The sequence below is a fragment of the Somniosus microcephalus genome, chromosome 15, assembly GCF_052327205.1.
Source record: "Somniosus microcephalus isolate GS21.2 chromosome 15, FLI_Smic_1.0, whole genome shotgun sequence".
Lineage (NCBI taxonomy): Eukaryota > Metazoa > Chordata > Chondrichthyes > Squaliformes > Somniosidae > Somniosus > Somniosus microcephalus.
In genome coordinates, this window is record NC_141001.1 from 71,298,366 (window position 1) to 71,586,723 (window position 288,358).

At 47.3% G+C, this 288,358-nt stretch overlaps 1 protein-coding gene across 3 annotated transcripts; it reads right to left on the reverse strand.

Annotated features, from left to right (window-relative positions):
- Positions 1-9,086: 9,086 nt before the first annotated feature.
- Positions 9,087-137,022, reverse strand: c15h11orf24 (chromosome 15 C11orf24 homolog). 3 transcript variants are annotated; one of them, XM_086007995.1, is made up of 8 exons: positions 136,556-137,022; positions 85,348-85,396; positions 78,193-78,332; positions 45,261-45,518; positions 42,030-42,152; positions 35,439-37,959; positions 32,690-32,828; positions 9,087-9,350 (listed from the first exon to the last, which is right to left on the reverse strand). In XM_086007995.1, exons 4-6 carry the CDS (start codon positions 45,478-45,480, stop codon positions 36,764-36,766), a joined length of 1,539 nt encoding a protein of 512 aa, XP_085864121.1. In that variant the 5' UTR covers positions 45,481-45,518; positions 78,193-78,332; positions 85,348-85,396; positions 136,556-137,022; the 3' UTR covers positions 9,087-9,350; positions 32,690-32,828; positions 35,439-36,763. The 3 variants fall into 3 exon arrangements, with proteins under 3 accessions (XP_085864121.1, XP_085864122.1, XP_085864123.1); XM_086007996.1 differs by lacking the exon at positions 78,193-78,332; XM_086007997.1 differs by lacking the exons at positions 78,193-78,332; positions 85,348-85,396; positions 136,556-137,022 and adding an exon at positions 76,467-76,558.
- Positions 137,023-288,358: the final 151,336 nt, after the last annotated feature.

Genomic DNA, 288,358 nt, shown 5'->3' on the forward strand with positions numbered 1-288,358 from the left:
TTGGGGCCCCGCCAGTCAGCTGGCTGGGTTCTGGGACCTGATAGGTTGGCTGGCGATTGGGGTGCGGGGCTTGGCCTGCTGGCTGGTGGTGGGAAGGACCCGGGTGACTGACTGATGGTCAGGGCCTGGGTGACTAGTTTGTGTTGAGCATTGGACCTTAATCCGTCTATGGCCAGCTCTCAAAAGGGAGCTGCAGATGCAGTTTGTAGAGTTTGCAGCATGGGGTTGCCCATCACCACTGTTGCTGGGGTCTGTAGTTAAGTCAGTGTGGGGATCTGCCATTGTATGTTTGCACCAAGGAAGTTCTAAAATTTAAAGTTATTCCTGGAGACTGGCTTCCTGAGAGGGCAGTTGTTTCTTTTCATTTTTTGCCTTTGGAATCTCGTTTTGCCGATGAAGGAACCTTCAATCGCGGTTTGGATTTCTAGACCACAGATGGAGTACCAAGAGCGGTATTTAGGGAGATTGAAAACAATTCACTGAAAACTGTTGGTGTGAAAGATTAGGAGCTTGGATTGAAAGGCAGTTAGGCAGAGGAACAAGTGAAATGTTACCTGTGACGTGGGATGGCAGTGGATTTTATAGCGCCTTACAGAATAGCATGCTGTGCGGCTGCTGTTTTTAATTTTCCATGATAGCACACATCTACTTTATGGAGGTAGGAATTTTTAATATAATTTATTACAATGGCCCAGAATCTCCTGGAAACCTGCACCATAGTAATGGCGCATCTATGGTGTGCACTATTCATCTAGAGTCGAAGTTCCAGGAAATTGTGGCATACGAGATATGCCACTGTTCGCGCACTGCCATAATTTCCTGGGATTTCGGTGCCGCTCCGCCAACACCTCTCGTCGAAACATCAAACAGTTGATGATCATAACTCCGCCCCCTCCCCCCCAATCAAGTTAATGTCAATTGTGAATTTCCTCGATTTACGCCAGTTTTCTCACCGCAGCCACTTAGGCTTTTGAATAATGGAGCAGGTTATTTCCAGCTCCGTTTCTCAGATGAAAAATACTGTGTCGACACTGTGGTTATCATAGATTATCTGCAATTATTAATAAGCCCATGGCTGGGACTTCCAAATCAATTTAATTGCAAAGGTGGGTGTTGCAGTACTTTACATTCTAATCCTTAAATAGACACGCAGAGACTAGGGAAAAGACTGGAGCATTTAAGATTACTGAAATCCAATATTTATTTTCCTCAGTATACTTTCTCAACCCTCCCTCATTCCATTCACTATAAAAAGAATCAGTCATTTCAATCACCTGTTAATCGTAAACTACATTTTTAAAGAGTAGATGATCAGATTTCTAATGTATAATTAAGTTCTAGTTGTCTCAAAAAAGATTAATTTTTACCTGTAATATGTTGAAAGCCTGTATATTTTAACTAAATTCCTTATTTGTATACCTGTACCAATTTTGGACAAAACACTACATAAATGACGTATTATAATTATTTAGTTAACATTACTTAAAAAATACTATATGCTTCTCATAATTGATGTCACTTAAAAAATAACGTTAGGTGGAAAAATGAATGCAGTCCCCTTCACAGTCTAAGGATAAGGGGTAAGCCATTTAGGACAGCGATGAGGAGGAATTTCTTCACCCAGTGAGTGGTGAACCTGTGGAATTCTCTACCACAGAAGGCAGTAGAGGCCAATTCATTAAATATATTCAAGAAGGAGTTGGATATATTTCTTAAGGCTAAAGGGATCAAGGGATATGGAGAGAAGGCAGGGACAGGGTACTGAATTTGGATGATCAGCCATGATCTTATTGAATGGCGGAGCAGGCTCGAGGGGCCGAATGGCCTACTCCTGCTCCTATCTTCTGTTTCTATGTTTTATGAGGGTTCAAAGAGACTCTGGGTCCCAACAGCTTCAGTTCCGACACTGTGGGCTGAATTTGGGCCTCATGGTGGGGGGGATCGGAGGCCTGGGGGGGTTGAGGCCTCATGGGGTGGGGGGTCTCCGATCACGGGTGGTGGGTTAGGCAGGGACGCTGGATCCGAGGCCCGAGTTGATGTGCTATTTTTATATATTTAAATAGAAGCCAGAAGCTTGCCCACAGGAAGGTTGACATTTTTTTTCATTGGAAGTCTTCCCAGGTGATTGTAAAATACTGTGTGATTGGTTTCAGAAAGGTGTTAGAAGAGGCCTGGTTACTTGCTTGCACCCTTAGTGCCAAACAGTCCCTGGTGGAGAAAGACCAAGAAAGATAAGCGGGGCAAAAATACCGTAACAACAGAGTCTCACCTTCAGAAGTGAGACGAAAGAAAGAAAAATGTTCCACTATATTAAGAGGACTGTTTTATCCACGGGACAATCTTTGAATGCTCAGAACCAGATTCTGATGTAGTTTTGATAATACACATCATCTACACAAATGATGACCTTGACCTTCGAATTAACAACATTGACAATGCACTATTCAAAAAATGTTTTAAAAAACACAACTTTAAACAGCAGAAGGATGGAGAGTGGAAACTGCTATCATACCACTTCCTTCAGGTAAAATACACACAGGTGCATCTTATACCCTTTTCTACTTTTAATGAAAAAGGAAGACAAGAGTATAAAGTAGATTTACCCACATCTACTTTTGCACTAACATTAGTCAATCCATAAATTCAATATTTGAGTTAATTTTTATTTCTTAAGCCAAAGTGCAGGATATCTATTAGCAGAACTAGTAGAAATATTTTAAAAGGGCCAATTTTCACGGCCTTTGTCCCCCAGAGAATGCCAATTTCCTGGATGGAAAGGTCAGAGAAAGGGGGCAGAGACCCATTTTGGCAGGTTCTGCAAGTAGTAACTTGTCCTTGGCATCCCTTGGCGTGGGGTTGCAGCTGGCACAGGAGAACCTGATATTCCTGGCCCTGGGCAAGCACAGTGCACTTTGTGTGGACTGCTCTTGTCCAGCATCAGAGCTAACATCGCAGTCTTAAAATGTGCTACCTGGCCTTCATGCTTCTGAGCTATGGAGCTAGGCACTAGGAGCGAGGCAGGGGGAATCAGTTAGGGTTGCTGCTCCTCATCCAGTAAACCCTGCGGATCAGGCTCAGCTTTAAGCCCCTCGCCCCCACATTTAGGGTTGCCAACCCTTCACGATTGGCCAGGAGTCTCCAGGAATTGAAAAATAATCTCCAAGACACTACTGCGAGCAAATCTCCTTGTCCGTCTCTTTGTTGTCCCTGTCTCACTGTGGATTCCTTGTTCTACTTGCTGTAATTTGTTCCGCAGATCAATCCTCAAGTTGAGTGTGCAGCAATAAAACAATTGAACCAAAATGGAAAAACTTTAGTTTGCAGTGTGTTTTCTGGTGAAAAACCCTGCTATATGTTCGATATAATCTGTACAATTGTATGTCATAAATGTACAGTCGTGTACTGCATGATCAATCAAACAATTATGGCCTGGCTTAGAATTTTCAAGATGTTCAGAATAAAACATACATCATATATTGAATCAGTTTAATTTGAACTTTTATTGATATTGTTTTAAAAGGATTTTGAATGAGCTGTTTCACTGGAACAAACCAGGATTTAGGTTTGGACAAGATTGACCCTGCCTGCTTGCAATTATTTGCACTGTTCCTATTTTTTTTTTTTTAAAGTCAATACAGTATTTCACACAAAAGTTCTGTGATGCAGTTAGATGTGAAAATGTAACATTCTGTTTAATAAAGTAATATTCAAGTGCATGTTTCAAAGCCAAACATATATGCCTTAATGGGAACTTTTGCACAATGCTATAATGCTACTGAAAAGGTTAAATTACAGTTTTGTGAAGACATTTTTTTGTCACATTTGAAGTGTTTTGCTAACTATTAAAATACACACATGTTGATACTTTTGTTGAACTTTGATTGTATTCAACTAATTAATTGCAAAAGTAACTCTTGTTTTTCCCCTATCCCCCCACAGAATTAGGGAGAAATCTTTCTGTCAGTCAGTCACGCAAGCAGTATTTTTTGATGTCATGTTTTTCATGTGGGTACTTGACCTACTAATAATTACTTTTCACAATTTGTGAAACTGAGTAAGATGTGGAAACTGTTTCCATTTGTGTTTGCCCCGAGATCTCAGTAAAGCAATTGCTTAAAGCAACTTGACAATGTCATTTTCTCCTGCCCAAAGGGCACTGTATTAAAAATGATTAAATAGAAAAGTCATATTGTACAAGGTTTAACTGAAAGAAGCCATAAGAAGTTATGAAAACTAAATATCGCTAACACAAAGAGTAGTTAAGGCAAATAAGGGGAAGCTAGGTAAACACGAGGGAGAAAAGAATAGGTTATGCTGATTGAGCTAGGTGAAGAGGGGCGGGAGGAAGCTCGTGTGGTGCACAAATACTGGTATAGGCCTGTTGGGTCAAATGGCCTGGTTCTGTGCTGTACATTCTATGGAATTCCATGTAAACCCAGGTGAAAAATCATCACGGCCTAAAAAATTTTGTTCTTTTCCCCCATTTTCTTTGAACATGTTCACTTACTAGTTCAAAAAATATTGGAGACAGGGGGGAAAAGACTGTTTGACTGAGAGTTAAGAATCATCCACTTGGGTAAGGAAGAGTCTGTTCGTTTCTCATTCGGCATGGGAAGGTAGTGCACCGTGAGGATGGACATGTTGGGCCACCAATGGCGGGCGGCTGGAGGATGGACATGTTGGGCCACCAATGGCGGGAGCATGAGGGAGCGGGGCGGCTGGAGGACGGACATGTTGGGCCACCAATGGCGGGCGGCTGGAGGATGGACATGTTGGGCCACCAATGGCGGGAACGTGAGGGGCGGGGTGGCTGGAGGACGGACATGTTGGGCCACCAATGTCGGGCGGCTGGAGGACGGACATGTTGGGCCACCAATGGCGGGCGGCTGGAGGACGGACATGTTGGGCCACCAATGGCGGGAACGTGAGGGGGCGGGGTGGCTGGAGGACGGACATGTTGGGCCACCAATGGCGGGAGCGTGAGGGGGCGAGGCGGCTGGAGGATGGACATGTTGGGCCACCAATGGCGGGAATGTGAGGGGGCGAGGCGGCTGGAGGACGGACATGTTGGGCCACCAATGGCGGGAGCATGAGGGGCGGGGTGGCTGGAGGACGGACATGTTGGGCCACCAATGGCGGGAACGTGAGGGGCGGGGTGGCTGGAGGACGGACATGTTGGGCCACCAATGGCGGGCGGCTGGAGGACGGACATGTTGGGCCACCAATGGCGGGCGGCTGGAGGATGGACATGTTGGGCCACCAATGGCGGGAACGTGAGGGGGCGGGGCGGCTGGAGGACGGACATGTTGGGCCACCAATGGCAGGAACGTGAGGGGGCGGGGCGGCTGGAGGACGGACATGTTGGGCCACCAATGGCGGGAGCGTGAGGGGGCGGGGCGGCTGGAGGACGGACATGTTGGGTCACCAATGGCGGGAGCATGAGGGGCGGGGTGGCTGGAGGACGGACATGTTGGGCCACCAATGGCGGGAGCATGAGGGGCGGGGTGGCTGGAGGACGGACATGTTGGGCCACCAATGGCGGGAACGTGAGGGGGCGGGGCGGCTGGAGGACGGACATGTTGGGTCACCAATGGCGGGAGCATGAGGGGCGGGGTGGCTGGAGGACGGACATGTTGGGCCACCAATGGCGGGCAGCTGGAGGACGGATATGTTGGGCCACCAATGGCGGGAACGTGAGGGGGCGGGGCGGCTGGAGGACGGACATGTTGGGCCACCAATGGAGGGAGCATGAGGGGGCGGGGCGGCTGGAGGACGGACATGTTGGGCCACCAATGGAGGGAGCATGAGGGGGCGGGGCGGCTGGAGGATGGACATGTTGGGCCACCAATGGAGGGAGCATGAGGGGGCGGGGCGGCTGGAGGACGGACATGTTGGGCCACCAATGGCGGGAATGTAAGGGGGCGGGGCGGCTGGGGGACGGACATGTTGGGCCACCAATGGCAGGCGACTGGAAGACGGACATGTTGGGCCACCAATGGCGGGAGCATGAGGGGGCGAGGCGGCTGGAGGACGGACATGTTGGGCCACCAATGGCGGGAATGTAAGGGGGCGGGGCGGCTGGGGGACGGACATGTTGGGCCACCAATGGCAGGCGACTGGAAGACAGACATGTTGGGCCACCAATGGCGGGAGCATGAGGGGGTAGGGCGGCTGGAGGACGGACATGTTGGGCCACCAATGGCGGGAGCTTGAGGGGTGGGGTGGCTGGTGGACGGACATATTGGGCCACCAATGGCGGGCCGCTGGAGGACGGACATGTTGGGCCACCAATGGCGGGAACGTGAGGGGGCGGGGCGGCTGGAGGACGGACATGTTGGGCCACCAATGACGGGAGCGTGAGGGGGCGAAGCGGCTGGAGGACGGACATGTTGGGCCACCAATGGCGGGAACATGAGGGGCGGGGTGGCTGGAGGACGGACATGTTGGGCCACCAATGGCGGGCCGCTGGAGGACGGACATGTTGGGCCACCAATGGCGGGAACGTGAGGGGGCGGGGCGGCTGGAGGACGGACATGTTGGGCCACCAATGGCGGGAGCGTGAGGGGGCGGGGCGGCTGGAGGACGGACTTGTTGGGCCACCAATGGCGGGAACGTGAGGGGCGGGGTGGCTGGAGGACGGATATGTTGGGCCACAAATGGCGGGAGCATGAGGGGGAGGGGCGGCTGGAGGACGGACATGTTGGGCCACCAATGGCGGGAACGTGAGGGGCGGGGTGGCTGGAGGACGGACATGTTGGGCCACCAATGATGGGCGGCTGGAGGACGGACATGTTGGGCCACCAATGGCGGGAGCATGAGGGGGCGGGGCAGCTGGAGGACAGCCATGTTGGGCCACCAATGGCGGGAACGTGAGGGGGCGGGGTGGCTGGAGGACGGACATGTTGGGCCACCAATGGTGGGTGGCTGGAGGATGGACATGTTGGGCCACCAATGGCGGGAGCGTGAGGGGGCGGGGCAGCTGGAGGACGGACATGTTGGGCCACCAATGGCGGGAGCGTGAGGGGGCGAGCAGCTGGAGGACGGACTTGTCAAGCCACCAATGGCGGGCGGCTGGAGGACGGACATGTTGGGCCACCAATGGCAGGAGCGTGAGGGGGTGGGGCGGCTGGAGGACGGACATGTTGGGCCACCAATGGCGGGAACGTGAGGGGGCGGGGCGGCTGGGGGACGGACATGTTGGGCCACCAATGGCGGGCGGCTGGAGGACGGATATGTTGGGCCACCAATGGCGGGAGCGTGAGGGGGTAGGGCGGCTGGATGCCGGACATGTTGGGCCACCAATGGCGGGAGTGTGAGGGGGCGGGGCGGCTGGGGGACAGACATGTTGGGCCACCAATGGGGGGAGCGTGTAGCGGCGGGCGGCTGGAGGACGCACATGTTTGGCCACCAATGGCGGGAGCGTGAGGGGGCGGGGCGGCTGGAGGACTGACATGTTGGGCCACCAATGGCGGGAGTGTGTGGGGGTGGGGCGGCTGGAGGACTGACATGTTGGGCCACCAATGGCGGGAGCGTGAGGGGGCGGGCGGCTGGAGGATGGACATTTTGGGCCACCAATGGCGGGAGCGTGTGGGGGCGGGCGGCTGGAGGCCGGACATGTTGGGCCACCAATGGCGGGAGCGTGAGGGGGCGGGCGGCTGGAGGATGGAGGCTGAGGTCATGTGTTGAATCCTCCAGGAATTCGTCCAACCAGAGATGGCTTCTTGGAACCTAGGTGAGGTAGAAGAGCAAAGGGATCGCGGAGTACAAATACACAAATCACTGAAAGTAGTGACACAGGTTAACAAGGCCATAAAAAAGCAAACCAAGCACTAGGGTTTATGTCTAGAGAGATTGAATTGAAAAGTAGAGAAGTTATGCTAAACTTGTATCGAAGCTTGCTTAGACCGCATTTAGAGTACCGTATGCAATTCTGGTCGCTGTATTATAAAAATAGAGAGACACTGGAGAGTGTGCAGAAAAGATTTACAAGGATGATACAAGAAATGGGAGGTTTACCCATCAGGAAATGAAGAACAGGCTGGGTGTCTTTTCTCTTGAAAAGAGAAGGCCGAGTGGTGATCTAATAGAAGTCTTGAAATTATGAAAGGTTTTGATAGAGTAGAGAGAGAATATGTTCCCACTTGTGGGGAAGAGCAAAGCTAGAGGCCTCAATATAAGATAGTCACCAAGAAATCAAATAGGGAATTCAGAAGAAACTTCTTTACCCAGAGAGTGGCGAGAGTGTGGCTCTCACTACGCCAAGTGAATAGTATAGATACATTTAAGGGGAGGTTAGACAAGCATATTAGGGAAAAGGGAATAGAAGGTTATGCTGATAAATGAGGAAAGACGAGAGGAGGCTCAAGTGGAGCATAAAGCCGACATGGGCTGGTTGGGGCGAATGGCCTGTTTCTGTGCTGTATATCCTATGTAAAACCTTACCTACATCCCAAAGTTGAATAACCTGCTGAAGCTCACTGTCCAGGCTCATACTTAAAGAATGATTACTTGGGTGAAGTACCGTACCCGAGTACCTGTAGAATTGTACCACAGCATGAAGCAATTATGTGCGTGTGTGGGGGTGGGTGGTTGGGGGCGTCTTCTTGTGTTGATATCAATTCATGTTTCCCCATGCAATTTAGCAGCAGTTTGACATCATGATGTGGTAACAAAAAGCTCTGAACAAGTCTTTTCCTGTTACTTTGTTTGTTTTTGTTACATAGAAAAGATCTGTACTTGTGCTACTGCACTACAAAGCTAAAATGTTTCTGATCAGGAGAATATTTTTGACCACTATGTGGTGCTGTAGATGTACAGAAGGGGGCACTTCTTGGATACATAGGCGAGAACAAAAAGGACATTAGGAAAACAATGAGGTGCCCAAAAAAATGTTTTAGGTCATGATTTTAATGAAGTAACTTTAATTTCTTAATAAGTAGTTATATTTGGCGAATATTGGAAATTTTTCAACTAAACATGCTATGGCTTTCACAGAAAGCTTTTGGCCAGACCAAGCCAGACAAAATTTAAACAATACACTAGTAAAAGTGTGCCTGGACAATGTAACAATCAAACTAGTCAGAAAATTGAGGCGAAAACATATTTATTTTGTTGCATGTTTACATTTTTGTTCCGCTTAACTGTTAAAAATCAAGGCCTCAAATTTGCAACTAGGCTTACAGCCTCCCACCCAAAGTGACCTATGACTGTTCAAAATCAGCCTGCAGGAGATCTTCCAGTACACAATTGTCAAGCTTGGTCCAGTGATCCTTCACATCCATGTGCATGGCTGATTTTCCTACTCCAGGAGCAGACCCAACAGCACTTTCTTTGACCTGCTCACCCTCGCGCTGGGTGACAAAAAAAAAAAAATATTGTTAGCAAAAAGTGCAACCAGAAATTAAGCAGCAGCGCTTTAAATAATCTGGCTCTGGGTACATTTGGAAAGTTGTGTCTCAGCTTGACTGCAGAAAGGACACACGGTGGTGAAATTAGTAATGTGGCATAAATAGTACATGTTGGAGGGGATGCACAAGAGTTGGCAGCTTGTCCCATGTTTTCTGGGTCTGTCCACAAAAAGAAAGAGCTTGCATTGATACAGTGGGTTAGATTTTCATCTTCACTGCCCGAGTGGTAATCTAACAGAGCGGAAAAGAATGGAATGAAAATCAGGTGGGCTGTACAAAGGGCAGGTGATTCTCACTGCCAGATTACTGCCCAAGCGGCCTTAGAATATTTTAAAGTGCTTCACAACAAATTAATTACTTTTGAAGTGCAGTCACCGTAGTTATATAGCTAACACAAAAAGGTCCCACAAATAGCAAATTAAATGAATGACTAAATATCCTCTTTTTTTGATGGAGACAGAAATGCTTGCGAGGAAACCAGGAGAACTGGCTGCTCTTTTTTGAAAAATGCCATAGGATCTTGTCCGTCCACCTGAGCAAGCAGAAAGGGATCTCAGTTTAACATCTCATCTGAATGACAGCATCCCACATTGCAGCACTCCATCTGTACATTTCCACTTGTTGCATTCAGGATTAGATGCAACACAATAAGTTGAATAAAGCTTCTTGTACTCTGTCTTAACCATGTACTTCGACCTTATCTCCAGAATAGCATCTCCTATTTCATCAGTGTGAATTTGTTCATTTCCCACAGAGGGACTCTTTCCATTGCTAAGGGGAAGAGTACCTATTTTGCAGAGCTGTAACGAATCACTATCTCACTTCATGTCCTCTCCGAGCTCACCTTGTCCATGAGACCCACCTCCAGTTCCCTTGTCCTATTCCCACCAAACTGCTGACGACCCAACTTCCCTTCCTGGCCCCCATGTTAGCTGATATTGTTAACAGTTCCCTCTCATCCGGTACTGTCCCCCTCCTCTTCAAATCTACTATCATCCCTTCCTCAAAAAACTCACCCTTGACCCCTCAGTCCTTGCAAACTACCGCCCCATCTCTAACCTCCCTTTCCTCTCCAAAGTCTTTGAATGTGTTGTCGCCTTCCAAATCTATGCCCACTTTTCCTGCAACTCCATGTTTGAACCCCTCCAAACAGGTTTCCGGCCCTGACACAGCACTGAAACGGCCCTTATCAAAGTCAAAAGTGACTGTGACTGTGGTAAACTATCCCTCCTCATCCTTCTCGACGTGTCTGCAGCCTTTGACATGGTTGACCACACCATCCTCCTCCAACGCCTCTCCTCCGTCATCCAGCTGGGTGAGACTGCCTGGTTCCATTCTTATCTATCCAGTATTAGTCAGAGAATCGCCTGCAATGATTTATTTTCTCGCTCCTGCACCGTTACCTCTTGAGTCCCCCAAGGATCTATCCTTGGCCTCTTCCTATTTCCCATCTACATGCTGCCCCTCGCCGACACCATCAAAAACATGTCAGGTTCCACATGTACGCTGACGACACTCAGCTCAGACTCACCACTACCTCTCTCGACCCCTTCACGGTCTCTGATTTGTCACGCTGCTTGTCTGACATACAGTCCTAGATGGGCAGAAATTTCCTCCACATATTGGGAAGACCAAAGCCACTGTTTTCAGTCACAAACTCCGTTCCCTAGCCACTGGTGTTGAATCCGTGAATCTTTAGGTAGTGTGTCCTTCAAATAATCGACAGAGACTGCAGAGAACAATCAACAGGTGTTTACTGGATGAGGGTTGCTCTAAAACTAACCAGTACAGATCCCTACTCAGGGTTATATTCAGGTGTGGTCACTGCTGGTAATACAGTATACAGGAGCTGTAAAAAGTAGTTTTCCCCTTAAAAGGTACATACACTACAATTCCTACCCTTTTAGATTAACAGTACCATAACATTCATTTAACAATTAACACTTTTAACATGCAACATTAAGTGAAAATAGTCCATTTATAAATTCAGTCTTTGGGGCGGCTTCCTGATCCTTTCTGGATAGCGCCTTTCCTGAGTGTCTTGCTCTTGGTGCGGAGGCGATTCTGGCCCCCTGTCGTCGGTTGGTTCATCAGCTTCCGATACTACTGTTTCTGGGGTAGATGCTACCTGTATGTTGGGTTCATTACCAGGTACGCGAGACATGGGGTTGACTCGTTCCTGTGACGCTAGGATCTGGTCAACATGGCGTCTCACAATGTTCTCCCCAACATTCACTGTGTACATTAGTGGCCCCTGCCGTGTGCATATCGTTCCTGGTTGCCATTTCTCTGTTCGGTAGTCGCGGGCCAAGACTGGTTGCCCTACATTGAAGCTCCTTGTCGGCTTCTCATTGATGTGCTGGAATTGCTTATTCTCAACATCTCTTCGTACATTTGGTCTGAGCAAATCCAGACAAGATCTTAACCTTCGGTTAAAGAACATCATGGCCGGGGTCTGGTTGGTAACTGCATGTGTCGCATTTCTGTAGGCTAACAGGAAATTGTCCACCTTATGCTGCAGTGGAATGTCGTCATCGCACATGGCCCTTACTGCCTTTTTAAAGGTTTGTACGAACCTCTCAGCCAATCCATTTGTGGCTGGATGATACGGGGCAGATGTGTAATGCCTTACCCCATTCCTTTTCATAAATTTCCGAAACTCTTCAGACACAAACTGTGGTCCGTTATCAGAGCAAATCTGCTCTGGCAAGCCGTTCCGGGCAAATATGGTCCGTAGGACTGCAATCGTTTTCTCCGTGGTGGTGGAGGACATTTTGATCACCCCAGGCCATTTCGAGTGCGCATCCACGGCTATTAAAAACATTGAGTCCATGAATGGACCAGCAAAATCAATATGCACCCGTTGCCATGGAGAGGAGGGCCACTCCCATAGGTGTAGAGGGGCATGTGGTGGTGCATTTTGGACCTTCTGGCATCCTGAGCAGCTCTTGGTCAGGTCCTCGATTTGCTGATCGATCCACACATAAACCCTAGCAAAGCTTTTCATTTTCACTCCTCCCAGATGGCCTTCATGAAGCTCATCGAGCACTCTCTCCCTTAACTTGGGTGGAATTACCACTCGGGATCCACACATCAAGGTCCCCTGGCATACTGACAGCTGTTCTCTTCTGGATGAGAATGCTGGCAACAGTGAGTCGCCATGTGTTGGCCATCCCTTCAACGTCAAGTCATATACCCGAGACAGTGTCGGGTCATTTCGGGTCTCCTCTATATCCGCGTTAGTTACTGGCAAGCGCTAAATTATAGTCGAATAAAATATTTCAACAGGGTCCACTGCTGGTGCTTCCTCCGTAGTAGGCAGTGGCAGGCGTGATAGCCCATCAGCGTTTCCATGCTGTTTCGTGCCCTTGTACTCGATTTCATAATGGTTCGCCCCTAGAAAAAGGGACCATCTTTGTAGCCGTTGCGCAGTCATCACCGGAACGCCCTTCTTTGGATTAAAGATGGAGACAAGTGGTTGGTGGTCAGTCAGCAAGGTGAACTTCTGCCCATGCAGATAGTGGTTGAACTTTTTCACTCCCCACACTAGGCTGAGGGCCTACCCGTCAATCTGGGCGTAGTTACGCTCGGCTGAGGTTAGTGACCGAGACGCAAAGGCTATTGGCCTCTCTGAGCTGTCCAGGAATTTGTGCGACAGCACCGCTCCAATACCATAGGGTGATGCATCACACGCCAACCGAATTGGTAGTGCTGGGTTGAAATGAGCCAACACCTCTTTCGATGTGATCAATTCTTTGCACTTCTGGAAAGCTCGTTTACATTAGTCATTCCACTTCCATGGTACCCCCGTTTGCAGTAGGGTGTTCAGAGGGTGTAGTACTGTAGACAAATTCGGCAAGAACTTATGGTAGTAGTTCACCAGCCCGAGGAACGACCTCAGTTGTGACACATTTTCCGGTGCTGGAGCCTTGACTACTGCCTCAATCTTTTCAGGGGACTTATGTAACCCCTCTTCATCAATAACGTGGCCACAATACGAGATCTGCTTCTGGAAAAACTCGCATTTGTGGCGATTAGCTCGGAGCCCATATTCCTTCAATCTAGTGAGCACCTGCTCCAGGTTGGCGAGGTGATCACTGTCATTTTCGCCCGTGACCAGGATGTCGTCCAAATAACACTGGGTCCCTGGAATCCCTTGCAGGACTTGATCCATTGCCCTTTGCCAAATAGCCGGAGCTGATGCTACCCCGAACACCAGCCGGTTGTATTGGTAGAGATCTTTATGAGTGTTGATCATGAGGTACTGTTTCGAGGCTTCTTCTACCTCCATTTACAGGTACGCCTGGGCCAGATCAATCTTAGTGAAGCGTTTTCCTCCAGATAGCGAGGATATTGTACCGTGTGAAGGACTGGGTTCACTGTCACCTTAAAGTCCCCAGAGATGCGAATCTTCTTTGGTTCCCCAGGCGTATTACTCAACGACCTCTTCATTACAGGGATGATGGGTGTAGCCCACTCGCTCCAGTCCACTTTGGACAGTACTCCAGAACGTTCCAAACCTTCCAGCTCTGCTTCGACGGCTGGGCGGATCACATAAGGCACCGGTCTGGCCTTAAAAAACTTTGGGCTTGCATTTTCCTCTATTTTGATCATCGCTGTTATGCCTTTTAGTGTTCCGAGGCCCTCCTGGAACATTTCTTGTGCGTCAGTTAGCATTTTTGACAGTCGTCCAGGTGTGACGTCGTCATCCTTTTTGGCATCTACCATCAGTGCTTGTATGGCATGCCAATCTATCTTCCGGATCCATTCACTTCCTAGTAGTGGTGGTCCTCCATCTGGCAATACATATAGGTCCATTTTTGGTGTTTCCTTGCCGTTGTATATAACGTTCACCCTTATTTTTCCTTTGGGGTAGACTTTTTGCCCCGTGTACGTCTTCAAGACAATCTCTACCTCTCAAGGGTATATGTGAGAATAGCTGCTTGTAGTCCCTTCGGTTTATGATTGTTAGGGCTGATCCTGTGTCCAATTCCATTTTCACTTGGACTCCGTCTATCTTGAACGTGACCCAGATAGTTTGGTGATCCTCCATTTTGATTACATTATGTAGTTTCAGACAACCCAGCTCCTTGCTTCCGGAGTCTGTATCACTTTTCTGTTCGTCTGAACTACTCTCCGTCACCTTATGTACCTTTTTGTACTTCTCCTGTGGAGATTTCTTGCTGCTGGTTTTCTTTCCCGACCTGCAGACTCTTGCTATGTGTCCTACTTCTCCACACTGTCTGCACACTTGGTCCTTGAACCAACAATCCTTATGGTCGTGTGTTGTTCTGCCGCAGCGATACCACTTCCCTGCTCCATATGAATTTCATTTGTGCCATATTCTTGCGGTCCCCGTTGTATCTCTGCAGAGCCCCGTGCGGCTGCTTCGTGTGATACTGCCATGCTGAAAGCCTTGTCCAGCGTAAGATCCTTTTCTGATAGAAACCGTTTCTGGGTTCCTTCACTTTGAAGCCCACACACAAACTTGTCCCTTAAAGTATCTGCTAGTCCCACTCCAAACTGGCAGTGTTTCGATAGCTTGCGCAGTTCCGTTAAATACTCAGCATTACTTTTGTCTTTATGCTGGTTCCTTTTGTGGAACTTAAATCTTTCTGTTATCAGCAGCGGTGTGGGGTTTAAGTGGTCCTGTAGGATTGCCACTATGCTTTCAAAATCCTTTTCCACTGGCTTCTCTGGGGTTACTAGGTTTCGCAGTAAGCTGTACGCTTTTGCACCCATGGAATTCAACAGTACTAGTGCTTTCCTGGCATCTGGCACTTCATTTGCCTTGCAGTACACTTCTATGCATTCTATATATGTCGCCCAATCTTCGACTTCATTGTCGAACGTTGTGACACTGCCACTCTTCGGCATCCCTGGGTGTGGTTAGACTGGCTAAAAATGGCGTCTCCCGCGCTCTCCCTTCTTCTCCGCTGGCTCAAAATGGCGTCTCCTGCGCTCTCCCTTCTTCTCCGCTGGCTCAAAATGGCATCTCCCGCGCTTCCCTTTCTACTCCGCTGCGGCCCAAATGGCGTCTCCCGCGCTCTCTTTTCTTCCCCCGCGGACGCTGCTCAGCCCTTGAAACCGGCCACACTGCGCGTTTTCCTGCGCGCTTCTCTCGTTGACGCCGCTCGGTCTTCAACCCCGGCTGCGCCCTGCGCGCTTCACCCTCTCTCGTTGACGCCGCTCGGTCTTCAACACCGGCTGCACCCTGTGCGCTTTACCCTCTCTCTTACCCGTCGACGCTGTTCGGCCTTTTTCTGTGCCATCGGTCGGCTCCCGCCAGCACTGTCCAGGAAGGGTCTGCGCCATACCTGCTGCCAGCCCGCTGCGCTGGATCGTCGCGGCTGGAGAACCAAGCCCAGCCCTCCACAGCCTCCTCTGCCTGCTCAAGCCCTCTCAGGATGGTCGACGCCCGCACTGATGGAATCGGCCTTCTTCTGCAGAGTTGCAGGTAGGTTCGAATCACCTCGTCGCCAATGTTGAATCCGTGAATCTTTAGGTAGTGTGTCCTTCAAATAATCGACAGAGACTGCAGAGAACAATCAACAGGTGTTTACTGGATGAGGGTTGCTCTAAAACTAACCGGTACAGATCCCTACTCAGGGTTATAGACAGGTGTGGTCACTGCTGGTACTACAGTATACAGGAGCTGTAAAAAGTAGTTCTCCCCTTAAAAGGTACATACTCTACAACTGGCTCCTTGGTGACTGTCTGAGGCTGAACTAGAATGTTCGCAACCTATTTGACTCAGAGATGTGCTTCCAATAACATATCTAATCCATCACCAAGACCGCCTACTTCCACCTCCGTAATACTGCCCGGCTCTGCCCCTGCCTCAGCCCATCTGCAGCTGAAACCCTCGTCCATGCCTTTGTTATCTCTAGACATGACTATTCCAATGCTCTCCTGGCCGGCCTCCCATCCTCCATCCTCCATAAACATGAACTCATCTAGAACTGTGCTGCCTGTATCCTAACTCCCACCAAGTGCTGTTCACCCATTCCCTGTGCTCGCCATATAAGACAGTGACCTACATTGGCTTCGGGTCTGTCAACGCCTCGATTTTATAATTCGCATCCTTGTTTTCAAATCCCTCAATGGCCTTGCCACTCCCTATCTCTGTAAGCTTCTTCAGCCCTACAACTCTCGGAGATCTCTGCGGTCCTCCAATTCTGGCCTCTTGTGCATCCCCGATTTTAATCACTACCATTTGCGGCAGTGCCTTCAGATGCCTGGGCTCTAAGCTTTGGAATTCCCTCCCTTAGCATCTCCACATCTCTCTCTCCTCCTTTAAGACACTCCTTAAAACCTACCTCTTTCACCAAGTTTTTGGTCATCGGTCCTAATAACTTCTTATGTGGCTCGGTGTCAAATTTTGTTTGATAACGCTCCAATGAAGCGCCTTGGGACATTTTAACATTAAAGGCGCTATATAAATGCAAATTGTTGTTATCGTAATACAATTTGGAAACCAACAGTCTGTGGCAATTATGACAGCTAGATAAATATCCTACAAACTGTTCCAACTCTGAGCAAGGGTATTACTGGCCTGTGCTCTCAATTCACTGGGGAATGAATTCCCCACATACAAGTTAGTATCAGGACTGAAATATTTCCATTTGTCATTTTCAGTCAGCTTCTATGTACTTTCTCGAAACAGACATTTTTCTGTCTTAATCTTGCTTTAATTTTCAATTTTATCTGATTTTCACTGAATATGAACAGTAAGCTAAAAAACTTATTCCAAGTGACAGGAAACATAAGAACATAAGAAATAGGAGCAGGAGTTGGCCATTCAGCCCCTCAAGCCTGCTCCGCCAATCAATAAGATCATGGCTGATCTTCTACCTCAACTCCACTTTCCTGCACTATCCCCATATCCCTTGATTCCCTAAATATCTAAAAATCTATCGAATTCTGTCTTGAATATACTCAATGACTGAGCCTCCACAGCCCGTTGGGGTAGAGAATTTCAAAGATTCACCACCCTCTGAGTGAAGAAATTTCTTTCTCCTCATCTCAGTCCTAAATGGCTGACCCCTTATTCTGAGACTGTGACCCCTGGTCCTAGACACCCAAACCAAGGGAAACATTCCCCCCTGCATCTAAATAAAGGCAATGCTTGGAAGGAGCAAAAATAAAGTTCAGTGCAACGACAGAAGCAAAATGCTAAGCCTCGGGTGAACTCGGAGAATGTTGCAACCTCAGTCCCAAAAACTGTACACAGACCAATCACAGCAAAGAGCCAGGAGTGAGGACTTGTCTATCATAAACAGCCTTCAATCAGCAATTTGGTTGGAACACACCTTAATTTTGAGTTGCCTCTGGCTCCCATTGTCGTGGAACTTTGCGAATGTTTACATTTAGCTAGGTAATAATATATATTTTTTGAACTTTGATCTTTTGCTGCTTTTTTTTGCTCCAGTGTAAAATTATAATGCAGTCAGCAGCACAATTTGGTCTCACTTTATCTAAGTATATCAACAACCTCTCAGGTAGAACTTTCTTATTGAAAAACAACTACCTCAGAGAAAATAGCTCCAAGAGCCTGGAATTAGGCAAAATGTGAAAAAGGGAATGGAATTATAGAGATGGAAAAATATTTTATAAAAAAAACAAGTTTTGGCAAAAACATTACCAATAAGATTAGCAATTTTGAATAAAATGGTTTCCATTCATCTATTTAATTTCTTAGATGAGTGTTCTTAATTGGGGAAAAAAATTAGTGACGTGGTACACAGCAAAATTACAGACTGAATAGTCACTATTACCCAAAATGTAATACACACTTGAGCAGCAATAATAACAACAACTTGTATTTATATAATGCCTTTAACGTAGTAAAACGTCCTAAGGTGCTGCACAGGAGTATTTTAAGACAAAAAATTTGACACCGATCCACATAAGGATAAATTAGGGCAGGTGACCAAAAGCTTGGTCAAAGAGGTAGGTTTTAAGGTGCGTCTTAAAGGAGGAAAGAGAGGTAGTGAGGCAGACAGGTTTAGGCAGGGAATTCCAGAGCTTAGGGCCTAGGCAACAGAAGGTTGAGCGATTATAATCAGGGATGCACAAGAGGGTAGAATTAGAGGAGCGCAGGTATCTTGGGGGGGTTGTGGGGCTGAAAGAAATTACAGAGATAGTTCAAATCCCACCACAGCAGCTGCAGAATTTAAATTCAGTTAATTAAATAAATCTGGAATAAAAAGCTAGTATCTGTAATGGTAACCATGAAACTATCGGATTGTCGTAAAAACCCATCTGGTTCACTGATGTCCTTTGGGAAAGGAAATCTGCTGTCCTTACCTAGTCTGGCCTATATGTGACTCCAGACCCACAGCAATGTGGTTGACCCTTAACTGCCCTCTGAAATGGCCTAGCAAGCCACTCAGTTGTAACAAACCGCTACGAAATACAATAATAATAATAAAAAAACAGGACGGACCACCCACTATCAACCTCGGCACCGGCTACGGACATAACAATGGCACACCCAGCCCAGTCGACCCTACAAAATCCTCCTCACCAACATCTGGGGACTTGTGCCAAAATTGTGAGGTTTGTCAAGCAACATCTTGACACAGTCATACTCACAGAATCATACCTTTCAGCCAATGTCCCAAACTCCTCCATCACCATCCCTGGGTATGTCCCGTCCCACCAGCAGGATAGACCCACCGGGGGTGGCGGCAGAGTGGTATACAGTCAGGAAGGAGTGGCCCTGGGAGTCCTCAACTTTGACTCCGGACCCCACGTCAAGACATCAGGTCAAGCATGACCAAGGAAACCACCTACCACCCTCCCTCAGCTGATGAATCAGTGCTTCTCCATGTTGAACACCACTTGGAAGAAGTACAGAGTAGCAAGGGCACAGAATGTACTCTGGGTGGGGACTTCAATGTCCATCACCAAGAGTGGCTCGGTAGCACCACTACTGACTGAGCTGGCCAAGTCCTGAAGGATATAGCTGCCAGTCTGGGCCTGCGACAGGTGGTGAGAGAACCAACGCGAGAGGAAAAACCTACTTGGCCTCGTCCTCATCAATCTACCTGTCGCAGATGCATCTGTCCATGACAGCATTGGTGACCACCGCACAGTCATTGTGGAGACAAAGTCCCATCTTCACACTGAGGACACCCTCCATCGTGTTGTGTGGCACTACCACCGTGCTAAATGGGATAGATTGATAACAGATCTAGCAGCTCAAAACTGGGCATCCATGAGGCGCTGTGGGCCATCAGCAGCAGCAGAATTATATTCCACTACAATCTGTAACCTCATGGACCGGCATATCCCTCACTCTACCATTATCATCAAGCCAGGGGATCAACCCTGGTTCAATGAGTGTAGAAGAGCATGCCAGGAGCAGCACCAGGCGTACCTAAAAATGAGGTGTCAACCTGGGGAAGCTGCAACACTGGACTACATGCATGCTAAAAAGCAGAAGCAGCATGCTATAGACAGGGCTAAGAGGTCCCACAATCAACGGATCAAAGCTCTACAGTCCTGCCAAATCCATGAATGGTGGTGGACCATTAAAAAAACTAATGGGAGGAGGCGGCTCCATGAATATCCCCATCCTCAATGATGGTGGAGCCCAGCATGTGAGTGCAAAAGGCAAGGCTGAAGCATTTGCAACCATCTTCAGCCAGAAGTGCTGAGTGGATGATCCATATCGGCCTCCTCCCGAGGTCCCCACCATCACAGAAGCCAGTCTTCAGCCTATTCAATTCACTCCACGTGATATCAAGAAATGGCTGGGCGTACTGGATACAGCAAAGGTTATGTGCCCCGACAACATCCCGGCTGTCGTGCTGAAGACTTGTGCTCCAGAACTAGCCGCTCCTCTATCCAAGCTGTTCCAGTACAGCTACAACACTGGCATCTATCTGACAATGTGGAAAACTGCCCAAGTACGTCCTGTCCACAAAAAGCAGGACAAATCCAATCTGGCCAATTACCGCCCCATCAGAATGTAGGGGTTCGCAAAAATCCCCTTAACCCCAAAGCTACTGGAGATATTAATCTACATTGTGGATGGAGACTGTGCATGACTTTAAATTGCCTCTGGGTTGGACAATGTTTTAAAACGTGCCCAGAACTGCAAAAGGCTGCGTTGCAGCACATGGACAACACCGGAATCGAGGAACTTTGTGGAAAAATTTGCACACTTTAAGTGCATTTTATTAATAAAATTGTTCCCTGGAGTTTGGTAAATTACAAAGGGGTTTAAAAATGGCCATCAGAAAAGCATGGCCGAGACAATGGGGCTTGGGAAAGCAGCCAGCAGCTCGTAGATGTCTGTGAAAGTGGGAGGATCAAGCAGTGGCAGTCAGATTCTGTCAATCAAAACGGGAGTTTCCCTTCCCTGCCGACAATCGATGTTTATTTACACGAAACTGCAGGATGTTGACATAAGGGATTAAACCACTTGAGACTGACTGCAGGACAAAGGGCTTCTGTTTACCTAGTAATCCAACCCATTCAAAAACCCTTACACACAATGAGACACATCGAAACTCCGGAAAAGGACTTTTGAAAGAGAAAAGTTTGGAATGAATGGGTTTTGAATCACCCATTATTCAGGTGTGTCCCCTTTGGTTAGCCCAGAAACTCCGGATGTAGGCGGGAACACTTCGGCCCCAGAATGTAGACACTTTCAAACCACTCCAAGCTTTATTTGAATCAGCCAATCACAGCCTTTCTCTTGTGTATTCGAACTTTTCAGTGCGAATTTTGCACACAGACCCTTTCAGCGTCAAACAGCAGTAGCTGGCAGGATATAAAGATAGCTCCTGAGAAGCTATCTCTCTCTCTTATTTCCTTGGACCACAGGTGAGCAGGTTTCTGACTCCTCAGCAAGGCAATCTAGTAAGGAGTTAAAGGGGGGGTGGTAATTTGAGGGAAATTGCTAAGATTGTTTAATTAACATTGTAGCCATTTATCCCTCATTTTGCCATCTGTCTTCCCCCCATTTAAGCAATTGTACAGTGATTACTAAAATCGTGGGGTGTAGTTTTCTTTAGTTTAACTTTCTCACATCCAGACCAGTTGTCCGTTTTAATATATATCATTAATTATAAGTCCTCCAGTCAGAACTGGAAGGGTGGGTTTAGCAATTTGAAACCGCTGTTTGGGATTGGTCAGAGTGTAGTAGCAAAAGGCTGCCTGACCAGGTGAATTACCGTAAACCAGGTAAAGGAAGGTAAATTACCGTAAACCACGGAAAAGATGCCCTCTACAAATCCACTCTCAATCATCAGCAAAGTGATGGAAAGTGTCGTCGGCAGTGCTATCAAGCGGCACTTACTCACTAATAACCTGCTCACTGATGCCCAGTTTGGGTTCCGCCAGGACCACTCGGCTCCCAACCTCATGGTCCAAACATGGACAAAGGAGCTGAATTCCAGAGGTGAGGCGAGAGTGACTGCCCTTGACATCAAGGCAGCATTTGACCGAGTGTAGCATCAAGGAGCCCTAGTAAAACTGAAGTCAATGGGAATCGGGGGGGAAAACTCTCCACTGGCTGGAGTCATACCTTGCACAAAGGAAAATGGTTGTGGTGGTTGGAGCTCAATCATCACAGCCCCTGAACATCGCTGCAGGAGTTCCACAGGGCAGTGTCCTAGGCCCAACCATCTTCAGCTGCTTCATCAATGACCTTCCCTCCAACATAAGTTCAGAAATGGGGATGTTCGCTAATGACTGCACAGTGTTCAGTGCCATTCACAACTCCCCAGATACTGAAACAGACCATGCCCGCATGCAACAAGACCTGGATGATGTTCAGGCTTGGGCTGATAAGTGGCAGGTAACATTCGCGCCACACAAGTGCTAGGCAATGACTATTTCCAACAAGTCGTCTTCTTCTTAGGCAGTCCCTCGGAACCGAGAATGACTTTCTTCCACATTAAATATGAGTTCGCAGGTGACTGATGAGTCCAATGCGGGTCACAGGTGGGGCAGACACCAACAAGTGAGAGTCTAAACACTGCCCCATGGCATTACCATCGCCGAGTCCCCCATCAACAACATCCTGGGGTCACCAGTGACCAGAAACTTAACTGGACCAGCCACATAAATACTGTGGCAACAAGAGCAGGTCAGAGGCTAGGTATTCTGTGGCGAATGTCTCACCTCCTGACTCCCCAAAGCCTTTCCACCATCTACAAGGCATAAGTAAGGCGTGTGATGGAATACTTTCCACTTGCCTGGATGAGTGCAGCTCCAACAGCACTCAAGAAGCTCGACACCATCCAGGACAAAGCAGCCCGCTTGATTGGCACCCCATCCACCACCTTAAACATTCACTCCCTCCACCAGCGGCACACCGTGGCTGCAGTGTGTACCATCTACAAGATGCACTGCAGCAACTCGCCAAGGCTTCGTCAGCAGCACCTCGCAAACCTAGAAGGACAAGTGCAGCAGGCGCATGGGAACACCACCACCTCCACGTTCCCCTCCAAGTCACACACCATCCTGACTTGGAAGTATATCACTGTTCCTTCTTCGGCGCTGGGTCAAAATCCTGGAACTCCTTACCGACTAGCACTGTGGGTGTACCTTCACCACACGGACTGCAGCGGTTCAAGAAGGCAGCTCACCACCACCTTCTCAAGGGCAATTAGAGATGGACAATAAATGCTGACCTTGCCAGCGACGCCCACATCCCATAAACGAATATTTAAAAAAAAAATTGAGTTCAACAATTTCAGATCATTATCATTGCTAGCAATTTTTCCAGACAACAGGTGCTGGTAATGATTCTGTTCATTTATTCACTCCTGCCTTCCATCCTACCATGCCCTTCCTTTTTGTTCTTTCCTCTCCTCCCCTCCCCTCGCCACTCCCTTCCCTGCCTCTGCGCTTGCTTAAAACCTACTACATCTGTAACATTTTTCAGTTTGGACGAAAGGTCACCAGGCTGAAACGTGAACTCTGCTCCTCTCTCCACAGCTGCTGTCTGGCCTGCTGAGTGTTTCCAGCATTTTAGGTTTATAATTTCAGATTTCCAGCTTCTGCAGCTTTTTGCCTTTTTATCAAGATGGGTGCTGCATAGAAAGTAAATGATGGGCGCAAGATTGTTGTTACTACTACAACAACGTGCATTTATATAGCACCTTTCAACATATTAAGGAAAACATCCCAAGGTACTTACAGATAGTCATACAAAATGGATGCTGATCCAGGAGGAAAGAGATTAAGGTTCTGAAGGCTTTGAAGGCTAGATCAAAGAGATGGGTTGTGTGTAAGTTTTTAAAGTGGTGGGGAGAGAAGTGGAGAGGTTTAGGTAAGGGATTTCGAAAAGTAGGATCGCTAAAGTATTGGAGAGGGGAATGTACAAAAGACCTGAGGAAAAAGATGAAGCGGAGGAGATTGTAGAAATAAGGTTGGGCCAGGCTTTGGAGGGTGGTTTAGACAGACAAGGGGGATGAATTTTCTGGGGTGGTAGTGGGCGTGATCGGTGGCAGGTCGGGTGGGAGTTTTTTTTTGTTTTTTTTTTTGACAGCGGGTCCCACAGGTGCATCCATCAGTGTGGAGCTGACCCGACCTGCAGCGGCTGGGACCCAATTGAAATCATTAGGAGGTACTTTACAGGCACTTAAGAGCCTTTTTCCCCCTACTTTTTAAATTTCCCTGCATGGCCACGGGATTCACACAGCTTGGGAACCATGTCTGTCAACCTGAGGCGTGAGTTCTGTGGCCATTGCTCCAGCTAATTAAAATAACCTCCCAGAGGTGTCGGGGAATATAGGGTCTAATGAGAGGAAGGAGCTGAATGAAATCAGTATTTGTAGGGAAATGGCGTTAGGGAAATTGATGGGATTTAAGGCCGATAAATGCCCAGGGCCTGATAATCTACACCCTAGGGTACGTAAGGAAGCGGCCCTAGAAATAGTAGAGGCATTGCTGGTCATCTTCCAAAATTCTATAGACTCTGGCACAGTTCCCATGGATTGGAGGGTAGCTAATGTAACCCCACTATTTAAAAAAGGTGGTAGAGAGAAAACAGGGAATTATAGACCAGTAAGCTTGACATCGGTAGTGGGGAAAATGCTAGAGTCCATTATAAAAGATGTAATAGCAGAGCACTTGGAAAGCAGTGACAGGATCGGACAAAGTCAACATGGATTTACAAAAGGTAAATCATGCTTGACTAATCTACTGGAATTTTTTGAGGATGTAACTGGTAGAATAGATAAGGGAGAGCCAGTGGATGTGGTGTATTTGGACTTTCAGAAGGCTTTCGATAAGGTCCCACATAAGAGATTAGCGTGCAAAGTTAAAGCACATGGGATTGGGGGTAAGGTACTGACTTGGATAGAGAACTGCTTGGCAGACAGGAAGCAAAGAGTTGGAATAAACTGGTCTTTTTCCGGGTGGCAGGCAGTGACTAGTGGGGTACCGCAGGGATCGGTGCTAGGACCCGAGTTATTCACAATATATATTAATGATCTAGACGAGGGAACTAGATGTAATATCTCCAAGTTTGCAGACGAGACAAAGCTGGGTGGGCTTGTGTGCTGTGAGGAGGATGCCGAGAAGCTCCAGTATGATTTGAACAGGTTGGGTGATTGGGCAGAGGCATGGCAGATGCAGTATAATGTGGATAAATGCGAGGTTATCCACATTGGTGGCAAAAACAGGAAGGCAGGTTATCTGCACGGCAATAGATTGGGAAAAGGGGAAGTGCAACGAGACCTGGGTGTCCTTGTGCACCAGTCGCTGAAGGTAAGCATGCAGGTGCAGCAGGCGGTTAAGAAGGCAAATGGTATGTTGGCCTTCATAGCAAGAGGATTCAAGTACAGGAACAAGGATGTCTTGCTGCAGTTGTACAGGGCCTTGGTGAGACCACATCGAGTATTGTGTGCAGTTTTGGTCGCCTTATCTGAGGAAGGATGTTCTTCTCATGGAGGGAGTGCAGAGAAGATTCACCAGACTAATACCTGGGATGGCAGGAATGACGTATGGAGAGAGATTGGGTCGATTGGGCTTGTATTCGCTAGAATTTAGAAGAGAGGGGATCTCATTGAAACTTATAAAATTCTAACAGGACTGGACGCAGGATGTTCCCGATGGTGGGGGAGTCCAGAACCAGGGGTCACAGTCTAAGGATAAGGGGTAAGTCATTTAGGACAGAGATGAGGAGGAATTTCTTCACCCAGAGTGGTGTGAACCTGTGGAATTCTCTACCACAGAAGACAGTTGAGGCCAATTCATTAAATATATTCAAGAAGGAGTTGGATATATTTCTTAAGGCTAAAGGGATCAAGGGATATGGGGAGAAAGCAGGGACAGGGTACTGAGTTTGGCTGATCAGCCATGATCTCATTAAATGGCAGAACAGGCTCGAGGGACCGAAAGTCCTACTCCTGCTCCTATCTTCTATGTTTCTAATTAATTGACAGCATGGGAAACAAACCAAAATAAAAACATGTTGATTACTTCAGGTAACAGATTGATGGAGATTCTGTTCTACTTGAAAAGCTACTGATAAATGTTAATTTTTCACTGGCCATTCTCGGCTGTTGCCTTCCAACTGAACAGTAATTGCAGTGAATTGATCTGCACTATAAAAAATGACATACCATTTAAATACATTTTTGTTGTTGTTTCTGGTCAGGTTTTTCCTCACAGTATACTGGTGATTGTCCAGTTACACATTAAATCAAGTCATCAACCGTAACAATATCATTCTCATTACTCATTCCACTGGTTCAATTTGCTTTCAGTCCCTGAATATGACTAATTTAATTTTTCAGTTTGAGACTTTGGGGGTGAATTTCTGCAGAGGTTCTCACTTGTCCAGTGTTAACTTCAATGGAAGAGCTGCAGAAATCCCCAAAACACACTAAGCACCACTTACACTGTTTGTCAGGGATTCCACAGCTCTTCTGCTGAACTTGCATAAGATTGTAAATCCACCCCTTTACAATTACATTTAAAATTTGCTTAATTTATCTTACCTATACACACACATCTTTTATTTGTACCAGTTATTGATACAAAAGTCTATAGATTTGTGACTAAAGCAGCAATAACTTCACAATTAATGTACTTTAATTTAATGTTCTTGATTGTATTTGTAGATGGTGTCATATTACTTAATAACTTTATTTAAATATTTGTCACTTATATATAACTTTTATTATATGATTGTACAGTAAAGATTCAACACCCACTATGATAAAGTAAACTTAAAATCTAATGTGGTCAGGGTCCCTTTAAGGATCCCAGTTTAAAATGTGTCATGAACTACGTCACCAGACCCACTCCATCTAATTGGGCTGGGTAATGCGCTGGGCGGGCTTTATAGGTCAGTTCATTTTGTACAGCAGGATGGAGCCAGCAGCGAGGTCGGGCCCCACCAAGGTAAGGAAAATTCCAGCCATGGATTTTGATTTGACTGGGTTGGAGGATGTGGAGCGAATGTAGACGAGGATGAGGTGATGGGCAAGTGGGAACTAGTGCAGGACGGGATACATGTGGCAGAGTTTTGGTCCAGATGGAATTTCCAGTAGATCAGCAAGGGCAGTGTTTGAGTAGTCAGATCTGGAGGTGAGGAAGGCATGTATAAGGGTTTTTACTAGCAGATGGGCTGAGGTAGGGTCAAAAGCAAGCAATATTGTGTGGTAGATGTAAGCAGTTGCAGTGATGGATATGGTTGGGGTTTAAAGATCAGTTCAGGATCGACAAGGGTACCAAGATTGCAAATTGTCTGGTTCAGCCTGAAAGAGTAGCCAGGAAGAGGGATAGAGACAATGGCAAGGGAGCAGAATACGTGGTGGGATCAGAAGACAATGGCCACAGTTTTCCCAATGTTGAGCTGTAGGACGTTTTGACTTATCCAAGACTTGATGTCAGACAAGCAGTCTGATAGCATTCAGGCAGTCAAGAGAAGTGGTGGAGGACGGTAAGTGGGTGTCATCAGTGTGCATATAAAAGCTGACCCAGTGCCTGCAGATGATACCATTGGGGGGCAGCAAGCATGTACATAAGAGATGAGGGCTGACGATAGATGATTGGGGGACCTCTGAGGGAGGGAAAGTCATTGTTGGAGATATACCAGTAAACGCAAGGGATACCAACACCACCAAAACAGGATTATCTGGTCAATTATCCAATGCCCATTTGTGGAACCTTGCTGTATGCAAATTGGATGCTGCATTTGCCTACATTACGATGACTACACTTCAAAAAGTACTTAATTGGCTGTGAAGTGCTTTGGAATGTCCCGAGGCTGTGAAAGGCACTTTATAAAATCAAGTTTTTCTTTCTTTCGTTCCCATGGAGCTGGATGACAGAAGAGTGGCATTGGAGAAGGGCGGTGCTCAACCAGATTAATTGCTTTAGAAAGGGTGAACAGGATGAGTAACCCATTGGCTGTAAAGTGCTTTGGGACATCCTGAAAACAAAAAAGGTATTATATAAATTGTGGCGGAACCACCAGGGGATTCAGGACAAGTGTTTATAATTCCTTTAACAGCAATGTAGTGCAACCGGGGGCTGCACCTTTAATGTATCTGTTAACTGTACTATGGCTTCTTTCCTTTACTCCGCGTGATGACGTCATGCCGCCCGTCACGTGATCCCCCAACGGCGGGAAGAACGTGATGACGTCATGACGTCAGTGCTCGGAACCTTCTAGCAGTTCTAGAGAGGCTTTCAACCAGACCAGACCTATTTGCATTGTATCCAGCAGTTTACTGTTTAACTTCGTTTGTTCATTAAATTTTATTGTTTTTGATTCTCTGCGTCGATCTCAATTCTTCAGCTAGAAACCTCCGTTCCTATATTGGTGACCCGGATTTCTTCGAACAATTTTCGTTGAAGTTACATCATGGACACGAACGCCGTCACCCTCAAACTGCCGCAATTTTGGGAGCAACAACCAGCCGCGTGGTTTTTCCAGGCAGAAGCCCAATTTGCAATCCGGGGAGTAGTAGCAGATTCGACCCGTTATTATTATGTGGCCTCCGCCCTCGACAGCACCACGGCCTCACGGGTCGTCAGCCTCCTCGGGAGTTCTCCGGACGATGGCAAGTACGAAGCTTTAAAAACACAGTTACTGCAGGTTTTCGGTCTGTCCAAGTCGGAGCGCGCTCACAGACTTATCTCCATGCCCGGCCTCAGGGACTCAAAGCCATCAGAGCTCATGAACCAGATGCTCACGCTCTTGGGCTCGGAATTGGAATGTTTTCTGTTCCGGGAGTTGTTTCTCTGCCAGTTGCCAGAGCCAGTACAGGCGGCCTTGGCCAATTCCACGATCACGGACTGTGCTGAACTCGCTGTAAAAGCGGACAAAATTTTCACCGTCACACAACAATGCTGTGCGGTCACGAGGCGCCCATCCCCCACAAGAGCGAAGCCGACTCCTCCGCCAGCAGGCTGGTGTGCATACCACGCTCGTTTTGGCGCGAAAGCCCGATGCTGCCGTCCTCCCTGCAGCTTTTCCCCCCCCAAAAAAATCCTACCTCAAACCAGCGGTTTCTAAGAAGGGTGACAGGGCCTGAGGGACACGCCAGAGTTGCGATGGCCATGGGTTCCGCAGGGAAGCTCCTTTATATCACAGACTCCCTGTCAGGTCGATGTTTTCTCTGCGATACTGGCTCCCAGTGCAGTATCGTACCAGCGTCGAAGCTCGATCTTCAATCCGGCGGTCACGGTCCCTCCCTCGAGGCAGCCAATGGTGCGGCCATCCGCACGTTCGGAAAGCGTAGGGTCCAGTTGCGCTTTGGCGGCCAGCATTTCGTTTGGGAGTTCATCACGGCGAAAGTGTCACAGGCCATCCTGGGGGCAGATTTTTTTTGCGCCAATGGTTTTCTCGTCGACGTCCGGCACTGCCGGTTAATCAACGCGGCCACCTTTCATTCGGTCTCCTGCCACCGCAGCACCGCTGTGTCTTGGTCAGTTGCCTGTGCAGTCCCATCCCCAGATGAGTTCTCTCGTCTTCTCGGTGAGTTTCCGGAGCTCACCAGGCCCACTTTTTCTTCTTCAGTCACGAGGCACGGTGTGACGCACCACATTACCACGACAGGATCCCCAGTTTATGCACGGGCTCGAACCCGGTAAACTCGCAGCCGCAAAGGCGGAGTTCCATACCATGGAGCGCCTGGGAATTATTCGACGATCGAATAGTCCTTGGTCTTCACCATTACACATTGTTCCTAAACCAGGCGGCGGATGGCGACCATGCGGCGACTACAGACGCCTGAATGAAGCTACAACTCCAAATCGGTACCCGATTCCTCACATACAGGATTTTTCGGCCCACCTGGCAGGGAATTCCATCTTTTCCAAAGTAGACCTTGTCCGGGGGTATCATCAAGTGCCCGTTCATCCTCAGGACGTCCCCAAAACCGCTGTCATCACACCTTTCAGGCTCTTCAAGTTCCTTCGTATGCCGTTTGGGTTGAAAAACACAGCGCAAGCCTTCCAGCGTCTCATGGATTCTGTGTTGCGCAATCTGCCGTTCATCTTCGTCTACCTCGATGACATCCTCATCGCCAGTACCAGCAAGTAAGAGCACATTACGCACTTGCGTACCCTTTTTTCTTGTCTCAGCCAGCATGGCCTTATTATCAACCCGGCCAAGTGCCAGTTTGGCTTACAAAGCATTGATTTTCTGGGACACAGAATCACCTCAGAAGACGCCGTTCCGCTGGCTATGAAGGTGGAGGCAGTTACCTCATTCCCACATCCTCAGACCGTCAGGGCTCTCCAGGAATTCCTGGGGATGGTCAATTTTTATCATCGTTTTGTCCCCAAGGCGGCCCTGTTAATGCAACTGTTGTACGAGGCTCTAAAAGGTAAATCGGGTAAAGACCCCATCGGCTGGACACCCCAGATGGACCAGACGTTCCTCAACACTTAAGGACGCTTTGGCTGATGCGACCATGTTAGCACAGCCTCTTCCAGGTGCAACCATCGCCCTTACCATAGATGCATCTGACTATGCCATCGGGGCAGGGCAGGAGCAATTGGTCAATGGCACGGGGCAACCACTAGCTTTCTTCAGCCGCCAATTGCAAAAAAATGAACGCAAATACAGTACCTTTGATAGGGAGTTGTTAGCACTTTTCCTGGCCACCCGCCATTTTCGCTTCTTACTGGAAGGACGCCCATTCACGGCTTTCGTAGACCACAAGCCACTTACGTTTGCCATGGCCAAGACAGCGGCACCATGGTCGGCTCGGCAACAACGTCATCTTACGTTCATATCAGAATTTACAACAGACATACATGTGTCTGGCAAGGACAACCTGGTGACGGATTGTCTGTCCCGCGCCCCGGTCCACACAGTCCACCTGGGAATCGACTATATTGGTTTGGCAGAAGAACAGATGGCAGACCCTGAAGTGCAGGCATACCGGACCACACCTTCCAGCTTACAAGTGGCTGATGTCAGTTTTCAGGCTGCAGGGACCACACTCCTTTGCGACATCTCGATGGGAGTCCCCTGACCAATTGTACCAGTCGAATGGCGCAGGAGAGTTTTCAACACAATCCACGGTTTGTCACACCCTGGTATGAGGGCTTCACAACGACTCATGGCAAAGAAGTTCGTCTGGAAAGGCATGCATCTCGACGTCCGTGACTGGACCAATACCTGCGTGAGTTGCCAGAAGTCCAAAATCCAACGCCATGTTAAGGCTCCAGTGGCCACTTTTCCAGTTCCAGAGCGTCGCTTCGACCATGTTCACGTGGACCTGGTTGGCCCTCTCCCTTCTTCTCATGGTTTCACGCATCTCCTCACCGTGGTAGACCGCACCACCCCGTGGCCAGAGGCAATTCCTTTGGTTGCCACCACAGCGGCGGACATTTCCAGAGCCTTCCATCTCATCATGGGTGGCTCAGTTCGGTGTACCGGCCGACATCTCCTCCGACCGAGGACCTCAATTTACCTCGGAACTTTGTCATGCCGTGGCTCAGGGTTTGGGTACCAAGCTTCATCGCACCACCGCCTATCATCCACAGGCAAACGGTCTGTGCGAGAGATTTCACAGGTCCCTTAAAGCTGCACTGCGTGCTAGTCTTCGTGGGACTGGTTGGGTGGACAGGCTCCCTTGGGTGCTGCTGGGTCTTCGCACGGCTCCCAAGGACGACCTTCAATCTTCTTCTGCAGAACTGGTTTACGGCCAACCACTCAAGAGTTCCTGGCGATTTTCTTCCTCCTCAGACGGAACCCTGGTCTGCAGCTCATCAGCCACCAAGAGGCGGCTAAGAATTTCATCCCAGTGCCTATGTCTCATCACGACCTGCAGCGCTCCCATGTCCCGGTGGAGCTTAAGAGCGCCAAATAAGTTTTCATTCGTCAAGATGCTCAGAGACCCGCTCAAACCGTCTTACACAGGTCCGTTCCGCGTCATCTCGTCAGGTGACAAGTCTTTCACAGTCAACGTCGGCGGTAAGCCTGACCACATCTCCATCGACCGGTTAAAACCGGCTCGTCTGGATCTGAGCAAGCCAGTCGTCACCGCCTCATCGTGGGCGTCAACCATCGATCCAGTACAGCCACAGCCAGCCACCACTTCTCCTACGCCTGCGGCACCGTCCCAACCACGGCCAACTGCCAGTTTGTCTTCTAGCGCTCCATTCCAGTTGCCAGAGTATCGCAGTCGGTCGGACAGACTCGTCAGAACCCCTTCTCGTCTTACCTTTTCTGTTAAAGACAATTCTGGGGGGGCGTATGTGGCAGAGCCACCAGGGGATTCAGGACAATTGTTTATAATTCCTTTAACAGCAATGTAGTGCAACTGGAGGCTGCACTTTTAATGTATCTGTTAACTGTACTATGGCTTCTTTCCTTTACTCCGCGTGATGACGTCATGCCGCCCGTCACGTGATCCCCAACGGCGGGAAGAACGTGATGACATCATGACGTCAGTGCTCGGAACCTTCTAGCAGTTCTAGAGAGGCTTTCAACCAGACCAGACCTATTTGCATTGTATCCAGCAGTTTACTGTTTAACTTCGTTTGTTCATTAAATTTTATTGTTTTTGATTCTCTGCGTCGATCTCAATTCTTCAGCTAGGAACCTCCGTTCCTACAAATACAAGTTTTTTTCTTTACATCATGTCTCCGTGGTTGGAGGGAGCGCATGAAAAAAACTTTCAGTTAAGTATCCACAGAAATCTCCTCCCCCAAGGATTACTTATTCCTACCTCCATCCCTCAATTGTACATTTAGGTCTCACAAAATATCAATCACAAAGAAACTGCAGAACTTCCACTGACTGCTGAGTTCCGAGGTAATTCCCAATACCTTTCTTCACTTACAATGTCTTTTTCTGGCTCCAGTATTTGGATTTATAACTTTGTGAATTTATCTGAATCTTCAACTCTTCCTCTTAAGGATCTTGATTTCTTGCTCTCCATATTGCTTGCTCTTTCTCTATGTATCAGCTTATGACAAGGTCTACATGGTAAAAATTCCAATTGACAAAGTTAATGTAAAATAAATACAGTTAATACTTATGGAAAAGTAATGCATACATGAATGCAGTGTAAGTTGCTAAGCATTTGTGTGTGAACCTTTTCAAATCGATATGTCTATCCTCCCAACGGTTCTCAAAAAGTTACTGCTTTAGCCTTCAACTGTAGATGGGAAAAAAACAAACTTCCTCAACACTGGATACCATTTGTATAATTTAAGTGGCTGAGAGGGGGGGAGCCTAATCTGTTCTCACTCAAATCCATAACTATGCATTTTCCAAAGGAGTGACTGGGCAGTGGTCAGGAGCAGAAAGTCTGGTTAATATTTCCCTTCTCTAGTCCAGGGGTACTCGTACCTTTTGAAACAGTCCTACTGCTATTACACTGAGAGCAGCTAACAAAACAGTCTGCTGATTGCAGCAAAGCCAATTGTCAATTTACTCTGATCCAATTTCTGGCAGTCACCTTTGATGTTAGAGAGATAATGGGCTATTAATTGGTTAACCCCCTGAAAACGGGTGTGGGGATCGAAGTGCGCGATTAACCTGCACCTGTTGAATGGAATGTAGGCAGCATGCCAACTTTGTGTTGCCTGCTAATTACAATGATTTCTGTGTGCAGCCAGTGCTTCCCGCACTATTGATTGGTTGCATTCATCAGCAGGGGTCCCAATATCGTTAGTAACTTGCACTTTTTAAAGCTAGTCTGCACTACTTAAAGCAAGCCTGCACCTTTTAAAGGGGAGGTGCATTGTGGATGCAGCAGGTGCTGGGAGTCGTTCTGCAACTGAATCTGACCTGGAAAAAGAGAGATCAATGACTGACCATGTGAGAGAGCAGGCCCCCAGGTTTTCGGATGCTACACTGGATGTCTTGCTGGAGAGGGTGAAAAGGAGGAGAGATGTCCTGTATCCTCATGGGGGGGGAAGGAGGCCCTCCAGACACATGATGAGAAGGCACTGGGAACAGATAGCCACAGAGGTCAATGCCAGGGGTTTAGTCCAAAGGACCTGGATGCAGTGCTGGAACAAGTTTAACGATCTCACACGAGTGGTAACGGTCCATGAATGCATCTTCAAAAGCCCTATCCTACCAACTAGCCTCAGACACTGCTCAATTCACCACACCCACATCATTCACCTACCAACAATCTCTACAATTAGGACTCATACCTAACATTCATATGCTTCACTTCACCTCACACACGTAGCACTTCTGCAAGCCTCAAACCCACATTTTGCACACACTGGCAGCTATTCAATCAAGACAGCCACATCACCCAACAAATTGCACAACACTCGATGACACTCTTCCCCCCTCTCTTGCAGGAGAAGGTGGCGCACAACAGGAGGCAGCAGGAACTAACCGGAGTGGGAGAGGCATGCCAGCATATTCCAACACCCATGGAAGAGACGGTGCTGGCCATTATTGGAACAGCCACTACTGAGGCCGTGGCCACCGGTGGGTCTGAAGCCATTGAAGAGGAGGGAATCCGCATAACTAATCCCTCTTCTCCTCCCACTCTCTTCTGACTGAGAAGCTGCTGATTGTGTAAACATCCACTTCTTAATTTCTCTCCCCTCACCTCAGCCTTACCCTTGTCCCATTTTCCTTTCAGCTACCAAGAACTACAACCTGCCCAACAAGTTGAGGAAACCAAGAACACAGTGAAGATGAAAACACACCATCACTTGATTTCAGTCACAGCCACCAGCTCAGATATTGACATTGCACGTAATTTAGAGGATAGGATAGAGGCAGGATCTACACATGGAGACACCAGGCACAAATGCATTGCAGCCAGGGATGGGAGGGGGGCGGGGGGTGAGAAAGGATAGCGCAGGTGTCAGGTCGCCAGAGGGCGAGGTCACACACGAATTCTGCTGCAGAGGACTCAGATGATGACTTCAATGGGCCAGGCTACAGAAGGCGGCTGATGGATGTACACACTCAAATGCTTGGTGCACTGGACAGCCTGCCAGAAAGCCTGTGTTCAATGTAAAGGAGCATGGAGGAGTCTAGCACCAACTTGGCACAGGGCTTTGCGCAGAGCTTGGAACCCATCCTTTGCAACATGGAACGGGTGGCCACCTTCGTCAACGCACCTGTGGAGCCAACCATGATGCAGTGTCTGATGGCCAATGTCTCAGCTTCCATTGCAACACAAGCAGCATCCACCCAATGTCTGAGTGCTGCAATGGAAGCTCAGTGCTGTCATGCAATCTCCATTTGCTGCCATGAAAGCTCAGACTGCTGCCATCATGGCTCTGGATACCAGTGTGCAAAGCGGCGTCACAGCACTCCTGCAATCTGTTCGCCAACAGATCTGCTCCCTAAAGACCCTCTGCGGATATGACCTCTTGCTGAGAGTCCTTCTCCCCATCTGCCCTCTTCTAGCAGCTTGTCCTGCTCTGCACGGCCTCTGCTCATTCTCCCAGTCATGTCAATGCCAAGAGGAAGCAACTGGATTGTGCACAAGTCTTTAAGTCATCAATGAAATACTTCAGTATATTGAAACGTTTAACAAGTATGGAAAAGCACCCAAAATGCATAGAATTGCATCAACAACCAGGAGATATAATCAAGCAACTAACCTGTAAGTAGTTGATGATCCCTTTAAATAGCGCTGGTCAGGAGTTCTTCATGCCACTGAATGCGTGTTCAGCTGTGGGAGGTTAAGAGAGGGTGTAGGCTGGAGCATGGAGCTCCAAAATGGCAGCACTGGCATCAAATCAGCATGCACATCATGATCTGCCTGCTCTGCATAATTCCGGCAGAGGTTAGTTGCGCTCACGCTAACCCCTTTACCAATATAGCGTCTGGCGTACTTTGCATCAGAAGTGTGTGCGCGTGCCACGGACGCCATTTTGGAACCTTATGAGGCCTTATCGTGCCCAAAAAACAGGAGTTACCGAGCCCATTTTTGCCCCCATTTAGTCTTGGTTTCAGAATGCATCTATTTTTCCTGAAGGTCACCGTAACACAGTCTCCTTCTTCATACGCTACATATATTCTATATCTTGAGTTAGTGCGAGTGAGGGGAGGAGGAAGAGACATCCATCATGTGACAATTTTGACCTGCTAACTGATGGGCTTTGCTGTGTTGTAACGAAGTTGCTGTTAAGACTGCCACACACTGTGTGAAAGACACACGCTAAAGTAGTACAAGTGAAACTGAGAGCTTTGTACTTTTATGTGCATCACATTCTGTCTTCCATTAAGGTAGTTTAGAAAAGCAGAGCATTCGCAGCAGGATACAATAGTATTTCTGTAATTATTATACAGAAGCCATTTTAATAGTTATATGATGAAGTAATGCACAGGAATCTCACGAAATTATACACAAGCACCTCCCAAAAATAGTTTCAAATTTTAGGAATCTAGGATAAAAAAATTACATTTTAAGGCAAGAAAACTGCATAGTGGTACATTACAATTGTATTTTATGGCTTTGTGTTCATTAGCACAGTTTTTTCAACTGTACTGCTGGGAAGGTTATTTTAGGTTACTGCATTATTCTCATTCAAAACTTTTTTATTGCAAAATTCCCTTTTAATCAAAAATACACCAAGGATATTTTTTAAACAAGACAGTGACTTAAGCAGCAGCTTTTTTGTTGCAATCTAGCCAGAACCAAGGAGGACAGTCCCCAAAAATATTTAATCGAGGTTAACAAAGAGGGGTACAGTCAATCTCAGGACAACCCCAATTGTAATATTCAGAAATTCAGAATACGCAGGCAACTGATCCTCTGAAAGCCCCTCAGAAGTTCCAGAATGAGAGAGTACTGTTTGACTTACGGCATAAGTTGCTGCTGATCCACACCATTCTTTCTACAAATGTGCTTAGTTTGATGAAACACTCCCATTACTATAATGGAGAAGTGTTATGTTTCCTATATTTTTCACTTTCCTTTTTCTTACATATCCGAGTCTGCATACATTCCATTTATTAGATAGTCCACTTGAACATAGTCTCTTCTTTTATAGCTTTCAAATGCTTTTTGGGCAAACACTACAATACTTACCAAGAAAAACAACAGCCCAAATATTAGTACGGCTATTAATGAACTGGTGTCAGCTAAATATTTGATTAGAGCTCCAGCAGGCACCGAAGGAAAGACATAATTCTTCCCATCACTAAAAACAACTGTAGCTCTGGGGTTTATTTCTGGTGGCTTTGATACTCCTCCAGCCATTGTGGATGTGGGCACAGCTCCAGGAGTTGAACTGCTCACATTGGTTCCATCTCCTTGCTTGTGCAGCATTGTTGCTGCCTGGATATTTGTTGGGGTCACAGTCAACTTAGGGGTTTTGCTGATCAATTTTGGGGTCGGAGATGCGGTTGCTGTTTGCACTTGCTTTGTAGTGCTTGGGATAGCTTGAGGGAAAGTTGTAGATTCAGTTGAATTACTATTGGGTTTTGTAGATAATTCATTTGTTATTGTGGCTGGTTGACCAGTTGTTGGAGCTGGCCTGGCTGGTTGACCAGTTGTCATTGTTACATTGATTTCATGGATGGTGGTAATTTCTGCTAAACTAATATTGGGGAGTTGTGTGGTATATTCAGTTGATGATGTAAGTATCATTGAAGTTGGTTCAGTAGCAGTTATTGTTGAATTATTTGTAGTGGGGGCTGTTGTCGTCGCTATGGTAGTAGCTGATTTGGCACCAGAAGTACTGGAAGCTGCTAGTGTGATGTTAACAGTTGTGATTGTAGTGGTGACTGCTGGTGCTACTGTAGGTTTGGTCATGGTTGTGCTCGTGACTGCCTGTGTCACTGTAGTTGAGGCTGTGGTTGTGGCTGTGGTTGTAATGGTGACAGCTGGTGATACTGTAGTCACAGTCAGGGTTAGATAATCAGCTGCTGTTGACACTTTGGTCGTGGCCGTACTGCCAATTTCTGGTGAATTACTATTGGGTTTTGTAGATGATTCATTTGTCACTGTGGTTTGTTGACCAGTTCTTGGAGCTGATATGGTTTGTTGACCAGTTGCAGGACTGATTGGTGGTGATGCTGAAGTTGCAGTTGGATGAGGATTTGATGAATTATCTCCTGAAGTTCTTTTATTCCTTCGTAAATGACGTAACAAAATCTTGATTGGTGAACTTTGTCCTAGAAAACAAAAACAAATAGCTTGATGAAAAAAATTAGTGATGCTATTCATCTTCCAAGTGGGCATATGTTAAGGCATTTCCAAATGGTTACTCAGGATGTTCACAATAAGACACACAATGGCCAGAGTTTTCCCATTGCAGAGTGTGCAAGTTTGGGGGCGGGTCGGCAGTTAAAAGCACGGAAATTGACAGTACAGCCATGACCAACGTGTCACCAGCAGTTGGAAACCCACCTTCATCCAGTCAACTTCAGCATTTAACTCCGATGTGTTTCAAGGTGCTCCACGGACCCGCTCGGGAGAGGAGTGCAACCTCATTGAGGTACTTAACTGCTCGTTTACAGACACTCAACTACCTTTTTAACCTCAGGTTTTGGCTTTAACTTGTTGCGCACGGGATTCATGCACCTCGGGAACCTCGCCTGTGAAGGGGAGGCAGAAGCTCAGTGGCCATTGTATGAGTCCATTAAGTGACAGCTGGAAAAAACACAAATACTCCCATATTACACCTGCTTCCTTGGCTAAGGGAAAGGCTCTTGCTGACACCACTGTGTGCAGAGATTTTGCTTTCAGGAGTTTGCAGGTCATTTCTGCAACCTCGGAAGACACTCTCACCACATTGCTCGTCACTATCACTACATTGAAGGATTGTGCCTCTGATCTCCACTTTATCTGCCATCTATTAGATCAACATAGGTGCCACTTATGCTCTCTCACCTTGAACCTCAGAATCAGACCAAGCTGAGCCCCAGCACCAACAACACCAGCAGCAGCAACACAACAGCAGCCTTCTCCTTCACAGGAGGGGTGGGGTCAACACAGGGTTGCTCTGTGCTGGAGGCGATACCCCCAACACAGGGTATACAGGCAGAGGATGAGCTTCCTGGACATGACTGAACAGCAGTGCTTCAGGAGGCTCAGGTTATCGCTCCAGGTCGTTGCAGACATTTGTAGCTTGCTGCAACAAGACCTGCTGCCCAGAGGACCAGGTGAACACGCCTTAGCAGCGGTTGTCAATGTCACCTCCGCCCTCAACTTCTTCACCTCAGGCTCCTACCAGGGATCTGCAGCAGACATTTGCAGGATCTCGCAGTCGGCCGCCCACAGATGCATCACCCGTGTGACTGATGCTATGTTTCACAAGTCAGCCAATTATGTCAACTTTGCCACTGATGAAGCCAGTGTTACGGAGCAGGCACTCAGCTTTGTGGCTCTGTCTGGCTTCCCACAGGAGCAGGGAGTCATCGGCTGCACACGTGGCCATCAAGGCACCCCCATTCAGGGGTGTTTGTGATCTACAAGGGCTTCCACTCCTTCAATGTGCAGCTTGTCTGCAACCATAAAAAGATCATCATGCATGTGTGCGCCAGATTCCCTGGCAGCTGTCATGACTCTTTGGTGCTGTGCCAGTCCGTCCTCCCTCAGCTCTTCGCACCACCAAATAGACATAATGGCTGGCTACTTGGAGATGTGACTGATGACACCCTTGAGGAGGCCAAGCAATGAGGCCGAGGAGCATTATAATGACAGCCACATGTCCACCAGGTGTGTCACAGAGCAAGCAATCGGCATGATGAAGATGCGCTTCAGATGCCTTGACAGAGCTGGAGGAGCCCTTCAGTATGCACCAGCCAGGATCTCCAGAATCATCGTCGTATGCTGTGCACTGCACAACACAGTGCAGCAGCGAGGATTGAAGCTGCAGGAGGAGCAAGGTGCAGCGCGCACAACCTCTTCAGGAGTGAAACACGAAGAGGAGGAACCCGAGGTGGAGATGGCACCAGCAGCGGCACACATTGCTGCCAGGGAGGGCCTCATACGGGCCAGCTTTACTTAACTTGCACCAGTGCACCCATATGGCTTCCAGAAGCTCTTAACTTGCCCCCACCCACCACACCACCACCACAAAGCAGTCCAACAATGACCAAGCCCCCATTGCTTGAGGTTAAGTATTGCCTCACCATTTACTCCAAGTGACAAAGCCACTTCCCAGGTAGTAGGCAAAAAATGGACAAGACGGTAAAGTTGTGCAAAGAAATAAATTTATGCGCGTCATAAATATAACTGAAACTTAACATTCACATTTTTATACGATTGTGTCTTTTTTTGTTTACATGTGCTTTTGAGGTGCAACCCCTGTGGCTTCAGCAGAGGAGAGGCAGGCTGCTCACTTCCCTGCTGTGACTGTGTAGACACTTTTGGCAGACATCCTCAGGGTTTTGGAGCCTGTGAGGGTCCGGCAAAGACTGCTCCTCCTGCAACTGTGCAGGAGCAGACGCGGCCATTGGGATCCGAGGCAGCATGTGGGGCTCTGACTAAGGGGGAGGCAACGAGGATGAAGTGGGAGTGCTTTGAGCAGAGCCCCCACTTACATGTCCCCTTTCACCATAATCCCTCTCAAGGGCCACCTGCACTTCCCTGCTAGCAAGGAGTTGGAGAGCACCTTGCTGCACATCAGTGGGGCGATGAAGGCCCAAGTCTACATTAGTATTCCTCCTCGAGAGGAGGTCAATGAGTGTCTGCAATCTGTTGTTCACAGCAAGCATGTTCTCGTGGGTCTGGTGCATTTGCTTTTCCCTGGAACAGCACATTGTCACCATCGCCTGCGAGATGGTGGTGCTCATGTTGGAAATGGACTTCTCCATTCTCTGTACAGTCGCACACAACACGGCTGCAATAGCTGTCAGAGCCTCGCGCAATTGTTGCTGCTCCTTCAAGATCACCCTCTTTCTCGATGGCTCCCGAGGTTCAGCATCTGCATGCAGCTCAGCAGAGCTTGGAGCATCTTCCGTCGAGAACTCTACACTGCTGCCCCTGTCTCCATCATCTGCTCTTGCACACTTGTGCTGTGAGACACACCAGGTGACAACACTACTCTAGCCCTCAGAGGACCCACTGAGGTGTGCATATCTGCGCTGGTGCTGGGTGCGCTTGGGTCTACTGGTGGTGCACCCTCAGAGACTGGAGCTTCCTCTGAGGAGTCGTCTTCCTCCTCCAGCTGGACAGTGTGGGGGGGGGGGGGGTCACTTGCTGAACCTGTGGGATAGTAAAGAAATGAGAAATGAATTAAGCCTTGTGAGATCATTAAATCTTTTGTGGCACTGGGTCCACGTCCGCCTCACCACATCCCTGCTGCCGACCTCCTCCACAATATCTAGCCATGCTCTCTTAGTGTCTTTAGCTGGTCTTTTGCAGCCATCTGCAGGGAAGAGGACCTCCCTGCATGCTCTGACTCCCTAGACCAGCACTTCCAGGGAGGCATCAGGGAATCATGGTGCAGTCTTCTGTCTGTGTGTCTCCATGACCCACAGAAATCTCAGTATTGTACAGCAATTTGTAGCTCTTCCAAACACCTTGGTCTCTCCTACAGCAACCTTCAAATGAGATGTGTGCAAGGCTGCTTTAAATATCCACGCTGAAAATGAGTCATCGGTGACATCATCAGACCCCCTCCATTTAATTGGGCTGGGAAACCCGCAGGACTTATTCAATTGATGCAACTGGGTTAAACGTGCAGTGCGGAACGCGCTGTTGAAAAGCTCAGGATGGCGACCCGCACGCACCTGTCCCGACACTCAGGTAAAGATTCCAGCCAATGTATCTGCTTGGATGTTCAAGATCCTTCTACCCAACCTACATAAATAGGAAGTCAAAGCAGCATAATTCTGAATACTGTGCACCATTGAAAAGATCAAGTGGAGGCTATCCCATTTCCACACAGGGGTGAGCTACTCGGATTGTCTTCTGTTGACTGGCATTGGCAGAGGCTGACTTTTCCCCTCAGTCAGGGAATTATATCATGCCCACAAAGGCCAGAACAGAAAAGCATAAATATATTAATTTTTAGAAAAGGAACCAAAAAAATGCAAAGTACTCTGGAGGCCTCATCTTCCATGTGACCTGTAGACAGTTTTTCAGTACCTTCTTTTGACTAATAAACTCGTCAAAAGACTTTCTGGACTCAACATCAAAAACATCTTGCACAGTTATTGAGGAATAGTCAATAGTTATTAACAAGTGGCAATTTTATGCAGTGAGCCCTTAAAAAGTAAATAGATTCTGCTCATACCTATTTGCAAAGCTTTAACATCTTCCACAGTTGCTCCTTTACAGATAGGGATATCAGGACAGTGTAAATAAAAACAGAGATTTTGTTTTTCTTCAATCACCACCCAGTTACACTCCAAGCCATCTGCAACAAAATTTAAAAGAAAAATCTATGCATCATCTGCATTGCTTTAAACCTATTAACACAATCACACACAGATATCTATAATATATTAAAAGTTGTGCACATACAAATACTTATTTTAGGTGGCACACTTACTTCTTGTAACACCTATGTTACAGTTTTCTGTCAGGATTAAAACTTAACGCATTAATTTTACTTAACCCGAGTCCTCCAAGCTTGATCTTTAAGGGAGGTGGCACTATTCTTTACTTACCGCCCAGCTACAGCTCCAAGATTTAGGGTTGCTGTGGTCCACAGGGGGACCTGTATCGGAGCAGCTAAAATCAAGCCTGTGGCCTAATGCTTGCAACCTTATCCCTGCAGCCCCTCCCACGACCAGAACGCCTACCTGGTAACCCTCCCTTGCCGCTACCACCCTCCTGCTGCAATCAGGCTCTCTACCATGACAAGATCTGAGCCCCAACCTTTAATCTAGCTTGGGCTCTGGTTGTGATGCGGAGATGATGTCCAATTGTGGTGGTGGGGGTGAAGCAGCAGCAGCAGTGGTAGCGAACAGGTGAGATGGATTACTTAAAAAAACACTCAGCAGCATCAATTTAAAATAAGAGAGGTTTCTCCAAGTCAGTGCTGCAGAAATGCTGTTAGATAATACCATCTCCCCATCTTGACTAAATCCATCCCTGCCACTCGTTTCCTCCCCATGGTGACCAAACCCTGTCCTGAGCACCTTTACCTTGCCCAGTTCCCATTCATCAAGTTGCTGCTTGTTGCTTCCACCTCCTCTGCCTCAACCCCTCTCCAAATGTCAACCTGTTCCGGAGAAAACCCCTTCATCAGTGGCTCTCTCTCAACATCCCCACACCCAGAAACACTGCGACCATCCTTCCCAGTGCTCCCTCATCCCATGATTCCCACTCCCAAACCCCAGGACAGCCTCTCAACATACTAATACACTGGGCCCACAAAAACTGTTACACAGAATTCCTACCACATACCTCCTACCTCCCTCCTGCAACATCTTCCTTTGTATTCTGGGCTTGAACATAAAGTTAACTGCATAGTTAAGCTTACATTCAATAATAATCACAGCTGTTGGTTTACAGTTTCCACGTGAATATGCACATAATCAGAATGAGAGTCTAAAAATATCACTATCACTCCTATTATACTCTGTAATAAACCACAATTTCACTTATTCAAGCACCATAAATCAGTGACACTGATAACATATTGCACCAGATATAACATAAAACAGGATATATTGCACTATATAATGGCCCCGATTTTGTGGTCGGAGGCTTTCCGATCCGCAAATAAAATCCATGCCTACCTGGGGGTCCGGGAGATACGGAGACTCACGGTCCTGGGCCTTCCCGGGTACCCGCGGGAAGAGGTCCACATATCTTGGGGTGCAGGCGAATCACAAACACCCCATGGATCACGTAGGCCGGTCCAAAGAATGACAGAAGGGAATCCCCATTCATGCTTATGGGAATTCTGTATATATGGAAACCCCATAAGTATGAATGGGGAAAAACCCAGAAAATACCTCTATACTTCAAATAAAAATCATCACATCTTTAAAATTAATTGAAATGGCATTTAATTAAATATTTAAAACAAAAATTTTATTTTTTGAAAAATAAATGTACATGTTTTAAAGGGGCTAAAAATAAACTTACCTTATTTCACAAGTTTTTAAATGTATAAATTATAGATTACATTTTATTTTTCTGTTTTTTAAAACTCTTACGCTGGTAAAAGCAGGCCTTATGCTTTTACCAGGTGCAAGAATTTCATTGGCATTCGTTGGGCAGAATTCTTGTCAGATGGCAAGTTCCGGGTTTTAGCGCGTGCGCTTCACATTCCTAAACCTGGAACTTGCACGGCCCTTACGCATCTCATACGCACCCGTAGGGGCCGCAAATTACGGCCCAATATAACACAGCATATACTGTCCCTTATAGAACATAAAACAACATATCCTCCAACACACTGTGAGCAATGCTGCAGAGGATCTGCTGGTAAACATGTTATTTATCAATCAATTGGAAAAAAATAAAAATAATACATTTGTGCCATTTGGGAGGGAAATTGTGCTCTTGCGACTGATGAGCATTGGGAAATGTATTGAGACTGCCTAAATTAATTTCTCTCTGCATGCTAGAGAATCTGATGGAGGGCAGTCATTTTGTTACTTATTTCATGTCCTTGGGCTGAACTAAAATAATTGTTTTAATTTCCAATTACTTAAATTATTACAGATTGCAATTTATTAATATTTACTTCTGTTCAAACAATATATGCTGATACTTAGTTAAGTGTAATTTAGGAAAGGAAATTAAAATTTAAAGGGAGATGAATGTAAAATGTCTATGGTGAAAATTACACTAAAAATTGGATTAAAATAAAGTTGCATTTTCTGAGAATTCTACACAGGTACATCTTTGGGATTATAAACAAATAAAGCAGCTCTGGTGATTATTTTAATATGATGTGGTATATATGTATTTTCAGAAGGTGTTCAATTAGGTACCTCACAGGAGCCTTGTTACAAAAAATTAGGCATACGGTACAAGAGACAAAATGTAGCAGCACAAGTAGTTGGTTAATGGACAGGAAAGAAAGAGTTATGGTTAATGCATGTTCCTCAGATTGGTGGTGTACTCTAGACTTGAACTATCAATATCAAAATTTGTTGATGACACAAATGTACAGGGCTTGCCAAATGGCGAGCGGGACTGCAAAAGACTTCAGGAAGTCATACACGGGTTAGCAGAATGCGACACTGGGTGGAACATTCTCTGACACCAGTCTCTTGCTCTCGGACTTCTGGTAATACCACTCTTGGCTAGTTGCTCCGAGAATGTTTTTCCTCTTCATAACTGGTCATATGCTAAAGCACAGCTGGTTAGAAACTCACGTGGTAGGTGCAGGAGGGACAAGACGACAATATACCCTGTCATTACACAGCACCAGTACCACAACATGATGCTCACGTTCAGCATATTCCCACCCTGTGATAGACTCCTGCTGAAGTGGACCTCTCAGACATTTATTATATTTGTTTGATAAACATCAGTATATGTGCACACTGACATACTTTACCTTGGTCTGATACATCGTCACAAGTTAGGTTACATTCTTCTGCACCACTGACATGAAGGGACTTCAGCACTTTGATTCCATTATTTTGTAAGTTATACATTGAGCTCTCAGTCAAAGAAGAAATTGATATGTAAAGAAACAGACCAAGAGAAGTCCACATTTTTGAGGAAAATACGAACAAAATCCCTTTTTGGCCAGAACTGCTGCATAAAGGAGTCATAGGTAGACTGAGCCAATTCGGTTTGCACTTTGCGGAATCTGAAAGAGAAATAAAAAAATGTAATTGAAATCTTGTTACAGAATTTTTTTTGAAGTAAATGGTCATCAGGAGGCCTGACAATTCATATCTGTGAATCTCTGGCTGTGGACCCAAGTTCGAATCTCAGGATTGATGAATATTTGATTGCAGCTATTCCCAATGGGGAATATTTTCTAGATCTCAGCTGGACTGCTTCCAAACGAAGTGCCTCACAGCAGCAACTTACCTCAGTCTCCGATGGGAAGACAAAGAACCAATTTTACCCAGAAAAATCACACCCGTTATCAAATGATAAGGAATGACATTGACAACTACCAAGGGAAGACCTGTGCCCCTCATCACGTGGCTCTGTACCCTGGGATTCCAGTGTGCCATGCCACTGCAGTTGCTTTAAAACTGCTTTCCTCAAAGTATGCCGCCTTCTTTTGCTGTTAAAAGCATAACATGCGGATAGATGCTGCATTTGTACTGCAGCTACTGAGACGGCAGTTAAAATTTTAGGGGTTGAATTTTAGGGAGAGGTGTAAAAAGTAATCCAAGTGTGACGTCACCAGAAAGCGGGTAAGTGATTGGTTGGTGAGTATTTCTCCCTTTTTAAGCTTAAATCTCTTTGGTTTATAGTTTCTAAGGTGCGATATTCACCATCTAGAATCGGGGCAGAGGGTATTTAAGAATAATATTAATAAATTTAATTAATTACATAGAATGGGAGATCAGGTGATGTGCTGCTGCTGCAATATGTGGGAGCTGGTGGACACCATTGATGCTCACGGTGATCACATTTGCAGTAAGTGTTGGCTGCTCGAGGAATTCCGGCTCCGTGTTGAAGAGCTGGAGTCCGAGCTTCAAACACTGAGACACATCAAGAAGGGGGAGAGTTACCTGGACTCTGTGTATCAGGAGGTAGTCACACCAATTAGATTAATTAATTCAGATGTAGTCCGTGGCCAGGGTCAGGGTGGTGTGACTAGAAGTGAGGCAGGTACGGGGATCCAGGAGGTAGTGTTGGAGGAGCCGCAGCCCTTGCACTTGTCCAACAGGTTCGAGGCTCTTACTCCCTGTGAGGATGGGAACAGGGACTGCGGGGAGGATGAGCAACCTAGCCACAGCACCGTGGAGCAGGGGGCCATTCAAGTGGGGGGTGGGGGGGGGGGGGGGGGAGTTAAAAGAAATGTTGTAGTAGTAGGGGATAGTATCGTGAGGGGGATAGATAGAGTTCTTTGCAGCCGAGAGCGAGAGTCCCGAAGGCTGTGTTGCCTGCCCCGTGCCATGGTTAAGGACATCTCCTCTGGACTGGAGAGAAACTTGGAGTGGGAGGGGGAGGTTCCAGTTGTCGTGGTCCATGTTGGTACCAACGACATAGATAGGACAAGGAAGGAGGTTCTGCTGAGGGAGTTTGAGCAGCGAGGGGCCAAATTGAAAAGCAGAACCACAAGGGTAATAATCTCTGGATTATTACCTGAGCCACGAGTGAATTTGGCTAGGACAAATAAAATTAGAGAGTTAAATGCGTGGCTCAAAGACTGGTGTGGGAGAAATGGGTTTTGTTTCCTGGGACACTGGCACCAGTACTGGGGCAGGAGGGAACTGTTCCGTTGGGACGGGCTTCACTTGGCCAGTGCTGGGACTAGAGTCCTGGCGGATCATATAACTAGGGCTGTAGAGAGGGCTTTAAACTAACTAGTAGCGGGGAGGTTCCTAGAGAGCAAATAATAAAAATGACAACAGAGAAGGTCATAGACTTGGGTAGCAGTGGTGAAATTAAAAACCAGAGCGTGTCAGGAAGGGGCAGAAGGAATGGAGTAAAAGGTAAAGTAATAAAAAGGGCAAAAGCAGGAACTAAGTGTCACAAAACATCTTTGAAAGTTCTCTATCTGAATGCACGTAGCATTCGTAACAAAATAGACGAGTTAATGGCACAAATAACTACATATGGGTATGATCTTGTGGCCATTACAGAAACATGGCTGCAGGGTGACAATGCCTGGAAATTAAACATACCAGGTTATTTAACGATCAGGAAGGACAGGCAGGAAGGAAGGGGAGGTGGGGTGGCTATGTTAATAAAGGAAGGAATCACTGTAATACAGAGAAATGATATTGGGTCAAAAGATCAGGATAATGAAACAGTTTGGGTGGAGGTAAGGAATAATAAGGGGAAAAAAACACTAGTGGGCGTAGTCTATAGGCCTCCGAACAGTGGCAACTCTGTTGGACGGAGTATCAATCAGGAAATAGTTGAGGCTTGTAATAAGGGAACATCTATAATTATGGGGGATTTTAACTATCATATTAATTGGACAAATCAAATTGGGCAGGGCTGCCTTGAGGATGAGTTCATTGAGTGTATTAGGGATGGGTTTCTTGAGCAGTATGTAACTGAACCGACCAGGGGGCAAGCAACCTTAGATCAGGTCCTGTGTAACGAGACAGGATTAATTAAAAATGTCCTAGTAAAGGATCCCCTTGGAATGAGTGACCATAACATGGTTGAATTCCATATTCAATTAGAGGGTGTGAAGGTTGGATCTCAAACAAGCGTGCTAAGCTTGAATAAAGGAGACTATGAGGGTATGAGAGTGGAATTGAGTAGAGTGGATTGGGAAAATAGATTAAAGGGTAAGACGATACATGATCAGTGGTGTACATTTAAGGAGTTATTTTACCACTTCCAAAAAATATATATTCCACTGAGGAAAAAAGGGTGTAAAAGAAAAGACAGCCATCCGTGGCTAAGTAAAGTAATTAAGGATAGTATCCGACTAAAAACAAGGGCATATAAGGTAGCCAAATCTAGTGGGAGGATGGAAGATTGGGAAGTCTTTAAAAGACAGCAAAAAATAACTAAAAGATTGATTAAGAAAGGGAAGATAGATTATGAAAGTAAATTAGCAAAAAATATAAAAACAGACAGTAAAAGTTTCTATAGTTATATAAAAAGAAAAAGGGTGGCTAAAGTAAATGTTGGTCCCTTAGAGGATGAGACCGGGAAATTAATGGTGGGAAATATGGAGATGGCAAAAACACTGAATGAATATTTTGTATCAGTCTTTACAGTAGAGGACACTAAGAATATCCCAACACTGGACAAACAGGGGGCTATAGCAGGGGAGGAGCTAAACACGATCAAAATCACTAAGGAAGTGGTACTCGGTAAAATAATGGGACTCAAGGCGGATAAATCACCTGGACCTGATGGCTTACATACTAGGGTCTTGAGGGAAGTGGCGGTAGGGATTGTGGATGCATTGGTAATAATTTTCCAAAACTCCCTGGACTCAGCAAAGGTCCCGGCAGACTGGAAAACTGCTAATGTAACACCCTTATTTAAAAAGGGCAGTAGACAGAAGGCTGGAAACTATAGACCGGTTAGCCTAACATCTGTGGTAGGTAAAATTTTGGAGTCCATTATTAAGGAGACAGTAACAGGACATTTGGATAATCATAATTTAATAGGACAAAGTCAGCATGGTTTTATGAAGGGGCTTTGTGCATTGAGTGCTGCTGGAGTTTTGCTAAGTGGGAGAAAAATCATTTAAGTGTATTTTGTGAATTTTAGTGTGTTAAGAAGTCAATTATTTGAAGTAAGTTTAATTTTTTAAGGGTTTTTTAAACTCTTGGGCAGTTTAAACCGGAAGTAGAATCCGGGTATAAAAGGGGAGGGGCTAGTGCAGTGCACGGAGTGCTTTGTGCATTGAGTGCTGCTGGAGTTTTGCTAAGTGGGAGAGTTCGGGCACGTGGGAGGTGAGGGTGTGTTTTTTGCTCTGTTTTGTTCCCCACTCCCAGGCTTAGACAGCACTGCGGAGGCGGAGCAGCGAGACGAGTCAACCAAACAGGCCCCACAGACAGTATTCAAGGAGGAGGTTGGTGATCAGCTGGTTGGTTGGTTTTCTTCCTTCTCTTCTCTTTTATACCTTTAAGTTGGTAAGTCCTATTGAATAGTGGTGTGACATTATCATCTATATCCGGGCAGGGTCTTCATAACTAATAATAAGAAATTTAATTAATTATATAGAATGGAGCAGGTGATGTGTTACTGTTGCGAGATGTGGGAGCCGGTGGTCCCCATTGAGGCTCACGGTGGTTACATCTGCGACAAGTGTTTGCTGCTAGAGGAACTCAAGTTCCATGTTATGGAGCTTGAGACCGAGCTTCAGACACTGCGACACGTCAGGGAGGGGGAGAAGTTCCTGGACTCTATGTTTCAGGAGATGGTCACACCTATGAAGTTAATTACTGTAGATGTAGTCCGTGGTCAGGGACAGGATGGTGTGACTACGAGCGAGGAAGGTACAGGGATCCAGGATGTAGTGTTGAAGGAGACGCAGCCCTTGTTCTTGTCCAGCAGGATCGAGGTTCTTACTCCCTGTGAGGGTGGGAGCGGGGACTGCAGGGAGGATGAGCAACCTGGCCACAGCACCGTGGTACAGGGGGCCATTCAAGTGGAGGGAGTAAAAAGAAATGTTGTAGTGGTAGGGGATAGTATCATTAGGGGGATAGATAGGGTTCTCTGCAGTCATGAGCGGGAGTCCCGAAGGCTGTGTTGCCTGCCCGGTGCCAGGGTTAAGGACATCTCTTCTGGGCTGGAAAGAAACTTGGAGTGGGAGGGGGAGGATCCAGTTGTCGTGGTCCATGTTGGTACAAACGACGTAGATAGGACAAGGAAGACGGTTCTGTTAAAGGAGTATGAGCAGCTAGGGGTCAAATTAAAAAACAGAACCTCAAGGGTAATAATCTCTGGGTTATTACCTGAGCCACGAGCGAATTTGGCTAGGATAAATAAAATTAAAGAGTTAAATGCGTGGCTCAAAGACTGGTGTGGGAGAAATGGGTTTTGCTTCTTGGGACACTGGCACCAGTACGGGGACAGGAGGGAGCTGTTCTGTTGGGACGGACTCCACTTGGCCAGTGCTGGGACTAGAGTCCTGGCGAATCATATAACTAGGGCTGTAGAGAGGGCTTTAAACTAATTAGTGGGAGGGGGAGGTTTCTAGAGAGCAAATAATAGAAATGACAACAGAGAAGGTCATAGACTTAGGTAGCAGTGGGGGAATTAAAAAACAATGTGTCAGGAAGGGACAGAAGGTATGGAGTAAAAAGTAAAGTACTAAAAAGGGAAAAAACAGGAACTAAGTGTTACAAAACATATTTGAAAGTTCTTTATCTGAATGCACGTAGCATTTGTAACAAAATGATTGAGTTAACGGCACAAATAATGACATATGGGTATGATCTTGTGGCCATTACAGAAACATGGCTGCAGGGTGACCATGACTGGGAATTAAACCTACCAGGTTATTTAACAATCAGGAAGGACAGGCAGGAAGGGAGAGGAGGTGGGGTGGCTATGTTAATAAAGGAAGGAATCACTATAATACAAAGAAATGATATTGGGTCAAAGGAGCAGGATAGTGAAACAGTTTGGGTGGAGATAAGGAATAATAAGGGGAAAAAAACACTAGTGGGTGTAGTCTCTAGGCCTCCGAACAGTTGCAACTCTGTTGGACGGAGTATTAATCAGGAAATAGTTGAGGCTTGTAATAAGGGAACAGCTATAATTATGGGGGATTTTAATTATCATATTAACTGGACAAATCAAATTGGGCAGAGCAGCCTTGAGGATGAGTTCATTGAGTGTATTAGGGATGGGTTTCTTGAGCAGTATGTAACTGAACCGACCAGGGGGCAAGCAACCTTAGATTTGGTCCTGTGTAATGAGACAGGATTAATTAAAAATGTCCTAGTAAAGGATCCCCTTGGAATGAGTGACCATAACATGGTTGAGTTCCATATTCAATTAGAGGGCGAGAAGGTTGGATCTCAAACAAGCGTGCTGAGCTTGAATAAAGGAGACTATGAAGGTATGAGAGCGGAATTAATTAGAGTGGACTGGAAAAATAGATTAAAGGGTAAGACGGTACATGATCAGTGGTGTACATTTAAGGAGTTATTTTACCACTTCCAAAAAATATATATTCCACTGAGGAAAAAAGGGTGTAAAAGAAAAGACAGCCATCCGTGGCTAAGTAAAGTAATTAAGGATAGTATCCGACTAAAAACAAGGGCATATAAGGTAGCCAAATCTAGTGGGAGGATGGAAGATTGGGAAGTCTTTAAAAGACAGCAAAAAATAACTAAAAGATTGATTAAGAAAGGGAAGATAGATTATGAAAGTAAATTAGCAAAAAATATAAAAACAGACAGTAAAAGTTTCTATAGTTATATAAAAAGAAAAAGGGTGGCTAAAGTAAATGTTGGTCCCTTAGAGGATGAGACCGGGAAATTAATGGTGGGAAATATGGAGATGGCAAAAACACTGAATGAATATTTTGTATCAGTCTTTACAGTAGAGGACACTAAGAATATCCCAACACTGGACAAATAGGGGGCTCTAGGGGGGGAGGAACTAAATACGATTAAAATCACTAAGGAAGTGGTACTTGGTAAAATAATGGGACTCAAGGCGGATAAATCCCCTGGACCTGATGGCTTGCATCCTCGGGTCTTGAGGGAAGTAGCGGTAGGGATTGTGGATGCATTGGTAATAATTTTCCAAAACTCACTGGACTCAGCAAAGGTCCCGGCAGATTGGAAAACTGCTAATGTAACACCCTTATTTAAAAAGGGTAGTAGGCAGAAGGCTGGAAACTATAGACCTGTTAGCCTAACATCTGTGGTTGGTAAAATGTTAGAGTCCATTATTAAGGAGACAGTAACGGGACATTTGGATAAACATAATTTAATAGGACAAACTCAGCATGGTTTCATGAAGGGGAAGTCATGTTTGACAAATTTGCTTGAGTTCTTTGAGGAAGTAACATACAGGGTGGATAAAGGGGAACCAGTGGACGTAGTGTATTTAGACTTCCAAAAGGCATTTGACAAGGTGCCACACAAAAGATTATTGCTTAAGATAAAAAAATCACAGGATTGGGGGTAATATTCTGGCGTGGGTGGAGGATTGTCTCTCTAACAGAAAGCAGAGAGTTGGGATAAATGGTTCGTTCTCAGATTGGCAACCAGTAACTAGTGTTGTTCCGCAGGGGTCAGTGCTGGGTCCCCAACTCTTTACAATCTATATTAACGATTTGGAGGAGGGGACCGAGTGTAACATATCAAAGTTTGCAGATGATACAAAGATGGGACGGAAAGTAGTGAGTGAGGAGGATATAAAAACCTGCAAAGGGACATAGACAGGCTAAGTAAGTGGGCAGAGATTTGGCAGATGGAATACAATACTGGAAAGTGTGAGGTTATGCACTTTGGCAGGAAAAAATCATAGAGCAAGTTATTATCTTAATGGCAAGAAACTGGAAAGTACTGAAGTACAAAGGGATCTGGGGGTCCTGGTGCACGAAACTCAAAAGGTTAGTATGCAGGTGCAGCAAGTGATTAAGAAGGCCAATGGAATGTTGGCTTTCATTGCTAGGGGGATAGAATATAAAAATAGGGAGGTATTGCTTCAGTTGTACAAGGTATTGGTGAGACCGCACCTGGAATACTGCGTACAGTTTTGGTGTCCATACTTAAGAAAAGACATACTTGCTCTCGAGTCAGTACAAAGAAGGTTCACTCGGTTAATCCCGGGGATGAGGGGATGGACATATGAGGAGAGGTTGAGTAGATTGGGACTCTACTCATTGGAGTTCAGAAGAATGAGAGGCGATCTTATTGAAACATATAAGATTGTGAAGGGGTTGGATCGGGTGGATGCGGGGAGGATGTTCCCGATGATGGGTGAAACTAGAACTAGGGGGCATAGTCTTAGAATAAGGGGCTGCTCTTTCAAAACTGAGATGAGGAGGAACTACTTCACTCAGAGGGTGGTAGGTCCATGGAATATGCTGCCCCAAAAAGCTGTAGAAGCTACATCATTACATAAATTTAAAACAGAAATAGAGTTTCCTAGAAGTAAAGGGAATTAAGGGTTATGGGGAGCGGGCAGGAATTTGGACATGAGTCTAGGTTCGGATCGGTCATGGCCCTGTGGGTAGCGGAGCGGGCCCAGGGGCCGTGTAGCCTGATCCTGCTCCTATTTCGTGTGTCTAATTCTGTTAGATTCAGGAGATGGTTCTGTGATAGTGGATTGGCGGTTAGGATCAGATCAGCCATGATCTTATTGAATGGCGGAGCAGGCTCGAGGGGCCGATTGGCCTACTCCTGCTCCTATTTCTTATGTTCTTATATCCGCAGGGGTTCTCCCAATCGCCCACCGTAATTCCAGCAGATCATCTGCGGAAACCCTTTAATCTTCAGTCAGCATGGGCAGCAGTGTTTCTTTCCACTGCAAACTTTTACATTAATTTCAGGCAAGTTTAAAAAGTGCCCAGTAGGTCCGCTGAATCCTCTTGAGCACATCTTAAACCCAGTTTGATACCCCAGACAGTCTCAGAAGCTTCTCTCCACTTGGGTCTTGATTCTGGATTCATAATAGAACTTTAGTGTTGCTACTGTGCAGAGGAAATTGGCAGTAATGCTCAAGTTGTAGTGTTAATGCCCTCTGAGCGTAATTAGATCTGAAAAATGGAAGTGAATTTATTTAATACATATAAAACTTCCTATGAAGTGGGTGGCCTCTTAGTTGAATCCACCATTTTCAGAATATTTAAACAAGCTAAATAAAAAGCATACAACTGCAACCACGGGAAAACCTGAAAAACACAAAGTTGGTGGAAATACACAGCAGGTCAGTCAGTATTTGTGGAGCGAAAGGCAGCTGGGCAGCCGAATATCTGGGCCACGGGGTCTAATGGGGACTACCATGGCGCCATTAACAAATAGGGCCTCTGTCCAAAAATGTTCCAGGTAGTAATATGGCCAGAACATTCTGTTATAAATTCTTGTACATTAAAAGCAACCTTAACTGCATTAGCTGTGGCTGCATAAGATGTTTCAACCGAGACAATAATAAACAAGTTCAGCTAGGGTATAAATGATACTGGAAAGAACTGGAAATAGCTGCAATTCAAAATAAGAGAATAACATGAAATACTGATAGTCAGAAGATTTCACAGGAGATACATCAGGAGCAGACTTATTTAAAACAGGGCCGCTGGGGATATGGGGATAGGGCGGGAGAGCGGAGTTGAGGTAGAAGATCAGCCATGATCTTATTGAATGGTGGAGCAGGCTATATGGCCTACCCCTGCTCCTATTTCTTATGTTTTTATGTTCTTTATATTTGTAAAGGCACTCAGCTATATTCGCACCAAGCTAGATTTCCATTGCTGCTGTACCCTTACTAGTAGCTAGAAATTTTGACTGAATTTTTAATGTTCTTGTCCCAAAATGCTGAGGATGAGGAGCTTTAGCTACACTAACCCAATTCACCCAGTATCTAGAACTTTTCTGGAAGTTAAAAGGATCTTGCGATTGAGCTCTCTATGGACCATGCTGGTCTATTTGGCTGCTTTATACAATAACTAGCTGGGGGGAGCCCGGCTTTGCCAGGGCTGTTTTGGGCCGGGCGGTTTAAATCGAGTGCCAGGCTTTGGGGCCCTGTCTGTGTCCCTTTGTGAATCTGGTGCCGGGCAATTTTAAATCGAGTCCCAGGCTTTCGGGCCCTGTCTGTGTCCCTTTGTGAATCTGCTGCCGGGCAACATTTCTACCTTTTAATACCTTGAAAGATGAAAGTGAAAGTACTTATAGGTTTTTGGTAAATCTTATGTTATTATTTAAAAGAAATACTAACTTTTTCAAAGCTGGATGATCAAAGTAGTTTGAGCTGGAAGCTGAAGTAATGGCAGTGAAACAATGGCTGCCAGATCCCCGAGATGAAAACGATTAGTCCCGCCCACACACACACACACCGATTGGCCAACCATCAGGGGACCGTACTGTAGGATTGGTCAATCGTGACGGCACAGGATTGCTCGAACCTTGACGTCAGTCAATCAATGCTGGCAGATAATAAGTTTAATTTTGAAGGTTTTTTGCATAAGGCGCGAACAATTTTCGTCCGACCGAAAAGTAAATACGCTTACCAGCGTCCCGGAAGCGTAACCTTTCTTCGGAGGTAATGCGCGCATAGGTACGCTGTATAACTTTCGAGCGCATAGCCGGACAGACGCACACCCGAGGACACACAGAAGGACAGACAGAGGGACAGACAGACAGACAGAAGTATCCGTTTATATATATAATAAAGATATACTAGCTGAAGTGCCCGGCGGTGCCGAGGCTTTTTCGAGGGCATGCTGTTGTTGGAAGAGAGAGCGCGTGACTGGGGGGGGGGGGGGGAAGAGAGAGCGCGCGACTGGGGGGGGAAGAGAGAGCGAGCGAGCGACTGGGGGGAAAAGAGAGCGAGCGAGCGACTGGGGGGAAAAGAGAGCGAGCGAGCGACTGGGGGGAAAAGAGAGCGAGCGAGCGACTGGGGGGAAAAGAGAGCGAGCGAGCGACTGGGGGGGAAAAGAGAGCGAGCGAGCGACTGGGGGGAAAAGAGAGCGAGCGAGCGACTGGGGGGGAAAAGAGAGCGAGCGAGCGACTGGGGGGAAAAGAGAGCGAGCGAGCGGCTGGGGGGAAAAGAGAGCGAGCGAGCGGCTGGGGGGAAAAGAGAGCGAGCGAGCGGCTGGGGGGAAAAGAGAGCGAGCGAGCGGCTGGGGGGAAAAGAGAGCGAGCGAGCGGCTGGGGGGAAAAGAGAGCGAGCGAGCGGCTGGGGGGAAAAGAGAGCGAGCGAGCGGCTGGGGGGAAAAGAGAGCGAGCGAGCGGCTGGGGGGAAAAGAGAGCGAGCGAGCGGCTGGGGGGAAAAGAGAGCGAGCGAGCGGCTGGGGGGAAAAGAGAGCGAGCGAGCGGCTGGGGGGAAAAGAGAGCGAGCGAGCGGCTGGGGGGAAAAGAGAGCGAGCGAGCGGCTGGGGGGAAAAGAGAGCGAGCGAGCGGCTGGGGGGAAAAGAGAGCGAACGAGCGGCTGGGGGGAAAAGAGAGCGAGCGAGCGGCTGGGGGGAAAAGAGAGCGAGCGAGCGACTGGGGGGAAAAGAGAGCGAGCGAGCGACTGGGGGGAAAAGAGAGCGAGCGAGCGACTGGGGGGAAAAGAGAGCGAGCGAGCGACTGGGGGGAAAAGAGAGCGAGCGAGCGACTGGGGGGAAAAAAGAGCGAGCGAGCGACTGGGGGGAAAAGAGAGCGAGCGAGCGACTGGGGGGAAAAGAGAGCGAGCGAGCGACTGGGGGGAAAAGAGAGCGAGCGAGCGACTGGGGGGAAAAGAGAGCGAGCGAGCGACTGGGGGGAAAAGAGAGCGAGCGAGCGGCTGGGGGGAAAAGTAAGCGAGCGAGCGGCTGGGGGGAAAAGAGAGCGAGCGAGCGGCTGGGGGGAAAAGAGAGCGAGCGAGCGGCTGGGGGGAAAAGAGAGCGAGCGAGCGGCTGGGGGGAAAAGAGAGCGAGCGAGCGGCTGGGGGGAAAAGAGAGCGAGCGAGCGGCTGGGGGGAAAAGAGAGCGATGCGAGCGGCTGGGGGGAAAAGAGAGCGAGCGAGCGGCTGGGGGGAAAAGAGAGCGAAGCGAGCGGCTGGGGGGAAAAGAGAGCGAGCGAGCGGCTGGGGGGAAAAGAGAGCGAGCGAGCGGCTGGGGGGAAAAGAGAGCGAGCGAGCGGCTGGGGGGAAAAGAGAGCGAGCGAGCGGCTGGGGGGAAAAGAGAGCGAGCGAGCGGCTGGGGGGAAAAGAGAGCGAGCGAGCGACTGGGGGGAAAAGAGAGCGAGCGAGCGACTGGGGGGAAAAGAGAGCGAGCGAGCGACTGGGGGGAAAAGAGAGCGAGCGACTGGGGGGAAAAGAGAGCGAGCGAGCGACTGGGGGGAAAAGAGAGCGAGCGAGCGACTGGGGGGAAAAGAGAGCGAGCGAGCGACTGGGGGGAAAAGAGAGCGAGCGACCGGGGGGAAAAGAGAGCGAGCGACCGGGGGGAAAAGAGAGCGAGCGACCGGGGGGAAAAGAGAGCGAGCGACCGGGGGGAAAAGAGAGCGAGCGACCGGGGGGAAAAGAGAGCGAGCGACCGGGGGGAAAAGAGAGCGAGCGACCGGGGGGAAAAGAGAGCGAGCGACCGGGGGGAAAAGAGAGCGAGCGACCGGGGGGAAAAGAGAGCGAGCGACCGGGGGGAAAAGAGAGCGAGCGACCGGGGGGAAAAGAGAGCGAGCGACCGGGGGGAAAAGAGAGCGAGCGACCGGGGGGAAGAGAGAGAGCGACCGGGGGGAAGAGAGAGAGCGACCGGGGGGAAGAGAGAGCGCGACCGGGGGGAAGAGAGAGAGCGACCGGGGGGAAGAGAGAGAGCGACCGGGGGGGAAGAGAGAGAGCGACCGGGGGGAAGAGAGAGAGCGACTGGGGGGGGAGGGGGGAAGGGGAGGGGGGGAAGGGGAGGGGGGAAAGGGGAGGGGGGGAAGGGGAGGGGGGGAAAGAGAGGAGAGGGCAAGAGGGGGGGAAGGGGGAGAGTCCCTGAGCCCCCTGATCCCCCCCCCCCCCCCCCGGCCGATCTCTCTCTCCGCCCCCCCCCCCCCCAACCAAGCACCGAACTCCGGAGGCCCGATCTCCCGAGGCACCAGCCCACCGCCCTCCCGAGCTGGCTTCAAGTCTGCCGATTGCGGCTGTGAGAGACGGCCGGCGGGCCCGGTTGCTGGGGTAACCCTTCCCGCTCTCCACGCCCCGCCCGAGATCCGCACTCCCGAGAGCCCCGCCCCCCCCGCGCCGAGCGGGGAACAGAGACGCCGCGTCTCAGCTGCTCGCGCACCCTGACCCTCGTGGCTGACGCCGTTGCCCCGGGTAACGTGACACCAGGGGGGGGTGGGGGGGGGGCCGCCCAAGCCGAGCGGGGAACAGAGAGAGACGCCGCGTCTCAGCTGCTCCTGCTGCGTGCGCACCCTGACACTCGTGACCCTCGAGGCTGACGCCGTTGCCCCGGGTAACGTGACACCGGGGGGGAGTGGGGGGGGGGGGGGGTGAGGAGCTTTGCAGAAGCCGTGAGACAATTACCTAGCTCGGGCCTGGCTGGGCAAGAAAGGCCCAGGCTTTGAGGCCTAACAAAAACGGGGAAAGGTAGGAAAAAGAATCTTCAGGTTAGAGAAAATATTTACAAATGAATGAAGTTTTTTTTAAAACAATTTAATAAAAGCAATTTTATTTTGCTGGAAATGTATATTTGAAAAGACGCAGAAAGCAGGAGAAATGGAAGCAAGATGGCGGCTACTCACCTCAGTTCAGAACGATAAGGCCCGCCCACACACGCACCGATTGGTCGACCGTCAGGTCACCAAAGCGTAGGTTTGGTCAATCGTCCCGTCACTCGACCGTAGGAGGGCCCGGCCGCACGCGCCAACAACCCGGCGTACGATTGGTCGACCGAGGTCACTCTGTCGCTAATGAGCGGATAATGAGATGCTAATGAGCGGAATGTTGAAGGTTTTTCGGATACCGTGGGCGCAATTTTTGTCCGGCCGAAACGTAAATACGCTTACCATTGTTTTGGAACGGTGAGCTTTCTTTCGACGTAACGCACGCGTAGGTACGCTCTGTAACTTTCGAGCGCATAGCCGGACAGATGCACACCCGAGGACAGACAGAGGGACAGACAGAGGGACAGACAGATCGATTCCTTTATTTATATATATAGATAGATTGGGCTGTGTTTTTCTAAGACACATACTTGGCCAAAGATGACTCAAAAGTTCTAAGATCTAAATGAAACTCGCCTGAATTTGGGTTCTCTGGAATACATTTGCACAAATTTCAATTCAATTTCTTTGCACATTAAATAAATGTTATGAACATATGTAGCAGAGCAAAACCACTTTGTGCAATGGAATGTGCCACAGTGTTAACCAATATTCTCACACCAGTTTCCAATCTTGGCAATGTTGTTGAACAGGGACATGGAGTGAAGGTTTAATGCTTCCTTATAAAGAATGAAGTAAACAAAATTAAGTCAACAGGTGAGTCACCCCAAGCCTTTTGGCACATCTTCTAGCAGCTGGTTAAAGGACAGAATATGCAGGAACCTGCCTATTCTAGCAGGGAAATAGTATGTAGTATAGGGAAAGGCGGGTGTGCCGGGTGAGGAAACAAGAACAATGTTCAACGCTGTAATAGAGTTTATGATCACATTTGTCTGGAGTTTGACACTGTTTTGAGCACAAAGTAATAGCTTTGACATTGCTTGTTTTAAGAGAAGAAAAACAGCGCGACTGCATGAGTACAATCAATATACTTTAATTCAGTGTTGCAGGGTTCATTTTCAACACTCCAACTGTGTATGACTCAAGAGTGCCCCCAGCAGGAAAGCACCAGTTCCCATCACAATCTTCACTAAAGTCAGCTTCCTGTTTCTGTGCCGTATCAAATGATCTCAACATTTCTCTCCTTTAAAAGGAAAATAATTCTCACCAATACTTGTTCCCCGCGTTTTCTCCCTCTTCTAGCTGGAGAATATTCTTCCAAAGCTAGATGATGCAAAAATCTGGGTAGGGAATGAGTGATTTAACACGCTGCTCGTCTGACATCCAGTATTGGATGACCAGACATCTCCTCTAATTAAGTATCGGGAAGAGCGAAGCCATTGTCTTCAGTCCCCTCCATAAACTTTGTTCCCTAAACACCGACTCCATCCCTCTCCCTGACCGGTGTCCGAGGCTGACCCAGACTGTTCGCAACCTTGGCGTCCTATTTGACCCCCGAGCTCAGTTTCTGACCAGTTATCCTCCCTAGCACCAAGATTCCCGACTTCCACCTTGGTAACAACAGCCGTCTCCGCCTATGCCTCAGCTCCTCTGCTGCTGAAATGTTCATCCATGCCGTTGCTGCTTCTAGATGCGACTATTCCAATGCTCTTCTGTCCGGCTTCCCATCTTCCAACCTTCATAAACCTGAGCTCATCCAAAACACTGCTTCCCATATCCTAACTCGCACCAAATCCCATTCATCCATCACCTCTGTGTTCGTTGACCTAAGCTCTAGAATTCCCTCCTTACACCTCTCCACCCTCTCTCCTCCTTTAAGACGCTCCTTAAAACCTACCTCTTTGACCAAACTTTTGTTTACCTGTCCTAATATCTCCTTTTGTGGCTCAGTCTTTAATAATGCTCCTGTGAAGTGCCTTGGGACATTTTACTATGTTAAAGGTGCTATATAAATGCAAGTTGTTATTGATGAAAGGAAAATACTGAACAAACTTCTTCTTCTTGGGCAGTCCCTTGGAACCGAGGATGACTTGCTTCCACACTAAAAATGGAGTTCTCAAGTGACTGATGAGTCCAATGCGGGACCTACAGTCTCTGTCACAGGTGGGGCAGACGGTGGTTGAAGGGGCGGGGTGGTTGAAGGGGCGGGCGGGGTGCTTTGGTTGACGTGCACTCCTTCCGCTTGGCTTCTGCTTGCTCCCAGCGAAGAGACTCGAGGTGTTCGGCGCCTTCTCGGATGCTTAATCTCCACTTTGTGTGGTCTTGGGCCAGGGATTCCCAGGTGTCGGTGGGGATATTGTACTTTTTCCAAGGAGGCTTTGAAGCATTTCCTCTGCCCACCTGGGGCTGTCTTGCCGTGTCAGAGCTCCGAGTAGAGCACTTGTTTTGGAAGTCTTGTATCGGGCATGCGGATGATGTGGCCCGTCCATCGGAGCTGATCGAGCGTGGTCAAAGTTTCGATGCTGGGGATGTTGGCCTGAGCGAGAACACTGACGTTGGTGCGCCTATCCTGCCAATGGATTTGCAGGATCTTGCGGAGGCAGCATTGGTGGTACCTCCCCAGTGCTTTGAGGTGCCTGCTGTACATGGTGCTTTGAGGTGCTTGCTGTACATGGTCCATGTCTCTGAAGCATACAGGAGGATGGGTATCACTACTGCTCTGTAGACCATGAGCTTGATGCTGGGTTTGAGGTCCTGGTCTTCACTCTCTTCCTCAGGTGACCGAAGGCTGCACTGGCACACTGAAGGCGGTGTTGGACTTAGTCATCGACGTCTGCCCTTGTTGACAGTAGGCTCCTGAGGCATGGAAAGTGGTCCACGTTGTCAAAGGCCTCATCATGCATTTTGATAAGTGGGGAGCAGTACTGTGTGGCGGGGGCAGGTTGGTAGAGGACCTTTGTCTTATGGATGTTTAGTGTAAGGTCCATGCTCTCGTACGCTTTGGTGAAGGTGTTGATGTTGGTTTGGAGTTCGGCCTCCGAGTGAGCACAGACACAAGTGCTGTCTGCATACTGTAATTCGATGACAGAGGATGGGACGACCTTGGATCTGGACTGGAGGCGACGGAGATTGAACAGTTTCCCGTTTGTTCTGTAAATCAGCTCCACTCCAGTGGGGAGCTTACTGAGGGTGAGATGGAGCATTACAGCCAGGAAGATCGAGAAGAGCGTTGGTGCGATGACACAGCCTTGATTGACCCCGGTCTGTACGTGAATTGGGTCTGTGGTGGAACCACTGATCAGGATCACGGCTTGCATGTCGTCGTGAAGCAGGCGGAGGATGGTGACAAACCTTTGAGGGCAGCCGAATTTGAGGACAAACTGAACAAACCAATGTGATAAAAGCTGTTAGAACAGGTTTCACCATACTGTTATGATAACCTGTCATCAGCATTGTCTATCACTGCTATTAAACTGGAAAGCAGCTCACCAGCAGCTGCTAGAGATGGCACAGAACATGTCAGGGGAGTCTGGTGTCGTCAACATATCATTAGCAGCTTAACATAGGTAAGATGCTGCTGTCAATTCAAGCCATAGTTACGTGAGGTGATTAACAATTATTAGATTCCAGTTGTAATATCAGAAAAAAAATTCTTCATCACTTCCCCTCCCCCATATCCTCATCGTGGCTGCTGGCTCCATATGCACAGCTTCAGCTGGTAAACTGCAAGTCCAGGATATGATCTTCACCAGAACGGTCACCATGCCATGAAATAAGAGCCAATGACAACCAAATTAGTGCTGCATCCCTGCAAGGGAAAAACAGCCGTTTCTTTAAAGCAGGCAAGCTGGTTGAGGGCTGGCACAACCAGTTAAGAGATGCAGTACACAGGGTTTGAGTTTGAAGTATCCTCAAAACTCAAGATCACTAATTTATAGATCAAGCATTGTAAAATGTATGTTTCCAATTTATTGAGACTTCCGGGCTCATAGACAGTACTTCAAACTGGAAATGTTAATCTGCAGACATTATCTAATTGCTCTGGATGCAATGGAGGCAATTTTGCCAGCCTGAAGAGGCGGGTTTGGAGGAGGGACTGCCGGGAAAATGGCAGAATCAGGGGGCGGGTACCCATCCCACCCCCAACCTGCCTCCGTGCCATCTTCCTAGGAGGCGGGTACCTGACCAGTGCCGGGTCCCGTCTCCTGGAGGCGGGAAGGGGATTACAGCCACTTAACTGCCTGTTAACAGGTAGTTAACAGGCAGTTAAGAGAACTATCCCCATTTTTCCAGCAGAGGTGCGGGCTTCCCGATGTCAGGAAACCCCGCCAGGGTCACCGAGGCGAGCAGTGGGTCTGCGGGGGGTCGGAGGGGTCCAAAAGTCCGCTCTGGAGGTGAGTGATGGGCGCAAGTGTGGAGAGGTGAGTATGTGAGCTAAGGGAAAAGTGATAGACAAAGTTTCCTTCCCTTTGTTTCTTCCTGCAGGCTTCAATCGTTGGGGATCCGGAGGCTCCGGCATCTCCACGGCAGAGATGACAGAATGACTGCTACATTCTCCGATGCAACAGCCATCTGCTTTCTGCTCACGAGAGGTTTGGCGAGTCTTGAGTACAAGAACTCATCAAACTACAGAGAATGTCAGTGTTCGACAGCTTCACAGAGCTGTTATACGATGACAATTCATCTGTCAAAAATTTCTGACAGATGAAACGTCATACGCTGACGTTCTCTGTAACTGGCTTCCCCTTAATTGGCCTGCAAAGCCCACTGGGCGAGTTTAACAAGGTCAATCAAGGGAAAATAGCGTGGGGTGACCACAAGTCAATGGAGGCAGGACCAAAACCCGACAAGCAGCAGTCCCGCCTCCAACATGCCCCCAATGGCAAAATCACCCCCAATATATTTGGCCTGGATACAGTATTGTAGTAGTTATGTTACTGAACTAGTAATCCAGAGTGCGTGAATTCAAATCCCATCATGGTAGTTTCAGAACTTGAATTCAGTTTTAAAAATCTGGAAATAAAATAGTTGGTTTCAGTAAGTGACCATGAAGCTGTCAGATTGTTGTTCACTAACTTTCTTCAGGGAACGAAACCTACCTGGTCTGGCCCATATGTGACTCTAGTCCCACTCGTAACATAGAAACATAGAAGATAGGAGCAGGAGTAGGCCATTCGGCCCCTTGAGCCTACTCCACCATTCAATGTGATCATGGCTGATCATCCAAATTCAGTACCCTGTCCCTGCTTTCTCCCCATATCCCTTGATCCCTTTAGCCTTAAGAAATATATCCAACTCCTTCTTGAATATATTTAATGAATTGGCCTCAACTGTCTTCTGTGGTAGAGAATTCCACAGGTTCACCACTCTCTGGGTGAAGAAATTCCTCCTCATCTCTGTCCTAAATGGCTTACCCCTTATCCTTAGACTGTGACCCCTGGTTCTGGACTCCCCCGCCATCGGGAACAGCGTTCCTGCATCTAGTCTGTCTAGTCCTGTTAGAATTTTATAAGTTTCAATGAGATCCCCTCTCATTCTTCTAAACTCTAGCAAATATAAGCCTAATCGACCCAATCTCTCTTCATATGTCATTCCTGCCATCCCAGATATCAGTCTGGTGAATCTTCGCTGCACTCCCTCCATGGCAAGAACATCCTTCCTCAGATAAGGTGACCAAAACTGCACACAATACTCAAGGTGTGGTCTCACCAAGGCCCTGTACAACTGCAGCAAGACACCCTTGCTCCTGTACTCGAATCCTCTCGCTATGAAGGCCAGCATGCCATGTGCCTTCTTAACCGTCTGCTGCACCTGCATGCTTACCTTCAGCGACTGGTGCACAAGGACACCCAGGTCTCGTTGCACTTCCCCTTCTCCCAATCTATTGCCGTTCATATAATAATCTGCCTTCCCGTTTTTGACACCAAAGTGGATAACCTTGCATTTATCCACATTATACTGCATCTGCCCAATCGCCCAACCTGTCCAAATCATACTGGAGTTTCTCTGCATCACAGCACACACGCCCACCCAGCTTTGTGTCTTCTGCAAACTTGGAGATATTACATCTAGTTCCCTCGTCTAGATCATTAATATACATTGTGAATAACTGGGGTCCTAGCACCGATCCCTGCGGTACCCCACTAGTCACTGCCTTCCACTCGGAAAAAGACCCGTTTATTCCAACTCTTTGCTTCCTGTCTGCCAACCAGTTCCCTATCCAAGTCAGTACCTTACCCCCAATCCCATGTGCTTTAACTTTGCACGCTAGTCTCTTATGCGGGACCTTATTGAAAGCCTTCTGAAAGTCCAAATATACCACATCCACTGGTTCTCCCTTATCTATTCTACCAGTTACATCCTCAAAAAATTCCAGTAAATTAGTCAAGCATGATTTACCTTTTGTAAATCCATGTTGACTTTGTCCGATCCTGTCACTGTTTTCCAAGTGCTCTGCTATTACATCTTTTATAATGGACTCTTGCATTTTCCCCACTACCGATGTCAGGCTTACCAGTCTATAATTCCCTGTTTTTTCTCTACCACCTTTTCTAAATAACTGCCCTGTAAACTGGCCTTGCAAGCCTCTCAGCCATATCAAACTGCTACTCAGTGGTTCGAGAAAGTAGCCCTCGGGCAAATAGGGATGGGCAATATATGCCAGCATTGTCAGTGATACCCACATCCAAATAAGAATTTTTTTTAAATGATAGATAGGTAGCCAAGCAGCAACTATTTCTTGGTTAGTTAAACTCCAATATTTTTTGGATACCTAAGTGTGTACAACAGGCCTGTGTACAAGAACGAACATAATCAATGTGACAGAAAGAGAGAGAACAAAAGAACGAACGCATGAAAGGAAAGATAGAGAAAAATAGGCAATTGGTACAGAACCAAAATTCCCTAGATTCTGGAAAGGTCCCAGCAGATTGGAAAACTGCAAATGTAAGAAAGGAGGGAGACAGAAAGCAGGAAACTATAGGCCAGTTAGCCTAACATCTGTCATTGGGAAAATGCTGGAATCCATTATTAAGGAAGTAGTAGCTGGACATTTAGAAAATCATAATAAAACCATGTTGATTCTGCTTGATTGTATGAAAGGGAAATCATGTTTGACAAATTTATTAAAGAGTTCTTTGAGGATGTAACGAGCAGGGTGGATAAAGGGGAACCACTAGATGTTGTGTATTTGGATTTCCAAAAGGCATTCGATAAGGTGCCACATAAAAGGTTACTGCCAAGAGCTCACGGGGTTGGGGGTAATATATTAGCATGGATAGAGGATTGGCTAACTAACAGAAAACAGAGTCGGGATAAATGGGTAATTTTCAGAATGGCAAACTTTAACTAGTGGGGTGCCACAGGGATCAGTGCTGGGGCCTCAACTATTTACAATCTACATTAATGACTTGGATGAAGGGACCGTGTGCACTGTAGCCAAATTTGCTGACGATACAAAGAGGTGGGAAAGTAAGTTGTGAGGAGGACACAGAGTCTGCAAAGGGATATGGATGAGTGGGCAAAAAATTTGGCAGATGGCGTATAATGTGGGAAAATGTGATGTTATCCACTTTGGTAGGAAGAATAGAAAAGCAAAATATTATTTAAATGGAGAAAGACTACAGAATGCTGCGGTACAGAGGGATCTGGGGGTCCTCGTACATGAAACACAAAAAGTTACCATGCAGGTACAGCAAGTAATTAGGAAGGCAAATGGAATGTTGGCCTTTATTGCAAAGGGAACGTACAACTGTACAGGGCGTTGGTGAGGCCACACCTGTACTGCATACAGTTTTGGTCTCTTTATTAAAGGAGGGATATACGTGCATTGGAGACAGTTCAGAGAAGGTTCACTAGGTTGATTCCGGAAATGAAAGGGTTATCTTATGAGGAAAGGTTGAACAGGTTGGGCCTATACTCATTGGTGTTTAGAAGAATGAGAGGTGATCTTATTGAAACATACAAGATTCTGAGGGGGCTTGACAGGGTAGATGCCGAGAAGATGTTTCCCCTCGTGGGGGAATCTAGAACTAGGGGGCATAGTTTCAGAATAAGGGGGCACCCATTTAAGATGGAGATGAGGAGGAATTTCTTCTCTGAGGGTCATAAATCTGTGGAATTCTTTACCCCAGAGAGCTGTGGAGGCTGAGTCATTGAATATATTCAAGGCTGAGATAGACAGATATTTGAGCTACAGGGGAGTCGAGGGTTATGGGGAACAGGCAGGGAAGTGGAGTTGAGGCCAAGATCAGATCAGCCATGATCTTATTGAATGGCGGGGCAGGCTCGAAGGGCCGAATGGCCTACTCCCTCTCCTATTTCTTACGTTCTTATGTTCTATGTACTTAACCAAAAGGAAATCAAAACCCAAAGCAGGCCGCAGCCAACTGTTTAGATTTTATCGGCCCATATCTAATCCTGGCATCAAATTTATTTACATGATAAATTGACAGCTCAGTTTTTTTCGCCTATATTGATTTAGTGACAAGTCTATGCTGCATATTTGCACACATGTAACAAACATCCTCGTACTCATGAAAATAAGTGCAGAAGAGTGTAAAAAATAACTAGCACACCTTTTGTGATGTGAATATAGTCCCCACAATCTATATCCTGGGGAACAAGAGCATCAGCACTGTAACTCGACTCTAAATCATGGGATCCAGAAAACTATAATGTAAAGAGGATCAGTGAGAATAAATTGCATTTGTATTGTTATTAAAAGACCCAGTTCATCCTGCACATTGATTTTAGTATAAAAATTCAATCACCACATTAAAACAGGACCTATTGATAGTATTTGGATTTAAACAATTCTGTGGGCTGGCTGAACTGCACAATGAATCAGAGAGGATCTGTTAATTACTTTTAAAACATTTTTTGTTTTCTGTACTGTATAAAGGTTTTAACAGACTGACAAAGAAAAAAAAATAAGAAACTTCAAACTATCCCCTTTTTCTGGCCTGGATTGCAACACCTAAACACATCATTGTCTGATGCACCTCAGCTCGCGTCTCTATTGAAAAATACACACACAGCCGGTCTCTGGAGTGGAGAAAGGGTTAAGGTACTTTGTGTGGTCATTACATCGCCAAGGAAATGAAAGCTACACTGTAGGAAACAGCTCAAGTTCAAAAAATGAATTAAAAAATTACATGGACACCAAACAAAGCAGACCCTTCCATTGAAAGTTTTGGTAATCTATTAATACAATTCCTTTGTTACAAAAAGGCTTTGTGGTTTGCACAGTAACAGGGTGTTTTGGAGCAACAACCTCGGCGTCACGAAGTGGGAGGATACATATTCATTCTCAGAATCTTGCTTGGTGTCTGACCTGAGGTAGGCCGCATGGCCACTACAGCATTTTCCTTCAGTGTGTGATGAAATAACTCTGATCTGGCATTTGTATTGTTGTTGTTGTACTTGTTAATGTCTGGAATGTTCCACCGGTGTAACCACTAATGCTCCTCCCTAGCCCCGCCCCGCCCCTCTTCTGGAATGTTCTACCAAGGGCTGGGTCGGTGATGACTGTGTTAACTTGATGCCATGTTCTTACTTAATAAAAGCCTTTAGTCTTAAGCTTTAACCTCATGGATTCAGGCAGTTATTTGGCACATCAATGTGGATGAGAGAAAAACACGAGTTCAGCTTGGGGAGTACCTAATGTCCCCCAGCTGCCACCTAGATCAGGATGTAGGTGTAGGAATGGAGCAAACTACCCACTTATTCTTTTCACAGCAAAATTCCAGGTGAATTAAAAAAAACTAAGCAGTTTACTGTGAAAATTTGTTTTTTAATGTTGCTAATTTAAGCTATGGCAGGGGTAAGGAGGAGGTGTTAAAACTAGCCTCAGTGCCACCCTGGTTTGGGAGCGGGATGGGGGAGGGAGAAGAGAAAGAAGAAAAAATATCAGTCACATACCTGCTGCAAGCGTGCTTGGGTGGACATCAGCTGAGGCAGGATTAGGCTCAGTTGTATTGCCTGGCCCAGGTGATCAGCCTGCTAACACTCGCCAGCAAGACTCACACATGGAAAATGGCCACTTGGCAGAGGTATCAAAGGGCACTCGGCACCTGGTGATCTATACCCCAGCAAGGAGTGGAAGGAAGAAAACCAGCAGATAAAATTGGTGAGTGGGGGGGTTTAGCCATTTTTTAAACTAAATTAATGAGTACTTCTTCATCAAGAAACGTATTAGTTGTTTCTCAGAATATACGAGTAAATCAGTGTTTTGTAAGGATAAGAGCATGATATCATGTAAAGCACATTGTATCAGTCTAGTGTTAAGGGGAGTTGTGCGCATCTGGCTTAACTTTTAAGGCCACATGCTCACAACATAAGAACATAAAAAATAGGAGCAGGAGTAGGCCATTCGGCCCCTCAAGCCTGCTCTGCCATTCAATAAGATCATGGCTGATCTTCTACCTTAATACCACTTTCCTGCACTATCCTCATATCCCTCGATTCCCTTAATATCCAAAAATCTATCGATCTCTGTCTTGTATATACTCAACGACTGAGCCTCCACAGCCCTCTGGGGTAGAGAATTCCAAAGATTCACCGCCCTCTGAGTGAAGAACTGTCTCCTCATCTCAGTCCTAAATGGCCAACTCCATATTCTGGGACTGTGACCCCTGGTTCTAGACTCCCCAGCCAGGGGAAACATACTCCCTGCATCGATCCTGTCAAGCCCTGTAAGAATGTTGTATGTTTCAATGAGATCACCTCTCATTTTTCTAAACTCTAGAGAATATGTCCACGCAATCTCTCCTCATAGGACAATCCCCCCATCCCAGAAATCAGTCTGGTGAACCTTGGTTGCACTCCCGCTGTCGATGGTATATCCTTCCTTGGGTAAGGAGACCAAAACTGTACACAATACTCCAGGTGTGGTCTCACCAGGGCCCTATATAATTGCAGTAAGATGTCTTTACTCTTATACTCAAATCCTCTTGTAATAAAGGCCAACATACCATTTGCTTTCCTAATTACTTGCTGTACCTGCAGGTTAACTTTCAGTGACTCGCAGATTGCAAGGTCAATTAAAGGATATTTTTTGTTGCACAAGAAATTTCTCTTTTAGGATGGAAATTATTAGCTGTTTTTTAAAATATACTTGGAAAAAACCTTCCGTTTACACACACACACACACACTAAATCAGAGAATATGGTCACTGATGACTTATCTCTCCACCTCCTCTTCAGCTTCAGACACTCTCAATCACCTTAACTCTTTTTGCTCCTTTCTCTGTCCTCTTCTGCTTCTCTATCTTTCAGGTGGGAGGGGTGGGTAGTACAATATGGTGCGGTGGATAAAGGAACCACCTATGGCTACAAGCTGTAGTTGAGATGGGAGTGCAGGAGTTTGCAGGGGAAATGTGGACTTCAAAAGCCTCCTTCTCACCTTTCTCCAATCTCTCACGCTTCAGCAACAACTTTATATAGCGCCTTCAACGTAGTAAAACATCCCAAGGCGCTTCACAGGAGTGTTATCAAACAAAATGTGACACCAAGCCACATAAGGGGATATTAGGGCAGATGAGGTAGGTTTTAAGGAGCATCTTAAAAGGAGGAAAGAGAGGTAGAGAAGCTGAGAAGTTTAGGGAGGGAGTTCCAGAACTTAGGGCCTCGGCAGCTGAAGGCACGGCCACCAATGGTGGAGCGATTAAAATCGGGGATGTGCAAGAAGCCAGAATTGGAGGAGCGCAAATATCTTGGCAGGTTGTAGGGCTAGGAGGTTAGAGACAGGGAGAGGCAAGGTCATGGAGGGACTTGAAACAAGGATGAGAATTTTAAAATCAAAAAAGGGGGAAAAATTGAATATCCCCCATTTTGGGGCGCCAATATCGTCCGGGCGCAAATTTTAGCGCCCGACGTTAATTATCGCTGCTGACCGCGAAATTCATCTACAGCGCCCTTGGAGGTGATTGGAGCGGTAAATCATGTGCTACACACCTCTCTTAAGGCGCTAACGTCGGGGAATGAGGCACTACCTCAGAACGCTACTCAAGCTACAATTACCTTGTACTCAGACAGGCTGACGCCGTCCAGTTCTTAAAGGGAAGGGGCCATCTTGCTGCACGGGCACACCCTGCTCATTGCAGCGATTGTCATCGGCCTGTAAGCAGTTAAAAATCTTCATCAAAGATTTATGATGGATACTCAGAGGCCCAGGGAGAGAGCTCGCCGGTTTAGCGACCAGGCATTGGTGGCTCTAGTTGGCGCTGTGGAACTGCGAAGGGCAGTGCTGTTTCCAGAGACTGGCAGAAGGCCATTGCCCCAGGAGTTTACAAGGGTCTGGAGGGAGGTTGCCCAGCACATTTCATCAAGGTGCCTGGTCCAAAGGACACATACGCAGTTCCGTAAAAAGTTCAACGACCTCACTCGGGTGGTCAGGGCGAGTACCCACTTGAAATCCCTCTACATCCCACCATCTCAACCTCACTCTGTGCAGGCGGTGTAAATACCCAAATGTCCAACACTCACCCAACAACTATATCCATCTCATGAAAGTCACATGCACATCCCACACATTAACGGCTATTCAACGATGGTAAGCACATGGCTGCACACACACTCACTCACACGCTGTCCTTTTTCTTGCAGGCCAAGATTTCACATAATCGGAAGGAGCAACAACAGACGGGAGGAGGACAGGCACAGCTGCACCCCCTCACACAATTGGAGGAGAGAGTCCACAGACACATTGGCAGTCATGCCGTCGGCGCTGTAGCCTGGAGGTGTCGAACCCCTTGGGGACAGCAACAGAATGTTCATCAGCTTTCTCTCCTCTCTCATACCACTTCCCCCCCCCCCCCACCGGCCTCCCGAGGCCTCTGACCTCCCCCACGAGGCCTCTGTACCTCCCCCTCCCCAGCACGAGGCCTCCCGACCCATGGCCCCCGGCCCTGCTGAACTTCAGTCCCCAACACCCTGTCCAGCCTCCGATCATTGGCCCCCAACACCCTGTCTGGTCCCCAATCCGCTGTCCGATCCTCGGCCTCTGTTAATCCCCCTCCCCAATCCTCGGCCTCCGACCCCCTGTCCGGCCTTCCGGTCCTCGGCCCCTAGCCGCCGACCCCGCCCTTCCTACCCCACCCTCCCCCGATCTCCGGCCCCCTCCAATCCCCGGACTTCCTACCCCCAATCTCCGTCCCCCTCTGATCCCTGGCCTTCCTACCACCTCCACTCCCTCATCTCTGATCCCTTCTCTCTGCCCGACCGACAGCCAGCCAGCCTCTCAATTCGGCAGGGCCGGAGAGAATTCCAGCCTCCCGCTTCCAAGTTAAAATTCCGGCCTATGTCAAGACCTGGACGACGTTCAGGCTTGGGCTGATAAGTGGCAGGTAACATTCGCGCCATAGAAGTGCCAGGCAATGACCTTCTCCAACAAGCAAGAGTCTAACCACCTCCTCATGACATTCAATGGTATTACCATCGCCGAATCCCCCACGATCAACATCCTGGGGGGTCACCATTAACCAAAAACTTAACTGGACCAGCCACAAATACTGTGGCAACAAGAGGTCAGAGGCTAGGTATTCTGCGGCGAGTGTCTCACCTCCTGACTCCCCAAAGCCTTTCCACCATCTACAAGGCACAAGTAAGGAGTGTGATGGAATACTCTCCACTTGCCTGGATGAGTGCAGCTCCAAGAACACAAGAAGCTCGACACCACCCAGGACAAAGCAACCCACTTGATTGGCACCCCATCCACCACCTTAAACATTCACTCCCTCCACCACCAGCGTTCCGTGGCTGCAGTGTGTACCATCTACAAGATGCACTGCAGCAACTCGCCAAGGCTTCTTCGGCAGCACCTCCCAAACCTGCGACCTCTTCCACCTAGAAGGACAAGGGTCGCAGGCGCATGGGAACACCACCACTTCCAAGTTCCCTTCCAAGTCACACACCATCCTGACTTAGAAGTATATTGCCGATCCTTCATCGTCACTGGGTCAAGATCCTGGAACTCCCTACCTAACAACACTGTGGGAGTACCATCACCACACTGACTGCAGCAGTTCAAAAAGGTGGCTCACCACCACCTTCTCAAAGGCAACTAGGGATGGGCAATAAATGCTGGCATTACCAGCGACACCCTGATCCCATAAACGAATTAAAAAATTGAAAATGCCTAATTGAAGGACCCAGAATGTCTGCAACCTTTGACTGACCTCATCAATCATACTTTTAAAAAGGGGAAAAAAACAATGGATCTGAACTGCAGCTGAAGATCATTAAAATCTGACATTACCCAATTTTTACTGAACAGCAATTACACTTTGTGCCCTTAAAGTGATACAGCTTCTCCTTAGCAGCAGAGTAATACCTTTTGTATTATATAGTTTATAATGCTTTTGTGTATATAAAATTGTACATCATACAACTTACCATAGGCAATGCCACAGTAGATTGTATAGATGGCAAGATCTGCAGAAATAAGCATTGATGTATGGCAACAATCTCCACTGCTTTAAAAGAGTCAATGGGGGAGAAATTCGGTTGGTAGCGCCAGCGATTAGCGCCGAAAGAGGCCGAGAAGTGGGGCGCTAACCCACTAGCGCCCGGGCGCAGTGAACCCTGCGCCTCTTGCCATATTGAGTGGGCTTTCAGCGCCGGCACTAAATCTTAGCGCCCGCTTGCGGGCGCAGGCAGATCATGGCATCATTTCAGTGTGCAACGCCTTTTTGGCGCCCCAGACCGGAAATTCAGTAGCGCCCCCCTCCATTCCGCCTGGCGCTAATAAGGACTGCTTACCTGGAACATTCCCCAGTCGCTCTCGGGCTAGGGGGGCCGCTCTTTAAAGGGGACTGCACTGGTATAAAAGCGGCAGCCACTTTGGGAGCACAACTTCCTCGAGACTTTCACAGAGTTGCTGAGCTGCACTCAGAGCCATTGCACCAGTGAGCCAGCGCTGGCCAGAGGAACTTCAGCCTTCTGACCATCACCTTGCTGCTGGTGAGCATTTACAACGTTAACAATTTCTTGTGCGCTATTATTATGGGGGCTGCTTTGGAGGGGAACGTCCTACTGCTGAACCATCTGGAAAGGGCACAGAGACGCAGGGAGAGAGGGGCAGGAATGGCCAGACGGAGGAGGGCCAACAGACGTCGCCACACCAGACCTTACGCTGCCAGGGTTTTCCGACAGCAGTTCTGTTACTTGAACATGTCAGAGGAGCAGTGTCTTAGAAGGCTGCGCTTCAGAAAGGAGGTGGTGACTGAGCTGTGCCATCTGCTTCAGCCAGATCGGCAGCCTCAGATAAGGTGCAGGACCTCTCTGTCGGTGGCTGTCAAGATGACTGTTGCCCTGAATTTCCATGCGAGCGGCTCCTTTCAGGCCGCAACTGGGGACATCGCCAACATATCGCAGTTTGCGGTGCATTGCTGCATCCGTCAAGTAACAGATGCCCTATTTAAAAAGGAGGCGGCAGTACATCTCCTTCCCTATGACACTGGAGAAGCAGCGGGAGTGCGCAGGGGGCTTTGCAGCAATAGCGGACTTCCCCATGGTGCAGGGCGCCATTGACTGCACGCACGTGGCTTTGAGGGCGCCCATTTTGAATCCGGAGGAGTTCCGCAACCGCAAGGGGTTCCATTCCTTGAATGTTCAGCTGGTCTGTGACCACCGATATCTGATCCTCGCAGTCAATGCGCAGTTCCCTGGCAGCAGCCACGACGCCTTCATCCTGCGCCAGACTTCAGTTGCAGACCTATTCGAGGCCCCGGCTCACCCAGGAGGCTGGCTTCTCGGTGACAAGGGCTATCCTCTGTGCCCATGGCTGATGACCCCGCTCCGTTCGCCCAGCACTCCTGCTGAAGAGCGCTACAATGCGAGCCATCAGGCGACGAGGAACATTGTGGAGCACACAAATCGGTGTGCTGAAGCAGCTGTTCCGCTGTCTGGACCATTCCGGAGGCGCCTTGCAGTACTCACCAGAGCGAATCTCCCACTTCGTGGTTGTCTGTTGCATGCTGCATAACCTCGCCATCCTACGCACCCAGCCAATGCCACCAGACATTGAAGCACCAGCGGAGGAGGAGGAGGAGGAGGACCAAGACGGGAGGGAGGTACAAACTGGAAGGGCTGTCCGTCAGAGGCTGATAACAAGCCGCTTCTTAGCCCCTCCGACGGAATGCTTGGTGCCATTCGAAGAGCAGGAATGGAACCATTCGGATAACCCAAAGCCTATGAAGGGCAGTATGAATGTAAATAGCAGATATGGCCAATGTAAATTTAAAAAGTTGTTTATTTTGCAAAATGTGCTTCCTTCCAACATGACAAAGCAATGGCTACAGAAAGCAAAAGTAACACACTAACACATAAGTGACTCGCACACCCGGGAGACTATCCAAAACATTACTAACATTCAGACCAGCATCCACGGCCTTGATTTCTACAAATAAGACGTCTCAGCAGCACCTTCTACTCTTTTCCCCTTTGATGGTGATCTACTTCTCTTGCGAGATCGGCCCCTTCCCTCCCTGCAGCTCCTCCGTAATGGGACCCCAGTGGCTGCATCAAGGCTGGGGGAGGCCTGCTGGCTGTCCGAAAGCGCAGATGCCCGAGGGACGTCCTGGACGACCTCTGGCCTTGGAGGGCCCGGATGCTGACTGCTCCAACTGTGCATGGGTGGAAGCAGTCTGTCCTGCAGGTGGTGGCAGCTGCAGTGGAGACGTGCCAGCGGTGGCATCAGGAATGCTGACATCCTGAGAGCGGACAGCAGCTCCCTGGTCGACCGACACACTGGCACTCTGACGGGGCAGCACCGCAGCATGCGCACCAATCGGCTGGTCCACAGATTGATGCCCTGCTGTGGTGCTGCAAGGGCCCCGGGTAATCCCGCCTGATCCAGTGAGGGTGGCAGCAGTCATTGGTCGCGTGGCCTCAATATGCGTCTGCATGAGACCAGCGAGTGACTGCGTGGCAGCACTCAGCACTTGCGTGGCAGGTGCCAGTGCTTCGGTGAAGCCCTGGACAGTCCTTTCCAGCGATGACCCGATGCCCTGGACAGTCTTTTTCAGTGCTGCCCCGAAGCCGTGGACAGTCCTTTCCAGTAATGTCCCGATGCCCTGGACAGTCCTTTCCAGCGATGACCCGATGCCCTGGACAGTCCTTTCCAGTGCTGCCCCGAAGTCCTGGACAGTCCTTTCCAGTGCTGCCCCAAAGTCCTGCGCACTCCTTGCCTGTGCTGCCCCGAAGTCCTGCGCACTCCTTGCCTGTGCTGCCCCGAAGTCCTGCGCACTCCTTGCCTGTGCTGCCCCGAAGTCCTGCGCACTCCTTGCCTGTGCTGCCCCGAAGTCTTGGACACTCCTTGCCAGTGTCTCAATGGATTCAGGCATCCTTGCCACTGCAGCCATGAGCTCAGTGTGCCTGAGCCGAGCCTGGGCGCTCATTTCTGCGAGGGAACGCACTTCTTCTGTGCTCTGTGCAGCAGTACTCACGGTCTGACTCGCCCTCCGGGGAGACGGCCCCCGAGCTTCCCTACCCACCTTGCGTTGCTGCAGCCCGCTGGTTCCTGGAACTGGTTCCTCCTCAGAGCATTCCCCCCCGCTCCCCTCCAGGGAAGTAGTCTCCCCAGTCTGCAGAGGGGCTGGCTCGCCTGAGGGTGGCAGGGATGGTCCGGCTTCCTTCTGCTCGTCGCCTCCGGAGTCAGTGGCAGTGGCAGCTTGAGGGCCCGGCTCCCAAGCTGGTGATGCAGCATCTGAAAGCAGGGAGGTTGAAGAGTGGCTTTAGCGAAAGGACAGGGTGGCAGCGAGGGATGCACGAGTGCTGCAATGCTCTGACATGGGTCCAGACTGAAAAAGCATGCTGGTGGGGGGAAACAAGTGGAAGGAGAGAGTTCAAAAAGTTGATGACCTTACCATCGCTGTGCACAATGGGGTCGGCAGCTCCAGTGGTGACAGGACCAATTATCCAGCCTCCAACAATCTGGTGGACTCATTCCTCCAGGTCCATCAGTGTCTGCAGCTGAGGAGGGCCTCCTCTGGTACGAAGCTGCTCCCTCCGGTTCCTGGCCAGCTTGGCCTGCAGGAGAAAGGACGGGAAGTGATGAAACATGTTGGCCTGAGCTGACATCACATGCCCCCCATGGTAGAATAGCCCTTACATTATGCATTGAGCTGACATCACATGCCCCCCATGGTAGAATAGCCCTTACATTATGCATTGAGCTGACATCATATGCCCCCCATGGTAGAATAGCCCTTACATTATGCATTGAGCTGAATGTGCGTGTGTGTTTCCAGAAAGGGCCATGGGTGCTGGCTGACAGATGGCCATTGGGGCTTTGTGCACCCTCTGGCCATAATGTCAGGTGCAGATGGAGGGATGAAGAAGATTGCGAAAAAGGCACTCACCCTAACGACCCGAGTGAGGTCGTTGAACTTCTTCCTGCATTGCACAGGAATCCTGGGCACCACACTGCTTGAGGTGACTCTGACAAACTTCCCTCCAAGCCCTGCGGTATTCGCTCTGATGAGGCCTCCTGCCATTGTCGGGGTACAGCACAGCTCGCCGGCGCTCCACTTCGCCAACCAAAGCATCCAATGCCCCATCGGTAAAGCGCTCCGCTCTCTGCCTCACCCTCTCCATATGTTCAAAGTTTGGAACGCCACAGAAAGCACAGCACCGATTTTGAGGCCTACGAGGCGCAGAGTGTGGCTGCTGATCCTAATTGACCCACCCCTTTAAGAGCTGGCCGGTGCCAGCATGTTTCGGGGTAATCGATTATTGACAGCACCTGCGCTGCGCCCGGCCGCCGACATATTGAGTAGCGCCGCCGGGTTAGCGCCTTAAGACTCCCATGCAGTGCCTGAATCAACGCCGCAATCACCTTTTGGGGTGCAGCAACCCAATATCGCTCGAGGTGGCGATAAGTTGCGCCTGGCGATAAAATTTGCGCAGCGCCAATTCTAGTGCCCCAAACGGGGCTATACCCAATTTCTCCCCCAATATGTTTTACTGAATCTTAGCAATATTAGTTGACTGTGCTTTAGTGCATATGGCCTAGCAAGGCATGGTCATAGTGGAATTGCTATAGGAGTCATATCGATCTTGCAACTATTTTCCACAAACTTGTAACAGTTATCTCACCAGCATAAATTTTTGGGTCTTTTCTGTCCTCCTTAATATTCTACTTCTGTATTTTTGGCTATTCTCAGACGTGGGTCTTAACTCCCTGCAGCCTCAAGAGTATCTTCACTGGGTCGGATATCTAACTAGTTTCAATAGCAAGTTCAGGATAACGAACAGAAAATCTTTCTTCAGATTCCATTCCTTTCTTCAGATTCCATTCCTTTCTTCAGATTTCATTAACTACTGGATTTATCCCGTGTCTACAGGAAATTCGTGTCTTCTGAGAAGCAGCAGAGTATCACACCACCAGAACTAATTTTATGCTTTAACAGCCAAATTATTAATCGATAAGCAAGTGAATATACACAACAGTAATATGTATCTATTTACATCACACTATGCTAACTCCATGAAATAAAGCAAATAGTAAATGGACTATGCTTTATACAAAACTAATCATTTTATAATGAACTTTTATACATATACAAAGTTGTTGCTTTCTTATATTCTTACCAACTACAGGAGCAAGCTGGGCTGACTGTTCTTGTAAAGTCCAGATGGACTCTGTGCTGAAGCTAATTAAATTCCCCAAAGCAGTTGCCAGTCTTTGTGGATTTCATCAACAGTCAAGGAGCTTCCAATCGTTCACGTATCTGAACAAATCACACAATATATTTTTGTTTTAATTGTGTCGCTTGTATTACTCGTATTGCTCATGTGCAACGTGATAGATTCCAATGTCATTTAAAATGCAATAGCGTACATGTCTGTGCATACAGCATCATGATACAGCTCATTAGGCAGTAATCATTTAAGCAGCTGAGAACACCTGGGGTGACAATTTGCCTCGCCATCCAACACTACCGCAGCAATGGTCCAGAGGAATTGTCAATAGGAAGTCCATCTTCCAGAAAGATTTAAATGATTTTGTTTGCTTGGCCCTGACTGAAAGCAGATTTATTATCCTGCTGATAAAGTCAGAACTATACAAAATGGTTGCTATCTTTACTAAGAGACAAAAAGCATATTTACTTTAAGATAGTTTCTGAGATGCTAAATAATTAGCCATCATACTTCAGTAAGCATAATATTTATGTCAATGATTGAAAGAATACTATTTGTGTTACAACTACAAATTTGCTTTCAAGTGTTACTATAATAGAATAAAGTGCCAATTTTACTTTAGTTGTTACAGTAAATAACCAGTTGGTTGTGGCTCAACAAAAACCCTCAGGAAGTAGTCTTGACCTAGGCCACATTTGAAGAATGTAGATTCTATTAAATTATGATATTCTCGTTGTGGTAAACCACTGTTATAGTTATCACTGTATATTGTTCTCACTGTTCTCACTGTCACATCACTACACGAGGTCGCCTCTTGTCGCACTGTTATACCTGGGCTGACCACCTCCGACTCCGCCCATTACCTGCCCAGGTATAAAGGTAGCTGACTGGCTAGTATTCCTCCCTGTTGGATCGGATCACCCACGAGGGTGGGCTCTGTTATTTAGCCAATAAAAACCTTCAGTTACGTTCTTAACTCGTCGCCTTTTATTGGACTAATTGATAGGCATATCAATTTTATTGGCTAAATTTTAAAGATGTCTGATAATGAACAGCAACAGCAAGGAGCTCACCCAGCAGCACAGCAACAGCAGCCTCCAGACAACGGGCCACACCAGCCGGCTTGGCTGCAAGCCTTGAAACCACCATACCTGGATCTAAACCCACAGGCACCAAACTCAGCCAACGACTTCAAACACTGGCTGGACTGCTTCGAATCGTACCTGGAGGAAGCCGTCGTCCCTCAGAGATCCAAACTAAGAGTCCTGAAAGCCCAAGCGAGCCCGAGAGTATATACACTCATCCAGGACATGACTACGTACGACGACGCCATCAACCTACTGAAACAGCAGTACCGGAGCCCGGTAAACTACATGTACACTAGGCATCTCTTAAGATCTCGCCAGCAACAGCCAGGAGAATCGATAGCTGAATTTTCACGAGCGCTGAGACAACTCGGCAGGAACTGTGACTTTAAAGCGGTGACGGCTACTGCGAACATGGAAGACAATGTCCGCGACGCCTTGGTGAGAGGCCTACGTTCCGACTACACACGGCAAAGACTGCTTGAAGCTAAGGACATAGACCTGGACAAGGCCGAAGCCCTCGCCCTCACCCTAGAGGCCACCCAGCAAGACCAGGAAGCGTTTGCCAGGTACTATTCGCGACCCTGGGACTCGGGCCCGACCCCCACCCCACCACCCTTCACAGCGCTGCCCCCGGGACCTACCTCAGCGTCTGCATCACGGATCCGACCGGGCCCGCTAGCCCCGGTACCGGCCCCGACATCAGGCAACCCCGATCGGGCCGCTGGCTGCTTCTTTTGCGGCCAGGAGAAGCATCCGAGGTCGCGCTGCCCAGCCAAAAACTCGACCTGCAAAACCTGCCTCAAGAAAGGCCACTTCTCCAAGGCCTGCAGAAGCAAATCCTCAGAAGCCAGCAGTGCCTCATGCGAACCCTGGGGGCGGCCATCTTTGTGCGGGGCAGCCGAAGCCTGCAGAGCCTCATGGGAAAACCAGGGGCGGCCATCTTTGTGCGGGGCAGCCGAAGCCTGCAGAGCCTCATGGGAAAACCAGGGGCGGCCATCTTTGTGCGGGGCAGCCGAAGCCTGCAGAGCCTCATGGGAACAGCAGGGGCGGCCATCTTTGTGCGGGGCAAACGATTTAAACAGAGCCTCATGTGAACTACGGGGGCCGCCATCTTCGCCGCCATCTTGTCATGACAACGACGCGCTCATCTACACCCTAGCTTCCGTGACCCTGGATCAAGCCCGCCCGCACCACCTGGCCAGCTCAATGATGGACATCAAAGTCAACGGCCACGCCACGACCTGCCTGTTCGACAGCGGAAGCACGGAGAGCTTCATCCACCCAGACACGGTGAGCCACTACTCCCTCCCCGTCCTGCCAACGCGCAGCCGCATCTCGATGGCATCGAGGTCGCACGCCACAGACATCAGCGGCTACTGTGTCGTGACATTGTCGGTTAAAGGGACAGAGTATAAAAATTTTAAACTCCTCGTACTCCCCCAGCTGTGCGCTGCCGTCATACTAGGGCTGGACTTCCAATCCCACCTCCAAAGTGTAACCCTAGCATACGGTGGACCCCTCCCCCCACTCACAGTCGACAACCAGCGAAAGTTAAACCGCCCACCGCGTAACACCTGCAGCCTATCCACCCTCAAGGTACCGCCACCTTCCCTGTTCGCTAACCTCACCCCCGACTGCAAACCTGTCGCTACTAAGAGCAGGCGGTACAGCGCTGGGGACAGAGCCTTCATTAGCTCTGAGGTGCAGCGACTCCTGAAAGAGGGCATTATTGAGGGGAGCAGCAGCCCCTGGCGTGCCCAGGTGGTGGTAGTCAAGACCGGCGACAAAAATCGCCTGGTTATCGACTACAGCCAGACCATAAACAGATACACCCAGCTGGACGCATACCCCCTCCCCCGCATATCGGACATGGTCAATGAGATTGCACAATACCGCGTATTCTCGACCATCGACCTCAAGTCGGCCTACCACCAACTCCCCATCAGCCCGGAGGACAGCCAGTACACCGCCTTCGAGGCGAATGGCCGCCTCTACCAATTCCTTAGGGTCCCCTTTGGTGTCACCAACGGGGTCTCGGTTTTCCAACGGGAGATGGACCGGATGGTTGACCAGAACGGACTACAGGCCACTTTCCCCTATCTCGATAACGTCACCATCTGCGGCCGCAACCGGCAGGACCATGACGTGAATCTGGAGAAATTCCTCCGTACGGCCCAACGGCTGAACCTCACCTACAATAAGGAGAAATGCGTGTTTAACACAGCGCGCCTTGCCATCCTTGGCTGTGTAGTAGAGAACGGAGTCATCGGCCCCGACCCCGAAAGAATGCGCCCCCTCATGGAGCTACCCCTCCCCCACTGTCCAAAAGCACTTAGGAGAACCCTGGGGCTTTTCGCCTACTATGCCCAATGGGTACCCAATTATGCGGACAAAGCCAGACCCCTCCTGAAAACCACATCCTTCCCCCTCACGGAAGAGGCGTGCGCGGCCTTCTCCCTCATTAAGGGAGACATAGCCAAGGCCACAATGCACGCAGTGGATGAGTCAATCCCCTTCCAAGTGGAGAGCGATGCATCCGACTTCGCCCTAGCCGCTACCCTTAACCAGGAGGGTAGGCCGGTAGCCTTCTTCTCAAGGACCCTACAGGGCCCCGAGACCCGACACTCGTCGGTCGAGAAGGAAGCCCAGGCAATTGTGGAGGCAGTACGGCGCTGGAGGCACTACTTGGCAGGCAAACGATTTACCCTCCTCACCGACCAACGCTCGGTTGCCTTCATGTTTAATAACAAGCTGAGGGGCAAGATCAAGAACGACAAAATCTTGAGGTGGAGAATCGAGCTTTCCACCTATGATTATGAGATCTTGTACCGGCCCGGTAAACTGAACGACCCCCCTGATGCTCTTTCACGCATTACATGCGCCAGCGCGCAAAGTGATAGACTTCAGACCCTCCACAATGACCTCTGCCACCCCGGAGTCACCAGACTCTACCATTTCATTAAGGCCCGCAACCTGCCATACTCCATCGAGGAGGTCAGGACCATGACCAGGAACTGCCAGATCTGTGCTGAGTGCAAACCGCACTTCTATAAGCCGGACAGAGCAAGCCTGATCAAGGCCACCCGCCCCTTCGAGCGTCTGAGCATCGACTTCAAGGGGCCCCTACCGTCATCCGACCGTAATGTGTACTTCCTCAACATCGTTGATGAGTACTCCCGTTTCCCCTCTGCCTTCCCCTGCCCAGACATGACCAGTAACACGGTCATTAAATGCCTGAACAAACTCTTCGCCTTGTTCGGGTTCCCGAACTATATACATAGTGACCGGGGCGCCTCCTTCATGAGCGAGGAACTCCGTCAGTTCCTATTGGAGAGGGGTATTGCAGCAAGCAGGACCACCAGCTACAACCCCCGAGGGAACGGCCAGGTGGAAAGAGAGAACGCGACGGTATGGAAGGCCACCCTCTTAGCCTTAAAGTCTAAGGGCCTCCCAACCTCCCGCTGGCAAGAGGTCCTCCCGATTGCGCTGCACTCCATCCGGTCACTACTTTGCACTGCCATTAACACCACCCCCCATGCCCGAATGTTTGTCTTCCCCAGGAAGTCGACTACGGGAACCACCCTACCAACCTGGCTGACCTCTCCGGGACCCGTCTTGCTGCGAAAGCACGTGAGGGCCCATAAAACGGACCCCCTGGTCGAGAAGGTGAACCTCCTGCACGCCAACCCCCAGTACGCCTATGTGGCTTACCCAGACGGACGGGAGGACACTGTCTCCTTACGAGACCTCGCACCCTCACCCCCCCCTCCCAACCCCCCCGAGTCCAGCCGAGTTGGACGGCATGCCGGAACCCCACGAGCCTTTGCCGACTACGCAGACACCAGCTTTAACACCGGATAATGTAACACCGCCGCTGCGACGATCGGAGAGGCTAACGAAGCCTCCGGACAGACTGACATACCAGAGCTGGTAATACACTTCACCCCGCCGGACTCTAATCTAAACAAGGGGTGAATGTGGTAAACCACTGTTATAGTTATCACTGTATATTGTTCTCACTGTTCTCACTGTCACATCACTACACGAGGTCGCCTCTTGTCGCACTGTTATACCTGGGCTGACCACCTCTGACTCCGCCCATTACCTGCCCAGGTATAAAGGTAGCTGACTGGCTAGTATTCCTCCCTGTTGGATCGGATCACCCACGAGGGTGGGCTCTGTTATTTAGCCAATAAAAACCTTCAGTTACGTTCTTAACTCGTCGCCTTTTATTGGACTAATTGATAGGCATATCACTCGTTATAAAGCAGATACATTTCCACTGGATATGTTTAAAATGCATCCACTACACAATGGACAGTGTTCTATGTCTTATTCTCTCCTGCTCCTAATTTCAGACAATCTGCTATAAGGGATGAGGGGTGCCAAGACCATGCTCGGCATTACCTTATTAAGAGGGAATGGGAAATAGGTGAAAGAGTTATCACCTGACCAATATTTTGGCGGTTAACTCAAAAACAAGAAAAGCACAGGTCACACATCCGTTCTCTCCCTGACTGCAGATAGCAACAAGAGATAAGATGAATTTTTGATTTAAATAAAACACAACTCTGCAATCCTTTGCTTTCAAATTTTATTCGAGAAAAGAAAAATGAACTAAACTGTTTTGAATGGCATCATGACATCACAAGCAAAGACATCCATCAGTTTTTGCAGGTCTGTGTGTGAATGGGGCCTGCCAGCCCGAAGCGGACTTGGGAACGGGTTCTCAGCTCCATTGATGGAATATGAATGCACCGTTAATAATGTCTTCATATGAGCCATATCAAGGAACAATATAAATGCTGAGAGCACATTTCATTGTTTTTACCCTTTGAGGTTTTAATCAGTACAATTAAAATACCAAAAGATCATTTGAATCTTTGAACATTTAAGATTATGGCACCCAAGCTAAAGCTCTATACACTTGACTCCTGGCCCTGTAATCATCTTAGATTATACGTAGGAGATTCTTATAAAATTAAACAGTTTTGAAATTAACTAACAAGCTACGGCATGCAAATTATAGAAGCAGAGTTCAAAAGGCTGAAAGATTAGGCAATGTTTGATCATTTCAAAATAGTCTGTTTCAGTCCATGTTTTCTCCAAATAGCTAATTTTTCATCAATGAAATTTCCAAGTTTCCATTCATTAAAATCAAAGCACTTAGCAATGATTTAATTTGCTTCAAGATCAACATTGTTACCAACATTTTATTGAGTTTCTATTTACCATTGTCTACAGGATTGGCATTTTCATACATTAATTTACAAACAGAGCAACAGGTTAGCCAGTCACATAAATGCCAATCTGCAACATCCAACTCCTGGCTCTGTAATTGGGATTTGGGGAAACCAGCAATACAAGGGTTTGAAAACAAATTGTGACTGGACTCTTGCACAACAGATTCCACATCACATGTAAGAAATTAGATTTGCTAAAGAGGTTCTTTTGTAGCTGGTGATTGGTGTGGGAGCAAAGAAAGAAATGAGCTATATTACAGTACCAGTGGGCAAGTCACCAATTTTCCACAGGCTGATATACTTTTCAGTGAGTGAGTGATGGTCAACTCTGCATTTGAACTTACGTACAGAAAGAACAGAGTTCGAGGCAATGGTACTGCTGGAGAGGGGCCACAGGCAACAGAACCAGTGTTTGAAGCTGCAGCACTGGGAGTCTGTGCAGACTTTTTGGATCAGTACAGAATAGTAATATGGAGCTGCAGGTCAAACACAGAGCTCCAACAAGCAATAAGCAACTCTTTTGGTGCCACTGTAGGTGTTAACTTATGAAGGACTGACAGCTCATCTCTAGGATTCTGATATGGAGTAGGCCATCCTCACATTCTGTTAGTTTGTAGAGAGTCCAGAAAAAAATTACAATAGGTTTTGGGTTTTCTTGGTAGCATACCAAAAAATAATGTGGAGTATCATCACTGGTTATAATTAGTCCCTTACAAATGGTAACTAATTCAGTACAGGACAAGTTCATTTTAAGCATTTCAAAATATACTCACAGATTTACTTTAGTTTAGACGACTGCAGGAATTTTTCATCCAGCTTATGCTTTAACAAGAGAAAAAAAAAAGTCAGTTGATTTCACACACAGAAGTGTTCATTAATGCTGCGTTGCTCATCAATCCTGGTGACATTGGAGGGGGTCACAGCACTGCAGGTTAGTGCTGCAGCTACTAAAGAAGCTGCTTACCATCCAAAGATAGCGCATTGCTTAACCAGGTTCCTAGAAAAGGATAAAGTTCCACTTATTTTCTGTTACGCTCAAATCTAATTAATTTTTAAAAGCCTACATATCTAATTTTTAAAGCTTATAAATGGAATTCCTATGCGACAACAAATCCTATTTGTGATTGAATATTACAAGGCATTAGAGTCTGGTAAATTATTTTGCTAAACATCAGTTCCACACCAGTATTCCTCATGGCTTCGGAGTGAAAATGTCAATTTAAAAGCAATTTTGCTTGGTGGGATCCAACCCACCAGGACCTGGATCAAGGCATACTCAACTCAAATAGGATCCCAACAAGCCAACAGATATTAGCCCTCCAGTATCACTTTCATTCCGGCTATCTGGCCTGAAATTTGAACTTGGGTCTCGGACATGAAAGGGCATTGTGTCACCCATTCCCGGGAAAAAGTTTTATTTTTTCCTTGCGATATCCTCCCTCGCATTTCTTGATGGTACTGAATCTGCTTTAGTTCAGTTCCACTGGACCAGCATCCTTTGAGTGTCTCTCTCAAATGCGAGTCCAAAAAGTGGGCATCAGCAGACTATTCTACAAAACATGGCTTCACAGCTGAGCTTGGTCTTATCCTCACCCAACATCCACACACAACAGTGATCACTAAATAGCCACTGGAAGCAGGAGCTCTTGTCCGCCCTTGGAACACTGAAGCCGTGCAACACTGCTGCCCTAGATGAGATCGACTAGATCAGCATAGTCCAGGGATCCATCTCGCAACCTTCTGTATAGGTCAGGTGGTGCACTTTCCCAGTAAGCCATAAGAGTAGTTACAGGTTCAATTTTTTTTAAAATCTGCCAATAAACTTAACAGTAATTAACAGCCCGTAGCAAAAATGTATTTACAAAATGGAATAAAACTTATATTTCTTCAAGAATGAAAACAGTTGGCCAGGATTCCAGCTCTTGATCACTATTCAGTGACCCTTGCTGGAAGTGGGCATGTGGGAATGTCGAGTGAGGGCATGATCCGGTTTGGCTGCAATTCTCCCATGCAGAGCTAAGCCTGCCAACTCTAACGGTCAAGGCTTACACATAATGTTTAACACTTGGGCAATGTACCAAAGGATGCTTAGAAACCATGGAACCATACCCCAGCAAGGAGTGAACACTTTCAGGGAGGGGAGGGGGATAGGATGAATTGGAGAGAAAAGGGGAAAACCCCCTAAAAAGAAAATTAAAATTTCATGTTGTAGAGAACTGCAGCTTTCATAGAATCGTACAGCACAGAAGGCTGCCATTTGGCCCATCGAGCATGTGCCGGTATTTATGTAGCTTTAATTCTACATAATCTGTCTAATACTCTGAAATGTTATAATAATGGTATCCTGTAAATATATTACAAAAACACCAATTTTCTTTAAATAAACTGTACCGTTCCTGCTGAAACCTAATTTTTGGGACATACATGAAAAACAACCCAATGCTAGCTACGTCACAACACAACAGGAATCAATTATAGTACAATGTGCCCCATTGTTCCCATAGCATGGGATCAAAAGCCTGGGTATTTTTCCACTAGTCTTAAGGTAATTCCTAGTTTTCCCAAAGTAGTTCAGGTTTTTACAAAACATCAATAATATCCAATTAATGAACAAATTCTGGTAAAATGACACTGGGCCCAAATAGTAATATTCCTTTAAATCATGAGTGCAATTTGTTTTCAAGTACCACAGATGTATGTGTAACTGCATGGCATTGTGCCCATTCAGCTCTGGGCTCCCTGTTGGGCTAGTCGAAAGAAAGTTTTGAATAGATTCCACTCTTTATAGAAAGAAAGACTTGCATTTATAGAGCGCCTTTCACGACCACCAGACATCTCAAAGCGCTTTACAGCCAATGAAGTACTTTTTTTTTTGAAGTGGAGTCACTTGTAATGTAGGAAACACGGCAGCCAATTTGCACAGCCCCCGCCACAAACTCCGCTCCCTAGCCACCGGTTCCATCCTCCTCCCTGGCCACTGTCTGATGCTGAACTAGACTGTTTGCAACCTCGGCATCCTATTTGACCCTGAGCAGAGCTTCCGAACACAAATCCTCTCCATCACCAAGTTCACCTACTTCCACCTCTAATATTGCTCATCTACGCCGCTGCCTCAGCCCACCTGCTACGGAAACTCTCATCCATGCCTTTGTTACCTCCAGACTCAACTATTCCAATGATCTCCTGGCCGGCCTCCTATCTTTCACGCTCCGTAAACTTGAGCTCATCCAAAACTGCTGCCCGTATCTTAACTCACACCAAGTCCTGTTCTCTCATCACCGTTGTGCTCGCTGACCTACATTGGCTCCCGGTCTGGCAATGCCTCAAATTTTAAATTCTTATCCTTGTGTTCAAATCTCACTATGGCCTCGCCCCTACCTATCTCGGAAACCTTCTCCAGTTTTTGAGAACTCCGTGCTCCTCGAATTCTGGTCTCTCATGCATCCCCGATTTTCATCTTCCCACCATTGGCCTTCAGGTGTCTTTGCCCCAAGCGCTGGAATTCCCTTTCCACCTCTCCTTCTTTAAGACGCTCCTTAAAACCTGCCTCTTTCACCAATCTTTTGGTCACCTGTCCCAATATCTCATGTGGCTCAGGGTCAAATTTTGTCCGATACCGCTCCAGTGAAGCGCCTTGGGATGTTTTACTATGTTAAAGGTGCGTTGTTGTTGTTGCTAGGCAGCATAGTACATTAAAGCACAATTATCTGCCACCACACTCGAGGTTATTCTTTATTGGGAAAGTTGCGACTGACTACCTCGTGAACCTGGTGCAGGTAGACGGAGTATTCTGCCTCCCTACAGGCAGTAATGACAGCCAGCAGCCACCAGCACCAATTGTTTACATTGCTGTGCAAACTTGGGCACATCCCGATGGGTAGGATGTCGCTCTGCACTTAAAATCCTTCACATTGCTGGGTTGCTGATATCAACCATATTGTTGTATGGAAAAGCGATGCACAAGCTAGGGACTTCCCCTCCCCCAAAAAAGATAAACAGAAGAACAGTTAATGTGGGTTGCTCTCACATAACCTTTAGCTGAAGCTGGGACAGGCAAAACTCTGGGAGCACATCTCCTGATCACCCTCTCAGCTGTAAATGGTACACAGCCCAGGGAATGGAGAGAAAATAGAATCAATTAAGAAAAGTAGTCCGCTTTTAGAATGAAATGATGATATACAGTTCAAATTTTTTGCTCGTTAAGAATAGCACGTTAATATATTGTCCTGGTCACAATTTATTTTTTAAAAATCAGAAAGAAAAATGCATCACACAAAATTATGGAATTTATTCTGGCTACACAATATATGTACTGTATTTTTAAAAGAATATTGTGCTGTTGAAACATGCCTGTGCTTATATTCAATGAGTCACCAAACATTTGTGCATAGTGCAAAGCTACAAAAGGCATTCCACACTTGGGAATAATCTCTTTTTAAACCCATGTATAGAGAGTGATAAATTCTCATTAAAAGCTGTACCTAAAAGCAAAACCATTTTAAGTCCCATGGCTCACTCAGTATGTTCTGAGGATACTTGTTTGAACACTGGGAACAAAAAGAATCAATTCAATTGATGTAAAAGTCAGTCAAAATCAGCCGAGACCCCTTATAGGCATATGAATGGCCACTGGCTGCTCACAGGCAAAGAATGCTGTTCCACTCTTCCTGCACAGTAACCACAGAAAGGAACAAATCATTGCATTCTGAAACGCAACTGTGCCAAGAAAACACTAAACACGAGTACATTAACACATTTTAGCCATTTGAGACAGAATATAGAGATAAAGCCTCAACTCAAAACCAGTGTTAAATGAAATACAATCTTATTTTTACATGGAAATCGCACATTTTTAAACAACTTTGTGTTTTGGACTGAATTCTGTGCACAGCACGCACATTATTGATCCTTGTCATAACTTATATGGGAGGATAATTGCAGAAATTTCAAGATGGGAACCAACAGCTTTTTGTACTAACACAGGGCAAAGTCCCTATTTTATGCTTCAGTTATTTACAATTGTGGGAATGATGGGATTTTTTTTTTTTTAAATGGAATTTATTTAACCATTTCCTCTAAGCTTGCAAAACAAGTTACAAAAATGAGACACAAAATGTAATAACTATTATTTACATGAAGCTGGAAAGTTTTATCTTATTTATATTTTGTATAAGAAATAGCTTTGCGAGCAACCCAGCAGCTCAGCTTATTGACCGCCTGCCTCCAGCCAGATGGTCTCACGTTCCCAAAGCCTGCCTGTCACTTGAAAGCCAATTAGGAGGGGACTTTTCCAGCTCTCAGTTGGCACATTTTGGTGACGTAGGATCCTCTCAATCAGTGAAAATAGAAATCTGTCTGGTCAGGTTCATCCAGCTCTTCATTAGCTGACCAAAGAGCAGCACTGACAGTAGTCCGAGAGGATTTCATAGCCTACCTAGCGTTTCCTATCTATATGACTCCTGAGGGAAATGACTGTCGGGGGCGGGGGGGGTGGGGGTGTGAGGGGGTGAAGTGGGAGATGGAGAAGAGAGCCGAAGAAAGAATAAATTGGAAGAAACAAACAAGTTTGCCTTTTTTTAAAAACTGTCAAATAGAAGGTAACCACAATTAGGTAGAATTTTCTAATTTAGGTTTACGTCCTTCTATGGCAAAAGATTTATCATCAGTTTTGCTGCAAATACCCACATGTGCAAATATCACAGAAACAAGCCCAACACTACACAGATATTGTGTCACAAAAAGAAATATACATTAACACAGTACCTACAAGACATACAGTAAAGCTTAAAACCCCATCTCAATAATTAATAAGGGATTTTTATTATGAAACTAAAATGATCAAAGTATGGCATTTGATACAGTAATCTAAATAAAATGATAGAAAATTATGATTTGTGCAACTGACCCTCATTATATTTTCCGTTTAGAATTTAAATTACATCCAGAGTATGTTTTCCTACAGTTTGCCACAACTAGGCTATACTGGAAACACATGCTGGTGGATGAATTCATCATTCACATTAGAGAGCAAGACACATTCCTATTGACCTCTTCAAAAGGTAGCATCTCATCTGGACCAGAATAATATTGATGAATGTGGTAAGTTAACCTCGTTTAAGTAAACTGGGGACCTCTGCCTTATGTTGTGTAAATAAAGAACCACCTCCTGACATCTAACCTAGATCTGGCCTTATAAAACTTAAAATTATGATCCCTGGTCCTCCTTAGCCTATTCAATTGGAACAAACTGTCAACTGGAACACAGTCTATTCTCATCATCTTATAAAACTCGATCAGTTCACCCCTAAGTCTATGCTTCTCTAAAGTGTAGAGTTACAGTTCTTCTAGCCTACCTTGATAACCAAGATACTTTAAACTAGGAATTAGTCTAGTAGCCCCGCTATGCACTCTCTCCAAAGCTTCTAACCCTAACCTGCCACGTGTGGAGACCAAAACTGGACACAGTATTCCAACTGAGGCCTGAACAAAGTCTTGTACATGGACAAAATGGTATGCTTTGGCTTGTCAATTGTCCTACAAATGCACCCCAACACCCAATGGGGGAGAAATTCAGTATCGTCCCGTTTAGGGCGCAATTTTCAGCCGGGCGTAAAGTTTAGCGCCTGGCGCTAATTATCGCCTGCAAACTTGCCTTCTATCATCCCTGGAGGTCAGTTAAGTGCTAAATCAGGCACTACACACCTCTCTTAAGGCGTTAACGCCGAGGAGCTACCTCAGAGCGCTGGCAAAGCTCAGGTGATGTCAGTTAGCAATGGAACACAGACACACTGGCACCGTACAGTTCTTAAAGGGGAGGGTCGATCTTGCTCTCCAGCCATACCCTGATCATTGCAGCCTTGAATCTCAGCCTGGAGAGACCTGTACATCAATTCTTCTGGAAAGAACAATGGAGAGGCCCAGGGAAAGAGCTCAGAGTGCAGCCCCCATAGTCTCTTCTAAATCGATGCAAGGAAGGACAAATCAAAATGAACCTGCAAAGTGCTGCTCATTACCCAAAACTCCCTCACACAGCATTGAATCTCTCCAGGAGTCTCTCTCTCTCTCTCAGAATGCGTGGTGCAACAATGTCGCTGACAAAAAAAGGCAGGAAGCGGCCGCCTTTAAATAGCGCTCCCCCAGTCCCTTCCCGACTGCAAAATGTTTCCCTCAACCTGTCGTTGCTAGCGACTGGCGGAAAGGCAGAGGGCGCCACTCAATATCCGGTCCGGGGCGCTTACGGAGCGTTGGCACGCTCTACTGACGTCACAATCTGCGGGCGCAGGAGATCGTGGTGGTAGTGTTTAGCGCCAGCTCAAAATGTCTGGTCAATTTCGCGAGCGGTGCAAACATCGTCGCGCCAGGGCGCTAGATGCTTTGCGGCCTGTTAACGCCCTCAATGGGAGGCGCTAATCAACCGAATTTTTCCCCCTATTTGCGTTATATCTATATAACTACTTTCTGACTATGGCTGTCCAGCCAGTTCTCAATCCAGCTCAATATATTACCACTAATACCAGAGGCTTCGATCTTGTAGAATGAAAGCGTACTTATCAATTAAAAATTATTCACTGGATATTATTTGAGCTTTGTCCCAACATTCACAGCAAAAAAGCAGTTTCCATAAACAGACCCATGAACTTATGATGTTATGTATGATATGAATGAAACAGCATGCCACAGGACTAACAATAACCCTTTTAACGTTGGTATGACACACCAGCATATTTGTGGGTCTCCCACTAGTCCCTTCTTTGCTGTGAAAGGCAAAATATACCATCTTGTCACATCATTTTGTTCAGGCTAAAACAGTTATTTGAATTTATTTGCAAAGCAAATTGATTACAGAGAAGCAGAAACACTCAACAAAAAAATTAGTACAATACTTGTACTGTACTATATGTTTGAAACTATGAACAATCTTTGGAATCTATTCCAGTAACATTTGAACTGAGCATCCGATAGAAATTTATGTGTGCAATTAACACCAAGGAGTCCCCTGCACCTCAATGTGGAAACAGGCAGCTGAAACATGGAACTAAAGTCCTAGGGGGAAATCCTTTGGTCATACAGTTTTCTGGAGTTTCAAAGACCAGTTTCCTCTGAAGATCAAATGGCTTCCTTACAAGAGTCAGGAAGTTAAGATTGTTACAGGTGTAAAACTTTCAACAACCAATTCCTTTGAAATATGCCCCAGTGCAAACTTGAAAACATTAACACTTCAAAAGGCAAGAGGTAATTTCTGATGCGATTAACTGGCTAAACTAGATGGCTTTCCAAACACCTGGAAATTGGATATCATTGGATAGTTTTGCATATTGTTTTTCTGCCCCACTAACACAAAAAACCTCTGGCCCTGATATTTATGGGGAGGGAGTGGCAATGACTGAGGGTTGGAAACCCATAAATACGAGGACGCAGAGGTCCTTCCAAATTTGATTTTTTTTCTCTGTTTCCCGCCGACAGATGGCTAGGTTGAAGGCTGGCTGGCTGGCTGTGGGGTGGGAAGGCCTGCAGTAGTCTCAGATAATGAAGCAGTCCATGCCCGCATGTAGCAAGACCTGGACGACATTCAGGCTTGGGCTGACAAGTGGCAAGTAACATTCACGCCACACAAGTGCCAGGCAATGATTATCTCCAAAATGTGAGCATCTAACCACCACCCCTCGTCATTCAACGGCATTACCATCGCCGAATCTCCCACCATCAATATCCTGGGGGTCACCACTGACCAGAAACTTAACTGGACCAGCCACGTAAATACTGTGGCAACAAGAGCAGGTTAGAGGCTGGGTATTCTGCGGCGAGTGTCTCACCTCCTTTCCACCATCTACAAGGCACAAGTAAGGAGTGTGATGGAATACTCTCCACTTGCCTGGATGAGTGCAGCTCCAACAACACAAGAAGCTCAACACCATCCAGGACCAAGCAGCCCACTTGATTGGCACCCTATCCACCACCTTAAACATTCATTCCCTCCACCACTGGTGTACCGTGGCTGCAGTTTGTACCATCCACAAGATGCACTGCAGCAATTCACCAAGGCTTCTTCGGCAGCATCTCCCAAACCCGCAACCTCTACCACCTAGAAGGACAAGGCTAGCAGGCGCATGGGAACACCACCACCTCCAAGTCGCACACCATCCTGACTTATATATCGCCGATCCTTCATCGTCGCTGGATCAAAATCCTGGAACTCCCTCCCGAACAGCACTGTGGGAGTATCTTCACCACACTGACTGCAGCAGTTCAAGAAGGCAGCTCACCACCACCTTCTCAAGGGCAACTAGGGATGGGCAATAAATGCTGGTCTTGCCAGCGACACCCACATCAAATGAATGAATTTAAAAAATGAAAGCCACAGCCAGAGACCGGAGAGTAGGGAAGGAGAGATAGCGGTGGAAGATTCGCATCGGATTGCGGGGATGGGAGGCAGATGGTGGGTTAGTATCAATATCATGGTGACAATGTAAATCAATTAAGTCGTCTTCTTATCGTGTCCACGGACAGTCTATACATAGCCCAGCCAGAACTGGACACATTTTTGCGCCTTGTTGTTGGATTCGGCAAGATCTGCAACAGTGCAGGGTTCCTCTAACGATGGGCATTGCAGGAGATGTTGCATAGTCTGTGCCTCAGTTCCACATTCACAAGTTGTCGGGCTGGTTGAATTAAGTAATTAACAGAAACAACAACAGAAAATGCTGGAAAAACTCAGCAGGCCAGGCAACATCCGTGGAGAGAAAATAGAGTCAACGTTTCGGGTCAAACCCTTTGTCAAGACTGAAGGCCAGGCTGGGAGAGAACAAGAGAAGTGAAGAGACATTAAGAGGTATTCAAAACGAGACGAGATGGTGATAGGACTAGTGGAGACAAAAGACGGCGCTAGATTAGGTGTGAAATGCGCTGGCAGAATGAGAGACAGCTGCCATGTGGGAGAGAAAAGGGGGTGGGGGGAAGGGCCAAAACAAAGGTGTGGATAAAAAATAAGTAAAAATGTAATAGGGGCCGAGGTCATGATCTGAAATTGTTGAACTCGATATTGAGTCTGGAAGGCTGTAAAGTGCCTAATCGGAAGAGAAGGTGCTGGCCTTCAGTCTTGACAAAGGGTTTGTCCCGAAACGTCGACTATTTTCTCTCCACCGATGTTGCCTGGCCTGCTGAGATTTTCCAGCATTTTCTGTTGTTATTTCAGATTTCCAGCATCTGCAGTATTTTGCTATCGTAAGTAATTAACAGGTCTATTTTCCATACAATGTTGTACCTCAATTTTTCCTCTCTCTAGGAATGTTTTTAAAAAAAAGTCAAAATCCTACAAGCCAGTTTCTCTCAGCTTTAATAAACATAAACGTTCACAAAACATCATCACACAGTGGGGAGTAATTTGACTTTGGGTGTTAATGTAAAACGGGTGAAATTGTTTCAGTCGCCCGTCAATATTCCATCTTTTTTTTTGGGGTGCACGGCTCATTCACAGTTTTGCGCATGTGCGGAATTTAACATTGAAAAAGCCGGTCCCGGGTTGTGCGGGACCGGCAGAGAGCAGCGCAGTGGGAACGTTGCCACCTTTTATACATCTCTCCCGATTTTCATTTACATTGGAATCAATGAGATGTAGAACGAGTGGCCAAATCAATTATCACCCGATTTACACTATCGCCCAAAGTCAAAATTACCCCCACCACGTGTACCAGCATAAATCTCATAAGAGAAGGAATTTCTTAAAATTCTTGTGAAAATCTAAAATATTTATCAGGTTATTAAGGGGCATGAAAATCCATAATTCTATAGTAGCCATCTTGAATTTCAGGGACTAACTTTTCCCAAGGACAAAGGTGATGGAAAACATAATGCCCGGATTTTGCGATAGAAGTAACAGCGAGGTTATTGTAGTGTATGTACCTTTAAGAGCCCCTGTGTACTGTAGTACCGGTAGTGACCACTCGGGTATATAAGCCTGTATAGCATCTTGTATCTTTTAGTTCACCTCCAGACTTTGTTCAGTAAACACCTGTTAAACCAACTCCTGCATTCCGTGTCTCCATTAACACACGGATACAACAGTGGCAACGAATTGGAAACGGACTTACCTGCAATTCGGCAGCACCTCAAGGAGATTGATTCCTCAGACGAAGGTCGAAGAAAAAAAAAAAGTGAGTTCACCAGCTAGCCGGGCTGGTGGCAGGTACTGCACTAATCCTTCCTGGGCGGCGGGCTGGGGCTCGATCGGGTGGCTCTGCAGCGGGGCCGAGCAGCGAGTCGGAAGGCGGAGGCAAACAGAGACGGAGGGTGGAGCACTCGGGAGACGGCCGGCGCTGCAAAGCAGGTCGGCGTTCGGACCAAGCAGAGGGAGGGAAAAGTCCCAGAGAGTCCGGTGGGAACGAGTCTCCAACTATTAAAAATATCTGTGTAAATAAAAACCGCGGAGAACAGCGTTATCAGCAGCGGCAGCGGCGGGAAAGCGCGGGAGGCGCCATTTTTTCTTAGCAGGGAAGAAAGGAGAGCGCGGGAGGCGCCATTCTTGATTTTCAGGATGCCTAAGACTGGCAATATTACTGCTTTCGATAGTAATATAGAGGATTGGACCACATATGTGAAAAGAGTGGAGGTATATTGCACAGCGAATGAAGTAGAGGATGATAAAAAGGCATCGGTACTTCTAAATCTGATGGGCGCAAGGACATACGGGCTGTTACGAAACTTAATCACTCCAGCCAAACCGATGGACAAGAATTTTAAGGAGATTGTTGATACCCTACAGGAGTACTTAAACCAACACCGCTGCTGATAGCGGAACGATTCAAATTCTTCAGGAGGAATCAGCACAAGAATGAATGTAACGCTGATTACCACACTGAATTAAGAAAGCGGTCAAAGCACTGCCAATTCGGGGCAGGACTGGCAGATTCTCTACGAGACAAATTCGTCTGCGGTCTCGTAAGTGAAGGAACACAGAAAAGGCTACTTTCTGAGAAAAATTTGACACTGGACAAGGCTTTCAGTGTGGCTGTATCATATGAAACAGCAGCAAGAGGAGCTGCAGAGATACAGCAAAAGCCACAGGACTTCGGCACCCATGAAATGACACGGGGTTTCGAGAGATGTTATCGCTGTGGCAGATCCACCCATGACCAGAGGGACTGCTGGTTCAAGGACAAAGCATGCAGGCAATGCGGAAAGATGGGACACATTGCACGTGTATGCCGATCTGGAAACAAAAAATCCACTGACAGAAAAAAAATCAATAAGGAAAAGTACAGAAAGGTACAAATGACGGACAGTAGCTCCGAAGACCAGAAGAGCGATAGCGACTCCGGAAACAAGAGACTAAGCTGTCTCAAATTACATAATGTAATTGCCAAAGAAGATTACCAGACCATTTGGGTTACCCTCACGATAGCTGGGTCCCCAGTTAAAATGGAGCTAGATACAGGATCAGCTCTGACCGTCATAAGTCGGCGGGATTACGAGCGGCTATTTCTGCATATACCTTTGAAAGACACATCCATTATCTTGAAGACATATACGGGGCAGAAAGTATACCCCAGAGGGAAAATAAGGGTGCCTGTTGTAAACAACGGCAAGGAAATACAGAAGTTGTATTTATACGTTCTGCAAGATGGTGGTCCACCGCTGTTGGGATGTGAATGGATCAGGAAGATACGTTTAGACTGGCACTCCATTCAGGCACTGACGGTGACCAGTAAGAAAAAAAATGATGATGACGTCATACCTGAACGATTAAAAGACATCTTGGCCAACGCCAAGGAAGTGTTTCAACAGGAACTAGGAACCTTGAAAGGCGTCACCACCTCAATAAAAGTGGAAGATGCGGCAATTCCCAAGTTTTTTAAGGCAAGGCCGGTGCCATACGCAATTCGTCCAGCAGTCGAAGCAGAGCTGGAGAATTTGGAAAAGGCAGGCGTGTTATCCAAGGTAGATTGGAGCGAGTGGGCAACACCCATCGTCCCGGTCATGAAGAAAACGTTGAATAATGATAAATCTGAAGAACAGAGAAAAATTCGCATCTGTGGGGACTTCAAGGTGACTGTAAACCCGGTCCTTCACACGGTACAGTATCCTCTTCCGAGGATAGAAGATATTTTCGCCTCACTATCCGGAGGGAAACGTTTCACCAAAATTGACTTGGCACAGGCATATCTACAGATGGAGGTTGAGGAGGCCTCTAAAAAGTATCTCACGATAAACACACACAAAGGCCTGTACCAGTACAATCGACTGGTTTTCGGAGTAGCATCAGCTCCAGCTATCTGGCAAAGAGCTATGGAGCAAGTCCTGCAAGGGATTCCGGGGACTCAATGCTACCTAGACGACATCCTTGTAACAGGAGAAAATGACAACGAGCACCTTGCCAATTTGGAGCAGGTGCTCACTAGGCTGAGAGAACGGGGCCTACGAGCAAATCGCCCCAAGTGCGAATTTTTCCAGAAACAAATATCATATTGTGGCCATATAATTAACGAAGAAGGGTTGCATAAGTCACCTGAAAAAATTGAAACGGTCATAAAAGCCCCAGCACCTGAAAATGTCTCACAATTAAGGTCGTTCCTGGGATTGATAAATTACTATCATAAATTTTTACCGAACTTGTCAACTGTTCTGCACCCTCTTAACGAACTGCTACAAACGGGAGTAAATTGGAAATGGAGCGAAGACTGTAAACGTGCCTTCCATAAATGCAAAGGCTTGATCACGTCCAAGGAAGTGTCGGCTCATTACAACCCATCACTGCCAATCAGACTGGCGTGCGATGCATCCCCTTACGGCGTAGGAGCGGTATTATCGCATAGATTCGCTGATGGCTCGGAGCGGCCGATAGCTTTTGCGTCACGCTCATTGAACTCAGCTGAGCGTAACTATGCCCAGATCGACAGGGAAGCACTCAGCCTGGTGTGGGGAGTGAAGAAATTCAACCATTACCTACACGGACAAAAATTTACCTTGTTGACTGACCATCAACCCCTCGTCTCCATATTCAACCCTAAAAAGGGCATTCCCATTGTAAAGTCTGTGGGTTATATGATGAATTAATACACAGACTACAAGAGTAACTTTAACAGGACTTTACTATTCGAAGGTCAGGGCGAATCTGCCCAATCACTCATTACACAGCACTTATATACCGGTGTGGTCAGCACCGGTATTACAGTATACCGCAGCCAAGATAAAGTAGTGCAACACCTAAAATAGTTCTCTTAAAGGTGGACGGTTACATACACTACAATCCTCCCTTTTTAGCTTACAACATACTTATTCCCCATTAAACATAACATATATCCAACTTCATGTAAAAACAGTTCACAGATGTAGTCTCTGCGGAAAACAGTTCGCAGATTCAGTCTCTGTCGAAAACAGTTCACAGATTCAGTCTCTGTGGAGGCGCCTCCTGTGCTTCTTGACTCAGTCTGGACAACGCCTCGGTGGTGTAGCAGTTCCCTGTGGTGTAGTCGGTTCACTTTGCTGGGGTGACTCATCCAATAGTGCTTCACTGGACTTAACAGCTTGAACTTCCGTCACTTCTGAACCAGCATTGCTGACTTCTAAAAGCTCGAGTACCTTGGGAAGTTTTTCTACTTCCAAACTGATTTGGTTCCGTTCGGAGGGACCACATGCATGATCTGGTAGGGGTGATAATGGTTCAGATGGGTCATCTTCTTCTGTTTCGTCTTTTCCTTTCCTGCTTCTTGGAGACTCTCTGTGCTCCGCTGCCAGCCGCATGCACAGTTCCTCCTCCTCTTTCTCCTGTTGCCTTAGCAGCGCCACCATCTCCCGGTGTTTCTTCGACTTTTTGTGATTCTTCAGGGTTTTTGCACTTCGGAAGATTTCCCCACAAGCTGGGCAGAACAGGTCATCGTTATATTCGGTGTCATTCAACAGGACGTGGTAATAATCGGTGTCGTCTTGAGCTAGGCCAGCGAGAGGGTCTTTTATTTCCTCCATGCCCAGCTGGACGTTAGTCAGCTTTTGTTCCAATTCCAGACATCTCTCCTGAAGAGACTTCTTCATGTGTTCAGCTTCCTCCAGCTTTTTCTGGGCTTCCTGCAAGTCTTTTACTAATGACCTCATTCGTGATTTCAATACTTCAACTTCATTCGGAGATTGATTGATCGTATTATTCAATCCCTCTACTGGAGCAGCTGTTTCAGCATTCTGTTGTTCAACATTGACGTGAATCAGCGTACTTTTGGCATCCAAGGTTTGCTCTGCTGCCATCTTCTCAGTCTGTGTTGCAACCTCAGCTATTCCAATAACTTTTGGGAGCTCCAAACCCCTCTCCTTTGAAGATTTAGACTCCTGTCCAAATTGTTCCCATTTCAGAGTCTTGTCCCTCAGCATATGAAGGAGTTGGCTGACCGTTGACTCTTCTGACCTCATCCGTTTCCCAGTAGCTGCAGGGCTGTTTATAACCTTGCCCTGGGGCTCCTTTGCTGTTTCTACTTCGCCATCATCCGCAGCCTCCACCATTCGAATTTCCACAAATGAATCGTCCGGTAATGCTGCACCCAACTTCAGTAGGAGCTCGGAATTCATGGCGACCAACTCAGCCTTTTCTGCCTGCAATCTGCTAACAAGCGCCTTCAGTTGCTGAACATCTTGCTCCACCAGATTAGAGCACGCACCTTCAGAAACCGAATCAGCTTTGATTCGTTTGGCCTCCTTGCGCAGACGGTTTGTGTGCTCCTGCTCCCTTTTCTCCCTCAGCTGTTTCTGTTGTCTTTCCAGATTCTCCCACTCTGTGTCAAAGAACGTTTTCATTGCTTTTATTTCTTGCTCGAGACGGCAACTCAATTGTTCTAATTGCTGTTGTAATTTGAAATGGAGTTGAGTTCGAGCCCGGTGTTCCTCAGACTTGTGCATGTCTGTAAACTGGACAGACTCAGAATTCTCTGCCAAACTATGTTGTTGTTGTTCAGTGGAATTCTGTTCTGAAACTTTGTTCTCCTTTGAAGCATCAGTATTTATGCACTCCTTCGTTTTTCCAACCTTAGTCAGCAAGTCCATTTTAGACTTGTCTTTCGCACCTGGGCTGGTCTTGTCGTCATCCGTTTCAGAGTCTGAGCTGATTGTCTTCACCGAGTTCTCACTCGTTATTGCTTTTAGGTAGTACCATTCCATGTTTATTTCCCTGATCCACTCCCGTCCCAGAAGTGGTGGACCTCCCTCAGGTAGTACATATAAGTCCATTCCTTGGTGTTCTTTGCCCCTGTCTCTCACCTTGACTTGTATCTTTCCCATGGGGTATACTTTATGCCCCGTGTATGTCTGCAATACGATCTTGGTATCTCTCAAGGGTATATGTGAGAATAGCCGGTTGTAATCCCTTTGATTTATGACTGATAGGGCTGATCCTGTGTCCAATTCCATTTTCACTTGGACTCCGGCTACTTTTAGTGTGGCCCAGATAGTTTGTAGGTCAGCTTCCTTACTCACATTGTGAATTCTCAGGCTACCCAGTTCCTGGCCGTTCGGGTCTGAATCCGAATTCTGTTCATCTGAACTCTTCTCAGCCACCTTGTGTACCTTGCTGTACTTTTCCTGCGGTGACTTTTTTCTGTTGTTGGTCTTCTTTCCTGACCGGCATACTTTAGCTATGTGACCAAGCTTGCCACATTTTCTACATTCCTGGTTTTTAAACCAGCATTGGTTCTGGTCGTGTGTTGTCTTCCCACAACGATAACATTTTGTTGTACCCGAAGTCATTTGATCCACACTGAGTACCGCTGCCTTCAGCTGCATTTCCGCAGTGCCTCTCGCGGCTGCTTCATGTGATGCTGCAATAAGGACAGCCTTGTCAAGTGTAAGATCGTTCTCTTCGAGCAGTCGCTTTTGTGTTCCTTCCTTCGACAACCCGCACACGAACTTGTCTCTCAATGCCTCTGTCAGATTTTCCCCGAACTGGCAGTATTTCGCTAGTCTACGCAGTTCGACCAAGTATTCCACGTTGCTTTCCTCTTTCCGTTGCGTTCTCGCATAAAATTTGAATCGTTCCGCCAACATCAGCGGTGTGGGGTTCAAATGATCCTTCAGGACAGCAACAATATCAGCGAAAGTCTGATCCGCCGGTTTAGCTGGTGATAGAAGATGCTTCAATAGCCCGTATGTCTTCGCCCCCATTGCGTTTAATAAGGTGAGAGCTTTATCATCATCTGCTATTTTATTGGCCTCACAATATATCTCGATGCATTCTACGTACGTGGCCCAATCTTCCACCTCGGAATCGAAGTTGTTGATGTTACCATGCTTAGGCATCTTCACTATCTTTTTGAGAAACCACAACGAATTTGTTCGTTACTTTTTTTTTCCAAAAATGGCAGTTTCCCGCGCTTGTCTTCTTCCCCGCCCACTTTCAAAATGGCGGTTTCCCGCTTCTGTCTTCTTCCCCGCCTACTGGCGGCTTCCCGCGTTTCTTCCCCTGGCGGGAGGGGTAAGCTTTCCTTCGGGCGACGACCGCTGGCTTTCGGAGTTCGCAGCCTGCGCGCCGGCTTCAGTGCGTTCCTTGTTCCCTTTTCTCGGCAGGGCAACCGGCGCTGGGGACAACCCGTTGACGGCGAACAGTTCCAGCCACTGGCTGAATCTCCTCGGTCTCCCTCGCTCGGCTCTGTCTCTCCCGCTCGCTCGGGCTCTGTCTCTCCCTCAGCGGCTTCCAATCGCGCCTCCCAGCCCTCTCGCAGTCCGGTCCTTTCCTCCCCCGGCTGCGGCTGAGTTCTCCGCGGTTTCTTATTTTTATTTCTTCCCGCGCCTTACGATCCCGGTCGCAGCGCCTCGCGGCCTCGGTAGCTGCCCGGCCTTTCGCCGGTCGCGGTCGAGCTGTCTCACGACGCTGTTGTGTCTTCCAGCCCGCTTGTAGCCCGGTCTCTCACACCGGCTGCGTTCCCGCTGGTAGCCCGGTCTCTCACACCGGCTGCGTTCCCGCTTGCACCGCGGCTTCCGTGCCCCACGCTGCCCCAGTCTCAGCGCCTCTGGGCCCGACTTCTGTCCGGCTCCTTTCCCCCGACCGTGGTTGAGTTCACCGCCCTTATCCTCCGTTTCTTTTTATTTTCCCCCTACTCACAGTCAACGTGGCCGACTTGCTTCTCTTGGCTGATCGGCTCACTCACCGCCGTGGCAGAAGGGACAATAACAGCCTGTTGCTGATGGAAGGCTTCGTGTCTGAATCCTTCCTTCTTCCTTGCTCTGCAGACTCGAGTCTTCTCTCAGCAGAACGACGAGGGCGGATGCCTCTTCTCGACGCTCGTTAACTGCTTCGGATGTATCGCTGCCACAGGGTAAGATTGAACTCGTCGCCACTGTAAAGTCTGTGGGTTATATGATGAATTAATACACAGACTACAAGAGTAACTTTAACAGGACTTTACTATTCGAAGGTCAGGGCGAATCTGCCCAATCACTCATTACACAGCACTTATATACCGGTGTGGTCACCACCGGTATTACAGTATACCGCAGCCAAGATAAAGTAGTGCAACACCTAAAATAGTTCTCTTAAAGGTGGACGGTTACAGACAATAGTTCTCTTAAAGGTAGAACGGTTACATACACTACACCCATTATGACAGCGCAAAGGCTACAGAGGTGGTCCCTTTTCCTAGGGGCACACCAATATGACATAGAATACAAAGGATCAAGACAGCATGGGAATGCTGACGGTTTATCGCGCCTACCGTTGCCAACGGTAGAAGAGGCACCTACAGTGGACCCAGTGGAGATGTTCCACTCAACCATAGTGGAATGTCTACCAGTAACAAATTCTACAATTGAAATGGAAACGAGAAATGACCCGACTCTCTCACGAGTCTACGATTTAACGGTGAAGGGATGGCCAGCACATGGCGAACCACTGTTGCCAGCATTCTCGCAAAGAAGAGAACAGCTGTCAGTGTGCCGAGGAACCTTGATGTGTGGATCCAGAGTGGTGATTCCACCCAAACTCCAGGATAAAGTGCTAAAGGAGCTTCACAAGGGGCATCTGGGTGAAGTGAAAATGAAGAACCTAGCCAGAGCGTTTGTGTGGTGGCCAGGTATCGATGGAGACATCGAAGAAATGACCAAGAGCTGTCCAGGATGCCAGAAGGTCCAAAACGCCCCACCACAAGCCACTCTACATCCATGGGAGTGGCCCTCATCTCCATGGCAAAGGGTACATATCGACTTTGCTGGTCCATTTATGGGCTCAATGTTCTTAATCGCGGTTGATGCACACTCCAAGTGGCCGGAGGTAATAAAGATGTCCTCCACCACCACGGAAAAAACCATCACAGTATTAAGGACCATATTTGCCAGGAATGGGCTGCCTGAACAGATCTGTTCTGATAATGGACCGCAATTTGTGTCCGAAGAATTCAGAAAGTTCTTAAAAAACAATGGGGTTAAGCACTACACGTCCGCCCCATACCATCCCGCCACCAATGGATTAGCTGAAAGGTTTGTCCTGACCTTCAAGAAGGCCATAAAGGCCATGGGTAATGAAGACATAAATCTACAACATAAGGTAGATAACTTCTTGTTTGCGTACAGGAATGCAACACGTGGTTACAAACCAAACTCCCGCCATGATGTTTTTCAATAGAAGACTAAGATGCCGGCTGGATTTGATCAAGCCAAACATCAGGAGGGACGTAGAGAACCGGCAATTTCAAGGCATGAATGAAAGGCCAACTAGAACCTTCCAGATAGGTCAACAAGTTTTGGCCCGGGACTACCGTACCGAGAAATGGCAGCCTGGAACTATTTGCACACGACTAGGACCGCTGATGTATACCGTGGACATTGGAGAAAGCATAAGGCGCCATGCTGACCAGATCATAGAGTCATCCGAAAAGGGACAACCTACACCACAACGCTATGCGCCTAATGATGAAGCAGAGATACCCATAGTATCTACCTCCAATCCGGTGATACTGGAACCAGGTGAACCCGACACTGGCATTCAAGCCGAATCGACCTTGCCAAAAGAACCTACTACACCACCGAAAACTACTACACCACAGAGGCGTTATCCGGACCAAGTCAGGAAGCCTCCAGAGACTGACTTATAATTGATTAACTGCAGCAAATGTGTAGATTATTGTTCTTGTAAACATGTTAATTAATGATTACTTAAAATGTTATGTACTAATTATCTAAAAAGGGGAGGAATTGTAGTGTATGTACCTTTAAGAGCCCCCGTGTACTGTAGTACCGGTAGTGACCACTCGGGTATATAAGCCTGTATAGCGTCTTGTATCTTTTAGTTCACCTCCAGACTTTGTTCAGTAAACACCTGTTAAACCAACTCCTGCATTCCGTGTCTCCATTAACACACAGATACAACAGTTATCAGCATTCATTGTTATTGAGGAGTAAATCGGACAGCAACTTCTGGTGACTGCACGTGTCGTTTAATGCGCAAATCAGGAAGTTGTTGTCCAAGTTGCCCTGCTCCTCCACAAGCCTTGCTATAACAGTATCTCGCTGAGAGAATCGGTATTTTAAATACATTAAACATCATGATACCCACTAAAAATGCCAGAGTTAGGGCTTGTTCATTCAACTGTAGGTGAATTTTTAAATGATGTGGTATGTCTTAATTACTGCCAAACCTCCTTTCTGGCACTGAAAATTAACTTGTACAAGTGTGGAGTCTCATTCCTTCAGATTTAAATTATTGGCGATTTAAAAAAAATAAAAATGTAAATAAATTTTTTTATGCTTCTTTCTGTCTCTTCTCGCTCTCTCTCTCTCTCTTAATCCCATCTTTCTTTCCCTCTCTTAATCCCATCTTTCTTTTCCTCTCTTAATTTCACTTTCTGTACCTAATTTGGCAATGAATTAAATATTGCAATTGACACTTCCTGGTTTAGACTCTGTGGGGGGAATTTTTTTTTTTTTTTTGCGGGGGGGCGTCAGCAGGAGTGTTTGGTGGTGGGTTGGGTGGGGGGAAAAAAATTGAGACAGTGGATAGGGAACCCGCTGTCAACCCGCCACCACACTAGTTTCTTAGATGTCGGGTCTGTAATCGCTGAACAGACCCGACACCAAGCGACGGGGGAGGCAATTTAGATTAACAGCTTGTTAACAGGCACTTAAAAACTATTTTAAGCTCACCTTTAGAATTTAAGAGTTCGCCCTGTGCTCAGGGATCACGTCAGGTAAGCAGGTCAGGAGTTGTCAGCATGAGATCATTTCTTAACTTGACAGCTGCAAATGTTCTATAAAAGCTCCCATTTCATAGCTGTTCACTTTCCAAGGTCAAAAGCTGTTGCTTACTGTGTTTGGAAGACAGATTGAGCTTTATGCAGCTTGCAAGTGTTTGGAGCAAACTCTGTATCCAGTGTCACCTTACTGGAACAACCTCTCTCACCATTGACAGATCACTTCTGTCATCTCAACTTCACCTGCCATCTATTCCATCAGCATCGGTGCCCTTAAAAAAAATCTCACTTTGGTCCACAGAATCCCACCACAATCTGCCCCAACACCAGTAGCACCAGGCACACCAGCAGCACCAACAACACCAACCTTCTCCGCAATCAACTGATGCTGCACAAGACACAGGGCATCAGCACCCGAGCACATTGCTGCCTAGGACGGCCTCACCATAGCCAGATTTGCTTCACTTAACACTGTACACCCTGGTTGCCACACGATGTGCCAGGTTGGCACCACCCCACACCAACACCATAAAGCATCCCTACAATGCCCAAGCCATTCCTTTCACACTCATCTCCACTGCAGAGGGTACCGTTATATCTCACCATTCACTCCAACACACTAAGCCACTTCCAAAGGTGCACACAAATCTGTCCAAGAAAGCAAAGTGTTGAAAATAAAGATTTCAATGTTTGACAGCACATTAACAGAAATTTCACATAAACATTGGCTAAAGCACCTAAGTGCCTACCCTTGTGTGTTGTTAGTTGGTATCATGGCAGTAGGATGAGGGCGAGTGTGAGGGGTGGCTAGTAAGCTGGGGATGTGATAATGTAGATAGAGAGGGATGGGTGGACGTGCAAGGTAAGTTGGTGTGAGTAAGGATGTGCAGGGGTAGGGTGGGGAAGGCAGACTGATGGAGATGTGAGCAGAGGCACAGCAGGATGAAGATGAATGTGGCTTTGTATTACCGTTTCGTGATCTACTGAGATCATTGAAACATTTGCACCACTGCACCCAGGTCCTCCTGACGACATCCCTGCTTGTGACCTCCTGTGCAATGTGCAACCAGGCTGTGTTGGTGTCCTGGAGAGGTCTCTTCTGCCCATGGGAAGGGAAGAGGACCTCCCTGTGTGCTGTGACTCCCTCCATAAGCATATGGAGTGAGTCAGGGGAGAACCTGGGTGCAGTCATCGTCAGTGTTTGCAGCACTTTAAATATCAAAATAAAAGATGGCCATAGTCCCTTTAAGAAAATCAGCTGATGACGCATCATCAAATAATGTCACCAGACCAGCTTCCTCTAATTGGACCGGGAAATGCGCTGGGCGGGCTTAACAAGCCCCATCAATGGAAATTCATTTCAGACAGTGGGATGGAGCCAGAGGCGGGGTCGGGACCCCCACCGACGTCGCCCGCCCCAGACCTGCCGAGGTGAGCAAAATCCCGGCCTCTGTGTCTACTCCATCACAACCTTTCATAATTTTAAAGAACTCTATTAGGTCACCCCTCAGCCTTCTCTTTTCAAAGTAAAAGACACCCAGCCTGTTCATTCTTTCCCGATAGGTATAGCCTCGTATTTCTGGTGTCATTCTTTTTTGCTCCCTCTCCAGTGCCTCTGTACCCTTTTTAGAATACGGTAACCAGTATTGTACACAATACTCCAAGTGTGGTCTAACCATGGTTCAATACAAGTTTAGCATAACTTCTCTACTTTTCAATTCTATCCCTCCAGAAATAATCAGCAGCCAGGAGGTACACACACACACGAGCAGTCCAGAGTCTCTGGCACTTTAGGTTTTCCCTTCTTTCGTGCACCATCATGGAGAGGCACTAGTGGAGACTATGTACTTCCTCATGTTGGCACAGCTGAGATCAGTAGGTCAGTGTGTGAATAAATTCAAGCCTCTAACCACATCAACATCGTGGGCTCTGCAACCCCCAAAATATTTGCATTTTCAACCCAGGAGCACAGAAGCCGTTAAAAATTATAATCTTTTCTTCTGGTGTGAAGAAATCTCCCTCTGTGCAATAGAAGATAGTAAAGCGTACATTTCACCCAACACATTTTACAATTCTTAGTTCAATTCAATTGATAAATGTGTTGTTAATCTTCTGATAAGGTCTTGCTTGGATCAGATTTCTTTACCGTGGGACTGCATGGCAATGGTCAATTGGAATTCTACGCTCTTCCGGGATTAGGATTGGGTTTGTGGTTGAATCGGGCAAGTGTGCTGACCAAGACGTCTCTCTATAATGAAGTAAACACAAGAAGCGGTGCAATGATACAATGTGTTGGTGCCACACGAGGCCACGCCATGGTATCACATGGGCTCACATTTGCAACTACCTACACATTAAGTTTCCAATAATAACTGCTACACTGGGCACCAAGGAACTGGTGCTTCCTCTCAGGAAGCTGGTGGAGGAGGGACGGGGTGTGGGGCGGGGGGGGGGTGGAGGGGGGTAGAAAGAAACCCAGAGGGCAAGTCACCTACGTCTTCTCTGACGCATCTCTTGTGGGATGGTTTAACAGGAACACTGGCAGCCACCTGGAATCCAGTCTCCAGCCCACAATATTAACTGTGGAATGCTTTGGGGAGAATGAGGGAGAGAAAACAAGCAATTCCAGTGTACACCTGTACCCACACATTGGTGAATCCTTCAGGTTGTTAAAGGGTCACTTGTAATATTTATAAGAGTTGAAAAAAAATTGTACTAGTAAAACACAATTTTTTTTGTTTAGAAAGACGAACAATTTTCTCATTCTCAACCAAACCTAAAAAGCATATGAAATGTGTTTGATAATTTGTGCCTGTGATTTGTTGCTTTTGTTTCTCATGTAGGGAATTACACACCTTATACAGTGAAATTAGTGTGTACTAGCAAAGAATTTAAGAGGTTTGAAGGATACACTTGTGAGTTCATAGAAATCCATTTAAAAGTGTTGTGCAGGCTTATAAATCAAGTACGTCATGACAGAATGATAAATATTTCAGCTCATGATACAAGCCAGAATTTGCTCACGAGTCTAGTCTTAAGTTATTGGTTCAGCAGTACCTGGAGGTATTGATCATAGCTCACTGTTGGCCAGAACATACTGTGTGTGTGTGTAATTACTGCTGTAACAATGCTCACAGCATCATAGGTTCTGATAACCATGACTGTGCATGGAATTTGTGCTTTAAGTTTGTGTTCACAATTAAAATCTAGCCTTTTTGCAAACTGTCCTACACTAGAAGATGCTGCATGCAATTATAGCCATTGTATTGTAGAAAGTGTCAGTCAGATAAAATACAGCATGACACATAGCAGCTGACTGCTTCCCCGAGGCTTTCACAGCCTAGCACCAAGCGAGGTATTGATTAAAGAAGCATGCGATGTATCAGTGGCTGAACAAAGCGACTACTGTCTGCACTAACGTTCTGCTGAACGTCATTTAACGCTAACTTGATTAACCCACTGATAACTAGATGTCCTTTGGTGCCTTCAAAGTATATGTCTGATAAGAATATCTTCAACAATTATTCTCAAAAATCTAACTAGTGAACATTTGAAAGTAGACTCTAAGAAATTGTGATGAACCATACTGAAGCTCCAAAACACTGCGTCAGTGTAAGCTTTCCCCTCTTAACAATGTTGCCATATGAGACACTGAATGCAGGACAGGCAGTTACCTACAGTGAGAAAGGATAGATCAGACAGTTAGCCACTCTGCATTGTGCTTGTGGTGCTCATACAGCAATACTGGTGATGGCATGGTAGCATATCTCCAATATACCCTCTCAGCCAAGGAACGTTTGCGGTGCAGAAAGACTAAAGAAGGGCAGAAAATACTTGAGCCAGCGTAAAGTGGCCAGAGTCAGGTCAGTGCTGGTCATTCACCAAATTGGAAACTCCCCATCTTGGTTGGGTAATTGGGATAGTGGGGAAAAGGGCAGTCTATCAAAGCCACTCTCACATATCAGCCAGTTATAATGGCTGCAATTTACTAACCTCGGCAGGTCCGTGGCGGGAGACGTCGGTGGCGAAAGCCGACCCCACTCTGTAAATATAGAAACATAGAAGATAGGAGCAAGAGTAGGCCCTTCGGTCCCTCGAGCCTGCTCCACCATTTAATGAGATCATGGCTGATCATCCAAATTCAGTACCCTGTCCCTGCTTTCTTCCCATATCCCTTGATCCCTTTAGCCTTAAGAAATATATCTAACTCCTTCTTGAATATATTTAATAAATTGGCCTCAACTGCCTTTTGTGGTAGAGAATTCCACAGGTTCACCACTCTCTGGGTGAAGAAATTCCTCCTCATCTCTGTCCTAAATGGCTTACTCCTTATCTTTAGACTGTGACCCCTGGTTCTGGACTCCCCCGCCATCGGGAACATCCTTCCTGCATCTAGTCTGTCTAGTCCTGTTAGAATTTTAAAAGTTTCAATGAGATCCCCTCTCATTCTTCTAAACTCTAGCGAATATAAGCCCATTCGACCCAATCTCCCGTAATATGTCATTCCTGCCATCCCAGGTATCAGTTTGGTGAATCTTCGCTGCACTCCCTCCATGGCAAGAACATCCTTCCTCAGATAAGGCGACCAAAACTGCACACAATACTCAAGGTGTGATCTCACCAAGGCCCTGTACAACTGCAGCAAGACATCCTTGCTCCTGTACTCGAATCCTCGCGCTATGAAGGCCAACATACCATTTGCCGCCTTCACCGCATGCTGCACCTGCATGCTTACCTTCAGCGACTGATGCACAAGGACACCCAGGTCTCGTTGCACTTCCCCTTCTCCCAATCTATTGCCGTTCAGATAATAATCAGCCTTCCTGTTTTTGCCACCAAAGTGGATAACCTCGCATTTATCCACATTATACTGCATCTGCCATGCACCTGCCCAAATCATACTGGAGTTTCTCTGCATCCTCCTCACAGCACACACGCCCACCCAGCTTTGTGTCATCTGCAAACTTGGAGGCATTACATCTAGTTCCCTCATCTAGATCATTAATATATATAGTGAATAGCTGGGATCCTAGCACCGATCCCTGCGGTACCCCACTAGTCACTGCCTGCCACTCGGAAAAAGACCCGTTTATTCCAACTCTTTGCTTCCTGTCTGCCAACCAGTTCTCTATCCAAGTCAGTACCTTGCCCCCAATCCCATGTGCTTTAACTTTGCATGCTAATCTCTTATGCGGGACCTTATCGAAAGCCTTCTGAAAGTCCAAATACACCACATCCACTGGTTCTCCCTTATCTATTCTACCAGTTACATCCTCAAAAAATTCCAGTAGTCAAGCACGATTTACCTTTTGTAAAGCCATGATGACTTTGTCCAATCCTGTCACGGTTTTCCAAGTGCTCTGCTATTACATCTTTTATAATGGACTCTAGCATGTTCCCCACTACCGATGTCAGACTTACCGGTCTATAATTCCCTGTTTTCTCTCTACCACCTTTTTTAAATAGTGGGGTTACATTAGCTACCCTCCAATCCATGGGAACTGTGCCAGAGTCTATCGAATTTTGGAAGATGACCAGCAATGCATCTACTATTTCTAGGGTCACTTCCTTAAGTACCCTAGGATGTAGATTATCAGGGCCTGGGGATTTATCGGCCTTCAATCCCGTCAATTTCCCTACAAATACTGATTTCGTTCAGTTCCTCCCTCTCATTAGACCCTATGTTCCCCAACATCTCTGGGAGATTATTTGTGTCCTCCTTTGTGAAGACAGAACCGAGATTGACTTTGCCGAGATTGGGCTTGTTAAGCCGCCCAGCACGTTTCCCGGCCAATTAAAGGAAGTGGGTCTGATGACATCATTTGATGACGCGACATCAGTTGGTTTCCTTAAAGGGACCATGGCCAACTTTATTTTGACATTTGTGCTGTCAGTATTCTACAGCACTGAGGTGCTGCAAACACTGACAAGCACCGCACAGAGGTGCAGGACTGCACACAGGCTCTCCCATGACTCCCTCCATATGCTTATGGAGGGAGTCACAGCACGCAGGGAGGTCCTCTTCCCTTCCCATGGGCGGAAGAGACCTCCACAGGAGATCAACAGAGTCTGGTTGCACAGTGCAGAGGAGGGCACAAGAGGGATATGGTCAGGAGGGCTTGGGTGCAGTGCCGCAAACATTTCAATGATCTCAATAGATCACAAAATGTCAGTATAAAGCCACACTCAACCTCATCCTGCTGTGCCTCTCATCACATCCCCATCACTCTGCCTTCCCTACTCCTAGAGTCACAATGGCACAGAAGGAGGCCATTTGGCCCATGCCAGCTCTCTGTAGAGCAATCCAGTCAGTCCCATTCCCCCGCTCTATCCCCGTAGCCCTGCAAGTTTATTTCCCTCAAGTGCCTAACCAGTCTCCCCTTGTAAACACGAGTGTCTCCGCTTCCACCACTTCCTTCAGCAGCGAGTTCCAGGTCCTCACCACTCGCTGCGTAAAAAAGTTTTTCCTTCACATCCCCCCTGTATCTCTTGAACAAAACCTTAAATCTGTGTCCCCTCGTCCTTGTACCATCAACTAGTGGGAACAGCCTTTCCCCGTCTAGCCTATCCAAACCCGCCATAATCTTGTACACCTCTATCAAATCACCCCTCAACCTCCTTTGCTCTAATGAAAACAAATCCAGCTTCTCCAACCTGTCCGTGTAGCTATGATCCCCCATCCCCAGAACCATTCTGGCAAGTCTCCTCTGCACCCTCTCCAAGGCCTTCACATCCTTCCTAAAGTGTGGTGACCAGAACTGGACGCAATACTCCAGTTGTGGCCTAGCCAGCGCTCTATAAAAAAGGTTGAAACACTGAAACCTTTATTTTCAACAGTTTGCGTTCTTGGGCAGATTTGTGTGCACTTTTGGAAGTGGTTTAGTGAGTTGCAGTGAATGGTGAAACATAACGGTACCCCCCGCAATGGTGATGAGTGCGAAAGGAATGGCTTGGACATTGTAGGGATGCCTTATGGTGTTGGTGTGGGGTGATGCCAAGCTGGCACATCATGTGGCAGCCAGGGTGTACAGCATCAAGTGAAGTAAATCTGGCCATGGTGAGGCCATGCCTGGCCTCCCGGGCAGCAATGTTGTCGGGTGCTGATGCCCTCTGTCCTCTGCAGCATCGGGTGATTGCAGAGAGGTTGGTGGTGTTGTCCTTGGTGCTGCTGGTGTTGGAGCTGATCGTGGTGGGATTCTGAGGACCTAGGTGAGAGAGTATAAAGGGCACCCATGCTGATGGAATAGATGGCAGGTGAAGTAGAGATGAAAGAAGCGATCGGTCAATGGTGAGAGAGGTAATGAGGTCAGACTAGATGGAGACTTGTGTAAAGATTTGAAGCATGGCGAAGCTGTTGTGGAAATGCAGTGAAGAGGAGTTTGTGGCTGAGGGAAGATATCTCTGTCAGGTGGGAGCTTTTACTGTACATTTGAAGCTGTCAAGTAATCAGCTGGAGCAATGGCCACTGATCTCCCACCTCAGCCAGCGTAGACCCTGTGGGAGAGCTGTCAAATGTAGAAGGTGTGCTGAAATTTATTCTTAAGTAGCTCTAAAACAAGCCGCTATTTACAGAGTCCCCCGCTGTTAACCCGCCACTGCGCGTTGGGTCTGCTCACTGCTGACAGACCCGACATTGGGGAAAGGCGTGTGGCGGCGGGTTCACAGCGGGGTCCCAACCCGCTGGAGAAAAAAGACTTTCCCACCCAACCCACCACCGATCGCGCCTGCTGACCAAGGGCTGGATTTTGCAGGGGGTATCACTGAATCCCAGCAGGAGAAAGATGTGGGGAGCAGGGGTGGAGGGAATGGTGAAAGAAAGCATCTGTTTTTGTTTTGTAACAGAGCTTGCTATTTTACTGTATTCTTTGAATTTTAATTTTATTAATTTTAAACTTTGATCCAAAGACATTGCAGTCTTTAAAATGGATGCTAGTCCAAGTTCTATGGCGCTAGGAGAGAAGTTAAAATATTCTGGACTCAATAGATGTTAAAAATAACTATGGAAATAAAATTTATATCAAAGATGTACAGATTTCATTAGAACTGTACAAGAGGTTAACGGTCAATCCGCACAAAAGAAAACAGCAATGGAACCTTTAATTTTCTGCTTCTCTTTCACTTTGCTTTAGCGAGTTCACATTTTCTGCACTGGCAGTTTGTAGATGAAGTTTCATATTGGACAAATTTGATTTTAATCACTGACAAAAATGTCCACCCCCTTAATTTATTCAGCACAGAAGAACAAAATAAAAAGGATATTATATAAAACATTTAGACTAGCACTTGAAGGATCTTAAATTGAGGCTGTGGTGGTGATGATCACAATAGAACATAAATGTTACATGTCATTCAGTGTGATCATGTTGCCCTGCAATCGTACTAAGATTTTCTGCATAAAAAATATACTCTGTATGCTGAACTGTCAAATAACTGGAGAAAATTAAAAATGAATTAACTTAATAGTTTCTCAGTTCACCAAGCACAAACCAAAAAATACAAGCTCCAAATCTCAGGGTGGTCAGTGCAAAATTATATTTTCAATGTTGAGGAGGACTTTCAAACTCATGGTTATGACAATTATATTAAAAGACATTTCACCAAGCTACAGTATGCATCACTATATAAACTCAATGTTAGTAAGGGATTGTTTAATTGACAAGTCAAAATAAGATAAAGAATTGCTCCTCCTTTGCCTTGATGCCCCTAACATCTGTTAACACAGCAGAGGTTTTGTTATAAAACTATTATTCAAGTTCCTTCTTTCCCCTCTTCCCAAATCTGCTTCACATTTTGAGAGGGAAATCTTCCCCCTCTCTGGTTTCTTCCTCACCTGGAGGTCTTACTCTTGCTGGAATATATAACCATAATACTTGTAATTCTCCAGTAAATTCCCCAGCTGGCTATTCTTCATGTTTGAGCTTGGAGAAAGAATGTTATTTGCCCATCCACAGCATCACATCTGAGCTTCATCCTATTCTCAGTTGATGTCTACAAATGCACATTCTCCAGTGGCAGTTGTTGTATAGCTATTACGGGTGGTACCCTTGGCCGATTTTTCCCCTCTAGTCCTGACACCAATTGTAGCATTCCAGCTACCAGCTCCAGTTTGGTCAGTTGACTCAGCACAGACCAGGAATCAAACTTACGGCTTTTTGGTCTAACAACGGAAAATGCTGGAAAAAAATCAGCAGGCCAGGCAACATCCGTGGAGAGAGAAATAGAGTCAACGTTTCAGGTCGAAACCCTTTGTCAAGACTGAAAAAGCACAGGAAATGAAACAAATTAAAAGGCCAGTTTGGGGGCTGGGAGAGAACAAAAGAGAAGTGAAGCGACATCAAGAGGTATTCAAAACAAGACGAGATGGTGATAGGACTAGTGGAGACAAAAGATGGCTCTAAATTAGGTGTGAAATGCGCTGGCAGAATGGGAGACAGCTGCCATGTGGGAGAGAAAAAAAGGGGGGGGCCAAAACAAAGGTGTGGATAAAAAATAAGTAAAAATGTAATGGGGGCTGAGGTTATGATCCGAAATTGCTGAACTCGATATCGAGTCCACAAGGCTGTAAAGTGCCTAATCGGAAGATGAGGTGCTGTTCCTCGAGCTTACGCTGAGCTTCCATAGAACAATGCAAGAGCCTGAGTACGGTGAGGTCTGAGTTGGAATGGGGCGGTGAATTAAAATGACAGGCGACCGGAAGCTCGGGGTCATCCTTATGGACTGAACGGAGGTGTTCCGCAAAGCGGTCACCCAATCTGCGTTTGGTCATTCTCTCTGTTGGGCTCAGAACCACATTAGCGGTGGTTTTCTTTACTTCGAAAGGGGATTCTCACTTTTGTTTTGGCTCAATTAATTAATTAATTAAATGCCAAGTTTAAATGCCAGGTCTTATGTATTGCAGGTGTCAACAGGATGCAACTCTCCAAATTGTTTGTGGTCATTCCATTTAGAATCATTGTGTAACATCAGACTCAAATGTGGTCTCTGTTGTGGCTGCATGTTATCACTAGCCAGCTGGTTATGTGTGAAAATGGCCATGCACTGTCCTAAAGCTATGCAACTTTATCCCATTGCACTTCAGTTTAATGTCTTTAATATTCATCTGCTTTCTTTCTTTGAAAGAAATTAAGTGATTAGGGCTTATCTGCAGACTCTCTTAATTGCTGCAGGATTATGATGGATTTTCAGCCTCAACAGTTCCATATGGCTTATGTACCCCACATGAAACTCCCCAGCTGACAGCTCAAGATGACATGCTGCTACTAAGAATAATAAAAATGGAAAGCATCAGAGAGATAAAAGCTTTATACCAAATCTTGACACCAAGTCCTCAATAATTCTAAAATTATATTGTTATATAGAAAATAAAACCACATAAAAGCCTAGAAATTACTACTGACAATGATAGCAGACGAACATGTTTCTTTGCAATTTCTCTTTAAACATAGGCTTTAACCGGTAGAATTTAAATAGGTTAATACCTGCACTAAAATAGCAGACAAAGGAATGCCACATAAACACATTAGATATTCATTTGCTAATTTTACCAACGGTAATTTCTAGACGACAGATTTCAATACAGTTGCAGAGTTTGCAGATTTTTTTTTTTGGTCCCTAGATAAGGATTTCTCATTTAACTTACCTTGCAAAAAATTGCATTTAAAACATATTCTCTATTAAATAATGTATTAAACACTTTTAAATAGTCGAACTGTATACAGAAATTGACAAAGGGAATATATTTTAATGGAATTCTCAGAAGGCTTTTAATGTGTCTGTCTTGATAGCGCTGCTTATTCCCAACGACCCAGTTCAGTGGCTCAAATTTCGAACAAGCTGATCTACAGTGCAAACATATCCATTTTATTAATGACATTTGAGCCACTAAGTTAGACCATTGCTAGGAAATCTGGCTGCTGTCCAACCATGTGAAAGTGGGTGTATTGCAAATCCAGACATACGTGGGTTCAACAGCTTTCTGTCAGTGTAATTTCTTTAGTTATTTAACTGCAGACTAGGAAAACTTATATATGGGTAGTAAAATAAGCTTTACAACAAAAAGTTGACATAGAATGTTTAACTTCATAATTTTCTGGACTTCCACCCTCTTCTTCTCGTAACTGGGATACTATCTACTATAAGCAGCTCAGTAAACCGGAATTAACGCAACAAGTTCTGTTGTCAACAGTTTCTTCATTTGTAAGTGAACTACACGTACTTAACCACATGTGAATGGTCATCAAGAAAACCACCGTTTGTTCGGGATCCAGTCTGTCTAAGCAGGGGTATTGAACCTGCAGCCAATGTGCCACATGCCACCTCAAGAGACCTGGCAATCTGTCCCACGAAGCCCAGACAAGTTCTATATGAGCTTATACTTCTTATTTATTGATTTACTTGTTTGAATTTTGTTGGCTGGGGGTTTGGAAAGGGCTTCTTTTTTCTTTAAGTACTGTTGCCTCATTGGTGGATAAATCCAAATCAAAATTAAACAATCCAAGATACATGCAACTTAAGAACATAGATTCAAATTCTTTATTTTCTCCCCAAGTCGTCATAATATGCAACTAAGACGAAAAACTGCCGTAATGGTTCCAAAGTTAGTAAATCACTGACAATATATTTAATCCACTCCATTCAGACCTAAATAAAACATGACAAAAAATCCCATTTTACTGAATGACCTATTTGAAATTCTAATAATTCACTCTTTTGAGTATTAAATGCCACTTGCAAGTTTCCAAATGAGACTTCTTTTTAACCATGTCATCTGCACTAATTATTTTTATACAGATTTGTAGGTTCCTCCCATTGAATGTAAAAATATACTTAATATACTGCAATTTAAAATAAAATCTTCCCCATCCTGTGCCACACAAGTCTAAACAAGCACCATGTTGTGGGATCTCTGTCAATGCCTTTCTGAAGTCTACCTCTGGTGTTGCAAAAGAGTTAAGAGTTTTATTCATTTTTCATTCCTTCTTACAGAGAACCAAGGCAGAAAGCCACAATGTTCCATTTTCTGCTGTAGCCTAATAATCAAGACCAATGATTTACAGTTTTTGTAGAAAAAGAGACACAGAATCTGCCCCCCCCACCCCAAAAAAAAACCACTTGTAAAAATCCTGCAATCTTAATGGATTCAGAATGGAATTGGAGTTATTCAGTCAATATAAACTAATGGCCCCAATTGTTAGCAGATGGAATATAATATGGTGAGAATCCCAGAATCACATGCAATAAAACTGAATTTGATTTGGTCGTCCATAATAAACCAGTGGCTTTGGTGTTGGTATACCAACACGCTGTGCCACTCGGTATCTTTTGTTAATAATCAAATTATGTTTTAGGGTAGTGCATCTTTTACTTGACTTATTCTGTCAGTCTCTGTTTCTGTTTCTCCAGAGACAGCCAAGGCAGCAGAGCTGTAGTGAATTAATTACACATGTTCCTATGCAGTGTTCTACTGGGGAAACAGAGGATATGCAGCAGAAGTGGGATTGCACAGCCTGAGCTCCCTGTACTGGGTCAGCTGCAATATAGTAAATTGGGCAAGAGGAAAAGTAACCATCCATTGATTTTAACATGTATTTAATGTCAACAATACATATTAAAGTTGTTTGTTTTTTTTTTTTTTTAATTGTAGCAATTCTGATATTAACACATAACTCATTTAACCAAGCTTAATCATGCCGAAATCTCTTGCTGGTCAAATGTATTAAACTGACACACTTTTCACTATGAAGGGAAACTAGAGAAGCACTGGCTGTTTTATTACAAGTTAATTGTCTCTATTAAGTCAGATTTGAACTGCACAACAAAGCAGTTTCGATAACAAAATTTAAAAAAAATCATGCTGCTTGGTGCTGTATGTGAAACATTCCTGCCATGTGCTGGTGGCATCATTCAAAAACAGATAGCATCTCAAGACTCCAGTCATCTCATTCATCTCAGTAGGAAATTGTAAATACAGCTCCAAGACAAAGCTCCCTTGGTTTTGATTTTTGTGCAGAATAATTTAGGGTCTGAGCACAACACAACATCAAATGTCTGACAACCCAAGAAACGTTTTTACTTAGACATGCCCGACACACTTGTCATCAATGCAGTTTTTGTGTCACACTTACTTTTTAAAAAGTATATAAAGAAACGCCAGTCATTTCCTCGTGGTTTCAGCAAATCTTTCCCAGCAACAAAAAATGCATTCTAACTGACTGCAGGATATGCCTATTTACAACAAGAGGAGCTTGTGACAGGTTAAACAGAACTCCAGAATAATACATGGTACATTACATAGCATAGTGCTCAATTATAGTGTGCAATACCCAGGAGATCCATTAGTATTGTTACATAAATACCAATGGAATGGTGGTTAAACGACAGAAAAGGCCAAAAGACTTGTGCTTAAAACCAAACACGCGAGCTGTTGACCATGGGAATGCCGAGCCAGGTCCTGTCCTCACCCATCACGCGTGCACCTCCGACAGAAGATAATGATTAGACGTGGGCACTCTCGTTAAGCATTTTTAGTCGGAGGATTCAGCTAATTATGAAACATCTACTGCTGTTACAGGTGAAATTGCTTAACTTAGCACTGGCCAAGACCAGATTTGGAACCATCCTGGCTATGTACCAAAACCATGAGGCATATTTACCCAGTGAGTCATTGAAAGTTAAACATCTTGCTGTCTGGACTTCATAACTCAAATGTAGAAGCTATATAAAGAAATAATTTCCAATCAGTTCAAAATAATCTACAGGCTACACTAAGTTTTAGGTTATTAAACAGTCTAAAGGTTAACTAACTACTATACATGAGCGGAAGATGCAGAAAAATAATGGACAAAGTAATCCAAGTCCTCTGACAGAAGATACTCGGTGAAATTCTACTAGTAAAAGGAATTAAATGAGCAGAGAGAAAATTGAGACAACAGACAATCCTCCTAAGTTTTAAGCTTTGAGAATTTGGGTAAATCAATTTAAATCACATTTGAAACTCAAGGCTCCTGGCGTTATTTTAATGGAACGTCCATGGGAGCCTTTTTAATGAAGATTTAGGTCAAAATGGGTAGTTAGGATGTGCATTGTTCCATTGCCAAATGATTCCATAATTGTAACTGTAATGATTCTCCAACAACCTGACAGAGGAGGAGCAGTTAAGATCACAAATTATTCAAAAACCAGTAGCACAGGTAATTTTCAATTAAGCAATTACCTTGCTCCAGAGTGACTGCAGTTTACAAAAGCAAAAGTACAAAAGACTCACGAGGGACGGAACTGAAACAATTCTTCTGAGCATGCCCCAAAATGGGGGGGGGGGGGGAAAGAGAAAAAGGGCACACCAGTCACCCAGACACCTTCCATTTGTATCATTAAAGGCAGCTAAAAAATTATTTGGTCAGACTGGACTGTACCATCTTTCAGTGGACTGCCTCACACCGAAACCCGTCCCATCAACAGTTCTTTCTTCCAAGCTACAACCAACATCCTCCAATGCTATTGATATCTATACATAAAATATAATCAGCAGGAATTCCTTCAGAGTAACATTTTGAGATCGCTCCATACCCAATGTGATAAATTTGTAATCGCTATTTACACATTCTTAGCATACTAATTTATCACAGAAAATGTACTCCTGTGCAAACAATAACTTGCGTTACTAGTGCATGTGCCAAGTGCAACTGTGCTGTGCAACAGAAGATAAAAATCAAGGCTGCTGTTAGCGGCACATACAAAAAGATCTGCCATGCAGAAAGCATATTTTCCGCTCCAGAAAGCTCATAATGACATTACTTGAGTCGTAGATTCCAGTCCTATGAAGACACATTAACCCTTTCACTAGCAAATACCTATACTTCGTTTTGAAAATACTTAGCCTAGATTTTCCATCAGTAACACATGATTTTTAGGGAGTAAAGTGAGCTTTAGCAATCAGAAAATGGGGTGGAGATCAATCACACATGAGATCTCTGCCCATTATGCATATTTCCATTGGGGGAATTTATGGCTGCAAGTAACTCCAACCTGAAAAAGGCAGAAACTTGATGTAAATGCTTTAGTAAAGTCCTAATGACATAATTTAGACATTTGCATACACCTAACACTGAATCATCTACTCAACCATATAAAATAGGTAATAAAAACAGAAAATGCTGGAAATACTCAGGTCAGGCAGCATCTGTGGAGAGAGAAACCGAGTTAACGTTTCAGGTCGCTGACCCTTCATCAGTTCTGACGAAGGGTCATCGACCTGAAACGTTAACTCAGTTTCTCTCTCCACAGATGCTGCCTGACCTGCTGAGTATTTCCAGCATTTTCTGTTTTTATTTCAGATTTCCAGCATCCGCAGTATTTTGTTTATAAAATAGGTGTCCAGGACTGTTAGGATCCGAGTTGTATACGGAATTTAATTTAAGAAGCCAGTAAGTATGTTTATCCTGTTTTGCTGCCAATTTCTCAACAGTTTTTCTTGCTTTCCCCCCCCCTCCTAACGTTACTTAGGTGTTCAGGAGCCTTTGTGGTAATTGTTGTGGTGGAGCCTTTCCTCCTACTCCCTGTAACGTGCAGCTTATTTACAACCAGCAACACCGCTTTAAAGAAGTTAATGCTTTTTCCTCAAGCAGCAGTCATTTTAAGACAGTCCACCGCCCCTCCAATATTTAACACAAAAGGACAAACTTTAGGGAGGTTCCTGAATGATCAAGGCGATCCTCTACAGACATGGTATTCCAGGATGTCAGTTCAATAATGAGCTGTATGCAGCCACTAGAGTATTCATCAGCGTATACACGGTTTGCTGCCTGGATGGATCTGAAGTGTCCTAACAATACAATCTGTTTAATTTTTCAGGGATTGTTGCAGTATCCTGCATTCTGCACAACTTCATCCTGCAAAGAGGAAGTATCATGGAGGATGAAAGTCGACAGGCACCAGCATCATCATGGAGGCCCAGAAGGCGGAAGGTCCCCGAGGCACATCAGGAGGAGCAGGATAAGCCTGAAGAGGCTACAGAGCACAACCCAATGTGGGCTCAGAGAGCCATTTGACAAGCTGTCGTATAGGTCTTCTCTTGCTTATAAATGCTGCCATTGTATTAACAGTCCTGTATACATCTGCCTATGCCCTCCACAAATAGTACCTTAAATCGTACAGGCAACTTACAAATATTTCACGCTGATGAAACATACTCACAAACCTTTGCAAGAACACTCTGCGCACACAATTCAGTGCAACCAGATTTTAATCTCAAAGCATACCGTATGCATGAGTGTCTAATGTTTGTTTCCATGGTGCTTCCTTTTTTGACAGCAGTTAATGAATATGCTCTTAAACCTAGCCTTGTGCTTCTTCTAGGTGGTGCCTCAGTGGCAGGAATACATGAAGTGGGAAGCTGCTGTGTGCGCACAGAAGCTTCTTGGAATTTAGGCAAGTCCTCAAATGGACCAGTCTCATCATGGCCACTGGTCAGGCTATCAGCAATCCTAATGGCACCAATGAGAACAGTGAGGTACTTTCGCAAGGTTCGCTTCAACTGGTCCCCAAGCCTGTCAAAGCTGGAGGAGATAGCTTGTTCCACTGTAGAAATGTACACTATACACAGAAATTGTAACACAATATAATCACACATATACAAATATTGTACCGAGCAGGTGTTCTGCTGCCCATGTAATACTTTGGGCAGCGTGTGTGCATACATGACAAAACAGCAACAAAATCACAACAGAAGAGGTAGGGATACCAAATATGAGGAAAGGGGTAGATATAATTTCCAATGAGAAACCACAAAAGCAAGCAATCAAGCATAAACAGTCAACAAAATACATTAATAAATGAAGAGATGGGGGATCCAATCAAAATTACTCCAAATACCATTTTGAAAAGCCTTTCAGCCAGCATCTCTCCAGTAAGCTGAGCACTTACAAATCTCTTTCCCTACTGAAAACAAAATAAAAAAGGATAAAATAAACATTTCAAAGAAATGTTAAACTTACCTATGCAAGAGCATTTCTGTGTTTAAAACAATATTTTCAGTCAGGGTGCCTCAGCCTGGAGTTCATGGGTGTCCTAGAGTGATTACTCACAGATGAAGAGACTCACTAGATGCTCAGCTACATCATGTATTTGAGTGCATCGCTTGCTTTTAAAAAAAAGATTTGATAGCAAGGCCCGGCCATTCACAGAGCTGCCAGGATTTGCTGTTTGCAAGTCCTGGCCCCTTCTGCACTCTTGTATTGATGGAAAATTATTGCAGATGCAAACGCCTCAGGAAGCCATCATTAGCAGTTAAGGCAATTTGATTTTATATAAAACATTAAAAATAATGTAAAGCATAATGTTTTCAACTTTTTCCTGAGGTAACTTTGAAAGAAAAAAATGGGGTATACGATAAATTAACTGATCTCCCGCAACTACAGTTAGCAACATAAATATAGCTGTGGAGAAAACCAGTAAATAGGAAAAGACTGGGAAGGGAATGACTTGCAGCAGGTCTTGATATTTTGTAATGTATTTGTTTGATTTATGCTTATATCCAGAACTCAAAATTGCTTATTAAATTGGGAGGGCAGTTCTGAATAAGTCCAATTAAAACATAATGTTATCAAAAGGTTTTGTTAAATACAAGTTCTGCTGTAGAGATATTTGGTAAAGATGCAAAGTAGCTTTTTTTTTCTTAATTTTTTGATAATAAAACTCAAACTCTAACAGATGGACAGTAAAGATAAATGCAGATTTATTTTAAATGTTGACTGAAATGTTTTCTTCTTGTATACCTCTAAAAACAGCATCATCTTTAAAGCAGCATGGAGTATAGTGCAAGGTAAGAAAGCATTTTAATGTCTAAAATGTCTCATTGTTAAAGGTGATGTATTGGTTTTCTCCCTTCCAAATGGAGCAGGCTGACAGGATGGGTACTTTACCAGGTTATTTTATGGAGAGCCAGCAGGAAAATTTGCATGGCTATGAGGGAAAAGTATGGGAGTGGGGCCAATTGGATAGTTCTTTCAAAGAGCCGGCACAGGCACACTGGGCCAAATGGCCTCCATCTGTGCTATATGATTCTATGAATACATGCAGGCAGACATTACGCTGTTCGAAATTCTGCAGATGACAGTCAATCATTTGTAAAATAGTACGCAATGCTTTCTGTAATAGCAGTCATCAGATTTCAAAATAGCTACAAAATTAAAGTTGATGAGGCTCTACAACAAAGTAGCAAGTATATCTGGACTTCTGTTGGAAGGCCTTCCCACCAGTTTAAAATTCCAACTGAAACAGCTGTAGTTTGACCATAGGGAAAAATAAATTACAATATATTTGGGGGAAATTGTGTATCACAGATAAAAACATGGGTTATCAATTCATTTTTATCTTAGATTGTTCCAGGTCTTATGGCGGATGCATTCCGTAGACCTATAAGCTGTTGCAAGAACTATGAAAAAAACTAAGACGCTTGGCATAATATACACCAACATATGAAAAGAATTAGACAAACACAGATACAGCAGGAAGGAAATGTTAATAAGCAAACTATAATTTTAAAAATCTTGGAAAGATTATTAATGTTATTAAAACAAAGATAATGATTGCAGTGCTACAGGGCTTACTTTAAAAAATATTAAAATGTTGCTTTGCGTCCAATAGGCAGTGTACTCTACGTTGCGAGTGGTTAGGATTTGGAATGCACTGCCTGATTGAAAGCTACTGTTAAATCTGTATCCAAAAGGAAATTGGATAAATACTTGAAGGAGAAAAAACTGCAGGGATATGGGGAAAGAGCGGGGGAGTGGGACTAACTGGATTGCTCTTCGGAAGAGCTGGCACAGACTCGATGGGCCGAATGGCCTCCTTCTGTGCTGAACTAGTCTATGCTTCTAAATCCTAAACAAGACTTTGTGCAGTTTCATCTGCAGAAAGCTCATGGGAGCCAAAAGAATTTCCCCTTAGAAACTTGGTTAGGTAGTGCAAAAGAGACAATGCGCCTAATCTGAGAGTAAAGAATATAATACAGGTTGAGTGTCCAAAATCCGGCAACCTCAGGACCGAGGCCGAGCTGGTTTTCGTGTTTTTCCGGACTTCGGAACGTGTTTCTGATGTCCGAAGTCCGGAAATATCGCAACCTGGGCTCAGGCATTTCCAGACTTCGGACATCAGAAACACGTTCAGAGTCCGGAAATGCCTGGGCCCAGGTTGCGATTTGACAGGGTGTCTGGATTCCAGAACATTTTACGGATTTCAGACGACCCTGTCACCAATCGCCCCGGAGTCCGGATTCCGAAACATTCCAGAACTCCGGATTTTGGACACTCAACCTGTACCTTGAAATGTCTACTTCACACAAAACAGCTAAACCCAGTACAAGCTCATATACAAGGAGCCTGAATAAAGTTTAAAGGTCTGCTCTGGTTACACGTAGGATGGTGGGGAGGGTACAGTTAGGCAGCTATCACTACTTCTGCAATCCTTGCTGCAGAGATAAGTGTTCACAGTTAAATGAGCAAAGTGAGAAAAGATTACAAGGATTTTATTGCTATTGAGTAATAGAGGTGTGTTGTTGCACCACAGACCAGAGTTTCAATGATTCCGCAGATGGGCACATAACAAGCAGAAGTCATTTTAAAAAAACAAGTTACAATTGTGCTACTTTTAAAAACAACTTTGATGAACATGCGTCACATACAACTGCAAAAGTTACTTGCTCAGTCAACCCCTGCGTAAATGAGATATTCATGACAAATTCTGCAAGAGGGTAGGATTTGCAACAATGCCAATCTCCACAGCCGTTACCAAGTACTAATATGCAATAGCTGTAACTTACTGAAGTTACACCTTACTATTTGAGAGTCTGAAATGTTTCAATTCATCAACTTGCCTGTCAAGACATTACAGCACGAGGAATTCCTGCAATGGCAACATTATTTCACAAAGAAAGTGGCGTCCAATATAACAGGTTGAACCGGACACCCAATTATTTTTGCACAACAGTTTGTGAAGTCACCAGACCTTTAAAAACAGAACACGTTTGTTAACCTCATTAAGTCAACATTTAAATCAAGACTGATGGTTTTAATAGATAAAGGCACAGCGCAATGTGGTACTGAGCCATACAGATCAGGAAAGCCCCGAGTTCAAACCCTGCTCTATTAGCCTGCTTGCTGCAGGAGTATTCCAATTGGCCTCAGCATCCCTGAGCTTAGCAGAGATGAAAGAAAGCAAGGGTCCCACTCCAGATTATTATTCAGTGAACCATGCTGGAAAGCACATTTATATGGAAACCAGGATCAACTCAGCTATGATACCCTCCATGGTTCAAAAGCCAAACACTCGCTGTCCAGCTCACACGTGAAGAATAATGTTGTGTATGTACCTTTAAGAGAATAACTGGTCTCAGACTGCAGTACCGGCAGTGACCACCCCTGTATAAAAGGCGCTAGAGAGCCACTGTTGGGAAGTTTCGTTTATGCCTTTCACCAGTAAAGATCTCTTTGTTTCTCTCCTACTAGTCCGTGTCTCAATCATTCACGGACATAACACTGGCGACGAGTTAGAAATGAACTTACCTGCAACTCAGCAGCAGCTCCGACGTGTTGAAGGTCGGAGCCAGAAGAACAAAAAAAAAATAGGCCATTGAAACTCGTGAAACGGGCGTCGACCGTCAATCATTGATTTCAAAACTTGCAGGAGAGACTGTCCAGAGCCAGGCTGGGTTCCTCGGTCCGTGGTTTCCCAGCTAATCGGGCTGGTGGCAGGTAGTGCTCTGATCCTTCCTGGGCTGCAACGGGGCCAGGCAGCGAGTCGGGAAGCAAGGAGCGAGAGCGAGAGCGAGAGAGCGCGAGAGAGAGAGAGAGAGCGAGAGCGAGAGCGAGACAGACAGAGACAGAGACAGAGAATACAGGGCGCGGCCGGTGTTTCGAAGCTGGGCAGCGTTCGGACCTCAGAAGAGGGAGGGAAGTGTCCCAGAGGGTCCGCTCCACGACGGGAAAATAATACGCGCAAGAAACCGTGGAAAGCAGCGCTAATTTTAGATTTGCAAGATGCCGAAGACTGGCTGTATCACTGCTTTTGATAATACATTAGAGGACTGGACCACGTATGTGGAAAGAGTCGAGTATATTTCGAGGCAAACGATATAGCGGAGGGGAAAAAGGCATAGATATTGTTAAACTTAATGGGCGCTAGAACGTACGGCCTATTGCGGGACCTGATTACTCCAGCCAAACCGAAGGCGAAGAGTTTTAACGAAATTGTTGCTGTTCTACAGGATCACTTAAACCCTGCACCGCTGTTGATAGCAGAAAGATTTAAATTCCACAGGAGAACTCAGCACAAACATGAGAGCAATGCTGAGTATCTTACGGAACTACGCAAGCTATCAAAGCACTGCCAGTTCGGAGCAGGACTGGCAGATACCCTACGGGACAAATTTGTCTGTGAGCTCCTGAGTGAAGGAACACAGAAGAAGTTACTCGCAGAAAAAGAGCTGACGCTAGATAAGGCTTTCAGCGTGGCAGTATCATATGAAGCAGCAGCCAGGGGAGCTGCAGAAATTCAACAAAAACCACAGGAATACGGCACCCACGAAATGACACGGGGATTTGCAAAATGTTATCGCTGCGGTAGAACTAACCATGACCAGAAGGACTGCTGGTCCAAAGACAAAATATGCAGACAATGCGGGAAGATTGGACACATTGCACGAGTTTGCAGGTCTGGGAAGAAGACCAGCGACAACAAAAAGGCTACTAAGGAACCGTACAAGAAAGTACAAAAGCTGACGGACAGTAGTTCCGAAGACCAGATGAGCGATAGTGAATCCGGAAACAGAAGACTAAGCTGTCTCAAACTTCACAATGTAATCGCAAAAGAGGATCACCGAACCATTTGGGTCACCCTCACGATAGCAGGGTCCCAAGTTAAAATGGAATTGGATACAGGATCAGCGCTAACCGTCATGAATCGACGAGATTACGAGCGGCTATTTTCACACATACCCTTGAGAGACATCCATCGTCTTGACGACGTATACAGGGCAAAAAGTATACCCCAGAGGAAAAATAAGGGTGCCTGTCGAATACAACGGCAAGAAAATACGGAAATTGTATCTCTACATACTGCCAAATGGTGGACCACCGTTATTGGGACGGGAATGGATCAGGAAGATAAACTTAGATTGGCATTCCATTCATGCAATGACGGTGGACGGTAAAAAAGATGAAAACGTCACTCCTGGACGATTGTCAACAATCTTAGCTAACGCCAAAGAGGTATTTCAACAAGAAATGGGCACGCTTAAAGGCGTAACTGCCTCGATAAAAATAGAAGAGAATGCAGTTCCCAAGTTTTTCAAAGCGAGACCGGTACCATATGCAATTCGCCCAGCTGTCGAGGCAGAGCTGGAGAATCTGGAGAAGGCGGGCGTGTTGTCTAAGGTCGACTGGAGCGAGTGGGCGACACTCATCGTTCCTGTCATGAAGAAAACGTTAACCAATAAGTCCGGAGAGCCAAGGAAGATTCGCATCTGTGGGGATTTCAAGGTGACGGTGAACCCTGTCCTTCGCACAGTACAATATCCTCTTCCAAGGATAGAAGACATCTTCGCCTCGCTGTCTGGAGGGAAGCGTTTTACAAAAATTGACCTAGCACAAGTGTATTTGCAGATGGAGGTTGAAGAATCCTCCAGGAAGTATCTCACGATAAACACTCACAAAGGTCTTTACCAGTATCATCGATTGGTATTCGGAGTAGCATCGGCTCCGGCGATATGGTAAAGAGCGATGGAACAAGTCCTGCAAGGGATTCCGGGGACTCAGTGTTACTTGGACGACATACTTGTAACAGGTGAAGATGACAGTGAACACCTTAACAACCTAGAACAGGTGCTCACTAGACTACGGGAACATGGGCTGCGAGCCAACCGCCCCAAGTGCGAATTTTTTAAGAAACAGATATCGTATTGTGGCCACGTGATTGATGAAGAGGGGTTACATAAGTCCCCTGACAAAATTGAAGCGGTTGTTAAGGCCCCAGCGCCTGAAAATGTGTCGCAGCTGAGGTCATTCCTCGGGTTGGTGAATTACTATCATAAGTTTTTGCCGAATTTGTCGACAATTCTGCACCCACTGAACGCCCTGCTACGAACGGGGGTAGCATGGAAATGGAGCAATGATTGTAAGCGTGCTTTTCAGAAGAGTAAGGACTTAATCACTTCAAAGGAAGTATTGGCTCACTACAACCCAGCACTGCCAATCAGGCTGGCGTGTGATGCGTCTCCCTACGGCATTGGGGCGGTACTGTCACATAAATTCCTTGATGGTTCAGAGAGGCCGATAGCTTTTGCGTCACGCTCGTTAACTTCAGCCGAGCATAACTACGCCCAGATTGACAGAGAGGCCCTCAGCCTAGTGTGGGGGGTGAAGAAGTTCAATCACTATCTGCACGGTCAAAAATTTACTCTACTAACCGATCATCAACCTCTTGTCTCCATTTTCAACCCTCAGAAGGGCGTACCGATAATGACAGCACAATGGCTGCAGAGATGGTCCCTTTTCCTAGGGGCACACCAATATGACATCGAGTACAAAGGAACTAAACAGCATGGAAATGCTGATGGATTGTCACGTCTACCGTTGCCGACGGTGGAAGGAGAAGACCTTGCAGTGGATCCAATGGAGTTATTCCACTCGACCATAGTCGAATGTCTCCCTGTGACGAATGCAAACATAGAAAAGGAAACACGGAATGACCCGACACTATCACGGGTCTATGATTTAACGGTGAAGGGATGGCCAGCACATGGCGAACCACTGCTGCCAGCATTCTCGCCGAGAAGAGAACAGCTGTCAGTGTGCAGAGGAACCTTGATGTGTGGATCCAGAGTAGTAATTCCACCTAAGTTGATGGATAGAGTGCTCAATGAGCTTCATGAGGGTCATCTGGGTGGGGTAAAAATGAAGAGCTTAGCCAGAGCGTTTGTGTGGTGGCCTGGAATCGATAGAGAAATCGAAGAGATGACCAAGAGCTGTGCAGGATGCCAGAAGGTCCAAAACGCCCCACCACAAGCTCCTCTGCATCCATGGGAGTGGCCCTCATCTCCATGGCAAAGGGTGCACATTGATTTTGCTGGTCCCTTCATGGACTCGATGTTTTTAATTGCGGTGGATGCACATTCAAAGTGGCCAGAGGTAATAAAAATGTCCTCAACCACCACGGAAAAAACTATCACAGTTTTACGAACCATATTCGCCAGGAATGGGCTGCCTGAACAGATTTGCTCTGACAATGGACCACAGTTTGTGTCTGAAGAGTTCCGGAGGTTCTTAAAGAACAATGGTGTTAAGCATTACACATCTGCCCCATATCATCCAGCCACTAATGGATTGGCCGAGAGGTTTGTCCAAACATTCAAGAAGGCTATCAAGGCAATGTGTAATGAAGATATACCCCTACAACAAGGTGGACAACTTCTTGTTTGCCTACCGGAATGCGACACATGCGGTTACCAACCAAACTCCAGCCATGATGTTCTTCAATCGAAGACTACGATGCCGCTTGGATTTGGTTAAGCCAAACGTCCGAAGAGATGTGGAGAACAGGCAGTTTCAGAATATGAATGAAAGGCCGACCAGGAGTTTTAAGATAGGTCAACCAGTTTTGGCCCGTGACTACCGCACTGAGAAATGGCAGCCAGGAACGATTTGTACACGACAAGGACCTCTCATGTATACCGTGTGATGTAAGAAAAAGGAGACTTACCATCAAGTAACTTTAAAGTAAGCTTTAAGTAACTTATAAACACACTATATACAAGAGAGGTCTTTACCATGCCTCTGGTAGAAGCCTCTTACAATACTGAACAGACCAGTATTTATACCAGTCCAACAGGAAGTGACATATGACAGGAAGTGAGGTATGTACACAGTTCATAGTTCACAGTTCACAGTTCACAGGAAGTGATGACATAACTTCCCGGAAGTTATTATTTTTATCACATTCTTCCCTCCTGCAGGATTAGGAGGCTGTGGTCTACCTTTTGGTCCGCAGCCGCCGAACAAGGAAGAGTCGCACCCGTTTGGATTCCCGTCGTAGAGGGTCGCTGGTCCGCTTACATGCGGTTGGCCATTGGTCAGAGTCTGTGTGGCCTGGATTGCCCTGTGAAGGGTCGGGGAGATCATGGCTTCGAGTACGGGCCCCAATAGGTTCAAAGTCGGACTGCCTCTGTTCAGAGGGAGGTGCAGAGCTGGTCTGTGGCGGATCAGTACTTTCATGCGCGGTACTGGGAGGGTCGCAACCTTGAGCACGGGATTCTACCGGCACCAAGCTAGTTGGTGTCCGATCAGGATCCTGGAGAGGGGTACCCAATAGGTCCCAAGAGTTTCCTGGTGAAATGCCATCACCCGATGTCCCACTAGGTCCTGGTGGGCAGGGAGCCAGATCCCGTAATGATACGGTAGATTCTCGGCCGTCGGAATATCGTATGTTTGCATAGGTGGGGTTGGCATCGGTTAGTTCGACCTCATCTACGAGAGGGTCATTTTTAGACGTCCGAACGTATCTTCGGAGTAACACAGGTCCAGGAGTAGTTAGCCATGACGGGAGTGATGTCCCATGAGATGAGCGACGCTGGAATCCAAAGAACCGCTCATGAGGTGTAGTATTTGTGGCTGTAGAAAGCAGGGACCGTATAGAGTGCAATGCATCTGGAAGCACTGTTTCCCATTGCTGGTCTGGTAGGCCCCGAGATCTTAAAGCGAGGCGTACGGAATTCCAGATGATACCGTTATACCTCTCTACCTGCCCATTTCCGATGGGATGGTATGGTGTTGTTTTGCTTGTAGCAATTCCCCGTTCTGAGAGGTAGTCCTTGAGTTCCCTTGACATAAAGGATGGACCCCGATCTGAGTGAATATAAGCCGGCATGCCACAGAGAGAAAATACCTGCTCAAGGCAGCAGATTACTGTGGACGCCAGCATATTGGAGCAGGGGAAGGCAAACGGAAAACGTGAATATTCGTCGATCATGGTGAGCAAATATGTGTTCCGAGTTGAAGAGGGCACTGGGCCCTTAAAATCGATGCTAAGTCGTTGCATCGGTTGGGTTGCATGTATGAGTATACCATCTGAGGGGCGGAAGAACTGAGGTTTTAATTCCGCACAAAGCCGGCATTCTGAGCATATTTTCTTTACATCTCCAGTGGAAAAAGGGAGATTCCGTGATCGTACGAAATGTAGCATGCGCGTAACGCCAGGATGACACAATCCATTGTGGACATCCATGAGAGTAGAGGATGACATAGTGGAGCAGAATGCCCGTGGGAGGGTGTCTGGGGCCACATTCTCCTTGCCAGGCCGATAGAGAATGGTATAACCAAAAGAGGCCAGTTCCATCCTCCAAAGTTGTATTTTATTATTCTTAATGTTGGTTCGTTTTCGATTATCGAGCATGAAGGCGACTGATCGTTGGTCCGTGATCAATGTAAAGTGCTGGCGAGCTAGAAAATGGTTCCACTTCCGTACTGCCTCTACGATGGCTGTGGCTTCTTTCTCAACCGGATGATAATGTAGCTCGGCACCTTGTAAGGTCCTGGACATAAATGCTACAGGACGACCTTCCTGATTCAGAGTAGCCGAGATCGCCACCTCCGAGGCATCACATTCAACCACGAAAGGGAGATTCTCATCGATGGAGTGAAGAGCCGCTTTCTCCAACTGTTTTTTGAGAAGGTTAAAGGCTGCAACAGCCGCTGTTCCCAGTGGAAATGATCTAGCATGCAGCAAGGGTTGGATTTTGTCCGAAAAATGAGGAATCCATTTAGCGTAGTATGCAAACAGACCGAGAGCCTGACGTAAAGAAGCCGGATTCTTAGGTGACGGGAGCTCTTGGAGCGGGCGAAGTCTTTCTGGGTCTGGCTTAATGATACCATTGCCTACGCAGTAGCCAAGGATGTTGATGGTCGGTTGCGACTCAACAGATTTGGATTCATTCAGGGTCAAATTACGGCGATGGAGGGCATCCCGAAATTTTTGGAGGTTGGCGTCGTGTTCCTGTTGATCGTGACCTGCAATGGTAATGTTATCAAGATAGGGAAAAGTGTCCCTTAGGTTTTCCTGCTTAACCAGGCCATCCATTGCCCGTTGGAAGACAGCCACTCCATTAGTAACCCCGAATGGGAGGCGACGAAATTGGTACAGCCGTCCATTTGCCTCAAAGGCCGTGTACTGCTTATCTGAGACCTTCAAGGGTACCTGATGATAGGCACTTTTTAAATCGTAAGTTGAGAACACTTTGTATTCGGCCAGTTTATTAACCATATCATCAATGCGTGGCAATGGGTAGGCGTCCAAGTCGGTATATTGATTGATGGTTTGCGAATAATCGATGCATAGTCGCTGTTTGTGAGGTTTTAGAGGGTTCTTGACAATGACGACTTGAGCCCGCCAGGGCGACGAACATGGTTCGATGATATCCTCTGCTAGAAGTCGAGAGATTTCAGCCGCAATAAAAGATTGGTCTTCCTGATTAAAGCGCTGCGATTTCGTTATTATTGGTTTGCATTGAGGCGGAATACTGGCAAATAATGAGGGTTCATCAAGTGAAGCTGCTGATAATGCACAAAACGGTAATTTAGACGGTATATTAGAAATAGTAAGTCCGGGTTTGGATCCACCAAACTCAATGGTGAGTTTCTTATGCTGTTTTTGGAAGTCCAGCCCTAAGAGGAGATCACTACATAAGTCCTTGAGCACCGAAAGTCGGGTGGAGGGATACATACGACCATGAAGTGTCATATCAACAACACAAAAGCCGGAGATTCTGGTATTAAGTGATGACTGAGCCATCGCAATTGCCTGGTCCGATGGGAAGACATGTAGTTTCAATTTCGCAACAATCTGTTCCTTAATGAAACTATCAGTACTTCCTGAGTCAATTAAGGCATCTAAGGTATGCCCTTTAATTGAAATTTTTGTGGCTGCATGAGACAGGTTCTGTGGGCAAGCAGCTGTAATTGGTGTCGTTGCACAGAGAGTGGCTAAAACTCTCGGTGTGCTTCTTCGGGAGAGAGCTCGAGAGGAAGCTTGATAGGTCCTAGCTGGAGCATCTTGATAGGCCCTAATTGGGGCAGTTCGGTAGGCCTTAGCTGGATTGGCCCTCGTAGAGGCCCTTGATAGGCAGACTTTAGCAAAGTGTCCTTTTTTTCTGCAATAACTGCAGATTGCATTGCGAGCAGGGCAGGTTTTCCTAGGGTGAAAAGCATCTCCACAAAGGAAGCATTCCTTCCTAGATTGCCAAGAGGCTGCTAAAGTGGGGTCATCCTCCTCTTCTTCATCAGAATTATCAGAATTAGATTCCCCCATGATAGGGTTCACCTGAGACCGCTTGAATTGTCTGGTTGCAGCTACAGCAGATCGAGATCTGGGCAGCTGATAGAGGTCTGCATTTCTCTTTGCCAAATCCAGAGAACAAGCTAGGTCAAAAGCTTTTTGTAGCTCCAGTGTTTTACTTTCTAGTAGACGCTGGCGTATAAATGGAGAGGCAATCCCGCAGATGAAAGCATCACGAATCATTTCTTGGCGGTACAGCTCAGCTGAGGCTGCCTGAAAGTTACAATCTATGCTGAGCCTGCGAAGTTCTTGCAGGAATTCGTCAATTGATTCCCCTGGCCCTTGTTGGGCTGTGGCCAGTAGATGTCTAGCATAGACCTCATTTGGGGTCTTGGCATACAGTTTCTTAAGTGCCCGAATCACCTCATCATAATTATCCCATTCATCAACATATTCGAACACTTTTGGGGTCACATAATTGATAAGTATCCTCAATCTAGCAGGAGCATCCGCTTCACATTCATCCAGAAAATTCTCAAAAGTACGGTACCAATGCTTCCATACCCTGCCAGCTGCTGGTGTATTCGGGTCCAAGTCCAGACGAATAGGTCTAAGGATTTTCTCCATGATGGGTGGTTCCCTGGATCCTTAACTCCGAGTTTGTCCGAAGGTCTAGTATTTGTGAGTGTAAATACTAAGTTACTTAAATTGATGTAAGAAAAAGGAGACTTACCATCAAGTAACTTTAAAGTAAGCTTTAAGTAACTTATAAACACACTATATACAAGAGAGGTCTTTACCATGCCTCTGGTAGAAGCCTCTTACAATACTGAACAGACCAGTATTTATACCAGTCCAACAGGAAGTGACATATGACAGGAAGTGAGGTATGTACACAGTTCATAGTTCACAGGAAGTGATGACATAACTTCCCGGAAGTTGTTATTTTTATCACACCGTGGACGTTGGGGAGATCATTGTAAGACGACATGCTGACCAGATTCTAGAGTCACTGGAAAACGTCAACTCCACACCACGATCTGATACACCTGGTAATGAAATCGACGTTCCAATTGCAGCTACCGCAGACCCGGTAATATTGGAAGCAGATGAACCAAACAACGACATTGATTCCGACTCAACATTGCCAGAAGAACCTGATACCCCAAAGAGGCGTTATCCAGACAGAATCAGGAAGCCTCCTTAAAGACTGAACTTATAATTGCTTAAACTTAACCAATGTATCTAGCAACAGTAATTGTGATTGTAATTCGTTATCATTAGTTGTTAAATGAATGTTATGTACTGTTTATCTAAAAGGGGAGGAATTGTTGTGTATGTACCTTTATTAAGAGAATAACTGGTCTCAGACTGCAGTACCGGTAGTGACCACCCCTGTATAAAAGGCGCTAGAGAGCCTCTGTTGGTTAGTTTTGTTTATGCCTTTCACCAGTAAAGATCTCTTTGTTTCTCTCCTGCTAGTCCGTGTCTCAATCATTCACGGACTTAACAAATAACCATTTGGATGATGTACCAGAGGGCTGCTGCCATGGTGGAGCTATACTCCAACATAAGTCAGCACCTTCTAGAAAGAAAGGAGAATACTGAAAAGAGAAACAGACTCTAGGGAGAAGAACATTTGTGAAATAAATTAGGTATCCTTCAGTTGCCCCTTGAGTATCTCTGAGAATTCACAATTAACGTCAAAATCAATGTAATTTATAAAGAATTATCAACATTGAGTCAGTATTCCCATAATTCTTTACGCCAAACTATAAACAGGGAAGAAAGTGGACACAAGTCAGCTAGGCTGATAACCAGTACAGTTAACTATGGAGTCAGGGTACTGATCCAAACTGACCACTGAATGTATCCCAACACCAATAAATGTTCACTGTATATTCCACATACAGGAAACATCTCACGCAAGCTTTTACTTCTGTCATGTGGCAGCCGTTGTTTTCATTGGAAAGTTCTGATTTTGTCAGTGATGACCCTGCTGTCCAGCAGTTCTGTAACCTGAATCAGTAGAATCGTGCAACCACAAAAATCTTAGTAACTCATTAGACACCATGGATTTCAAGATCCAGTGGAGCCCAGTACCATATCACAGCAATTTGATGTGAGTCTCTCAGTGAATACATGGCATTCAACTTCTTCATCCCACAAACCCCTACATCTATGCAAGAATTTATACAGAATATACTTGCATTTACTTTGTAAAGAGGGGATATACTACCAGACATATTGCAAACTGTAGAAAATAAAAAGCATCCATTCTGTACAATCAGATCACAAACACAAACAAGTGAAGTTACTAAATGAGATAGGGTTTGAAAGATTAACGCATTTCATAGACAAGTAAAGGCATAATTTTCGTTTGCATTTCAACAAAAAAACATTATTCCGACAATGTGAAGAGATAGCTTTGCATCCCACCCTAGATTATTTAAATTAAGTTCTTGCACTAGGCCAGGCAAAACTTTGAAGTTTTAACTTTTTCGCTCTAACTTACCATTACTGATGCAAATCAAAGTCTCCAACTTGAGCAAAGTCACACAGCAGTCAATAACAGCAAGGCTATTTCCCCCTCAGTATTCAGTCCAAAAAAAAAACCCCGAACCAGTTCCTCGCTTGCTATAGACGGTGAGCCGGGACCCAACGTCTGAAGGAAGCTTTGGCTTCTGTACTCTGGGTTCGGAAAGCTTGCAACGTCATCGCATGCCTGCACTCGGATTGTCAATGAAAAACGAAAGCAGTCCGCCAGCGCCTGCGGAACTGAGGTAACCACGCCGAACAAAGCAGTCAAAAAAAAGAGGGCAGTTGCATTTTAAGTGATGCAAATAAATAAATGCATGGGACGAGGAGTCTTCAAAACCTCGTCTTTAATTCTCAGCGTTTGTATTTGCAACGCATGACAATTACGTACATGGATAATAATTGCAGCACGTCCGAGACGGATGCAGACGCATGGCCTCTTTGCCAATGATACATTTGTACTCTTGGCGTGGCTTTTACCAGGGCCGCGCGCGCAAGGCAAGAGCTTGTGACTGGTTATTCGGCACAATGATCTCTTATCAGTCTTGTACTGATATAGCTGCTAAAACGTTTTCTATAGGTGACTTGAAAAAATATATTACATCGAGGAAAATTAACCATGGGTATACGAAATTTTAACTTTGGTTCATTTTAAATTAGTATGAAATCCACAATATATTTCATTCAGTAAAAAGACCCATTTTCAGATACGCAGTTTGAAGGATGCCCATTTTTGAACAGTTATGCTGCCTTTTTCTGAAGTGTGCTTTCAGGAGTGTTAATGAATTTACTGTTCACCTGGGTGTTCTGTGATGTTTGCCAGGGTTAAAAACATCTCCTCACGGCTGGAGAAGAACTTGGAGTGGGAGGAGGAGGATCCAGTTGTCCTGGTCCACGCAGGAATCAACGACCTGGTAGAACTAGGAATGAGGTTCTACTGAGGGAGTTGAGGAGCTAGGATCCAAATTAAAAAGCAGAACCTCAGAGGTAATAATCTCTGGATTGTTACCTGGCATAGGAGCAAACAGATTAGAGGTTTAAATGTGTGGCTCAAAGAGTGGTGTGGGAGGAAGGGGTTTCAGTTCATGGGGCACTGGCACCACTACTGGGGCAAGAGGGAACTGTTCCGTTGGGACGGGCTCCACTTAAACCGGGCTGGGACCAGTGTCCTGGTGAACCGAATAACTAGGGCAGTAGACAGGGCTTTAAACTAATGAAGTTGGGGCGGGAGGATTCAGGAAAGATTTAAAAGCAGCGAGAGAAATGTCAAGGCTCGAGAGCAGAGTAGAGTTTTGGGTAAAAATAAGCAGAGTGGGTCAGGAAGGGACAGAGAGAGTAATAAAGGTAATAAGGCATCAGTGACTAAGGTAACATCAGGGAAAAAGAGAAATAAGTCAAAGTTAAAGGCACTATATCTAAATGCACGAAGCATTCGCAACAAAATAGATGAATTAATAGCGCAGATAGAAATTAACATGTTTGATCTAATAGCCATTACGAAGATGTGGTTGCAAAATGGCCAAGGTTGGGAACCAAATATTCCAGAGTACTTAACATTTAGAAGGGATAGGCAAAATGGAAAAAGAGGAGGCGTTGCCCTGATATAAAAGATAGCAGAGAGAAAGGATCTTAGCTCTGAAAATCAAGAAGTAGAATCAGTTTGGGTGGAGCTAAGAAACAGCAAGGGGCAGAAAACATTGGTGGGAGTTGTTTATAGGCCCCCAAACAGTAGTTGTAATGTAGGGCAGAGTATGAATCAGGAAATTAGAGGCGCATGTAACAAAGGTAATACAGTAATCATGGGGGACTTTAATCTACATATAGACTGGGCAAACCAGATTTTCAGTAATAGTGTGGAGAGCGAATTCATGGAATGTATACAAGATAGTTTTCTAGATCAGTATGTTGAGGAACCAACTAGGGAACAGGCTATTTTAGATCTAGTATTGTACAATGAGAAAGAGTTAATTAATAACCTTGTAGTAAAGGGGCCTTTAGGGAAGAGTGACCATAATATGATAGAATTTTATATTGAGTTTGAAAGTGATTTAGTTGAATCCGAAACTCGGGTCTTAAATCTAAACAAAGCAAACTACGTAGGTATGAGGGGTGAGTTGGCTAAGGTAGATTGGGAAACTACATTAAAAGGTATGAGAGTGGATGAGCAATGGCTGGCATTTAAAGAATTAATACATAATTTACAACAAATATACATTCCTTTAAGGCACAAAAACCCCACAGGAAAAGTGGTTCAACTGTGGCTAACAAAAGAAGTTAAAGATAGTATTAGATCAAAGGAAGAGGCTTATATTGCTGCCAAAATGAGTAGTAAGTCTGAGGATTGGGAAGATTTTAGAATTCAACAAAGGAGGACTAAGAAATTGATAAAGGGAAAATAGAATATGAGAGTAAACTAGCGAGAGACATAAAAACAGACTGGAAAAGCTTCGATAGGTATGTAAAAAGGAAAAGATTAGCAAAAGTAAATGTGGGTCCCTTACAGGCTGAGACAGGAGAAATTAGAATGGGGAATAAGGAAATGGAATAGAAATTGTGTCTGTCTTCACAGAAGAAGACGCAAAAAGCTTCCCGGAAGTAGTGAAGTTCCAAGGGTCTAGCGAGAATGAGGAACTGAAAGAAATTAGTATTAGTAAACAAGTAGTACTGGAGAAATTAATGGGACTGAAAGCCAATAAATCCCCTGGACCTGATGGCCTACATCCTAGGGTTTTGAAAGAGGTGGCTATAGAGATAGTGGATGCATGGTTTTCATTTTCCAAAATTCCATAGATTCTATTATGGTTCCTGCAGATTGGAAGGTAGCAAATGTAACCCCACTATTTAAGAAAGGAGGGGGAGAGAAAATGGGGAACTACAGACCAGTTAGTCTGACATCAGCAGTAGGGAAAATGCTAGAATCTATTATTAAGGATGTGGTAACAGGGCACTTAGAAAATAATAATAGGATTGGGCAGAGTCAACACGGATTTATGAAAGGGATCTGTTAGAATTTTTTGAGGTTGTAACTAGCAGAATAGATAAGGGGGAACCAGTGGATGTGCATTTGGATTTTCAGACAGCATTCGATAAGATGCCACACAAGAGATTATTAAACAAAATTGGGGCTCATGGGATTGGCAGTAATATACTAGCATGGATTGAGGATTGGTTAATGGACAGAAAACAAAGAGTAGGAATAAACTGGTGATTTTCAGGTTGGCAGGCTATAACTAGTGGGGTACTGCAAGGATCAGTACTTGGGCCTCAGCTATTCACAATCTACATTAATGATTTGGATGAGGGGACCAAATGTAATATATCCAAGTTCATTGATGATACAAAGCTGGGTGGGAATGTAAGTTGTGAGGAGGATGCAAAGAGGCTTCAAGGGGATATAGACAGGCTAAGTGAGAGGGCAAGAACATGGCAAATGGAATATAATGTGGAGAAATGTGAAGTTATCCACTTTGGTAGGAAAAATAGAAGAGCAGAGTATTTTTTAAATGGTGAGCGATTGGGAAATGTTGGTGTTCAGAGGGACCTGGGTGTCCTTGTACACGGATCACTGAAAGTTAACATGCAGGTACAGCAAGCAATTAGGAAAGCAAATGGTATGTGGTATGTTGGCCTTTATTACAAGAGGATTTGAGTATAAGAGTAAAGACGTCTTACTGCAATTATATAGGGCCCTGGTGAGGCCACACCTGGAGTATTGTGTACAGTTTTGGTCTCCTTAACTAAGGAAGGATATACTTGCCATAGAGGGAGTGCAACAAAGGTTCACCAGACTGGTTACTGGGATTGTCCTATGAGGAGAGATCGAGTAGACTAGGCCTATATTCTCTAGAGTTTAGAAGAATGAGAGGTGATCTCATTGAAACATACAAAATTCTTACAGGGCTTGACAGGGTAGATGCAGCGAGGATGGTTCCCCTGGCTGGGGAGTCTAGAACAAGAGGTCACAGTCTTAGAATAAGGGGTCGGCCATTTAGGACTGAGATGCGGAAAAATTTCTTCACTCAGAGGGTGGTGAATCTTTGGAATTCTCTACCCCTGAGGGCTGTGGCAGCTCAGTTGTTGAGTATATTCAAGCTAGAGATCGATAGATTTTTGAATATTAAGGGAATCAAGGGATATAGGGATAGTGCAGGAAAGTGGAGATGAGGTAGAAGATCAGCCATGATCTTAGTGAATGGTGGAGCAGGCTCAAGGGGCCAAATGGCTGACTTCTGCTCCTATTTCTTATGTTCTTATGTTAATTGGGGACAGCCCTGAGTTTTCCAATTTGGAATCATCTAGGGAACATAGAAGTTTCCGTTGCTAGTGGTTTGGCACCTGAAGATTTGTTTTACAAAAATATCCCCCTTTTCAAGGCCTGGAGTCTTGCCCTCATATAAACATACAAACGTATGATGCAGGATTGCTTCATAACAGTGTTTGATATGTAGGAAACTCTCAGCTCGACTTGGTAATGTGACTGCCAGAATACAGAAAATGGAAATTGTAGCACCTCTGACTATTGGTAACCACAATATAATCAAGCTTGACATGATTTTGAATTGAGCACTACTGAGATCCAACAGCCACAATGACAATAACTTGCATTTATGTAGCACCTTTAACATAAGAAACAGTTCAAGGCACTTCTAAAATATTGGTAAGAAAAATGGGAGACGCTGTTTGGGATTTTTGCTGCACAGTTCAGGTGAAGAGATGACTGACAATTGAGGAAGACGGAGAACCCACTGCCTTGATAAGATTTGCTAGAAATCTTGCTAGAACAAGTACAACTCGGGAGGAACGTCCTTTTGCAAATTGGGCATCAGGTTGACAAGACAGTCCAGTGTAGAGTTTGACAAGAGGTGGCAGTCTCCATAAATGCCGCAGCACTGTCCAAAGAAGATGACGCTCATCCTTCCTGGCACTTTGTTGCTTCAGAAATCTCCCAGGCTGTCACAGTCTCCAGGGTGTTCTGCATTTCATGAGAAACTTCCTGCTCTGTGTTGCAGATGTGGGTAGTAAACTCCTCCCACTTTTCCATTGGCTCAATCATATAAAGTGGTCACCCAAATGGAGCCAGCTTGACATTCTGAAATAAGAGGACTTCAGCGAAGTCAAGTCGTGGGAATTAATATTGTGTGAATTGAAATGATTATAGATTCAGAGAACTGTAAACCTGTCGGTCAGTACTAATTTAGGTCAGTAGAGGCCAATGACTAATTGTTGTGCAGTATGGAAACTGTCTTCACTGGCTTCACATGAGATCTTGTGCTCCAAATCATTGTTCTTTTTAAGACTGGGCTTCTGAGATCTGAATCCCTAGGTTCTTCAGTTGAGGCCGGTCATTTCCCCACCCACTGTGGACGAATGCACTCTCCCCATCTTGCACTCCCAATTCAGCATGCTCAGTAGGACTCGATGACTCACTAACTACTTTCTCCCAAGTGGGTGTATCCGGCTGGTGCTGAGGCAGTAAGATACCAATACAGAGTTGGTGAGAGGATGCGTCAATAGTTGTGGAACTTGATAAGCCTGGTTCTTTATCTGAGCAGCTAACCTCTGCCCCCTAGGATTTCAAAAACACAAAATCTTCTTTAGTTGTGCAAACATTTACATGACTCCTTGAAGAAATAACAGCTGAGTGTACAGCCACTGATATATTTTGACAATTCACATAAAGCTGAAAGGACCTCTGCTTCTCCTTGCCCTGCCTTTAATAACCTGATCATGGTACCTCGCCTTCTATTTCCCTATTTCTTAGAGCTTCTCCTGTTTGTTTTCCTTTAATTTGGAAAGCTTCCTTCTCATGCAGACTTAATGTTTTCAAGTTTGATGTTTCTCCTTTAATAGAAGTTTTTCTTTATTCGTTCATGGGATCTGGGTGTCACTGGCAAGGCCAGCATTTATTGCCCATCCCTAGTTGCCCTTGAGAAGGTGGTGGTGGTGAGCCGCCTTCTTGAGCCGCTGCAGTCCATACGGTGAAAGTACTCCCACAGTGCTGTTAGGGAGGGAGTTCCAGGATTTTGTCCCAGCGACGATGAATAAACAGCGATATATTTCAAGTCAGGATGGTGTGTGACTTGGAGGGAAACTTGGAGGTGGTGGTGTTCCCATGCGCCTGCTGCCCTTGTCCTTCTAGGTGGTAGAGGTCGCGGGTTTGGGAGGTGCTGTCGAAGAATACTTGGCAATTTGCTGCAGTGCATCTTATAGCTGGTAAACACTGCAGCCACGGTACGCCAGTGGTGGAGGGAGTGAATGTTTAAGGTGATGGGTGAGGTGGTTGTTTGTCACTGGTTATGTGTGACCTAATCCTGTGCAATGAGAGAATGCAGAGTGTTATAAATCTCATCATTATAAAGAAACTGCTCATGAAATAACACTGGATGGCCAGCTGGTGGCTCCGTCCAAAGAGTATAAATACTCAGGCGTGGGCCCAGCTTGCCCAGGGACATTTTGTAAGACAGGAACTAGTGAAGTACAACTAGACCTCCATGTTCTGAAACAAGTTGATTAAAGCCTTGCTTTATACTCAAACCAAATGCGTAGTGAGTTTTATTACATCACAGAGTTAAAAGAACATGACTGGCAAGGACACATATTATGACCCAATATTTCTGCATGGGTACCATTGTTATCAGATGTAGACTCCCTTTAAACACCTCTGCTTCGAGACTAGCAAAACCTATTGTTGCACGCAATGTGAGTTCTCACAGTGGTTTAGATTTAACATGGTGCATTATTGTATCCAAATACTCACTGTGAATTGGTTAGTTTCCTTGCCACCTGGTTGCTGAGCCCAAGAGGGCATGAGAGCTAAGGAAGTTTATCATGCGTCTATCCTTCCTGCTGGATGTGCATGGAGAACAGCCCCTTCAATTACGATAGCAAAATACTGCAGATGCTGGAAATCCGAAATAACAACAGAAAATGCTGGAAAAACTCAGCAGGCCAGGCAACATCCGTGGAGAGAAATTAGAGTGACGTTTCGGGTCTAACCCTTTTTCAAACTGGAAAGGAAATAAAATAGATCGAAGGCAGGGCTGCGATAGAACAAAAGAAGTAAAAGAAGTAAAAGAGACATTAAGAGGTATTCAAAACCCCTCCAATTACTTTGGTCAACTTTGAAGTCATTAAACTGTTTCCTGCATTGCGTTGCAGTTCATGGGGTGGTGGAATTTGCTGTCATTGCCTCTGCCACTTCCCTCTCTAAAGTCTGGACCACCCTCTTATGGGCGGTCAGTCCTCAGTTGCCAGGAGACCTTTACTTCTGGACCTTATTTCTGTGAGAAGGACATCCACCGAAGCAGCAATAAATCAGTGACGCCTTCCTGCTACTAACCCCAACAGTGCTGCTCCTTCCTCACTCACTGCTGCACTCACCTGCTGCTCAGTGCCAAAACAATGTATGCCCTTTCAATCAGCAGCAATGTTTTAAATGTTGCAGTGCCACTGACTGTTCCTCCCTCCTAGCAGCAGTGAAACAATAAGCAGTGATTTTACTGCTGCCATCCCACATAACTAATGAGGTCAGTCCAGGAAACTTGAACAGGATGGTGATTTGGTCATGGGGATGTGTGGCGTCCCGTCATTAACTCACCAATGGAAAAATAATCCAGTCCTTTTTGTCCTGATGTAAGGACCTGAGTATAATGTAATCCACACCTGCCTGTCCGGAGTGGACATTGATCTCCAAAGAGAATGGCCTGCCTTTGTTTATGATTTTGTAAATGCTCCTTCATTGTGCTGCAAGCCAAAGCCTTTGAGTATACTTTTTATGTGCCAGTGGCCTACTCGAATTCAAGGATGGACTCCTCTCACAAAATTTGGTATGGCCTGTCCCACGGCCTGCAGGTGAGCCTGTGCCTTTGGTGAGCAGAACCCCAATTTTGCTTTTCTTGGAGAATCTTGCATGGGTTCTGCCAGATTCCTGCCATATATCTGGTGGGAGAGCAACAGAACCCATCAAAAAATGGCAGGGATCTGGTTGTGCCAGGTCTCCACGAAATGTGGCTGGAGTGAGTGGGACTGGGTAACCCTAATGCAATGGCAGGCAGGTGCCAGATTTTCCAGTTGCTTGGGGGTAAGTGGGTGCCGGAGATGTGCCCCAGTGGCATGGGTGCCCGCCAGCCTCATGTAAATGAGGTGCCCTCACACTGACCCCGCAATCTCTGACAGGGTCAATGGACCAACAAATGCAATCCCAGCATAACCACAGGGATTGTGGTCTGCAGATATGTACAGTTGTTCGATTGTTGCAGACTCTGCTCTGCAGTATAAGTGGGTAATTTTGCACTAGTGGGAGCAGCCATAATTCTGGATGGTTTCCAGTGTAAAAGGGTCATTGGAATGAAGTGGTGGCTGTTCATTACAAGTTAACTGCTTAAGTCGAGTAGCACTTTTCCAATTATTTTTCAACTGAAAAGTTAGAATTGAGAGAAGAATGATTTATACCAGTTTTATTACATTAAAAAAAACAATCTGAGCATTTATATCAGATTGCACAAGCAGAACAGTGAAATTAATGCAATCCAGAAACTTCCAGTCATGACTCAGCTGAGGATGCCAGGACATGTAGGAGTGCTGGACTTTATAACACACATTAGGAGTGAGGCAGCATAACTTGTTCAGTACAGTTAATAACCAGGAAGAAGTTCCACATCTCATTTAGTAATTCACAGATGTTGCAACAGTAAGAATTTCGGATAGAAATTTGGCTCCGTAGCTCCCGATTTTTCAGCACTACGGGTGCAGCTTTGCATTGTAAATGGCGTCCGTGCCGCACACCCATGCTACTGGTCTGCTGCATGATGGGGAGAATGAGCAGAGGCGACACAGAAGAGGACAAGCTGCTCAAAGAGGGAGGAGGAGTGGGTGGAGAAGGGCTCGCAGCAGGAGGCCATATTCACCCAGGGTCTTCAGGGAGCAATTCTCCTACCTCAACCTCAGTGAGGAACAGTGTATGCGACATCTCCGCTTCACAAAGGAGGTGTTCACTGAAATCTGCCACCTATTGCAGGCAGACCTGCAGCCTCAAACAGGGCGAGGACGCCATTGCCAGTGGCTGTGAAGGTGAGCGTTGTCATGAATTTTTATGCGTCGGGTTCCTTCCAGGCTGGAGCAGGCGACATTTCCAACATCTCACAGTTCGCCGTTCACCGTTGCGTGAGGGAGGTAGGTCACTGAGGCTCTGTATGCAAAGAGAAGTGAATACGTTTCTTTCTCTCTTGCCTAAGAAAAGCAGGTGGAGCGATCAAACAGCTTTGCCAGGAGAGCAGGTTTCCCCATGGTGCACAGTGCCATTGACTGCACATGCATTGCTCTGCAGGCACCGCATGTGAACTCGGAGATGTACTGCAACCGTAAGGGATTCCAGTCCCTCAATATCCAGCTGGTGTGCTACCACACTCTGCGCATCATGCAAGTCAATGCTTAGTATACTGGCATCAGCCATGATGCCTTCATTCTGTGGCAGTCTGCTGTACCATCTGCATTTAAGAAATAGGAGCAGGAGTAGGCCATTTGGCCCTTTGAGCCTGCTCCACCATTCAATAAGATCATGGCTGATCTTCTACCTGATCTCCACTTTCCTGCACTATTCCCATATCCCTTGATTCCCTTAATATTCAAAATCTATCGATCTCTGTCTTGAATATACGCAACGACTGAGCCTCGACTGCTCTCTGGGGTAGAGAATCCCAAAAATTAACCACCCTCTGAGTGAAGAAATTTCTCTTCATCTCAATCCAAAATGGCTGACCCCTTATTCTGAGACTGTGACCCCTGGTTGTGGCCTCCCGGCCAGGGGAAACATCCTCCCTGCATCTACCCTGTCAAGCCCTGTAAGAATTTTGTATGTTTCAATGAGATCACCTCTCATTTTTCTAAACTCTAAAGAATATAGGCCTAAACTACTCAATCTCTCCTCATAGGACAATCCCCCCATCCCAAGAACCTTCGTTGCACTCCCTCTATGGCAAGTATATCCTTCCTTAGGTAAGGAGACCAAAACTGTACACAATACTCCAGGTGTGGTCTCACCAGGGCCCTATATAATTGCTGTAAGACATCTTTACTCTTATACTCAAATCCTCTTGTAATAAAGGCCAACATACCATTTGCTTTCCTAATTGCTTGCTGTACCTGCATGTTAACTTTCAGTGATTCATGTACAAGGACACCCAGGTCCCTCTGAACACCAACATTTCCCAATCTCGCATCATTTAAAAAATACTCAGCTTTTCTTATTTTTTCTACCAAAGTGGTTAACTTCACATTTCTCCACATTATATTCCATTTGCCATGTTCTTGCCCTCTCACTTAGCCTGTCTATATCCCCTTGAAGCCTCCTTGCATCCTCCTCACAACTTACATTCCCACCCAGCTTTGTATCATCAGCAAACTTGGATACAGGAAACTTTGGTTCATCCGGAGGTTAACTGTCTGGAATGCTCGATCCACCGGCAAAATTCAGGAGTCGGTTCATTAAGTTTTTTTTCTTTTCGTTGCTTTTTTTTCACCAGTCAGGCTCTGCAAGGTCTAGCTAAAGCTGTTGCTTAGCTACAGAGACGCTTGCAAGCTACAGCCGACTGTTTAGAAGCTGCAACAGGGTTTGTTGCTAGATACGGAGCTCAAAAGCTCCGTATGTTTTAACATTAGCGCTGGTTTGTCCGGCAGTTTTGATGGGACGGCAATAGCTCGGTCCCGTCGGTGCCGGATATCACAAAGTTTCCTGTATATTACATTTCGTCTCCTCATCCAAATCATTGATGTAGATTGTGAATAGCTGAGGCTCAAGCATTGATCCTTGTGGTACTCCACTAGTTACAGCCTGCCAACCCAAAAATGACCCCTTTATTCCGACTTTGTTTTCTGTCCGTTAACCAATCCTCAATCAATGCTAATATATTACCACCAATCCCATGAGCCCCAATTTTGTTTAATGACCTCTTGTGTGGCACCTTATCAAATGCCTTCTGAAAATCCAAATACACCACATCCACTGGTTCCCCTTATCCTGCTAGTTACAACCTCAAAAAACTCTAACAAATTCAACAAACATGATTTCCCTTTCATAAATCCATGTTGACTCTGCCCAATACTATTATTATTTTCTAAGTGCCCTGTTACCACATCCTTAATAATAGATTCTAGCATTTTCCCTACTACTGATGTCAGGCTAACTAGTCTGTAGTTCCCCATTTTCTCTCTCCCTCCTTTCTTAAATAGTGGGGTTAGATTTGCTACCTTCCAATCCGTGGGAACCATTCTAGAATCTATGGAATTTTGTTGCACAACCCAACCACACATGGGCAGCATGCATATAACAAAAGCTATGCTGCCACACGGAATGTGATCGAGTAGATCATTGGTATCCTTAAACAAAACTTCTGCTGCCTGGAGGAGCCCTGTAGTACTCGCCAGAGCGCGTCTCAAGATTCATCATAGTCTGCTGCATGCTGCACAACCTCGCCATTATGAGGGCACAGTCCTTAACATCAGGTATATGGCGAAGAGCTGAGGAGGAGGAGGAAGAACAGGAAGAAGGCAGGAGGCAACAAAGACAGCCCCTTTCTGACCGGGCTGCTCATGATCAACTGATCTGACTGTGGTACCAGTGAATGCAACCCCAGTTCCCCATTCACCCACAGTCCCACACCTTACCTTCCCTCTGTTACGGACCATCACAGCGTCCTCTTGGCCATAGTGCTACAATAAAAGCCACCACAAAACAAACATTCCAAATCAAGGTTATACATCAATCCATCCAATATTACATAACAAAGTCAACTAATCACCATTGTGTATTCCCTCAATATCTGTCTTCCATGTGCCTTTGGCTGTCCAAGTGCTCCTATGCAGTACTGCCCCAGTGGCTGCAGCATGGCTGGTGGAAGGCTGCTGACTTTCAGTAGGGGAGACTGCAGAGGGCCTTGCAGAATGACCTCAAGCAGCTCTGGGCCTAGAAGGCCCGACTTTAGACTGCACCACCTCGGCATGGCGGGGGGTGGTGGTGGGGGGGGCAGCAGTCTGGACTGGCTGGCTGACAGACAACAGCAAGGGTATTGGCGGAATGGCAGGCAAAATAAAGGAAAATTCCAAGGTGTTTTATAAGTATATTAAGGGCAAGAAGATAACCAGGGAACGAGTAGGGCCCATTAGGGACCAAAGTGGCAATCTGTGTTTAGAGCCAGAAGATGTAGGTAAGGTTTTAAATGAATATTTTGCATCTTTGTTCACTATGGAGAAGGGTGATGTAGGCATAGAAATCAGGCAGGGGGATTGTGATATACTTGAACAAATTAGTATTGAGAGGGAGGAGGTACTAGCAGTTTTAGCAGGCTTAAAAGTGGATAAATCCCCAGGCCCTGACAGGGTGTATCCCAGGCTGCTGTGTGAGGCAAGGGAAGAGATTACAGGGGCTCTGACACAAATTTTCAGAACCTCTCTGGCCACAGGGGAGGTGCCAGAGGACTGGAGAACAGCTAACGTAGTACCATTGTTCAAGAAGGGTAGTAGGGATAAACCAGGGAATTACAGGCCAGTGAGTATAACATCAGTGGCAGGGAAATTATTGGAAAAAATTCTGAGGGACAGAATTAGTCTCCACTTGGAGAGGCAAGGATTAATCAGGGATAGTCAGCATGGCTTTGTCAGGGGGAGATCATGTCTGACCAATTTGATTGAATTTTTCGAGGGGGTGACTAGGTGTGTGGATGAGGGTAGTGCAGTTGATATAGTCTACATGGACTTCAGTAAGGCTTTTGACAAAGTCCCACATGGGAGACTGGTCAAGAAGGTAAGAGCCCATGGGATCCAGGGCAATTTGGCACATTGGATCCAAAATTGGCAGAGAGTGATGGTTGAAGGTTGTTTTTGTGACTGGAACCCTGTGTCCAGTGGTGGACCGCAGGGATCGGTGCTGGGTCCTTTGCTGTTTGCAGTGTACATTAATGATTTAGATATGAATGTAGGAGGTATGATTGGTGGAGTGGTAAATAGCAAGGAGGGAAGCCTCAGGCTACAGGACGATATAGACGGGATGGTTAGATGGGCAGAACAGTGGCAAATGGAATTTAACCCTGAAAAGTGTGAGGTGATGCATTTTGGGAGGACAAACAAGGCAAGGGAATACACAATGAATGGTAGGATCCTAGGAAGGACAGAGGATCAGAGGGACCTTGGTGTGCATGTACATAGATCCCTGAAGGCAGCAGGACAGGTAGATAAGGTGGTTAAAAAGGCATATGGGATACTTGCCTTCATTAGCCGAGGCATAGAATATAAGAGCAGGGAGGTTATGGTGGAGATGTACAAAATGCTAGTTAGGCCACAGCTGGAATACTGTGCGCAGTTCTGGTCGCCACACTATAGGAAGGATGTGATTGGATTGGAGAGGGTGCAGAGGAGATTCACCAGGATGTTACCTGGGCTGGAGCACTTCAGCTATGAAGAGAGACTGGACAGGCTGGGGTTGTTTTCCTTAGAGCAGAGAAGGCTGAGGGGGGACCTGATTGAGGTGTACAAAATTATGAGGGGCATAGATAGGGTAGATAGAAAGGAACTTTTCCCCTTAGCAGAGGGGTCAATAATCAGGGGGCATAGTTTCAAGGTAAGGGGCAGGAGGTTTAGAGGGGATTCGAGGAAAAACTTTTTCACCCAGAGGGTGGTTGGAATCTGGAACTCACTGCCTGAAAGGGTGGTAGAGGCAGGAACCCTCACAACATTCAAGAAGCATTTAGATGAGCACTTGAAACGCCATAGCATACAAGGCTACGGACCAAGTGCTGGAAAATGGGATTAGAATAGACAGGACACGATGGGCCGAAGGGCCTCTTTCTGTGCTGTATAACTCTATGACTATGACTATGGACTGGCTGGCTGACAGACAACAGCAAGGGTATTGGCGGAATGGCAGTGGTGGAGGATGAATGCTGTCATCCTGAGAGAGGACAGCAAATTTGTGCTTCACGGAGCCACTGTCATTCCCTCGGGGTGGCGCCTCAGCAATCCTAGCATTCTATTGGAGGACGGATTGCTGGACTGCTCTGACACCCTGCAAGCCCCTTTCAACACTGGTAACGCAGCCATGATGGCAGCAGTTTGTGCTTGCGAGGCAACAAGCTGAGCTTGCATGACTTCAGTCTGATTTTTTCACTGCAGCACTCAGACGTTGGGTGACTTGTGCTTATGCTGCAATGGAAGCTGAGACATTGTCCATCAGACGCTGCATTATGGTTGGGTCCACAAGTGCGCTAATGGATCTGCCCACTTCTTCCACATTGGAATGGATGGGCTCCAAGCTCTGCGCAAAACCATGTGCAGTGTTGATGCTGGACTCCTCCATGCTCCTTGACATTGCATGCAGGCTTTCTGGCAGGCCTGCCAATACACCAAGCATTTCATTGTGCATACCCATCAGTCTTCTTCTGTAGGCCGCCCCATCGATGTTATGATCTGATTTCTGTGCAGCAGAACTCGTGTGCGACCTCACCCTCCGGGAGCTGGCACCTGAACCACCCTTTCCTCCTGATCTGCCTGCATCCTACTTGTGCCCAGTGACTCACCACATGCAGATCTTGCCTCTGTGCTATCCTCTAAAGTGTGCGCAGTGCCAGTATCTGAGCTGGTGGCTGCGAGTGTTAGATTGAGTGACGGTGTTCCTTCTTCATCAATGTCTTCTTCCTCTTCCACCTCTGCCTGCCCAGGTTGGAGTTCTTGGGTGTCTGAAAGGAGAAAGGCACAAGGGTAGGGTTGTGGTGAGCGGAAGGGGGAAAGGAAGAGGTGCATGCTTACGCCATATGCAGTTTGTAAATCAGAAGAGATTGTGGGATGAGGGGGAAGTGGGATGTGAGAAGGAGGATTAGGTATGAGTGTACCATCACCTTCAATGGTTTTAGCCCTGCTGCTGGCCACGGGCTCAGTCATGGCTGCTCCAATACTGCCAAGCACTGTCTTCTCCATCGGGGTAATGATATGTAACTGCGCCTGTTCCCCTTCGGTTAGCTGCTGCTGCCTGTAGTTGTGCGCCACCTTCTCCTGCAAGAGAGAGGGAAGTGTGTCAATATGTGGTGCAATGTGATTGGTTGATGTAGCTGTCATAGTTGAATAGCTGGCAGCGTATGCAAGGTATGAGATGTGGTGTGAGGCTTGCAGCAGTGGTAAATGTGTGAGGGTGAGGTGAAGCTATGATTGTGAGGTCTGAATCGTGATTGATAGAGATTGTTGGTAGGTGAGTGATGGGGGTGTGGTGCATTGAGCAGTGTGTGAGGCTCGTGGTGCAGTTGGTGGGATATGGCATTTGAAGACGCATTCACTGACCTTGAACACTCGTGTGAGGTCATTGAACTTCTTTTGGCACTGCATCCATGTCCTCGGGGCAACACTGCTGGCATTTACCTCCACAGCTTTCTGCTCCCACTGCTTTCGCAGTGTCTGTCTGAAGGGCCCCCCTGCGGATACAGGTCCTCTCTCTTCCTGTCCATCTGCTGCACTAAGGCCACCAGTGCTGCGTTGGAGAACCTTGGAGCCCTCTGGCATGTTGTGCTATTCCTGTTTCTTTGCCAGGTGAAACTCCCTTCTGCGATGACCTCCAGCACCTGCTCTCGTCAAACTACACCTGTCTTTTCAGAGGTGCAGGCTGGCTTTAAGAAGTATAGGCTCAGTATGAATCAATACTCTTCCATGTTGAACACCACTTGGAAGAAGCACTGAGAGTAGCAAGGGCACAGAATATACTGTGGGCGGGGGACTTCAATGTCCATCACCAAGAGTGGCTTGGTAGGATCACTACTGACCAAGCTGGCCGAGTCCTGAAGGACATCGCTGCCAGTCTGGGCCTGCAGCAGGTGGTGAGAGAACCAACATGAGGGGAAAACCTACTTGACCTCGTCCTCACCAATCTACCTGTCGCAGATGCATCTGTCCATGACAGTATTGGTAGCAGTGACCACCGCACAGTCATTGTGGAGACGAAGTCCCGTCTTCACACTGAGGACACCCTCCATCATGTTGTGTGGCACTACCACTGTGCTAAATGGGATAGATTCAGAACAGATCTAGCAGCTCAAAACTGGGCATCCATGAGGCGCTGTGGGCCATTAGCAGCAGCAGAATTGTGTTCCACCACAATCTGTAACCTCTTGGCCCGGCATATCCCTCACTCTACCATTACCATCAATCCAGGGGACCAACCCTGGTTCAATGAGGAGTGTAGAAGAGCATGCCAGGAGCAGCACCAGGCGTACCTAAAAATGTGGTGCCAACCTGGGCAGCATGCTATAGACAGGGCTAAGCGATCCCACAATCAACGGATCAGATCAAAGCTCTGCAGTCCTGCCACATCCAGTCGGGAATGGTGGTGGACCATTAAACAACTAACGGGAGGAGGAGGCTCCATGAATATCCCCATCCTCAATGATGGTGGAGCCCAACACGTGAGTGCAAAAGACAAGGCTGAAGCGTTTGTAACCATCTTCAGCCAGAAGTGCCGAGTGGATGATCCATATCGGCCTACGCCTGTGGTCCCCACTATCACAGAAGCCAGTCTTCAGCCAATTCGAATCACTCCACATGATATCAAGAAATGGCTGAGCGCACTGGATACAGCAAAGGCTATGGGCCCTGACAACATCCCGGCTATCGTGCTGAAGACTTGTGCTCCAGAACTAACCGCGCCTCTAGCCAAGCTGTTCCAGTACAGCTACAACACTGGCATCTATCTGACAATGTGGAAAACTGCCCAGTTATGTCCTGTTCACAAAAAGCAGGACAAATCCAACCCGGCCAATTACTGCCCCATCAGTCTACTCTCAATCCTCAGCAAAGTGATGGAAAATGTCATCAACAGTGCTATCACAAGGCACTTACTCACCAATAACCTGCTCACCGATGCCCAGTTTGGGTTCAGCCAAGACCACTCGGCTCCCGACCTCATTACAGCCTTGGTCCAAACATGGACAAAAGAGCTGAATTCCATGGGTGAGGTGAGAGTGACTGCCCTTGACATCAAGGCAGCATTTGACCAAGTGTGGCATCAAGGAGCCCTAGTAAAACTGAAGTCAATGGGAATCAGGGGGAAAACGCTCCACTGGCTGGAGCCATACCTAGCACAAAGGAAGATGGTTGTGGTGGTGGAAGGTCAACCATCACAGCCCCAGGACATCGTGGCAGGAGTTCCTCAGGGCAGTGTCCTAGGCCCAACCATCTTCAGCTGCTTCATCAATGACCTTCCCTCCAACATAAGGTCAGAAATGGGGATGTTCGCTGATGACTGCACAGTGTTCAGCACCATTCACAACTCCTCAGATAATGAAGCAGTCCATGCCCACATACAACAAGACCTGGACGACGTTCAGGCTTGGGCTGATAAGTGGCAGGTAACATTCGCGCCACAGAAGTGCCAGGCTATCTCCAACAAGCGAGAGTCTAACCACCTCCCCTTGACATTCAACGGCATTACCATCGCCGAATCCCCCACTATCAACATCCTGGGGGTCACCATTGACCAGAAACTTAACTGGACCAGCCACATAAATACTGTGGCAACAAGAGCAGGTCAGAGGCTAGGTATTCTGCAGCAGGTGTCTCATTTCCTGACTCCCCAAAGCCTTCCCACCATCTACAAGGCACAAGTAAGGAGTGTGATGGAATACTCTCCATTTGCCTGGATGAGTGCAGCTCCAACAACACTCAAGAAGCTTGACATCATCCAGAACAAAGCAGCCCGCTTGACTGGCACCCCATCCACCACCTTAAACATTCACTCCCTCCACCACCGGCGTATCATGGCTGCCAAGGCTTCTTCAGCAGCAGCTCCCAAACCCGTGACCTCTTCCACCTAGAAGGACAAGGGCAGCAGGCGCATGGGAACACCACCACCTCCAAATTCCCCTCCAAGTCACACACCATCCTGACTTGGAAATATATCGTCGTTCCTTCATCGTCGCTGGGTCAAAATCCTGGAACTCCCTCCCTAACAGCACTGTGGGAATACCTTCACCACACGGACTGCAGCGGTTCAAGAAGGCAGCTGACCACCACCTTCTCGAGGGCAATTAAGGATGGGCAGCGACGGCCACATCCATAAACGAATTTTTTAAAAGGCTAGCTTTAATTAGTGCTAGCCTCGCACGAACTTGGGGCTCCTGCTGTGCGTGCAGCCACTCAGCAGCCGTTTAGCACTGGGCTGCACGCTGCAATCATGTAGACTGCCAGGCATCACAAAGTTTACGTGCTGCCTGCATTGGAATGAATGGGTGCAGGTTTATCGCACATCACGATCCCTGCGCCCGTTTTTGGGGGCAATCAAATTTTAACCCTTTGTGTTTACATACTGGAGGAATTTGGGCTGTAGGAGTATTAATACAAATTAACTAATCCTGCAGAACAACAAACTGATTTAAGTTCTTTATTTTGGTTAATCATGTAGTGTATATGTGTAGAGCACAATTTTTTTAAACAGCCACAGCTAATTAGAGCCATGTGGCAGTGGTGCTGAGTGCTATCTCTCTCACCTCCAGGACAACGGAACAGTACCACAAAAAGTTTAGTGAGGCAATAAGGGCAACCAAGGTAAGGTAGCCGAGTGATTATCATATTGGACTAGCAACCCATAGGTGCTGGGGTGGAAATTGCATCACTCCCAAAGATGGAGGCCCAAGGATCACAAGAACTTGGTCCTTGGGCCTCATCTAAATATTCAGGGTGAGCTGCCGGCACCCATTGCACCTCCACAAGCAGCTCGCCCGATGGAAATATACAATTTCGGGCCACCTGCCTCGCTGGCAGCGGCCCTCAGATAACTCCTGGGAAGCGGGGGGTGGGCGGGGGGAGGGGAAGGACAGTGGGAGAGGGGACCAGTTGTGGCTAGCAGCAGCCATTGAATGTACCCTTCTTGCTTGCTGCTGACAAATCCAACCTCTCATGGTATGTGGTCCTTCTATCGTTTGTCATCCCCTGTCTGTTATCACCTGGGAGATTCCCTTCAGCCCACATCTGTTAACAACAGAAACTGGGACACAATGCTTAGGTGAGACAGGCCATTGGTGGTGGATGCAGGAGGGAAGCCAACACATTTCAAGGAACAGACCAGGGGAAGGAAACCACTTTGGCCATCAGCAATGGTTCAGCCAGTGCCAGCTGTGGGAGACTTGCAGAAATCCTTGGTTGATGTTGTATAAGTCGCTGCTTGCAGTTTGGAGGGTGCATGTGACATTAACATTGAGAGGTGTGCTGACTTTGACACTTATGGACAGAACCGTTTTGTTATGTGATTGGGGCTGCAGGTCACAATGCAGGAGGTGACATAGCTCATCCAGAGCTTCCTTAATGGAGCAAAGTTGCAGAAGGCAGAGCTTATCACTCAGTTCCTCATAAGATCTGCAAGGCCTATCATTGTGGGGGGGGGTTAACAGCAGAATCGCCTCATCCTTCTTTGATGCTGTCTCACTGTCCTTTGTTCTTTTTGTTTCCCCCTTCTCCTCAATCATGCTATGCTCCATGATACCCTAACTATAGATGGGGGCCGAAGATGTGATGGTGACCAGAGAGCATCTCACTCTGGCAGTTTAAAGTGCAGTGCAGCAGCTCACCAAAGCAACAAAAAACAGATTTCCAAACTATGCAGGCAAACCTGAGAAATGGCCAAATGTTTCCAGCAGTAAGCACCTTTAAATGAATCAATTCTGACAAACAGATCAGAATTTGTGAGATGGTTGTGCCTTATTTATATTCATGTGAGGTTATCCACTTTGGTGGCAAAAACAGGAAGGCAGATTATTATTTGAATGGTAATAGCTTGGGAGAAGGGGAAGTGCAAAGAGACCTGGGTGTTCTTGTGCACCAGTCGCTGAAGGTAAGCATGCAGGTGCAGCAGGCGGTTAAGAAGGCAAATGGTATGTTGGTCTTCGTAGCGAGAGGGTTCGAGTACAGGAACAAGGATGTCTTGCTACAGTTGTACAGGGCCTTGGTGAGACCGCACCTTGAGTACTGTGTGCAGTTTTGGTCGCCTTACCTGGTGAAGAACGTTCTTGCCATGGAAGGAGTGCAGCGAATATTCACCAGGCTGATACCTGGGATGGCAGGAATGACGTATGAGGAGAGATTGTGTCGATTGGGCTTATACTCACTGGAGTTTAGAAGATTGAGAGGGGATCTCATCGAAACCTATAAAATTCTGTCAGGCCTGGACAGACTAGATGCAGGAAGGATGTTTCTGATGGCCGGGGAGTCCAGAACCAGGGGTCATAGTCTAAGGATAAGGGGTAAGCCATTTAGGACTGAAATGAGGAGGAATTTCTTCACCCAGAGAGTGGTGAACCTGTGGAATTCTCTGCCACAGAGGGCGGTGGAGGCCAGTTCATTAAATATATTCAAGAAAGAGTTGGATATATTTCTTAAGGCTAAAGGGATCAAGGGATATGGGGAGAAGGCAGGGACAGGGTACTGAATTTGGATGATCAACCATGATCTCATTGAATGGCGGAGCAGGCTCGAAGGGCCAAATGGCCTACTCCTGCTCCTATCTTCTATGTTTCTATGTTTCTATGTCAAATTATACTGACAGAAATGATGTCTAATGGGAATATAAATGACAGGAATTTCAACACTTTACACCATGGATGTAATTTACATGTGCATGCTAGCGATGGGGTGCAAGTAGGAAATAGGCCCTCCTACATGGACCTGAATTGTCAGCAGGAAAAGAAATGGATGTAGCGTTGGCAGAAACAGGTCAAACTGCCCAAAAATCTGAAATCTTTGAAATGTTATTATGACATTGTTACGCTCCTATCCCATCAAATGCAGTGCAGTGGGCATGGTAGCATAGTGGTTATGTTACTGGACTGGTGATCCTGAGGCCTGGACTAACAATCTGGAGACGTGATTTTTGGCCCCTAACTGTCCAGCTGAAAATTGACAGTAGCAAACTTAATCCTTAAGTTAATTGTTCTGCAATTTATATGGGTTTTCGCAGGTTAATCTTACATAAGAACATAAGAAACAGGAGCAGGAGTAGGCCATTTGGCCCCTCGAGCTTGCTCCGCCATTTAATGAGATCATGGCTGATCTGATCTTGGGCTCAGCTCCATTTCCCTGCCCGTTCCCCATAACCCAGCACTCCCTTATTGTTCAAAAATCTGTCTATCTCCACCTTAAATATATTCAATGACCCCGCCTCCACAGCTCTTCGGGGCAGAGAATTCCTCAGAATTCCTCCTCATCTCAGTTTTAAATGGGCGACCCCTTATTCTGAAACGATGCCCCCCAGTTCTAGATTCCCCTATGAGGGGAAACATCTTCTCTGCCTCTACCTTGTCGAGCCCCCTCAGTATCTTATATGTTTCAATAAGATCACCTCTCATTCTTCTAAATTCCAGTGAGTATAGGCCCAACCTGCTCAACCTTTCTTCATAAGTCAACCCCTTCATCTCAGGAATCAACCTCGTGAACCTTCTCTGACCTGTCTCCAATGCAAGTATATCCCTCCTTAAATAAGGAGACCAAAACTGTACGCAGTACTCCAGGTGTGGTCTCACCAATGCCCTGTACAGTTGTAGCAGGACTTCCCTGCTTTTATACTCCAATCTTGTCCTATTGTTTCTTTCTGCTGATCCTATGCTAATCATTCTAATTTTTTCATGATTTCCTTTTGCCAGTGCCATAATAATTGCTCTCAACTTGCACTTTATATAGCACCTTTCCATAATAAAAACATCCCTACATGCTTTAAAGGTCAGCTGAGGGATCAGAGCAGGAAGGGGGAGAAAATTAAGAGAGAGGTGGCATAAAGAATGGTTAAAAAAAAGTAAGTTTTGAGGAGGCTTTTGAAGGTCAATAGATATTGTTTATTATTAAAGACTCTGTTATCTCGTGCTATATGTGAGTGGTTGCACTGTAAAACTGATTTCATACGAATACTGAAGTACAAGCCATCATAATAACTCGTGTGGGTTGTGAACGGGTGAGGGGTTAAAATTTTAGATTTTAGATTTAGCTCCAATGCGCCCACTTCCGGGTTTGGCGCGTTTGGATGCTGGCAAGAAAACTACTCGCCAAAGTCAGGGATTTAATTATTACAGGCAGGTGGATAGTTATTGGCACAATATAGAAACATAGAAACATAGAAGATAGGAGCAGGAGTAGGCCATTCGGCCCCTCGAGCCTGCTCCGCCATTTAATGCGATCATGGCTGATCATCCAAATTCAGTACCCTGTCCCTGCTTTCTCCCTATATCCCTTGATCCCTTTAGCCTTAAGAAATATATCTAACTCCTTCTTGAATATATTTAATGAATTGGCCTCAACTGCCTTCTGTGGTAGAGAATTCCACAGGTTCACCACTCTCTGGGTGAAGAAATTCCTCCTCATCTCAGTCCTAAATGGTTTATCCCTTATCCTTAGACCCTGACCCCTGGTTCTGGACTCCCCCGTCATCGGGAACATCCTTCCTGCATCTAGTCTGTCTAGTCCTGTTAGAATTTTATGTTTCGATGAGATCCCCTCTCATTCTTCTAAACTCTAGCGAATACAAGCCCAATCGATCCAATCTCTCTTCATACATCATTCCTGCCATCCCAGGTATCAGTCCGGTGAATCTTCGCTGCACTCCCTCCATGGCAAGAACCTCCTTCCTCGGATAAGGCGACCAAAACTGCACACAATACTCAAGGTGTGGTCTCACCAAGGCCCTGTACAACTGCAGCAAGACATCCTTGTTCCTGTACTCGAACCCTCTCGCTACGAAGGCCAACATACCATTTGCCTTCTTAACCGCCTGCTGCACCTGCATGCTTACCTTCAGTGACTGGTGCACAAGGACACCCAGGTCTCATTGCACTTCCCCTTTTCCCAATCTATTGCCGTTCAGATAATAATCTGCCTTCCTGTTTTTGCCACCAAAGTGGATAACCTCGCATTTATCCACATTACACTGCATCTGCCCAATCACCCAACCTGTCCAAATCATACTGGAGTTTCTCTGCATCCTCCTCACAGCACACAGCCACCCAGCTTTGTGTCGTCTGCAAACTTGGAGATATTACATCTAGTTCCCTCGTCTAGATCATTAATATATAATGGGGGAAAAATTCAGTATCGCCCTGTTTGGGGCGCCGTTATCGGCCGTGCGCAAAATTTAGCGCCTGGCGCTAATTATCGCCTCCGATGGCAAACTTGGCTTTTATCGCCCCTGGAGGTGATTGGAGCTGTAAAGAATTAGCACACACGCTAGCGGGGCTGGGGTTATTTGTCTATGGCCAGTCAGAAGCCTCTGAGCTGCTCCAGGGACCCCCTTGCGGTTTCAAAGCACTCCCCTATTCCTGAGTTCTGACCGCCGGACTTATTCGGTAGCGATGTAGACAGAAAACAACGTGACTCGTGGTTTGGGTGCAAAACAGACCAGCATTTATTGAAAACAAAAGAAAGAAACAACTTAGAAAAATCGATATAGCTCTTATGCCTGGTACAACACTTTTGCTTAAACGCAGTACACTTAGTGTCCACTAGAGGGCTCCCTGCCCAGTGCAACACTACCTTATTTAATACACGCAGTATGCTCAGTGTCCACTAGAGTGCTCCCTGCCCAGTGCAACACTACCTTATTTTAAATACAGTACTTTAATATAGACTTTAAAAATATAGCTACACAGCGTTCACCACAGCACTACAGCTTGATGCAACACCCCTTTTAATACAGTTTTACATACAGTACTTTAAAACAGCTACTCCTTTTTAATACAGTTTTAAGTACCGAATTCAATGTTCACTATAGCACTTCTCTGCTAGGTGCAACACTGTCTTGCTTAAATAGGGGAGGAGAAACGGACACAATGAAGGAAATCGACTAAAATCACAATTCTAACGAAATTCCTACTTTACTCCCACCCCTATACCTATTCTAAGTTGCCTTGTGGAAGGCCAGAAAAATATATGCTCACCACTGGAAATGCCTGCTCCATGTCCTGCGAACTTAGATCTTCACTGCCCCGAAGTGAAAAACACCCCAGTGTTTTAAAAGTAAACTGCTGGTGTTTCGCTTCTACAGACAGACTCCCACGCTGTAGAGGGACACGGAGGTGAGGCCAGAGAGAGAGAGAGCTTCTGTGAAGCTATCTTTTATACCCCCATTTGGGGCCCGCCCAGATCTGGATGTTTCTGGGCTAAAACAAAAGGGATCCAACTGCCCCATTGTCCAGTAATGGGTTTGAATGTGCTCTCCCATTCATTTAAACGGTTTCTCCTCAGTTTGGATGTATCCACTTGATATACAAACAAATGCTAATAGCATTCAATTTCTTTGTAAACAAAGCATTGTCCTGTGCTCATCTGAAACCGCAATTGATTGACAGTCTTGAGTGCTTAGCAAACAAAGTTCCTTTGTTCATGCTGGCAGTTTCAAGCACTTGATCTTAGAGTCAACATTGTATAACGTTCTGTAAACAGGCATCGATTGTCCTGCTGCAGGGTGGGGGGAAACTCCCCTTTGATTGACAGATTTGACTGCCATTGAACCTTTCTTCACAGACACAGAAAGCTGTTTTCCAAGTCCTTTGTCTTCGGCCGTGCGGTCTGACGGCCATTTTTGATCTCTGAAATTTTTTAAGGTGTATCACCCAGGGATTCTTTAATCAAAGAAATTAATCTTTGGAGCTGTAAATTATTGCGAATTCTTACAGAGCACTAAATCAGGTGCTACACACCTCTCTTAAGGCGCAAAGGCCGAGGAGCGAGGCGCTACCTCAGAGCGCGGGCGCAGCGCAGGTGCTGTCAGTTACCGATTGAACACAGACACACTGGCGCCAGACAGTTCTTAAAGGGGAGGGTCGATCTTGCTCTCCAGTCACACCCTGCTCATTGGAGCCTTGAATCTTGGCCTGGACAGACCTGTGGCTAAATCTTGCAGGCAAGGACTATGGAGAGGGCCAGGGAGCGAGCACAGCGCTTCAGCGAGCAGGCCTTGGAGGCTCTGGTTGGCGCGGTGGAGTGCAGAAGATCTGTACTGTACCCAGAGAGTGGCAGGAGGCCTTTGCCACGCAAGTACAGAAGAGTGTGGATGGAGGTAGCTCAGAGCGTCTCCTCAAGGAGCATGGTGCCCAGGACCCATATCCAATGTAGAAAAAAGTTCAACGACCTCACTCGGGTCGTCAGGGTGAGTGACTTTTTTTCAATACCTCTCCATCCCTCCATCTCAACCTCACTCTATGGCCAGAGGTCTTAAAAGCCCCAATGCCCAACACTCATCCAACACCTATGGCCCTTTCATTAAACACACACGCACATTCCACACTTTGCATACAGGAAGGGCTATTCAACTATGGGATGCACATCAGGCAAGACCATGGCTGCATACAGTAAGGGCTATTCAACTACGGGATGCACATCAGGCAAGACCATGGCTGCATACAGTAAGGGCTATTCAACTATGGTATGCACATCAGGCAAGACCATGGCTGTATATTTACTCAGACGCTGTCCTTTTTCTTGCAGGCCAAGCTATCTCATAATAGGAGACAGCAGCAATGGACGGGTGGCGGGCGGCCTCAGCTCCAACCCCTCAGCGATCTTGAGGTGCGCGTCCACAAGATTGTTGCAAGCCGGGTGATCGATCCCGTCGCCACTGGAGACGCTGACACCGTTCTGGACAGCAATGGTAAGGTCATCACCTCAATGAGGTCGGCGTCTCTAGTGGTGATGGGACCGATCACCCGGCTTGCAACAATCCTGTGGACGCGCACCTCAAGATCGCTGAGGGGTTGCAGCTGAGGTCGCCTTTTTGGCCTCTCTCCTTCCACTTGTCCCTCACAACACCCGACTTTGACACTTTCAATCCAACTGACTAAATCGCTGCACTCATTCCTCCCTTACTGCCACCCTGTCCTCACGCTAAAGCCACTCTTGTACCTCCCTGCTTTCAGATGGTGATTCACCAGCTGAGGAGACGGGCCCTCAAGCTGCCAGTGGGAGTGAAGCTGCAGGCGAGGAGGAAGAGAAAGCTGGAGCCTCAGCACCACCCTCTCCCGAGGAAGCCCATGCCCATACTGGGAACACACCTTCCCTGGAGGGGAGCAGGGGAAAGGGTCTGATGAGGGTGAAGCTCCAGGACCCAGCGGGCTGCAGCAACGCGATGGGGGAGGGAAGCTCGGGGGCCTTCTCCCCGGAGGGAGAGTAGGCCAGCGAGTCCTGCTGCACTGGACGCAGAGGAGGAGCGGCTCATCGCTGAAATGAACACCCAGGCGGTGGACATGCACACTGAGTTCATGGGTGCAGTGGGAAGGGTGCCCGAATGCATTGAATCATTGGCAAGGAGTGTGGAGCACTTCGCTGTAGCACAGGCGGATGCCACGCAAATGCTTAGTGCTGCAATTCGGTCACTGGCTGCCGTGACCCCATCTCAGACTGCTCTCATGCAGACTCAGATTGAGGCCATGCAAGCACTGACTGCTGCCATCCTCGCTGGTTCAGACACATTTCCCCGGTGTAAGGATAAATGTAGCTGTTGTAGGACAGCGGGGGTTTGATTGACAGCTGGTTGACGGCTGATGTCATATCCAGGGGCGGGATCCGACACCATCTTGGCCATGCTTTCAGACTGTACTGGGAGACACAGAAGCAGGACTGAATAAAATGGTTCTCCTCAACAACTGCTTGTGAGACTCGTAATTACGTTACTAAGATAACATTACATAGTACCAGGATTTATAGAACTCACAATAAGGACATACTACAACAATGGAAGGAATTAAACCTCCGGCTAATCTGCAACTAGAAGGAAATGTGGATGAAAATTGGCGTGTCTTCAAGCAACACTTTCTTCTCTACCTCACAGCGATTGACGCTTCGACTAGCTCTGGAACACGTAAAGTAGCTTTGTTGCTAACAGTGGCTGGCTCGCAGGCAATCGAGCTGTTTAATACATTTACGTTTGCAGCCGAAGATGATAAAAATGATCTGGACAAGGTGATAGAACGGTTCGACAAATACTGCACCCCAAAAAAGAATGAAACGTATGAGAGATTCGTGTTTCGCTCCCGCGTGCAAAAGCAAGGAGAATCCTTTGATGTTTTTTTGATGGACTTGAAAATAAAAGCACAAACATGCAACTTTAGGGACCTGAAGGAATCGATGATACGCGATCAAGTCATTTTTGGAATACTCGACAAGAAGGTGAGGGAGAGAATGCTTAGAGATAATGACCTAAATTTGGATGCAGCAGTGAAAATTTGTCATGCTAGTGAACTCTCAGCCATGCACACGAAAACGTTCGAAGGGAGCAGCATAGCAGAAGAGAGCGCCCTGGGGATAAAAAACCTGCCAGTGGATGTGATACACAAAAGGGACACAAGAGGGCCCACGGAGTTCAAGACGAATATGCCTTACGAATGCAGACGGTGCGGTTATAAACACGTGGCCAGACAGTGTCCTGCTTATGGGAAGAACTGCGCAAAATGTAAAGGCAGGAATCACTTTGCCAAGATGTGTTTTTTAGAAGAGAAAACTGAAGGTAAAAGACAGTGCATGTTATTGCGACTGAAGAGACAGGAGCGGAGACTTTGTTGGAATGGTGCAAAATGAGTCAAAACAGGGCAACAATGCTAATGAAGTGCACTCTGTAGGACCACAGGCTGAAGTTTGGATAGCTCCCTTGCTGGTAAATGGCACCATTGTTCCCTTTAAGCTAGATCTAGGTGCTAAGGCAAACCTCATAAGTTGGAGTGATGCACGGAATCTCAAAGTGCGACCTAAAACACTGAACAAGACTGTGTCTTTGAAGGCATACAATGGACAAAGCATTAAAACAAAAGGAACGTGTAGGCTGAATGTTAAGGTAAAAAATCACATTCACCCTCTGACCTTTGTTATAGTGCCTGAAGGACATGAGTCACTGTTGGGGGACAAGGCCTGTGTGGATTTGGGCTTGGTAAAACGAATCTATACTATCAATGAATGGAACTGTGTGCAGAGTGCCCCCCAAGCTACTACAAATCTGACTCATGAGACTATAGCACACAAATATGCAGATGTCTTTCAGGGTTTCGGAGCACTGCCCTTTACATACTCCATCAAACTGAGAGAGGATGCACAACCTGTGATTCACGCACCCAGGAGAGTTCCAGTGGCTCTCCGTGAAAAACTGAGGAAAGAGTTAGACCGCATGGAGGGACTAGCTGTCATAAAGAAGATTGAGGAACCGACTGACTGGGTAAATTCCATGGTCTGCGTCAATTCAAAGAAAACTGATAAATTGCGTGTCTGCATGGATCCCAAGGGCCTTAACGCCAATATCAAAAGAGAGCACTACCAAATTCCAAAGAGAGGAAATAGTCAGCGAAATGACAGAAGCGAAAGTCTTCTCCAAAATGGACACCTCACATGGTTTCTGGCAGTTGAAACTTGATGAAGAAAGTGCTAAGCTGTGCACTTTTAACACCCCGTTTGGTCAATACTCCTACCAACGTCTGCCCTTTGGTATTAGCTCCGCCCCAGAAATCTTTCACAGAGCAATGGAGCAAATCATCGAGGGCCTGGAGGGAGTGCAGGTGTACGTGGATGATCTGGTAGTATGGGGCTCCACTCAGGGGGAGCACGATACCAGACTGGAGAAAACACTTCAGAGAATACAGCAGTATGGACTCAAACTAAATAAAGACAAATGTCAGTTCTGTGTCAATGAAATCACATTCCTCGGAGGCAAGATCTCTGCAGAGGGGATTCAGCCAGACAAGTCAAAGGTAAAAGCTATACATGACATGGAGAAACCAAAGGACAAGAAAGGGGTTCAGCGGGCCCTTGGCATGGTTAACTACCTAGGAAAATTCATTCCAAATCTAGCAGAGAAAACTGTTCATCTGAGAAAACTGCTGCACCAAGAGACTGAGTTCCAATGGGGACATGAACATGAGAGAGAATAGAAACTAGGAGCAGGAGTAGGCCATTCGGCCCTTCGAGCCTGCTCCGCCATTCAATGAGATCATGGCTGATCATCCAAACCCTAGCACCCGGTCCCTACACCAACAGCCATCCCACCGAAGCCCTATCCCCGTAACCCCACGTATTTAATCCCCCCTAACACTAAGGGCCAATTTTTTTTTATCATGGCCAATCAACCTAACCCGCACATCTTTGGACTGTGGGAGGAAACCGGAGCACCCGGAGAAAACCCACGCAAACACGGGGAGAATGTGCAAACTCCACACAGACAGTCACCCGAGGCCAGATTTGAACCTGGGTCCCTGGCGCTGTGAGGCAACAGTGCTAACCACTATGCCACCGTGCTGGAAGGGGCTGCTACACATTCTAGCAAGTGAACCCCTACTGATGTTCTTCTGCCCTAAAAAGAGGACAAAAGTGTCCACAGATGCCTCTAAGAATGGATCTTCTACAGGAAGATGAAGGAGAATGGTGACCAGTGGCGTATGCGTCACGCTCCATGACGGCTACAGAGTGCCGGTACACGCAGATCGAGAAGGAGTGCCTTGGCTTGGCATTTGGGTGTGAAAAATTTCATAACTACATCTATTGTCTTCCCAAGGTTATCCTAGAAATGGACCATAAGCCACTGCTAGGGATCACAAAGAAGAATCTGTGTGACATGTCACCACAGATACAACGCCTGATGATGAGACTTCAACGTTACGATTTCAAGCTAACATATGTGCCAGGGACACAAATGTTCATTGCAGACACACTATCCAGGGCTGTGCCGTATGCCACACAAAACAGTGAAACAGAAGAGGATGTGGCTCTTCATGTGGATATGGTCTACGCAACATTGCCCGCCACACAGGAGAAACTATCAGTGATAGTCACAGGGACATCAAAGGACCCAGTCCTGAGTAAAGTAATGAGAAATCTTCAAGAGGGCTGGAAGAAAGGGTCATGTAAACAATATTATCACATTCAGTCTGAGCTCTCTGGGGTCAATGGATTACTGCTTAAGTGTGACAGGATAGTAGTGCCCACCTCTATGCGATGAGAAATGCTCAACAGGATACACGAAGGGCATCTGGGTGCAGAAAAGTCGAAAAGGAGAGCACGTGAGGCACTCTACTGGCCAAACATGAACTCTGATATTGACCAGTTGATCAGCGAGTGTGCTACATGTCAGGAGTATCACTACAAGCAAGCAAAAGAGCCCCTCATTACCACAGAGCTCCCATCACAACCTTGGGAAAAGGTCGGAACTGATATATTTCACTATGAAGGAAAAGACTATTTGTTAGTTATTGATTATTATTCCAATTATCCGGAGATTGCTCCCTTGTCCAGTACTACATCAAGAGCTGTGATAACTCACCTGAAGTCAATCTTTGCCAGGCAGGGCATCCCTCTAACCCTGGTCTCTGATAATGGCCCTCCCTATGCCAGTCATGAGTTTCAGTTATTTGCTTCAGAGTATGAGTTTAATCATGTAACCTCCAGCCCGCTCTATCCTCAGGCTAATGGAAAGGCGGAGAAGGGGGTACAGATTGTGAAAAGACTATTAAAGAAAGCAGCACACAGCAACACTGACCCATATCTGGCCCTGATGTCATACAGGGCGGGCCCGCTAGCAAGTGGCAAGTCTCCAGCTGAGCTCTTACTGGGTCGGAAAATCCGTACACAACTTCCCAGTTATGTCACACCTGACCACAGAGATGAGGTGTGGGCAGACAAGGCTCGTAAGCTACAACAGAAACAAAAAACACTTCATGACTGCACAGCCACTACAATAGTGCCACTACAGGAGAAGGATATAGTCCGCATTGAAGGGCCTGAGTCATGGCCTACAAGAGCCACAGTTTTACAACAGGTCGCCCCCAGGTCATGCAGTGTCATGACAGAGAACGGCAACGTGCTTCGCAGAAACAGGAGGCACCCACTGAAAACAACAGAGACCTTTCAGCCTCAGGAGGACGGAGAGGATGACGAGATGAGGGAAATGCCACAAAGAGACGAGATGAGGGAAATGCCACAAAGAGACGAGATGAGGGAAATGTCACAAAGAGACGAAGGACACAATAGTGATAATGTGGATACAACTGGGGTGGTTCAGCAAACACCCGTCCAGCCACGCAGGTCACAGCGCACCAGAAAGCCTGTAGTTAAACTTGACCTGTAGACAGGGATTGATAAGACTGTAAACAGTTAATGGACTCATGGGTGTGGGTAAGGTTTATACCTACCTGCAATTAGTTACACTGACTGGTTCTATATGATGTTAACAAGTTCTATGTGTTATGTTATGTTATGTTGTTACTGTGTTATGTCTTCATTGAAGGGGGAAGATGTAAGGATAACCATAGCTGTTGTAAGGACAGCGGGGGTTTGATTGACAGCTGGTTGACGGCTGATGTCATATCCGGGGGCAGGATCCGACGCCATCTTGGCCATGCTTTCAGACTGTACTGGGAGACACAGAAGCAGGACTGAATAAAATGGTTCTTCTCAACAACTGCTTGTGAGACTCGTAATTACGTTACTAAGATAACATTCCCCCCGTGCTCTCACCGCGCCGCAGCAGGCCAGCAATCTGTGCTCCAGCAGATTGCTCCGGATGCTGAAGTACTGCCCCATGGGAGTGCCAGTGTGTTGGTCGAGCAGGGAGTTGCTGTCCTCTCTCAAGATGACAGCATTCCTCCTGTCACCGCTGTCACTTCTCCATTGCACTTGCCACCGCCTGTAGGACAGACTGCTGCCGCCCATGCAGAGTTGGTGCAGTCTGCAGCCGGGCCCTCCAGGCCCAGAGCTGGTCGAGGCCGTCCTTCAAGGGTATCTGCAGTCTCAAGTTGTGACAATCAGCAGCCTTCCACCAGCCTTGCTGCAGCCACTGGGGTCCCATTACGGAGGAGCAGTAGGGTGGGAAGGGGTGAAGTGCGCAAGGGAAGGAGATCACTCTCGAAGGGCAAAAAGTCAGAGGTGTGACAAAATGTTGTTCATTTTTTTATTAAAGGCTGAGGTTCGTGGTCACATTTTTTTCAGTGTTTCAGACATTATCTCCAGGTTGTGAGAACCAGTTAATGACTGTTTTTTTTGGTTCTTTCTATTAGTTTGTCATGCGGAAATGACACACACGGAGTTTGTAAAATAAAAACATTTTTGTATTCAAAATGTATATGTTTGATCTTTGCAATCATTGTTGCCTTGGCCAGCTTAGGAGTTGCAGGTTGGTTTCATTCATGTTGTTCTCAATGGCAGAAGCCATTTCCTCAGCAGGGGCCTAGAAGCGGCTTGCTATCAGCCGTTGACGGACGGCCCTTCCAGTTTCTACATTGTGTGCCTCCCTCCCGCCTTGGTGCTGCTGATGATCATCCTCCTCATCTTCCTCCTCCTCTTCCTCCTCCTCCTCTGGTGGTGCTCCTGGTGGCATTGGCTGGGCCCTGAGGATTAAGAACATAAGAACATAAGAACATAAGAAATAGGAGCAAGAGTAGGCCAATCGGCCCCTCGAGCCTGCTCCACCATTCAATAAGATCATGGCTGATCTGATCCTAACCTCAAATCTTCTATCACTCTGCATCCACCCGAACCCATGTGATCTCCCGGGAGAGGCGAAAAACCAGATAAAGACCCAATGGCCAATTTGGGAGAAAAAAATCTGGGAAATTCCTCTCCGACCCATCTAGGCGATCGAAATTCTTCCAGGAGATCACTCTGTCCCTATATTGCCAGGTTATGCAGCATGCAGCACACAACAACGAAGTGGGAGACTCGCTCAGGTGAGTACTGCAGGGCTCCTCCAGAATGACTAGTGGGGTACCACAGAGATCGGTGCTAGGACCCCAGTTATTCACATTGGGGGAAAAATTCAGTTGGTTTGCGCCTCCCGTTAGCACCTTAAGAGGGTGCTAATCGAGCGCAAAGCAACTAGCGCCCGGGCGAGGTGATATCTGCGCCTCTTGCAGAATTGACCGGACATTTTGCGGCGGCGCTAAACAATACTGCCCGATCTCCTGCGCACACAGATCTTGACGTCATTCGAGCGTGCAACGCCCTTGTGACGCCCCGGAACGAAAATTGAGTGGCGCCCCCCTCCTTTCCACCTGGCGCAACCAACGCCAGGTAGGCTGGAACACTTCCCAGTCGCTGTGGGGCTCTATTTAAAGGGGGCCTCTTCCTGGCTTTTGTGTGGTAGACATTTTTGCACCACTCGTTCTGAGAGAGAGAGAGAGATTTTGAGAGAGAGAGAGACTTCTGCATTGAGTCAACGCTGTCTGAAGTAGTTTTGGCTTCTGACCATAACTTTGCAGGTACTTTGGTTTTTGATCTTCATAACTTTGATTGCCAAGATACTATGGGGGCTGCAATGAATGGGGGCGTCATCCTGCGCCATCAGATTCGGAGGGCACAGAGATGCAGAGAGAGAGTGGCAATCATGGCCAGACGAAGGAGGGCCAACCGGCCTCTGTACAGGAGACCTTACCCTCCCAGGGTATTTCGTCAGTAATTCTCCTACATTAATATGTCTGAGGAGCAGTGTTTGCGAAGATTGCGCTTCAGCAAGGAGGTGGTCACTGAGCTCTGCCATCTGCTGCAGCCAGATCTGCAGCCTCAACTGAGGAGCAGGACGTCTTTGTCGGTGGCAGTGAAGATAACATTGGCTCTCAACTTTTATGCCACCGGCTCATTTCAATCAGCTACTGGGGGCATCGCCAATATCTCCCAGTTCGCGGTGCATTGCTGCATCCGTCAGGTCACAAATGCCCTCTATAAAAGGAGATGAGAGTACATCTCTTTCCCCATGACCCTGTACAAGCAGCAAGAACGCGCAATGGGCTTTGCTAGGATAGCGGGCTTCCCCATGGTGCAGGGCACCATTGACTGCACGCATGTGGCTTTGCGAGTCTCCGCATGAGAATGCTGAGGATTTCCGCAACCGAAAGAGGTTCCATTCCTTAAATGTTCAGTTGGTCTGTGACCACAGAGAGCTGATACTCGCTGTCAATGCTCACGTAAGGGGTGCAATTATTGGCCGGGCGCAAAGTTTAGAGCCTGGCGCTAATTATCGCCTCTGACTGCAAATTTGGCTTCTATCGCCCCTGGAGGTGATTGGAGTGCTAAATCAGGCACTACACGCCTCTCTTAAGGCGCTCATTTCCTCAGCTACCTCCAACCATGCCTTCTTGGTGAGAGCAGCTGGCTTCTTCCTCCCATTGCTGGGGAAAAGTATGTCCCTCCTGCTCCTGACTGCACCCAGCAGTAATTCCAGTGATGCGTCATTGAATCTGGGTGCTGCCCTTGCTCTATGTCCACCATCCATCCTGAACACCTCCATTTGTGCACTGTCCCTCTAATTACAACTGAGATCGTGTCATGCAAGTGTGCATCACTCCCACTGCGTAGCTTGGAGACGCGAAACCTGGAAGTCAAAATTAATTGATACAATTGAATTGAGATTGCAGATTGCAGACTGCGACCCACCCAATTGACTTCCGGGTTGCACCCACACAATCACACCCACTTGCTCGGAAGCCGCATTCATATTAATATTGGGGCCTTTGTCTCTGAGCCGTGCAGACCAGGGGCATCGCAAGACCAATCCCTCATCTGTGCTGAGTTTGCTCATCTCAGCTGCAATAGTGGTAGGGGTGCTACAATTGTCCCCAGTGCCACAGGTTAAAGAGCAGAATTACTCACCGGGTGCAGTATGACCAGCATGCTATACAGTTTGGTCACAACTTCCTCTTGACATGTTTTCCACTGTTTTGGCGATGTTATTTCACATTCTATTGGCTGTGTTGATTGCTGCTCTGCATTTGTTGGACATGTTGAGCATCAAGACTCCTCGATCTCTTTCAGCTTCTTCCTTAGCTATTTGAACACCATTCATTGTGTACATTTGTCACTTATTTTTCTTCCTAGGAAAAGTATTTTACAATTGTCTATAATGAAATTGACCTGACATTTTTCTGCTCACATTAATATTCATTCTGTAATATTTGAGCTCCCTTCTCTGAATCCACTGCCCATCCTGGCTTGGTATTATCTGCAAATGTGATTCATTTGCATTAGGTTCCTGCATCTACATCATTTATGTAAATTCAAAACAGTAGTTTTGACCCCAGCCAAACTCTGGGGCATCCCATTCAGTACTTCCCCCACCCAGACATAACTCCTTTAATGACTATTCATTGGTTTCTACCCTTTAGCCAATTTGTTATCCAATCTGCTTGATTGCTAATGCTTCAACTAATAGCCTTTTATTTGGGACTTTACCACATGCCTTTTGGAAGTCCAGTTGCACTACATCATAGTACTTCCCACAGTCCACTTGGGTCGTCACTTTTTCAAAGAAGTCTGAGATTGGACAGACAGGACTTTCCCCTTCTGAATCCATGAATGCCGTTAACTAAGATACTCAAGTTAATTCTTGAAAACCAATTCTATTATTTTACATGGAATGGAAGTAAGAATAGGGTCTGTAGTTGCCTATGTCTGTTTTGTCCCCCTTTTGAATATGGGCACTGTATTGGCCTGTTTCCAATCTATGGTAACTCCCCAGTGTCCAGTGACTCCCTCATAATGATTATCAATGCCTCACAAATCTCCTCCCTAGTCTATCTTCGGACTCTGGAAAAATACCATATATCCCTGGGAATTTATTTGACTTGAGTCCTTTTAGCCTGACACCCTCTGTACGTTGTGTGAGGACAGAACCAAGGTTGGCATTAATGCCCCACCTGACAGAATTGCATCACTATGAAAATTCACATGTGAAGATTGGCCATTTGAAGGCACATGTGAATCCCCAGTATCAGTTGGTGTCTTTAGGAGAAAAGGAAAAATCAGTTAGCACTGGAAATAAAGATAAAAATCTCTAAGCTTTTGTATAAAAAATAATGATCTTGGATGCTTTGATTTAATTTGTCAGTGTACTGACTGGGCAAACATTTACAAGTGTCACTCTGATTATCAGTGTTTAATTTGTACAGTGGGCCATGTTGCTAACACAGTTTAGTGATGCACAAACTGTGTACCCTGTACCGTGTTTTGATGTCCCTGTTAGCTATGCTAGATTTATGTTGCAATGGAAAAGTGAGAAATGGTATTCAGTGGTGCAACAACCTCAATCTTGCCAATACCATTTTGGAGGTGGCAAGATGGTGAGTCAGCAAATGTAACTAAAGAGAAAAGTAATTGATTTACAAACATAGACCTATAAATTCAGCCACATAGCGAAGTGGCCGACTGTGTCCCCAATATAGTGAGCAGGAATAACCTGCACACTTCTGGCTGGCAGTGCACCACCCGCCATATTGGTACAGGACGTCTCACTGGGGGCATGAGCGCACACCAGCAGCATTCTAAGTAAAGAATAATATATTTAAATTAGAGTCATGTGCTTCTTGCAGGACCTGTTTTCCGTCTTCGATCGCCCCAGCGTTTCACTCGCTTCACTCATACAGCACAATGTGGCGCTAACCGGCAGGAAAGCACCCCCCCCCTCCCAACACCCCCTCACCCGTTTTCGGGCTCGATCAAATTTCTAGGCCTCAGATTTCAATAGGGTGAGAACTTATTGGATTTTTGAGGCTCATAACCAGAAAGCAAATAAGCCTTTAAATTTCCAGTGCAATATCATTGCTCTCAGTCCTCCATCACAATTTTATTGGCCCTCACATGAAAGCGCGCCAGAAATTACTGTAATTCAGATTGTGATTTATGTCTGTGTTAACACTGATATAAATGACCTAAATCAAAGCTATTCCTATGTCTATGCATATTGAAAGTTTGTATGTATGGCTTGAATGCTTAAGTGTTAACGCTAGAGGAGAAAGGTGAGCTGTTGTTTAGCAGATTGGGAGCGGCTTTCTGCCGAGCCAGCTGCCTTTATCTTCTACGGATGTTAGAGTTTGACGTCAGTTCTTTAGTATTTTGTTTAACTTTGACCTATGGCATTGTCACTCTTCATTCTATTTTTTGTAACTATGAAACAAAAATCAGTTAAATATCCAGGCTTTGCTGCTTTTCTGGTAAAGTTTTTGCCGCATTTAATTGTTAGCTGTATAATAGCTAAATAATCAGATATGAATTATAAGGTTGTACGCTAATCATTATTACACCTGTCACTAATGTCACGCAGTGGGATATTAAACCGATTGTGTGAATTTTTTGACGTTCAAAATTAGAACGTATGGTTCCTAATGCCATCAGAAGATTGTCTTGAAGTTGTGGCATTCATGAAAGGGCGTTAATCTCTTTCAGCTCGGATAGACTGTGTTCTGTCCTTTACTGCAATTGATGAAGTTCAAGTGGACCAGAAAACAGACAGCTTTTACTCACAAAACTTCCTAGTTCTCAAAAATTCAGGAGGATAACATCCCATCCACATCTGAAAGGGTGGCGCATCCAAACTGAACTGAACTGAGAGAGACCATCTGAAGCCACCATAGTAGGCCATGTCAAGATAGAGAAGTGTCTACTGACACATTTCGATCTCACTCTGGAAAGCCAACCTTTTTAGTATTGGCCAGGAATGATGTCTTTGTGCTGACCGATGATGGAGGAGAACTTTTTCCTTCACAAAGAAATATCTTGGTTTCAACTGGAACTGGCATGTCCGTGTAAGGGTGTGGGACATGACAAAGGTGGCAGGCTTACTAGAGGTCTCATCCAACTCAGCCTGATCCACACCATTGGGGTCCAGGCAGAATGTAACTGTCAGTGGCAGAAGCACTGAGGTTGATCCCCTGCTGACAGTCAGGGATGGTTACATACGCCAGAGTTTGACCAGTACTGACATAGTTGATCCCAAGTGGTACAGAACTATGTTCTAGGATGGTAGTAGGACAGCCTAGTTTCAGTATTAAAGTGTGTAGCAGATATAGGGTCAAGGCTGTGGACCTTGGAAGAATTCAGGTGGATTTCCTTGTTATGCGGGGAAAGGTGGGAAAAATCATAAGACAGTCAGTGCTAGAATGATGCTATTTAGTTGCCTTTTTATGAGCAGGACCATGGTCAGTGCTAGCTGATGCTTGGATGGGGCTGATTGGTGCTGGCTATGTCGAGCAGAACATTTCAGTTTTTACATACAGGTCGACCTGCAACTTTCAGAGCCGTTCCTGTTTATTACAACTGAAAAGCCCAGGCTGATGACATAAATTCCTCTGTCGAACTTTGATCCCTGACAGGGAAGTGAACAGTTGTAGCTACCATATCGAGGATGAAGATTTTCAAAAGAAATTGAAAAATCATTATTATTTATTTTCTACTTTTCAGAAGAATTATTATGAAGACAATGCTGTGCAGAAATGATGAGCTGGAACCAGTGATGTGGCAACATACTCAATTTGGAAAACAGGTGGAGTACTTGCATGCCAGTGTTGAATGTTTACTTTGTTGTGCTCTATAAATGAACTGTCACAGCAGGGTGGGGCACATCCTTATTTAAAGCACAGGAGTCTCTTTATATGTGTTTTAAAGGGAAATGTTTTTAAAGTGTTTTTGCTAGATTGTTGAGGCCTGATGCCAGTCCACTCCAGCAGTGATAAAGAGTCATCGACCTGAAACGTTAACTCTGTTTCTCTCTCCACAATGCTGCCTGACCTGCTGAGTGTTTCCAGCATTTTCTGTTGTTGTTCCACTCAGCAGGTTGTAGACAATGCATTCTGTAGAAAAATGAAAAAGCTGAGTATGGTGGCGTATACCCGAGTACACTGGAGCATATTGTGCTGGTATAAAATTGATTATAATGCCTCAACATGAACCAGGGATTTAATAGGATGTGTTTTTCTATCAATGTAGGGCTATGAGAGGTGGTTGCAGGGGATCTTACTTCACGTTGCTGCCGTTTCAGTTACACTCCTGATAATCAAGGTTGCTGGTTAATTGCAGTTTTGTATCAGCCTCAAAAGAACCATGGTTATGAGTAGTGTGTTAGCCTCTAATATGATGCCATCTGTTAGTAATGTGATCCACTGTATTTAATTTCCAGTTATATGATTACTGCACAGCATAAAACATCCATTTCTTCTGGCTCTCAAAAGAAAGATGGAAAGTAACAAGAAGTTGTGGCAGAACCACTGAATGACTCTGGCTAACTGTATATAATTCTCTTTAACGATGTTCTAACACCAGCCTAAACCTGTACCATTGTGTTAGGCATTACTGTGTTTTGTATATAGAGTTTGCATGTACGGAGCATGGCCCCTTTAAGAGCGCGGGAAAACGCAAGTAAACGCGATGACGTCACGTCGCAAACCACGGGGCTGCCCAGGCAGTCCTCGTGGCATCTCCGTTGAGTAAAGACCTGTTTAATTGTTCTCTTGTGTCGAGCTCCGTTATTCGTAGGAATTCGTTAATTCCTACATTGGTGACCCCGTTTTTGTGAACGTTTTCACAAAAGAAGAGCACAGCATGGCAGCAAACGTCGTTTCGCTAAAGCTACCGCAGTTCTGGGAGCAGCAAGCACCCTCGTGGTTTATTCAGGTCGAGGCCAAGTTCGCCCTGAGGAACATCGATGCGGATCAGACCAAGTACCTTTATGTGGTCTCCGCGCTCGACAGCTCTACCGCCTCTCGGATCGTCAGCCTCCTCGAAAACCCCCCAACGGAGCGCAAGTATGAAACCCTCAAAGCGCGGTTACTGCAGGTTTTCAGGCTAACAAAATCGGAGCGCGCCCGTCGATTACTCGCTATGCCCGGGCTCGGGGACTCCAAGCCTTCAGAGTTGATGAGCCAAATGCTCACACTCCTGGGCTCAGAATGGGAATGTTTCCTATTCCGCGAGATTTTCCTCAGCCAACTGCCTGAACAGGTACAAGCTGCCCTGGCCAGATCTGAAGTTGAAGACTGCGCAACACTCGCTGCGGAGGCTGACAAAATTTTCGCTGTAACTCGGCAGGACTGCGCCGCCACAAGGCACCCATCCCCCGCAGACGCCACCCCAGCTCGTCAGCCTGCTGGGCTGTGCTTCTACCACGCGCAGTTCGGCGCGAAGGTGAAGCGTTGCCGCCCTCCCTGCAGTTTTCCCCAACAAAACACAAAACAACTGACACTGCGACCACCGAGGGACGGGTCTAACGGGCACCCCGCGGCCGCGATGGCGATCGGCAACGCGGGAAAATTGCTGTTCATCACTGATACTCTCTCCGGTCGTCATTTTCTGTGCAACACCGGAGCGCAGTGCAGCATTTTACCCGCGTCCGCCCTCGATGTGCAGACGGGGAATCACGGCCCCACCCTTGAAGTGGCCAATGGCGGAGCAATTCGGACCTTCGGCAGACGGCAAGTGGAGGTGTGACTCGGGGGGCAACTTTTTCACTGGGAGTTTGTTGCGGCCAAAGTTTCCCAGCCCCTCCTCGGCGCGGATTTCCTGTGCGCCAACAGCCTCCTGGTTGACGTTAGGAACCGGCGGCTGATCAACGCAGCAACTTTTAATTCCCTTCCGTGTTACCGCAGTAACACTACGTTGCGCACCGTCTCCTGTGTGTTCCCGACTCCTGGTGAGTTCGCTCGCCTGCTCAGCGAATTCCCCGACCTGACAAGACCCACATTCTCCTCCACAGCCACGAAACATGGTGTGGAACACCACATCACCACCAACGGCCCCCCGGTCTACGCGCGGGCCCGACGCCTGGAACCTGGCAAGCTGGCGGTCGCAAAGGTGGAGTTCGCAACCATGGAACGGTTAGGGATTATTCGCCTCTCCATATCATCCCGAAGCCTGGCGACGGATGGCGGCCATGCGGCGACTATCGACGCCTAAACGATGCCACCACTCCTGATCGGTACCCGATCCCCCACATTCAGGATTTCTCTGCCCATTTGGCAGGGAACACCGTGATCTCAAAAGTCGACCTCGTCCGGGGCTACCACCAGGTCCCAGTTCATCCACAAGACATCCAGAAGACCGCAGTCATCACCCCATTCACCCTCTTCGAGTTTTTGCGAATGCCGTTTGGGTTAAAGAACGCCGCCCAGGCTTTCCAACGCCTGATGGACTCCGTGCTGCGGGACCTCAAGTTCCTCTTCGTCTACCTAGATGATATCCTAATTGCCAGTCCTACTAAGGAAGAACATACCTGTCACCTACGCACCCTTTTTCGACGCCTCAGCCAACACTGCCTGATTATCAACCTGGCTAAGTGTCAGTTTGGCCTGCACCAAATTGACTTCCTGGGGCATCGCATCACCTCAGAGGGAGCGGTTCCTTTACTTTCGAAGGTAGAGGCGGTGACATCCTTTCCGCGCCCGCAGAACGTAAAGGCCCTGCAGGAATTCCTAGGCATGGTAAACTTTTACCACTGTTTCGTGCCTAAGGCGGCACTACTCATGCAGTCCCTGTATGAGGCCCTCAAGGGCAAGACTGGCAAGAACCTGGTAAACTGGACGGATGACATGGCCCGAGCGTTCGCCGACACCAAAAGCGCCTTAGCCAACGCGACTATGCTGGCGCACCCGCTGCCAGGAGCCACCATCGCCCTCACCACTGACGCGTCGGACTACGCAGTCGGTGCCATGCAACAGCAGTGGGTGAACGGGACGTGGCAGCCGTTGGCATTCTTCAGCCGTCAACTACGGCAGAACGAGAGAGCATACAGCACGTTCGACCGGGAGTTGCTCGCCCTTTTTCTGGCCATCCGCCATTTTCGGTTCCTACTCGAAAGACGTCCTTTCACCGCCTTTGTGGACCATAAGCCGTTAACCTTTGCAATGGCCAAGGCCACCAAACCGTGGTCAGCCCGACAGCAGCGTCAACTGACCTACATATCCAAATTCACCACAGGTATACAGCACGTGGCCGGTAAGGACAACCTGGTGGCAGACTGCCTCTCCAGCGCGATCGTCAATACGGTTCATTTGGGCATCGACTACGCCCTCATGGCAGCAGACCAAGCCTCAGACCCGGAAGTCCAAGCTTACAGAACGGCCATCACTGGCCTCCAGTTGGCCGACATCAAGTTCCATTCGGCGGGTACCATGCTGTTGTGTGACGTCTCCGTACAGGATCCTCGCCCTGTCGTGCCGGTCGTCTGGCGCCGCAAAGTGTTCGACGTCATACATGGGTTGTCACACCCAGGAATGAAGGCCTCTCAGAAACTGATGTCAGTGAAATTTGTATGGCATGGCATGCATAAAGACGTCCGCGACTGGGCCAACACCTGCGTGGTCTGCCAAAAGGCCAAGGTACAGCGCCACATCAAAGCTCCGTTGGCCACCTTCACAGTTCCGGAGCGACGTTTTCACCATGTTAACGTGGACCTGGTAGGACCACTCCCACCCTCCCATGGTTTTTCACACATCCTGACCATGGTTGACCGCACCACCAGATGGCCGGACGCGGTCCCCCTGTCATCCACTACTTCGGCGGACGTGGCCAGGGCATTCATTTCCTCCTGGATCGCCCGTTTCAGAGTGCCTGCAGATATTTCATCAGACAGGGGACCGCAGTTTTCCTCCGAACTCTGGAACGCAGTGGTCCAAGGACTCGGTGTCAAATTGCACCGCACCACAGCCTACCACCCACAGGCGAATGGCCTCTGCGAACGCTTCCACCGGTCAATGAAAGCCGCCCTGAGGGCCAGCCTCCAGGACGCTGGATGGGCAGACAAGCTACCGTGGGTCCTGTTGGGCCTTCGCACGACCCCCAAAGAAGACCTTCACTCTTCATCAGCGGAGCTTGTGTATGGTCAGCCGCTGCGAGTCCCAGGGGACTTCCTACCAACATCGACAGAGCCATGGTCCGCATCTGCTCAGCTTGCTAGTCACCAAGAGGCGGCCAGATGTTTCGCACCGGTGCCCACTTCGCACCACGGGCTGCAGAGGTCACACGTTCCCACGAAGCTTCACAAGGCTGAATACGTTTTTATTCGCCATGACGCACATAGGGATCCACTCAAGGCCCCATATACCGGTCCCTTCCGCATGTTGGAAGCAGGGGACAAAACCTTCACGGTGGATGTCGGTGGTAAACCGGACCACATTTCGGTCGACGGCTTAAAGCCAGCACATTTAGACCTCGACCGCCCCGTTGAGACAGCACAACCGCCGAGGCGGGGTCGGCCACCCATCATCGTTACGGCAGACCAAGTGCGACTGCCCGCCAGATCGCCAGCCGACCAGCAGCCTCCGCCTCGAGAGTACAGGAGTCATTCTGACAGGCTCGTCAGACCCCCTCACCATTTGACTTTGTCCGTTAAAGCAAATTCTGGGGGGGGCGCATGTGGCAGAACCACTGAATGACTCTGGCTAACTGTATATAATTCTCTTTAACGATGTTCTAACACCAGCCTAAACCTGTACCATTGTGTTAGGCATTACTGTGTTTTGTATATAAAGTTTGCATGTACGGGGCGTGGCCCCTATAAGAGCGCGGGAAAACGCGAGTAAACGCGATGACGTCACGTCGCAAACCACGGGGCTGCCCAGGCAGTCCTCGTGGCATCTCCGTTGAGTAAAGACCTGTTTAATTGTTCTCTTGTGTTGAGTTCCGTTATTCGTAGGAATTCGTTAATTCCTACAAAGTCCCAAATATAAAGTAGTCGGCTCCATTCAATACAAAGGTGTATTTTCAGAAAATTCCAAAGGCAACCTACAGATAATATTGAAAACTGAGGTTTTAACCAACTTGTGAATGTAATATGTTTCAGCTCATCGCAGATTATTTATTAAATCAAGATGATGAGAATGCCAGTCTCCTTATCTGACAGCAGTGAAAGGGATGAGATTTTAGAGGTAAGATCATACTTCAGTGTTATTTTCATGGAACGAAAATTATAAAGTACCTGAAAATTGGTCAGAGATCTAGAAATGGACTTATTCCAGGAGAAGGATTAGAATGCTGGGAGTGCATTTATCTAGTAGATCAAATGTTAAGATTTTTTGTTTATTGCTTTGTGTCTGTTTGTGAGCTATGTCTGTCTGCATTCAATAAATAACATGATGTAATTTGAGTAGCATGTGTCCATTGTTCTTCAGGACACACCCTGTAGGAATGAGCCAAGATGCTTGTGATTTCAGGGAACTGTGACATCAGAAGGGCCCTCCATGTGACTTTCTCCTGATTTCACGCATTTATACTGTATAATAAGGCAAGCTCAGCTGCTGCAGCTTCAGGTTATTTTTCCCCAGTCTCCCGGAATGATTCCACTTGCTTTTATTTGATGCCTGTACCTGGAAGTTTCACAAAGGTTCTCCAGTAGAAGATCAGCAGAACCCCCCGAGAAATGGCTTAAACTGACTTAAAATTTCCATTAACAGGAAACTCTCTTTTAACCGGCAAAATTCAGGAGTAGGTTCAGGTAAGTTTTACTATATATTAGTGGCCGTGTAACCGGGGTTCCTGGATCTGTGGCTGTGCAACACGGACTCCTGGATCTGTGGCCGTGTAACCGGGGCTCCTGCACCTGTGGCTGTGTACGGGGCTCTTGTACCTTGGTAAGTATACCTCTCTGTAGTCCGGACTTTTTGATCAACCGGCACCACGCCGGTCCCGTCGGTGCCGGATAATAAAGAGTTTCCTGTACGTCTATTTCTCCAGGGCTTTTACCAATCTTCCATTGAGATAAAGTGATTCGATAGGGTAGATACAGAGGGGGGCGATTTTAACCCTACTCGCTCAGCAGAAACCTGGCGGGTGGCCAGTTAAAATCGCCCTGGCTCTTACCTATCCAAAAGCCGCCATGATTGCAACATGTGCAAATTTTAACCTGTTCTCCTGAACAGGCAGCAAAGGACAAGCACCCAGAGCCAACAGGGTCCGTCTTTACATGTGCATGTTGCAGCCCGATGACATCATTGAGACCCGACTGTAATTTTAACTCAGACCTGAGTGGGGAATCCACCTGGAGTTAAATTCGGGGCCTCAAAGCTGTTTCCTCTGGTACCAGAACAAAAGGGCAGAACCTTAAAATTAGAGGTAGGCCATTTAGGAGTGAAATCAGGAAGTACGTTTTCACACAAAGGGTAGTGAAAATCTGGAACTCGCTCCCCCAAAAGGCTGTGGTTGCAGGGCCAATTGAAGTTTTCAAAACTGAGATTGACAGGTTTTTGTTGGGTAAGGGTATTACGGGACATGGAACAAAGGCAAGTACATGGAGTTGAGGTACGGATCAGCCATGAGCTAATTGAATGGCAGAACAAGCTTGTAGGGCTGAGATTTCTCTGAGATTGCGGGAACCTGACAGAAATCCCCTCCCCCCTCAATGTTCAAAGAAAATTACCTCAGAAATGTGTTGTTTTTCTCAGTTTAGTAGTGGTGCAAGTTTATTGCTTTCTTTTTCCTGCCCATAAGGTTTAAGAGGTGAATTTTGATGGAGTTGGCTCTGCTTTGCTGCCATAACTTTGGTGGAAGTGTGACAAAAAATCCTTTTATATACGTCAACGGGGTTTCCACTGCCCTTCTGGCAAAGTTATAGCAGCAGAGTGGAAGCAGCTCCAAGGAAATTTCTGTTGTTAGTTAATTTTTTCTCTGCACCATCCAGTTGAGCCAGGCAGTGAAGAGGACAAGGTCCCAAAAACATAATGTACTTCCATTCAGAATATAATTACTGACATGAATCTTGTCATTCATGTGGAAATGACCTATGAAATAATACTGGGCGGCCTGCTGGTGGCGCTGTCCAGGAAGAGTATAAATACTCGGGCATGGGCCCAGCTTGCTCAGGACATTCTTTAACAGGAACTAGTGAAGGACACAACTAGATCTCCATGTTGAAAAACAGTTGATTAAAGCCTTGTTTAATACGCAGACCAAGTGCCTAGTAGTTTTCTTACATCAGTTATTACTATTATTTTTGTACCCAAATGCATCACCTCAAGCTTACTGACATTGATTTCCATCTGGCGCTTTTTAACCCATTCCCTAATCTTATCAAAATCCCTTTGCAGTTTCCTCATTGTCTGCTTCATGTGCCGGAAGGACATATTTTATTTTTAATTCACATGGAGGTTGTCACAGATAATTAATTTTGGCCTATGACTGAATAGTTTTTTTTTCTATTTCACATCTAGTTTCTGGTAGCTGTTTTACTAATACTCAGCAATCACCTTTCAGTTATTTTCCATAGCACACATACTGACAGATTGTGGGATATAGTTTTGCCCCAGCTAAGTATGTCAGGCCATTTTTACCCTAACAAACTTCTGCTCTTTATTATACTGGTGAGGTTCTGAACTACTGTGTTTTGAATCACCTCATGCCCATGTTGCCACTCAACTAATTCAGTCTTTAGCAACTAGAGCTCCATGGCTTTAAAATGTGTTGTTGATTTAACAATTTTAATGGAAACCACCCCCACATACAATGTACATTAGCCTAAGCAGAGATGTAGAAATGCTACAAACATTTAAGCATTCATCTGCTAATACTGCCAACGGTAATTTCTAGGCTATACTTTATAGATATCTTACAGATATTTACTTGAAACAGATTACCTTTAATTACCAAAAATTAGTATTGTAATAGTAAAAAAACACATCATTCAAATCAATATAATGTGATAATACAGTATGATACTATTTTTTTCAATGGCAAACCCAATAATATTGGAGTTTATTCATTGCCAATAAATGCTCCATGCTAGCCACTTTTGTGCTGTTGCACATTTTCAATTATTGTTGCTGTTGTAGTTTTCTCATTCAGTCACTACGGCATCAGTTATTCTGCGATTCATGTAGTCACCAGCTGTTAACTGTTACCTGCCTAAGCAGTCTCCTTGGCCCTCTGTTTGCCCGTGTTTCCCCCAAGGCCTTGACCCTCATTTGCAATACATTTCTGTGACTTGAGTTTCTGGAGTCCTGAGCACCAAGGGGGGAAAATTCAGTTGGTTTGCGCCTCCCGTTAGCGCCTTAAGAGGGCGCTAATGGGTGCAAAGCAACTAGCGCCCGGGCGCGGCAATGTTTGTGCTGCTCGCGAAATTAACTAGACATTTTGCAGCGGCGCTAAACACTACCGCCACGATCTCCTGCACCAGCAGATCGTGACGTCAGTCGAGTGCACAATGCCCCGGTAGTGCCCCGGACCTGATATTGAGTGGCGCCCCCTGCCTTACCGCCTGCCGCTAGCAACGACAGGTTGAGGGGAACATTTTGCAGTCAGGAAGGGACTGGGGGAGCGCTATTTAAAGGCGACCGCTTCCTGCCTTTTTTGTTGGTGACATTTTTGCCCCACGCATTCTGAGAGAAAGAGAGAGAGACTTCTGGAGAGATTCAACGCTGTGTGAAGGAGTTTTGGGTACTGAGCAGGTTCATTTTGATTTGCCCTTCCTTGTATCGATTTAGAAGAGACTGTGGGGGCTGCACTCTCAGCTCTTTCCCCGGGCCTCTCCATTGTTTTTTCCAGCAGATTTGATGTACAGGTCTCTCCAGGCCAAGATTCAAGGCTGCAATGAGCAGGATGTGGATGGAGACCAAGATCAACCTTCCCCTTTAAGATAAAAACAGAAAATGCTGGAGAAACTCAGCAGGTCAAGCAGCATCTGTGAAGAGAGAAACAGAGTTAACGTTTCAGGTCGATGACCTTTCATCAGAACTCCCCTTTAAGAACTGGCCGGCACCAGTGTGTCTGTGTTCCATTGCTGACTGACATCACATGAGCTTCGCCAGCGCTCTGAGGTAGCGCCTCACTCCTTGGCCTTTGCACCTTAAGACAGGTGTGAAGCACCTGATTTAGCGCTCCAATCACCTCCAGGGGCGATAAAAGCCAAGTTTGCCGTCGGAGGTGATAATTAGTGCCAGGCGCTAAACTTTGCGCACGGCCGATAATGGCGCCCCAAACGGGGCGATACTGAATTTTTCCCCCCAAGAGTTTGTGTGAAATAGCTATCTTGACAAAACTTAGAACCAGGCCCAGTGAAAAACCGGAAAATGGTCGTAAAAATTGCAGCGATTACAGGTGAGAATTACAGAAACCTGTAGGGCTGTCCAATTTGTTCCATTGACTGGGCTTTCACAGCATATGCATTTGCTCTGTAGCACTGAGCTGGAAATTCAGTTCCTTCTCAGTCATTATTATGTAATTAAGTTCTTCAAATGCAGAAGTCTTATCAGAGATTAGAGTCAACTGTCAGTTAAACAGATCATGTAATTTTAATAACTATCTGCTAATTAATAATGGATAGTTGTGCCTCAGGCATGAAGATCTGCTCAGTACTAACACATTTCATTTATAATTTCTTTATATAATTATTTCTCAATTGATGTCACCTCAGTGCTCAACACCGTGATGTACTGAATAAAAATGAAATGCAATAAAGGTTTCAAAAAGAATACAGATATTGAAAGGCTCTGTTTTGTGCCTTTATAAAAATGAAGTTTATTGTCGCTATCAAAAGCTGTCCAACCTCCAAAAATTGGAGAATTGGATTTTTTTTGTAAAAACCTGTTTATGGTGACAGTTATAAATATATAATAAAGGAAATGATAAATGTAGAAAATATATAATAAATATAAATATATAATAAAAAGTTATTCATAAAAAATAAGAAATTCAACCTCTGCTGATTATATGTGCCAAAACAACTTTACTCTACTTTCAACACTGACGATCATGGTTTCTTAGCTCCACAAAATCGAACGTTTTTTAAATTTTAAATATTAAATTCCATATCTTGTATCCATTGTAATTAAGGTATTTGCTTTGCATCATTGGGATCACAGGTCAGAATGTCAGTACTGCCACTGAGAATTCTCTGTCAGATAAATTCTTGTAATACTTTTGGGGGGTGTGGGTTGGAGGTAAGGCCCATTCCAGCTTGAGGACAACATCAATACTGTAGCCATCTTGGCCCACTGTAAAGACAACTCTTATTTTTTAGAAATGCTCGTTGATCTGTCGTGATGTTGTACATGGGGAGTCCAAGTGTAGTCTTCAGGTGAAGTGGGGTTCGAGGCCAGGGAATACTTGGATCAGGGTGTGCAGACATAATTCAGTCCCCATTTTAAAGTCATACATTCTGTATTTTTGCATTTCCATTATAAATTACAGGCCCTTAAAATCTGCTACGGCCTGCTAAGATGCGCCTGCTGGGAACCTCGCTGCTGGCCCTCATGAAAGAAAAAGGAAGAACTGGACTGAAGAGGGTCAGGGAGAGGCTATTGTCTGCATGCATCTGCATTACAGGGGCACATCTTGGATGCCCAGCTTAGAAAATATGCTGGAAAGTCTGGCAGAGGTGACCAGTCCAGGAAAGGGTGTTGGTGCCCCCCAGAAACATAGCAAGACTACCCGGTGGCCTCATTATAAGGGTGCTACATTTAATTATTTTTTTTATTTAATGCAGGATCCTACTGAGGGCTGAAGACACGGGAATTGCCAACATAGGGACTCCCTGCCCCCCTTCTCATCCTTCCAACACTAACGGCCTTGTAAGACTCTGTAAGAGTGCAGTTTGTCACAGAGTGCAGATCGGAACAGAGTGTTAAGCTGTGAGTTTGGTGAGTGAGTTCGTGAGTGAGATCGGGGAGGAAGGTGTTCCTTTCTTTTTCCATCTTTGTCAGCTTCCAAGAGAGCAAGAGCTAAAAAGCTGCACAAGAGGGGACAGAGAACCAGCGGTGAGTATTTCTGCAGTATTTCTACATTCCAGTCATTAAAGTAAAAGTAAGGTCTCTAGTTTAGAGTAAGTAGTGTTTAAAGGGAAGTAAGGTCCCTATTGTATTTAATATTCTTTAATTTAAAGGGAGTAACTTAAGGGTAAGACATGGCAGTGCAGCTCGGCAGCGTGGAGTGCTCCTCCTGTGCTATGTTGGAAGTCAGGTACACTTTAGGTGTCCAGGGCGAACACATGTGCAGGAAGTGTCTCCAGCTGCAGCTACTCGAAATCCGCGTTTCAGAACTGGAGCTGCGGCTTGAGTCACTGTGGAGCATCCGCGAAGCTGAGATCTACGTGGATAGCACGTTTAACAAGGTGGTCACACCGCAGGTAAAGAGTGCACAGGCAGACAGGGAATGGGTGACCGCCAGACAGAGTAAAAGAACTAGGAAGGTAGTGCAGGATTCCCCTGGGTCCATCTCCCTCTCCGACAGATTTTCCGTTTTGCATACTGATGGGGGAGATGGTTTTTCAGGGGAATGCAGCAAGAGCCAAGTCTGTGGCACTACGAGTGGCTCAGCTGCACAGGAGGGGAGGAAAGAGTGGGAGTGCAATAGTGATAGGGGATTCTATCGTAAGGGGAACAGATAGACATTTCTGTGGCTGCAGACATGACTCCAGGATGGTATGTTGCCTCCCTGGTGCCAGGGTCAAGGATGTCACTGAGTGGCTGCAGGGCATTCTGAAGGGGGAGGGTGAACAGTCAGAGGTCGTGGTTCACATTGGCACCAACAACATGGGTAGAAAGAGGGATGAGGCCCTGCAACAAGAATTTAGGGAGCTAGGTAGCAGATTAAAAAGCAGGACCTCAAAGGTTGTAATCTCTGGACTACTCCTCGTGCCACATGCTAGTGAGTATAGGAATAGGAGGATAGAGCAGATGAATGCGTGGCAAAAGAGTTGGTGTAGGAGGGAGGGATTTAGTTTCCTGGATCACTGGGTCTGCTCCTGGGGAAGGTGGGACCTGTACAAGTCGGACGGGTTGCACCTGAACCGGAACGGGACCAACATCCTTGCGGGGAGGTTTGCTAGTACTGTTGGGGGGGGGTTTAAACTAACTTAACAGGGGGATGGGCTATGGAGTGGAACTATAGTAGGGGGTGACTCACAGCCAAATATAGAGGAAAAAACAAGTCAGCCTGGAAGGCAGAGCAAATATGTAATGGCACAAGGGAGTATGGCAAGGCTGGATGGCATTTATTTTAATGCAAGGAGTCTTGCGAGTAAGGCAGATGAATTGAAGGTGTTGATGAACACATGGGAGTATGATATTGTTGCTATCACAGAGACATGGTTGAGGGAGGGGCAGGACTGGCAGCTCAATATTCCGGGGTATAGAATTTTCAGGCGAGACAGAGGGGGGTGTAAAAGAGGAGGAGATGTCGCAATATTAATCAAGGAGTCAATTACTGCTGTAAGGAGGAATGATATCTTAGCAGGTTCCTCTAATGAAGCCATAAGGGTAGAACTTAAAAACAAAAAGGGGGCAAGCACTTTGCTGGGAGTGTACTATAGGCCCCAAAACATTCAGGGGGAGATAGAGGAACAGATATGTAGGCAAATCTCAGAAGTGTAGAAATAATAGGGTAATAATAGTAGGGGATTTCAACTTCCCCAATATTAACTGGGATAGCCAGAGTGTGAAAGGCTTAGAGGGTGTGGAATTCTTAAAGTGCATCCAGGAGAGCTTTTTGAGCCAGCATGTAGAAAGTCCTACAAGAGAGGGGGCGGTACTGGACCTAATTCTAGTTTATGTAGCCAGGCAAGTGGTAGAAGTGTTAGTAGGAGAGCATTTTGGTGACAGTGACCATAATTCGGTGAGATTTAAGGTATCATGGAAAAGGACAAAGATGGACCAGAAATAAAGGTTCTAAATTGGGGAAAGGCCGATTTTAATATGATAAGGCAGGATCTGGCCAAAGTGGACTGGGATCAGCTACTTGTAGGAAAATCCACATCAGAGCAGTGGGAGTCTTTCAGAAAGGAAATAGTGAGAGTACAAGGGCAACATGTTGCCGTAAAGGTCAAGGGTGGGACCAACAAGCCCAGGGAACCTTGGATGTCAAGGGATATACGAGAATGGATTAGGAAAAAAAGGGAGGCTTTTGGCAGATACAAAGGACTAAAAACAGTGGAAGCCCTAGAGGAGTATAGAAAGTGCAGGAGGGTACTTAAAAAAGAAATTAGGAGAGCGAAGAGGGAGCATGAAAAAACACTGGCGGGCAAAATAAAGGAAAATCCCAAGGTGTTTTATAAGTATATTAAGAGCAAGAGGATAACCAGGGAAAGAGTAGGGCCCATTAGGGACCAAAGTGGCAATCTGTGTGTAGAGCCAGAAGATGTAGGTGAGGTTTTAAATTAATATTTTGCATCTGTGTTCACTATGGAAAAGGACAATGTAGGCATAGAAATCAGGCAGGGGGATTGTGATATACTTGAACAAATTAGTACTGAGAGGGAGGAGGTACTAGCGGTTTTAGTGGGCTTAAAAGTGGATAAATTCCCAGGGCCAGACAAGATGTATCCCAGGCTGCTGTGTGAGGCAAGGGAGGAGATTGCAAGGGCTCTGAAACAATTTTTCAGAACCTCTCTGGCCACAGGGGAGGTGCCAGAGGACTGGAACAGTTAACGTAGTACCATTATTCAAGAAGGGTAGCAGGGATAAACCAGGGAACTACAGGCCAGTGAGCCTAACATCAGTGGTAGCGAAATTATTGGAAAAAATTCTGAGGGACAGAATTAGTCTCCACTTGGAGAAGCAAGGATTAATCAAGGATAGTCAGCATGGCTTTATCAGGGGGAGATCATGTCTGACCAATTTTTAATTGAATTTTTTGAGGGGGTGATTAGGTGTGTGGATGAGGGTAGTGCAGTTGATGTAGTCTACATGGACTTCAGTAAGGCTTTTGACAAAGTCCCGCATGGGAGACTGGTCAAGAAGGTAAGAGCCCATGGGATCCAGGGCAACTTGGCACATTGGATCCAAAATTGGCTTAGTGGTAGGAGGCAGAGGGTGATGGTCGAAGGTTGTTTTTGTGACTGGAAGCCTGTGTCCAGTGGTGTACCGCAGGGATCGGTGCTGGGTCCTTTGCTGTTTGTAATGTACATTACTGACTTAGATATGAATGTAGGAGGTATGATCAGTAAGTTCGCAGATGACACGAAAATTGGTGGAGTGGTAAATAGCGAGGAGGGATGCCTCATGCTACAGGACAATATAGACGGGTTGGTCAGATGGTCAGAACAGTGGCAAATGGAATTTAACCCTGAAAAGTGTGAGTTGATGCATTTTGGGAGGACTAACGAGGCAAGGGAATACACAATGAATGGTAGGACCCTAGGAAGGTCAGAGGATCAGAGGGACCTTGGTGTGCATGTACATAGATCCCTGAAGGCAGCAGGACAGGTAGATAAGGTGGTTAAAAAGGCATATGGGATACTTGCCTTCCTTCATTAGCCGAGGCATAGAATATAAGAGCAGGGAGGTTATGATGGAGCTGTACAAAATGCTAGTTAGGCCACAGCTGGAATACTGTGTGCAGTTCTGGTCGCCACACTATAGGAAGGATGAGATTGGATTGGAGAGGGTGCAGAGGAGATTCACCAGAATGTTACCTGGGCTGGAGCGCTTCAGCTATGAAGAGAGACTGGACAGGCTGGGGTTGTTTTCCCTAGAGCAGAGAAGGCTGAGGGGGGACCTGATTGAGGTGTACAAAATTATGAGGGGCATAGATAGGGTAGATAGGAACTTTTCCCCTTAGTAGAGGGGTCAATAACCAGGGGGCATAGTTTCAAGGTAAGGGGCAGGAGGTTTAGAGGGGATTTGAGGAAAAACTTTTTCACCCAGAGGGTAGTTGGAATCTGGAACTCACTGCCTGAAAGGGTGGTAGAGGCAGGAACCCTCACAACATTCAAGAAGCATTTAAATGAGCACTTCAAACACCATAGCATGCAAGGCTACGGACCAAGTGCTGGAAAATGGGATTAGAATAGACAGGGCTTGATGGCCGGCGCGGACACGATGGGCCGAGGGGCCTCTTTCTGTGTTGTATAACTCCATGACTCTATGGGCTGGATTTTCATTCAGGAGTCGGGTTGGAGGCGGGACTACAACTTTCGGGGTTGTAGTCCCGTCTCCATCGAGATGCGGCCAATCCACGCGATTTTTAACTTGATTGACCTTGTTGAGCCCACCCAGCGGGCTCAGCAGGCCAATTAAGGGCCACCCGGCAACAGGTGACGTCAGACTGAAATTTCATTTGTCAAGATGTTTTGACAGATGAAATATCAGTGTTTCACAGCTGTTTGAAGCTGTCAAACACTGACAGTCTTACTTCTAACATGAGTCCTTCTCCACAGACTCAGTTAGAAATCTCTCCTGCACAGAAAGCTGCAGCCTGTCACTTTTGACAGTTCACAGCCATTCTGCTTTCTGTGCCGGTGAGATGAGGGACTCCCCGAACCTAAAGGAAGGAAGGCTGAAAAGGTAAGAAAAGGTCATTTACACTTTAATCACTTTAGACACACCAACCACACTCACCTTTGCACTCATGCACACATCACTCACCTGAACACCGACATCTCGACCCCTCCAAGCCCTTCAACCCAACTCCTCCAACTTGGCGTGGTTTGGAGCCGTCGGGAATCCCACAGTTCAAGCTTAAAAATAGGGATTAGGCTAAAAACTGCCTGTTAACTACCTGTTAACAGGCAGTTAATTGGTACTAATCACTTCCCACCTTGGGTAGGCGGGTCCCAGTGTGGGGCGGGTACCCGCCTCCATTTAAACTGGTATGGAGGCGGGATGGGGTCGGGACCCCCGATTTCGGGAATTTAACCTCCCCCGCACGCCTCCAATCCCGACTCCACGGCCCAATGAAAATCCTGCCCTATGACTCCACTTCTATAAAAGTGTGGGCCCTGTCATATTCCGGTCTCCACCTAGTTTCCGGCCCTTCAAGTGGACTCTTGCTGAAAGTATGACAGAAGGGCTGTGGATATATGGGGACCACTAAGTCCACATTTATAATGCAAATTGCATATGTGAACTTGTCACGCAGTAATTACAGCCTTCTGATAAGGTGCACCCAAGATCCTCCAGAATGGATCAATTACCTATGTTTGTTAATGATTTGAGGCCTCAGTGGAAATCACAAAAGCTCTTCGCTGAGGTCTTTACCTGTGTACTGGGCGGATATCCCGGGATAGCCCAGGAACTCCTCCAGATATGCCACTTTGACAGAGAGATTGTGGGCAGTACATCAGCCCACTTCCCCTCACCGGAAAATGCTGGAACTAAAAAACGAAAGGGCAAAACTGGATTGCGCCTCAAAGTCTGGCTGCGACCCACCTGCTCTCTGCCCTTGGTCTTTCTATCTTTTTCTTCTCTTCTTTTGGGAGGGGGTGGGTAGTATGGTGAAGTATAGCAGGGAAAGTAATACCAATGTCTGCAGGTTGCACTTGGGGTGGGAGTTGTAGGAAAATTGTGGCCCTCAGCAGTTCCCATCCCATCCCCTCCCTAATAACTCCAGTTCCACCCACCCCTTCCCCTTCCTACCACCTCTCATTCCCAACACCATCCATATCTCTTCCCTTTGAACTACCTGCTCAACCTCTCTATGCGCCATTCCCTATTTCTCTGCTGCATACTGCAATTGAGAATTCCTCTTCTTGTGTGAATTCCTGTCTATAGTACACAGAAGGCAGAATCACTTCCATTAGCAGCAGGAGCAGTATCAAGGGGAGAGGGACTGAGTCCTTGTTGATTGTTGTCATCAGACACTGACACGTCCCCTCAAAATGCTGAATGCCAGCATGAAACACTGATGGTTGACATGTATGTACTATCCATAACACAATGCATAATTTAGCAGTCCTGATTTCAAAGAAGTGTGCAGCATGTATCTCCAAGTATACACAAAGATAAGCATGAATAAAAAGGAGAACAGGTCGGATCAACTAATAAAAATTCTAAAATAAAAGCAGAAAATGCTGGAAATACTCAGCAGGTCAGACAGCATCTATGGAGAGAGAAACAGAGTTAACATTTCAGGTTGGTGACCTTTCGTCAGAACTGGAAAAAATGAGAGATGGATCAAATTTTAAGCAAGTACAGGGGCAGGGAAAGAGTGAGGGGAGGAAAGCACAAAAGGGAAGGTCTGTGATAGGATGGAAGGCAGGAGTGATTAAATGACAAAAGGTACGATTGTATAAAGCCAAAGGAGATGGTAATGGGACAAGTAAAGACAAGTAAAGAAACAAAAGATGGATATAGCAGAATCATCAACAGCTGACATCTCAAAAAATAGGGGCAGAGGTTATAGTCTAAAATTGTTGAACTCGATGTTGAGTCCAGAAGGCTGTAAAGTGCCTAATAGAAAGATGAGGTGCTGTTCCTCAAGCTTACGTTGAGCTTCGTTGGAACAATGTAAGAGGCCGAGGACAGAGAGATCAGAGTGGGAATGGAGCGGAGAATTAAAGTGACAGGTGACCGCAAGCTCGGGGTCACACTTGCAGACTGAACGGAGATGTTCCGCAAAGCGGTCGCCCAATCTGTGCTTGGTCTCCCCAATGTAGAGGAGACTGCATCATGAGCAGCGAATACAGTATACTAAATTGCAAGTACTTTTACATTTTCCTAAATAATAAATAATATTTTGTACAATTGTTGGAATCAGTATCTCTGTTGTGATTTGGATAAGCATTGTATATGACCCCGAGATGAGCTTCCGACTACATATCCGCCTACTTCCACCTCCATAACATCGCCCGACTCCACCCCTGTCTCAGCTCATCTGCTGCTGAAACCCTCATCCATCCCTTTGTTACCTCGAGACCTGACTAGTCCAACGCTCTCCTGGCCGGCCTCCCATCTTCCACCCTACATAAACTTGAGCTCATCCAAAACTCTGCTGCCTGTATCCTAACTCGCACCAAGTCCCATTCACCCATCACCCCTGTGCTCCCTATGCTGGCTCCCGATCTGGCAACGCCTCGATTTCAAAATTCTCAACTTTGTTTTCAAATCCCTCCACGGCCTCACTCCTCCCTATCTCTGTAACATCATCCAGCCCTGCAACCCTCCGAGATCTCTGCACTCCTTTCATTCTGCCCTCTTGAGCATCCCTGATTATAATCGCTCAACCATTGGTGGCCGTGCCTTCTGTTGCCTTGGCCCTAAGCTCTAGAATTCCCTGCCTGGACCTCTATGCTTCTCTATCTCTCTTTCCTCCTTTAAAACGCTCCTTAAAACCGACCTCTTTGACCCCTGCCCTAATTTCTCCTTATGTGGCTCAGTGTCAAATTTTGTTTGATAATGCTCCTGTGAAGCGATTTGGGATGTTTTACTACGGCAATGGTGCTATATAAATGCAAGTTGTTGTTAATGTAGTAGCTTCAGCACCAGAGCTTTGGAGTCCTGACTGGTAATTTATGAAGTTTATAAATAGGCCATTAGATTCTGACACATATTCAGATAAATCTAAAATGGCTAAATTAGACTCAAAATTGGTCTGATTTCACCTCAATCCACGATGAGAACTGAATAAACAAAAAAAACATGGATTTTACTTTAGAATCCTCAACAGTCAAAAATGTGGAAGTACACGAAAGATCAGTCCACATCTGTAAAAAGAAAAGACAAGTTCTGACTGAATTTGATGATGGGTACACACCTGAAACATCATTACCTGTCTTTTCTCTTTACAGATGCAGATGACCAGCTGTGCACTTCAAGAATTTTCTTTTTAAATTTCAGATTTCCAACATTTGCAGTTTTTTCTTTTTATTTGGATACAAAATTGGCTAAGTGATAGGAAACAGAGAGTAGTGGTGAACAGTTGTTTTTCGGACTGAAGGAAGTAATACAGTGGTGTTCCCCAGGGGTCGGTTCTAGGACCACTGCTTCTCTTGATATATATTAATGACTTGGACATGGGAGTACAGGGCACAATTTCAAAATTTGCAGATGACACAAAACTTGGAAGTATAGTGAACAGTGAGGAGAGTGATAGACTTCAGGAAGACATAAACAGGCTGGTGAAATGGCCGGACACATGGCAGATAAAATTTAACGCAGAAAAGTGTGAAGTGATACATTTTGGTAGAAAGATTGAGGAAAGGACATATAAACTAAATGGTTCAACCCTAAAGGGGGTGCACGAACAGAGAGACCTGGGGGTATATGTGCACAAATCGTTGAAGGTGGCAGGGCAGGTTGAGAAAGCAGTTAAAAAGGCTTACGGGATCCTGGGCTTCACAAATAGAGGTTTAGAGTACAAAAGTGTGCAAATTATGATGAACCTGTATAAAACACTGGTTCGGCCCCAACTGGAATACTGTGTCCAATTCTGGGCACCACACTTTAGGAAGGATGTGAAGGCCTTAGAGAAGGTGCAGAAAAGATTTACGAGAATGATTCCAGGAATGAGGGACTTCAGTTACATGGATAGACTGGAGAAGCTGGGGTTGTTCTCCTTGGAGCAGAGAAGATTGAGAGGAGATTTGATAGAGGTGTTCAAAATCATGAGGGGTCTGGACAACAACAACAACAACTTGTATTTACAGTATATAGCACCTTTAACGTAGTAAAATGTCCCAAGGCGCTACACAGGAGTATTTTAAGCCAAAAAATTTGACACCGATCCACATAGGATAAATTAGGGCAGGTGACCAAAAGCTTGATCAAAGAAGTAGGTTTTAAGGTGCGTCTTAAAGGAGGAAAGAGAGGTAGAGAGGCGGACAGGTTTAGGCAGGGAATTCCAGAGCTTAGGGCCTAGGCAACAGAAGGCACAGCCACCAAAGGTTGAGCGATTATAATCAGGGATCCTCAAGAGGGCAGAATTAGAGGAGCGCAGATATCTCGGGGGGGTTGTGGGGCTGAAGGAGATTACAGAGCTAGGAAGGGGCGAGGCCATGGAGGGATTTGAAAACAAGGATGAGAATTTTGAAATCGAGGCGCTACTTAACCGGGAGCCAATGTAGGTCAGCGCGCGCAGGGGTGATGGCCGAACAGGATTTGTTGCGAGTTAGGACACGGGCAGCCGAGTTTTGGATGACCTCAAGTTTACGTAGGGTGGAATGTGGGAGGCCAGCCAGGAGTGCGTTGGAATAGTCAAGTCTAGAGGTAACAAAGGCATGGATCAGGGTTTCAGCAGCGAATGAGCTGAGGCAGGGGCAGAGACGGCCGATGTTATGGAGGTGGAAGAAGGCGGTCTTTGTTATGCTGCGGATATGTGGTCGGAAGCTCATTTCAGGGTCAAATATGACACCAAGGTTGCGAACAGTGTGGTTCAGCCTCAGACAGATTTCAGGGAGAGGGATGGAGTCAGTGGCTAGTGAACGGAGTTTGTGGCGGGGACTGAAAACAATGGCTTCGGTTTTCCCATATTTAATTGGAGAAAATTTTTGCACATCCAGAACTGTATGTCGGACAAGCAGTCTGACAATTTAGAGACCGTGGAGGGGTCGAGAGAAGTGGTAGTGAGGTAGAGCTGGGTGTCATCAGAATACATGTGGAAACTGACGCTGTGTTTTCGGATGATGTCGCCAAGGGGCAACATGTAGCTGAGAAATAGGAGGGCGGCCAAGGATAGATCCTTGGGGATACCAGAGGTAACAATGCAGGAGCGGGAAGAGAAGCCGTTGCAGGTGATTCTCTGGTTACGATTAGACAGATAAGAATGGAACCAGGTGAGTGCAGTCCCACCCAGCTGGATGACGGTGGAGAGGCGTTGGAGAAGGATGGCGTGGTCAACCATGCCAAAGGCTGCGGACAAGTCAAGAAGAATGAGGAGGGATAGTTTACCTTAGTCACAAAGGTTGTCATTTGTGACTTTGATGAGAGCCAGATAGAGTAGACAGAGAGAAACTGTTCCCATTGGCAGAAGGGTCGAGAACCAGAGGACACAGATTTAAGGTGATTGGCAAAAGAACCAAAGGTGACATAAGAAAAACTTTTTTATGCAGCGAGTGGTTAAGACCTGTCTGAAAGGGTGGTGAAGCCAGACTCAATCTTATCTTTCAAAAGGGAGTTGGATAAGTATCTGAAGGAAAAAAAATTGCAGGGCTACGGGGATAGTGCAGGGTGGCGGGACTAGCTGAGAGTCGGCACGGGCTTGACTGGCCGAATGGCCTTCTCCCGTGCTGTAACCTTGCTATGATTTTACTGTGTCTCCTGCACAGCAGTTTCACCACAACTTGCTTTACTGGCCAATCAGAGATTTTAGTACCAAACATCCGGTTTTGTATTTTATGGGGACAAGATGAGTAGGTGAGAATTATTCGAATTATCTCACTTCAGTTATATGTTCCTGTATTCCAAAAATGATGGAAAAACAAATGAAAATCATCAAGAATATTAATGAAGATTTTTTTTCAAATGGATTCGTCTTTGTATGTCTATGCAGACTCAGTCCTGCGGAGGGCGGAAGAGCTCAGAATACAATCTGCTCAAGAATTGACACCACATTAAGACTGGTGTGATGATTATGAAACAAATGTACAGCACTATCTGAGTAAATCCATATATAATGAATTGTGCTGGAACTATTAATAAACAACTGTGCATATCAGTCACAGTAACATCATTATTCACACCACAGAACCATATGAATGATTTTCACTGTTACCACCTAGACATAATGGGGGAAAAATTCAGTGCTTTAGCACCTCCTGTTAGCGCCATCTGCTGGTGCTAACAGGGCACTAAAGCATTATCTCTGGGACAAGGCAAATCCAACGTCGCACGCCAAATCCCGCCCCTCCTCCCCCCCCACCCCCCACCCCCGCATCACCACCGCTAACAATTATCACCAGAGAGAAGCTGGATGAGCGTGCATGTGGCTTTGCCAGGATAGCGGGATTCTCCGTGGTGCAGGGCGCCATTGATTGCACCCACGTGGCTTTGCGGGCACCGCATAACAATCCTGAGGTCTTCCTAACCGTAAAAGCTGCCACTCACTTAATGTGCAGTTGGTGTGCGACCACAGACAGCAAATCCTCAATGTCAATGCCCACTATCCTGGCAGCAGCTACGATGCCTTCATTCTGCACCAGACCGGTGTGCCAGCACTCTTCCAGCCACCATGTCAAGCTCGCGGTTGGCTATCCGCTCTCCACCTGGCTCATGACTCCTCTCCGCAAGCCCAGCACCCGTGCTCAGCACTCATATAATGAGAGCCATGTTGCCACCAGGAACATCATCGAGCAGACCATTGGCCTGCTGAAGTAACGGTTCTGCTGCCTTGACTGCTCGGGAGGAGCCCTCCAGTACTCGGCGGAGCGGGTGTCCCATTTCGTGGTGGTCTGCTGCATGCTGTACAACTTGGCCATCATGAGGGTGCAGCCCTTGCCACCAGGGATTGCGGGACCACCTCAGGAGGAGGAAGAGGGAGAGGAGGAGGAGGACAAGGAAGACGAACAGGAGTGAGGGAGGAGGCAGCTGTAGTGTATGTGCCTTTAAGTCAGAACTACTTTTACAGCTCCTGTATACTGTAGTACTGGCAGTGACCACACCTGTACATAAGCTTTGCGCATGCCTCTGTACCCCCAGTCTTGAGACTACCCTCCTCCAGTAAAGACCTGTTTATTGTTAATGTACAGCATCCGTGTGATTATTTAATAACAGCATATCCACTGAACCATGGATCCAACAGTGGCGACGAGTGTCGATTCGAATCTACCTGCAACATAAAAAAATATATATAGTCGAGGCCAGGAACACGGCGTCGACCACGAGCAACCGCCCAGCAGTCAGGCAGAGATTGAACTTTGCAGGGGAGGCTATGGAGAGCCGGGCTTGGTTCCCCAGCCACGATGAGCAGCAAGAGACCGACGACAGGTCCAGCACAGACCCTTCCTGAGCAGCGGCGGCTGGAGCCGACCGACGGCAGAGAGAAAGCCGAGCAGCATCGACGGGGTAAGACAGAGGGTGAAGAGCGCAGGGTGCAGCCGGGGGTTGAACACCGAGCGGCGTCGAGAAAAAGAAAACAAACCGGAGAGAGAGAGGGTAGAGAAACAGACGGGTTCTAGACTGAGCAGCGTCGAAAAATATAAAAAGAAGAATGCGCAGAGCACAGCCAGGGCTCACGGGCTGAACAGGGTCCGCGGGGCGAAGAAAGGGGAGCGCGGGAGACACCATTGAGCCGCGGAGAAGAAGAAAGAGCGCGGGGGATGCCATTTTTAGAAGCCGCAGCGGAGAAGAAGGGCGAGCGCGGGAAGGAAGGAAAGCGTGGGAGACGCCATTTTGTGCCAGCAGAGAAGAAGGGGAAGCGCGGGAGGCGCCATTTTTGACAGTTAACTCACACCCAAGGATGCCGAAGAGTGGCAGTATCTCTACGTTCGACAATGAAGTCGAAGATTGGGCGACATATGTGGAACGTATTGAGGTGTACTGCAGGGCGAATGAAGTGCCAGGTGCTAATAAAGCACTGGTTCTGTTAAATTCCATGGGTGCAAAAACTTATGGGTTACTGCGAAATCTAATAACACCAGAGAAGCCGGTAAACAAGAATTTTGAAAGCATAGTAGAAATCCTACAGGACCACTTAAACCCCACACTGCTGCTGATAGCAGAACGATTTAAGTTCCATAAAAGGAACCAACACAAAGACGAAAGCAATGCTCAGTACCTAACAGAACTGCGCAAGCTATCGAAACACTGCCAGTTTGGAACGGGACTAGCAGATACGTTAAGGGACAAGTTTGTGTGTGGGCTACAAAGTGAAGGAACCCAGAAACGGCTTCTATCAGAAAAGGACCTTACGCTGGACAAAGCTTTCAGTATGGCAGTATCACACGAAGCAGCCGCAAGGGGCGCTGCAGAGATACAATGGAGACCGCAAGAATATGGCACCAATGAAATGCCCTATGGAACAGGGAATTGCTATCGCTGCGGCAGAACAACACATGATCAGAAAGATTGTTGGTTCAAGGACCAAGTGTGCAGACAGTGTGGGAAAGCAGGACACATAGCAAGAGTCTGCAGGTCTGGGAAGAAAACCAACAGTAAGAAATCTCCACAGGAGAAGTACAAAAAGGTACACCAGGTGATGGACAGTGGTTCAGATGAACAGAAAAGTGACACAGACTCCGGAATCAAGGAGCTGGGTTGTCTGAAACTACATAAGGTAACAGAAATGGAGGATCACCAGACTATCTGGGTTACACTCAAGATAGACAGAGTCCAAGTGAAAATGGAATTGGACACAGGGTCAGCACTAACAATCATAAATCAAAGAGACTACAAGCGGCTATTTTCACACATACCCTTGAAAGCTACAGAGATTGTCTTGAAGACGTATACGGGGCAAAAAGTCTACCCCAAAGGAAAAATAAGGGTGAAAGTGACATATAAAGGCCAGGAAATACCTAAAATGGATATATATGTATTGCCAGATGGAGGACCACCACTGCTAGGACGTGAATGGATCTGGAAGATACAATTAGATTGGCATTCCATACAGGCACTGAAGGTTGAGGCCAAAAAGGATGACGACGTCACACCTGGACGACTGTCAAAAATGCTAACTGACGCAAAACAAGTGTTCCAGGAGGGACTAGGAACACTAAAAGGAATAACAGCAACGATTAAAATAGAGGAAAATGCAAGCCCAAAGTTTCTGAAGGCCAGACCAGTGCCTTATGCGATCAGACCAGCTGTTGAAGCAGAGCTGGAAGGTTTGGAACATTCAGGAGTACTGTCCAAAGTAGACTGGAGCGAGTGGGCTACACCCATCGTTCCTGTAATGAAAAGGTCGTTGAGTAATACGCCTGGGGAACCAAAGAAGGTCCGCATCTGTGGGGATTTTAAGGTGACAGTGAACCCAGTCCTTCATACGGTACAATATCTGCTTCCACGAATTGAGGATATTTTCGCCTCGCTATCTGGAGGTAAACGCTTCACCAAAATTGATCTAGCCCAGGCGTACTTGCAAATGGAGGTAGAAGAAGCTTCGAAACAATACCTTACGATCAACACTCATAAAGGTCTCTATCAATACAACCGGCTGGTGTTTGGAGTAGCCTCGGCTCCGGCTATCTGGCAAAGGGCGATGGATCAGGTCCTGCAAGGGATTCCAGGGACCCAGTGTTATTTGGACGACATCTTGGTCACGGGCGAAAATGACGGTGATCACCTCGCCAACTTGGAGAAGGTGCTCACCAGATTAAAGGAGCATGGGCTACGAGCTAATCGCCACAAGTGCGAGTTTTTCCAGAAACAGATCTCGTATTGTGGCCATGTCATCGATGAAGAGGGGTTACATAAGTCCCCTGACAAGATTGAGGCAGTAGTCAAGGCTCCAGCACTGGAAAATGTGTCACAACTGAGGTCGTTTCTCGGGCTGGTAAACTACTACCACAAGTTCTTACCAAATTTGTCTACGGTATTACACCCACTGAACACCCTACTGCAAACAGGGGTACCATGGAAGTGGGATGACGAACGTAGACGAGCTTTCCAGAAGTGTAAAGAATTGATCACATCAAAAGAGGTGTTGGCCCATTTCAACCCAGCACTACCAATTCGTTTGGCATGTGATGCATCACCCTACGGTATTGGAGCGGTGCTGTCGCACAAATTCCCTGACGGGTTGGAGAGGCCAGTAGCCTTTGCGTCTCGGTCACTAACCTCAGCCGAGCGCAACTACGCCCAGATTGACAGGGAGGCCTTCGGCCTAGTATGGGGAGTAAAAAAATTCAACCACTATCTGCATGGGCAGAAGTTCACCTTGCTGACTGACCACCAACCACTTGTCTCCATCTTTAATCCTAAGAAGGGCGTTCCAGTGATGACTGCACAGCGGTTACAAAGATGGTCCCTGTTTCTAGGGGCGAATCAATATGAAATAGAATATAAAGGCATGAAACAGCATGGGAACGCTGATGGGCTATCGCACCTGCCACTGCCTACTGTGGAGGAAGCACCAGCAGTGGACCCTATCGAGATATTTTATTCGTCAATAACTGAACGATTGCCAGTAACGAACGCGGATATAGAGAAGGAGACCCGCAATGATCCGACGCTGTCTCGGGTATATGAATTGACGGTGAGGGGATGGCCAACTCATGGCGACTCACTGTTGCCAGCATTCTCATCCAGAAGAGAACAGCTGTCAGTATGCCAGGGGACAGTGATGTGTGGATCCAGAGTGGTGATTCCACCCAAGTTAAGGGAGAGAGTGCTAAATGAGCTACATGAAGGTCATCTGGGGGGAGTGAAAATGAAAAGCCTTGCTAGGGTTTATGTGTGGTGGCCGGGAATAGATCAACAAATCGAAGACCTAACTAAGAGCTGCTTAGGATGCCAGAAGGTCCAAAATGCACCACCACATGCCCCTCTACACCCATGGGAGTGGCCCTCCTCTCCATGGCAATGGGTGCATATTGATTTCGCTGGTCCATTCATGGACTCAATGTTCTTAATAGCAGTGGATGCTCATTCAAAGTGGCCTGAGGTGATAAAAATGTCTTCAACCACTACAGAGAAAACGATTGCAGTCCTACGGACCATATTTGCCAGAAATGGTTTGCCAGAGCAGATTTGCTCTGATAATGGACCACAGTTTGTGTCCGACGAGTTCCAAAAATTTATGAGAAGGAATGGGGTAAGGCATTACACATCCGCCCCGTATCATCCAGCCACAAATGGATTGGCTGAGAGGTTCGTACAAACCTTTAAGAAGGCGATAAAGGCCATGTGCGATGATGAAATTCCACTACAGCATAAGAAGGACAATTTCTTATTAGCCTACCGAAACGCGACACATGCAGTTACCAACCAGACCCCGGCCATGATGTTCTTTAACCGAAGGTTGCGATCTCGTCTGGGCTTGCTCAGACCAAATGTGCGAAGAAATGTTGAGGACAAACAATTCCAGCACATCAATGAGAAGCCGACAAGGAGCTTCAATGTAGGGCAACCAGTCTTGGCCCGTGACTATCGAACAGAGAAATGGCAACCCGGAACAATATGTACAAGGCAGGGGCCATTAATGTACACAGTGGATGTCGGGGAGAACATTGTGAGACGCCACGTCGATCAGATCTTAGCGTCACAGGAATGCGTCAACCCCATGTCTCGAGTACCTGGGGATGAACCCGACATACCAGTAGCATTTACCTCAGACCCAGTAGCAGTGGAACCCGATGAACTACCCAATGAAAAGGGGTCAGAATCGCCTCTGCACCAAGAACAAGAACCTCCGGAAAGGCGCTATCCCGAAAGGGTCAGGAAGCCGCCCCAAAAACTGAATCTATAAATGGACTTTTGTTGTTTAATGTACATGTTGAAATGTTAATTGTTATTTGAATATTAGGGGTACTACTAATCTAAAAGGGGAGGAATTGTAGTGTATGTGCCTTTAAGTCAGAACTACTTTTACAGCTCCTGTATACTGTAGTACCGGCAGTGACCACACCTGTATATAAGCTTTGCGCATGCCTCTGTACCCCCAGTCTTGAGACTACCCTCCTCCAGTAAAGACCTGTTTATTGTTAATGTACAGCATCCATGTAATTATTTAATAACAGCATATCCACTGAACCACGGATCCAACAGCAGCCACTCAATCGGCCTTCCGGAAGGCTGGTTTGTGACCGCCTCATCAGACTGCGGTTCGAATGAATCAAACCCCAGATCCCCGTTGCTCACCACATCCCGATCATTCCGCCCCTGTCGCAGGCCATCTCACAGCTCAATGAGACACAGCACAAAAGAATCCAAACTGAATTAATAAATTTATCAACAATCAGTGAACACATATTTAACTATTCACCCTTGTGCAATCCCTTAGTGCATCTCATTACAGTGCCTTTGCCTACTCTAGTGCCCCTACGAAGTGTTGGCCCAGTGGCTGCAGCATGGCTGGTGAAAGGCTGCTGAGTGTCCATGTGGGAGACTTCAGATGGCCTTGCAGGACGCCCTTGACCAGCTGTGGGCCTGGAAGGCCCGGCTGTAGCCTGCACCACCTCAGCATGGGCGGCAGCAGTCTGGGCTGGCTGGATGACAAGCAGCGACAAGGGCAATGGTGGAGTGGCAGTGGTGGGAGCAGGAATGCTGTCATCCTGAGAGAGGACAGCAGGTTCCTGCTCCACTGACCCACTGGCACTCCCCCGGGGCAGCACCTCAGTATCCCTAACAATCTGTTGAAGCACAGATTGCTGGACTGCTGTGACACCGTGAAAGCCCCGGTCGACGGTGGTAGACCCAGCCACGATGGCAGCAGTCAGAGCTTGCGTGGCATCAAGCTGAGAATGCATGAGAGCAGTCTGAGATTGGATGCCACCAAGCATTGACTGCATTACAGCACTAAGACATTGCATCGCTTCCACCTGTGCTGCAATGGAAGCTGCCAGATCGCCCATCACACGCAGCATCAGGTCTGGGTTGCCACAGTCTCTCTGGGAGTCAACCATCCTTTGCAGACTGGAAATGATAGGCTCCATGGTGTGCGCAGAGCCTTGTGCAATGTTGGAGGCGGACTCCTCCACGCTCCTTACCATTGCCGAGAGGCTCTCGGGTACCCTTGCTACTGCACCTGTGATCTCCATGTGCATGACCATCACCCTTCTTCTGAAGGCCTCCCCACCGAGGTCCTCATCTGAGTCCTGTGCAGCAGAACTTGTGCGCGAACCCGTCCTCCGGGGAGCTGGCCCCCAAGCTACCCTTTCCCCCTGGCCTTGCTGAAGCCCACTCATCCCCGGTGCCTCACCCTGTGCAGATCCCGCTACTATACGAGCCTTTAAAGAACGCATAGTGCCAGTATCTGAGCTGGTGCCTGCGGGTGAGACATGCAGTGACGCAGTGTGTTCTTCCTCCTCCTCTTCTCCCACCTCGCTCGCTACAGTGCCCTCAGGGATAGGTTGCTCAGGTGCTTGCTGATTATCTGAAAGCATAAAGGCACAAGAGTCAGGTTAAGGTGAGGGGAGGGGGGCAGGAAGGGAGAAATGCATGCATACAGTATGATTAGCTGGAAAGTCCGAAATGCTTGCGGGGTGAGGGGGAAGTGGGATGTGAGAAGAAGCAGTAGGGATGAACATACCATTGTTATCCCCAAGGGGGTCAATGTCGCTGGTGGCCACAGCGCCCACCACCTGGTGCCCAATAATCTGCAGCCCTCTATTCTCCAGTGCAAACAGTGATTGGGTGTCAGCTTGTCCCCAGCCTGTGCGCTCCTGCTCCCTCCTGCTGTGAGCCACCTTGGCCTGCAAGAGAAAGGAAAGTATGTTAGTGAGTGTGGAGCAATGTGTTTGGGTGATGTGCCTGCCATAGTTGAATAGCTGTCAGTGTGTGCGAGATGTGGATGTGAGTGTTGGTAGGTAGAGATTGTTGGTGGGTGAGTGCTAGGGGTGTGGTACTTTGGGCAGTGTGTGAAGACTGTGGTTCAGATGGTGGTATGTAGCATTTGTTGAAGCATTTACTCACCCTGATCACCTGAGGTTGTTAAATTTCTTCCTGCACTGTGTGTGGGTCCTGGGGACCACAGTGCTGCCCGAGACGTGCTGGCCTACCTCCCTCCACATGGTGCGGAAGACTTGTGGCGAGGGCCTCCTGACACTTGCCGGGTAGAGCACCGCCCTCCGTCTCTCCACAACGAACAACGCCTCCAATGCTTGATCACAAAATCTGCGGGCTCTCTCCCTGGAGTGTGGACCTGCCATGAGTACAGCTGCTTCAGTCCTCTGGCTCCTTGTACTTGACCTGCTGCTGCTTGCTGAGGCAGCTGCACAGCCAGCAATGCTGAGAATGAGGTTTTGCAGCATCAATGAACCTCCCCTTTAATAACTGGAAAACGCTTGTGGCAATCATAACTTGCGATTAGACTGCACCTGATATTGGTCCACCCTTTGAGTGTAACGCTAATGAGCTTGGGCTTAAAGACTTGAATTAGCGCTCCAATCATTTCTTTGAGCAGTGAGAATGAATTTGTGTGCAGTCTAAAGCATTAGCGCCTGGCGCTAATTCTCCAACTTTTCTAATGATACCGCCCATTCCTGGGCTATAATGAATCTCTAGCCCAGTGTCTTGCCTGAGCAGAATGCAGAGGATCTCATATCCATAACAGAGCCAGCCCAACAGACAAAAATTTACCCTGTAGAATCATTGAATTTACAGCAAAAAGACTATTTGGCCCATTGTGCCCATGTTGGTGCTAGCTCTTTGACTAAAGCTGTTAACTCTAATCGCATTGCCCTGCCTTTTCTCTGTATTGCTTTATGGCCTCGCTTTTCAATTATTTATCCAATTCCCTTTCAAATTATATTATAGTGTCTGCCTCACTTGTGGTAAAGCAAACCATGGTCTGAAACTCAGTTGTAAAAAAAAAGGTACAAAAAACAATGGCTCAGATATTCCGATTGCAGGCCTCCCGCGGGCGGAGGACTGCGTTCTGGAAAAATCTTTGCTCTTACCTGAGGGCTCCCAGGACGCGCGCAATTCCGATGCTGGGCCTCTCCAAACTGCCGGTGCACAGGGCCCACCTACCCCAGAGGCGCAGGTAGTTCGTTGCGTCCCTGGGATCACGTAGGCCATGGGGAGTCAATCAAAGAAGGGAATCTCCCTTCATACATTTGACCTGTCAAATATATGAATGGAGATCACCCCAAAACATAGTAAAACTTTAAATAATTTTTTTTTTAAATCACATTTTTAAAATGACTTGAAAGTACAATAAATTAACTATTTTAAACAAAACTTTAAATTTTTGAAAAAAATAATTAAAGTTTTTTACGGGGCTAAAAATAAACGTACCTTTTTCTGAAGTATTTTTAAATGATAAATTAGTGGTAAAATGTTTTTTTACTTTTTCAACTCTTATTGAACCAGGGTTGGTCCCCTGGATTGATGGTAATGGTAGAGTGAGGGATATGCCAGGCCATGAGGTTACAGATTGTGGTGGAATATAATTTTGCTGTTGCTGATGGCCCACAGCACCTCATGGAATGCCCAGTTTTGAGCTGCTAGATCTGTTCTGAAGCTATCCCATTTAGCATGGTGGTAGAGCCACACAACACGATGGAGGGTGCCCTCAGTGTGAAGATGGGACATCGTCTCCACAATGACTGTGCGGTAGTCACTACTACCAATACTGTCATGGACAGATGCATCTGTGACAGTTAGATTTGTGAGGACGAGGTCAAGTAGGTTTTTCCCTCGTGTTGGTTCTCTCATCACCTGTCACAGGCCCAGACTGGCAATTATGTCCTTCAGGACTCGGCCAGCTCGGTCAGCAGTGGTGCTACCGAACCACTCTTGGTGTTGGACATTGAAGTCCCCCACCCAAAGTACATTCTGTGCCCTTGCTACTCTCAGTGCTTCTTCCAAGTGGTGTTCAACATAGAGGAGTACTGATTCATCAGCTGAGGGAGGGCAGTAGGTGGAAATCAGCAGGAGGTTTCCTTGCCCATATTTGACCTGATGCCATGAGTCAATGTTGAGGTCTCCCAGGGCTGCTCCTTCCCGACTGTATACCACTGCGCTGCCACCCTTGGTGGGTCTGACCTGCCGGTGGGACAGGACATACCCAGGGATGGTGATGGAGGAGTTGGGACATTGGCTAAAAGGTATGATTCTGTGAGTATGACTATGTCAGGCTGTTGCTTGACTAGTCTGTGGGACAGCTGTCCCAATTTTGGCATAAGTCCCCAGATGTTGGTGAGGAGGAATATGCAGGGTCGACTGGGCTGGGTGTGCAGTTGCCATGTCCGTAGCCGGTGCTGAGGTCGATGCCGGTTTGGTCCGTCCGGTTTCATTCTGTGTGATGAGATACTCTCCAGTTGCCTGGATGAGTGCAGCTCCAACAACACTCAAGAAGCTCAACACCATCCAAGACACAGCAGCCCATTTGATTGGCACTCCATCCACCAGCTTAAACATTCACTCCTTCCACCATCGGCGCACCGTGGCTGCAGTGTGTATCATCTACACGATGCACTTCAGCAACTCGCCAAGGCTTCTTCGGCAGCAACTCTCAAACCCTCGAACTCTACCACCTAGAAGGACAAGGCCAGCAGGTGCATGGGAGCACCACCACCTCCAAGTCACACACCATCCTGACTTGGAAGTATATCGTCGTTCCTTCATCGTCGCTGGGTCAAAATCCTGTAACTCTCTCCCTAACAGCACTGTGGGAGTACTTTCACCACATAGACTGCAGCGGTTCAAGAAGGTGGCTCACCACCACCTTCTCAAGGGCAACTAGGGATGGGCAATAAATGCTGGCCTTGTCAGCGATGCCCTCATCCCATGAACGAATAATTTTTAAAAATACACTTCCATGGAAAACAACATTATTCTATATTTCCCTTCATTGTTCTAGTAATAATCCTTGATCTATGCCCTTTTGTTTACAATTCATCAATGGAAACAATCTTTCATTATTTACCTTCTCAAAACCCTTTGAAAATCTGCATTAGAAAGTCCCATAACCTCTGTTTCAGTGAAAAAAAGCTCAAACTTCGAAAGCCTTTCTTCATAATTATGACCTTTCATTCTGGTTTGATTCCAGTGAATCTCCTTCCTGTAAAGCTAGAAATGCTGCAATATTCCAACTGTGGCTTAATGAGGGTGTTGGCTGGGTCAGGAATTCATTAGGTTGCCCAATCTACAGAGTTATGCTGCCCATGAAAGCTGTGAAAATGGCTTTGATTACGTAACAGGAGGTAATTTACCCATGATACGCCCTGCCCAATTTTCCTTTCCATTGATTTCAATCAATCGGGCGGGGTCTATAACACAACCGCCCATTCTGGGCTCCTGCCGAAGTTGAATTTCACCCCTATCTGCTCTGGGAGCATTCCGCTGAAGCTTCAGGTGAGAAAAGCAAAAACCAAATACGTGATAGCTGTACTCACTAAGCCAGCGGGGAAAACATATTTATATATATTTCTGTACATCTATGACCATACAGTTTTAGTAATTCTCACTAGTTACTTTTTATTTGTAAGGTATTTCCCTTGTGTTTAATGCCACACATCATTGCATCAAAAATGGTCCTGGTACACAGTCTGCTGCTTGACTTCCCTCAATGTTTCTCTCCGAACAACCCAAAAGGGCATGCAGGGGGGCCTTGCAGGCCGACTAGTTCACTTTTCAATTCTACCTCATGCCTGAGGTCAGAAAAACACCACTTGAGACAGAGAGACAAACCCACTGATCACTGCACACTGGTCAATTCATTGTGGACCTGTACTGGTGTTGCATTATATGCATAGATATTGCAATATTAGCTTCACAAATTTTAAATTCAATGTTTGCTGTGCCATTAATACTCTCCTGAATCATTGGCATTGTTATAACCACCACCCCCCCCGCCAACGACAGGTGGGAGGAGGGGCGTTAAAAATGTAAAATCACATAACGAGAGCCCAACCTGCCACGCTCGCGCCTGCTACCACCTTTACGGCAGCGGGTCGTTTGGGGTGTCTGTGCCCTGCTCTTGAGGGGCAAGACAGTTCATTATAATATTTAAATCAGGCTCAGTTGAGAGCCAGATTTAAATTTAACACTGGCCAGCCGGGTTTCCCAGTGCTCGGGAAAACCAGCAGCTAAATGGAGATGGGAACAGACGGATCAACCAGGTAAGTGCTTTTTATAGCACTGCTTGTGAGCCAGGAGGAGCGGGGGTGCTCCCCCGCCCCCAAATGAGCCTTCTGCCGATTGCGGTCTCTCCTCGCTGCCGCTATCAGCCAACCATCTCCCAAAACCAACGATCTTTGTCTCCCTGCCAGTTACCGTGCTTCAAGCTCCCCACCATGCCCCAATCGTAGCCTCCCTCCCTTCCTCCTTGCTGTCATGCTCCGAGTCCCCCCAACATGCCCCAATCTTTTCCGATTGCTGGGGCCTGTCCCCAGCGGCCCCCCCGGCTGCAGCCTTCTACTGCTGGCTTTCCTGCCCGGCAGCCGGCCAGCCTGTCAATCTGGCCAGCTGCCGAGCAGGAAATGGAATAAAACATTGATAATGAGGCCCTGCCATTAAATTCGGCAGGACCTACGTGTTCCCGGGATTTCCGGGTCTCCCCTCCGTAACCACGTTCCCTCAGTCCCTCCGCAGCTCCCTGTAAATATCGGGGCCACTATTCTTCTAACATTTACTGTATTGAGCACATACACATATTAACAGTCAAATTATTAGGGAAAGGCTTCAGTCAAGAACATAGTTGGAAGAATCTGCCAAGCTCTGCCTCCCCACAAAACTGACTAGGTCGCAATATTAATTATCTGAATGGAGGCCTGGGCTTTCAAGGGCTGAAGGTTGTGGCTTTTAGGTCACTGAACTTTATGGCATTCTTTAGTTATTCCGTAATCAGAATTTTGGAATAATTACTTTGCTAGAAGCCAGTCTGTAACGATAAAGTTAATCATGCGTATTTTTAATTTTACAGTTTGTCTTTGGATAAAATAATGCTGTGGATTTCTTAGGGCTATATTGTGTTTTTTATGTGCATTGGCATAGGTAGCAGTAGGTTTTAAAGCATTAAAATTATATTGTTTCATGGAGCAGGATGGAGTGCTGCATTTTGCTGTGCAGGCAGCTGCGGCAATCGGGCCAGTTTTATAGAGAAGATTAACTGAATCGTACCTGGGCCCTGTATGAAGTCAATTCTACCCGGTACTTTGGAGCGAGCTGTTGGCTTAGTGGAAGCATTCCCTCCTGAGTCCGAAGATGCAGCATTTGAACCCCACGCCAGACAGTCCCAGCGATTGGACATCCAGGCTTAAAATTTTGAGTTGACATCCAGCGGGATACTCGTGTCCAGTGGGTGTCACCCCACCCCCCACACCGTATGGCTTGTGGCAGCCCATAAAACCCTGTCAGCTGGAATAAATGTAAGAAGTCACACAACACCAGGTTATAGTCCAACAGTTTTATTTGAAATCACAAGCTTTCGGAGCACTGCTCCTTCGTCAGGTGAAGTGGAGAGATGCATAAAGACACAGCTTATATAGTCAGAGAATAATGCCAGATGATTACAGGTAATCTTTCTAACTGTCATTTATCACACCTCTGCAGAGAGATAATCACAGCGATCAAAGGTGTGAATGGTGTCCAAACAGGTTAGTCAGGAAAACATTACATCAAAGAACAATGAGGTGGGGTCACAAGGGGTCAAATGTTGCAGATGCTGGGGTCTGTATGAAAAACAAAAAACAGACAAAAAACATTTTTTTTGCTGGAAATCACAGCAGGTCCGGCCGCATCTGTGCAGAGAGAACAAGCCAACGACGACTTGAGTCTGGGTGACCCTGCGTCAGGTGGGGTTACATGTAGCGTGACATGAACCCAAGATCGCGGTTGAGGCTGTCCTCATGAGTGCGGAACTTGGCTATCAGTTTCTGCTCGACGATTTTGCGTTGTCGTGTGTCTCGAAGGCCGCCTTGGAGAATGCTTACCCGAAGATCGGAGGCTGAATGTCCTTGACTGCTGAAGTGTTCCCCGACTGGGAGGGAACACTCCTGCCTGGCGATTGTTGCGTGGTGTCCGTTCATCCGTTGTTGCAGTGTCTGCATGGTCTCGCCGATGTACCATGCATCCTTTCCTGCAACGTATGAGGTAGACAACGTTGGCCGAGTCACATGAGTATGTACCATGTACCTGGTGGGTGGTGTCCTCATGTGTGATGATGGTATCTGTGTTGATGATCTGGCATGTCTTGCAGAGGTTGCCATGGCAGGGTTGTGTGGTGTCGTGGTCGCTATTCTCCTGAAAGCTGGGTAATTTGCTGCGAACGATGGTCTGTTTGAGGTTAGGCGGCTGTTTGAAGGCGAGTAGTGGAGGCGTGGGGATGGCCTTAGCGAGGTGTTTGTCATCATCGATGACGTGTTGAAGGCTGCGAAGAACATGGCGTAGTTTCTCCGCTCCGGGGAAGTACTGGACGACGAAGGGTACTCTGTTGGCTGTGTCCCGTGTTTGTCTTCTGAGGAGGTCTATGCGATTTTTTGCTGTGGCCCGTCGGAACTGTCGATCGACGAGTCGAGTGTCATATCCCGTTCTTACGAGGGCATCTTTCAGCATCTGTAGGTGTCCATCGCGTTCCTCCTCGTCTGAGCAGATCCTGTGTATTCGCAGGGCTTGTCCATAGGGAATGGCTTCTTTAACGTGGTTAGGGTGGAAGCTGGAGAAGTGGAGCATCGTGAGGTTGTCTGTGGGCTTGCGGTAGAGTGAAGTGCTGAGGTGTTCGTCTTTGATGGAGATTCGTGTGTCCAAGAATGAAACCGATTCTGAGGAGTAGTCCATGGTGAGTTTGATGGTAGGATGGAACTTGTTGATGTTCAAACAGCCGCCTAACCTCAAACAGACCATCGTTCGCAGCAAATTACCCAGCTTTCAGGAGAACAGCGACCACGACACCACACAACCCTGCCACGGCAACCTCTGCAAGACATGCCAGATCATCAACACAGATACCATCATCACACGTGAGGACACCACCCATCAGGTACATGGTACATACTCATGTGACTCGGCCAACGTTGTCTACCTCATACGTTGCAGGAAAGGATGCCCCGGAGCATGGTACATCGGCGAGACCATGCAGACGCTGCAACAACGGATGAACGGACACCACGCAACAATCGCCAGGCCGGAGTGTTCCCTCCCAGTCGGGGAACACTTCAGCAGTCAAGGACATTCAGCCTCCGATCTTCGGGTAAGCATTCTCCAAGGCGGCCTTCGAGACACACGACAACGCAAAATCGTCGAGCAGAAACTGATAGCCAAGTTCCGCACTCATGAGGACGGCCTCAACCGCGATCTTGGGTTCATGTAACCCCACCTGACGTAGGGTCACCCAGACTCGAGTCGTCATTGGCTTGTTCTCTCTACACAGATGCGGCCGGACCTGCTGTGATTTCCAGCAAAAAAAAATGTTTTTTGTCTGTTTTTTGTTTTTCATACAGACCCCAGCATCTGCAACATTTGACCCCTTGTGACCCCACCTCATTGTTCTTTGATGTAATGTTTTCCTGACTAACCTGTTTGGACACCATTCACACCTTTGATCGCTGTGATTATCTCTCTGCCGAGGTGTGATAAATGGCAGTTAGAAAGATTACCTGTAATCATCTGGCATTATTCTCTGACTATATAAGCTGTGTCTTTATGCATCTCTCCACTTCACCTGATGAAGGAGCAGCACTCCGAAAGCTTGTGATTTCAAATAAAACTGTTGGACTATAACCTGGTGTTGTGTGACTTCTTACATTTGTCCACCCCAGTCCAACTCCGGCATCTCCACACCATAGCTGGAATAAAGATGGTTACGGCCATGGCCTGTGAAACTGCTAATCAGCCTGCAAATCCTTCCAGTACTGTTCTCAAAAGGAAGTGTATGAAGCTACGTAAACATCAACAACCCCATACTTTGCACCACGGCATTAGAGGAACGAGGGCTACAGCAACTAAAATTACCAGCATTGCAGCAAGATACATTTATGTCACAAAATGTGATGAAAGAATTATTTTTAATGTGATCGTCGTGTAAAATAAATGCCATTAGCTGGCCAGTGTCAACAGCAATTAACAATGCAACAGAAATGAGATCCAAAAATAACAAACTGCATTGTTACTGCATTGTTACTGGCATTTTAAATAATGCCAACACATCACACACTGAACTGAAATTAATGGATCAACAATAACTAAGTAATAATTCCAGATATAACAGCAATCGTCCCACTATACATATATTACATTTCAGATGTGTATTTCTGATGCTAAATACAAAATGTTAAATGACATTTTAGTCCAATTCTTTTTTTAAATTGGAACTTTCAAGTAATGTGATTTTTTCATTTAACATATCTTCTAACTGTGACTTATTATTAGCTGTTACGACTTTATGCACAGAAAAGGCTAAATTCTATTATATTTATTTTCATTGATGTTTTTGTGTTCATCAGTTATTTAGCCTACAATATATTTGCATCTATTTCATTCACAGCTTTAACATTCTACTCCATGTGTCAGTGTGATCTATATTGATTCCACCAGCTTAAATATCTACTCAGTGTATACTATTTACTGGATGTGCTACAGCAGGTCGGCAAGGCACCTTCGGCAGCACCTCCCAAACCCGCGACCTCCACCACCAAGAAGGGCAAGTGCATCAGGTGCTGGGAATAGTATCACCACCAAGTTCTCCTCTGAGTCACATACCATCTTGACTTGGACATATATCATCCTTTCTTCATTGACGCTGTGTCAAAACCCTGTAACTCCTTACCTGACAGCATTATGGGAGAACCTTCACCACACAGATTGCAACAGTGCAAGACGAAGGCCCGCTGTCACCTTCTCAGGGGCAACAGTAACTCCACTTAAAAAATATGCTTAATTGGCCGTAAAGCGCTTTGAAACTATCCTGCGTTTGTCAAAGGCACAAAATAAAGACAAAGGGGGAAAAATTCAGTTGGTAGCGCCACCCATTAGCGCCTTAAGAGGGCGCTAAGTGGGGCGCAAAGCAACTAGCGCCCGGGCGCGGCGATATCTGCGCCTCTCGCGAAATTGGCCGGACATTTTGCAGCGGCACTAAACACTACCGCCACGATCTCCTGCACCGGCAGATCGTGACGTCAGTCGAGAGTGCAACGCCCCGTTAGCGCCCCGGACCGGAAATTGAGTGGCGCCCCCTGCCTTACCGCCTGCCGCTAGCAACGACAGGTTGAGGGGAGCGTTATGCTGTCAGAAAGGGACTAGGGGAGCGCTATCTAAAGGCGACCACTTCCTGCCTTTTTTTGTCAGTGACATTTTTGCACCACGCATGCTGAGAGAGAGAGAGAGAGAGACTTCTGGAGAGATTCAACGCTGTGTGAAGGAGTTTTGGGTACTGAGCAGCACTTTGCAGGTTGGTTTTGATTTGCCCTTCCTTGTATCGATTTAGAAGAGACTATGGGGTCTGCATTCTGAGCTCTTCCCCTGGTTTTCTCCATTGTTCTTTCCAGCAGATTTGATGTACAGGTCTCTCCAGGCTGAGATTCAGGCCGAGATTCAAGGCTGCAATGAGCAGGATGTGGAGGGAGAGCAAGATCAACCCTCCCCTTTAAGATAAAAACAGAAAATGCAGGAGAAACTCAGCAGGTCAAGCAGCATCTGTGAAGAGAGAAACAGAGTTAACGTTTCAGGTCGATGACCATTCTTCAGAACTCCCCTTTAAGAATTGGATGGTGCCAGTGTGTCTGTGTTCCATTGCTGACTGACATCACATGAGCTTCACCAGCGCTGTGAGGTAACGCCTCGCTCCTCGGCCTTAGCGCCTTAAGAGAAGTGTATAGCGCCTGATTTAGCGCTCCAATCACCTCCAGGGGCGATAAAAGCCAAGTTTGCTGTCGGAGGCGATAATTAGCGCCAGGCGCTAATCTTTGCGCACCTCCAATAATAGCGCCCCAAATGGGGCGATACTGAATTTTCCCCCCAAGTTCTTTCTTTAGTAACAGAAAGGGTAAATAAGGGTAATGCAGTAGACGTAATGGGCTAGAAATTCGGCACCTTAGCGCCTCCTGTTAGCACCTGGGCAGGGTGATAACAGGGCATTAAGGGCTTAACGCCTGGGTGCGGCGATTCCAATGCCGCCCACGAAATTCAGTCGGCATTTAGTGCCGGCGCTAACACCTAGCGCCTGGCCCTCTTGCGCCGCTCAGATCGTGACGTCAATGAGTGTGCAACGCCCTGTTAGCGCTCCGGATGCGAAATTCAGTCGCTTCCCCTGACTTACCGCCTGGTGCTGAGAACAACAGAAATAGCAGGCGTTGATACCTGGGATTGCCGCTCCCGGGGCGCTATTTAAAGGGATACTTACCGGTTCATTGGGAGGTCAGATTCATTGCTGGCTTGTCAGATAGCGTTTTGGCTGCATTCATATTTTCTCCATTTTTGTTCTGTTTCTGCCCTAACAGTTTCTTCACTTGTATTGCTCTGAACATTTCTACGTCCTCTTTTCTCATTTATGGGTCTGTACTGGCACTCCACCTTGCCCTCTGGCAACTACGTCAGAGGCAGCGGATGCAGAGACAGAGATTGCCAAATGTGGCCAGAGGTAGGAGGAGGGACAACAGACCTCGCAACAGAAGGAGAAGAGAGTACATCTCATTCGGCATCACCAGAGAGAAGCAGGACGAACGCTCATGTGGCTTTGCAAGGATAGCGGGCTTCCCCATGGTTCAGGGCACCATTGACTGCACCCACGTGGCATTGCAGGCACCTTATCACAATGCAGAGTTGTTCCGTAACCACAAAGGCTACCACTCTATGAATGTTCAGTTGGTGTGTGACCACAGACAACTCATCCTCGCCGTCAATGCCCGTTATCCTGGCAGCAGCCACGATGCATTCATCCTGCACTGTTCCACCCGCCACATGCAGCTCGAGGCTGGCTGCTCGGAGACAAGGGTTATCCACTCGCCACCTGGCTGATGACACCCCTCCACAACTCCTACACTCCAGCTCAGCACACATACAGTGACAGCCATACTGCCACCAGGAACCTGATTAAACAGACTATCGGGGTGCTAAAGCAACGGTTCCACAGCCTTGATCGCTCTGGAGGACCCCTGATTGAGTCTCCCTTTTTATCGTTGTGTGCTGCATGCTGCACAACCTGGCCATTCTGAGGGCCCAGCCATTGCCACCAGGGATTGGAGGTCCACCTCAGGAGGAGGAAGAGAAGGAGGAGGAGGATGAAGAGGAGGAGGAGCAGCAACAGAGGAGGGAGGTACTCAATCTTGCTTCTGCAACGGCCGTGCGTAAGTGCCTCATTAGACAGCGATTCCAATCAATGATATAGCACATGGCGTTTGCACAGCACAACTACATCATTATATCCAGCTCGCAGCCCCTATCACCGGGCAAAGATCAAATGAGAAATATCACAAAATGTGCAATGTCAAATTAACAATTTATTATCGAACACAACTCTCTCTTATGAAACGCAACTATTCATGAACAAACACAACCATTTATCAACAAACACAACTCTTTCTTATCAAACTGAACTATTTGTTACCAAACACATATTTATTTACAAGCATAACTATTTGTTCACAAACACTTCTTCTTCTTAGACAGTCCCTCGGAACCGAGGATGACTTGCTTCCACATTAAAAATGAATACTCAGGTGACTGATTAGTCCAATGCGGGACCTACAGTCCCTGTCACAGGTGGGGCAGACTGCGGTTGAAGGGGCGGGTGGGTGGGGTGCTTGGGTTGATGTGCGCTCCTTGCGCTGCTTGCGCTTGGCTTCCGCTTGCTCCCGGCGAAGAGACTCCAGGTGTTCGGCGCCTTCCCGGATGCTTCTCCTCCACTTTGTGCGGTCTTGGGCCAGGGATTCCCAGGTGTCAGTGGGGATGTTACACTTTTTCAAGGAGGCTTTGAGGGTGTCCTTGAAGTGTTTCCTCTGCCCACCTGGGGCTCTCTTGCCGTGTCAGAGCTCCGAGTAGAGCACTTGTTTTGGGAGTCTTGTATCGGGCATGCAGATGATGTGATCCGTCCATCGGAGCTGATCGAGCGTGGTCAAAGCTTCGGTGCTGGGGATGTTGGCCTGAGCGAGAACACTGACGTTGGTGCGCCTATCCTGCCAATGGATTTGCAGGATCTTGCGGAGGCAGCATTGGTGGTACCTCTCCAGTGCTTTGAAGTGCTTGCTGTACATGGTCCATGTCTCTGAGGCATACAGCAGGGTGAGTATCACTGCTGCTCTGTAGACCATGAGCTTAGTGCCGGGTTTGAGGTCCTGGTCTTCAAACACTCTCTTCCTCAGGCGACCGAAGGCTGCACTGGCACACTGAAGACGGTGTTGGACTTCGTCATCGATGTCTGCCGTTGTTGACAGTAGGCTCCCGAGGTATGGAAAGTGGTCCACGTTGTCCAAGGCGTTGTCGTGGATTAACTATTTGTTCACAAACACAACAATATATTTACAAACACATTAATTTATTAACACCCACATCCCCATTTGCTACTAATGTATTCTTTACCCCCCCTTCTTCAATGATTTTCCTCCCCTTTTGAGATCCTCCCTCCCAACCCTACTGCTCCTCTGTAATGTGGCCCCAGTGGCTGCAGCAAGGCTGGTGGAAGGCTGCTGAGTCTGGGAGACAGAGACTGCAGATGGCCTTGCAGGATGACCTCGACCAGCTTTGGGCCTGGAAGGACCGGCTGCAGACTGCACCACCTCAGCATGGGCGGCAGCAGTCTGGTATGGCTGGGTTGCAGGCAGCGACAAGCGCATTGGCGGAGTGGCAGTGGTGGAAGCAGGAATGCTGTCATCCTGAGAGAGGACAGCACCTTCCGGCTCGACTGACTCACTGCCACTCCCCCGGGGCAGCACCTCAGCATCAGGAGCAATCTGCTCGAGCACAGATTGCTGACCTGCCGCGGCACTGAGATCCCCGGTGGGCTGTGGGCGACCCAGTGACGATGGCAGCAGTCAGCGCTTGCGTGGCATCAATCTGAGACTGCATGAGAGCAGTCTGAGATTGGATGCCAGCAACCACTGACTCAGCACTAAGTCGTTGAGTTGCTTCGGCCTGTACTGCAATAGCTGCTGCCACCTCACCCATGACACGCAGCATGAGGTCTGGATCCCCACGATCTCGCTGCAAGTCGACCATCCTTTGCAAACTACCAAGGATGGGCTCGATGGTGTGCGCAGAGCTGAGTGCAATGCTGGAGGTGGACTCCTCCACGCTCCTTGCCAGTGCATCCATGCTCTCGGGCACCCTTGCCATTGCACCCATGAGCTCAGTGTGCATGCCCATCGCCCGTCTGGTCAACGTCTCCATATCAACGTCTTCAACTGAGTCCTGTGCAGCAGAACCCGCACGCGAACTCACCCTCCGGGGAGATGGCCCCTAAGCTTCCCTTTCCTCGTGGCATTGCTGCAGCCCGCTGGGCCCTGGAGCTTCACCCACATCAGGCCCATCTACTAGGCTCCCCTCCAACAACCACGTCGCCCCATTATCGGACCTAGCGCCTTCGGGAGACAGATGCAGTGAGGCTCTGGCTTGTTCTTCCTCCTCCTCTCCTGCATCGCTGCCACTGGGAGACTGAGAGACAGGCTGGTCAGCTGGTGGCTGATTATCTGAAAGCATAAAGACACACGAGTGGGGTTAAGATCAGGGGAGGGCGTGCAGGAAGGGAGCAAGGAATGAAGACAGTATTCTCAGATGGAAAGTGGGAAAGGCTTGTGGTGTGAGGGGGAAGTGGTATGAGAGAAGAGGGAGAGATGATGAACACACCGTTGTTGTTCCCCAAGGGGGTCGACAGCTCCGAGGGCCACAGCGCCCATGGCCTGGGTCCCAATGATGTGCACCACTCGCTCCTCCAGGTCTGTAAGGGGGTGCTGGTCCACTTCACCTCCTCCCGTTCATAGCTGCTCCCTCCTGTTGTGAGGAAGCTTGGCCTCCAAGAAAAAGGAAAGTGTGTGAGTGAGTGTGCAGCCATGTGTTTGGCAGATGTGCCGACCATAGTTGAATAGCTGTTAATGTATGCAAGGCGTGAGATGTGGATGTGATTTTTAGTAGGTAGGCATAGTTGGTGGGTGAGTGTTGGGGATGTGGCTGTTTATACAGTGTGTGCACAGAGTGAGATTGATATGGTGGCACGTAGAAGGTTTTGAAGCCTGCACTCACCCTGACCACCTGAGTGTGGTTGAATTTCTTCTGGCACTGGGTGAGAGTTCTGTGGACCACACTTCTGGCTGACACGCCCTGGGCGACCTCCTTCCACATCGTCCTAAAGGCCTGTGGCACTGGCCTCCTGCCTGTGTCCGGGAAGAGCGCTGCCTGTCGGCTCTCCATGGCCGCGACCAGAACCTCCAAAGCGTGGTCACTGAAGCTGCTCTCTCTCTCTCTCTCTCTGGGCCTCTGATCAGCCATGACTTCTTTGAGTGAAGGCTTGCAGCTCCTTGCAGGCCCAGTTCACAAGCAGCAATGATCAGAGTGAGGCTGTGCAACATGATTAAACCTCCCCTTTAAGAACTGGAAGGCACCAGTCTGTCTGATGACTTTCTAATTGACCTCGCCGGAACTTGATTAGCGCTCTGAAGGTAGCGCCCCGCTCTCTGATGTTAGCACCCTAAGAGAAGTGTATAGCATTTGATTTAGTGTTCCACTCCCTCTTGGAGTGCTAAAACTCAATTTTGCGATTGCCAGCACTAATTAGCGCCAGGTGCTAAAGTTAGCGCCCCAAAATGGTCGATATCGAACTTTTCCCCCAATATATTTAGATTTCCAAAAAGACTTTGATAAGGTACCGCATAGTAGTCTCATGACTAAGGTTAGAACATGTGGAGTCAGGGGACAAGTAGCAGAATGGATAGCAAGATGGCTACAAAACAGAAAACAGAGTTGGGGTTAAAGGCAATTACTCAGACTGGCAAATGGTGGGAAGTGGCTCCACAAGGATCAGTGCTGGGACCACTGTTGTTTACTTTATTTACATAAATGATTTGGACTCGGGAATTGGAAGTACAATTTCAAAATTTGTGGATGACACCAAATTGAGGGTGTAGTCAATACAGAGGAGGACTGCAGAGGAAGACATTAATAAACTTGTAGAATGGGCATGTAATTGGCAAATGAACTTCAATAAGTGGTAGGAAGAATCAAATACTCCTTGGAAAATAAGGCCGGAATTTTGTTTACCTGGGCGGGTCGGGTGTGGGAGGCCGGCATGTGGGTCGCGACCCCGTTCCTTATCTCGTGCCATTCCTCAGAACGACTTTCCCTTAATGAGGTCTATTAAGGCAGGCCTGCGCGTTACCCGGCCCTATTAAATGGTGTGGGTCTGATGATGTCATCAATGACTCATTTCCAGCCAAGATATTTAAAGGAGCCTTGGCCACATTGCATTTGAAGGTTCACCTAGGAGCGTGCAGGCACTGCATTAAAGCATTTGGGTGTTGCTGAGCCTTGAAAACATGACTGCACAGCAGCAAAGGGCTGCACCCAGGGTCTCAGATGACTCCCTCCATATGCTTGTAGAGGGAGTGAGAGCATGCATGGAGGTCCTCTTCCCTTCTGATGGGCGTAAGAGACCTCCCCAGGAGACCAAAGGAGCCTGGCTCGAGATAACAGAGGAGGTGAACAGCAGGAATGTTGTGAGGAGGACCTGGGTGCAATGCCAGAAATGCTTCAATGATCTCATTAGATCAGGAAAGATGAGTACAAAGCCACACTCAACTTCATCGTGCTGTGCCTCTCATCACATCCCCATCACTTTGCCTTCCCAAGCCTAATCCTGCACATCATTCCTCACACCAACAAACCTTGCACGTCCACCCATCCCTCTCTCTATCTACATTATCACATTCCCATCTGACTAACCACCCCTCACACTCACCCTCATCCTAATGCAATCATACCAATTAACACCACACAAGGAGGCCATTTGGCATTGGCACTTTGGCATGGCTGCCCCACTTCCTCATAGTCACCCTTTACATATGTAACCCACCCATTCCTTGCACTCATTCCATCACTCTCACTCTAATTTCTCTTCTTCCCTCCTTGCAGGAGAAGAGAGCCCACAATAAGAGGGAGAGGGAGAGAACCGGAGGTGGCCCTCCATCATTGGCCACCTTAACTGCAGCAGAGGAGGTCGCCCTGGACGTATCAGGAGTTGCAGAGCAGCTGGCAGTGGGAGACAGAGAGAGGGGGACATCTCAGCAGCCTGGTGGCAGAATTACATCTCATACAGCCACATGGCATCATCAGTCACTCATATGGGGACTGATGCCATCAGCCATTGAATGGTCATCATGTGCATAATGGTGTCTGTACCCATTCTTCATTTGACATATCTAACTCATCTCTTTACTCTTCCACAGGTGCATCAAGAGCCCCCCGCCCCCAGTGTCCAGGAGGAAGAGGAAGATGATTCCTCAGAGGACACTCCAGCATCTGAGGGCGCAGCATCACCAGACATAAGCGCACCCAGCACCAGCGCAGAGATACACACCTGGGCGGGTCTCACGCGAGATAGAGTAGTGTTGTCACCTGGTCTGTCACAAATCACAAGTGAGCAAGAGCAGATGGTGGAGACAGGGACAGCAGTGGAGACTCCTCACCGGAGGGCGCAGGACACTCCCAGCTCTGCTCAGCTGCATGCAGACGCTGAAGCCATCCAGAAAGAGGGCAATCCTGGAGGTGCAGGAAGAAGTGCAGGGGGCTCTGACAGGTTTTGCGACCGTGATGTCTGTAAATGTTCAGAGAATGGAGGAGTCCATCTCCAACATGAGCACCACTGTGTCGCAGGCAATGGCGACTGTAGGCTCCTCTATAGAAAGGATGGCCATCTGCATGGAGCAGCTAATGCGCCACTTACATGAGCACATGCTATCTATGGAGAATAGGTGGCAGAGCTCATAGGCCTCCTCTCTAGGAGGGATGTCAATGTAGACGTGGGTCCTCATGGCCCCACTGCTGTGCAGCAAAGTGCTCTCCAGCTGCTTGCTAGCAGGGAAGTGCTGGTAGCCCTCGAGAGGGATGATGGTGAAAGGGGACATGGAAGTGGCAGCTCCTATCAAAATGCTCACACTTCTCCCCCGTTGCATCCCCCTCATTAAGAGCCCCAAATGCCTCCTGGGATTGCGATGGCCGAGTCTGCCCCTGCACAGTAGCAGGAGGAACAGACTTTGGCGGGGCCATCACTGGCTCCAAGACCCAGAGGACATCCGCCAAAAGTGTCGCAGCAGTGAAGTGAGCAGGCTGCTTCTACCTCTGATGAAGTCACAGGGGTAGCACCTCGTAGAAGCACACATAAGAGAAAGATGACAAGTAGATGCACAAGGATAAGCACTTGGGTGTTTTAATAACTGTTTGCGTTAAGCTTCCATTCCACTTATGTCACAGATAAAACTATTTATTTTCGCCACTTTCCAGTCATGGCCAATTTTGTCTGCAACTTTGGAAGTGGCTTAGTGAGTTGGAGTGAATGGTGAGATAAAATGTTACCTCCAGCAATGGTGGTCAGTGTAAAAGGAATGGCTTGGTTATTGTAGGGATGCTTTATGGTGTTGCTGTGGGGTGGTGCCAACCTGGCGCAGCATATGGCAGCCATATGGGTGTAATTCCTGAGGTTAAGTAAATCTGGCCATGGTGAGCCCATCCCTGACCTCCTGGGCAGCAATGTGCTCGGGTGCTGGTGGCATCTGGACTGCAGGTTCCTCCAGCTCCTGCTCCTCCTCCTCAGAGCCTTGCTCCTCATGCAGTGCTAATCATCGCTGCTGCGCTATGTTGTGCAGCGCGCAGCAGACGATGACAATTCTGGAGACCCTGGCTAGTGTGTACTGAAGGGCTCCTCCAGATCTGTCAAGGTATCTGAAGCGCATTTTCAGCATGCCTATTGTCTGCTCTATGACACATCTGGTGAATATGTGCCTTTCATTATATCCCTCCTCGGCCTCAGTACTTAGTCTCCTCAAGGGTGTCATGAGCCACGTCTTCAGTGGATAGCCCTTGTGTCCAAGCAGTCAGCCGGTAAGCCTGTTTGGAGGTGCAAAGAGCTGAGGGAGGCTGGACTGGCACAGGACGAAAGAGTCACGGCAGCTGCCAGGGAATTTTGCACACACATATATGATTATATTCCTATGGTTGCAGACGAGCTGCACATTGAGGGAGTGGAAGACCTTGCGGTTGACAAAGACTCCTGGGTTATGATGGGGTGCCCTGATGGCCACATGTGTGCTGTTGATGACGCCCTGCATCTGTGGGAAGCCAGCCAGTGTGGCAAAGCCGAGTGCTCGCTCAGTAATACTGGCTTCATCAGTGGCAAAGATGATATAATTGGCTGACTTGTCAAAAAGGGCATCGGTCACCTGTGTGATGCATCTGTGGGTGGCCAACTGTGAGATGCCACAAATGTCTGCTGCAAATCCCTGGAAGGAGCCTGAGGTAAAGAAGTTGAGGGTGCTGTTGACTTTGACAGCCACTGGTAAGGCGTGTCCACCCGTTCCTCTGGGCGGCAGGTCTTGCTCCAGCAATCTGCAAGTGCCTGCGATGACCTGGCGTGATAGCCTGAGCCTCCTTTGGCACTGCTGCTCAGTCACGGTGAGGAAGCTCATCCTCTGCCTGTATACCCTGTGTTGGGGGTATTGCCTCTGATGCGGTGCAGCCCTGCGCTGATGCCCTCTGTCCTGTCCAGCATCAGGTGGTTGAGGAGAAGGTTGGTGTTGTTGTTGGTGCTGTGAGTGTGCCTGGATCTGCTGGTGTTGGGATTCATCGTGGTCTGATTCTGAGGACCAAGGTGAGACAGTATAAATGGCACCCATGCTGATGTAATAGATGGCAGGTCAAGTAGAAATGAGAGAAACAATCTGTCAATGATGTGATAGGTTGTAGCAATGAAGTGACAGTGTTTCCCAAATTTTCTGAAAACACTTGCAACCTCTAGAAAGCTAAATCTCTGCTGACAATGCACTCAGCAACAGCATCTGCCTGAAGAAAGTAATCAGGTGTCAGGTAAGAGTATTTATTGTGCTTTCCAAGCTGTGCAGTAATGAGTTCCATCAATGGCCACTGAACTTCCGCCTCAGGTTCACAGACGTAGTTCCCGAGCTGCGTGATTCCCGTGGTCATGCAGTGAAATTCCAAAGATAGGGTTAAAAGGATGCTTAAGGGTCTGACAACAACCTCATAATTATCTAAATTAGATCGCCCGTCTCTGCTGTTCGGATCATGGCCACGCCGGCAAATGCACCTGAGTGAAAGGCATGAGGAGGCAGGATGATGGCGGGTTCCCGACCCTCTCTGCTTTATTTCAACTTTCACTCCCGACCCGCCTCCAATCCCCACACATGGCAGCGGGAAAATTTTGGCCAAAGTGTTTAAATAGGATAGAGGAACGGAGGATTCTGGGGGTACAGATACACAAATCACTGAAAGTAGTGACGCAGGTTAATAAGGCCATAAAATAGGCAAACAAAGCACTGGGGTTCATTTCTAGAGAGATAGAATTAAAAAGCAGAGAAGTTATGTTAAACTTGTATAGAACCACGGTTAGACCACACTTGGAGTACTGTGAACAGTTCTGGTTTCCATATTATAAAGTGGACATAGCGGCACTGGAGAAGGTACAAAAAAGATTTACAAGAATGATACCAGAACTGAGAGGTTATATCTATCAGGAAAGATTGAACCGGCTGGGGCTCTTTCCTCTTGAAATAAGAAGGCTGAGGGATGACCTGATAGAGATCTTTAGGGTAGACGTAGAGAAGATGTTTCCACTTGCGGCTATAAATATAAGATAGTCACTAATAAATCCAATAGGGAATTCGGGAGAAACTTCTTTACCGAGAGAGTGGTTAGAATGTGGAACAATTCTTGCTGACACAAGGATTAGTTGAGGCGAATAGCATAGATACATTTAAGGGGAAGCTAGATAAGCACATGACGGAGAAAGGAATAGAATATGATGAAGAAAGGTGGGAGGAGGCTCGCGCGGAGAGAAAACACCGGCATAGACCTGTTGGTCCGAATGGCCTGTTTCTGTGCTGTAAATACTTTGTAATACTTTGTAATAACTAGAGATGGGCAATAAATGCCGGCCTTGCCAGCAACGCCCACATACCGAAGAACACATTTGCCAGTCATGTGGAAGATTCAAAAACTGGCAAACGAGTTAAATTCAATTATGTGAAGCTAAACTATTAGGTTGGTATTCTGTTTTCACTACTAAAGTTGCCATCAACATTAAAAAATGGCTACTATTTTGGTGTCTTGCCTACTGTATATAGTGACAAACATATTGATACAGAGAAAGAGATCTGGGAATACTGTTTGCTCTTGTGTCTTGCTAGTCATTATAGATCTCTGAGTACATGTTAAAATACTCAGCTGCTTGTCTAAAGCAGCTGACTCCTTTAAATGTGCATATAACGACTCAAGAAGAGCAAAAATAAAATAAAGAAACATAAGGAAAGAAAGTAAGAGTAAAAAGGGTGAAATACATTTAAAAAAAGAAACGGTTATAGGTAAGAGAGATACTGATACAGGTGTTTCACACACAAGATATTGCTGGTCATCTTCCAAAATTCTATAGACTCTGGAACAGTTCCCATGGATTGGAGGGTAGCTAATGTAACCCCACTATTTAAAAAAGGTGGTAGAGAGAAAACGGGGAATTATAGAGCGGTAAGCTTGACATCGGTAGTGGGGAAAATGCAAGAGTTCATTATAAAAGATGTAATAGCAGAGCACTTGGAAAGCAGTGACAGGATTGGACAAAGTCAACATGGATTTACAAAAGGTGAATCGTGCTTGACTAATCTACTGGAATTTTTTGAGAATGTGACTGGTAGAATAGATAAGGGAGAACCAGTGGATGTGGTGTATTTGGACTTTCAGAAGGCTTTCGATAAGGTCCCGCATAAGAGATTAGCGTGCAAAGTTAAAGCACATGGGATTGGGGGTAAGGTACTGACTGGAATAGAGAACTGGTTGGCAGACAGGGAGCAAAGATTTGGAATAAACAAGTCTTTTTCCGAGTGGCAGGCAGTGACTAGTGCGGTACCGCAGGGATCGGTGCTAGCACCCGAGTTATTCACAATATATATTAATGATCTAGACGAGGGAACTAGATGTAATATCTCCAAGTATGCAGATGACACAAAGCTGGGTAGGCGTGTGTGCTGTGAGGAGGATGCAGAGAAACTCCAGTATGATTTGGACAGGTTGGGTGATTGGGCAGATGCATGGCAGATGCAGTATAATGTGGATAAATGCGAGGTCATCCACTTTGGTGGCAAAAACAGGAAGGCAGATTATTAACTGAATGGCAATAGATTGGGAGAAGGGGAAGTGCAATGAGACCTGGGTGTCCTTGTGCACCAGTCGCTGAAGGTAAGCATGCAGGTGCAGCAGGCGGTTAAGAAGGCAAATGGTATGTTGGCCTTCATAGCGAGAGGATTTGAGTACAGGAGCAAGGATGTCTTGCTACAGTTGTACAGGGCCTTGGTGAGGCCACACCTTGAGTATTGTGTGCAGTTTTGGTCGCCTTATCTGAGGAAGGATGTTTTTGCCATGGAGGGAGTGCAGCGAAGATTCACCAGACTGATACCTGGAATGGCAGGAATGACGTATGAAGAGAGATTGGGTCGATTGGGCTTGTATTCGCTAGAGTTTAGAAGAATGAGAGGGGATCTCATTGAAACTTATAAAATTCTAACTGGACTAGACAGACTAGATGCAGGAAGGATGTTCCCGATGGCGGGGGAGTCCAGAACCAGGGGTCATATTCTAAGGATAAGGGGTAAGCCATTTAGGACTGAGATGAGGAGGAACTCCTTCACCCAGAGAGTGGTGAACCTGTGGAATTCTCTACCACAGAAGGCAGTTGAGGCCAGTTCATTAAATATATTCAAGAAGGAGTTAGGTATATTTCTTAAGGCTAAAGGGATCAAGGGATATAGGGAGAAAGCAGGGACAGGGTACTGAATTTGGATGATCAGCCATGATCTCATTAAATGGCGGAGCAGGCTCGAGGGGCCGAATGGCCTACTCCTGCTCCTATCTTCTGTGTTTCTATGAAACAATAGGCCCAATGTTAACCCTGCCCGCCCGGCGGGAATTGGTTAGCCTGACGGTCGGACGCCTCCTGCTGCATTCCTGACATTTTAATCCCGCCAATTCTGGTTGCAGAAAAAGAGCCCTCATCAATATTCAAATATTAGGTTCAGTGACGTGATTCTAACCCCGACGATTTTAACGACTGATTGTGTCATTGACGCCCGGTGTTGCACCCCCCAGTGAAACCTGGCCAGGTACAGGACCAGTTCCAGAAGAAGCCCAAGTAAGTTTATTTTGGGGGATTTTTTTTTTTTACGGTTTCATTGTGAGCGAGGAGGAGCAGAAGCGTCTCACCAACCCACCAGCCTGCAGCCAGCCTTCCAGCCCGCAGTCAGTCTACCAGCCCGCAGTCAGTCTACCAACCCGCAGCCAGCCTACCAGCCCGCAGCCAGCCTACCAGCCCGCAGTCAGCCTACCAGCCCGCAGCCAGCCTACCAGCCCGCAGTCAGCCTACCAGCCCGCACTCAGTCTACCAACCTGCAGCCAGCCTTCCAGCCCGCAGTCAGTCTACCAGCCCGCAGTCAGCCTACCAGCCCGCAGCCAGCCTACCAGCCCGCAGCCAGTCTACCAGCCCGCAGCCAGTCTACCAGCCCGCAGTCAGTCTACCAGCCCGCAGTCAGTCTACCAGCCCGCAGTCAGTCTACCAACCCGCAGCCAGACTACCAGCCCGCAGCCAGCCTACCAGCCCGCAGCCAGTCTACCAGCCCGCAGTCAGTCTACCAGCCCGCAGCCAGTCTACCAGCCCGCAGCCAGCCTACCAGCCCGCAGTCAGTCTACCAACCCGCAGTCAGCCTACCAGCCCGCAGCCAGCCTACCAGCCCGCAGCCAGTCTACCAGCCCGCAGCCAGCCTACCAGCCCACAGCCAGCCTACCAGCCGCAGCCAGCCTACCAACCCGCAGTCAGTCTACCAGCCCCCAGCCAGCCTACCAGCCCGCAGCCAGTCTACCAGCTCGCAGCCAGTCTACCAGCCCGCAGTCAGTCTACCAGCCCGCAGCCAGTCTACCAGCCCACAGCCAGCCTACCAGCCCGCAGCCAGTCTACCAGCCCGCAGCCAGTCTACCAGCCCGCAGTCAGCCTACCAGCCCGCAGTCAGCCTACCAGCCCGCAGTCAGCCTACCAGCCCGCAATCAGCCTACCAGCCCGCAGTCAGCCTACCAGCCCGCAGTCAGCCTACCAGCCCGCAGCCAGCCTACCAGCCCACAGTTAGTCTATCTGCCCGCAGCCAGTCTACCAGCCCGCAGCCAGTCTACCAGCCTGCAGCCAGCCTACCAGCCAGCCTACCAGCCCCCAGCCAGCCTACCAGCCCACAGTTAGTCTACCTGCCCGCAGCCAGTCTACCAGCCCGCAGCCAGTCTACCAGCCCACAGCCAGTCTACCAGCCTGCAGTCAGTTTACCAGCCCGCAGCCAGCCGGTTGCCACCAGCAGCCAACCAAAACACAGCCAGCTACCATCAGCAAACCAGCAATCGGCAGCTAGCCAGCAAACAATAGCAGCCAGCCACCAGAAGCCACCCATCCACAACCAGAAGCAAGCTACGAGAATCCACGTGTCCATCACCGATAGCTAGCCAAATCACAGTCAGCAAGCCAGCCACCACCACCAGCTAACTACCCATCCCACCAAGCCACAGACAGTCAGCAGCAGTCCACAGCTGATCTGTAGCTAGCCACCAGGATTGAGCTGTATGCTAGGAGGGAGGTCAAGACCCTGACCTGTGGAAGAAATTCAAAAGCAGATTGCAAAAAAATTAACTGCTGCAACTATTACTGTTTACCAGAGCTGCACAAACAGACTGGTGTATTTGTGGATCATCACGGAGTAGAGGTCTGTACAAATATTTCACCAGTTGACTGTAACCCACAAAGCCAGAAAGAGGTACTTCAAAGTGGCACCAGGACGGAACAAGTAAGCCCCTTTTGTTTCCACCCCAGACTCTGTTGGCATTCGGTTTCGACCCACCCACCCCACTCCTCCCTACTCCAAGTCCAAACTGACACTTTGCTTTCCCAGTTCTGACGAAAGGTCATCGTCCTGATATGTTAACTCTGTTTCTCTCTCCACAGATGCTGCCTGACCTGCTGAGTATTTCCAACATTTTGTTTTTATTTCTTTGTTTTCCCTGTCCATGCTGGTGCTATTTCTCTCCATGCCCTAACCTATGCTGTCACTGTATCTCTTCAACCCTCCCGTGTAGGGGGTGGTGGGTGTAGCGCGTGCGCTGAGTCAGTTATGCCCCTGACTGTGAGCGGTTCGAATCGCTCCCACACCCCTGGGGTCTAGACACCGGACTTAGGTACAGGCAGCGATACAGAAAACTCGAGTAGACAGGTGGTTTGGATGTAAGCAAAACCAAGATTTTATTGAACGGGAAAAATTGATACAGTCTTGAAAGAAGTTACTACTGTAAAATTACAGGCAAATACAAATAACTACACTTATGCAGGGAATGGGGAACACACGGCACATCAAGGGAAAACAACTATCTTAACAATCCCCTTATCCTTATCCCACCCCTATACCTAACTAGATTAAGCTATGAGGGGCCAGAATTCATGCTCACCAATTCAAAATCAAAGCCAACTGTTGAAAAGGAAATGCAGGTTTTGAGGTTTAGCTCTCTGTCCTCTTAGGTACCCCGTCGCCATGTGGTCTTCAGGAGCGCAGTGCTGGAGCTGCTGCTGCGACACACCTTCTTCGCCCTCCACTATCGTCGTCGTCTCGTCCCGATGGGTTCTCCTCTTCTTCTCCCTCGGACGGTCGTCGGCGGTAACGTTACTTCGATGAGACGATTAGCAGTTTTTACTGCTCAGATTTTACTAGCCAGGCATTGACCGCCAGCATACTCATCATGGCGTGGACACCTGCCCTTATTTACAGTGTTCAACAAGATGCTTGTCTTCACCGTCCTTAAGGACTTTCTTCCCCAAGCGTCAGCTTATAACTAGGCGCTTGGTTTAATTAATCGATACATTTTTCACTGCCCTGCTCTGCCCGTATCGAATTATTATCATCTTCTTCCTCATCTTACAAGACTACTATACAAGTCCTGAACTACCTGCTCAACCTCGGCTTTCCCCCTTCTGCGTCCTGGGCATCCTGGATGGCTACGGACTTGGGTTTCGTTCCCCTCCCAACAGCGAGGGCCAAGCGCAGGAGAACAGGGAGGGGCAGAGCAGGGAGCAAGCAAGCCAGCAGTCGCAGCAGGTGCTGATTGCTCCCCGGGCCTTCAGTTATACCCTTTTGAAAACCCTTATCTTCGCGCCAAATCAGGTTCGTTCTTTGTCTTAAACTTGGTGGGCTAGTTTAAACAATGGTAGCAATCTATACTGATGGCTTTTAGATGGCCGGTAATCACATCTACCGGCCCAATAATTGACTTGTATTGTCCTGAAAGTTCTTTGATGGGCTTGTCCAGCCTCGATGGCTGTGTCTAATCTGTTTCCGATTATGTATGCAGACTGTTTGATGGCGTTAACTATAGGCCTCACTGAATTTAGATGTCTCCAATTCGGTCTAATACATAATTCAAAGTCCTGTCTCGTTCCAAAACACAAAGTTTCTCTTCACAGAAAGCCTGCAGCCTTAGTTTCGATTTCTCCCAAGCTGTCTGCGCTACAGAATCCATTTTGGAATCCCACAGGCTTTCTGCCACGAGGCACGGACGCTATCTTGGGTACTGAAATAAAGAATAGATTTGCCTTTCTAATCTAGGCTTTATTAACTTTAAAAATCCAGTAACACATCTTTCAACACCAGTCTCCAACCATAACTGGAGAGAACTGAATTTAAGATGGCCACCACAAATCACCTGACATCCACTACCAATGAGTTTACAGCATATATCTCAAGGTAGAAACAAACAACCAATTACAATACTTCTTACTAACACAGAGAACAACCACCCCATTCACCAATCACAATACTTCTTATTAAACATAGGAAATAATCACCACATTCACCCCTCCTTTTAAAACATGCTCCAACCTAAAATAACCTTTACAATTTATAATTAATTTATTTACAACTAAAATACAAATATAATATTTCAACAATTTTAAAACATTACTATCAATTTAAAAGTCCATTTTCAATCGGTCGACCGGATATCTTGTTTGTGTCGACCTTCTTAACCTTGGTGAAATTCCTTGCCCTCCCACACCCGGAGACACCGAAGTATCTCCTGCAGGAAGGCTATCCATATCCCGATTATCAACGGTTTCCGGATTGGAAATCCCATCAGGAAGTAAACTAGGACGGTCATGAACATCCATCAAAGGCTGACTAATAGAAGTATAATTATCTGCAATAGGATTGGAAATATTCATAGTATCTATAACAACATCCACATTATCTGAATCATGACTATTATTAGTATCCTCGGAAGAGGGCTGGCCACCACAAGGAGCCAAGTCTTTAATTGAAACAGTACTTTCTTTCCCATCTTGGAATCGAATATGAGCATATTGGGAATTTGCCTCCAACAGCTCCACCTCCTCCACTAAAGGATCATATTTTGACAATCTAACATGGCGTCGAAGCAGCACAGGTCCCTGCATAGTAAGCCATGAAGGTACCGAATATCCCGTAGTAGATCTCCACGGGTAATTAAAGAGCCTTTCATGGGGGGTCACATTAGTAGCCGTTGAAAGCAATGATCTAATGGAATGCAGGGCATCAGGCAGTACCATTTCCCACTGTGTATTCTTAAGGTTCCGGGATGTCAAAGCCAACATAACTGCCTTCCAGATCACCCCATTGTATCGTTCGCACTGTCCATTACCCTGGGGGTTATATGGGGTAGTTCTACTAGTAGAAATTCCCCGACTCTGAAGGTATTCCTTCAACTGGGAAGACATAAAAGAACTTCCCTGATCCGAATGGATATACGCAGGCATCCCAAAGATGACAAAAAGTTGAGTCAGACATTTGATAACTGTAGCAGCTGATACATCTGCGCAAGGGAAAGCAAAAGGAAATCTTGAAAACTCATCCACAACAGTAAATATGTATCGATTTTGAGTCGTTGAAGGAAGAGGCCCCTTAAAATCAACGCTCAGACGTTCAAAAGGAGAAGTAGCCTTTATAAGATGAGCTCATTGAGGCTTAAAAAAATTCGGTTTACACCGAGCACAGATAGAACATGATGAAGTCATCCGCTTGGCGTCTTCAACTGAAAAGGGCAAATTCTTACTGCGTACGAAGTGTATCATCCTCGTATCCCCAGGATGACATAAGGCATTGTGAAGATTAATAAGCGTATCTCCGTGAATCACAGAACAATAAGCCCTCGACAGTGCAGCAGCAGCAACATTATCCTTCCCCGGACGATAAACTATATCAAAATGGTAACATGCCAACTCAATCCTCCACCTCATTATTTTATCATTTTTAATCTTTCCAAAATGTTTAACATCAAACATAAAGGACACAGATTTTTGATCGGTTACCAACGTGAAATGTCGCCCCGATAAATAATGTCTCCATTTACGCAGTGCTTCTACTATTGCATACGCCTCTTTCTCTGTTGAGGAGTGTCTTTTCTCACTATTGTTCAAAGTACGTGAGAAAAAGGCCACAGGTCTTCCATTTTGGTTCAGAGTAGCCCCAATTGCAAAGTCGGAAGCGTCCGTCTCAATCACAAAGGGAACCTGCTCATCAATAGAATGCACAACTGCTCCCAGGATATCCTTTTTGAAATTATCAAAACACGTCCTGGCCTCCCATGATAGAGGATATGTCGTAACCCGTATAAGGGGCCGGATCTTCTGTGAAAAGTTTGCAATCCAATTAGAATAGTAAGAAAACAGTCCAACAACTCATTGCAAAGCCTTAGAATTAGTAGGATAAGGTAAATCGATCAATGGTCGCAGACGTTCTGGATCTGGTTTAATCTTATTTCCCGAGATAATATACCCCAGTAGATTTACCTCAGTAGTCGAAAAGATACACTTCTTTTTATTAAAAGTTAAACCAACTTTTTCCGCAGCTTGAAGGAATCTTTCTAAATTAGAATCATGCTCCACCCTTGATTTACCACACACCGTGATATCATCTAAATATGAAAAGGTGTCAGAGAGAGAGTTATCACTTATAAAAGCATCCATTGCTCGTTGAAAACAAGCAACACCATTAGTAACAGCAAATGGTATTCGGCAAAACTGATACAGCTTTCCACCAGCCTCAAAGGCTGTATATGGTTGATCCCTCTTAACAATAGGAATCTGATGATAAGCACTCTTTAAATCAATAGTGCTAAAAAACTTATACTGAGATACTTTGTTGATAAGCTCATCAATCTTAGGCAAAGGGTACGCATCTAATTGAGTATACCTATTAATAGTTTGAGAGTAGTCTATCACCATTCGTTTCTTATGCCTCTCGTTAGTGGTGACAACTACCTGAGCCCGCCAAGGCGAACAACTAGGTTCAATGATTCCTTCCAATAAAAGACGTTGGACTTCAGAATTAATAAATTCTCTATCCTGACTGCTATACCTTCTTGACTTGGTAGCAACTGGCTTACAATCCGGCATCAAATTGGAAAAAAGTGATAATGGAGAAATGGATAAAGAAGTTAATCCACAAATGGATAAGGGTGGCTTAGTCCCTCCAAACGAAAGACTGAGAGACTCGTGTAATTTAAGCACATCATGACCAATCAAAATATCCGCACAAAGATTAGGCAAAACAGATAGGCGTATATCAGTATACGTATTACCTAGAAGAATCAATTTCACAAGGCAACAACCAGCTACTTGTGAAGTAAGGGTCGTCTGAGCCATACACACCTGATAAGTAACAGGCAAGATTTTCAAACACTTTTCCTTCACAAACTGAAGACTTATAAAACTCGGTACTGCCCGTATCTATGAGAGCCTTCACTTCTAACCCATTAACTTGGGCCATAACTATAGCTTTGTTTAGGCCATGAGCAAATGCAGCAGAAATTGATGCAATAAACGCCCTCTCTACAGGTTGAATAGTCGCAGAAGAGGAGGTAATTGAACCTAATGATTTACAAACACGTGCATAATGACCTCTCTTGCCGCATTTACTACACACAGCCTCCCGGGCAGGACACTTCAAACGAGGATGCCGGACGTTCCCACAAAAATAACATTTCTGAATCCTAGAGGCAACAGCCGCTGAAGTAGAAACTGTTTCAGAATCTAGTAAACCACTCCCATTAAGTCCACCTAATTCCTTTTCGTCCGGAACTGCCGAAACCACAGTCGCAGGCCGATTAGAAAGAGCATAAGAATCCGAACTTCTCTGAGCCGTATCCAATGTAGAAGCTTGCTCAAAAGCACTCTTGAGATCCAAAGTCTTATTTTCTAACAACCGCTGACGAATTGATCTAGACAGCAGTCCATTAATAAAAGCATCCCGTACCGATTCTTCCTTATATTCTTTGGCCGTCACGGCTTTATAATTACAGTTAGCACTAAGGTGCTGAAGTGCTTGTAAATAAGTATCCAAAGATTCTCCCACCTGCTGCCTACGGGCAGATAGAAGATAACGTGCAAATACCTCATTCTTTGGTTTAACAAAAATCTTCTCCAATGTAGAAATAGCCAATTCGTAAGTTTTACAGTCCAAAATATACTTATACACATCCGGAGCAATGTAGTTGATCAGCATATTCAGCTTATTCAGAGACTCTTGTTCCAACACACCCAAAAAGTTTGTAAATGTACAATACCAATGTTTCCATTTATCATCCACTCCTGCAGAATTAGGGTCAGCATTGAATCGTTCCGGTTGAAGATATCGCTCCATTCTTATAAAAAGTTAATAAATTGAAATAAAGAATAGATTTGCCTTTCTAATCTAGGCTTTATTAACTTTAAAAATCCAGTAGCACATCTTTCAACACCAGTCTCCAACCATAACTGGAGAGAACTGAATTTAAGATGGCCACCACAAATCACCTGGCATCCACTACCAATGAGTTTACAGCATATATCTCAAGGTAGAAACAAACAACCAATTACAATACTTCTTACTAACACAGAGAACAACCACCCCATTCACCAATCACAATACTTCTTATTAAACATAGGAAATAATCACCACAGGTACCCTTTTTAATTTTAAAATGTCCATGCAGGGTCCCTTTTATTGATAATAACCTTCGGGGAGATGCAGAAATTTTGCAAATCTTACACCCGCCATCTATACTAGCACTATGTCTTTCCTCCCCCGCAAATCGATGCTGGAACTGTGTTCCCCCCAGTGCCTCTCCTGGATCTTCCTCTCTCTGTCTTCCCCATCCCCTATCTGAGTCCCATCAAGACTTCCAAAGTTAACCCACTCCTACCCGAGTCCCGCTGGCTCCGAGTGAGCCGTGTTGCTGCTAAGGTTTTTTTGGTCACAGTATGGAGGCAGCACAGGTGCTGTACCAAGAGGAGTGACCCATCTCCTAAACCAAAAAAGTCAAGGGGGGAAAATTCGGTTGCTTTGCGCCTCCCATTAGCACCCTCAGAGGGTGCTAACGGGGCACAAAGCCACTAGCGCCCGGGCGCGGTGCCACCAATGCCTGCCGCGAAATTCCACGGGAGGTTAGCGGCGGCGGTAACCGTTAGCACCTCGCTGTGCTGTGCTGGCAGCATCATCGCCATGTGCAGCGCCCCGCTTGCGCCCCAGCCACAAACTTCGGTAGCGTCCCCTGACTTACCGCCAGACGCTATGTCCGACGGGGTCAGGGGGGGCCTACCTGTGGTCAGGGTGGCACTAATTAAAGGCAAGCTGCCGGGTGGTCATTTTTGTTGCTGGCTGCATGCCAGCACCTGCCCCCGTTGCCATCCCCGGCCTCCTCTTCAGCCCCCCCGTGGAGTGCCGGCTGCTCTCTGTGAGCCTGGCACTTCTCTTGAGTGCTGGGCTCTTTTGCCGGCACTTCGATCCCTGGTTGGGCCTTGGCTTGCACTGCATAAGGCCCCTCCCCTTTAAGAAGGGGAGGAAGGCCTGCAGTACCACAGCGCGACGTGGGCACGTAGCACCGCGATATTCCCTCGCAGCCCCCCGGTTCCCTCTTGGGGCGCTGCGAGGGAATATCGTGGTGCTACGTGCCCACCGATGAATTTCTGCCGCGGGGGTGCTCATTTTTTGTAGCGCCCCAATGGGGGCACACTCAATCTTTTCCCCCAAGGTTTTTTTGTATAGATTTGCATTTTACTCAATTTATTTTGAATATACATGTATATATCAAATAAAATACTGGGAGGGGAATTTCGATTTGTGCGCAAAACATGCGTAACGTCGGTCAAGCTACTGGTCCGTGATGACCTGATTCCCAGGCCAAAATCAGCTTGGGGCCTCACTTAAATACCGCTGGCAAGCTGCCAGTGTCAAATGGGCTCCCTGCTACAGCTGACTGGCCGGGAAGGGGGGGAAATCAGCCGCTCCACCAGCAGATTGTATCTGGGAGGGTGAGGTATGGTTGCCAACACTCCAGGATTGTCCTGGAGTCTCCAGGAATTGGAGGTTAATCTCCAGGACACTGCTGCGAGCAACCCAGGCAAAAAATCATAGGGACATCAAACAAAATTGAGGTTTTTTTCATTTTCTTTGAACACTTTCATTCATTAGTTATAAACATATTGGAGATGAGGAAAAATTGCTATTTCATTAACAGTCAAGATTAATTGGGTAAAAAAAGTGTCTGTTTCCTTTCCAATTGGCGTGGGAAGGCAGCGCCTGGAGGATGGACCAATGGCGTGAGTGTGGGCCGGGGTGGTTCGAAGTGGGAGGTCATGTGATGAAACTTCCAGGAATACACCCAACCAGAGTTGGCAACCCTCGGGTGAGGTGATCCTGGGGAGGGCCTCAAATGGGATTCCAACGGGCAGGTGTTTTATTTGCGTGCCCAGGAGCAGCCAACATAGAACCCCCCAATTTGCATACTTAAGCCTGTTTCAGGCAGGCCGGTTGTTCGCCCAATTACAGACCCATCTGAATGTGGCGTCAGGCGGACCTTGGGCTTCAGTGGGGCGGCCAAGGTCCCCACCCCCCGCCAAGATCTTCAACTGCTGGCAGCCCATTTATCAGGCATAGAATGGGCGGTCGTGTGTTCAATTTGTCCCCCACTCTGTCTTTTGTTAAATAAAATGTTTTAAATTGGTTCCTATGTATTTGTTGCTCATTATCTTCCTCTTGCTATTTCCACCTTTCCTTGTTTTTGATTCTCCCTGTCCAAAACCCTGATCTTGATCAGGCAAGAATAAAAGAGTTGTGTACATTGCATGGGACATTTGCACATACACCTGTGATGATGTTCTTGACATCATAAATGAGTGCATTCTTGGAAACTGCACGGATGGATACAGTCAGTCAAACAGCATGCCTTTTTGGTTTTCTGTTGCTACAATTACCATAAGTAAGCTGGTGTAATAAGACATCTTGAATGGGAAGGAAAGTCTAATGGGAGTATTTTACTGTAAATCACTGAACATTGCCAACTGACTGACTGATGATCATGCCTCTCGATATTATGCCCCCACCCCCCGCCCCCGCCCCATGACGAGTGAGATAAGGTCAGGAGTGTTAAACGCTAAAAAACAGGAAGCGTGTCCCCAAACCGGTGCATGCATGCCTGCTGTCATTTTTACAGCGGTGGGCAGCAAGGTGTGTGAGTGTCCCGTCTTGGAGAGGTGGGACAATTCATTATCATATTTAAATCAGGCTCCCACAGTACAATTGGGAGCCTGATTTAAATTTAACTGCTGACGGTTGGGTTTCCCACGGCTCGGGAAACTTGGCAGCGAAATGGAGGCGGGAGCTGCCGGCTCCAGAAGGTAAGTGCTTTTTATAGCGCCCCTTGTGGGCCAGGAGGAGCGGGAGTGCACCCCACAGGCCCTTCAAGGAAGACTTCGGCCTTCCCCCTGGCAATTCTGGGGCCTCTCTCTCCCCAATGCCATGATCTGCAACCTCTCCCCCAACCCCCGATCTGCAGCCTGCCACATGATCCAATTGCCGGATACCATCCCCAAGGGTCCCCGTCTGCGGCCTCCTACCGCTGGTTTTCCTGGCCAGCAGCCAACAAGCCTGTCATTTTGTCTGACTGCTGGGCGGGAAATGGAAGAAAAAAGTTATAATGATGTCTTTCCGTTAAATTCGGCAGGACCTCCGCGTCCTCGGCCTCGCCCACACTATTGCGCTCCCCCACACCCTCCCTGCCTCCCTGTAAATATTGGGGCAATTGGGGGTTGCAGTAGGAACTTGATACTGGCAACACAGCAGGCAAGTGCCCAGTAGTCCCCTTCATGGGCACTGGCACAAAATAACTGGCGTTGATCTGATCTAAATCCTCTTTCACCAGCTGCACAAGTCATGCAGCATTTTCTTATTAATAGTTAATCTTGAAGATGCGAGACCCTATCAGTCAAGTTAATGTGCTGTATGTGAAGCTTGAAGGGATTCAATGTTTAATAAATTCTAGAATAATTATACCATCAATAGCTATCATGGATTTTTTTCTAAAAGAGAATATTAGCATCTTTTTTAACACTCAGTTTTGCTTTGGTCTAGCGACAGGAGAGGCTGCTCTTCGGTACTTGTGGCTGCTGCTCTTCAGTGAGACTCGAGGGGTGCTTTTGCTTTTCACTTAAACATAGCTCCCTGTTTCAGTAGAGTGACCTCAGTGTGTCCCTTTCCTCCTTTTACATATGGGGGGTTAAATTGGATAACCGCCGAAAAAGTGCATGGGGATCGCGGTACACGATTAACCCGTGCCTATTCATTGTGTTGCAGACAGCACCTTAATTTCATGCTGGCTGCTATATTAAATGATTGCTGTGAGCAACCAGCGCTAGCTGCGCAGTTCATTGGCTGCAAGATATCGTGATTGGCTAGCGCTGCTTAAAGGCAGCCTGCACCTCTTAAAGGGGAGGTGCATTGTGGCTGCAAGAAGTAGTGGGAGTCCTTTGAATATTGAATCTGTGCTCTGATACTTTGAGGAATGGCTGAACATGCGAGAGAGAGTGCACCAAGGTTTTCAGACAATGCACTGGAGGGCTTGGTGCAAGACATGGAGAGAAGGAGAGACATCTTTATCTGCAGGGGGCAGGAGGCCCTCTAGGCACATGCTCAGGTGGCAGTGGGATGAAGTAGCGGTGGAGGTCAATGCCAGGGATGTAGCTCCAAGAACATGAAAACAGTGCAGGAAGAAGTTTAATGATCTGACACGAGTTGTCAAGGTGAGTGAGTTCAAACTTCAAATGGCATATCCTACTAACTACACCACTAGCATCATCCATTGCTCAATTCTCTACCCCTGGCCCCCATCACCCACCTACCAACAGTCTCTATCAATCAGTACTCAACCCTTCAATTCATATTCTTTACCTCACCCTCACATACTTAGCACTGTTGCAAGTCTTGCACCCACAACTCACAGTTCACGCACACACTGGCAGCTATATAACCATGACAGCCATAGGCAAAACTGTCCTTGCCGTGCTTTGAGGTTGCAGTTATGGCAGCAGCAGTTGGCAGATTTCAGTCATGACCTCTTTAGCGAACCAAAGATGTCTCATGCATTGGTCCTCGCTGAAGTTGAGGTAAGAGAATTGCTCCCTGAAGACCCTTGGTGGATATGGCCTCTGGCCGAGAACCCTTTTCCATTTCCTCCTCCTCCCTCTTCTAGTAGCTTATCCTGCTTTGCATGGCCACCCTTCATTCTCCCAGTCATGTTCAATTCCCAGAGGAAGCCCTACCAGGCCACCCATGCCTGGAAGCAACTTGTTTCAGCACAAGATTTTAAATGACCAAAAAACTACTTCAAGACCAGCCAGACCACTCCCTGTAGAGTATTTAAACTTTATCCAAGTATAGGAACGTCCCAAAAACACGTACAATTTCACCAGCAGCCAAAAGAAATAATCCAGCAACTAACCTGTAAGTAGTTCATGATCCCTTTAAATAGCTCTGGTGGGGGTCCTTCATTCTGTTTAACATCATGTTCAGCTCTGCTTGGTTATGACAGTGCATTAGCTGTAGTGTGGAGTTCAAAAATGGCAGCGCTGGTGTCGAATCAGCGTTGCACACTGATTGCATCATCATCTCGCTGCTCTGCATGTTGCTGGAGGTTGTTTATCAAGATGGTATCTTGCGCCCTTCCCATTGCAAGTGTGTTCGCATATCTCAGATCGCATTTTCAATCCTTACGTGGCCATGTAGCACCTACAAATGGGTGCTACACGGCCCAATTTAGCCCCCACGGAGACAAGAGTTGGGTTTCGCTGTTCACTGGGATACCCCAGAGGCTCCCTGCCTTTACATAAATGAAATCTGCAGCCTTACCCTGATGGCACCATTACAGGCCGACATTCTCATGGGGTGCAGCTGATGGTGGTATTCCCAGGTGCCTACAGCCAACTGTTCTTCCATAAAGTAAAAGTGCTTTAGAATTCACATAGCGGCAGCCAGGGCACAATGCTACTTACAGCTTTTTTCATTCCCTCCAGTGTCTCTCCCCACAGTAGAGAGCCTGGGATCAAGAATTCAGCGGCCAACTGAAAAGCATTGATGCTCCAGTAGGCTGCATCACTGCACCAAATCATCAGCTATTTTTAAATTGACAATAACAATTTATTTATACTTTATCCTCATTTACTGCATTACAGAGTGGATCCCGGGCATTTGCCAAGATGCCCTTTGTCACTCTCATAGAACTGTGTTGGCAAATGCCTGGGAGCAAACTGCCCATGGGTTCCCATGGCTGTGTCTGGAACATAATACAAGGAGTCTGAAGGAAAAGGGAAGTGGAGAACTGCTTACCCAAAGACGGAGGTGACTGAAATACCTGAATTACATGCACATGGAAAAGCATTAATGCAGAAATACAGAGTACACCTTACATCAAAGAATGCAAACAGCTAGAAATAGAGTACACAATTCAAGCAACAACAACTGACGTAAGAAAACTACTAGGCACTTGGTCTAAGCGTTAAACAAAGCTTTAATCAACTGTTTTACAACATGGAGGTCTAGTTGTGTCCTTCACTAGTTCCTGTTAAGAATGTCCTGCGCAAGCTGGGCCCGTGCCCGAGTATTTATACTCTCCCTGGACAGCGCCACCCACAGGCCGCTCAGTTGATTCTTGTCAACAACAACTTGCATTTATATAGTGCCTTTAATGTATTAAAACATCCCAAGGTGCTTCATAGGAGCGTTATTAAACAAAATTTGACACCGAGCAACATGAGATATTAGGACAGATAACCAAAAGCTTTGTCAAAGAGCTAGGTTTTGAACAGCATCTTAAAGGAGAGAGAGGTAGAGAGGCAGAGAGATTTAAGGAGGGAATTCCAGAGCTTAGAGCCTTGGCAGCTGAAGTCACAGCTGCCAATGGTGGAGAGATTAAAATCGGGGATGCGCAAGAGGCCAGAATTGGAGGAGCACAGAGATTGCTGAGCTTTGTGGTAATCAGTGAGGTTACAGGGAAAGGGAGGGGTGAGGCCAAGGAGGGATTTGAAAACAAGGATGATAATTTTAAAATGAAGGCGTTGCTGGACCGGGAGCCAATGTAGGTCAGCGAGCACAGGGATGATGGATGGACGGGACTTGGTGCGAGTTAGGATACGGGCAGCAGAGTTTTGGATGAGCTCAAGTTTATGGAGGCCGGAAGTTGGAAGGGCAGCCTGGAGAGCTTTAGAATAGTCAAGTATAGAGGTAACAAAGGCATAGACCAGGGTTTCTGAAAATTAAATTTTACCAGTGTGGATTCGTATTCCTTCAGATGTTAATTAGTGTTGGAGATATAAAAAACCTTTTTTTACTTTTTCTGTCTGTCTTTTTTATCTCTCTCTTTTAATCCCATCTTTCTTTCCCAATCTTTATGTCGCTTTCTGTACACAATTTAAATCTAATTTATACTTCCTGTTTTATACTTCCTGGTTTAGACTTTGAGGGCTGGATTTTGCCAGGCCGGAGGAGGCGTGTGGGGTGTTAAAATTGCAAAAAGTGGTGGGCGGGCCTGACCCCGCCTCCATCCCGCCTCCAAGCAATTTTCCCAAATGCGTGGTTTCTGATCCCATCTCCGTCCCACCTCTAAGAGGCGGGATAGGCCCTTAAGCCCCTTAACAACCACTAAATTGCCTCTATAATCCCATTTTGAAAGGCCTTTCCGATTTTAACATGTTTCCCACATGATTCACGTCTCCTCTGAAACACGACGGTGAAACCTGGCGGGAGCACAATTGGATTGCTGACTATCAGCTGCAGCTCCACCATTAAATAGGAGATTTGATCAGTCATCATTTGCAGGTGGCAGGACTTTGTTGTCTCAGATCTGGGGGAACTTTTAGAAGGCATAACCATAGCTGTGGATGTTTGGGGCCTGACACCCATCTCCAGTGTGACCTCCTGGGAAACCCCTCTCACCACCTTGACTAAGCGCTTCCTCAACTGAGGCATCTACCAGGAGCATGAGAACCATTTATTTCCTTTCCTCCTGGACATCAGATGAGGATGAAGACCAGCCGCGGCAGCAGCAGAACCATAAACAACAGCAGCACCAACAGCAGTGGCAACAACAGGAGCACCAAGCTGCTGCTCACCCACCTGAAGCTGCACAGGCCAGAAGGGGCCAGCGCATGGAAGCCCGTCGGCGCAGGAGAGACCTCCCAAACAGGGTCTACAGAGAGAGGATCAGCTACCTCAACATGAGTGAGCAGCAGTGCCAAAGGCAGCTCCGACTTTCGCGAGAGATAGTGGGTGACATCTGCGCAATGGTGCAGCAAGACCTGGAGCCCAAAGGAGCAGGTGGACACCCCTTACCAGTGGCCATCAAAGTCACCACCACACAACTTTTTTGCTTCAGGCTCATTCCAGGGATCAGCAGCAGACATCAGCGACATCTCCCAGGCGGCCATACACACTTACATCACGCAGGTAACCAATGCCCTCTTTGCCATCACGCACAATCCCATCCATTTCTCCAAGGATAAAGCAAGTGTCACGACGCGTGCGGTTGGATTAGCTAATCTGGCAGGCTTTCCAAGGGTGCAGGGCATTGTTGACTGCACACATGTGGCCCTTAAGGCACCCCATCGTAATCCAGGTATTTTTGTCAACCGCAAGAGCTTCCACTCCCTCAACGTGCAGCTGGTGTGTGACCACAAGAAGGAAATTTTGCATGTTTGTGCCAAGTACCCTGGCAGTTGCCATGACTCCTTCATACTGTGCCAGTCTAGTGTGCCTCCGCTCTTCAGTCTGCCAGACCAACTTAATGGATGGCTACTTGGAGACAAGGGCTATCCCCTGAAGACCTGGCTAATGACGCCGTTGAGGAGCCCATCCAACGAAGCTGAGGAGAGCTACAACTACAGCCACATGTCCACCAGAGCCATAATCGAGCAAACCATCAGCATGCTGAAGATGTGCTTCAGATGCCTGGATAGATCAGGTGGAACCCTGCAGTACTCAGCAGCCAGGGTCTCCAAATTAATAGATAGTGATGAGGATAGTTGTAGACTTCAGGATGACATAAACAGGATGGTGAAATGGGCAAAAACATGGCAGATGGAGTTCAATGCGGAGAAGTGTGAAGTGATGCACTTTGGGAGGACTACTATAGAGAGACAGTATACTATAAATGGCATGATTTTGAAAAGAGTAGATGAGCAGAGAGACCTTTGTGTCCATATACACAAATCCTTAAATGTATCAAGTTGATAAGGTGGTTAAAAAAGCACATGGGTAACTTGGGTTTATAAATAGAGGAATAGAAAATAAAATCAAAGAGATCACACTAGAACTTTATAAATCACTGGTTAGGCCTCAGCTGCAGTATTTTGGACAATTCTGGGCACCACACTTCAGGAAAGATGTAAAGGCCTTAAAAAGGGTGCAGAGGAGGGTTACCAGGATGTTACCAGGGATGCGGGACTTCAGTTATGAGGTGAGGTTGAAAAAGTTAGGACTGTATTCCTTGGAACAGAGAAGGTTAAGAGGTGACCTAATAAAGGTTTTCAAGATGATGAGAGGCTTTGATAGAGCAGATAGAGAAAAACTATTCCTTCTGGCAATGGGTCAATAACCAGAGGTCATAGATTTAAAATTATTGCCATACGATCTAGAGGTGATGGGGATAATTTTTTTCACTCAGAGAGTTGTTAGGATCTGGAACTCTCTACCTGAAAAGGTGGTGGAAGCTGATTGCATAAATAATTTTTAAAGGGATTTGGACAGGTACTTGAGGATGAGGAACTCACAGGGTTACGGACAAAAAGCGGGAATGTGGGACTAAGCACGGCTGCTCTTTCAAAGAGCCAGCACAGGAACGATGGGCTGAATGGCCTTCTTCTGTGCTATAAGTTTCTATGATTCTATGAAGCAGTGTGACAAATCAGAGACAGTGGAGGGGTTGAGAGAGGTTGCAGTGAGTTAGAGCTGGGTGTTGTTGGCATACATGTGGAACCTGTGTTTTTGGATGATGTTACCGAGGAGCAATATGTAGATGAGAAATAGGAGGGGACTAAGGATAGACTGGATCAACGTTCATAGAGAAGTTGTCCCAAAGAATTATTCCACTGGAATAAGCAGAGGTGTTTATAGGGATTTTTGCCTGTGTTGAAATTTTTTACTTATATTTTTGTATTGCTAGAATGCACATGCAAGTTGTAAAAACAGCATCACATGTGATATTTCTCAAAGACCAGTTACAGACAAGCTGGGCGCAATGTTCTTCATTAGTGCAAATTGATCAACTGAGAACAATAGCAGCTCAAAGTGTCAATTGGTTGCTGTTACCAGATTCAGTGATAAGGATCTTAATCCTTTTTTGGAGATTGCCTATATTCAATATTAACGGAGCAGAGCGGCAGAGCGACTACAAAAGGCCCCAGAGGCTCAGGTAGGCCTCAGTGCGGCAGCGGCGGGAGGTGGAGCAGAGCGGCAGAGCGACGACAAAAGGCCCCAGAGGCTCAGGTAGGCCTCAGTGCGGCATCGGCAGCGGCGGGAGGCAGAGCAGAGCGGCAGAGCGACTACAAAAGGCCCCAGAGGCTCAGGTAGGCCTCACCAATCTCCAATCTCAGGCAAGGAGAGAGGTAAAATGTATTCGAGGTGTGACGTCACTGATATACCTATCAATTCATCCAATGAAAAGCGATGAGTTAAGAAAGTAACTATAGGTTTTTATTGGCTAAATAACAGAGCCCACCCTCGTGGGTGATCGGATCCAACAAGGAGGAATACCAGCCAGTCGACCACCTTTATACCTGGGCAGGTAGGTGGAGCCATGGGCGGAGTCAGCAGTGGTCAGCCCAGGTATAACAGCGTGACAAGAGGCAACCTCATGTAGTGATACAACAGTGTAACAGTGATAACCATAGTGTAACGATATAACAGTGGAAAACATAGTGTAACGATAATGAACGATAAAAGTGGTTTACCACATTCACCCCTTGTTTAGGTTTGAGTCCGGCGGGGTGATGTGTACTACCAGTTCTGGTATGTCAGTCTGTCCGGAGGCCTCGTAAGCCTTTCCGATCGTCGCAGCAGCGGCGGCGGTGTTGCAGTATTCGATGTTGTTGCTGGTGCCTGCGTGGTCGGCGAAGGCTCGTGGGGTTCCGGCATGCCGTCTACCTGGGCTGGATTAGGGGGGGTGGTGGGGGGGGGGTGGCGGTGGTGTCTCAGGAATGCCCGAGGGTGCGAGGTCTCGTAAAGAGACTGTGTCCTCCCGCCCGTCTGGGTACGCCACATAGGCGTACTGGGGGTTGGCGTGCAGGAGGTCCACCCTCTCAACCAGGGGGTCCGTTTTATGGGCCCTCACGTGCTTTCGCAGCAAGACGGGCCCCGGAGAGGTCAGCCAGGTTGGTAGCGTGGTTCCCGTAGTCAACTTCCTGGGGAAAACAAACATTCGTTCATGGGGGGTGGCGTTAATGGCAGTGCAAAGCAGTGACCGGATGGAGTGCAGCGCTGCCGGGAGGACTTCCTGCCAGCGAGAGGTTGGGAGGCCCTTAGACTTTAAGGCTAAGAGGACGGCCTTCCATACAGTCGCGTTCTCTCTTTCCACCTGGCCGTTCCCTCGGGGGTTGTAGCTGGTGGTCCTGCTTGCAGCAATACCTCTCGCTAGTAGGAACTGGCGAAGTTCCTCGCTCATGAAGGAGGAGCCCCAGTCGCTATGTATATAGTTTGGGAACCCGAACAAGGCGAAGAGGTCGTTCAGGCATTTGATGACCGTGGTACTGGTCATGTCTGGGCAGGGGAAGGCAAAGGGGAAACGGGAGTACTCATCAATAATGTTGAGGAAGTACACATTACGGTCAGAGGACGGGAGGGGCCCCTTAAAATCGTTGCTCAAGCGCTCGAAGGGGCGGGTGGCCTTGATCAGGCTTGCTCTGTCCGGCCTAAAGAGGGTCTGCAGTCTATCAATTTGCGCGTTGGCGCATGTACTTCGTGATAGAGCATCTGGGGGTTCGTTCAGTTTACCAGGCCGGTACAAGATATCATAATCATAGGTGGAGAGCTCGATTCTCCACCTCAAGCTCTTGTCGTTCTTGATTTTGCCCCTCAGCTTGTTATTAAACATAAAAGCGACCGAACGCTGGTCGGTGAGGAGGGTAAATCGTTCGCCTGCCAGGTAATGCCTCCAGCGTCGTACAGCCTCCACGATCGCCTGGGCCTCCTTCTCGACCGAAGAGTGTCGGATCTCGGGGCCCTGGAGGGTCCTTGAGAAGAAGGCCACTGGTCTCCCCTCCTGGTTAAGGGTTGCGGCCAGGGCGAAGTCGGATGCATCGCTCTCCACTTGGAAAGGGATAGACTCATCCACCGCGTGCATTGTGGCCTTAGCAATGTCTCCCTTAATGAGGGAGAAGGCTGCGCACGCTTCTGCCGTCAGGGGGAAGGAGGTGGACTTCATGAGGGGTCTGGCTTTGTCCGCATAATTGGGCACCCATTGGGCATAGTAGGCGAAGAGCCCCAGGGTTCTCCTCAGCGCCTTTGGACAGTGGGGGAGGGGAAGCTCCATGAGGGGGCGCATTCTTTCGGGGTCGGGGCCGATGACTCCGTTCTCTACTACGCAGCCGAGGATGGCAAGGCGCGAGGTGTTAAACACACATTTCTCCTTATTGTAGGTGAGGTTCAACCGCTGGGCCGTACGGAGGAATCTCTCCAGACTAGCATCGTGGTCCTGCTGGTCGCGGCCGCAGATGGTGACGTTATCTAGATAGGGGAACGTGGCTTGCAGCCCGTTCTGGTCAACCATCCGGTCCATCTCCCTTTGGAAGACCGAAACCCCGTTGGTGACGCCGAAGGGAACCCTCAGGAAGTGGTAGAGGCGGCCATTCGCCTCGAAGGCGGTATACTGGCGGTCCTCAGGGCGGATAGGGAGTTGGTGATAGGCCGACTTAAGGTCGATGGTAGAGAATACGCGGTACTGTGCAATCTGGTTGACCATATCAGATATGCGGGGAAGGGGGTATGCGTCCAGCTGGGTGTACCGGTTTATGGTTTGGCTGTAGTCGATGACTAGGCGGTTTTTATCGCCGGTCTTGACGACTACAACCTGAGCGCGCCAGGGGCTGTTGCTCCTCTCGATGATGCCCTCCTTCAGGATGCGCTGCACTTCAGAGCTAATAAAAGCTCTGTCCCCGGCGCTGTACCGCCTGCTCTTGGTGGCGACAGGTTTACAGTCGCGGGTGAGGTTGGCGAACAGGGAGGGAGGCGGGACCCTGAGGGTGGATAGGCCGCAGGTGGTACGCGGTGGGCGGTTTAAAGGCTGCTGGTTGTCGACTGTGAGTGGGGGGAGGGGTCCACTGTATGCTAGAGTGAAACTTTGAAGGTGGGATTGGAAATCCAGCCCTAGTAGGACGGCAGCGCAGAGTTGGGGCAGGACGAGAAGTTTAAAATTTTTATACTCCGTGCCCCTAACCGACAGGGTCACAACGCAGTAGCCGCTGATGTCTGTAGAGTGGGGCCTAGACGCCATCGAGACCCGGTTGCGCGTTGGCCAGACAGTGAGGGAGTAGTGGCTCACCGTGTCTGGATGGACGAAGCTCTCCGTGCTTCCGCTGTCGAACAGGCAGGTCGTGGCGTGGCCGTTTACTTCGATGTCCATCATGGACTTGGACAGGTGATGCGGGCGAGCTTGGTCCAGTGTGACGGAGGCTAGTGTATGGCTGAGCGAGCTGCTGTAGTCTGCGGGTGAGGCGGTGGTCGGGTCTGGAGGCGAGGTGGCGGTCGAGTGTGGTGGGTAAAATGGCGGCGCCCACGAGGTGGAGTAAAATGGCGGAGAAGATGGCTGCCCCCGCAACTCACATGTGGCACTGCTGGTGTCGGTGGCCTTGATCAAAGATGGCCGCCCCCACGACACACACGAGGGGATACTGGCATCTGTGGCCTTGATGAAAGATGGCCGCCCCCACAGCTCGCATGAGGCACTGCTGGTGTCTGTGGCTCTCCCTCTGCAGGCCTTAGCGAAGTGGCCTTTCTTCTGGCAACTGGAGCAAGTCGCGTTTCTCGCAGGGCAGCGCGACCTCGGGTGTTTCGCCTGGCCGCAGAAGAAGCAGCCGGCGGCCCGATCGCGGGGGTCCAATGTCGCAGCCGGTACCGGGGGTGGCGGTCCCGATCGGGTCCGGGACGCCGACGCTGAGGTAGGTCCCAGGGGCGGCGCTGCGAGGGGTATTGCGGTCGGGGTCGGTCCCGAGTCCCAGGGTCGCGAATTACAGTACCTGGAGTACGCCTCGAGGTCCCGATGGGCCACTTCTAGGGAGCGAGCGAGGGCTGCAGCTGTGTTCAGGTCGAGGTCCTTTGCTTCAAGCAGTCTTTGCCGTGAGTAGTCGGACCGCAGGCCTTTCACGAAGGCATCGCGGATATTATCTTCAGTATTTTCTGCCACTGTTACCGCTTTAAAGTCACAGTCCCTGCCGAGTGTTTGTAGCGCCCGTAAAAATTCATCTACAGACTCTCCTGGCTGTTGCGGGCGGGATCTTAGGAGATGTCTGGCATACATGGAATTTACCGGGCTCCGGTACTGTTGTTTCAGCAGGTTGATGGCGGCCTCGTATGTAGTAAGGTCCCGGATGAGTGCGAATACTTTAGGGCTCACTTGGGCGGTCAGAACTCTTAGCTTGGATCTCTGAGGCACGCCGGATTCTCCCAGGTAGGATTCGAAACAGCTCAGCCAGTGTTCGAAGTCGAGGGCTGAGTTTGCTGCCTGTGGGTTTAGATCCAGGTACGGTGGTCGGAGGGCTCGCAGCCAGGCCGGCTGCTGTGGCTGTTGTAGCTGGGCGTCTGACTGGTCGTTTGGCTGCTCCGTTGACTGGTCGTTTGGCTGCTCAAGTAACGACATTTTAAAATTTAGCCAATAAAATTGATATACCTATCAATTCATCCAATGAAAAGCGATGAGTTAAGAAAGTAACTATAGGTTTTTATTGGCTAAATAACAGAGCCCACCCTCGTGGGTGATCGGATCCAACAAGGAGGAATACCAGCCAGTCGACCACCTTTATACCTGGGCAGGTAGGTGGAGCCATGGGCGGAGTCAGCAGTGGTCAGCCCAGGTATAACAGCGTGACAAGAGGCGACCTCATGTAGTGATACAACAGTGTAACAGTGATAATCATAGTGTAACGATATAACAGTGGAAAACATAGTGTAACGATAGTGAACGATAAAAGTGGTTTACCACAGTCACCACAAAACAGATAGGTGATTGGAGTATTTCTCTCATTTTAAAACTTTAAGTCTGGGGTTTATAGTTTTTAAGGTTGCTGTGGTGTAGCGGGGACAGTTTGTAACCCAGGGCCCTTAAATATATCATTTAACTGTAGTGAAATTGGTGGGATTCATTTAATTTTAATTAATTAAAGGGTAAGTCATGGCAGGACAGCCCAGCCCCGTAGTGTGCTCCTCCTGCTCTATGTGGGAAATCAGGGATGCTTCCTGCGTCCCTGACGACCATGTGTGCGGGAAGTGTGTCCAGCTGCAGCTACTGACAGACTGCATTGCGGCACTGGAGCTGCGGATGGATTCATTTTGGAGCATTTGCGATGCTGAGGACGTCGTGAATATCACATATAGCGAGTTGGTCACACCGCAGGTAAAGGGTGTACAGGCAGGAAGGGAATGGGTGACCAGCAGGCAGAGTAAGAGGCACAGGCAGGTAGTGCAGGAATCCCCTGCGGCCATCCCCCTCTCCAACAGATATACCACTTTGAATACTGTTGGGGGGGATGACTCATCAGGGGAAGGCAGCAGCAGCCAACTTCCTGGCACCATGGGTGGCTCTGCTGCACAGGCTGGGAGGAAAAAGAGTGGAAGAGCTATAGTGATAGGGGACTCAATTGTAAGGGGAATAGATAGGCGTTTTTGCGGCCGCAATCGAGACTCCAGGATGGTGTGTTGCCTCCCTGGTGCAAGGGTCAAGTACACCTCGGAGCGGCTGCAGAACATTTTGGAGGGGGAGGGTGAACAGCCAGTTGTCGTGGTGTACAAAGGCACCAACGATATAGGTAAAACACGGGATGAGGTCCTAAAAGCAGAATATAGGGAGTTAGGAGGTAAATTAAAAAATAGGACCTCAAAGGTAGTAATCTCAGGATTGCTACCAGTGCCACGTGCTCGTCAGAGTAGAAATAGTAGGATATTTCAAATGAATACGTGGCTAGAGGAATGGTGCAAGGAGGAGTGATTCAAATTCCTTGGACATTGGAACCGGTTCTGGGAGAGGTGGGACCAGTACAAACGGGACGGTTTGCACCTGGGCAGGGCCGGGACCGATGTCCTAGGGGGAGTGTTTGCTAGTGCTGTTCGGGGGGGTTTAAACTAAAATGGCAGGGGGTTGGGAACCTGAGCATGGAGACAGAGGAAAGGAAAACAGGGATAAAAGCAAAAGATAGGAAGGAGAAAAACAAAAGTGGCAGTCAGAGAAATCAACAGTTTAAATCAAACATGGCCACAGTAAATAATAATTCTAATAGGTCTAAGAGCGTTAAAAAAAAAGCCTGAAGGCTTTGTGTCTTAATGCGAGGAGCATTTGTAATAAGGTGGATGAATTGGCTGCGCAAATAGAGGTAAACGGATATGATTTGTTTGGGATTACGGAAACATGGCTCAAGGCTGGCCAAGACTGGGAACTCAACATCCAGGGGTATTCGATATTCAGGAAAGATAGGCAAAAAGGAAAGGGAGGTGGGGTAGTATTACTGGTTAAAGAAGGGATTAATACAATTGTAATGAAGGATATTAGCTCTGATGACGTGGAATCTGTATGGGTAGAATTGAGAAATACTAAGGGGAAAAAAACATTAGTGGGAGTGGTATATAGACCTCCAAACAGTAAGGCGGAGGTTGGGGATGGCATTAAAAGGGAAATTAAAGAAGCGTGCAATAAGGGCACAGCAGTCAGCATGGGTGACTTTAATCTACATATAGATTGGGCCAACCAAATTAGTAACAATACTGTGGAGGAGGAATTCCTGGAGTGTTTATGGGATGGTTTCCTGGACCAATATGTCGAGGAACCAACCAGAGATCAGGTCATCTTAGACTGGGTATTATGTAACGAGAAAGGATTAATTAGCAATCTTGTTGTACGAGGCCCCTTGGGTCGGAGCGATCATAATATGATCGAATTCTTCATTAAGATGGAGAATGAAGTAGTTGACTCAGAGACAAGGGTCCTCAATTTAAATAAAGGAAACTACGATGGTCTGAGGAGCGAGTTGGGTAGGATTGATTGGGGAATGGCACTCAAAGGGTTGACAGTGGATAGGCAATGGCAAACATTCAAAGACCGAATGGATGAGCTACAGAATTTGTTCATCCCAGTTTGGCATAAAAATAAAACAAAAAAGGTGACTCAACCGTGGCTAACAAGGGAAATTAGGGATAGCATAAGATCCAAGGAGAGGACATATAAATTGGCTAGAAAAAGCAATAATCCTGAGGATTGGGAGCAGTTTAGGAGTCAACAAAAGAGGACAAAGGGATTAATTAAGAAAGGGAAAATAGAATATGAGAGTAAGCTATCAGGGAACATAAAAACTGACTGTAAAAGCTTTCATAGATATGTGAAGAGAAAAAGATTGGTGAAGTCAAGCGTAGGTCCCTTACAGTCAGAATCAGGGGAATTTATAATGGGAAGCAAGGAAATGGCAGACCAACTAAATACATACTTTGGTTCTGTCTTCACAAAGGAGGACACAAATAACCTCCCAGAGATGTCGGGGAACATAGGGTCTGATGAAAGGGTGGAACTGAAAGAAATCAGTATTTGTAGGGAAATGGTGTTAGGAAAATTGATGGGACTGAAGGCCGATAAATCCCTAGGGCCTGATGGTCTACACCCAAGGGTACTTAAGGAAGTGGCCCTAGAGATAGTAGATGCATTGCTGGTCATCTTCCAGAACTCGATAGACTCTGGAACGGTACCCATGGATTGGAGGGTAGCTAATGTTACCCCGCTATTCAAAAAAGGTGGTAGAGAAAAAGCAGGGAATTATAGACCGGTAAGACTGACATCGGTAGTGGGGAAAATGCTGGAGTCTATTATAAAAGATGTAATAGCAGAGCACTTGGAAAGCAGTGACAGGATCGGACAAAGTCAACATGGATTTACAAAAGGTAAATCATGCTTGACTAATCTACTGGAATTTTTTGAGGATGTAACTGGTAAAATAGATAAGGGAGAACCAGTGGATGTGATGTATTTGGACTTTCAGAAGGCTTTCGATAAGGTCCCACATAAGAGATTAGCGTGCAAAATTAAGGCACATGGGATTGGGGGCAAGGTATTGACTTGGATAGAGAACTGGTTGGCGGACAGAAAGCAAAGAGTTGGAAAAAACGGGTCGTTTTCTGAGTGGCAGGCAGTGACTAGTGGGGTACCACAAGGATCGGTCCTAGGACCCCAGCTGTTCACAATATATATTAATGATCTGGACGAGGGAATTGGATGTAATATCTCCAAATTTGCAGACGACACAAAGCTGGGTGGGAGGGTAAGCTGTGAGGAGGATGTCGTGAAACTCCAGTACGATTTGGACAGGTTGGGTGATTGGGCAGAAACATGGCAAATGCACTATAATGTGGATAAATGTGAGGTTATCCACTTTGGTGGCAAAAACAGGAAGGCAGATTATTATTTGAATGGCAATAGATTGGGAGAAGGGGAAGTGCAAAGAGACCTGGGTGTTATTGTGCACCAGTCGCTGAAGGTAAGCATGCAGGTGCAGCAGGCGGTTAAGAAGGCAAATGGTATGTTGGCCTTCGTAGCAAGAGGGTTCGAGTAATATAATATAATATAATATAATATAATCAACTTTATTGTCATTGTTAGTGCACAAGTGCAGTACAACGAAATGTAGGCTTGCGGCTCCCGAGAGTGTACATTTAGATTAAGACATTTAAACATTCAACATTCATTTGGCTTGTAATACATTAACATGAACATAACCATAATAAAGTGCATTGGCAGATGTGCAGGCTTTAGAGTTTATTTGTGGAGTTCAGTAGGATGACAGCCCTGGGAAAGAAGCTGTTCCTAAATCTGGTCGTTCGGGTGCGAATGCATCTGTAGCATCTCCCAGATGGCAGGAGGGCGAACAGACTGTGGCTGGGGTGGGTAGGGTCTTTGATGATGGTCCGTGACCTCCGTAAACGGCGTTTCTGGTATATGTGCTCTATGGTCGGCAGCCGGGTGCCAGTAATGCGTTGGGCAGTTTTGACTACCCGCTGCAGGGCTTTCCGGTCATAGTAGCTACAGCTGCCATACCATACTGTGATACAGTTCATCAGGATGCTCTCTATTGTGCAGCGGTAAAAGTTAGAGAGAATCAGGGGTGACAGGTTACATCCCTTCAGCCTCCTTAGGTAATATAGGCGCTGCTGGGCCTTCTTCACCAGAGAGGAGGTATTGAGGGACCAGGAGAGGTCTTCCGTGATAGCAAAATACTGCAGATGTTGGAAATCCGAAATAACAACAGAAAATGCTGGAAAAACTCAGCAGGTCAGGCAACATCCGTGGAGAGAAATTTGAGTTGACGTTTCGGGTTTGACCCTTCTTCAAAACTGGAGAGAAAAGGAACTAGATCGAAGGCAGGGCTGCGATCGGACAAAAGAATAAAAGAACCAAAAGAAGTAAAAGAGATTAGAAGCTAGACGAGATGGTAATAGGCTGGGATTAGGTGTAAAGTGTACTGGCAGGGCAAAGGATAGCTGCCAGGTGTGAGAGAGAAACAAAAGGAATTCACCGCTCCATTCCCACTCGGACCTCACCGTCCTTGGCCTCTTATACTGTTCCACGGAAGCTCAACGTAAACTCGAGGAACAGCACCTCATCTTCCGATTAGGCACTCTGCAGCCTTCCGGTCTCAATATCGAGTTCAACAATTTCAGATCATAACCTCGGCCCCTATTTCATTTTTACTTATATTTTTCCACTCCTTTCCTCCCCCCCCCCTTTCCTTTTGTTTCTCTCTCACACCTGGCAGCTATCTTTTGCCCTGCCAGTACACTTTACACCTAATCCCAGCCTATTACCATCTCGTCTAGCTTCTAATCTCTTTTACTTCTTTTGGTTCTTTTATTCTTTTGTCCGATCGCAGCCCTGCCTTCGATCTAGTTCCTTTTCTCTCCAGTTTTGAAGAAGGGTCAAACCCGAAACGTCAACTCAAATTTCTCTCCACGGATGTTGCCTGACCTGCTGAGTTTTTCCAGCATTTTCTGTTGTTATTGAGGTCTTCCGTGATGTGGACTCCGAGGAACTTAAAGCTGCCCACCCTTTCCACCACAGCCCCATGGATGTGGATGGGGGTGTGACTTCCGCCTTTAGACTTCCTGAAGTCCACGATGATTTCTTTGGTTTTCTTAATGTTAAGGGCCAGGTTGTTATCGGCGCACCACTTCACGAGATGCTGGACCTCCTCCCTGTAGGCTGACTCATCGTTGTTGGTGACCTGGCCTACTACCGTGGTATCATCCGCAAACTTAATGATGGTATTGGAACCATGAACAGCCACACAGTCGTGGGTGAAGAGGGAGTAGAGGAGGGGGCTCAGCACACATCCTTGTGGGGCCCCCGTGTTCAGGGTCAGGGGGGGGAGGTGTGGTTACCTAATTTGACAGACTGGGGTCTGTTTGTTAGGAAGTCCAGGGTCCAGTTGCAGAGGGAAGTATTCAGGCCAAGAGTGTGGAGTTTGGTGGCCAGCTTGTTGGGGACGATAGTGTTGAATGCTGAGCTGTAGTCTATGAACAGCATTCTGATGTAGGTCTCTTTACCATCTAAGTGATTCAGTGCAGAGTGTAGAGCAGTTGTGATTGCATCCTCCGTTGATCTGTTTGCACGATAGGCAAACTGGTGTTGGTCAAGAGAGGCGGGAACACTGGCTTTGATGTGAGCCAGGACCAGTCTCTCGAAACACTTCATTATGATGGGTGTGAGTGCGACAGGTCGATAGTCGTTCAGGCATGTCACAGCCGTTTGCTTTGGCACAGGAATAATGGTAGTGGTCTTGAAGCATGTAGGGACTACTGCCTGGGCCAATGACAGATTGAAGATGGCGGTGAAGACATCAGCCAGCTGATCAGCACATTCCTTGAGTACCTGTCCAGGGATGCTATCCGGTCCAGCAGCCTTTCGTGTGTTCACTCCGCGTAGAACACCCCTTACGTCGGAGGTCGACAGAGTGAGCACCTGGTCTTCCGGGGGTGGCAAGGCTTTGGTAGCCGGCTCCCTGTTATCCCTGTCGAAGCGAGCGTAGAAGTTGTTAAGCTCCTCCGGAAGGGAGGCATCGCTAACCGGGGGGCTGGTGTTTTTGCTCTTGTAGTCAGTGATGGACTGGATGCCTTGCCACATGCGCCGGGGGTCCGAGTTGTTGTGGAAATGATCCTCTATCCGCAGTGTCTGTTTCCTTTTGGCAGTCCTGATACCCTTTTTTAGGTTGGTCCTAGCTGCACTGTAAGCCGCCGCGTCGCCAGATTTAAATGCTGCGTCGCGTGCTTTCAACAGCGAGCGGACCTCTCCGTTCATCCAGGGTTTCTGGTTGGGGTATGTCCTGATATTTTTATGGGTCGTGACGACCTCGACGCAACTGTTAATGTAGAATAGCACTCTGGATGCGTATTCCTCGATGTCATTATGGGCAAACATGCCCCAATCAGTGCGTTCGAAGCAATCCTGAAGCTCCGAGACTGCCCCCTCTGGCCATACTTTCACTGATCTCACTGATGTTCTCTTTTGATGAGCGGTTTGTATGCCGGGGCTAGAAACAGGGATAGGTGGTCAGACTTCCCAAGGTGGGGGCAGGGAATGGCCTTATAAGCATCTACAATGCTCGTGTAGACTTGATCCAGTGTGTTCTCCCCTCTTGTGGGGCAGGAAACATTCTGGTGGAATTTCGGCAGTACAGATTTTAGGTTTATGTGATTGAAGTCCCCCGCGATGATAAAAGCTCCGTCTGGGTGCGCAGTTTGTTGTTCGCTGATGGCCCTGTAGAGGTCCTTCAGTGCTAGTTTGGCATTAGCGTGTGGTGGGATGTAGACCGCAGTGATGATAACAGCCGTGAATTCCCGAGGCAGGTAGAAGGGTCTGCACCTTACCATGAGGAATTCCAAATCAGCCGAACAGGATCTATCGATTATGTCCGTGTTAGTGCACCAGGCATTGTTAGTGTAAATGCACAAACCGCCTCCCTTGCTCAACTCCTCTGCAGTTCTGTCGGCGCAGAAGACCGTGCGTCCTTCTAGCTGGATGGTGGTGTCAGGGATGCCGTTGTTCAACCAGGTCTCTGTGAAGATCATGGCGCAGCATTCCTTTGTCCTTTTCTGTGAGGAGAGATCAAGTTTGATCTCATCCATTTTATTTTCTAGTGACCTGACGTTGGCCAGGAAAATACTTGGGAGGGAGGGTTTGTGTGGGGCCCTCTTCAGCCTATTTTGGTTTCCGGCCCTCTTACCCCGCTTCTGCTTGCGTTCTCTGCGCGGTCTGCGCCGACTTCCGGCTGGGGAAGGACGCCACGCTGGTCCCGGGGGTCGGGCGATGTCGGGAGGCAGATCGACGGCGCCGAGTGTGAGCCGCACGCAGTCGGCCCCGATGTCGAGGAGCGTCTGTCGGCTGTACAGTAGGTCTGCCCTCAATTCCCGTATCAGCAGAGTCCAGAAGAGACTCAGAAAGAGGGTAAAAACGCTCAGTCTCGGGAGAGACAAAGCCGCTGCGTCCATGCGTGCCGCCATTTTTTTTTATTTTTTTAGGATGTCTTGCTACAGTTGTACAGGGCCTTGGTGAGACCGCACCTTGAGTATTGTGTGCAGTTTTGGTCACCTTACCTGAGGAAGGACGTTCTTGCCATGGAGGGAGTGCAGCGAAGATTCACCAGGCTGATACCTGGGATGGCAGGAATGACGTATGAGGAGAGATTGTGTTGATTGGGCTTATACTCAGTGGAGTTTAGAAGATTGAGAGGGGATCTCATCGAAACCTATAAATTTCTGTCAGGTCTGGACAGACTAGATGCAGGAAGGATGTTTCGGATGGCCGGGGAGCCCAGAACCAGGGGTCATAGTCTAAGGATAAGGGGTAAGCCATTTAGGACTGAAATGAGGAGGAACTTCTTCACCCAGAGAGTGGTGAACCTGTGGAATTCTCTGCCACAGAGGGCGGTGGAGGCCAGTTCATTAAATATATTCAAGAAAGAGTTGGATATATTTCTTGAGGCTAAAGGGATCAAGCGATATGGGGAGAAGGCAGGAACAGGGTACTGAATTTGGATGATCAGCCATGATCTCATTGAATGGCGGAGCAGGCTCGAAGGGCCGAATGGCCTACTCCTGCTCCTATCTTCTATGTACTCTGGCATATGCGAGACTGGGTGGTCTTTCCGCGCAAGTGCTGGTTGTTGTTTCTGAGTTTCTGAGTTTCAGGCCGGACTCGTGCTGCTGGGTTGTCGTCACCGGAAGTGCCTGGGAGCACGTGCGGGCAACTGGAGCGGGCGAGAGAGAGGCCGCAGGGGAGGGCCCGGTCACAGTCACCGAGGGAAGGGGGAGCGGGCTAATCCTAGACACTGTGGGGTCGGGGGGGCGGGGTGAGGTGTGATCTCAGTCACTGGGGGGAGGGGTCAGTTGTGAACTCAATCACTGCGGGGGGGGCGGCGGTGTGGTCAGGTGAGACCTCAGTCACGGGGTGGGATGTCTGAATGCACTTCAATAGTTCAATACTGACTAGCTAACAGTGACCATAATATGAGAGAATTTGATATTAAGTTTGAGAGAGAGAAGGCTGAGTCACGAACAAAGGTTTTAAATTTAGGTAAGGTTGACTTTGGAGGGCTGAGTTAAGACTTGGCAGAGCTATTAATGGATAAAACTATGGATGAACAGTGGGAGTTGTTCAAAAAAAAGTATTTGGTAGAATGCAAGACCTGTACATACTGCTAAAGGGTAGGAGCTCAACAAGGGAAGTGAGAGATAGTGATTCTGGTTCTGGGGAATGAGGTGGTTCAAGTGGAGCAAGTGTCAGTAGGGGAACATTTAGGGAACAGTGATCTTAGTATCTTAAGGTTTAGATTAGCTATGGAAAAGGACAGGGAGCAATCTGGAGTAAAAATACTTAATTGGAGGAAGGCCAATTTCAGTGGGTTGAGAACGGACCTGGCCCGAGTAAATTGGAATCAAAGATTGGCAGGCAAAACTGTAATCGAACAATGGGCTGCTTTTAAAGAGGAGATGGTTCGGGTACAGTTGAGGTACATGAGGAGGAAAGGTAGGGCAACTAAAGCCAGAGCTCCCTGGATGACGAAAGAGAGAGAGAGAGTTAGATGAAGCAGAAAAACAGTGTGTATGACAGATGTCAGGTTGAGAATACAAGTGAGAATCAGGCTGAATAGAGAAAGTTCAGGGGGGAAGTGAAAAAGAAAATGAGAGGGGCAAAGAGAGAGTATGAGAATAGATTGGCAACTAACATAAAAGGGAATTCAAAAGTCTTCTATAGGCATATAAATAATAAACAGGTCATAAGAGGAGAGGTAGGGCCGATTCGGGACCAAAAAGGAGACCTACGCATGGAGGTAGAGGGCATAACTGAGTTACTAACTGAGTGCTTTGCATCTGTCTTCACCGAGGAAGAAGATGATACCAAAGTCATAGTGAAAGAGGAGGTAGTGGAGATACTGGATGAGATAAAAATTGATAAAGAGGAGGTACTAGAAAGGCTGTCTGTACTTAAAGTTGATAAGTCACCAGGACTGGATGGGATGCATCCAAGGATGCTGAGGGGAGTTAAGGAGGAAATCGCAGAGGTACTGGCCATAATCTTCCAATCCTCCTTAGATACGGGGGCGGTGCCATAGGACTAGAGAATTGCAAATGTTACATCCTTGTTCAAAAAAGGGTGTATGGATAAACCCAACAACTACAGGCCAGTCAGTTTAACCTCGGTAGTGGGGAAGCTTTGACAAACGATAATCAGGGACAAAGTTAACAGTCACTTGGACTAGTGTGGATTAATTAAGGAAAACCAGCACAAATTTGTTAAAGGCAAATCGTGGTTAATTAACTTGATCGAGTTTTTTGATGAGGTAACAGAGAGGGTTGATGAGGGCAATGCGGTTGACATGGTGTACATGGACTTCCAAAAGGCGTTTGATAAAGTGCCACATAATAGGCTTTCCAGCATAGTTGAAGCCCATGGGATAAGAGGGACAGTGGCAGTATGGATACGAAATTGGCTAAGTGACGGGAAACAGAGAGTAGTGGTGAACGGTTGTTTTTCGGACTGGAGGAAGGTATACAGTGGTGTTCCCCAGGGTCGGTACTAGGACCACTGCTTTTCTTGATATATATTAATGACTTGGACTTGGGAGTACAGGGCACAATTAAAAAATTTGAAGATGACACAAAACTTTGGAAGTATAGTGAACAGTGAGGAGGATAGGGATAGACTTCAAGGGGGACAGGCTGGTGAAATAGGCGGACACGTGGCAGATGAAATTTAACGCAGCAAAGTGCGAAGTGATGCATTTTGGTTGGAAGAGCAAGATGCTGCAATATAAACTAAAGGGTACAATCCTAAAGGGGGCGCAGGAATAGAGAGACCTGGGGGTATCTGTACGCAAATTGTTGAAGGTGGCAGGGCAGGTTGAGAAAGCGGCTAAAAAAGCATACGGGATTCTGGGCTTCATAAACAGAGGCTTAGAGTATAAAAGCAAGGAGGTTATGATGAACCTTTATAAAACACTGCTTCGGCCTCAATTGGAATATTGGCCTGGATTTTGTCATTGGGGTGGGCTGGGGTCGTGTCATCCGCTTTTCGTGTTATCCACCCGATTCCAAATCGACCGATTCCAAATCGATGTGGGAGATTGATGCGATTTTCACATAATTGGGCAATTGAGTTCCAGCATGTGGGAACCCTTGGCCCAATTAGTTTTTTCAGTCTGAAACTCGCCTCCGATGACGTCATCATTGCTACTGCATTTAAGGTCTGCAAGAAGCCTTGCTTCTTCTGCAGACTGCCAACCTTTTGGCCTTTGCAGTGAGAGAGACCTGGAGGCAGAATGAGCAGCGGGAGACCTAAATCTGCTCCCAGATTTGATGACGTCGCCCTGCAAGCTTTGGTGGGGGGAGCAAGAGCTAGTAAGGTGGTGCTCTTCCCTTCTTCAGGGAGGGGGAAGCCTCCCCAGCAGATGAAGGCTGTGTGGATCCAGGTGGCCCAGGAGGTCACTTCATTGTCGATGATCTGCAGAACCTGGCTTCAGTGCAGGAAGAGGTTTCATGACCTTCTGTGCACTGGAAAAGTGAGTATGACTTTGCCATCACCCTCAATCTGATCCCCATTGCCTCTCCTCACCAGCACTCAGCTTTAGCAACCTCTTCCTCCACATCCCACTTGACACTGACATCCATGCACCCTTACCCATTCCCTCTCTCTCTCTGGTCACATTCACCTAACTATTCGACTATGCAGCCCTCACACTCCCTATCACTGTGATGCTATGAAAACAACTTACAAAACACAGGGAGGGCCCTTGGTCTTGCCAACTCACCCCATCTTTGTCTCCTTCTAACCATCAATAATATGGATTCTCTACACTCACTCCTTCATTCTCACTCAAACTCCACTTGTCTCCCTCATTGCAGGAAAAGAGAGCTCACAATAAGAGGGAAAGAGCGAGGACAGGAGGTGGGCCACCCTCAGTAGCCCACTGTAGTCCCCATGGCCCCCCTGATGTGCAGCAAGGTGCTCGCAAGCCACTTGCAAGCGCTGAGGTGGACCTGACCCATGAAAGGGGTGTTGGTGGCAGAGAACAATGAAGTGGGAGCTCCTCTCCAAGCGCTCACACTTCCATACTACTGCCAAGTCCTTGGTCAGAGCCCACCAGAGTCCCCACCCAACCTTCAGGGGTTGAAACCAGACCTTCATGGAAGTCCTTCTGAGTAGGACTGCCAGTGCAGATATGGGCCCCCATGGCCCCCCTGATGTGCAGCAAGCTGCTCTCAAGCCACTTGCAAGCGCTGAGGTGGACCTGACCCATGAGAGGGGTGTTGGTGGCAGAGAACAATGAAGTGGGGGCTCCTCTGCAAGCACTCACACTTCCATGCCACTGCCAAGTCCTCGGTCAGAGCCCACCAGAGTCTCAACCCCTGCACAGCCGCAGGAGCAGCAAACTGTTGCCGAGCCCTCACAGGTTCGTAACCCCAGAGGACGCCCGCCAAAGGTGTCGAGACAGGAGCAGCAAGAAACTGAGCAAGGGGCCTCCACATCTGCTAAAGCCACAGGGGAAGCACCATGTAGGAGCACGCGTAAGAGAAAGATACTGCACAAATTGTCACAAGGGTAGTCATTTGGGTGAAATGTGATGTTTAATGTTGAAAAACCATCAGTTGGTTATTGTAAATGAAAATTCTGATGGCAACTGTTGCAGTTGTGGCGTGTGTCATTTCGCTAATGGGACTTCCACATTGAGGGCTTAGGATTACTTGCAATTGTCAGTATGGCGGTCAGAGTGCTAGGAATCCGCTGGTTCTTGGCCATTGTCGATGCTCTGGTAAGAAGCTGCGAGGCAAAAGTGCTTGATTGGCTAGGCTAAGCAAATCTAAGCAAATCAAGATGAGTGCATTCCTTGCATCCCGGGCAGCAATGTTCTCGCATACTGCTGCCGCTAGTTGATGGGCCTCTGCAAGATGTTTGTTTTTCCTCCCCTCCTCCTCCTCCTCCTCCTCCTCATCTGAGGAGGATATGTGAGGAGCCACTTGGTCCTCAGGAATCTGCAAGCCATGACACTGTGCCATGTTGTGAAGTGCACAGCAAACCACAACGATTCTGGAGACCCTGGCTGCTGAGTACTGCAGGGCTCCACCTGATCTATCCAGGCATCTGAAGCGCATCTTCAGCAAGCTGATGGTTTGCTCGATTATGGATCTGGTGGAAATGTGGCTGTAGTTGTAGCTCTCCTCAGCTTTGTTGGATGGGCTCCTCAATGGCGTCATTAGCCACGCCTGCAGGGGATAGCCCTTGTCTCCAAGTAGCCATCCATTAAGTTGGTCTGGCGGACTGAAGAGCGGAGGCACACTAGACTGGCGCAGTATGAAGGAGTCATGGCAACTGCCAGGGTACTTGGCACAAACATGCAAAATTTCCTTCTTGTGGTCACACACCAGCTGCACGTTGAGAGAGTGGAAGCCCTTGCAGTTGACAAAAATACCTGGATTATGATGGGGTGCCTTAAGGGCCACATGTGTGCAGTCAACGACGCCCTGCACCCTTGGAAAGCCTGCCAGATTAGCTAATCCAACCGCACGCGCCGTGATACTTGCTTGACCCTTGGAAAACTGGATGTGATTGTGCGCGATGTCAAAGAGGGCATCGGTTACCTGTGTGATGCAAGTGTGTATGGCCGCCTGGGAGATGCCGCTGATGTCTGCTGCTGATTCCTGGAATGAGCCTGAAACAAAAAAGTTGAGTGCGGTGGTGACTTTGACGGCTACTGGTAAGGGATGTTCACCTGCTCCTCTGGGCTCCAGGTCTTGCTGCACCATTGCGCAGATGTCACCCACTACCTCTCACGAAAGTCGGAGCCGCCTTTGGCACTGCTGCTCACTCATGTTGAGGTAGCTGACCCTCTGTCTGTTTGGGGGGTATCTCCTGCACCGACGGGCTTCCGTGGGCTGGCACCTTCTGGCCTGTGCAGCTTCAGGTGGGTGAGCAGCAGCTTGGCGCTCCTGTTGTTGCCGCTGCTGTTGGTGCTGCTGTTGTTCATGGTTCTGCTGTTGCCGTAGCTGGTCTTCGTCCTCATCTGATATCCAGGAGGAAAGGAAATAAATGGTTCCCATGCTTCTGGTCGATGCCTCAGTTGAGGAAGTGCTCAGTCAAGGTGGCGAGAGGGTTTTCCCAGGAGGTCACACTGGAGATCGGTGTCAGGCTCCAAACTTCCACAGCTATGGTTATGCCTGCTAAAAGTTCCCCCAGACCTGAGACAACAAAGTCCTGCCACCTGCAAATGATGACTGATCAAATCTCCTATTTAATGGTGGAGCTGCAGCTGATAGTCAGCAATCCAATTGTGCTCCTGCCAGGTTTCACCGTCGTGTTTCAGAGGAGATGTGAATCACGTGGGAAACGTGTTAAAATCGGAAAGGCCTCTCAAAATGGGATTATAGAGGCAATTTAGTGGTTCTTAAGGGCCTATCCCGCCTCTTGGAGGCGGGACGAAGACGAGATCAGAAATCACGCGTTTGGGAAAATTGCTTGAAGGCGGGATGGAGGCGGGGTCGGGCCCGCCTGCCACTTTTTGCAATTTTAACACTCCACACGCCTCCATTCCCGCCTCCTCGGGCCTGGCAAAATCCAGCCCATTGTGTCCAATTCTGGGCACCGCACTTTAGGAAGGATGTGAAGGCTTTAGAGAGGGTGCAGAAAAGATTTATGAGAATGATTCCAGGGATGAGGGACTTCAGTTACGTGGATAGACTGGAGAAGCTGGGCTTGTTCTCCTTAAAGCAGAGAAGGTTGAGAGGAGATTTGATAGAGGTGTTCAAAATCATGAGGGGTCTGGACAGAGTAGATAGAGAAACTGTTTCCATTGGCGGAAGGGTCGCGAACCAAAGGACACAGATTTAAGGTGATTGGCAGAAGAACCAAAGGCGATATGAGGAAAAACTGTTTTACGCAGTGAGTGGCTATGATCTAAAATGCACTGCCTGAAAGGGTGGTGGAGGCAGACTCAATCACAGCTTTCAAAAGGGAGTTGGATAAATACCTGAAGGAAAAAAAATTTGCTGAGCTACGGGGGAGGGGGAGGGGGACTAACTGAAGTGCTCTTGCAAAGAGCTGGCATGGGCTAAACTGGCCGAATGGCCTCCTTCTGTGCTGTAACCATTCCATGATTCTATGACAAGTGTGTATTTCCTGCTACACATATACAGAATGCAAACCGACTTTTGCAGCCTTGCACTTTCCATTGGAATCAAACACTATTTTTCATTATTTATTGCAGTAAATCATGAATACATCACCAAATGGAAGTTATCAATACCTTGAATAAACATTTAAAAGAAGGCATGTGCTCTGCTTTATTAGCATGTTCTATCCAGTAAAAGCGTTAATACTATAAATGTGCAACATGCATCTCTCCCATGATTCCCGTGCAAAATACAAAAAAAACTTCCTGTTAATTAAAGGAAACATGATCTGTTTAATGTGCAAATGATATGAGCCATGGTAGTGGGTGACTATTTATCTATTCCCTTTCCTATCACTATAGAACTTACAGCCTTGTAGCCTGGGAGTAAGAAGCAGGTATTCACTGTTGGTTTAGGTGGTTCTGCTTGGATGAATTCAGAGGATCATTATGGACTGCTGAAAGGTGTGTCAGTGATTTAAAGAAGTGAATTAAATTCACTATTTGCTGGTTGGGTTTGAATAATACAAGATGGAGCAGAAGTCGTCATGGAGACTGGTGATTCCGTAAAGAGGATATCAGTATGTAATTGGGACTTTTAACATCTGCCTACTGACGTAAGAAAACTACTAGGCACTTGGTCTGCATATTAAACAAGGCTGTAATCAACTGTTTTTCAACATGGAGATCTAGTTGTGTCCTTCACTAGTTCCTGTTAAAGAATGTCCTGCACAAGCTGGGCCCATGCCCAAGGATTTATACTCTCCCTGGACAGCGCCACCAGCAGGCCGTCCAGTATTACTTCATAAGTCATTTCCACATGAATGACAGATTCATGTCACCTACCTTCCAAAATAAATCCTTGATCATTACAGAAAGTATTAAATGACATACAAAATACAGCATATTTTATTCTACCTAGTAAATTGATATTTCAACAAGCATTCAGTTTCCTGCACAGCCATTTTGACTGGTAGTATTTCCACAAGCTTTCCTAACTGCTAGCTGTGTGCCTCACCCCCAAGGTCCATTCCTTTATGTATAGATGAACCCAGACAGTGAAGGGCTAATGTTAAGCAGGAATCAGGTGGGTGAGCAGTTAAAATGGCCGCAGTAACTTATTCCCACCGGTCCCGCTGCCTTCTCATCGGTTGAAATTTTAACCTGAGGCCTGCACCAGGAATCCATCATGGTGGGAAGAGGAGCAGGGGCCAGAAGAGGCCGCGTAAGTTAATTTTATTTTTCTTTGTTACCTTATGGGCCAGGAGAAGTATAAGTGCACTTCTGGATCCCACAAGGAAACCATGGGCCTCCACTGCCTTGGGCTTCCCTCCACCGACCGCGTTTTCAGAACCCGAAACCTCCTAGCTGCCTGCCAGCCAGCTAGTGCTTCTTGCTGGGTTTGGGTGGGAGACTGCTGGATTAAAATAGGCCCTTCACCATCCCCACTCACCCGCTGGGAGTTAAAAATCAGGGCAAGAGGGGTGGCAGGCTTGTTGACTGCAAGTTGGGGAGCATCAAACTCCGCCTTATTCTGTGCTTACCCAATATCCAGGCACATACACATTTCAACTGGAGTCACTGAATAGTGATCAAGAATAGGGACCCTTCCTGATATGTTTTCTCTCTTTAACCCAGAAGTATTGAGGACAATTGTAGTACCCAATTGCTCCTTTGGAGGACTCAGCACTGACTGGGAGGTAAACCTGTTGCATACTTATTTGCCCTATGGGGTTCAGTACACACAAAGCAATCCTTATAAACGATGAACCATTTCCACAAACTTGCTCAATGCCATTTTCACTTTTTTTAAAAATTAAAGGAATAACATTTGTATTAGTACTGTTATGTCACCGACGGCATAATTGCACCCTTTTCTCATAAACCCTTCCATAGGTGTCAACCGTGGCTCAGTGGTAACACTCTCGCTTCCTGAGTCAGAAGGTTATGGATTCAAGTCTCACTCCAGAGACATAATCAAGGCTGACACTCTAGTGCAGCACTGAGGAAGTGCCAGCCAGGAATTTGGTGGGAAACTGTGCAAAGTTGCTTGGCCTGGAAATGGCAGGATTGGCTGCCAGGCCGTCCAGCATGGGGTCCCTGTGACCCGGAAAGAAAGTTATATATTTTTTTAAAATATTAAACTTGCCTTCTTCTGATCTCTATCCACCTCCTCCTTAGGTTGGCCTGGCAAGAAACTAACTGCCTCTTTCCACTCAGGCCCCTGTGTAAAAGTTGTAGTCGGGTCTCGATGACATCCCACCGGCCAGGTAGGGTAGAAATTGCCCCACTATCTTTTCCTTGAAGTCTCGCCTCATTTTTAACAATTCTCTGTTTACTTGTATATTTGTAGAATACTTTACTGTTAATTTTTTTGAGATTTTCTCCTCATACCCTTGATTTCCTTATTCCCCTCTTACTTTCTTGTACTGTTTTTATCATTTTTACCATACCTATAGGCTCCATATTTCTTCAATTATAGTTTGTTTCTAACCTTTTTATTTATCCACAGTACCCTGATACTTACAGTATTGACCTTTTGCATGGTATATATTTATACTGCTCCATTTACAATCTCCTTTTTTTTAAATCTCAGTTTTGATCTACAATCCTGTGTTGTAATTTCTCTTTCCACCTCCCCTCAGCTAGCTGACTCCTCATCTTTCTAGAGTTTGTTGATCTACTTTGCTACTCATAACTAAACCCAGCAACGCCTCTCCCCTTGTAGCCATATGAACATATTGCTTGAGTCCTGCACACATTCTAGGAATTCCATTCCCTGTTTACTTCCTGTACATCCCAATCAATGAGTGGATAATTAAAATCTCCTTGGAAAATTATTTTGTTACTCCTACTGTGTATACAGAGTTCCTCTTCTATTTCCATCCCACAATTGGGGGTCTGCAGTGCAGCCGCGCTGAATGTAACAAGCCAGTTTTTAGTTTTGATCTCTCACCATATTGACTCTCTTTTTGTGTAAATTCTCCCTACAGCGTGTATTCCCTCTTTCTTCAATATTGCCACTGCTCTTCCTGTCTTACCTAGTCTTTCCCTCATGAAAATATTATAACCTGATTTGTGCATTTTCCGCTCCTGCCCAGTTTGCAGCCAGGTTTTTGTGATCTTAAATGTGTGTCTTCCTGTGACATAATGGTTTCTAATTCCCCCACTTTATTTCCCACATTTTGAGCATTGCAGTGCATGCGCATTATCTTTTCTGTTTGTATTTAATGCTACTCCTTTTCCTTTTGACTTTGTTTTGGCCTGGCACAGGCACAATGGGTCGAATGGCCTCCTTCTGTGCTGTAAATTTCTACGATTCTATGATTCTGACATCTCATTCCTTTATCTCAGTCTTCTCTCTGCTGATTTGCCTCCTCTACTCCCTTTATTCCTTCCGCACACTATCCCTTTTGCTAAATTATTTTTATTTGTTTAAAAACCTCATTTTTTTTCTACCTTCTCTTTATTCTTTCTGAAATTTTATTTTCCCCGCCTCTCCTTCTTTCCTTCCTTGCTGTTTAAATGCCTCTTCAATTCCCTATTTATCTGTTTGCCAATACATTAGCACTCTTCCTGTTCAGAAGTAGCCCATCATTGCAGAATAGCTCTCATCTTCCCCAGAATGCCTATAAAATGGAAATCCTCTCCTTGATGCCACCTTTAACCAATCTTCCTATCCTTTCCCATTGTAGCACGTGGGTGGGGAGTAATCCAGAGATTAACACCCTTGAAATCCTGCTCCATAACTCCTTTTGTAGAACTTCAAGCATTTCCTATCCTATATTGTATACACCCTCCCTGCAGCGTGTATTCCCTCTTTCATCAATATTGCCACTGCTCTTCATTTCTTACCTATTATTTCCCTCATGAAAATATCATAACCTGATTTGTGCATTTTCCACTCCTGCCCACTTTGCAGCCAGGTTGGGCCACTATGACTCTCAGCTGTCCCTTCCATTTCATAATCTTTTGCCGTCTTTCTAAAGTGTCCTTTACATAGAAACATAGAAACATAGAAGATAGGAGCAGGAGTAGGCCATTCGGCCCCTCGAGCCTGCTCCGCCATTCAATGCGATCATGGCTGATCATCCAAGTTCAGTACCCTGTCCCTGCTTTCTCCCCATACCCCTTGATCCCTTTATCCTTAAGAAATATATCCAACTCCTTCTTGAATATATTTAATGTATTACCCAAGCACCTGGGAGGAATGCTTGGTCTGGACTACAAAATATATTGAGGCTCTTCTTACTACTGCATTCCTAACTGAATTTAATCTCCCACGCCTACCCCTGAGCCATCTTGTGTTATCTGTGGGGCCATTGTAATCCATTTGATGGTCCTGCCTGGAATCTCTCCTCCCTTATTACAGGAAGCCAGTGCTTCAAACTTGTTGGAGAGGATAATTTGCTCTGGGCATTCCTGTTTTAGCATGTTACACCTTGCTTTCCTTGACTTGTGGATTGTTGCCACTCCTTCCTGTGCCACTGCCAGTTTCCTAATCTCTGTGGACGGACTACCATAGAAACATAGAAACATAGAAGATAGGAGTAGGAGTAGGCCATTCGGCCCTTCGAGCCTGCTCCGCCATTCAATGTGATCATGGCTGATCATCCAAATTCAGTACCCTGTCCCTGCCTTTTCCCCATATCCCTTGATCCCTTTAGCCTCAAGAAATATATCCAACTCTTTCTTGAATATATTTAATGAACTAGCCTCCACCGCCCTCTGTGGCAGAGAATTCCACAGGTTCACCACTCTCTGGGTGAAGAAATTCCTCCTCATTTCAGTCCTAAATGGCTTACCCCTTATCCTTAGACTATGACCCCTGGTTCTGGACTCCCCGGCCATCAGAAACATCCTTTCTGCATCTAGTCTGTCCAGACCTGACAGAATTTTATAGGTTTCGATGAGATCCCCTCTCAATCTTCTAAACTCCAGTGAGTATAAGCCCAATCGACACAATCTCTCCTCATACGTCATTCCTGCCATCCCAGGTATCAGCCTGGTGAATCTTCGCTGCACTCCCTCCATGGCAAGAACGTCCTTCCTCAGGTAAGGTGACCAAAACTGCACACAATACTCAAGGTGCGGTCTCACCAACTCTTGCTCTTGCTGCAACAGTTCTCTCCTTCTCTGTTGTATCAGATTATCTTCAACACTGCCTTAAGTTCGGAGATCTTGGGCTGGATTTCAACTCAGGTGCGGGATGGTGTCGTGTTATCCGCATTTCGTGTTATCCACCCGAATCTAAATGGATGTGGGAGATTGATGCAATTTTAACTTAATTGTCCAATTGATTTCCAATGTGTGAGAACCCTTGGCAAATGGGTTTTTCATGACTGAAAGTCGCCTCCGATGATGTCATCATTGCTGCTGCATTTAAGGTCTACAGCAAGCCTTGCTTCTTCTGCAGGCTGCCAAGCTTTCTCCGTTTGGTGTGAGAGGGACCTTCAACAATGATGACAAGCAGGAGGCCCAGATCAGCTCCTCGCTTCGACGAGGTGGCCCTGCAGGCATTGGTGGATGGGGCTAGGGCCAACAGGGAGGTGCTCTTCCCTTTCTCAGGGAGGAAGAGGCCTCCTAAGCAGACTAAGGCAGTGTGGTTGCAGGTGGCTGAGGAGGTCAACTCCTTGGGAGTCACACAAAGAACGTGGATTCAGTGCCGGAAAAGATTTCATGACCTTCAGCGCACTGGAAAAATGAGTATGAATTTCCCATCACCCTCAATCTGATCCCCATTGCCTTTCCTCACCAGCACTCAGCTTTAGCACTCTCTTCCTCCACATCCCACTTGACACTGACATCCATGCACCCTTACCCATTCCCTCTCTCTCTATGCTCACATTCACATAACTATTCCATCATGCAGCCCTCACACTCCCTCTCACTCTGATGCTTTGAACACAACTGACAACACACAGGGAACCTCTTGCAACCTCACTCCATCTTTGTCTCCTTCTAAGTATCTATGCTATGCAATCTCTACACTCACTCCTTCATTCTCCCTCAACCTCCACTTGTCTCCCTCATTGCAGGAAAAGAGAGCTCACAACAAAAGAGAGCGAGCGAAGACAGGAGGAGGGACAGCCTCAATAGCCCACCTCACCCCCTGGGAGGAGGCGGTACTGGAAATAGTGGGAATCGAGGAGGATGCGCAAGTGGGGGACGGACAGAAGGGTGCAACACAGCAAGCTGGTGACAGAAAAGTTTCCCATCTCTCTCCTTGACATTGCATGACTCGCTGATAATGATTGTGAAGCTCTAACAGATGGACTTATGAGCATCTGCAAAAAGCAATGTGCATGTAGTCTTGGCATCACATCTCTGACACTTTCCTTTACTCCCCCACAGGACCATCACAAGCATCTGTCCCCCCTAGCCAGGAAGAAGAGGCTGAGCAGCCAGACTCCTCAGAGGAAGCTGCAACCTCTGAGGGCACAGCGTCACCAGAATTCTGCGCACCCAGCACCAGCGCAAACGCTCACACCTCGGTGGGACCTTTGGGACATAGTGTAGTGTTGTCACCTGGTGTATCACAAGTGAGCATCAGCAGATTGTGGAGACAGGGACAGCAGTGGAGAGTGCTAGTCGGAGGGCGCAGGACTCTGCCAGCTCGGCTCAGCAGCATGTCGACCCTCTGCCTCTGGGTCCATCCATGAGATCAGCGGTGGTGGAACTCCAGGCACAGATGCAGGAGTCTCTGGCAGGTTTTGTCTCTAGGGCTGCTGCGAGTGTGGAGCGAATGGAAGAGTCTATAGCGAACATGACCAGAGCCTTTGTGGAGTCATTGGCGCATGAACGCATTGTGATGAAATATATGCCTTCATCAGCCCCTGTGTTTTACCTGCATTGTATTGCGTGTACCGCCCCCTTTTTCCTATTGTGTGTATTGGCTCCGCCCCTGTCTTTTGTCATATAAAGGTCTCAAGAGCTGTATGAGTCATTTCTGCCAGACGAATCCGATGTGGAAAGACATGCAATGTTCTTAGTGATTCAAAGCCTTCAGTTGAATCCTTTAATTCCTTGTCTTTGAGTTATTGATGACACATCAATTTTAATCACTAAAACACCAAGATGGATCGACTCCTGAAACCAGAGCGCTTGGATCTGGACCCCCATGCCTCAGATGCAGCCACACAGTTCGGACACTGGTTCCAATGCTTTGAATTTTTCATCGAAAGCTCAGCCACCGCCATAGCAGCTGCGACCGCCACCGGAGACGTGAAACTGGGAATCCTGCGAAACTGGGTGAGTCATCGGGTCTCCCCTCTCATCCGAGATGCCACCAGCTACGGGGATGCCTGCACCATTCTGAAGGCCCACTACGTGCGGCCAATAAACGAGGTGTACGCCAGGCATCTTCTGACTACTCGCACGCAGCGGCACGGCGAGTCACTAGAGGACTTCATGCTAAGCCTAAAAGTACTGGGCAGAGACTGTAACTGTAAGGCCGTGTCTGCCATCGTGTACACGGAGGAGCTGATCTGAGACTCCTTTATTGCGGGCCTCAGTTCAAATTACATTCGGCAGAAACTGTTTGAAAAGGAGGGACTGGACTTAAAACAGGCTATGGGCATAGCGCGATCGCTGGATATGGCCCAGAGGAACTCTGAATCCTGTTCCTCAGGCCACGCGGCCCACTCTGCCTCGTGCGTGCCGTGGGGGCTGCCATCTTGGAAGCCATCTTCACCTCCCAGGTCTCAGGCCAGCCCAGCACCATCGGAGCCCCAGCCTCCACCCAGGAGCCCCACTACTGCCGCGATGCATCGGGGCCCGAAATGCTATTTCTGCGGCCAAGACAAACACTCCAGGCATCTGTGCCCAGCGAAGGGCACCACCTGTTTTAAATGCGGGAAGAAAGGACATTTCAGCAAAGTCTGCAGAGGGAACCCCGCCTCCAACTCCGCCACCGCCGCATGCGCGCCGTGGGGGCGGCCATCTTGGACGCCATCTTGTCCACCCTCATGGAGTCCACCATCTTGTCCCGACTACACGGACCTCCAGGACCCACTGGTGGCCTCGATCACGGTGGATCAATCCAGGCCGCATCCGTTGTCTAGATCGATGATGGACATAGAGGTAAACGGGAACAAGGTTAAATGCTTGATTGACTGCGGGAGCACCGAAAGCTTTATTCATCCTAGCCTGGTAAAACGACTTTCACTAACGATAGTCCCTACACAGGGCAAAATCGCCATGGCTGATAAGACCCATACCTCAAAAATTACAGGTTTCTGCGCGGTTATGTTGTCGGTAAAAGGCACTGATTACAGAGATTTTAAACTATTGATAATGCCAGATCTCTGTGTGAGTGTGATCTTGGGTCTGGACTTCCAGTGCCACCACCAAAGTATCACGCTTACCTACGGTGGGTCCCAGCCACCCCTCACAGTGTGCGGTCTGGCTACCCTGAAGGTCAAGCCACCCTCTCTGTTCGCCAACCTCGCACCCAACTGTCGACCCACAGCGACCAAGAGTAGGCGGTACAGCTGGGAGGACAGACGGTTCATTGCGTCGGAAGTAGAAAGACTCAAGCGGGAGGGTATCATTGAATGCAGTACCAGCCCGTGGCGCGCCCAGGTAGTAGTAGTTAAGGGTAGCGAAAAGAAGCGGATGGTGATAGATTATAGCCAGACGGTTAATCTATACACCCAGCTAGACGCCTACCCACTGCCCCGCATAGCGGATATGGTTAACCAAATCGCGCAATACCGGGTGTTTTCCACCATTGACCTAAAATCGGCATACCACCAGCTCCCCATTAGGCCGGAGGACCGTCCATACACCGCCTTCGAGGCGAACGGACGCCTCTACCACTTCCTCAGAGTCCCCTTTGGGGTAACGAATGGGGTCTCGGTCTTCCAGCGGGAGATGGACCGCATGGTCGATGAGAACCAGTTAACAGCCACCTATCCATACCTAGACAACGTCACCATCTGCGGCCACGACCAGCAAGACCACGACTCGAACCTCGCGAGATTTCTGAAAACCGCCCTCAGACTCAATCTCACCTACAACAAGGATAAGTGTGTCTTTAGCACCACGCGCCTCTGTATCCTGGGCTGCGTGGTGGAAAACGGGGAAATCGGTCCGGACCCCGACCGATTGCGCCCCCTATGGGAGCTACCCCTACCAAACACTCCCAAGGCCCTGAAAAGGTGCCTGGGGTTTTTCTCCTATTACGCCCAATGGGTCCCCAATTATTCCAACAAGGCCCGTCCCCTCCTGAAATCAACGTCCTTCCCGCTCACGGCCGAGGCCCACGCCGCCTTCAACAGCATTAAACACGACATTGAGAAGGCCGCGCTGCAGGCAGTGGACGAAAACATCCCTTTCCAGGTCGAAAGCGATGCGTCTGACTTCGCTTTAGCAGCCGCCCTCAACCAGGATGGGCGGCCCGTAGCCTTTTTCTCAAGAATCCTCCAAGGGCCCGAGATCAGGCACTCCTCGGTAGAGAAGGAGGCCCAGGCCATAGTGGAGGCAGTGCGGCACTGGAGGCACTACCTAGCCGGCAAACGCTTCACCCTGCTTACCGACCAGCGGTCGGTAGCCTTCATGTTTAACAACAAACAGAGGGGGAAGATCAAGAACGACAAAATTCTCAGGTGGCGGATCGAACTCTCCACGTTTGAGTACGACATAATATATAGGCCGGGGGCTCTCAACGAATCCCCCGACGCCCTATCACGAGGGATGTGTGCCAGCATCCAGGGGGACAGGCTACAGGGCCTCCACAATGGCCTCTGCCACCCGGGGGTCACCCAGCTATTCCACTTTATAAAATCCCGTAACCTGCCCTATTCCATCGAGGAGGTCCGGTCTATGACCAGGGACTGCCGCACCTGTGCGGAATGCAAGCCCCGTTTTTTCAGGCCCGACCGAGCCCACCTGATCAAGCAGTACACCTACTCCACGCAAACCCACAGTACACGTACGTCAAGCACGCCGACGGGCGTGAGGACACCGTGTCCATAAAGGACCTCGTCTCGGCAGGAAGCGATGACGACCCATCCTCACCACCCCCAGAAGAACCTCCACCATCCCTAGAGGTATCCTCACCACCCCCAGAAGTACCTGCAACACCCCCAGCACAGGGGTATGCCCAGGAGGGCACCACGGACTCCCGGTCGGAACCCGAGGTACTGTTGCGACGTTCAGGAAGGACTATCACATCCCCGGACAGACTAAATCTGTAGAAGGGGTGAATGTGATGAAATATATGCCTTCATCAGCCCCTGTGTTTTACCTGCATTGTATTGTGTGTACCGCCCCCTTTTTCCTATTGTGTGTATTGGCTCCGCCCCTGTCTTTTGTCATATAAAGGTCTCAAGAGCTGTATGAATAATTTCTGCCAGACGAATCCGATGTGGAAAGACATGCAATGTTCTTAGTGATTAAAAGCCTTCAGTTGAATCCTTTAATTCCTTGTCTTTGAGTTATTGATGGCACATCACGCATTGACGTAAGAAAACTACTAAGCACTTGGTTTGAGTATAAAACAAGGCTTTAATCAACTGTTTCACAACCATGAGTTTCTAGTTATATCACTATTTCCTGGTTACAAAAACGTCCTGAGCAAGCTGGGCCCATGCCCGAGTATTTATACTTTCCTTGGATGGCACCACCAGCTGGCCACCCAGCATTATCTCATGAGTCATTTCTACATGAATGGTAAGATTCATGACATTCTTCCCACCTGAAAGATTTGGAAGTCCGATGACTTCCTTCTAGCGGATATAATGGACCACGAAGAGCCGCAGTCATTTCGATTTCTGTTTGTAGCCGGAAGGCACGTCTCCTCAGACTGTGTCTTGGTCCCTGGGTCGCTTGGTTCATACAGGTAGGTTGACAGAGCCCGTGTCGCTTTGATCGATCTGAGGGGGACTGGGGAGATCGTGACTTCGGGTGCGGGTCCCCACAAGCGCAGAGGTGGCTTCATCTTGCTTGGTAGCTGGTGATTGTCCAGCGTCCTGGCTTCGGGTCACCATCCCGTGGGGAGCGCTCTGCTCCCCGAGTTGATTTGGCGGAGTAGCCGGCAGATCCCTTGATGTCCCGGGTAGGGCGTCATCCTCAAAGGAGCGTAGAGTATCGGCATCATTAATATGGATCCCTCTATCGGTGGGGTCCATGGGACCGGTTGGACGGGGAGCCAGATCTCGGAGTGAAACGGTGGACTCCCGGCCATCAGGGTACCGCATGTGCACGTATGTGGGATTAACGTCTGTTAATTCCACCTCGTTGACGAGGGGATCATTTTGGAAGATCGAACAAATCTTCGGAGCAGCACGGGGTCGGGAGCTGCCAACCATGATGGTAGGGACGTCCCATGAGTGGAGCGACGCTGGAACCCGAAGAATCGTTCATGAGGAGTAACGTTGGTGGACATAAAAAGAAGAGACCTGATGGAATGCAACATGTCAGGGAGCACAGTTTCCCACTGCTGGTCTGGTAGGTTGCGTGACCTCAGTGTAAGATGAACAGCGTTCCAAATGATAGCGTTGTATCTCTCAACCTGTCCATTACCGATGGGATGGTACAGTGTCGTTCTACTTGTGGCGATTCCCCGTTGGGAAAAATAACTTTTGAGTTCGCTTGACATGAAGGCGGCACCCTGATCAGAGTGGATGAAATTGGCCGTACTGCAAAGGGAAAAGACCTGATCGAGGTATTTGGTCACTGTGGAAGTAAGCATATTGGGACAGGGGAAAGCAAAGGGAAAGCGTGAATATTCGTCCACCATAGTAAGCAAGTAGGTGTTTCGTGTTGAGGAAGGCAGTGGCCATTTAAAGTCAATGCTGAGTCGCTGCATAGGCTGTATAGCGTGTATGAGCGAGCCATCCGACGGACGGAAGAATTGCTGTTTTAATTCCGCACACATTCTACAAGTGGAGCAAGTGGAAAATGGGAGATTTTTAGATCGCACAAAGTGCAACATACGGGTAACGCCAAGATGGCATAAGTCAGTATGAAGATCCGCAAGAGTCGAAGTTGACATAGAAGAGCAGAATGCACGCGTGAGGGTATCTGGGGCCACATTCTCTTTGCCGGGTCGATAATGTATGGTGTAGCCAAAGGCGGCCAATTCCATCCTCCAGTGCTGTATTTTGTTATTCTTGATCTTAGTGTGTTTCCGGTTATCCAGCATAAAGGCCACGGAGCGCTGATCGGTTATAAGCGTGAAATGGCGATGAGTGAGAAAATGACTCCATTTACGTACTGCTTCGATGATAGCCGTAGCCTCCTTCTCGACAGGAGGATAATGGAGCTCACTATCCTGCAAAGTTCTGGACAGAAATGCAACGGGTCGACCACCTTGATTCAAGGTAGCCGAGATCACCACCTCCGATGCATCGCACTCGACCATGAAAGGGAGATTTTCATCGATGGAACAAAGCGTGGCTTTTTCCAGTTGTCGCTTGAGGAGGTTGAAAGCTGAAATAGCCGTTGCCTCCAACATAAATGACTTCGCATGAAGCAGGGGCTGGACCTTGTCGGAGAAGTGAGGTATCCACTTCGCATAATAGGCGAACATGCCGAGTGCCCGACGAAGAGAGCCGAGATTCGTAGGGGGAGGGAGCTCCTGAAGCGGACGAAGTCGCTCCGGATCCGGTTTGATGACACCGTTGCCCACCCAGTAGCCAAGGATGTTGACTGATGGTACTGATTTCACAGATTTGGACTCATTTAAGGTTAAGTTGCGACGACGGAGAACGTCAAAAAATTTCTGGAGGTTCGCATCATGCTCCTTCTGGTCATGGCCAGCAATGGTGATATTATCCAGATATGGAAAAGTGTCCGTTAAGTTCTCCTGTTTGACTAGGCTATCCATTGCCCGTTGAAAGACGGCCACCCCATTGGTGACCCCAAATGGAAGGCGACAAAACTGGTAAAGCCGGCCATTGGCCTCAAAGGTCGTATAATTTTTGTCAGAGTCTTTTAACAGTACTTGATGGTACGTGCTCCTTAAGTCAAAAGTTGAAAATACCTTGTAGTTGGCAAAGTTATTGACCATGTGATCGATGCATGGTAGGCATCCAGGTCGGTATACTAGTTAATAGTTTGTGAGTAATCGATGCAAAGACGTTTCTTGTGTTGCTTCAGAGGATTTTTAACAACGACGACTTGAGCCCGCCAGGGAGATGAACATGGCTCAATGATACCGTCAGCTAGAAGGCGAGAGATCTCTACCTTGATAAAGGATAGATCACCTTGGCTGAAACGTTGTGATTTAGTGACTATGGGCTTACATCAGGGGGAACGATTGGCAAACAAGGAGGGCTCGTCGAGCGAAGCCACCGAAAGCGCACAAAACGGTACTTTGGAAATAGTAAGCTCCGGCTTTGACCCTCCAAACTCGAAAATGAGTCTTTTGTGTTGTTTCTGGAAATCCTGTCCCAGGAGCACATCACTGCATAGGTTTTTGAGCACCCCGAGCCGGGTGGAGAAATAAGTGCGGCCATTGAGAATAAGGTTGACAAGACAAAAGCCGGAAGAGTTGGTGGTCAGTGTCGTCAGAGCCATTGCAATTTCCCTGTCCGAGGGGTAAATACGCAGTTTTAACTTACTGACAGCCCGCTCACTAATAAAGCTGTCAGAGCTGCATGAGTCAATTAGTGCATTCAAAATGTGTCCATTTACTGAAACCTTTGTGGCTGCATGGGACAGACTTTGGGGAAAAACAACTGTGATGGGAGGAGGAGCAGTTTTACCCTTGACAGCTACATCCTTAGTAGTGGTTCTTGGGGGAGGAGCAGTTTTATAGATAGCAGCTGTAACCTTAGTAGTGGCTCTTGGGGGAGGAGCAGTTTTATAGATAGCAGCTGCAAAACTAACAGGGGTTCTCAACCGGTATACCTTAGAAAAGTGGCCTTTCTTACTGCAATGATTGCAGGTTGCATTACGAGCAGGACAAAATTTCCTATAGTGGAATGCACCTCCACAGAAGAAACGCTTCCTTCCAGATTGCCAAGATGCTGCTAGGGCAGGGTCATCATCAGTGAAGGCTTCTAGGGTAGGGTTGTCATCAGCTAGGTTAGATTCATCATCAGTGAGGGCTTTTGCCCGAGGCCTATCGAAGGAGTCACTAAAAGTGATAGCAGCAACCCGTGCACGTGGTAAAAGATAGGTATCTGCATTCCTCTTTGCTAAGTCCAGAGAACATGCCTGGTCATAGGTAGCCTGTAACTCGAGGGTTTTATTCTCCAACAGACGCTGGCGTATGACGGGAGACGCAATCCCATTAATAAAGAAATCACGAATTAACTCCACCTGGTACTGCTCAGCTGTGACAGCTTTAAGATTACAATCCTTGCTGAGCCTGCGAAGCTTTTGAAGGAATTCATCAAGTGATTCCCCAGGTTGTTGTCGAGTTGTGGCCAGTAGATGCTGAGCAAAAATTTTGTTTGGGGCCTTAACATATAGTCGCTGTAATATTAGGATAGCGGAGTCATAGTCTACACAGTTTTTGATATAGTCAAACACATGAGGAGATACATAATTGGCAAGTATCTCTAATTTATCAGCAACATTTTCACCACACACCCTGAGGAAGTTGCTGAAGGTACGATATCAGTGTTTCTATACCTTAGCCGTTGTAGGTGAATTCGGGTCCAGGTCAAGACGGGCGGGTCTGAGTAGTTTGTCCATGATGGATTGATTACTACGTCGGAGTTCCCTTCTACAGTTGAAGTCGTAGCTGGCTGTTCCCGAAATCACTCAGAGCATGGCGCCGATACACAGTTGATTAAATTGACATAAGAAAACTACTAAACACTTGGTTTGAGTATAAAACAAGGCTTTAATCATGAGTTTCTAGTTACATCACTAGTTCCTGGTTACAAAAACGTCCTGAGCAAGCTGGGCCCAAGCCCGAGTATTTATACTTTCCTTGGACGGCGCCACCAGCTGGCCGCCCAGTGTTATCTCATGAGTCATTTCTACATGAATGATAAGATTCATGACACACATCACCACGGAAAGGATGGCTACCTCCGTGGAAAGGATGACTACCTCCATGGTAAGGCTGGCTACCGTAGTGGAGAGGATGGCTACGGTAGAGGAGAGGATGGCTACAGCCATGGAGGAGCTTAGTCGCCAGGGTATGGAAAACATGGTCATTGTTCAGAATAGAATGACATCTCTTGAGGAGCGATGGGCATCTATTGAACAGAGAAACCAAACCTTCATGGAAGTCCTTCTGAGTAGGACTGCCATTGCAGATACGGGTCCCCATGGCCCCCCTGATGTGCAACAAGGTGCTCTCCAGCCACTTGCAAGCGCTGAGGGGGACCTGACCCATGAGAGGGAGGTTGGTGGCAGACCTCAAGGAAGTGGGGGCTCCTCTCCAAGCGCTCACACTTCCATGCCACTGCAGAGCCCTCGGTCAGAGCCCCACTGGAGTCCACACCCAAGTGAGATAGGCGTCTCAACCCCTGCACGGCCGCAGGAGCAGCAGACTGTTGACGAGCCCTCACAGGCTCGCAGCCCCAGAGGACACCCACCAAAGGTGTTGAGACAGGAACAGCAGCAAAGTGAGCAAGGGGCCTCCAGATCTGCTGAAGCCACAGGGGAGGCACCAGGTAGGAGCACGCGTAAGAGGAAAATTCTGCACAAATAGTCACAAGGGTAGTCACTTGGGTGCAATTTTGTGTTTACTGTAAAAATGCCATCACTTCATAATTGTACATAAAAATTCTGATGGCAAATGTTGCAGTTGTGGCGTCTGTCATTTCGCTATTGGGACTTCCACATTGAGGCCTTAGGAATACTTGCAACTGTCAGTATGGTGGTCAGAGTGCTAGGAATCCTCTGGTTCTTAGCCATTGTCAATGCTCTGGTAAGAAGCTGCGAGGCAAAAGTGTTTGATTGACCAGGCTAAGCAAATATGGCCAGGATGAGCGCGTTCCTTGCATCCCGGGCAGCAATGTTCTCACGTAATGCTGCCGCTGGTTGATGGACCTCTGCAGGATGTTCATTTTCGCACTCCTCCTCCTCCTCCTCATCTGAGGAGGATATGTGAGGAGCCACTTGGTCCTCAGGAATCTGCAAGCCACGACACTGTGCCATGTTGTGAAGTGCACAGCAAACCATGACGATTCTGGAGACCCTGGCTGCTGCGTACAGCAGGGCTCCACCTGATCTATCCAGGCATCTGAAGCGCATCTTCAGCAAACCGATGGTTTGCTCAATTATGGCTCTGGTGGACATGTGGCTGGAGTTGTAGCTCTCCTCAGCTTCGTTGGATGAGCTCCTCAACGGCGTCATTAGCCACGTCTTCAGGGGATAGCCCTTGTCTCCAACTAGCCATCAGTTAATTTGGTCTGGCGGACTGAATAGCGGAGGCACACTAGACTGGTGCAGTATGAAGGAGTCATGGCAACTGCCAGGGCACTTGGCACAAACATGCAAAATTTCCTTCTTGTGGTCACACACCAGCTGAACGTTAAGGGAGTGGAAGCCCTTGCGGTTGACAAAAATACCTGGATTGCGATGGGGTGCCTTAAGGGCCACATGTGTGCAGTCAACGACGCCTTGCACCCTTGCAAAGCCTGCCAGATTAGCTAATCCAACCGCTCGTGCCGTGACACTTGCTCGATCCTTCGTGAAATGGATGTGATTGTGCGCGAGGGCAAAGAGGGCATCGGCTACCTGCGTTATGCAAGTGTGTGCGGCCGCCTGGGAGATGCCACTGATGTCTGCTGCTGATCCCTGGAATGAGCCTGAGGCAAAAAAGGTTGAGTGCGGTGGTGACTTTGACGGCCACTGGTAATGCTTGTCCACCTGGTCCTCTGAGCTGCAGGTCTTGCTGTAGCATTGCGCAGATGTCAGTCACTACCTCTCGCGAAAATCAGAGCCGCCTTTGGCATTGCTGCTCAGACATGTTGAGGTAGCTGACCCTGTGTCTGTAGACCCTGTTTGGGGGGTATCTCCTGCGCCGACGGGCTTCCAGGCGCTGGCCCCTTCTGGCCTGTGCAGCTTCAGGTGGGTGAGCAGCAGCCTGGCGCTCCTGTTGCTGCTGCTGTTGTTCCTGGTTCTGCTGGTGCCGCGCCTGGTGCTCGAGCTCCTCTAATGCCCAGATGGGAAGGAAATAAATGGCTCCCATGCTTCTGGTATATGCCTCAGTTGAGGAAGCGCTCAGTGAAGGTGGTGAGAGGGGTTTCCCAGGAGGTCACACTGGAGATGGGTGTCAGGCTCCAACCTTCCACAGGTGTGGTTAAGCCTTCTAAAAGTTGCCCCAGACCTGAGACCACTAAGTCCTGCCACCTGCAAATGATGGCTGATCAAATCTCTTTAATGGTTGACCTGCAGTTGATAGTCAGCAATCCAATAGTGCTCCCGCCAGGTTTCACCATCGTGTTTCCCACCAGGCGTGTTTCACGTGGAAAAAGGGTTAAATTTGCAAGGGCCTTTCAAAATAGGATTATAGAGGCCATTTAGTGCTTGTTAAGGGCCTTAACGACCAGTCCCGCCTGTTGGATGCGGGACGGAGTCGGGACCATCAGACACGGCTGAGTTAAAATTGCTCGGCGTCGGGAACCAGGCGGGGGGCGGGGGGGCGTCCTGCATGCCAGTTTTTGCGATTTTAACTCCCCACACGCCTCCAATCCCGCCTCCACGGACCATTGAAAATCGAGCCCCTTGATTTCAAGTGATTTCAGTTGGAGACAGTATCTGTAGATGTGTTTGACTCGAAGTCCTGCAGGATCTGCTCATCACTCTCCCTTCCTGTGTTGCCTTTCTTACTATAAACATCAGTTAAATTATTAAATTGGTGCTAAGTATAACTACTGAATGTTCTAAGTCAGTTACAAAGGTCTTCATAAATACAACAAACATGTCATTGTCCATTGGTGGTTCTGTTTACATCACAAGTATAACAAGATATCTAGATTGAGATATAGATCAACATCATCCTGGAGGCGAAGGACAATTCAAGATTCCTCTTCTCCATGACTAGCTGCCCCCTCAACTTTTCCCTCACCTTCTCCAATACCGGGACAGTAAGTGAAACACAGCTATTTTAGGGACATTATTGCCCTGTTTCCACCAGTTAAAATTGTCCCTTGTGTCTCTCCACTAAAGATTCTATTTTCCACAAGCATCTCGAGTTCCTCCTAAATACCTTCTCGTCTTCAGTTCTTGCATTGTAGGATCCGTCCGTACAGTTAATTTGTGTAGCAGTTCTGACATCATTTAATGAGGCTTGTTGCAATCTCATGATTTTCTCACATTGTTTTAAAACTTTTCCAATTGCTGACAGGGTTCCCTGCCATGTCTAGTTTTACAGGGAATGGTGCATTTTGAATAACTGGCTTGCAGAACTGTGCAGTATTCCCAATTCGTAATATTTTTAATTTTCTGTTTTAAAATAACTTTTCAGCTGGTACAGTTACACACACCAGGATACAATCAAGCACAAATAGTATAGATGTTAAATTGTATTGGTTTAGAGTGTATTCAGATACTTAGCTGAAAGCACATAGATCTATAAGAAACTCTGTCCAGGCTATTTCTTTCTGTTGTTTCTCCTTTTCAAATATTCTGGTAGATTCAAATTAGTTACTATGCATTGTTTGTTGTTAAATTCAGTTAGTAACAAACTAGAAAATATTCCCGAACTTAACATGTAAGCCTGGATATTCTGCCACCAGCTTCCCAAAACCAGTGCAGGTAAGGCAAGCGTGGCCAGAAAGGGACCCTGGATTGCGCAGTGGCCAGCCTTCGCCCTTACAATGCCTGCACATGGGTTTAATGCTCCAGAAGCAACATTTTTTTTTAAAAGCATGAAATCCATGTGCTGAAGCTGCTCAGCCAAGGTCTTCTACCTTTTGACCCTCTGAACAGAGATGTCATCATCCTGTTTCTCTATCCCTCCTTCTTCCTTGTCACTTCTGTATTGTGCATTGCCCAGTGTCTTCCCTTCCCTTCCCTATCACTAATTTTTTTTTAAATTCGTATATGGGATGTAGGCATCACTGACAAGGCCAGCATTTATTGCCCATCCCTAATTGCCCTTGAGAAGGTGGTGGTGAGCCGCCTTCTTGAACCGCTGCAGTCCGTGTGGTGAAGGTACTCCCACAGTGTTGTTAGGGAGGGAGTTCCAGGATTTTGACCCAGCAACGATGAAGGATCAACGAAATACTTCTAAGTCAGGATGGTGTGTGACTTGGAGGGGAACTTGGAGGTGGTAGTGTTCCCATGCGCCTGCTGCCCTTGTCCTTCTAGGTGGAAGAGGTCGTGGGTTTGGGAGGTGCTGCCGAAGAAGCCTTGGCAAGTTGCTGCAGTGCATCTTGTAGATGGTACACACTGCAGCCACGGTATGCCGGTGGTGGAGGGAGTGAATGTTTAAGGTGGGGGATGGTGTGCCAATCAAGTGGCTGCTTTGTCCTGGATGGAGTCGAGCTTCTTGAGTGTTGTTGGAGCTGCACTCATCCAGGCATGTGGATAGTATTCCATTACACTCCTGACTTGTGCCTTGTAGATGGTGGAAAGGTTTTGGGGAGTCAGGAGGTGAGACACTCACCACAGATTACCTAGCCTCTGACCTCTTTTTGCCACAGTATTTACGTAGCTGGTCCAGTTAAGTTTCTGGTCAATGGTGACCCCCAGGATGTTGATGGTGGGGAATTCGGCGATGGTAATACCGTTGAATGTCAAGGGGAAGTGGTTAGACTCTCGCTTGTTGGAAATACTCATTGCCTGGCACGTCTGTGGTGCGAATGTTACCTGCCACTTATCAGCCCAAGTCTGAATGTCATCCAGGTCTTGTTGCATGCGGGCATGGACTGCTTCATTATCTGAGGAGTTATGAATGGTGCTGAACACTGTGCAGTCATCAGCGAACCTCCCCATTTCTGACCCTATGTTGGAAGGAAGGTCATTGATGAAACAGCTGAAGATGGTTGGGCCTAGGACAGTGCCTGAGGAACACCTGCAGTGATTTCCTGGGGCTGTGATGATTGACCTTCAACCATCACAGCCATCTTCCTTTGTGCTAGGTATGACTCCAGCCAGTGGAGCATTTTCCCCCCGATTCCCATTGACTTCAGTTTTACTAGGGCTCCTTGATGCCAGACTCGGTCAAATGCTGCATTGATGTCAAGGGCCATCAGTCTCACCTCACCTATGGAATTCAGCTCCTTTGTCCATGTTTGGACCAAGGCTGTAATGAGGTCGGGAGCTGAGTGGTTTTGGCAGAACCCAAACTGGCCATCTGTGAGCAGGTTATTGATGAGTAAGTGCCGCTTGATAGCACTGTCGATGACACCTTCCATCACTTTGCTGATGATTGAGAGTAGACTGATGGGGCGGTAATTGGCTGGGTTGGATTTGTCCTGCTTTTTGTGGACAGGACATACCTGGGCAGTTTTCCACATTGTCAGATAGATGCCAGTGTTGTAGCTGTTGGGTGCTTGTCTTTGGCTAGTGCTTGGAAGTAATGAAATGAGTGATGGTGTGTGGGCAGGGCAGAAGCCGTAGTGAGAGGGCTGCCCTTCCTCTATGTCATCAGGCGTGTGTTTCCTCTTGATAGAGGATACAGTAACAGGATTAATATGAGGTCATTCAATAGTGAGCTACAATTAATCTTATACGGGCAATATAATTGCAATAGGCTAGCTGAGGGCACGTATTGTCTGATGAAGTCTCAGAAGCCTACAGTTCTAGTCACCACATTACAGGAAAAATGTGATTGCACTAGAAAGGGTACAGAGGAGATTTACGAGGATGCTGTCAGGACTGGAGAATTTTAGCTGTGAGGATAAGTTGGATAGGCTGGGGTTGTTTTCTTTGGAACAGAGGAGGCTGAGGGGAGACTTGATTGAGGTGTATAAAATTATGAGGGGCCTAGATAGAGTGGATAGGAAGGACCTATTTTCCCCTAGTAGAGAGGTCAATACCAGGGTAATTGGTAGAAAGATTAGAGGGGAGTTGAGGAGAACTTTTTTCACCATGAGGGTGGTGAGGGTCTGGAATTCTCTGCCTGAAAGGGTGGTAGAGGCAGAAAAGCTCATCACATCTAAAAGTACTTGGATATGCACTTGAAGTGCCGTAACCTACAAAGCTACGGACCAAGAGCTGGAAAGTGGGATTAGGCTGGATAGCTCTTTCAGCCTGCAAAGACACGATGGGTCGAATGGCCTCTTTCTGTGCTGTAAATTTCTGAGTCTACGATTCTATAAGCCAGAAATGGTTCATCTATGCACAAACTTGTGCCACCTGCCCACAAATCTCTCCAATGTCCATCTATTACCGGACGTCCTATAATACTGAGTGCTTCTTCCTCATGGAGGCTCAACTTGCACCTATTTGGCACTTCTTTGCCTGTGAAATTTCTCTCCTTTGCATTATGTGCCAACTTTTCCTGCAACACAAAAGCAGGCTAGGATACATGACAGTCTCATTCTGGTCACTTGGTAATCTGGTAAATGGCTACGTGCAGAGGGATGGCAGTGATGCTTTCAGTGGCAGGCATGCCGGGTGCTGATGATCATTCACTATCCAACATGAATGACAACTGTGTGTGACAGCAGTAGTGCTTTGCAATGTTTGCATGAGCAGCACATACAACACTGAGACACTAGCAATAATCAAGGTGGTGCAGAGAAGTCCTTTAATGGAGTGTGTGATGCACTTACTGTGGTAAACCACTGTTTGTATTCCACTGTGTACATGCCTGGACATGCCTCAGCTGACTCCTCCCACAAGTCCTAGTATAAAGGTGACTGCTCCCCAGCCCTTTGTATTCTGGACCGGTCGACCACTCGAGGCAGACCTTCATTCTTTTGTTAATAAAAGCCTTTAGTTACTCTCTTAACTCTCAGTCTTTTATGAGTAATTGATAGCGCATCAATTTTATTAACAAAATTTTTATAATGGAGAAGATCCTCACACCAGCATGCCTGGACTTAGATCATCGGGAGGCGGACTCATCCACCAAGTTTACTCACTGGCTTAAGTGTTTCAAAAAATTCCTGACCGCCTCCGCAGCAATCAAATCGGACGAGGACAAACTGGATGTCCTGACCTCCAAAGTGAACCACCGAGTGTACTCGGTCATCCAAGACGCGACCTTGTACGTGGACGCTATCAAGCTCCTCAAGGACCAGTATACGCGCCCAGTGAACGATGTGTGCGCCAGGCACCTTCTGGGGAGTCATAAACAACAACCTGGGGAATCGACCGTGGAATACCTTCAGGCACTGTCTGTGCTTGGCCGGGCCTGTGGTTGTAAGGATGTAAAGGCCGCCGTGTACACAGAGGAACTTATCCGGGACGCTTTTGTAGCGGGCCACAGATCCAATTACACCCGACAGCGACTGTTGGAGCAGAGTGACCTCGACCTCAACAAGGCCTCTGAACTCGCACTATCATTGGATGCAGCCTACCGGGGCATGGATGCCTACTCCTCTGCACCGTGGACGCCGCGGGGAATGACAGCCTGGGACACGGTAGGACCGCCTCATAGCGCCGTGCCACCCCAGCCACACCCCAGCAACGGCCCAACTACCGCAGCAGTGTCCCAAGGCCAGACAGCAGTGCCCCAAGGCCAGAAATGCTACTTCTGTGGCCAGGCAAAACACCCCAGAGCGCGCTGCCCGGCGAAAAACGCGATCTGCTCGGGCTGCGGGAAGAAGGGACACTATGCTAACGTCTGCAGGGCCAAAGCCACCCCGAACCCCAGCAGCGCCGCATGTGGGCCATGCGGGCCGCCATCTTGGGCCTCCCCGGCCATGTGCGAACCACCGGTACAGCAGCCATTTTGGACGCCTCCAGCCACATGGGGATCATGGACGCCGCCATCTTGGACGACAGCCGGAACGCAGCAGGCCCCCAACACCGCCTCATCTGATACCCGCAGCGACACACCGACCCCTACGCTGGCATCCGTTACACTGGACCAAGCGAGACCGCACCAGCTGGCCAGTTCCACAATGGACATTAAGGTAAATGGTCACGATACAATCTGCCTTTTTGACTCTGGGAGCACGGAGAGCTTCATCCACCCCGACACGGTGCGGCGTTGCTCTCTCCCAGTCCTGCCTGCGCACCAGCGGATTTCTATGGCCTCCGAGTCCCAGTCGGCGGACATCGGCGGCTACTGCGTGGTGACACTCGTAGTAGACGGGACCGTGTACGATCATTTTAAACTTCTGGTCCTGCCCGACCTCTGCGCTGCCGTCCTGCTGGGGTTAGATTTTCAGTGCCACCTTAAAAGTGTTACGATGGCGTACGGTGGACCCCTACCCCCACTCACAGTCCGCAGCCAGCAGCTTCCAAATTGCCCGCCGCGCACCAGGTGCAACCTCTCCACACTCAGAGTCACCCCCCCCCACTGTTTGCTAACCTCACCCCCGACTGTAAGCCCATCGCCACAAAGAGCAGGCGATACAGTGCCGGGGACAGGGTTTTCATTAAAACCGAAGTGGAGCGGCTCCTGAAGGAAGGGATTATTGAGGGCGGCACCAGCCCCTGGCGAGCCCAGGTTGTGGTCGTTAAGACCGGCGAGAAGCAGCGCCTGGTCATTGACTACAGCCAGACAATAAATCGCTACACCCTGCTGGACGCCTACCCACTCCCCCGCATAGCTGATATGGTCAACCAGATCGCGCAGTACCGCGTCTTCTCGACCATTGACCTGAAATCAGCGTACCACCAGCTCCCTATCCGCCCTGAGGACCGCCAGTATACTGCCTTTGAGGCAAACGGCCACCTCTATCACTTCCTTAGGGTTCCCTTTGGCGTCACCAACGGGGTCTCCATCTTCCAAAGGGAGATGGACCGGATGGTAGATCAAAATGCGTTGCAGGCCACTTTCCCATATCTGGACAATGTGACCATCTGCGGCCGTGACTTGCAGGACCATGACGCAAACCTCGAAAAATTCCTCCGCACCGCCCAACTCCTGAACCTGACATATAACAAGGAGAAGTGCATATTCCGCACAAACCGCCTCGCCATCCTTGGCTGTGTTGTGGAACACGGAGTCATCGGCCCCGACCCCGACCAGATGTGTCCCCTTATGGAACTCCCACTGCCCCACTGCCTCAAGGCCCTGAAGAGGTGCCTAGGGTTTTTCTCCTATTACGCCCAGTGGGTCCCCTACTATGCGGACAAGGCCCGTCCGCTGATCAAGTCCACCTTTTTTCCCTTGACGGCAGAGGCCCGCTTAGCCTTCCACCGTATCAAGGAGGACATTGCCAAAGCCACCATGCACGCAGTGGACGAATCCATCCCCTTCCAGGTGGAAAGCGACACGTCCGACTTTGCCCTGGCCGCTACCCTCAATCAGGCGGGGAGACCCGTGGCCTTCTTTTCACGAACCTCCAAGGCCCGGAGACCAGACACTCCGCTGTTGAGAAGGAGGCCCAGGCGATTG

What these genes read in the sequence shown, in the direction of transcription:
- c15h11orf24 (XM_086007996.1), bottom strand. Translation starts at nt 45,480, where the DNA reads ATGACTCCTTTATGCAGCAGTTCTGGCCAAAAAGGGATTTTGTTCGTA. An exon ending in TGACGATGTATCAGACCAAG is followed by an intron (nt 42,153 to 45,260) that starts GTAAAGTATGTC and finishes ATTTTGTTGCAG; the next exon opens with ATGGCTTGGAGTGTAACTGG. An exon ending in TGTTAAAGCTTTGCAAATAG is followed by an intron (nt 37,960 to 42,029) that starts GTATGAGCAGAA and finishes TTTGTTTTCTAG; the next exon opens with GACAAAGTTCACCAATCAAG.